The sequence below is a fragment of the Aegilops tauschii genome, chromosome 7, assembly GCF_002575655.3.
Source record: "Aegilops tauschii subsp. strangulata cultivar AL8/78 chromosome 7, Aet v6.0, whole genome shotgun sequence".
Lineage (NCBI taxonomy): Eukaryota > Viridiplantae > Streptophyta > Magnoliopsida > Poales > Poaceae > Aegilops > Aegilops tauschii.
This window is the reverse complement of record NC_053041.3, coordinates 232,581,074-232,869,431: the sequence shown is the minus strand read 5'-3', so window position 1 is coordinate 232,869,431 and position 288,358 is coordinate 232,581,074.

Below are 288,358 nucleotides of genomic sequence, written 5' to 3'. Positions count from 1 at the left end.
ATGAGTTTGAAAATTACATTAGAAAACAAGATCACTTCAATGCAAATGTTATGAAACAATTGAAATACAATTCTGATATGATTGCTCGCATGAGTGACTTGTTATTTTGAATCTAAAATGATGTTAGAGGTGTTGGAAAACATGCTTCTATGGTTCAAACTCAGCTAGAACAAGTTCCTAAATCACAAAGAGAGTTGCTTGATGAAATGAATAATAATATACATGACTTTGCTGTTAGAGTTGCAACTAGAGGAGGTAAAATGACTCAGGAACCACTTTATCCCGAGGGACACCCTAAAAGAATTGAACAAGATTCACAAAGAGTTAACACTGATGCACCTAGTCCTTCTAGAAAGAAAAAGAAGAAGAAAAATGATAGAACTTTGCATGCTTCTAGTGAACCTGAAATAGAAAAACCTCCTGATAATGATAATGAAACTTCTGTCTCTGATGCTGAAACTCAGTCTGGTAATGAACACTCACCTAGTGATAATGAAAAAGATAATGATGAGTTTCATGAAGACACTCAAACAAATAATAAAGAACCAGACAATGATGTTGAGGTAGAACCACCTGTTGATCTTGATAACCCACAACCTAAGAATAAAAGATATGACAAAAGAGACTTCATTGCTAGAAAAGACATTAAAGAAAGAGAACCGTGGGTTCAAAAACCAATGCCCTTTCCACCTAAGTCAACTAAAAAGAAATATGATGAAGAATTTGAACGCTTTGCTGAAATGCTGAGGCCAGTCTTTTTGCGTACTCGCTTGGCTGATATCTTAAAAATGCCTCCTTATGCAAAGTACATGGAAGACATCATCACCAATAAGAGAAAAATACCGCTGAAATCTCTACTATGCTTGCTAATTATACTTTTAAAGATGGAGTACCCAAAAAACTTGGAGATCCGGGAATACCAACTATACCTTGCTCTATCAAAAAGAATTATGTGAAAACTGTTTTGTGTGATTTAGGAGCTGGTGTTAGTGTTATGCCTTTCTCTTTATATAAAAGACTTGATTTGAATAAACTCACACCTACTGAAATATCTTTGCAAATGGCTGATAAATCAACTGCCATACCTATCGGTATCTGTGAGGATGTGCCCGTTCTTGTTGCTAATGTTACTATTTTGACTGACTTTGTTATACTTGAGATGCCTGAGGACGACAACATGTCGATTATCCTTGGTAGACCCTTCTTGAATACTGCAAGGGCTGTTATTGATTGCAATAAAAGCAAGGTCACTTTTCATATCAATGGTAGTGAGCATACGGTGCACTTTCTGAAGAAACAATTCCAAGTGAATGGTATTAATGTTATTGAAAAATCTCCGACAATCACTATTGGAAGTTTTCAAATACCTCTACCTATTGTTAAAAAGAAATATGAAATGCTTATTGTTGGGGACATTCATATCCCCGCTGAGGTAACTTAGTGATTTACGAAAGTTCTTCCGTTTCATGCTAATCGAAAGTGGTTGTTAATAAGACTTGATCAACCTTATTAATGGATCATTTTTGAGAGGTATGAAGTTGATGAATTTAGTAAGCACTACCTTCTGTCCCTACTTTTTGTTTAATGTTTTTATTAGTTAAATAAAATAAAATGCCATGTTGCGTCTATTTTCTGAATTTCCCATGCAATCAAAAAATGACCCAAAAATAAAAGTTCTCAGAATGCTCTGAAAATTTAATACGATTTTTTCTGAATATTTAAGAATTTATGGTGCAAATAATATCAAAGGGAGGTGCACCAGGTGGGCACAACCCACCTGGGCGCGCTGGGACCCGCAGGCGCGCCCTGGTGGGTTGTGGTCCCCACGTGGGGCCCCTCACTTATCCCTTCACACCACATCATCACTTACCTCTAGAAAAAATTCCCCAGTGCTCTCTCTCTCCCGTGTTCTTGCTCTCAAACCCGCGGATTTCGATCTCTTTGCTCGAAGCTCCGTTTCCAAAACTGTTTCGGGGGATTGTTGCTTGGTATGTGAATCCACCGTTTGTCCAATTAGTTTTTGTTTTATTGGTTTATATTTTGAATAATTAGATACTCTTGGTGCTGCTGTATATGAGCTTGCATGTTGAATTCTTAGAGTTCTAAGTAGTTTGAATGCTTGCTATGGCCTCTATGTATCCCTATGAGTAGTTGCTACCAATTTAGTAAAGTTTTGTTGATAAATTTTTGTCACTCAATTTGTTTTCCAGAAAATTGTACGTAAACATGATGAACCTTTTTGGAAGGAGTTCTTCGAGGAGGCGATCCTCGGGGGGCATCTTCTAGTGACAGCTCAGCTCGCCGGTCATATATTGAACCAAGTGAAAGTTCCACACGAGATGCCGCCGCGAAAACATGCCTATGGCCTTGCGATGATTATATGATGCGTGTGGGCATGAAGGAGGAATTTGAGCAATATGTTCACAATGCCGGTCTCGGTCCCAACATTTCAGATAAGTGTGAACAACACCACATTCTTACTGAATCATTGGTCAAAGGATTTAAATCCCACCCCCGTGAGTCTAGGGTGTCGTTTATGCTTGATGAAAATCTATTTACCATATCATTGGAGAGATTTTCTTAACATTGCAAAATTCCGTTCTGGGGTTCACTTGATGAACCACCCAGAGCTGAGTTCCAATCATTTTTTACTATTCTTTGTTGCGGTGAGACGAGGGGAGTGACAGAAGGTAGAATAAAGAGCATTCATTTTCCCGCAATTCAGTACTTTGCATTATTTAACGGGAAATGTATCGTAGGCAAGCAAGACTATAGTACTGTCCGTGCTCCGGACTTGAGCCTCATAAGCACCGCTCTCACCGGTGATAGGAGTTATAATCTTGGGGCGATTGTTGCATGCAGGTTACAACACAACGCTAACAGTGGCTTTTTCTAAGGTGGAATGTATGCCATGCGTGTAGCAAGAGAGTTGGGTGTTACACTTTTGCCCTTTGGCCCTATCCTACCCACGCAGTATTTAGATTTTGACACCTTAAAAGATCATAAGATCCTTAAAGGAAAAATTCATAACTTCACTTACAATCTGTTGTTTAACCAAACATCTCTTATGCACACATATTTGCCTGCGTCTGCTCTTTTTGACTATCACAGCAAGGGAAGATATTTTGTTCTTGAGAGCGAGGCCCGAGCTCACAACGCTACAGTGGAGGCAGCACAGCAGGCCGAGGCATCCGCACCGAGAGCCTTCGTGAGCTACCACGCCAATGTCACAACCCTAGCTCAGCCCCTGTTGTCTTTGCTTGATCAGCATGTCATCATGTTTAAATTTTACAGAAACTTGAAATGGGGGTGTTCAAACCCTAGCACCAAATGGAATTCAACTAGGTTCAATCCAAAATCTTTTTCAATGACACAAAATGCCCTTAAAAAATGTTCATAATTTAGGGAAAGGGGTGAAAACCTTATCCACATATTATGCATATTTTTCCATGGCATTTGTGGCCTTTGATTTAATTCATTACTTATTTGAATTGGAGCTACTAAATGCTATATAATAAATTGTGGCTCCAATAATTCTGAAGCTATTTGTGGAGCTCTGTAATAATTCAGTTAACCTCCAAAATAATTTTCAGAATTTATTTAAATGATTTAGTGCCTAAACTAAATCAGAACAGAGTAAATAAAATAGAAAACAGAAACAGAAAGAATTAGAAAGATAGACAGAGAGAGAGAGAGAGAGAGAGAGAGAGAATACCTGGCCACTTACCCAACCCAGCGGTGCGGCCCACTGGCCCAACTGCCAGTCGTCGTCTCCACCGCGCCAGTCGGACGCCCAGCGTGTGCCCGACGCGCGCACACGGCCTGCCTTCCTGCATCCCCGACGCCCTGGATGCCTCCGCGCATGCCACACAACCTCCCCGACCGCCTCGCACTCTCCCCTTGCTCCTCCCCCTCCCGTGCTCTCTCCACCAAGCGCAGCCGTCGTCGCCGTTCGCCATAGCCACGGCCATCGTCCGCCTATCGCCTCGCCGACGCGTCCATGAGCTCCGCCTCGACTCCCTCAACCTCCTCGACGGGCCGCACGCCACCGAACGCGCTGCAACGTCCTCATCATCGTCGCCTTCAAGCTCCGATGCCGGAGATCACGTCCACTGGCCCGACGACTCCAGACCTTCCCCGAGCTCGCTGAGACCCTCGTCCAACTTGCCGTGAGCTCCTCTACCGAACCCCCTGCCCCCCATGCTCAATAGCTTAGTGTAGCCCTCATTTCCGTCGTGGCCGAGACCTCGCCGGCTATGGACATGTCGCCGTCGTTGTTTTGGCTTGCTTCCGTCCAAACCGAGCGCGTCACCGTACTCAGGGCACTCCCAGGAAGCCTTGGACCTCACCAGCTCGTCCTGAGATGCGCCGTAGCGCCTAACCCGCAGACGCCAATCTCCGGCCACCGCCTTTGTGCTCATCGTCGTTGATTCCGGCGACCCCCCGCGTCCAGCTTCACCCTCGCAAAATGCGGGCGAGCAAGGGGCTATGCCCTGGTGCCCTTAGTGCGCCAAACCACTGCCCGTAGCGCGTTCCCGAGCGTCGCCGCCGCGCTTGTGTGCTTGCCGGCGTTCAACTCTGACGTGCTGACGTGGCAAAGTCACTAGCCGCTAACATCCCAGTTAATAAATATCTAGTGACACTGACAGCTAGGCCCCGCTGCCTAATTAACCACAGTACAGTTCCTGTTTAGTTTTAATTAACCACAATGGCCCCACGCGTCAGCTTTGACCGTGCTGACGTTGCCGTTGACCGGGCCCACATGTCATTGACCCTACCCAACACTGTGACACTGAGATGCGGGAACCACTCGTCAGATTGACCAGGAACGGTTCCGTTGACTTGCTGACGTCATGCTTACACAATGCTCACGTAGTTAACCATTTTCTGGATTCAAGATAATCCAGGATATTCCAGAAAATAGTTAAAACTTCTAAAAATCATAGAAAATAATCTATAACTCAGATTGAAATAAGTTATATATGAAAAATTATCAAAAAAATCCAATCTATCCATCTGTACCATTTCCATGCATGTTAGAACATCTTATGGCTTCTGTTTAGGACAAATCAAATAAATGACATTTGCATATCCACATATGGAGTTTGAATTTGAATTTGAATCTTGGATTCAAACCAAATTCATTCAAATTGTTGCTAGTTGCATTAGCTCAAAACACAGCATATTGCCATGTCATGATCATGCATCATATTGTAATGTTGCATTGCATTGATTGTGTTCCTTCTATGTTGCCGGTATTTGTCCCCTCTCAGTAGATGTGGGTCCGACGATGAGATCGATGACACCGATGAAGAACTATACTATCTTCAGAAGTGCTAGGCAAGCAAAACCCCCTTGTTCATTCCAATACAATCCCACTCTCTCGCTCCTACTCTCTTTTACTTCATTAGGACAACAACGATTCAACTGTTACATGATGTGGTAGTTGAACCCCTTTCCTCTGCATGACCTGTCATTGCCACAGTAAATAGATGAAGCCCACTAGCATGAGTAGGAGTTGTTTGAGCCCTGATGTGCCTACTCATTCATGCTTGTTTGTCATGCCTGCTACTTATTAGAGTTGAGTCAGGTCCGATGCATCGAGGATGAATTGTAATGGTGATGAACATGTCCTACTGTGTGTTAGCTAAGTGTGTGAACACGATTTTGTAAAGGTATCGATGAGAGGCCATGTAGGAGTACATGGTGGGTTGTTTCATTGGAACCGTCCTAAGGAACTGAGATCTGTATGTGTGATTTAAGATCAGCTACTACCACGCGTTGGACCCGAAACCAATGGACCCTCTCAACTTATTAACCGGCCTTGTTCTTTGTCCAGGAGTTGCAAGTAGTTTCTGGTGTTTGTAGTATGCTAGAGGCCGGGCACAGCACTGACCCGAGGGGTGGGTTGTGATGCAGTAGGCACGTGGCCCGGTGTACCGAGACGCCCGTTTGGTGCCTCGGGAACCCTGTACACATCGTTTGGGGCCGTTGAGGACACCCCGGCCGGATCTCCTTGCGGATGGAACCCGAATAGGCGATAAACCTGGACTAGGGACTTGTGTGGTTAGTCAGGTCGTGGCCGACACCCTCGCCAGGCTTCCGCTTCAAGGTTGCCGAGATACATGACATGTACATGGCGGTAAGTAGCGAGAGCGTGTGTGAATAAGTACACCCCTGCAGGGTTATCAAACTATTCGAATAGCCGCGTCCGCGGTAAAGGACTACTTGGTTGCTTATACAGTTCATAGAAAAGTGAAAGTGGATACTCTAAAATGCGCAAGATAAGCGTGACTGCTATGGATGGCGTTCTCGTAGGGAGACGGGAGCAAATCCATAGTGGTGTATTGATTCGGTGAATATGTGGACTCGTGTGCGCCACCTCAAAAGAGTTACCAGCAATCGTAGTACAGGTTAGCCACCTAGTCAAAGCTGGCTTGCTGCAGTTAAACCCCACCACCCCCTTTGTTGATACTGATGCATATGTAGCTAGTTCTGATGTAAGTCTTGCTGGGTACATTTGTACTCACGTTTGGTTAATTTATGTTTTTGCAGAGAGAATTCAGTCTCACTAGTAGTTTCGCGTGGACTTTGATGTTTAGCTTGTTACCTCAGCTACGATCTTGTACCCTTGGGAGGGTCTTGTAGATAGCCAGGCTTCTCAGTCTTTTTCATTTATAGCTGTCTGTACTCAGACATGTTATGCTTCCGTTGCTTGTATGCTCTGTATGTTGGGTCATGTGACCCATGATTGTAATTCTTACTATGTATGACTCTTCGGAGCCTTCTGAATAAATACTGAGAGTCGTAGAGTTTTGTTGTGATGCCATGTTGTATTTGCACATATCGAGCATATTGTGTGTATAATTTTGAAATGCTTGGTATGTGTGGGATCCGACAATCTAGTTGTTTATTCTTGGTAGCCTCTCTTATGGGGAAATGTCTCCTAGTGCTTCCACTGGGTCATGGTAGCTTGCTACTGCTCCAGAACACTTAGGCTGGCCGGCATGTGTCCTTCTTCGTTCCTGTGTCCGTCCCTTCGGGGAAATGTCACGCGTTGTTCCTTTAACTCCTTGTAGCTTGCTACGACTTGGGTTCATACATTGATGACCGACACATTCGTTGCTGGGTCATGTATGCTTGTTCCTGTAAGTTAGTGCCACTTTGGATTCACGACTAGTCATGTCGGCCCGGGTTCTTTGTCATATGGATGCTAGCGACACTATCATATACGTGAGCCAAAAGGCGCAAACGGTCCCGGGCCAGGTAATGTGGCACCTGTGGGAATACCGTACGTGAGGCCGCAAAGTGATGTGATGTGTTACATGCTAGATCGGTGTGACTTAGGATCGGAGCCCTGATAGCCAATTACTATCTAGGCTACTGATTGATTACCAAGTTAGGCCAAAAGCCTAAGCTTGGGGGAGTATGTGTTTCTCACCGACATTACATTCATGTCCACTTACTCCATTTTGTCGGTGTTCACACTTTTTTGTTGTATTATCCATGCTTACTTTTATTTTTCTCGCTTTCTTCTTGTGTGTTTGAAAACTTTAGAAAAACAAAAAAAGAATATTAGTTGTAGTTAGTTTACTTTATATGCATGTTTAGTTGTAATACTAAAAAGAAAACCCAAAAGGATTTCCTTTTTCTTCTATTGCTTGTTGGGAGCTTTCCCGTGTAAATAGTTTTTTTTCTCGTTTTTGCTTTGTCAGGACCCCGATCCTAAGTCACACCGATCTAGCATGTAACACATAATATCACCTTGCGGCCTCACGCACGGTATTCCCATGGGTGCCACCTTACCTGGCCCGGGACCGTTTGTGCCTTTTGGCTCACGTATATGATAGTGTCGCTAGCATCCATATGACAGAGAACCCGGGCCGACATGACTAGTCATAAACCCAAAGTGGCACTAACTTACAGGGATAGGCATACATGACCCAGCAACGAACGTGTCAGTCATCAACGAGTGAATCTGGGCTGTAGCAGCTGGGCTGATAGGACTCCGGAGAATCCGGGCTGTAGCAGGCTAACAGGACTCCGGTAAACACCGTGTGACATTTCCCCGAAGGGACAGACACAGGAACGAAGAAGGACACATGCCGGCCAGCCAAATTGTTCCAGAGTAGTAGCAAGCTACCATGGCTCAGTGGAAGCACTAGGAGACATTTCCCGGTAAGAGAGGCTACCAAGGATAAACAACTAGGTTATCGGATCCCACACATACCAAGCATTTCAATAACATACACACAATATGGTCGATATGTGCAAATACAACATGGCATCATAACAAAACTCTACGACTCAAAGTATTTATTCATTAGGCTCCGAGGAGCCAGATATTACAAACATGGGTCTGATGACCCAACATTCAATTCATACAAGCAATAAGCACATGCGGAAGCTTAACTTGTCCGAGTACAGACAACTACAAATGAAAAAGGTTGAGAAGCCTGACTATCTACAAGACCATGCCGAGGGCACAGGATCGTAGCTGAGGTAACAAGCTAAACGTCGAAGTCCACGCGGAACTACTAGTGAGACTAAAGTCTCTCTGGAAAAACATAAATTAAGCAAACATGAGTACAAATGTACCCAGCAAGACTTACATCAGAACTAGCTACATATGCATCAGTATCAACAAAGGGGGTGGTGGAGTTTAACTGCAGCAAGCCAGCTTTGACTCAGTGGCTATCCTGAACTACGTATGCAAGTAACTCTTTTGGGGTGGCGCACACGAGTCCACATATTCACCAGCCAATACACCACTATGGATCTGTTCCCGTCTCCCTACGAGAACGCCATCCATAGCACTCACGCTTATCTTTCGCATTTTAGAGTATCCAGTTTCACTTGTCTATGAACTGTATAGGCAACCCAGAAGTCCTTTACCGCGGACGCGGCTATTCGAATTGATCATTTATAACCCTGCAGGGATGTACTTCTTCACACATGTTTCCACTACTAAGCGTCTGCACACGACATGTGCTCGGCAGACTTCAAGCGAAAGCCGACCTAGGTGTAGACCACGACCTGACTAACCACACAAGTCCCTAGTCCAGGTTTATCGTCTATTCAGGTTCCACCCGCAGGGAGTCCGGCCGAGGTTTCCACATACGGCCCCGAACGATGTGTGCAGGGTTCCCGAGGCACCAAACGGGCGACTCGGTACACCGGGCCACGTGCCTACCGCATCACAGCCCACCCCTCGGGTCAGCGCTACGCATGGCCTCCAGCATACTACAAACACCAGAAACTACTTGCAACTCCTAGACAGAGGATAGGGGTGGTTAATAAGTCGAGCGGGGTCATATTTCAGGGCCCAACGTGTGGTAGTAGTTGTTCATTGATCACAAACACAGAACTCAGTTCCTGAGGACAGCTTCAATGAGACAACCCACCATGTACGCTTACATGGCCTCTCACCGCTACCTTTACCAAATCGTGTTCACACACTTGGCTCTCAACAGTAGGACATGTTCACCACATTCCAATTCATCCCCGATGAATCGGACCTGGCTCAACTCTAAGCAGTAGCAGGCATGACAAACAAGCATGAATGAGTAGGCACATCAGGGCTCAAACAACTCCTACTCATGCTAGTGGGTTTCATCTACTTACTATGGCAATGGTAGGTCATGCAGAGGAAAGGGGTTCAACTACCGCAACATGTAATAGTTGAATCGTTGTTGTCCTAATGTAGTAAAAGAGAGCAGGAGCGAGAGAGTGGGATTGTATCAGAATGAAGAAGGGGGTTTTGCTTGTCTGGCACTTCTGAATATAGTATAGCTCTTCATCGATGTCATCGAACTCATCGTCGGAACCACGTCTACTGAGAGAGGACAAACATCGAAAATAGAGAGGAAACACAATCAATGCAAGGCAACAATATGATGCATGATCATGGCATGGCAATATGCTGTTGATTGACCTAATGCAACTAGCAACGAGCTAAATGAAGTTGGTTTGAACTCAAGGTTCAAAATCAAACTCCATAAGTGGTTAGTTAAATGTCATTTATTTGATTTCACTTATACAGTAGGTATAAGTTGCTTGAACATGCATGAAACCAGTACCAATGGATAGATTGGATTTTTTTGATAATTTTTCATATATAAATTATTTCATTTGGAGTTATAGACTATTTTCTATGAATTTTTGAAGTTTAGGGTATTGTCTGAAAATAAATAAATCATTTAGATTTATTCAAATTTCAGAAAAGGCTTTGTGACATCAGAGTGACATCATCACTATGTCAGCAAGTCAAAGGCACCAGCCCAGGTCAAACCTGATGGCTGGGACCCACATGTCAGTGTAACAACTAACTAACAGAGTTAACTAGTGTTAGGTTAAACACTAACCTAGGTTAATTAGAGCCTAGGCCCACATGTCAGTGACCCATTTAGTTAACCAGGGTGTTTAGCACTAACTTATCCTAAACTAAAAGTTGTCAGTGGCCGGGCCCACGTGTCATTGACCCAAGGGAGGTCAAACCCCTGGTCAACCGGGCCTAATACGCCGGCGGCTGATCGCCGGCGACAGCAAGCACGGCGAAGGGCTCGGGTTCGCCCTCTGACGACCAAACAAGCGGCGGAGAGGCTGTACGTGGTGCTGGGACACACGCGCATCCAACATGGCTAGCAGCAGCAGCTGGGGTGGACCGAGCTCGCCGGAAACGAGCTCGTGGCGGCAGCCGGAGTTCGGGCGGGGTCTGGTTTGGCGTTACGCTGCACAGGAGGAGAAGATGGTGGGTGCAACGTGCTCCTGGGGGTGCACTAAGCGCGCTGACGGGCTCAGACGCCAGTGGCAGTAGCTGTGGCCGCTGCAGCGCCATGGACGGCGGGCGGAAGCTCGCGGCTCCGGCGAATTCGACGGCTACGCGATGCAAACGAGGCAGGGTCGAGAGGGATTCAACGTAGGAGCTCACAGGGATGTCGTAGAGCAGCTCAGTGGGCTCGGGGAGGCGGCGGAGATGGCGAATCGGATGGCGGCATTCGGCGGCCGTGGAGGGGGAAGAAAGGTCGGGGACGGCGCTTCGGTGCCCTTCCGGTCACGTGTATCGGTGAGGAGGACGTAGACGAGGCAGCGGAGCTCTTGGATACGTCAGGGAGGCGAGAGGGAGGCTGTGGCTACGACAACTATGAGCAGCGGCGACAGCTGTGTTCGGCCGTGGCGGTGCAGAGGCGAGGAAAAGAGAGAGAGAGAGGACGAAGGAGAGGGAGGGTTCGATCCGGACGGCACCACGGAGATGGCTCGTGGTGTTGCGCTGGCGGGGAGGCAGGCAAGCAAGTGGAGGCGTGGCACGCTCGGGCGCATACGCGCTTTGTCCTGCCTCTGCCTACTGGTAGAGGAGGAAGATGACTGGCAGGAGGGCCAGGTGGGCTGGGCCAGCAGGTACAGTAGCAGGCCGCTAGGTTAGTTCCTGCTTTTTCCATTTCTGTTTCTGTTTTTCTATTTTGCATGTGTGTTTTGAATTTGGTTTTGAAACCAATTCAATTTTGTTGCTTCTGAAAAATATTGTGGGAGCTAGATGGATTATTCTGGAGACCCACAAAATGTTTCAGAATTATTGGAGCTAAAATACAATTATAGGAATTTATAACTCCAATGAAAATACTTATTGGATTGATTCAGAGACCATAAATGCCAAAATGTGAATCATCACTGGTTAAGGTTTTCACCCTTTTCCATAAATAATGAACATTTTTGGAGGGCAATCTAGGTTCATTGAAAATATTTTGAGTTGAACCTATTTGAATTGATTTAGTGCCAGGGCTTGGTCATCTCCAATTCAAATTTCCTTTGAATTTAAACATGATGCATGGATGCAAAAGCTAGCCTAGAGCACTACTAGACTAGGGATGTGACATGATTTTCCCTTTTATTTGCTTGTTTAAGAAAACAAAAAACTCCAAAAATATTTCGGTGTATTTCTCTGAATTTCTTTTCTTTTTATCCGAGTCGTACCAAGGTGAAGACCACGATGAAAATCTTGAGTGGCTCTCATATGAATAATTGTTGATCTAATAAAGATCCCATTTTACCTTGTCTTCTCCTGTTGAATAAAATGTTTGCAGATTCCAGCTTAGTCCACGACACTCTTGCACTATTATTATTTTCATATCGTTCGATCGTGCAAGTGAAAGGCAGTAATGACGATATTCGATGAACTGGCCGTGGCAGAGAGAAACGGGTATGAACTCGACTTGTTCTGTTTGTGTAAATATGTTTAACCTAGTATCCATGATTCAGCCCATTATGATTAAACATGTTTGCAATGCCAATTAGAGATTATAGTTTCTCATGCCATCTTTAAGAGCATCTCCAGCTGTTGGCACCCCCAAGAACATCACCGAACCAAAAAAGTTGGTGTCTTGGGGGTCATCCGGAGAAATTCGGCGAAATAAAGAGGGCATCTTCCCAGTCACACCCTACCCCAAGCAAAAGTTTGTGAGGAGAATGGTTAAGTGGGCCAAGAAAAAGGACATGTGGTGAGACACGATTCGCCGAAACTTCCGCCAGCGCCCCCAAGAGACCCCCAGCGCACCGGGTTTCGCCTGGGTTTGCCGGCGCTATTTTGACGTCCTGGGGGTGTTGGGGGCGTGTCTGGGCCGCTTTTCGGCGAAAAGTGTCGTTCGAGCCTAAAACCGAGCCTAAAAAGGTGTCCTGGGGGGCGTCCTGGGGAGCCTAGTGGAGATGCTCTAAGTAGATAGGAGTGGATAATGATTTATCTTGGATATCAACATTGTGTTAAAATGATTGTGATGTAGTATGATCATATGGTATCCTCCTCTGAATGTTCGAATGGCTTGACTTGGCACATGTTCATGCATGTAGTTGAATCAACACCAATATAGCCTCTACGATATTTATGTTCATGGTGTTAATATCCTACTCATGCTAGTGTCCAATGTTACTTATGCATAATGCATGTTCATGACCGTTGTTGCTCTCTAGCTGGCCGCTTCTCAATCTAACTGCTAGCCTTCGCCTGTACTAAGTGGAATTCTGCTTGTACATCAAACACCTTGAACCCAAAAGTTATTCCAGATGATTCCACCATACCTACCTATATCCGGTATTACCCTGCCGTCCTAAGTAAATTTGCATGTGCCACCTCTAAAAACTTCTAATAAATATCCTTTTGTGTGCCTGGATCGTTCATGGAACGACAGGAGGTGGTCGGTATCTTCCATGCTAAGGGTGTTATTCTCAGGTCGAGTGTTTATTCACTCGCCATCGCATGAGAAAATGGCGGTAATAGGGATGCCCAGTCCCAAACTGCAAACAAAAAAAGCTTACAAATAATCAAACAAAAACTCCCAATGGAGTCAAAACCTTTACTTTTATCGCTTGGGAACCGCCACTAGCGTGCTTAGCATGGAAGATATTGATAAATGATGGTCGTGAAGTAAATGAGAAGGGTGCATGTCTCAAAATATCATTTACCTCTGTTTTCAAAAAACTTGAGCTCTGGCATCTCTGCAAATCACTGCTTCCCTCTGCGAACGGACTATCTATTTACTTTTATGTTGTGTGATCACCTTCTAAAACAAGCGCTAGAACCTGAGAGCACTACTTTCATGACTTATGCATTGTGTGTAGCTAATGTAGGGTGCATCATGACTGGATCTTTTCTACCATGAATTACAATGTTTAGTCGCTCCTTGAACTTTGGAGGTGCTCTGCATTTATGTTTTGCGGTCTTAGAAAGGCTAGCAAGATACCACTATTGTCATATTATATCATGGTTGTTTTGATAACGTGTTGCTGTTTGAGATATCTTATTATTGCTCGCTAGCTGATTATGTCATTGATATGAGTTAATATAATTTTTAAGAGTTATTGTCGACATGGTTAGTTATAATGTTGGCTGAAAACCTCGGTGCTGTTTAAGCTTATTTATGTAACCAAGAGCAAAAGAGTTCGTAAAAGTTTTTCTTTTTCACTTTCAGTTTATCAACTAAATTGCTTGAGGACAAGCAAAGGTTTAAGCTTGGGGGAGTTGATACGTCTCCAACATATCTACTTTTCCTAACGCTTTTCCTCCTGTTTCGGACTCTAATTTGCATGATTTTAATGAAACTAACCCCAGACTGATGCTGTTTTCAGCAGAACTACCATGCTGTTGTTTTTGTGCAGAAATAAAAGTTCTTGGAATGGAACGAAACTTTGCGAGGATTCTTTATACAATAAATAAGAATTTCTGGAGCCAAGACCCGGAGGGGGGCACCTGGGTGGGCACAACCCACTAGGGCGCGCCCCCTCCTAGCGCGCCCAGGTAGGTTGTCCCCACGTGGTGGCCCCGCAGACCCTGAAACCGACACTATAAAATCCTATATTTTCAGGAAAAAAAGGGGAGTAAGAATTATCATGATCCACGAGACGGAGCCGCCGTCACCTCCTGTTCTTCACCGGGAGGCAAGATCTGGAGTCCGTTTGGGGCTCCGGAGAGGGGGATCTTCACTCTTCATCATCCAACCCTTCTCCATCGCCAATTCCATGATGCTCCCTACCTGGATTGAGTAATTCCTTCATAGGCTCGCTGGTCGGTGAGGAGTTGAATGTGATTCATCATGTAATCGAGTTAGTTTTGTTACGGCTTGATCCCTAGTATCCACTATGTTCTAAGATTGATGTTGCTATGACTTTGCCATGCTTAATGCTTGTCACTTTGGGCCTGAGTGCCATGAACTCAGGTCTGAACTATTTATGTTATCATAATTATATCCATGTTCTAGATCCGATCTTGCAAGTTATAGTCACCTACTACGTGTTATGATCCGGCAACCCCGCAGTGACAATAGTCGGGACCACTCCTGGTGATGACCGTAGTTCGAGGAGTTCATGTATTCACTATGTGTTAATGCTTTGTTCCGGTTCTCTATTAAAAGGAGGCCTTAATTAATATCCCGTAGTTTCGAATAGGACCCCGCTGCCGGGGGGGTGGGTAGGATAAAAGATGTCATGCAAGTTCTTTCCATAAGCAGGTATGAAAATTTACGGAATACATGCCTACATTATATTGATGATTTGGAGCTAGTGCCGTATCGCCCTAGGTTATAACTGTCTCATGACGAATATCATCCAACAAGTCACCGATCCAATGCGACGAATTTATATTATATTGTTCTTGCTAAGTTGCTGCTGCTATCGTTACTTTTGCAGTTGCTACAAAATTACTGCTATCATTGTTACCGTTACCATTGCTGCTGCTACTATTATCAAAACTATCATATTACTTTGCTACTGATCACTTTGCTACATATAATTAATCTCCAGGTGTGGCTGAATTGACAACTCATCTGCTAATACCTTCAAATATTCTTTGGCTCCCCTTATGTCGAATCTATAAATTTGGGTTGAATACTCTACCCTCGAAAACTGTTATGATCCCCTATATTTGTGGGTTATCATTGGGTTCGGCACTCTTATTTATCGAAGAAGGCTACAAACTATCTCCTATACTTGTGGGTTATCATGCAACACGACGTGAATGGCACCTCCACACAAATAACAAACTTACTTTTGCAGTTGCTACAAAATTACTGCTATCATTGTTCCGGTAAAAATTGTTGTAAAAATTACTGCTATCACTGCTACCATTGAATAAATAGATCTCGCGGGAACGCGAGATAAAATAAATAAGAATAAATTGCAGCAAGGTATTTTTGTATTTTTGGTTTAATAGATCTGAAAATAAAAGCAAATAAAAATAGACCGCGAAGGCAAATATAATAAAGAAGAGACTCGGGGGACGTAGGTTTCACTAGTGGCTTCTCTCGAGAAAAATAGCAAACGGTGGGTAAATGAATTACTGTTGGGCAATTGGTAAAACATCAAATAATCAAGATGATATCCAGGCAATGATCATTATATAGGCATCACGTCCAAGATTAGTAGACCGACTCCTGCCTGCATCTACTACTATTACTCCACACATCGACTGCTATCCAGCATGCACTGGTACGTGTAGGTCCTATACAAACGGTTTTTAACCCCTTTCCGTGACGGCGTTCGGAACCGTCGCCAAGTGAGTGATGGTGATAGGGGGTCCTTCCCACACGACCCAGAAACCATCGGGGATATGCCCTCCTGGCACACACGCTGGCAACATGAGGTCGTGTGCGACCGGTGAGAGCTCAAATACGGTTATACGTACAGTAGTGCTAAAAAAGTATAATTATACAGGAAAAATTGTTTCCGGTCGTAAGTACATCCCACACAGTTAGTTCCCGCAACAAGTTTCCGCGCGTATGTACATTCCACACAGTCAATCCAAGGAATATGCTTCCGTTAGTATGTAGATCGCACGTGTTCTTCTATGCCTGTCGGTTTACAAAAGTAGGGGTCCTTTTTGTACCCCTTTACTTGTGCGCGGGCAGTCTCATCCGCACGCCTGCGGCCGCGCATGGTGGGGCAGAAGGGGAAGAAAAGGCACAAGACTACCAGAGCAACGCCAAGACAGAGGCGCGAGGAGCAAAGGGACAAGGTGGGCTCTCCCTGGCAAGAGCCTTGCCGGGGCAGCTTACGTAGCCCCGGTAAGAGCCTTGCCGGGGCTACTTGCCCAAACACCAGCAAGGCAGCCACCCTTGAGCCTAAGAGTTCCGACACCATCGACAACATTGGAACCAAGGCTCATGAGGCGCCTGCATGGTGGCATGCAGATCTTCGTGAAGACCAAGAACCTACAAGACTAGGTGAGAACCAGAAGACGGAAACCCCCGGCAAGATCCTTGCCGGGGACGCTCACAAGACCCCCGGCAAGACCCTTGCTGGGGACACCTGCGAGACCCCGGCAAGGCCCTTGCCGGGGACATCTACGGGGCCGCAGCCAAGCCCACCTACCAAGGCTCCACTGCCGTTCCAACACAGCAGTCAACCCACCAACAAGGCAGGCATCTGCGTGGCGACGTGCAGCTTCCATGCCAACTCAGCAAGCACCTGCGTGGTGGCATGCAGATCTTCATGAAGACTCTGCCACCGCACCAACTCAGAAGCTAGCCAACCAGCATGGCGCTGCACACCTAGTCAGCTTGGACGCGCGTCAGAGCAAGACGAGGCAGTGACGGACAAGACGAGCTTCCTTGCCGTCCCCTATAAAGTGAGAGGGCACGTTGGCAGCGCATTAAATGCATTTGTCCTACGGTGCCAGGTGATAGACTTGTATACAATACAAACTTTCCACCTCATGTGTGCCACTTTGGCGACCCCTTTGGCTATAAAAGGGGGCCTGAGGCATACTGGAGAAGGATTCGAACTTTTTGGACCCTACACGCTTTGTAGCTAGTCCAAGAACACCAAATAAACACGAACTAGCAGGAGTAGGGTGTTACACATCACTTGCGGCCCGAACCTGGATAAATTCCCCCGTGTTGATCTTCTAAACCCGCTCTTTCCACAGCCCCGTGCCTGCCAACCGTAGAAGGGATTCCCTGTGATCCCATAGGTGTCGTTTCCACCGACATCTTTGGGGCGCCAGGTAGGGGGGGCGCAAGCTGTGAAAATCTGGTTTTGGAGTCAACTTACTGACTCCTTCATCGCGATGGCTCGAGAAGAGAAGGCGACGTCAATCAGCCACACTCTGGTGCCGTCCATAGCTGCAACGACCATCCGCGTGGCCACAAAAAGCTAAGTCACGCACAACTTTGTGCAATTCTTCTTAATATAAGGTTATTCTCCTCGAAAGATCTTGCTCTTCGTACGGAAAACCTGCACGCAATGGGACCCTTCCGCTATTGGCAATGCCCTTGTTCTGTTTTGAGTCCGCTCAACAGTTCGAGCGGCCGCGCTGAGAACGGCAAGGTGACCTGCCCGCTATTAGCTTCGCCCTTGTTCTGTTTCGAGTCCGCTCAACAGTTCAAGCGGCCGCCCTGAGAGCGGCAAGGTGGTTTGTCCGGCGGCAAGCGCCCCCGGCAGGCTGCTAAGGATCCGTCCTCAAAGCGCCATAGCATGGGTTTATGCGCTGGCGAACCTATCCTACAGGGCGTAGGGTGTATACATACAAAGAAAGATCAACACAGGAAGATAGCATGTTTCATCTTAAAGTACTGTAGAGTTATATTACATCAATAATTGCCGCGGTTCTAACTTAAGATAAATTGTCTTGGGCATGAACCCGCGGCGGAAACGAGAAATGGGGTGGCTAGTCCCGACGCTGGCCCTCCACCCACTGGACTCCGTCGACGCAGCTGATGATGGGCTTGATGCACTCCTCAGGTGCCGTGGGGTCCGCACCCTCCGGCAATCTCTCCAGCGCCTCGGCGAAGTCAACGCTGGGGTACCAGAATGCCACCTTGGTGAGAACCTTGGTTAGGGCGCCCCAGCAGAGCCTCCGGGACTCATTGGCCAGATAGACTGGTCAGTTGGAGCGGAGCTGCTCCAGGGCATCGAGGACGCCGTCGAAGAACAACGTCAGCCCAGCATTAGGGCTCACGTTTGGCTCCTGGGAGTACCTGACATTCGGCATGCCCATGGCGGCAAGCTTTGCGGTGATCCTCCCGGCGACATCGACGAGGCGGCTGATCCAGAGGTTTACGCTTTTTGCGTAATCCTTGTGCTCGGCGGTGTCATCCCTCCGCAACCGCTTCTTGTCCTCCAGGGCCTTGTTCAGGGTCTCCCCACGAGCCCCGACCTCCGAAAGCTTCCCCTCCAAGCTATGCAGCTTCAGCTTTAGGTCGTTGATGTAGTCGTTGGCTTCGGAGAGTAGCTTGGCCTTGTGTCGGAGACGGCGGCCTGTGCATCCGCCAGAGTGCGGTTGGCCGTGTCCCTCTCCTCCGTCAGCCCCAAGATATTCTTCTTCAGCTCCTCCCGCTCCAGCTCCAGCTTCTCCACCTTGCCGGCATGGTCCAGGGCCTGAGCATTGAGTGCCTCCTTGTGCCTCTGCTCCAGCCCCTGGGTCCGCTATGCGACGATCTTCTCGATTTCCTCATCCTTGCCGCGGAGTGTGGCGGTGAGCGCCTCCTCACGGGCGGCAAGTTCCTCCTCCTGGGAGTTCAGCAAAGCCTGGTGCTGTTGCCGAGCGGCATCGTCCTTGGCGGCCTGCTCCTTCGCCACCTCCTGGGCCTTCTCGACGTGAGCCTGCTTCAGGATGAGCTCTCGTTTGCGCTCAGCCAGCTCGCCCTGGGCGGCCTTCAGTTCTTCCAGAGCCTCGTGGAACCAGGTCTGCGTCTCAGCGATGCGCTCCTCAAGATCTGCCTCCGCTTTCTCCCCTGCCGCCATCCTAGATTTCCCCTTGTCTAGGCGGGCACGGTGGAGCGCTTGGAGCGTCTGGAAGTTGACGCTCATGGCCCGGAGAAGCTGCTCCTCTTGGGAACCGCCACCGCTAGCGCTCGGTTCATCAACAACCTGGAGCCCGACGGTGGCGAGCGCCTCGTCATCGAACACCTCCCCCTCGGCTGGCGCCCTGGTGCTCGCCGTCCCTGGGAGGTGGACGAACAGGTCGTCGCCCACCTTCAAGTGCTTGCTCGGGACAGGGGCTATAGGGGAGGAAGGTTGGTCATCAGCCACCTGCTCCCCGGCGGGCCACTTGTCGGCCTCCTCGGCAGCAGCCTTGCCGGCCTCCCCGGCAGGCCCTTTGGCGGCCTCCTCAGCGGCAGTCTGGGCGGCCTCCTCGACAGCAATCTTGTCGGCCTCAGCGTCCTTGGCGACCTCCTCGATAACGGTATCAATATCCTCCTGGTCCACAGAGGGAGGGTCTGGATACCAAGAAGGAGAATGAGACGAGGCCAAAATCTAGGTTCAAAAAGAGAAGAAGAAAAGACAGGAACAGGAAGCAGGCCACGTACCCGTGCCAAGCTGGGAAGAAGTGGTTCCCTCCCCGCCAATGTTCGTTGCCGGGATGGAGCCGCTGCCGCCCAAGTTCACCTCCTCCTCCTCCGTGCATGTGGGATCAGTGCTTGGTGCCCTTGTCGGGGACGCCCCTTTGGGCGGCGTGGTCGACGGGGGAAGCGTGTTGGGGGTGGCCCTCAGCGGCTCCTCCTGCTGCCGCTCTCCTCCTGCAAACCCGGCAAGGTCAGCACCAAGGGATCGTGCCCCAACGCACACCGATGGGAAGTGAGTGATGAACTCACCCTGGGGGCTGAAGCGGGGGCTACGTCGGGGGCTGTCGTCCGGGCTGATCACCACCAACTCCGACGTGCGCGGAGTTCTCTCTGGGGGCTTGTCGCCCGTCGAGGCCCTCGCCCTGTTTGCCACCCTCTAGGCCAACGTCTCCGTGTACCTATGAGGATAACATCAAGTTAAAGGAGGATAGCACAGGCGTGGGGCCAGGAGACGATGGAGGGCGAACTGCTTACCCGTCCTCCACCTCCTCTTCCACTAGCCTCCTCTTCTTCTTCGGGCTGAAGGACCCGAGGTCAAAATTAACCTTCGAGGTACCATCCGAAGGAGGAGGAGAACGGGATGGGGTCTGGCGCCGCTTCGACGAGGAGGAAGCGGCCGCCGTTTTCTTCGCTACTGCGGCCTTCACCGCCTTCTTCGCTGCCGCGGCCTTCGTCGCCGCAGCCCTCGTCTGGCGCACAGACTGCTCCTAGACCTTTTGTCGCTGCACGGTCCTGTCGGGCCGGACCGGCTAGCCAGAGCTAGCCCGCCGTAGGACACATCTCTTTCCTGTGGCCGAGGGGTTGTCAGCCTCGGCCTCTTCTTCGGCCGACTCCTCGACCATGTCTTCAACGAGGAGGGCCCCGGTGCCGACGCTGCTGGCCTCCCCGGTAGACTCCGCCCATCCGGCGAGCTCTTTCTCCTCCGCGTCCGTGTCGGCCTCATCCTCCATGGTGCCGGCACTGGCAGCCTCCTTGGCGAGCGCTGCCTCTGCTGCCCTGGCGGCGATGTAGTCTAGCTCCTCCTTGGTGGTGTCGCGGATGATTAGCGGCTCGTCGTGGACATAATTCTCTGACAAGTTATCGAAGAATGCCTTCACCTCCCCCGTTTTCGGCTCGTCCCAGAGCGGATCGAGGCCGTGCGCGTTGAAGTCGGCATCGTGGCGATGATGGCGGTCTGGCGAGAGTTATTGCTCCATGGGACCACTCCCGTCGGCAACCCAAACAGAGACGCCTTGACGGGCTTGCCGGCCTTCTCGGCCCTACCGGTCCTCTCAGCCCTACCGTCATCACTCACCTTGAGCTGGAAGAGCCTCTGGCAAAAATGGGCATGCCCCATCACCATGAAGTTGTGCTTCAAGCTGGGGCGGAGCCTCATGATGTCAGCCGCGTTCCTGTAATCCCAGGTCGGCCTCCCCTAGTTGTGCAGAGGGGCGATTCAGCGGCGGATCAAATCGCCCCCAATAATCTCGAGGGTGAGCCCGACCTTGGTGAGGCGATGGATCCTGGTGGTGGCGACCGAGAGTTTCTTGTCGTTGGCGTCTAGGTCGCTCCAGTCATTGCGGCGGACCGGCGGACTCCGACGAACTCGGCAGAACTCCCGTGGATCCTCCTCCTCGATCCAGCACCACCAGCTCCGCCACTCCTCCCACCTCTCCTTCTAGGCGCCCTCCGGGTACGTGCCTTTCTCCTGAGACCTCGGGATCCAGGTGATGCAGCCAGAGATGGCGCCCCCTGGCTGGATGCGAGGGTAGAAGTAGTGGCGGAAGAGCGCCGTGCTGGGGAGCACTCCGGCGAAGCCCTTGCAGAGATGGGCGAAGAAGGCCATGCACGCCATGGCATTCGGCGTGAGATCCAGAAGATGGAAGCCATAGGTGTGCATGACGTCGTTGAAGAAATCAGAGAAAGGGGGCCAGAGCCCGCAAGAGAAGTAGTGAACGAAGAAGGGCTACCGATTTGGGCCGGCCTTGGCAAAATCGGCAGGGACGATGCGCGTGGCAGGGTGCCCCGTCATCTCCTAACCCCATAGGGGCCTGAAGTAGTCCCTGAGATGGACCGCATCAACCGTCGAGGGGAAGTAGGCGTGCTGTGTCCGAAGCGCCGCCAACTCGCTCTCCGGCGCCTCCTTCTCCCCGGCGTCCTTGGCCGCTCCCTTGCCCTTGCTCGTCTTGGGCGCCATAGCGGCCGAGAGGGGATGAAGGATTGAGGGCAATGAGGGTGCGGCGAAGGCGAGCAAAGGCAAGAGCTTGAGGAAGAAGAAGGGAGCGATGGTTCCAAGATTGGGAAAGGCACATGGGCTAAATGAGCAGCGCGCCTGCGGTTTTCCCTTTTTATGGGGAAGGCGTGGGCCGCCTCTTTACCATTTACCATGACGTGTCGCAAGCGGGCAGCAACCGCCCCACACACGACCCCCACGTCACACATTCAACGCGGGTCATGGGGAAGCGCAACTGGCGAGGGAGTTACTGCGGTAAAACTCTGCCAGGCATACCCGCGCACCGTTCTGGGATGGCCCAATAACGCTCCACGCTTATATGTGGCCCAGGCCCGGGGGCTCCTGTCGGTGTACAAAAGTAGGGGTCCTTTTTGTACCCCTTTACCTGTGCGCGGGCAGTCACAGCCGCAGGCCTGCGGCTGCGCTTGGCGGGGCAGAAGAGGAAGCAAAGGCACAAGACTACCAGAGCAACGCCAAGCCAGAGGCGCGAGGAGCAAAGGGACAAGGTGGGCTCTCCCCAGCAAGAGCCTTGCCGGGGCATCTTACGTAGCCCCGACAAGAGCCTTGCCGGGGCAACTTGCCCAAACACCAGCAAGGCCGCCACCCTTGAGACTAAGAGTTCCGACACCATCGACAACATTGGAACCATGGTTCGGGAGGCGTCTGCATGGTGGCATGCAGATCTTCGTGAAGACCAAGAACCTACAAGACTAGGTGAGAACCAGAAGACGGAAACCCCCGGCAAGATCCTTACCGGGGACGCTAACAAGACCCCCGGCAAGACCCTTGCTGGGGACACCTGCGAGACCCCGACAAGGCCCTTGTCGGGGCCCCGGCAAGACCCTTGTCGGGGACATCTGCGGGGCCGCAGCCAGGCCCCCACCTGCCAAGGCTCCACCACCGTTCCAACACAGCAGTCAACCCGCCAACAAGGCAGGCATCTGGGTGGCAACATGCAGCTTCCAGGCCAACTCAGCAAGCACCTGCGTGGTGGCATGCAGATCTTCATGAAGACTCTGCCACCGCACCAACTAAGTAGCCAGCCAGCATGGCGCTGCACGCCTAGTCAGCTTGGACGCGCGTCAGAGCGAGACGAGGCGGCGACGGACGAGACGAGCTTCCTTGCCGTCCCCGATAAAGTGAGAGGGCACGTCGGTAGCACATTAAATGCGTTTGTCCTACGGTGCCAGGCGATAGACTTATATACAGTACAAACTTTCCACCTCCTGTGTGCCACTGTGGCGGCCCCTTAGGCTATAAAAGGGGGCCCGAGGCATACTAGAGAAGGATTCGGACTTTTTGGACCCTGCACGCTTTGTAGCTAGTCCAAGAACACCAGATAAACTCAAACCAGCAGGAGTAGGGTGTTACTCATCACTTGCGGCCCAAACCTAGATAAATTCCCCCGTGTTGATCTTCTAAACCCGCTCTTTCCATAGCCCCGCGCCCGCCAACCGTAGAAGGAATTCCTTGTGATCCCATAGGTGTCGTTTCCATCGACAATGCCCAAACATTTGCGATGCGCACAACATCACAAATAGTCCATAATTTCGGAGCGTGTGTGATAAGGTGACTATCGCAAACATTTAATAAGAAAGAACTCTGTGCGATGTTGTTTTTAATCGCACACGTTTTTTCTTGGCTGATCGTGTGTGAAGTGGAGATGGATCACAGAGGTTTGCTTTCGCAAACCTTGTTCAGTGTAATCCCTAATTAATCTCTAATTTAAAAATCACATGTTTCAAATTTGAAAGTAGGCAATCACTTATTTCATATCCAACCATGTTTATTACAAATATAGGTCACCACGAATGCAAAATTTGATGCACAGTTACCTATACTGAAGAACTACAGAAGCACCAAGTAAAGAATGATGAACCAAAGTTGTACCAAAGACTGTAAAGAGAGAGGCGAAAGACATTCTGGTTGCTGGAGAAGGGGAAGCGGAATGCCCATATCGTGCCCTCCTCCATGCGTAATGCACGCCCAACTCTAGGCCAACCCCTTGTTATGGCTGCCCGTCCATCCTTCACTGTCTTCATTATGACTTCTGGATGCTCATTGTAGTCTGGATGAAATACTTTAACCTTCATTACGTGTCCACCAATCATGTACTTTGCGAGGTAATCTTGAGTGAACTGCTTCGGGAACCACTGCGAATGAAAAAGATTCAGACATTGTTGCTTAACAACTCATTATAGCAGTAAAAAGAGAAGGCTGCAGAGTTTGTAGTTACCATCATACAGCTCACTGTTGTGTTGGATAGAGCATAAACAAATAATTTTCTTGCCACCATTCGTATCTTTTTGCTAATAATCCTTATCAGTTTCCTCACTTGATGCTTGTTCATGAATATCTCATTGCCCCACATGCAAAAAGGGTCGATGCGTGGATCCTTGCCAAGGGCATATGTACCTACAAGCAACAAGTCAATATTAGAAGCTAACAAGTGTCCAGGCCTGGATCTATATGCACTACATTATGGAACGACGGGGGGAGTGCAAGCTGAGGGATGAAGCTAACCTCGGCGGAAAATGGTGGCCACTCCCGTTGTTGTCCTGCATAAGTAGTGGAAAGGCATGATAAGTACAGCAACCTTAACATCAAACAAATATAGCAAAGGTAAACAACATCATCTCCAAATGATAGCTTGAATGTGTTGGTTTCAACATGTTGTTAAAGCCGATATAAAATGGAAGACAATGCTACTGACAGCAGGCTTAACACTACTAGGAAAAGGGCTATAGATGATATGGCCACTAATGGCGCACCAGACATGTGGTGCGCCACTACTATATACTAATGACGCACCATGTGTCGGTGCGCCATCAGTGTCCAAATACTAATGGCGCACCACATCCACGGTGCGCCATTAGTAACAATTTTTTTTTTCAAAACTAGTAATGGCGCACCAGTGGATAGTGCGTCATTACTAGTTAAACTAGTAATGGCGCACCACATCCACGGTGCGCCACTAGTAATTTTTTTTCAAATTCTTTTTCATTTTTTTCAAAACTAGTAATGGCGCACCAGTGGATAGTGCACCATTACTAGTTAACTAGTAATGGCGCACCACATCCACGGTGCGCCACTAGTAATTTTTTTTCAATTTTTTTTCCAAATTTGTTTTCAATTTTTTTTTATTTTTTTCAAAACTAGTAATGGCGCACCGTGTGTCTGGTGCGCCATTACTAGTTGAACTAGTAATGGCGCACCACTCCCACGGTGCGCCATTACTAACTTGGCCCAAAAATTCCACCGAATGCACCCCCCCATGGACCGCCTTTTCAGTTTAAAAAAAATAAAAGAAAATGATGGAAATGTCAAAAAAATAAAAGAAAATAAGTTTCCCATGTGATATATGGTCTATTTGTTGGGAAAATTTACAAATATGAATTTCGACTTTATTTTCAAAATCTCTCTAGAATTTGTAAAATGGGCATAACTTTTGCATATGAACTCGGATTAAAAAGTTTTTTATATGAAAAACCATCTACTCGAAAAGTTACATCCGAATTTAATCGGGGGAACCCCGTTAAACATTTTCAAAATCCTCAAAAACCTAACAAAAAAAGTTACGGGGCTTTTAAGATCTAGAGTGGAAAAAAATTCAAACTTGGTCAAATCTGGTCAAACTGTGGTCAAACTAATTATTCTAGAATATTAGTGTTACTAAATAATTATTTCAGTTTTTTTGACTTTTGGTCAAATATGGTCAAACTGTGGTCAAACTATGGTCAAACTATGGTCAAACTAGGGTCAAACTAATTATTCAAGAAATATTAGTGTTACTAAATAATTATTGTTTTCTAAAACAATAGTTTCAAACTCAAACAGCGAAATGTGTGACGGGGCTTCCACTAGTAACAGAAAAAAAATTGGTTTCGAAAAAAAAATTGGAATTTTTTTCAAAATATGATACGTAATATGACCGGGAAGTGTGAAATATTTTTTCAAAATTTCATCATACTCATGAACATGAACAAAGTCCTAGACATCAACAAGGTTTAATAGGATTGATATGATAGATGTGTCAACAAGTGCCTGTGAAGTGAGCTGGTGCTGGGGTTGGATAGAACTGCGAAGTTAAGCGTGCTCGGGTTGGAGTAGTGCGAGGATGGGTGACCTTCCGGAAAGTTTGACCACAGAGTGCGATTTGACTTGAGATTAAGCATATTGACCCGAGATTAAGCCATAGTGACCCGAGATTAAGAAAAAACGAAAAAAATTGAATTTTTTAAAAAAAAATTGAATTTTTTTTAAAAAAATTCTGAATTTTTTTAAAAATTGTTACTAATAGCGCACTTCTATGTGGTGCGCCATTAGTATACGAGATACTAATGGCGCACCTGTGGGCTATACTAATGGTGCGCCATTAGTATTTAATACTAGTATTGTTGAAAATGAATAGAACGTAGGTAATGCTTAAACATCACACTGGATAAATGTGTAAAACTGAAATAAAGGGCCTGTGTTAACTACAACAGGCATAACTGGAACCAAATATAGCCGTTCAAACTTGTATTGATGTAGTCGAGCGGCACAGTTCCAACTTGCACATAATGAACAACACATTGTGAATGACTGAAATAAACAAGGCATAAATGATCAGTATAACAACCAAATATAGCCATTGAAAACTGGACAGAGTCTCACTGCAACCAACCTAACAAGAAAATACAGATAAATAGGGCATATCACTACTGCAGGATGCTGCTAACGCGACAATATGATCAGAGACCCTTCGACGAAACTGTGTGCGATGCCACAATCGCAAACGGTGGTGTAAAAAAACCGTCAAAAAAAGTGCAAAACGTTTGCGATGGAGGATGCACCAAACACGGTTCAGATTTTAGTTGCGTGTGCGATTAAGGGCATACGGTTCAGCTCAATTAACCATTTGCGATAAGGAGGAACAAAAGAAACGGGCAGCCAGATGAAGGTGTGTGCGATGTACAGCATACGGTTCACTCGGATGAACTGTTTGTGATTAGGCAACACAAAAGAAACGGTCAGCCAAATCAAAGATGTGTGCGATATACGGGATGCGGTTCACTCGGATGAACTGTTTGCGTTGAGACATGAGAACAGAAATGGTTCAAATGAACAAGATGTGTGTGATACGAGGCAAACATGTCTGTAATCGGAAACGTGTGCAAAGACCGATAACAACACAGACGATTACTGCTAACAAGCAGTGTGTGTTGTGAGCAAACGATTGCTGGTATACAATTGTGAGTGATTGACGAAAACTCACCGACGGATTCCATTGTTTAGTCCGTGTGCGATGTGATTTTCTTTGTCCGCACAACATCTACGCTCTGTCTACAGAGCATCAACATATATACTTAAAAAGACAACATTGCATAACCAAATTAAGCATATAATTACACAAGTGACTACACACATAACATTTCCATACACCAAATAAAGCAATTACGTACATACTAAAGTAGGAGAAACGAGGACCTAATCATCTACTTATTGTTGCGACGACCCTTGGCATTGCTCTGCTTCCAGCTGGATCCCTGGCCGTTTTGGGGAAGGAGGCACTTCCTCATGTCAACGATCTGCCTGTACATGTCGTAGCTCGTGTACACCTCCTTGGCCGCGTACACGACGTGAGCTTTGTCGAGTTTCTCCATCCAGGCTGAGTGCCAGGCACGCTTGTCCTTGTTGCACGAATCCTTCATGTCTCTGTAGTAGGGGTGGATGATGGCCTCGGCGAGGTGAACTAGTGAGTCCTTCTCATGCTCCTTGCTGCCCCAGATCTTGTACTGGCCCTGGATGTCGACAAGATTCTAGCAGGCGATGCCCGAATTCTCGAGCGCCTTTACATCGTTGGTGATGTCCACTGTAGCGAACATGTAGTGGGGGCTGTTGACAAACCTGGCGAAACGCTCGCAAGGCCTTGTGGCCAGGCAGTAGTGGTACATGAGGACGTGGTGGCGCACGCACATCTGGGCGACGGCGGCCTTGGGACGAGATCCGACACGAGCGCGGGTGTACTCGAGGTTGAACCCGACCACCTTGTACTTATCCACGGCAAGCAACAGCTCCATGATGTGGTGGAGTGCTCCACCCAGACCGGGTCGTTCGTGTACACCACCGAGAGGTCCATGAACCTTTTGTGGGTGTCCACCATGGCACGCATGGTGAACTGCTGCTCGTCGTCGGCAGCCGCTCGGAGCGCCATTGGAGCCGCGTCGGATACCCTCTAAGAATTTCTCGTGGTGGGTGTGCTTCTTGCAATGGTGGGGCGCGATTGAAAGGTTGAAGAGACACAAGGGTAGGTTAAATGGCCACTATAATAAATGGGGGCCGGCCGGCCTGTAATCGTCATGTCTTGTCACGGCGTTCATAGCGGAGGATTCCAGTGCACGCTTGACAACACCGCACCGCATGCGTGGGCTCGAAGAGGCACCAAATGTATCGTCGGTGAGCCTGTTCCCACGCTACCGCACTGTTTACCGCGCAAGCTTCCCGCCCGACTAGTTTGGCCTCACGTCGGCTAGAAGAGGGACAAATCGTGGGCGTTTATTGGCAAAAAGCTTTGTAAAAACGAAGTGTGTGGAATGACTTCGGTCATAAGTTTACCCTTGGGTGATGAGGTCAAAGTTACACAGAAGGGTGATGATGGACACTCGAGTGCGATAATTAATTCTGCGCTCTATAATGCACACGGTGTAAGAAACCAACTGTGTGCAATAATGTCGAAGATCGTAGTTGAGTTAGCTATATAGATAGTGTGCTGTGAGATCGACAAGGTAAACTGATTTGAGAATGGTTAATAAAATCTAAGACCATTACATATTAAGGTCAAAATAGTCATAGCAATACACGAGTCTCATACGATGCCATTTCAACGATTGTACCACAAAAGCTCGAAATGTTACAAGGTTCAAATTCCAGAGTTATATGGCTCAAATTCGAAGATTACAAGGTTCAAACTGATACTAGAAATGAAATTCAGCTCATCAGTTGCAAACGCTCGCGCTGATCCGCTGAACATGGATATCAGAGAGGTTCAGACTAATATCACCACTTCTAAGTCTGGTTTTGAAACCTCACAATTTTGGCAAAGGGGTCAGCCACTGAGAAGTCATGTATGGGGTTGACACGATGACTTCCGATCACTCTGTCATCTGAAGTCCAAAATGAAATTCAGCATTTTTGGAGCCTACTCCATTCTGCCGCAGGTGCCGGCGCTGATCAACAAACCATTCATTTTTGCGAAATAAATGTAGGGCAAACCTCATTTCCTTCAGCACCCTTGCTCTGAGAACAAAGAACCTGGCGAATATAATCTCCGGTAAGGTCCCTAGGTAGGAGTTCAAAGTAATTTCTAAGAGATGTAGATCTAGGCATTCGACGTGATTGTTATATTGTATCACATTATCCACCACTGGGCCTAATCTTATCTGCAAAAGAAGAAAACGTGTTAGTGTCTACATGCAGTTTTCAACATTACTACAGGCCTAACTATTTGGTTTGCATGATTTGTAAAATGCACTAACATGCCATCTTCGATATTACATGATTAACATGGGCATTTGATTACATTCTAGAAAAATGTAGCCTTCTTCACAAGAGGTTGGAGTGGATGAAAAGTTCCCTAAGAAAACTAGTACAGATGAATCCAAAGGAGAAATGCTTATTGATTGTAACCATATGGATCAAGCAACCAATATGGGGGGGGGACATGTATGTACTGAAATCCTCCAAAAGAACCTTCAGAAATCGTAGTACATTGTCATTGTAAACTGGGAAAAAGGTGTCACAAATTGAACTCCCTTATGGTTAGCATTTAACAGGAAAGGAACATCACCTTGAAATATAGCTTCTCCAGGCACGGAAAGCATCTCAGGAAACTGACAACTTGCTCCAGGTCGGGGCCGATAGATTCTAGTGCGAAGACCTTCACTGTGCGCAGTTTCGGGGTCAAGCTTGTCGAAATCATTTTTTGAATGATATACGAACAAACATATTCAAAATTAGAAATAATGTTAATTTGTAGAAGGAGAGGTAGAAGGCGGCTGTTGTACCTAAACGGGTGTGGATCCAATAACAAGTTCATAGTATTTGTCAGACGAGTAGCCCACCACTGTCAATTTCGGCGCAGAAATGACATTGATTCTTGTTGGACCTTCTTGATCAACTACAAGTAATCTCTCAAGTGCAGGTGTGTCCTCAATGACCATATCGTGGTACACATCTTGTGATGTCTTCCTGTTGCACCAGAAACACACATAAATACTCCGGAGAGTCATGGAGGTGATGTGGAAGGTACTCAACCCATTGATCGCCTGAAGACGAAGGTACTCGAGTGCAGTACAGCCACGGAGCAGGCGCTCCATGTCACCCTTTGAGAGGCAGACGGCGACGAGCTCGAGGTGCTTCAATCGTGGTAGAATAAGAGCGAGCGCGTCATTAAGGGGTGGGAAATGGCAGTTCCTGAACTTGGCGACACGCAGCATGGGCGCGAGGCGGAGTGCGGACGTTGGCAATGACCGCATATGCCCATCATCAAAAGTGAGCTCCTCGAGGTGATCTAGGGCGGGGGATCGGAACCAGTCGTCAAGCTTGGCTCAGTCCTTGCCGTTGGAACGGAACTTGCCCATTCTAAGGCCTTTGAATGGGCCAAGGTGACTGCCGAGGATCTTGGAGAACGCATCCATGCTTTTGCGATAGCCATGGCAGGGCTCGTGGGTGTCGATAAGGTTGAGAGGGCTGGAGTTCCATAGGGGGCGCTACCGCCGGGAAAGGAGGGTTTTCCGCGCCCCATATTTGATTGGGAGGAGTGTCACATCCCTAGTTCTGGTATGACCTAGACTAGCTAGTCATGTGTGCATCATGTTTAAATTCCATTTAAATTTGAAATGAGGATTTGTGAAACCCTCAGAAATCATTTCTGGAAATAACCCAGATAAAAAGTGCTCCAAAAAGGTCCAACAAAATGTTCATGTTGCTCTCTGAAAATATTGGTCAGAGGTAAAATTTAAACCAATATTTTTAGAGCTCATAAATATTTCTTTTGGCTATTTGGAATTAATGCAATAATTAATTGCATTGGATATATATATATGTGTTATATATTTTATATATGTCCAAAAATTCTGAATTTTGATGAGGGGCTTTGGAATAATCTCTTAGGTCCCTGCAAAAATTGTCAGAAGAAAATAAAATGATTTAGTATTTTACTAAATCAGAAAAAATGTCACAGAAATAGAAAAGAAAACAAAAATAGGAAAGAAACTTACCTGTGCAGCCCGGCACTGTGCAGCCTGGCCTGGCCCAGCCGCCCAGCAGGCTGGCCCAGCCGACTGGCACTGCCAGTCGTCGTCCTCCTTGCGCCAGGAGGACGAGAGGCACACGCTCGCCGCCCGCGCGCATGGGCGCCACGCAACTTGCCTGCCCCCCCCCACGGATGCCCCGGTCTCTCCGGACGTCGCTACGACGCACCCGGACCTCTCTCCCTCTCTCTCGTTCCTTCCCCTCCTCTCCCTCGCACTCTCTCACCGCGCCCGAGAGCTGCCGTCGCCGCCGCACGCCGTTGCTGCGCCCACCGCCACGGCCTCGCCTCCCCGACAAGTCCAACAGCTCCGCGTCGTCTTCCTCGTCCTCGACGCCAAGCCACGTGCCTCGGGAGGCCCTGGAGCGCCGCCATCGCCGTCGTCTTCGTCTCCGGCCACCCGAGATCGCCGTCGCCGTTCCATTCGCGTCCGACCCTCCCCGAGCTCGCTGACGATGTCTACGGTCTCCCCGTGAGCTCTCCTCCGCTTCCCCTCCTTCCCCGCGCTCGATTTCATGCCGTAGCCACGCTAGCCACCGGACCCGAGCGGTCACGCCGCCGGGGTACCTCCCTGTCGTGGCCAGAGCCACCGCAGCCCGTGCCTGCACCTGCCACCGCGCTCAGCAGCCTCCCAGAAGTCCAACGCCGCCGCCCGCAGCTCCTGCCCGTGCCCTGCAGCACCCGCGCGCACCCGGCCGAACTCCGGCCGCCGCCTCGAGCTCGTTTCCGACGAGCTCCGGCCACCCCCGCCTCTCCCGCTTGCTCCAGACGACGCGGACAAGCACTGGCTCCTCGCCCGTGGCCTCCGCCGCGCAAATGGTCTCCGGAGCGACGAACCCGACGCGCTCCGCCGCGCTCGCCCTCGCTGGCGACTAATCGCCGGTCAAACCGGGTCAACCACACTAACTAACCCCCCCTGTGACACTGACAGTGGGCCCCTGCGCCCTAATCCTTTAATTAGATTAGTAATAACCCCCCTGTTTAACACTATGACACTAAGGTGTGGACCCCACACGTCAGGTTTGACCTGGTCCGCCACGTTTGACTCGCAGACGTCATGCCACTGTCATGCTGACGCTGTTATTCATTTTCTGGTATTAAAATAATTCAGAAATTCCAGAAAATGTTCTAAACTTCAAAAATTCATAGAAATTCAACCGTAGCTCAGATTGAAATAATTTATATATGAACAATTATTAGAAAAATTCAATATATCCATCTGTACTAGTTTCATGCATGACAAACTAACTTATACCTACTGTATAAGTGAAAACACATAAATGGCATTTATAAGAGCTTATCTTGGAGTTGCATTTGAATCTTTGGTTCAAATGGACTTCAACCAAATGAATGCTAGTTGCGTTAGCTCAAACAACATCACATCTTCATGCCATGTTCATGCATCATATTGTTGCATATGCTTGTGTATTGATTGTCGACACCGTTCCTTCTCGATAGGTCCTACTCCGGAGAGTGTTCCAGAGTACCTGACTGAGGAGCAGTGCCCCCCTGTTGATCTACCAGGCAAGCAAACCCCCCTTGTTCATTCCGATACAATCCCACTCTCTCGCTCCTGCTCTCTTCTATTGCATTAGGACAACAATGATTCAACTGCTACTTTATGCTGCGGTAGTTGAACCCATTCCTCTGCATGACCTGTCATTGCCACAGTAAATAGTTGAAACCCACTAGCATGTGTAGGAGTTGATTGAGCCATGTTGTGTTCCTACCATGCCATGCCTGCTATTTCTTAGAGTTGTGTCAGGTCTGGTTCATTGGGAATGAATTGGAGTGTTACGATATGTTCTGGTGCCGAGAGTTAAGCGTGTGAACACGATTTGGTAAAGGTAGCGGTGAGAGGCCATGTAGGAGTACATGGTGGGTTGTCTCACTGGAACCGTCCTTAAGCACTGAGTTCTGTGTATGTTGTCCAATGACTAGCTACTATGACATATTGGGTTCCGGTAACTCGACCCCTCTCAACTTATTAACCAACTTGATCTCTGTCCAGGAGTTGCAACTAGTTTCTGGTGTTTGTAGGTAGTGCTATTTTTCTACCGAGTGGCACCCGGCAGGGTGGACTTGGGATAGACTAGGCACTGTGGCCCGGTGTACCGAGTGGCACCCGGATGGTGGGCTCGGGAACCCTGTACACATCGTTTGGGTCCGTGAGCGAAACCCCGGCCGGATCTCCTTGCGGATGGAACCCGAATAGGCGATAAACCTGGACTATAGTCTTGCATGGTTAGTCAGGTCGTGGACGACACCCTCACCAGGCTTCCGCTTGAAGGTTGCCGAGATACACAATGTGTACATGGTGATAAGTGGTGAGAGCGTGTGTGAAGAAGTAGACCCCTGCAGGGTTATCATGATCTATTCGAATAGCCGTGTCCTCGGTTATGCACTTCTTGGATGCTTACGTGGTACATAGACAACTTGAAGTGGATACTCTAAAATGCTCAAGATAAGTGTGAGTGCTATGGATGGCTTCTCGTAGTGAGATGGGAATGAATCCATAGTAGTGTATTGATGTGGTGATTAGTGGACTCGTGTGCGCTTTCCCACCTTAAAGAAGTTACTTGTAGTCGTAGGACAGGATAGCCACTGAGTCAAAGCTGGCTTGCTGCAACTGAACCTCACATTGCCTCCTTCATACTAATGCATGTATGATTGGATCTGATGTAAGTCTTGCTGAGTACCTTTGTACTCACGTTGTTTAATTTATGTTTTTGCAGATGAGACTTCTGTCTCAGTAGTAGTTCTGCATGGACTTCAACGACTAGCTTGTTACGTCAGCTACGATCTTGTACCCTTGGGAGGGTCTTGTAGATAGTCAGGATTATCAACCTTTTTCTTTTGTAGTTGTCTGTACTCAGACATGTAATGCTTCCGTTGCTTGTATGCTCTGAATGATGGGTCATGTGACCCATGTTTGTATTTAATGCTATGTGGCTCTTCTGGGCCTTTATCTATATGAGTTTGCGTTATGTTGTGATGCCATGTTGTACAACACATACTTGCATGTTATGCGTACGCGTAACGTGTATTGCTATGTGTGGGATCCAACAACCTAGTTGTCTATCCATGGTAGCCTCTCTTATGGGGAAATGTAGTCTAGTGCTTCCACCGAGCCATGGTAGTCCGCTACAGCCCGGTTTACCGGAGTCTTGCTAGCCCAGCACTACTGCTCCGGAACACTTAGACTGGCCGGCATGTGATTCACATCGTTCCTGTGTCTGTCCCTTCAGGGCAATGTCACGCGGTGACATCCGGAGTCCTGCCTAGCCTGCTACAGCCCGGGTTCCCGGAGTCCTGTTAGCCCAGTTGCAACAGCCTGGATTCACACGCTGCTGACCGACATGCTCGATGTTGTTTCATGTATGCCTGTCCCCATAAGTTAGTGCCACTTTGGGTTCACGACTAGTCTACTTGTCAGCGGCACTTTCTGATAGAAATGGGAGTACATGGAATATTTAGTTAAAAAAGCTCAATAAAAAAGTGTATCGGTAACTAGAAGTTATTAGGTAGGAATATATTAAGAAAAGGGAATAATAATTGGTTGCTTAAATACTACACAATTCATTTGACATTGCTAGGTAAGTCAACATGCAGATAGTTGAAAAGAAAACTTACTTCGAACAAAATCTGGATGGATGATTTTGTCGGGGAAGTTAGCATATATCTCATGACCAGGCCCTTTTATGTGCAGTGCAATTTTAGTGCCAGCTTTCAGTACATCAAACTTTGCAATTTATTTCCAAAAGCCAGTGCCAAAATAGGAGTCACCACGTTCATCAAGTCTTACAGTAGCAACGATTGTAAATCCATGGTTTGTGTGTAGTATGACATTTGTGGAACCTTGATCTATGTAAAGGGAAAAATTGTGCACTACATAATCTGTTGCATAGCAAGATGTTCTACAGAAAATGGTAGGATTATTAAAGAAAATATGGTAACATGCAAATATGGGCCCAAATTGAAAGAACTGTACAATAGTTGAAATCGAAGGACAAAAATCTATAATTAAACAGATAGGGTAAACATGATATCATGGAAATATGAGAGTAATCGAAAGAACAATACATCATTAATTTGCCTAATATAGAAAGAAGAGGGAAAAAATCCCCTTTGACGTATATGGTGCATGTGGCACCTTTTATCCAAATTTAGCAATATTTAGAATATGTTCAGGAAAGTAGGCCATGCCAACCGATGTAGGGTGAGATTGAACATACCGCACGTGTCCTCAAGTTATCTGGTACGGAGAGATGGAATCTCTGGCGGCGGTCGCATAGTCCTGAAGTGTCGGCACACTATAAATTCTATGAATGAAAGAAAACCCTCAAATCAGCTCGAACAAAAATGAATTCACGGCGATTTCCGCCGAGTGATTAAAGGAGGCAGATGAACAGGGATAAGAGATGAGATAATATCTCGGTAAATTAGTTACCTTGTCGTCCATGAGAAAGAACCCTCAGTACGGCAGATTCCCCAACCGAGCGGAGCTGGGTCGACCGCGAGCAGCGTCGAGAAAGTCGATGGCGATAGGCGGCGGCAAGCGGAAGTGGCGAAATGCGGTGGGCTTTGCCGGCAGCCTGGCGGCGGTGGCAGGCGTCGAGCTAAGTGTTTACCGCTGCGATAGGCGGTGGCATGGCATAGACGCGGAGGAGCTTGTGCAGGTGTGAATGGGGAACGTACCGGAGGGGCCGAGGGGGTGGCGGGCGGGGTGAGGGTTTTTGTGACGTGGGATTGTGAGGGTTTTCTTTTTTCTTTTTTGAATTGGGTGGTGAGGGTTTTCTGTCCCACAAAGAATTTTGGGACCGACGGTTTGCTATAGCGCACTGTGTGTGATTGACGCAGCAGGAAAAATGAAAGTAATTGCACACGGTTCCAATTTTGGGAACCATGTCTAATTGACGTACTACCTCCGTCATGGTTTATTGGTCCCCTGTTGTAATTTTTACCAAAATTTGGCGAAATATTGAACATACTCAGACATAGATAATAAGCGTACACGTACATAAGCATAGTTCAACCATAAGTACATAGTTCAGCGTCATTAAGCATACTCAAGCGTACATAGTTTGATCCATCCCACATCTCATCTCACATGCGGCCGAGACGATCCTGAAGCTTCTCCAGGTGCTCGGCATACGCGTCGTGCGCCACCCTGCGAGAATACTTCTACTTGAAGGAGCAAACGGCCCGTCCTCTTGCATGCACCAGAACACTTAGATACGCGTCATGAAGCTTCTGGTTGCAAAATGGGCATCCATAGCCACCGTTCCAGATCCTAATATGCCTGTTATACATTCCCCCATAAAGCTCCCTCAGGATTTGCCTCTTGTACCTCCTCTGGCCATCTTCATCCTCGCTGTCCACATCGTCAGACAGCACCTATACAAATAGTAAAACAAATTTGGCATCAAATCAATGATTACATGCCGTGAAGTAGGATTAGGAATTTATGGCTATTTATTTATACATATCAAGAGATTATGGTTTGATTTTTAAGCACACTCGTCTATGTACAGACCAATCTTGAAGAAAATAATGGCACAAACATATGTAGGTTATGAAAAATCAATTGTCAAGCCCTGGCTTGGAATTATTAGCACGAACACTAATCCTAGTCGGATTACTAGCAGAAATCATTTGCACAGATGAAACAACTAATCACTTATCACTTGTACCATTCAAACAATCAATACACTACACGGATCTAACGAAACTTACTCAGATTTCATGGATTGGGAGAACATAACCATAGGATTTCTATTCCAAAAAGGGGGAGGCAGGAGTAACCAGAGAAACCCTATGATCTATTTGACACATAAATGGGTATAGATGACTAACCAGCTGTCTGTCATCGTCGGAGTCGTCTCCGGAGTGCTCGTCGGAGTCGTCGCCGGAGTGGTCGTCGGAGTCGGTGTGGAACTCCGCCTCCAGCTGTGGAAGCTCGACGCTGTCGACAACGTCAGGGTGCAATGATAACTCACCGGCGGTGACGAAAACCTCTGTCTCCATCTCCACGCCGTGCTCCGATGCTTTAGCAGCCCCGGCGTCGCCACTCCCTCTGATGGGGCGCTTCGACGTCATCCTCATACAGTGACGGCTTTGAGTACTGAGAACGGCGTCGAGGATGCAAGCGGAGAGAGAAGATTGTGTGTGTGTAGCGAGGATCGGGGGTGCGGCCGCTCGGGCGCACCATTAATATGGAGTAGTGGGAGTTGTGGGAGAGAGGCGGGCGGCGGTCAAACCGATGGCTCGCCTCCAGGTGAGCCTGTGCACCGGAGTGCTAGCATGCCTACCAAAGTTTGACACAGCTACTCGCGCGCCTCCCGATGACACTGCACAGCGAGCACGCCTCCATCAATTCACACACCTGCACGCACGCCTCCCTGTCTGCCTGCACTGCGCACTGCTCGCATGCGTCCCGTCAACTCACGCCTGCTCGCACGCCACACGGGTCGCGCGTCGGCACGTATATTTTTTTTTATTTGGATGATTAATGCTGCCGCTTTATTGCTTAACCGAAGCATGGCACATATCCATTGTTGGTCTAACGCTCACGGTTCGAATAAATAATCCGTTTGGAATATCGGTTCCCAATTATTAATAATCTCCCGTCTGTAATTAGATAAAGATTACATCAAAATTGGTCTCAAATTTGACAAAAAAAGTACAATGCCACTTTGTATTGGTGTCCATATGACACCGATAAGTTTCATGAACTTCAAATATGTTTTGGATGTACTAGAATTTAAAAACCAAGATTCTCAATGTTTGAAATTTGTTGCACGGGGAGTAAACATGCGCCCAGTGAGACACATGTGTTTTTGCAATCCATTTAGGTGCATTGTCACGTGTGCATGTAGCTCAAATTTGATTTTTGCACATTATACGCGTAGAAAATCAATCAATCGATGTACTAAAATGACTTAATGATCTCCGTGATTTTTTTGAAATTAAAACGTCCCTCCTTTGGTAACATGAATGTTCACCGCGGGATAATTAATTTAACATGCATCGTAGTTGCGGTGGATTCGCGGTGTGTGTGTGGGTGTGTGCGTCTGAGGGTGGCGGGTGGCTCGTAGTATACTATGAGTTGTGAGCCACCGTCTGGGTTGGCCGTTTTGTTAGGCAGGCCGGTGCCACATCAGAGTCGTGAAATTGTTATTTAAAACATTACACAACCCTTTCATACATAAATGTTTTGGCCACATGCAGTTGATGGTTGTCCTACACGACACTCGATACTCGCGTGTGATTCTTTTTGTGGGCCCGCGAGGTCGGCGTCCATCACGATGAAGAATAGCCGGCAGTGAGGTTAATTTGACCAGCAAGGTAGAATCTTTTTTGTTTGTGTTATGGTGGTATATAGTACGCGTCGAAGAAGTGGGAGGGGACTAGCATATATACTATACATACGCGTCCGTGAACAAGTACACCTCACTCAGTGTCGGGACTTTTTGGTTACCGATGTCGGGGGTTGGGTGCGACATATGCCAAAGGATGGCTTATCATGGTGGGAATGAGTAGAACGTCGCTGGTGCCTGGAAGCGGGATGAGGCGTAGACACGAACGCCGGCGCACTTTACCCAGGTTCGGGGCTCTCGTAGGAGATAACACCCCTAGTCCTGCTCTGCGGGGTCTCCGCATGATCACTAAGGCACTAGTGAGTACAATGGTGCTCCACGAGCTGTATGCTAGAGGTAGAGGAAGGCAAGGCTTGCTCTCCTCTCCACCTAGGTGCTGGTCTAATTCTAACAGGTTGGAACCCTTTGCATGGGTGCCCTGGGGGGTTTATATAGGCCTACCCCCCAGGGGTACAATGGTAATCTGGCCGAGTGTATGACCCGGTTGTCGGTCTCTCTGGTCGCCAGCTTCTCCGCCGACTGCTGAGGCCCGCCGCCTGGTGGGCCTCGCCGACTGGTCTGGTACGGAGCCGACAGGCAGCCCCCACTGCTCGCGAGTCTTGCCAGCTGCTGATTACTGTAGCCGTTACACTAATGACGCTTTCTTGGTCAGGGGAGCGTGCCTACAGTCCCGCCGCCTGGCGGGAGATCACTGTAGCCACTCCGCGTCTTATCTGGTTAATGGCGCGTAGGCCCCGGGGAAGGAGCGGGCCGGCTGCTGGGAGCCGGCCTCCCTCAGGTCCGACTGGTGAGGCTCCTGCCGTCTTCGGAACAGGGCTTCGCCTGACAGGAGTGATGTCAGGGGTGGAGTGGCAACAGTGCCGCGCCGGGCGGAGATCTCCGCCGGTACGGAGCACTGTGGCCACTTCCGACCCTGGATACGGGGGTGATGGGCTACACTGTGGCCTCACCCTGTCTTATCTTCTTAATGGGGGGCGCGGACTTTGAGGGTGCCATGGGCCGACTTCTAGGAGCCGGCCTCTCTGGAGGCCGCCTGCTAGGAGTCGGCCCGTCTTGGAGCCGCCTTCCGAAGCATGGCCGTCTTCCGGCAGTCGGCCGTTCGGTCAGCCGGCCACCAGAAGGCGGCGCTTCATCTTCACGTCTTGAGGGGCACAGCTGGCCCCGATGCCTTGAAAGGTTCTGGGACTCGGGTTAGGCTACCTGTGGCCCATTACTCCGATAGTAGTCCCCGAAGCTGGTGAGGTGCCGCGGCTGAGGACCGAGGAGCCTCAACAGTTTCCCCTTCCGGGTGCTCCGGATGGAAGCTTCATCCGACTCCTGGCAAGCCGCATGATGGGGAGTCGGCCGTGTCCACTCGGATCTGTCTGGAATTTCGAATGCAACGGCGGGAACTAGGTGGCGTGCTAGCTAAGCTTCCAGGCCCGCCGCTGTTTGTGGGCGTGCCACGTGGTGCCAGCCAGCCGGGCCAGCCTGCCAGCCCACGCGCGTGATGGGATGCGACTGCGGGCTGGGCCCGCCTCCACCGGGCCTCGGCGCGCGAGCGGATCCGCTGCGGCCGAGGCGTGCGGTTGGGTTTCCCCGCAGAGTTACTGCGCGCTGTAACTCGTGCGATAAAGGTGGGAATGAGGGGTCGTGGGCACAGTTAATCCCACGATCCCACGCCCGCCCCCTCGGCTTCATAGCCCGTAGGCTATAAGTAGGGGGAGGAGAGGGAGCGGCAAAGCACGCGCGCCCCTTCACCCCATTTCCCTCCTTCTTCCTCTCGCTGCAGCGCCCCCGAGCTCCGCCGAAGCGCCGCCGCTGCTCGTCTTCGAGCCCTCTTGGCCCCGCCCCAATCTCAGCTCTCCCACCGCGCCGTTCTCTTCGTCGAGCCCTCCATGGCGCGCGAGCATGGAGGAGAATGGGATGGGTCGAATGTCCATGAAGACCACATTGCTTTCCTCCGCGAGACGCGGCGTCTCCCCGGCATGGGCTACATGAAGGCGTGCGTGCCGCCGGAGGGAGAGATCTCGCGGGCGGGGGGGGGGGGGGGGGGGGGGGGGGGAGGGGGGAGGGCGAGCGGGTCGTCTTCCGCTCGCACTTCATCCGCGGCTTTGGCCTACTGGCGAGCGGCTTCCTCCGCTTGTTCCTCGAGTTCTATCACCTCCAGCCTCATCACCTCACGCCCAACATGGTGATGCTCCTGGTCGCCTTTGTCACGATGTGCGAAGGCTATCTCGGCATCCTCCCCACCATCGAGCTGTGGGGAGCATTCTTCTACACCAAGCTGGGTACCTCCGTCCGGGAGGTGGCTGCCCAGTGCGGTGCCTTCATCGCGGTTCGCCGGCCGTCGTCGAAGAACGCCTTCCCCACCATCAAGCTGCCACAGTCGGTCAAGAAGTGGCAGCAATCTTACTTCTATGTGGAGAACGTCGCGCACGGCAGTCGACTTCCTCAACCTGCCGGCTTATGAAGCCGGCCCGCCGGCCGAGCCTCGGGCCAGCTGGGGCTACAAGCCGAAGCCGATATCAGCAGACGGCGCCGCTGCCATCCAACGACTTTGGGAGCTGACCGACACCGAGGGCCTCAAGGCATCCGACTTGTTGGTGGCCTTCGTCGTGCGCCGGGTTCTCCCGCTCCAAGGCCGGCCTCACCTGATCAGCCGGATGAGCAGTCATCGCGACCCATGTCGGCTGAGCACCAAGGAGATCCCGGCTGCCAAGGTGGCCAAATTAGTGAACGAGATCTCCGGCCTCAAGCTGGAGGGGTCCTGGCGGTCTGGCAAGCCGCTGTACTCCTGCGCGGACCCGCCACCCGCCGTAAGTCTTTCAGTCTCTCCTTTCTTTAAAACTTCATCTTGATTCCATCTGGTGAACTTGAGCAGTCGGATTTTGGGATGCAGATATACATGTCTCCGGCGACGGCTGCTGTCGTGGGGCCGGGTGGTGACTACGCACCGGACCGGGCCGTGAGCAACGTGGACGACCCCGACTTGGGGGCGGCCGCCTTGGAGGACACCGCAACAGGCAGCATCTATGGAGCCGGTGGCTCCGAGGAAGGCGGCATCGAGACCTGGCCCGACGACGACGATGAGGAAGACGAGCCGCGCCCTTTACGAGCCGTGGGTAAGGTTGACGCGGGCCCCTCCGCCGAGCCGACTGCATGAGGCGGCACGCGGAAGCGAAAACAGGGCGCCGTCTTGTTCGACAGCGTGCCAAAGATGGCCAAGAACCCGACTGCCGCGACCTGGCGGAAGGAGGCCGCCGCGAAGGCGGCCAACTTTCGGAAGCTCCCGAAGGTGCCTCCCATGGTGTTGGCGTAAGTATCTTTTCTTGTGCTTTTTCTTTTTTCCATGTTGATTCTTTCTGAGTTCCTTTGCTTTATTTTCTTGACTTAGAGCCCCACTCTCTCTTGAGAAATCGGCCGCCGCCTCCATCGTTGGGTCGGCGGAGACCTCCACCACCACCCGGCGAATCGATCCGGCCGCCGACCTCCGGGAGCCGACGGAGCGAAACGTGCAGGAGGCGCGCGAGGAGCAGGAGGCCGCCCGCCTGGAGAAGGCGGAAGCGGAGAAGGCGGAGGCTGGCGCCCTGAAGAAGCTGGCGGAGGCCGAGGCAGCCTCCACGGCGAAGGAGCAGGTCGATGAAGCCGTGCGCCGTCAGTCGGCGCTATTTGTCGTCCCCCTAAACTCTGCGCCGCCACCACCAGAATTCGTGGCGCCGACTGGGGGTGCCGGCGACGAGCACCCGACCATGGAGAGGGAGGGCGGCGACGCCGTCATGCCGAACCCGTCTGCTGCTCCCGAGGCTGCCAATTTATCTTTGTTTTTACCTCTCTATCAGTCTCGACAAACTTTGTTAATTTCGCATAATTCCACCCGCGGGGTGTATTTCAACTTCTGTTTGAATGATGGCCAAGGGCCTTTTGATGTGTAAATATATTTGCCAAGTTCTATCTTTTCTTGCTTTCTACTCTTTTGGCCTTTTTCCTTCGCCGCCTTCCCTTGGTTGCCGTCTTGCCAGCCGAACAGCCTTTCTGCGGACTGTGGCTGGGTCAAGTACTTAGCCACTTTCGGGGAGGCAAGTACTTAGCCGGTTAGAGTTTTCTAGCAAGTTAAGTAGAAGCCGGCCGGCCGGCTGCTCGGCAGCCGGTCGGCGACGCGGGAAGCCGGCTTGAACTATGTGCACGCTTTTGGGTCCTTAGCCATTTTTCATGCGGGCACTTTTTCTGCCTTTACTCCTGCCTGCCGGACAGCCGCTCTGCGAGCTGCAGCTTCTGGCAGGAGAGGGCTTAAGTGCCAATGCATTACTTGTCCGGCTGCAGGAAGCATTACATAGCACAAGGCGGCAAGTCCCCGGGTCGACTGGTCGAACCCGGTGCCAGACAGACTAATGAAATAACATAATGACAGGCATAATACTTATCATATAGATAAAAGAGGGCAGTCCCCGAGCTCTTCTCGGGGGACCCGGAGTCTTCGTACTTAATACAAAAGTTGGCGTGGTACATACTGCATCAACTATAAAACCTTCGAAGGAGGTTTGCATTCCATGGTCGCTCCGTCTCCTTGCCGGAGTCATCTCTTTTGCGTGCTCGAGGCTTCTGAGCGTCGATGAGGTAGTAGGAGTCGTTGCCCAACACCTTGCTGATGATGAAGGGACCTTCCCAAGGTGCCGAGAGCTTGTGCTGGCGAGCTGTTCGCTGGATCAGCCGGAGCACAAGGTCTCCCTCTTGGAAGGATCTTGGCTTGACCTTTCGGTTGTAGTATCGGCGCAAGCTCTGCTGGTAGATGGTAGACCGGCTGAGTGCCAACAGCCGGCTCTCTTCCAGCAGATTGACACCGTCTTGTCGTGCTTATTCTGCCTCCTCTTCGGTGTACACAGTGACTCAAGGGGAGTCAAATTCTATGTCCGTCGGGATGACGGCTTCGGCACCATAGACGAGGAAGAAAGGCATGAAGCCGGTTGACTTGCTCGGAGTTGTGCGCAGGCTCCAGAGGACGGCCGGCAGCTCATCGAGCCAACAGCCGGCCGAACCGGATGGTGATGTCGGAGATGAAAGTCACAGCAGTCAGACCATTCAATTTTTTAATTGGCTTTCCTTCTATCCACTTGGCGAACTTGTCCACCGCGACAAGCAAATGAGTCATGCCGCCGCGTGCTGTCTTGAATGGTCCCACCATGCCCAGGCCTCAGACAGCAAAGGGCCAGGTAATGGGGATAGTCCTGAGTGCGGAAGCCGACTGATGTGGCTGTGAGCGGAACTTCTGGCACCCTTTGCATTTCTGGACCAACTCTTTGGCGTCTTCTAGAGCAGTCGGCCAGAAAAAACCGTGGCGGAAAGCTTTGGCCACGAGTGCTCTTGAAGCCGCGCGATGACCACACTCACCTTGATGGATATCTTTGAGGATTGTTTGGCCTTGCTCCGGCTCTACGCAGTGCTGGTAGACACCAGTGACACTGCGCCTCACAAGCTCTTTGTTGACTATGGTGTATGCTGCTGCCCAGCATTGCACTTGCCGGGCCAAGATCTCATCAGTCGGCAGCTCTTTGTTCACCAGAAAGTTGAGGATGGGTTGGGCCCATGAAGGTGCTACAATTTCTTATACTTCTAGGGATGCTACTTGCACGAGGGCGGTTGGGCCGGGATGCGGCGGGTTGGAGTCGGCTGCCGCTTGCTTAGTTGATGAAGTCCCCGGGCCGACTGCTGCAGTCCCCGGGCCGGGTTCTGAAGTCCCCGGGCCGGGTGCGGCTGCTGCAGTCCCTGGGTCGCCTGCCGAATTCTCCGTGCCGGCTGCTGGGGTCCTCAAGTCGGATCCGACTGCTTCAGGAGGAGCCGGCACAAAGATGGAATCCGATTCTGGCGATGGCTTGACAGACGGCTTAAGGAGGCGTTGTAGGGCGACGCTGGCTGGTACTGCTTGCCGGGTGGAGCCGATCCGTGCCAAGGCATCAGCTTGCTCATTGTCATTTCTTGGCACATGGAGAAACTCGCACCCTTCAAAGTATCCACTGAGTTGCTGTACGAGGAAGCGGTAGCTCGCCATGTTTGCATCCTTGGCGTCCCAATCACCTGACGACTGCTCGACCACCAAGTCGGAATCTCCATAACACAGGATCCGGCGAATGCCGAGTTCCTTGGCAAGCCGGAGCCCGTGAATGAGTGCTTTGTATTCAGCAACATTGTTGGAGGCGGCAAAGTGAATCTGTAGCACATATCTGAGCTTGTCGCCTTTGGGAGAGGTGAGGACGATGCCGGCTCCCAAACCGGTGCGCATCATGGAACCATCAAAGTGCATTCGCCAATGGGTGGAGTCTGGCGCTGGCGGCAGGTACTGGGTCTCGGCCCAGTCGACGAGGAAGTCGGCCAGTGCTTGTGACTTGATGGCGGTGCGAGGCTGGTAGTAGATGGTGTAGGGGGCCAAATCTATGGCCCATTTGGCCACTCGGCGTGAGGCATCTCGGCTTCCAATGATCTCGGCAAGGGCAGCAGTGCAGAACACAGTGATTGGGTGCTCTTGAAAATATGGCTTCAATTTCTTGGCGGCAAAGTGCACGTCATAGCACATTTTCTGGTAGTGGGGGTAGTTTTGCTTGGAGCCGGACAACACTTCACTCAGGTAATAAACCGGTCTCTGGACTGGTAGTGCTTTGCCTTCTTCCTTGCGTTCCACCACTATGACGGTGCTGACCACCCGGCTGGTGGCGGCGATGTAGAGGAGCATGGGCTCCTTAGGAGTCGGAGCCGCCAGGACAGGCGGGGTGGTCAACATCTTCTTGAGCTGGAGAAAATCTTCATCCGCCTTGTTGTTCCATTCGAAAAAAGTGGTCTTGTTCATGAGCTGGTATAGGGGAAGAGCCTTCTCGTCTAGCCGACTGATGAAACGGCTGATGGATGCCAAGCAGCCGGTAAATTTTTGCACATCCAGCAGTTGGGTGGGCACCTCCATCCTCTCGATGGCCTTGATCTTCACAGGGTTGCACTCTATGCCGCGCTCTGAGACCAGAAAGCCAAGAAGCTAGCCGGCTGGCACTCCAAAGATGCATTTCTCCGGGTTGAGCTTGATCTGAAATCGGCGCAAGTTCTCAAAGGTATCCTTGAGGTCTTCCAGCAGCGTTCCACACTTCTCTGTCTTCACCACAACATCGTCCACATAGACGTGGGCATTTCTGCCGAGTTGCTTGAGGAGACACTTCTGCATGCAACACTGAAAGGTGGCGGCGGCATTCCTGAAGCCGAACGTCATGGTCAGGTAGTAGCAGGCTCCGAATGGCGTGATGAAGGCGGTCTTCAGCCTGTCGGCCGGGTTCAGCTTGATCTGGTGATACCCTGAGTATGCATCCAAAAAGCTCAACAGCTCGCATCCGGCTGTGGAGTCTATCACTTGGTCGATTCTTGGCAAAGCAAAGGGATCTTTGGGGCATGCTTTGTTGAGGCTGCTATAATCAATACACATGTGCCACTGCTTGTTCTTCTTCAGCACCAGGACAGGGTTGGCTAACCACTCTGGGAAGAATACTTCCATGATGAAGCCGGCTGCTAGAAGCCGGGCTATCTCTTCTCCAACAACTCTTCTCTTCTCCTCCGACAGGCGGCGCAAGGGCTGCCTGACTGGCTTGGCATCGGACCTGACGTGTAGCTTGTGCTCGGCGAATTCCGTCGAAACACCCGGCGTCCTTGGGAGACCATGCAAAGATGTCCCGATTCTCACGGAGGAAATGGATGAGCTCCCCTTCCTATTTGCTGTCAAGGTTTGCACCTATGACAGCATGCCTCTCCAGGTGCTCCGGGTCCAAGGGTATCTTCTTTTTCTCCTTTGCCAGCTTGAACGAGCCCTCTGCTTCCGACTCCTTGGGGTTGGGTGACATTTCCGGCTGCTTGCCGGCCATCGCCACAACCCGATCAAGAAGCCGCTTCTCGGCCGCGATCACGAGGGACTCGGCTAACCGGTTGCTCTCTACCGCACAGGCAGACAACTTCCTGTAGTCTCCTGCTATGGTCAGGATTCCCTTGGAGCTCGGCATCTTCATCTTTAGGTAAGCATAGTGGGGGACCGCCATAAACTTGGCCAGGGCAGGCTAGCCAAGCAATGCATGATAGGGGCTCTCAAGGTCCACCACCTCGAACCAGACTGGCTCTCGACGGAAATGATTTTTTTCCCCGAAGAGGACATCTATCTGAGTCTTGCCGATTGGTGAGCAGGAAAGGCCTGGGACGATGCCATGAAAAATAGTCCGACTGGGCTGAAGGTGTCTTTGCTTGATTCCCAGCTTCTCCATGGTATCTTTTTACAGAATGTTGATGCTGCTGCCGCCATCTATCAGAACTCGGGAGAAACGAGCAGGTCGCCTCTCCATCGCAAAGGTGGCATCAAACACCAGAGCATAGGAGCCTGGATTAGGCATCACTTCCGGGTGATTGGCTCTGCTCCAGCTGATGGGCTTCTCAGACCAATGCATGAACTCGGGGGTCTCTGATGCTACTGCATTTACTTCTTGCTGCTGCTGCCATCTGCTGCGCCTGTCGTCTCCCACGCTGGTGAACACGACATAGGCTCCATGCTCTTCGGGGTATTCATCTTGTATCGCGCCGACTGGTCGAACCGCCGGCTGCTGAGGAGGAGGAGGCGGCGGGCCGGCAGGCGGGGGGGGGGGGCCGGAGTCCATTACCCTTGGCGATCCTGTTGAGCCAGTGGCACTTCCGAGTGGTGTGGTTGGACGGCTTCGCGCCGCTGTCGAACTTGCAGGGTGCATCAAGGGTCTGCTCGTATGAGAAGGCGGGCAACCAGTTGGGATTGCCGCCCTTCTGGCGCTTGGGAGAAGGCTGCCCTTCCGGCTGCTGATCTTCGACTGTTGCCACCTGCCGGCTTGTGGAAGCCGGCTGCATTGCCTTGCGCTTGTTGTCGTTTGGTTGCTGTCGCTGACTGGTGTCACCAGTCGGGGTCTGAGGAGCTTGAGGGGTCACTTTGCCCGACGCGTTAACTTGGATCGCCGCCTTCATGGAGGAGTCGGCCGTGGCGTACTTGTCTGCTATGATCAGCAGTTCGTCGAGGGTTGCAGGCTCGTCGCAGAGGAACTTGTGCTTGAGGAGGGTGCCCTCTCGGCACCCGGCGGTGAAGTACTCGATGGCCTGCACCTCGTGCACGCCCTCGCAAGAGTTGCGCAGCTCGGTCCAGCGCCTGAGGTAGTCGCGAGTCGACTCGTTGGGGCCTTGGACGCACAAGGAGAGCTGGCGAGGCTTGGGCGGCCGCTTGTACGTGCTGGTGAAGTTGTGTATGAAGGCTTCGGTGAAATCAACCCAGCTGTTGATCTTGTGGGGCTTCAGGCTGTTCAGCCACGTCCGGGCTGTGCCCTAGAGCATGAGCGGAACGTACTTTACGGCAACACGCTTGTTGCCGTTCGCGATGCTGACTGCTGTGGAGTAGTCGACCAGCCAGTCTTCCGGCTTCACGGAGCCGGTATACTTGGGTGTATCTCTCGGGAGCGTGAACCCTTTGGGGAAAGGTTCGTCTCGAATGCCGGGGCCAAAACAAGCCGGACCTAGCTCTTCTTCTTCTTCTAGCGGCAGGGGTCGATTGAGGCGATCGATCCGGTGGTGGGCATCATTTTCTCTGATTCCTTCTCGGCGGCCAAGGCGGTCGCCGAGTGATGGGTGATCAACAAGCGGCGGGGAAATGCGCCTCTCCCTGCGAGAAGGTGGAGGCGGATAGTCGTCTCGTCGCTGCACTGCTCTTGGGCGGCCGTCTTGGTCGCGCTCGATGGTGATGCGAGTCCGGCTACGAGTAGTAGCCTGCTCCTTGCCTCTTCTATCGCGGGCGCCACCAGTCGGTGTCCGGGATGTCGCGCCTTGGTCTCGGTGCGGAGGCGGGTCGTCGTTTGGCCGGTTGGCCGCTTCAGTACGACACCCGGCATCTTGCTGCTCAGCAGCCGCATCGAGGAGCTGCTAGACCCGCTGCGTCATGTGGCGATGCTCGTCGCCCTCAAGCTTTTCTAGCTCGTCTGCTGCCGCCTGGGCAGCTCGTACGTTCTCCGTAGGCGTGGCGTAGACGGGACGATCCATCCCGAACATGCTGGCGATGGTCGCGCCACGCTGCCGGATCAGGCCAATGCGGCTAGGCCCACCAGGAGCAGCCGTGCCACCGATGGCACGGTCCATCTCACGGTGGTAAGCCTCCGAAAGGCGTCTCATGCTGGCCAGCAGGTTGGCGCTCTCGACGAGCTGGACGCGGCGTGCCTCCAGCGTCTCGACGTCGGCGTCTTCCAGGATGGGAACAGTCAGGTCATGTATCGCCGCCTGCAACGGATCCTGGCCACCTCCGCCAGAGTGCTAGCCGTGGGTGATGACGAGCACTTCCATGACGGTGCTGCCGCCGCTATCCGCGCGAGGAAGCGGCTCATCGTAGACCACCAGGTTGGTGGGGAACGCGTCAAGCGACCCCGTTTCGGAGTCGACCAACATCGGGTCGGTGGAGGCAACCGACTCCAAGTCAACAGCAGGATCGCTGGTGACATGGAGATGATCGAGGAGGCTTGCGAGGCGGATCTTAGGGCCATCGATGCCCGCATCAGACGCGGGCTCATCGGAGAGGCGAATCTCACTGACAAGATCGGTGAGGCAGCTCGCCGCGCAGGCGACCTCCGCGCCATGCAGCGCGTCGGCGCAGACGCCGTCTGGCGTGCCGGGCTAGCTGCGCTCACCAGAAAGGAATAGGGTTCCCGTCCAGAATAGGTCTCCGGGAGATGGTGCACCTCGCCCCACGGTGGGCGCCAAATGTCGGGGGTTGGGTGCGACATATGCCAAAGGTTGGCTTATCATGGTGGAAACAAGTAGAACGTCGCCGGTGCCTGGAAGCGGGATGAGGCGTAGACACGAACGCCGGCGCACTTTACCCAGGTTCGGGGCTCTCCTAGGAGATAACATCCCTAGTCCTGCTCTGCGGGGTCTCCGCATGATCACTAAGGCACTAGTGAGTACAATGGTGCTCCCCGAGCTGTATGCTAGAAGTAGAGGAAGGCAAGGCTTGCTCTCCTCTCCCCCTAGGTGCTGGTCTAATTCTAACAGGTTGGAACCCTTTGCATGGGTGCCCTGGGGGGTTTATATAGGCCTACCCCCAGGGGTTTATATAGGAGCCGGCCTCTCTAGCGGCCGCCTGCTAGGAGTCGGCCCGTCTTGGAGCCGCCTTCCCAAGCATGGCCGTCTTCCGGCACTCGGCCGTTCGGCCAGCTGGCCACCAGAAGGCGGCGCTTCATCTTGACGTCTTGAGGGGCACAACCGGCTCCGATGCATTGAAAGGTTCTGGGACTCGGGTTAGGCTACCCGTGGCCCATTACTCCGACAACCGAGGCACGTGCCACATCAAAATTGTGAAATTGGTTATTCAAACATCACATAACACCTTTTTGGGCCACATGCATATCCTACGTAGGACACTCACGTGTGACGCTTCCATCTGTGGGCCCACAAGTCCATCGTTGATGCATGCATACTTCACCTTGACCCACATCGGGAGAGATTAATTAATTTCACCATTGATGAGGATTCTTTTGCTTTGTACATATATTACGGCAGGAGCATATAGTATGCGGTGAAGAGGGGGCCGGGAAGGGGGCCATCATATGTAGTACGCTTGATATGAACCTCACTCTGTGTGGGTGCATGGTTTACGATTTTTGAGGCATGTGGCACATCAAAGTTGTGAATTTTGGGATTCAACATATATATGTTTGGCCCACATTCAAAGCGGTGGTGGTTGTCCTCTCGCACCCACTTAAGCGGTTATCAGCGATATCGATGCTTTCCATCTGTTGGCCCGCTTGGTCCATCACTACTTTTTGCCTGACAACAAGAGAGGTTAATTTGACTTAGGAGGGGATTATTATTTTTGCTCTGGGATGACATGCATGATAGAGTTTGAGCACACACACATGCATGTGTTCGCTTGAATCCCTCCCATCGAGTCGAAGTGGCTAGTACAACGACACATCATGAACCGATCTCGCTCTGTGTGGGGAGCTAGTGTACGATTTTTGACACACGCGCCACATCAATGTTGTGTATTCAAACATGCATGCATGCATCACCTCCATACATATGCATGTAGTGGTTGCCTTCAAACGATACACTCCCTCGCGTGGTTATCGGCGACAAGCCTATATATTCGTGGGCCCGTGTGGGCATCCATGATCACCTTGACCAACAACAAGATAGGTTACCATGGCGGATTCTTCATTTGGTTCGTGTTATCATAGTATAGGTCATGGTGAGATTCAGACCTAATTAAGTTTGAGCGCATATACTATGCACGCATGCATGCAGGAATCCCCGTCGTTTGCTTGAAGTGTGGTGTAACATACATATGCATCGTCAACCTAACCCTCACTCAGTGTGGGGATTTCTAGTTCGAAATCACGGTGCCACATCAAAGTTGTTCCATTGTTACTCAAAAACACACCTCTCCATACATATGTTTGGGCCACACGCATGCAGTGGTTGTCTTCGGGGACTAGCTACTTGCGTGATTATTGGCGAGCTACCCATCTCGGGGGTCGCATGCACAGCCATCACTTTGACCAACAACAAGAGAAAGGTTGTACGACCAAGGTGGATTATTCTTGGTGAGATATATGCCTCTCTGGCCCGCCGACTGAAAGTGTGTGTGTGGGGGGGGGGGGGGTTGCTACTTCGCACTTTGCTAGGTGAACCTCGTTTGGGGGCATGCATTCATAGCTTAGGATTCCCTTCGTGGCGACACGAGGGGGGTGGGGGACTGCTAGCTACTTCGCACTTTGCTAGGTGAACCTCGTTTGGGGGGGGGGGAGGGGGCATGCATTCATAGCTTAGGATTCCCTTCGTGCCGACACGAGGGGGGCTGCTAGCTACTTCGCACTTTGCTAGGTGAACCTCGGTTGGGGGGGCATGCATTCATAGCTTAGGACGCCCTTCGTGCCGACACGAGGAAGGGGTGGCTGCTAGCTACTTCGCACTTTGCTAGGGTGAACCTCGGTTGGGGGGGAGGGCATGCATTCATAGCTTAGGATTCTCTTCGTGCCAACACGAGGGAGGGGGGCTACTAGCTACTTCGCACTTTGCTAGGTGAACCTCGGTGGGGGGGGGCATGCATTAATAGCTTAGGAATCCCTTCGTGCCGACACGAGGGAGGGGGGCTGCTAGCTACTTTGCACTTTGCTAGGTGCACCTCGGTTGGGGGGCATACATTCATAGCTTAGGATTCCCTTCGTGCCGACACGGGGGAGGGGGGCTGCGAGCTACTTTGCACTTTGCTAGCGTGACACTACAAAAAAAGACACTTCCGTGATGATCCGTGTTTGTCACAGTAGGTAACGTTTTCTGTCATGCATGTACATCCGTGACGATTTTAAGACAGAATCAAGATAGTCATACCTGTGCTGTCGTAGAAGTGTTCCACGACATTACCAAAATTATCATCACGGAAGTGTCCACTTCCATGACGATAAATCGCGCGTCATAGAAGTGCTTTTGTCAAGGGTGACCGACACGTGGCATCGACCGTAACGGCTCGCCGTTAAGCTATCGGGTCCGGTTTTAGATCCAATAACCCGTTAACAGCCCGGACCAATGGGGATTTTCCATGTGTAAAATTCTCGTTGGCCGACGGAACAACATGTCAGCTCCTCGTTGGGACAGATGTCATCCACTCATTGGGCAGGAGGCGCCTATGATATGTCGACACTTGGCCGGCCCAATAGAGGCCCATTCTGGTGAAAAGGCTGGCCCAGCTAAAGGCCCACCATGTTTTTTCAGACACTAGTGGGCTGGTCCATTAACAGCCTGACATGTTTTGGGTCAAACTGAGGCCCGTATCAAATCAGGCCCATTCACAGCCTGCCGAGTTTTGGGCCAAATTACGGCCCATATCGGATCAGGCCCGTTAACATGCCACTGTACCTTTGGGCCCATTCTAAGACAGGTTTGTATTTCAGCCTGTTAAATGCTCGTTTACCAGTTCAGCCCGATAATAGTTTCGGCCTGTTAGCGGCCCGTGGAGTATTTGGGACGTTGTCGGCCCGGTTTAACTTTAGGCCATTTAACGGCCCACGCAGAAACTGGGCTATTTGTTGTCTGAAGTAACTTTAGGCCTCTTAATGGCCTGTTGTCTTCGTGTATAAATTTCAGCCCAACTGGCCTATCGTCCTGTTAATGGCCCGTGTAACAGTTGGGCCTAATTACAGTCCGCGTTGAATCCGGCCTGCTTACAGCCCATCTGATAATGGCCCTTGACACTTTTCGGCCTATGGCCCGCGTGGATGCCAGCCTGCATAAAGCCCATAATTTTATTGGGCCAAACGGGCCCGAGATATATTTGGGCCTGTTAACTGCTCGTCCTATTTGGGCCAAACATGGGCCTTAGGCAGCTTCGGCCTATATTGGCCCGTGAATTTTTTGGCTCAACGCTAGCCCAATCTAGGTTTTAGCCTATTAAAAGCCCATTGTATTCTCTGGCCCAGCTGGCCAGAACTTTACTCGGCCTGTTAAAGGCGGGAAACAACCATAAGGTTTAGACCTGCTAATGGCCCAAGATGATTATAGGCGCACGTTTTAGCCCATATGTGTAACGGGCCGCCCTGAAGATCGACAACACTGAGATCCACTGAACCTTCCGGCCTAAATTACAGCATACCGACCAAGAATAAACCTCGACTATACAACAAAGAAATTACAGCATATGATCCTCAAAGAAAAAGAAATTGCATACATCCCCTCGGCATCAAAGTTTGCCGCTAGTGATAATAAAGGGCAACCAGATAGCAGATTACATAAACTGGGCAGGTCGCCACCAGTGGAAGTTAATAGGGGGACAAAATAATAGACAGAACCGATAGCACTTCAACACAGTTCAAGAAAGGTTAGCCCGGCCTAGCAACTGCAGCGCAAGCAGCTTAGCAACCTGATGAGACTGCTCTTCTTTGGCGCTCATGTCCACCAACTTAAGCTGCATAGCATCAATAAACGTCATGTACTTACGGTTAATCTTGCATAGAGATTGGAGTTCCAGTCGTATTTCAGCGGAAGCATGTATTTATGCATGAATTTCAGACTGAAGAAGTCAAACAGATTCAGGCGGCGACTTCATCGAGCTTGTGCCACTGAGTAAGTTTGACACTACATCAAGATGTGACTTCATGGTTGTATCCCTACCCTCAATATGTTTTGCCTTCTCCTATGGAATATGTGTTAGAGGGACAAACAATGGGTTCGTCTCACTATCATTGTGGCAGTTCTTCCTAGCAGCAGTGTTGTCACCCTGAAAGAGAAACAAGTAGGTAGATAACAGGTTTTCCATGTATAAGCATCAGCGCTGTCAATTCATCTCATTTCTTTGTCAGAAATAAAGAGACACGGTTTAAAATAGCATTAACATAATAGGCATTGTTAATAGTTAAGACGGCAGGAAATGGCATTGTGCAGGAGCGGCCAGCTTCACCAGACCACTGGAATACAAATAAAAAACACAAGCATAGATGTATTCTAAACAACGTATAAGCATGAATGGTGAGTGTACTGTCAATTTAGACCATTTCAGATTGGTAAATAAAGAGACACGATTTAAATAACATTAATATAATATGGCATTGTTCATAGTTGAGACATAGCAGGATATGACATTGTGCTGTTGTTGGTAGTCTCACCATACCACTGGATTACAGATCAAGAACACAAGCATACACATAGTACTAAAGAAGATAGCTTGCTATGTTTAGTTTAATTTACGTGGTACGAATAAGGAACTAGATTGTACAACTAAAGATTGAAATTGAGAACGACAAACTTATGTTTATGTACTTCTACTTTATAAACTTTGAACAAGCAATTTGATGCAGGCGACAAAAATAAACAGCATTTGCACTCATAGCTATCCAAATATAAACAACAAAGTTTGAAGGCTCGAGGAGGACAAACTTACATTAGTAGTGAAGACAGGCTCTATAAAGGCCTTGTCCATATTGATGGGGGGGCAATTCAAGAAGTTTACCTCACACTCTTCTTCAAGAGTATTGCCTTTATTCTACATTTTGTTAAGAGTAAATATAGATGTGAAAATATAGGAACAAATGGCGATTATTTAACTTAAGATGCAGAGTACAAATGTAAATACAGCATACAGGCAGAAGGCACCGACAGGAGCAATGCGGAGCTAAACTTCTTCAGTAACATTGGTTTTATTCAATATTTTGGCAAGAGTAAATGTAGATCTGATGTGTAGAAAAATGGAGGACAAGGGAAAATAAGCTGCAAAGTGTACATGAAGAACTAGCTGACAAATATAAAGACAACAGATACTTACAAGAACAATGCAGAACTAAATTTCTTCATAGGCATTGGGTTTATTCTACATTAATTTAAGCATTAATCTAGATCTAATAATTTGGAGCGAACTGTGGATAAGCAAGCTATAATGCACAATGATGTCACATAATCCACCAGGTATGAATGTAAGGACAACAATAGGACAATAGGTACTCACAAGAGCAAAGCAGCAACCAACATAGTTGCGATATCTGAGGTTTTGCGTCGCTGGTTCTATCGCCAATATACGTCGGGTGCTATGTGATTTCTCCGGTAGCACCACCTTTTTCAAGGACTTTGCTTGTACTCCTTCAGGTTCTGCAATCACCCTCTTCCTTTTGGATGTCTTAAACACAAGAACAACATTTGAATGAAAAAACATGGTAAGACGACAAATGGAATAGGTGTTGATAATGGATGGGCATGGCATCTTCACATATATCATGAGTAAACAAAGCAGATGGCGGTGCAATGAAGCAAAAGAAATGCAAGACACCTTATGCAAGATATGTGCAACCAATAAAACCTTGCCAAATTAGAACAGGCACCTTATTGGGTGAACAGGATAGGCCATCTGCCTTTGACTCCTTGAGCTCAGAGTAGTCATTAGGATCATATTCTGAATACGAATCTATAGGTCGGGAGCATGTGGGTTTCATTGCATCCACAATGGACCTCAATCCCTTGATGCCAAGTTTGTTACCCATTGAACTGTTCCGCAATATTCTTCTGATGTGCGCAGTCTTATATTCATTGTGATTACGTACAATATCTATAAAGCATGAAAACACAAATAGTAGTGAGATTATCTTTGTAATGCAGAGGATATTGTAATATAGTAGAGGCTCCCTGTAAACCCTTGTGTGCTATCACTTGATTCTGATGAGAGAGCCCATGTGTGCTGTAATATGGTGAGTAGATTAATATAATCTAGCACAACTACACAAAAAATAGGCTGCCTGTTGGGGGCCCAGATGTAAGGATAGTTGGCAGATGATAGGTTCATAATATATCGTATAGAAAGTTTATTGCCAAACCATGATAACGAGAGCGCAGAGCAAGTAGGCAGATCGTAGTTTAGATAATAGGGGTACACCATAACCACCATAAATAAATCGGGAAAGCGGAACTGCCTGGAAAACATAGGATTTTGCCGCTATTAATATGCAGCCTACCGATCACCTACAGGCCAGCTCTATTCATCTGAAGGCGCACAGCTGTTACTATCAGTTTAGTATATCAAAGACCGCGCGGCTCCCACCATTTCCAGGGTATTATGGCAGACCAACTCGAAGTGCAAAATCATTTAGCAGACCCGGCCCAATAGAGGTGTCGGCTGTAGATGTCCCTGCTCCCCTTCCTGAAAAGGAACATACTGTGCTTCCCATACAGAACACCGCACGGGCTGCCGGCCGAACCACCGGCCCCCACCGCCTGTCTTCCTCGGCCACAACCACCCACCAGCCCCGCCCCCACCCGCGTCGAGATTTCTTTGTTTGGCGAGGCCCCACCACCACCCCCCACAACCACCGCCCCCACCCGAGCCCATTCCTTCACACCGGCGAACTTCGACGAGCTCTCAAAAATCGACTGAACCAATAAGCATAAGCATTGCGAGTATAGTGTTGAGCGTGCCATGGCGGATCTGAAGGTGCAAACCGGACAAAGGCAACTTCGCAACCAATGTTTACTTTCAACTAACAAGTAAGTGATGAACAAGAAATTAGAGTAAAGCAGTGGCGATCTATTTTCTTGTTGCGATAAATAAGTTGAGCAGATACGAAAGAGTACCGCCTCTGGTGCGGCACCGTGTATGCATCTGCTGAAAATTTGACGGTGCTGCGGTAGCGATGGCTGTCGGCGGCGTGGAAGCAGATCTAGGAGGGTAGACGGTGGCGGCGGTGTGCGGTGGACGAGACGATCGTGCGAGCAACGCCAACAAGGTGGACGAAGGCGGGGATGAAGCGAGAGGACGGGATGCAAGGATCCCAGTCCGAAGCCGTGGATGAGAGAGGTCGATCTCTTGTAATGGCCGACGGCGTTGGTGTATCAGCTCCGGCATGGTGGAGGAGGACGGCGGTGGATGGGGTGGCGGACGGGGGAGGCTGGGGTGGAGAGGGTGTTTTGGCACCCACGGAGTACGAATGGGGAAATGGAGGGAGAGAGGAAGGGGGAACCATGTCTTCAGGGCGCGCTTGTCTCAAATGCGAGGAAATTTACAAACTTAGCCCCCTTTTAAAATTTCCTACATCACAGAAATATTAGTCGGTTGGGGATAGGACGGTAATCTCGCATACACTGAATATTTGCCGACGAGAGTTTGTTTTTGGCGCCCACAGTGTATGAATCGGGGAGGGAGTCGATTTCGGCCGAGGAGACACTGTGTTTTGGTGCCCACCATGTATGAATCCGGGTGAGAGGCGGTTATGTCACGTTTGAGTGAAATTACAAACCTACCCCTATTGAAACCTATAGAAATCGAGTCGATAGGCTTTGCATGGCAGGGATAGGCAGTAATTTCCATCTCGCGGATTTTGGTTTCGGGTGGTTACTGCGACTTTCCCCGCTTCATTCAAATTTTTGCAGAGCAAGAGTGCACGTTTACCGTGCCAACTCAATTCGAATCCAGTTTGTATTCTAGTTTTGTTCGAGCCGGATCCATTTTCGATTGGAATAAAATTCTATATACATCATTTTATATATATATACTTTCAAAAGCACAACACCCTTTATACATAAATATGGTTTACAAATGGCACGATCTCAGATTCATAAGGCTGTATCCATCTTAATTTGGATTTTCAAATATTTGAAACCACTTTATGTTGAAATCCAATATATGCATTCCTCACTAACTGTCTCCAACTAATGTGTGTTTCATGCGGGTTTTTATTTTTTTACTTCTCAAACATGTATAATGTGTTTCACACACGCAACATATAGTGTAATCCCATGTAGACATTAATTGCATATAAACCATGCATTGTCGCTAATTAAAGAATATATGGATCACTAATATTGATAAACTATATAACATTACACGTGTCCCCAAATTCAAATGAATATGCATGTTTGATACACCAATTTGCGTTATGATATTATCGATGTTGTGATCTCTAGTTTAAATATTTGAATCCCCTTTAATCCAGATATTCGTCTCATATAGCTATCACTCATGCTTATATAGGAGTATCTCTCTAGACCTATACACGTTCATCGTCTCTCGGGTATCTCTCGTGCTACCTGTATGTCGACAATGATCTTTTATCTTCATAACACACTAACGGTACTCTCTCCCTCGACCTCCATCACTCTATCACTCTAAGTATATCTCGCTCCCTCCTATGTGTCTCTAACTATGATTCTCCATGTGAAATCTCTTTCTCTCACACAAACACAAACTTCATCTCCCGGGGTCTCATTTCTCTCTACTATTCCCCTGTGTGCCACTCGTACACACCCTCTCACACTGTCACATCCCTAGCCCTGCTATGCACTAGGCTAGCTAGTCATGCTTGCATCATGTCTAAATTTATGGAAAGTTGAAATGGGGATGACAGAACCCCCAGCACCCCCTGAAACCAACTAGGGTTTACTAAAATTGGTTTCAATGAACCCAAAATGCCCTTCATAAAATGTTCATCATTTCTGGATTGGGCTAAAACCCCTGGCAAAAATGGTGCACACTTTTTCTAGGACATTCTGGATTTTTGAATTAAATCATAAGTATTTGAATTTGGACATTTAAATTCTATAAAATATTTTAACTGTCCAAATAATCTTGAAAGCATTTGAGGGCTGTTGGAAATAGTTTCAAAAGTGCCCACAATTATTTTCAGGATCTTACAAAATGAATTAGTATTTTTACTAATTCAAAACAAAGAAATAAAATAGAAAACAGAAACAATTGAGTAAGAGAGAGAGAGAAGGCCACTGGGCCCCTCACCTGGACTTACCCGGCGCCCACCACGGCCCAGGAGCTGGCCCAGCCCACCAGAGCCGCCACCGTCTCCTACCTCGCGCCAGAAGGACGCCAGAGGGACGCCGGGCGTGTGGTCGCCGCGCGCGAGGCCACCTCCTGCTTCCGCCACTTCTGGACGCCTCCACGAGTGCCACGTCCCCGACCCCCTCTCACTTCTCCCTCGCTCTCTGGACCTCCCTTCCCCTCGCTCCTCTGTTCCCCCCCCATGGCCGAGTATGTCGTCGCCGCCGCTCGCTGTTGCCACGACCACCGGGCCTCCCTCGCCCTTCCAACGTGCTCGAGAGCTCCGCCACGCCGTCCCCATCTACCCCACCAAGCCACGTGAGCTGGGAAGCACCGCAACGCCCTCGACGTCCTCATCTTCTTCCTCGGCCACAGGAGATCGCCGCCGGGATTCCGACGCCGTCAAGCCTTCCCCGAGCCCGCTTCGACGACCCCTGCAACCACCGTGAGCTCCCGCGTCGTAACCCCCTCTCCCCGAGCTCGATTACGCCCTCTAGTCGTGCCAGCCGCCGTACCCGAGCGCCGCCGTCCGCCATGGTCGTTGCTCTCGCAGCCACCGTGCATCTCCGCTCAAGATTGTGCCTCCGGCATGCTCCTGGAGCAACGATGAGTCCAACGCAGCCCCTAACTAGCTCTCCCGTGCATCGGAACACCGAAACCGCCGAGACCCTAACTCCGGCCGCCACCTTGCTCGCCGCCGACGCTGCTCCCGGCCACCCCGCTGCCTCCCGTCCGGTCCTTTGGATGTGGACGAGCAAGAGCTACTCCCCGGTGCCCTTAGCTCACCAAACCACCACCCGTAACTCAAATCCGAGCCGAGCCGCCGTCGTTTTGGTCGCCGCCGGCAAGGCTCCGGCGACCGATGACGTGGCACGTCATTAGGCGCTAACCCCGCTGCTTAAACTGCCCACAACCACTGACAGTAGGCCCCAGGCCTGGTCAAACCCCAGTCAGCGCTGGGTTTGACCGGGATTAGCCCTGTGTCGCTGACGTGTGGCCCCCACACGTCAGGTTTGACCTGGGTCAACCCAGTTGACTGCTGACACAGGCATGACGCAGTGCTGACGCAATTAATCCTTTTCTGGATTTAAAATAATTCAGGAAATTCCAGAAAATCCTATAAACTTCTAAAAATCAGAGAAAATAATCTATAACTCAAATGGAAAACATTTATATATGAAAAATGATCAGAAAAATCCAATCTATCCATCTGTACCATTTCCATGCATGTTAGAACAACTTATGACTACTGTTTAGGACAAATCATGTAAATGGCATTTGAATTTCCACATATGGAGTTTGAATTTGAATCTTGGATTCAAACCAACCCCATTTAATATGTTGCTAGTTGCATTAGCTCAAAACACATTCATATTGCCATGTCATAGCATGCATCATATTGTGCATTGCATTGATCGTTTTTCTTCTCTGTTTGCCGGTATTGTCCCCTCTCGGTAGACGTTGCTTCGACGATGCGATCGATGACACCGATGAAGAACTATACTATCTTCAGAAGTGCCAGGCAAGCAAAACCCCCTTGCTCATTCCGATACAATCCCACTCTCTCGCTCCTGCTCTCTTTCACTGCATTAGGACAACAACGATTCATCTGTTACTTGCTGCGGTAGATGAACCCCTTTATCCTCTGCATGACCTGTCATTGCCACAGTAAATAGATGAAACCCACTAGCATGAGTAGGAGTTGTTTGAGCCCTGATGTGCCTACTCATTCATGCTTGTTGTCATGCCTGCTATTGCTTAGAGTTGTGTCAGGTCTGATTCATCGGGAATGAATTGGAAAGTGGTGAACATGTCCTACTGTGTGAGAGCTAAGGGTGTGAACACGATTTGGTAAAGGTAGCGGTGAGAGGCCATGTAGGAGTACATGGTGGGTTGTCTCATTGAAACCGTCCTCAGGAACTGAGTTCTGTGTTTGTGATCCATGAACAATTACTACCACACATTGGGTTCCGGTAACTCGACCCCTCTCGGCTTATTAACCGCCTCGATCTCTGTCCAGGAGTTGCAACTAGTTTCTGGTGTTGTAGGTTGTGTTAGTAGTCTACCAAGTGGTACCCGGTATAGGTGGGCTTGGGACAGACTAGGCACCGTGGCACGGTGTACCAAGCGTAGATCCATCCGTCGAGGTGGGCTTGGGAACCCTGTTCACATCGTTTGGGGCCGTGAGCGACACCCCGGCCGGATCTCCTTGCCGATGGAACCCGAATAGGCGATAAACCTGGACTAGAGACTTGTGTGGTTAGTCAGGTCGTGGCCGACTCCCTCGCCAGGCTTCCGCTCGAAGGTTGCCGAGGTACACGACGTGTACATGGTGGTAAGTGGCGAGAGCGTGTGTGACGAAGTACACCCTTGCAGGGTTAATATGATCTATTCGAATAGCCGTGTCCGCGGTAAAGGACTTCTGGGTTGCCTATAACAGTTCATAGACAAGTGAAAGTGGATACTCTAAAATGCGCAAGATAAGCGTGAGTGCTATGGATGGCGTTCTCGTAGGGAGACGGGAGCGGATCCATATTGGTGTATTGATATGGTGAATATGTGGACTCGTGTGCGCCACCTCAAAAGAGTTACTTGCAATTGTAGCTTAGGATAGCCACCGAGTCAAAGCTGGCTTGCTGTAGTTAAACTCCACCACCCCCTTTTGGTACCGATGCATATGTAGATAGTTCTGATGTAAGTCTTGCTGGGTACATTTGTACTCACGTTTGCTTATTTTATGTTTTGCAGAGAGATGTCAGTCTCGCTAGTAGTTCCGTGTGGACTTCGACGTTTAGCTTGATACCTCAGCTACGATCTTGTGCCCTCGGCAGGATCTGGTAGATAGTCAGGCTTCGCAGCCTTTTTCTCTTGTAGATGTCTGTACTCAGACATGTTAAGCTTCCGCATGTGCTTTGACTTGTATGCTCTGAATGTTGGGTCATGAGACCCTTGTTTGTAATATCTCGCTCTTCGGAGCCTAATGAATAAATACTCTGAGTCGTAGAGTCTTGTTGTGACGCCATGTTGTATTTGCACATATCGAGCATATTGTGTGTATGATTGAAATGCTTGGTATGTGTGGGATCCGACAATCTAGTTGTCTATCCTTAGCAGCCTCTCTTATGGGGAAATGTAGTCTAGTGCCTCCTTGAGCCATAGTAGTCCGCTACAGCCCGGTTCACCGGAGTCCTGCTAGCCCAGCACTACTGCTCTGGACACTTGACTGGCCAGCATGTGTTTCATATCGTTCCTGTGTCTGTCCCTTCGGGGAAATGTCATGCGGTGACATCCGGAGTCCTGCCTAGCCTGCTACAGCCCGGGTTCCCGGAGTCCTGTTAGCCCAGTGCTACAGCCCGGATTCGCACACTGCTGACCGACACGTTCGATGTTGACTCATGTATGCCTGTCCCCATACGTTAGTGCCGCTTTGGGTTCACGACTAGCCATGTCGGCCCGGGTTCTCTGTCATATGGATGCTAGCGACATTGTCATATACGTGAGCCAAAAGGCGCAAACGGTCCCGGGCCATGGTATGGCGACACCCGTGGGAGTACCGTGCGTGAGGCCGCAAAGTGATATGAGGTGTTACAGGCTAGATCGGTGTGACTTGGAATCGGGGTCCCGACAGCTTTGGTATCAGAGCCTGACTGCCTGTAGGATTACCAAGCCAAACTGGTCGAAGTTGAGTCTAGAAATGCTTTAGTTATATAAGGGAATTGATTGTGGAAGGGAACGTAAGGCTCTTTTACTCCTTTACCTTATGCCCTTCTGATCTGAGTCACCCTCTTCTCTTCTACGGGGATTAAGAACTAGGCTTCTCATCTTTCTATCAGGATCACGTGTTACTAATCCGTAGACTCGTAGGATTGTTGGTCTGAAGCCTCAGCTCAGTTTCTACTACTTCCTTGTGTTGACAGTTCATCCCAGAACCATGATATGATGTTGTTAAGTGACTATGCAAATCCTTGTGAATGTCTCAAATCCTTTCTGAGCATTTACAGCCGTCATGCTGTCCGAGTCATCCCAGGTTTCTAAACAATCTGATGCATTTGCAAATCCTTTCCCTCTGTTTTTGCGTCCCTTTGGGCCAGATTAAGCACACTACCGGTGCGTTGAGGCACTCTATTGCCTCGACATATATGTTGGAGCTATTATTATGACCCTAGGTGTCTTAGGGAGTCACCTAGTAATCTAGCCATGTTTTGTGTTCCCGGTGTGATGATTCTGGCCACCATTCTCGAAAGCATCTCGTGATGCTATTTAGTAGTAGGTATTCTACCCTTGGGTTCTTGGCCCAAGATTCACTCCACTTACCTCTTGTTGATAGTGTTTGCTCGTTCCTTTAGGATATTAGTAACCTTTGCATGAGTCCTCGAGGTCCGTGGTATTTCATTCTTCCAATACCATGAACCATCATGGCAGAAGTTCTTTTAACCGAAAGATCACAACCAAAGTGCTCTTGAGGAGTACTCCATTCATATTGTGACTCTGCCAGTCCTTCCTCCTCTGCATGGGTTATCCGGAAGAAATATGTTGAATTTGTTCGACATACTAATTCATGCATCCACAACTCAGAAAAACATATGTTCCTTTGGGTTGTCCCTCTTTAGCTGTATTCCGACCTTCATCTATCAATTGATAGTCAAGAGTATGTGTGCAATCGTGCTCATTGATGCCTAATATTCTTGTGGTCCGTCAAGCCATTCTATTCTGGATGGCTAGGAGAAACAAACTCCGGAACCTCGTCCATATCTAGGATTGGGTCAAAGCAAGTGTATTCCGCAGACCAAAATGCCAATCCAGCTTTTGCTCTGCTCTACCTTGGAGCGTTACCATCTTTATGTCAAGAGTGTCATGAGAATTGCACCATCTCTTATGAATTCTTGACGCGGTGATACTTCTCGCCATCATTATTCATTCCTCGGTTCCGTGTTGTCACAACCGGAATACCGACAAGTGAACCGTGATGTGTGAAATCAATACTCTGAGCAACTTGTTGCTTGGTAGTTAATGGCAATACCCTCATCCTTAGCGTGCTGGTTATTCAATCATCATCCTGAGATTGATCGTGTTACCTAGTCCATTTTTCCTGGTGCACTCTTCGGTCAACGAGTTAGGATTGTATCAATTCCTCGCTCTTTTTGATCACATCGTCTTGCCCTGAAAAGCAAGTTTGTTCTCGAGCTTAGTAACATATTGGTGGTTTGTGATTTTTTCGAATATCTTCTCTGAAGTGTTACCAGGTTGTCACCTGACCGCTATGTTGAGTACGTGATCAAGTGGGTTTCCTGTAAACCACCCCTTCTCCAAGAATCCGTGTTGGATACCCCTGAGCTAGTTTGTTAAGCTTAACAACAACTTGGAGAGTTGGAAGATAAAAGCTTGTCCGACCACGCTCATCCCTAAGGGATATATTTTGTGTGTGTGTGTGTTGAAGAAAGATGATATCTCCATCAATTGGTCCTCGTGTCTAGTTGTTGGATCTATTATCTTACCAATCTTTGATTTGAGTATGGGCTATCGTCAAATCAAATCAGAACCAATGGTGTTCGTAATGTTGTCTTACTCGTGGTTGATCCCTCGAGCATACACCATTATATCTTTTAGATCTGACCAATGCTATCACCGTGTTCACATGATGGTGGAAGTCCAGTGATATGGAAATTCCGATGAGTTGCTATTGAGCCCATCAGCAGCATCTCGTCTCCTCCATGATTCATGTTGAACGTCTAAGTTGGTGTTGGAAACTTGTGTAAGCATTTTCTTCGTGCCGGCTCATGAAGAATATGTTTAGATGTAAGTAGTGACTTCCTCGAATTCATGTGCATTTGTTGCAAGTTGCCACCGTGAGTTCGAGAAAGATTGTTTTTGTTTCCTCTGGAATCATCCCAAGTCAGTTATGCATGTGTGAAGTATTCTATGGTCTGTTAGACTGATCATCTTCATTCCATATGAATTCCGTAGCACACCAAGCCACTGATTGATTTGTTCAAGGAAAAGAAGTTCCTTCTTAAGAGCAAGACTTATACAAGGACTTCAAAATCCTCGATGATGGTTCCCCACCTGAACTCGGTAGTGTTTTATTATAAGACTACTACGTGGCCATGCTTGTCCGGGACAGCGTGTTCACAAGTTGTAGCAGAACCAACTCATGTTTTGGAGCTTACTATCGTAGCTCATCTCCCGAGAATCTCGCAACGCCATCTTGTCGGTTTGTGTTGCAAACTTTCTTTCCAGACACGTTGTCTGAATTATCCTGTTACCAACCAGATTTGAATCTCAGGCAGATATGATGGTTGGAACTTCTTCCAAGAACTATGATATAGGTTCCAGTGAAGTGGACGCACCTAGCTGGAAGCACCATTATTGTAGTATCTTGATTAAGCCGTTTGGTCACTTCCCATGAGGATTTCATATGACTTATTCCACAAGTTGTTCCTTATGGATTTTTATATTTCCGAAGTCCGACCTTTACTTGATGTTCTAGATATCAAACCATATCTATGAACGGGATATGCTAGTGCATCAAGGAGAACATTAGAAGCGGAGTGCTAAATGTCTCTCGGTCGATCATCCAGATTTGCTTCTTTGGCATTGCTAAGGAAAAATCTGAGAAAGTGTTGTCCTCCTTTGCACCTGCATCCTCCATCACCGTTCATCATGGTAGTATGATGTGTTGCCAGGATCCTCGGCACGGATGTTGGTAAAACCTTGATGAATATGGAAATGCTCAAGATCTTGAAAGCACGCTCAGTCACTAGGTTATATCCCTGGTATCAACTGGAATGTGCCTTCCATTTGCCGAGTTGTTCTGTAACCGTAGTTTCCTTTCCAAATTGAGTGTGCCATTCTTTTGAATTCCCTCAAACGATCATTTGTAAATTGCCTTAGGCTGGTATGAAGAGTTTCAATGATCTCTGAATCAAAAGTAATTCTTTTTGCCACTTAAGGGATATTTCTATGAGCCACCTTCCCTAAGGTGCCCCGTTATGGAATCGTGGCAACTATCTCCTCGCTACTTTGAAACCATGCACCATCCTATCTAAGCGTGGGATTGTTGCCCACCAAATCAAACCTCATCGTTTGTTCTTCCATCCCTCTCGATGTGTTTTGTGTCTCAACTCGAGATGTGTCAACATCTCATTCCGCGAGTTGATCTTGTATAGCTCGATCTTCGAGAAGATCAATCCTGTAGAGTTTCCCTCTCTTCCGTCATCACAGTTGGATGAAGCTCTCGAAAGAAAAGATGTCAAGATCAGGATGATGCAATGAGTCAACATCTTCGAGAAGAACAATTGGATCGTGAAGATTATGTTACTTTGCGTTCCCCTTTCATCTTACCCTACGCTTAAATCTCGGGACGAGATTTTTGTTTAGTGGGGGTGAGTTGTCACATCCCTAGCCCTGCTATGCACTAGGCTAGCTAGTCATGCTTGCATCATGTCTAAATTTATTGAAAGTTGAAATGGGGATGACAGAACCCCCAGCACCCCCTGAAACCAACTAGGGTTTACTAAAATTGGTTTCAATGAACCCAAAATGCCCTTCATAAAATGTTCATCATTTCTGGATTGGGCTAAAACCCCTGGCAAAAATGGTGCACACTTTTTCTAGGACATTCTGGATTTTTGAATTAAATCATAAGTATTTGAATTTGGACATTTAAATTCTATAAAATATTTTAACTGTCCAAATAATCTTGAAAGCATTTGAGGGTTGTTGGAAATAGTTTCAAAAGTGCCCACAATTATTTTCACGATCTTACAAAATGAATTAGTATTTTTACTAATTCAAAACAGAGAAATAAAATAGAAAACAGAAACAATTGAGTAAGAGAGAGAGAGAAGGCCACTGGGCCCCTCACCTGGACTTACCCGGCGCCCACCACGGCCCAAAAGCTGGCCCAGCCCACCAGAGCCGCCACCGTCTCCTACCTCGCGCCAGAAGGACGCCAGAGGGACGCCGGGCGTGTGGTCGCCCCGCGCGAGGCCACCTCCTGCTTCCGCCGCGTCTGGACGCCTCCACGAGTGCCACGCCACCTCCCCGACACCCTCTCACTTCTCCCTCGCTCTCTGGACCTCCCTTCCCCTCGCTCCTCTGTCCCCCCCATGGCCGAGTATGCCGTCGCCGCCGCTCGCTGTTGCCACGACCACCGGGCCTCCCTCGCCCTTCCAACGTGCTCGAGAGCTCCGCCACGCCGTCCCCATCTACCCCACCAAGCCACGTGATCTGGGAAGCACCGCAACGCCCTCGATATCCTCATCTTCTTCCTCGGCCACAGGAGATCGCCGCCGGGATTCCGACGCCGTCAAGCCTTCCCCGAGCTCGCTTCGACGACCCCTGCAACCACCGTGAGCTCCCGCGTCGTAACCCCCTCTCCCCGAGCTCGATTACGCCCTCTAGTCGTGCCAGCCGCCGTACCCGAGCGCCGCCGTCCGCCATTGTCGTTGCTCTCGCAGCCACCGTGCATCTCCGCTCAAGATTGTGCCTCCGGCGTGCTCCTGGAGCAACGATGAGTCCAACGCAGCCCCTAACTAGCTCTCCCGTGCATCGGAACACCGAAACCGCCGAGACCCTAACTCCGGCCGCCACCTTGCTCGCCGCCGGCGCTGCTCCCGGCCACCCCGCTGCCTCCCGTCCGGTCCTTTGGATGCGGACGAGCAAGAGCTACTCCCCGGTGCCCTTAGCTCACCAAACCACCACCCGTAGCTCAAATCCGAGCCGAGCCGCCGTCGTTTTGGTCGCCGCCGGCAAGGCTCCGACGACCGATGACGTGGCACATCATTAGGCGCTAACCCCGCTGCTTAAACTGCCCACAACCACTGACAGTGGGCCCCAGGCCTGGTCAAACCCCAGTCAGCGCTGGGTTTGACCGGGATTAGCCCTGTGTCGCTGACGTGTGGCCCCCACACGTCAGGTTTGACCTGGGTCAACCCAGTTGACTGCTGACACAGGCATGACGCAGTGCTGACGCAATTAATCCTTTTCTGGATTTAAAATAATTCAGCAAATTCCAGAAAATCCTATAAACTTCTAAAAATCAGAGAAAATAATCTATAACTCAAATGGAAAACATTTATATATGAAAAATGATCAGAAAAATCCAATCTATCCATCTGTACCATTTCCATGCATGTTAGAACAACTTATGACTAATGTTTAGGACAAATCATGTAAATGGCATTTGAATTTCCACATATGGAGTTTGAATTTGAATCTTGGATTCAAACCAACCCCATTTAATATGTTGCTAGTTGCATTAGCTCAAAACACATTCATATTGCCATGTCATAGCATGCATCATATTGTGCATTGCATTGATCGTGTTTCTTCTCTGTTTGCCGTATTGTCCCCTCTCGGTAGACGTTGCTTCGACGATGCGATCGATGACACCGATGAAGAACTATACTATCTTCAGAAGTGCCAGGCAAGCAAAACCCACTTGCTCATTCCGATACAATCCCACTCTCTCGCTCCTGCTCTCTTTTACTGCATTAGGACAACAACGATTCATCTGTTACTTGCTGCGGTAGATGAACCCCTTTATCCTCTGCATGACCTGTAATTGCCACAGTAAATAGATGAAACCCACTAGCATGAGTAGGAGTTGTTTGAGCCCTGATGTGCCTACTCATTCATGCTTGTTGTCATGCCTGCTATTGCTTAGAGTTGTGTCAGGTCTGATTCATCGGGAATGAATTGGAAAGTGGTGAACATGTCCTACTATGTGAGAGCTAAGGGTGTGAACACGATTTGGTAAAGGTAGCGGTGAGAGGCCATGTAGGAGTACATGGTGGGTTGTCTCATTGAAACCGTCCTCAGGAACTGAGTTCTGTGTTTGTGATCCATGAAAAGTTACTACCACACATTGGGTTCCGGTAACTCGACCCCTCTCGGCTTATTAACCGCCTCGATCTCTGTCCAGGAGTTGCAACTAGTTTCTGGTGTTGTAGGTTGTGTTAGTAGTCTACCAAGTGGTACCCGGTACAGGTGGGCTTGGGACAGACTAGGCACCGTGGCACGGTGTACCAAGCGTAGATCCATCCGTCGAGGTGGGCTTGGGAACCCTGTTCACATCGTTTGGGGCCGTGAGCGACACCCCGGCCGGATCTCCTTGCGGATGGAACCCGAATAGGCGATAAACCTGGACTAGAGACTTGTGTGGTTAGTCAGGTCGTGGCCGACTCCCTCGCCAGGCTTCCGCTTGAAGGTTGCCGAGGTACACGACGTGTACATGGTGGTAAGTGGCGAGAGCGTGTGTGACGAAGTACACCCCTGCAGGGTTAATATGATCTATTCGAATAGCCGTGTCCGCGGTAAAGGACTTCTGGGTTGCCTATAACAGTTCATAGACAAGTGAAAGTGGATACTCTAAAATGCGCAAGATAAGCGTGAGTGCTATGGATGGCGTTCTCGTAGGGCGACGGGAGCGGATCCATATTGGTGTATTGATATGGTGAATATGTGGACTCGTGTGCGCCACCTCAAAAGAGTTACTTGCAATTGTAGCTTAGGATAGCCACCGAGTCAAAGCTGGCTTGCTGCAGTTAAACTCCACCACCCCCTTTTGGTACCGATGCATATGTAGATAGTTCTGATGTAAGTCTTGCTGGGTACATTTGTACTCACGTTTGCTTATTTTATGTTTTGCAGAGAGATGTCAGTCTCGCTAGTAGTTCCGTGTGGACTTCGACATTTAGCTTGATACCTCAGCTACGATCTTGTGCCCTCGGCAGGATCTGGTAGATAGTCAGGCTTCACAGCCTTTTTCTCTTGTAGATGTCTGTACTCAGACATGTTAAGCTTCTGCATGTGCTTTGACTTGTATGCTCTGAATGTTGGGTCATGAGACCCTTGTTTGTAATATCTCGCTCTTCGGAGCCTAATGAATAAATACTCTGAGTCGTAGAGTCTTGTTGTGACGCCATGTTGTATTTGCACATATCGAGCATATTGTGTGTATGATTGAAATGCTTGGTATGTGTGGGATCCGACAATCTAGTTGTCTATCCTTAGCAGCCTCTCTTATGGGGAAATGTAGTCTAGTGCCTCCTTGAGCCATAGTAGTCCGCTATAGCCCGGTTCACCGGAGTCCTGCTAGCCCAGCACTACTGCTCTGGACACTTGACTGGCCGGCATGTGTTTCATATCGTTCCTGTGTCTGTCCCTTTGGGGAAATGTCACGCGGTGACATCCGGAGTCCTGCCTAGCCTGCTACAGCCCGGGTTCCCGGAGTCCTGTTAGCCCAGTGCTACAGCCCGGATTCGCACGCTGCTGACCGACACGTTCGATGTTGACTCATGTATGCCTGTCCCCATACGTTAGTGCCGCTTTGGGTTCACGACTAGCCATGTCGGCCCGGGTTCTCTGTCATATGGATGCTAGCGACATTGTCATATACGTGAGCCAAAAGGCGCAAACGGTCCCGGGCCATGGTAAGGCGACACCCGTGGGAGTACCGTGCGTGAGGCCGCAAAGTGATATGAGGTGTTACAGGCTAGATCAGTGTGACTTGGAATCGGGGTCCCAACACACACAGAGATGTCTTTCGCTCCTTAGGTATGAGAAGCTACGACTCTTCCTCTTAAATATATCTTTCTCACACACAAACACAAACTCTGTCTCCCAGGGTGTCATATCTCTCCACCATTCTCTTGTATGTCGCTCACACACACTCTCTCTCCCTAGATATATCTTGCGTTCCCTCATATGTCTCCCTAGCTATCACTCTCGTTATGAAATATCTTTCTCTCCCGCAGACACAAAGCTCCGTCTCTCGGGATCTCATTTCTCTCCGATATTTGTTTGTATGTGAGTCACATGCACCCTTTCTTCATCTCTCTCACACCCACACACAGAACTCAGCCTTCTAATCCACTCGACTCATCTTTATATTTCTATTTATCTATTTCTCCATCAACCTTCTTTCTCGCCCTCACTCTTGCTTCCTATCACGCACACTATGTATGTCGTTTCTCTCTACATGCAGTCAAGTGCCCTCTTTTTATCTTTCTCTCACACACACATAACTTCACCCTCTGAACCACCCGGCGGTCATCTCCAACAGCCGAGGTCCCTCTAGCTAGCATTTCCAGCTCTGTATCTATCTGTAGTTTCTCCGTCAACATCTCTTTCCCGCACGCACTCTTGCTTCCTGTCACCCACACTATATATGTCTCTCCATACATGCATTTATAGGTTGATCTCTTTTGCACAATCGTTGTGTCTCACTCCCTCCGCTCGCCATAGATGCATGCTCCAGCCCACGCCACTATTTCTTAAAGACAAAAAAACATGCTCAATTGTCGGGCCTTCTTCCCTCCACTCTCAGATGCATGCATATTGTCATACCGATCCGTCTCTCCCATGTCGTTGATCTGATGACTTATGTCTTTTTTCTTTTATCTCGATCATGCTCGCGCGCACACACACACACGTCCACGTATACATGTATACCTCTCGCACATGCATGTTCAAGGTCTCTATGTCTCCATACGTAGTTAATTACCCTCAACCCTAAAGCCACATCGAATCGTTCTTTTCTTGTGTGCACATAACTTCCGTCTGGATGGGTAAAACACACACTCACACTTAACAACCTCCTTCTAGCTACCCCCCTCTCACTCTTCCCCTATATCCCCGAAAGTAATAAGACCATCCCTTCATTTAATTCCTGCCTACATGCACCATCGATATATAGTAGTCTTCCTCGGTGTCTCTCAAACAAACATGTTCTCTCGATGTCGACTCCTCTCACGCGCACACACCTTCTCTTACCTCTCTACGGTCCTTTTCTCTCTCGCACCCCATCGTTGGTGGCCTCTGCCATACACATCACCTCTCTGTGATGAACCCACACACACTTTACATCCACCACCGAGGACCCCGCGTCACACACACACGCACGCGCACGCACCCCCCCACCCCCCCCACACACGCACGCACCCACCCACCCCCACACACACTAAGAATCCATCTCACACACACACACACGCACGCACCCAACCCCCACCCCCCAGACACACACACACACACACTAAGACTCCATCTCACACACGCATGCTCTAGGCGGAGCATTTGTGTTCCTACCACCCTTCGTCCAACCTTACCCATATGATAAACAATCACCTTAATTTACTTGTATAACATGGAAAAATTCCACTTTACTTTAGTAGTTAGCAAACTTATCATCTCTACTCTTATAAAAGACCGAGTTGGTGATGATTGTGTGCCTGCCATCTTGTAATATAGACCGTCCAATCTATATCTGACGGATAGAAAGCAAACTATGATAATTTTACAAAAGATACCCGCACCTCTCTCCACATCCTTATCTCCCACAACCTCATTGCTGAGCAATTAAAAAAGGAAGTCTCTGAAACAATCTAGCATGGTGGCCGCTGCCACCTGCCTGCGCCGTCCATCCCCATTCCTCCGCCCAGTTCGACCACTAGTCACCACCACGCTCCACTCCTCCTCACCTTATCTCTCATCTTTCATTTTTTCGATGAAATTCTCGAGATACTAGTTTTCCGATAAAATTCTTGAGATATCATTAGTTTTTACACATGGGATTACTCCTGAATGGGTCAATCACAACAGGTGTTTTGTAAAAAATGCATATTGATGTTCCGTGCAATGCACGAGCATCTTGCTTGTAATTATATAACGCAAATCACGAGCAGGAAGTGACATTTTTATACTTATATCCCGATGTTAACATGGCCACGTAAATCACTAGCTAAAGTGTTATACCATTATACTTATATCCCGATGCAAAAGGTTGAGTACATCTCCGAAGAGTAGAGTCGCACACACGCACTCTGTCTCTCAGAATCTCACACACACCAGTTATGTGACACCCACTTAAGCAGACACATATGTTACAATTTGTGCACCCGCGGGTACACGTGACGGTGCGCATTTATATAAGCCGGACGGCGCACCCAAACAGTAGCTGCATTAATTCCCCTCCCGCCGCCTCTTCTCTGGTCGCCGTCGCCCGGTAGCCATGGCCCGGCCGAAGGTAACGACATATGCCATACTCCCGCCGGAGCGGCGCTTTAATCTGGAAATTTTAGTGGTCATGCATGCATCTTTTTGTGCTAGCACTCCTATATAAGGGTTGACCGGTCGTGTCCCATGGACGTGCGCGGGCGGTGGAAGAGGAAGGAGAAGGGAAGCGGGCTGTGGAGTAACATTTTTTTACCACAATTTCTTAGGAAACTGAGTGCAATAATTGAGTAGTTTTGCAAACTACCAGTACTACACCTGAAACGGTTCAAAACCAATACTCCCTTGCCAGCGCGCGCTTCCCGCGTGAAATGGTCAGCGTCGCCCTGGGGCGTCAGTGCCGAATGAATGCCCTGCCAGAGCTGAGGCGACCTCTCACTGGCGCCGGCTTTGAAGCACCGTGACGGCCGAGAGAGCGCCGCTTCCCGGTGCACGCGACTGCTCCGCGTCGAGACTGGCCATAGTTTGGATGAGTCTCCATCGTGGGAAGCCACACTAACTGCGATGATATGGATCATTCCATCTATGAAGAACACGTGGGACTGGAACTACGCGACGGACATGTACCCATGAGTGGACGTACGGACCTGTGTAATGTAGCGCAGTAAGTGAAGTAGAAAGTCACAAATAGTATGAACATGCGTGGTATATAGGCATTTGTGTACTACGTACCACTAATGTTGTACGTGCAATGCACGGTGATGTTATGGAGTACGTGCCTAAGTACTCTACTACTACTATATTAATTGGAGGCACATATTAGGTTTTATATTTGTTTACGTGTATGCCCCGAGACCTTCCAACTAGACATGTCTTTCTCTCCGGGTCGCACTTTGCATCGTTCATACCACTAGTACTGCTATGTGTGGTCTCCGACCCAGAAGTGGAAGAAGTGGAGACGCTCTACCACGCTGTGCATGTCCCACTCCTTTCGCTGACATGTGGGACATCCAGCACGTGCCGTGTTTGGCACTCCTTCGTCATAAGAGTTGAAACGCTAGCATTCATCAGAAAAAATAAATAAATCAGCAGTGATACTATACCACGCGGTTTCCTTGCTCCTCGATATTGGAAAGAATACTTTCGTTCGCCAACATGTGGGACGTCGACCATCCTGGTCCACTTGCCATGCACGCAGAACTCCAAGGGAGAGTCACCCCTGTCGTCGCGCCGCAGTAATAATGACTAATGAGCCGTCAAATCACAGGCCCAACCTTTCCCACTGTGAAGTTGCTCAGACAAAGGAACCATCATGACTTCATTTAATTCCGCTTCTTGAACAAAACTACTGTACCAGCAGTATTGCTAGCTACAGTAGTTACTCCAGCAGAGGCCTCCTTTCGTTCATAGGATAGGAATTTTATAGGAATATGAAAATCATAGGAAGTGAGAGGACATGCATCTCAATTCCTATAGAGAAAGAGATGCCATTTGATGCATAGGATAGGAATTTTCCATTGAGTCTAGGCTAATGTACAGGTAATTTGCTCTAAAAACTACAGTAGTAAATAGTAGTACCGATACATGCTCGTACTCAGACACAGACACACACACTAACTACTACTAGTACTACTACTTCTCACAAGCTGGCTAGACGCCGTCGTGCTCCTTCCCGGCTTTGTCGGCGACACCCCACCATGCTTGGATCTCCGCCGACCTCTCCACAGCAGCGTGTGCGTCCTGTTCTTTCTTGCGGCGGCGGGCCTCTCTTTTCTTGAGTGCTTTCTGACTTCTCTGCTCCCTCTGTGCGGCTTTCGCCGCCTCTTGCTCTACCGCCCATTCGGCCTTGGCAGCTTCAAATTCCGCCCACGTAGGTGTGAGGTTGCGAGCGGCGATGAACTCGGCACGGCGGGATGCCATCGCTTCCCTACCATTTTGTGTGCGGTCGTGGGCGGTGAGGAAATCGACGTGGCGGGATGGCATCGCTTCCTTACCGGTTAGTGTGCGGCGCGCTGGCATGAATGACGCTTGGTGAGAGCTCTGGGGTGGAGTGGCCGAACAACCATATAATGCATTGGTTTGTCAAGAGCTCAAGGACAGAAGACGAAGGAAATTTGGATTCCCCTTCAATCCTAGTCATTTATTACAGAGTAAAATGCATTGGCGGTCATCGAACTTGTGTTGCTAGCTCACTTTAATCATTATATTATACGTGATGCACACATTAGCGCACACCGTCTATAGAGGCAAGTAGCATGTACGCGTGCAGACACTCACGCTCACGCTGTCAAACCATGCTAATGCATGCACGTCGCCCTCTCAATCAAAGTCCTGTTCATGGCACAACGCAAACAGCGAGCCCGTCACTTGCGCGCCCCGGCGGTGCCTGAGATTACTGTTTAGATGTTTGATGGAGGCCTCCACGAATGCCGAGCATGTATTCACCTGGCTCAACACCAATGGTCATACTCGGGACTCGGCGCCTTGCTCATGTATATCGTCCATCACAACGACAATAGATAAAACAACCTAGCTAGAGAGGGTACTATGATACAGAGTATGTACTATCGTGAGCGACCGATCATAGTGCCACTTCACACGAATGTGTGTACGATCGATTCGTCCATTATTCGTAAGTTATGCATGGTTGTGTGGTGTCTAATGGTGGTCGTCGAAGGCTAGCTGGCGACAAGACCGGTTGCATGGATGCCTGGTTGTCAATACGTGTCGCATACACTTCAAAGGCTCGTCATCCATGAGTTCACATTTTACCACCACGCCAGCGTCTAACCGCCCTGGCCTACCGAAACCCCTTCCATCGCTTGCGCGCGCTTCCCGCCTGAAACGGTCACCGTCTCTCCAGAATGTCAATGCCGCATTCACCAGACTTAACTGCAGGTTGTAGCGACCCGACCCGAATGGATCAAGTCTCTGTGCTTAAGTGTCATCCCTGGATCGGTATGCTGACACACAGAGTACTCGAGGATTTATAACAGAGGTAAATCACATGTATAAAGTAACGTAAATACTATTACCTCAATCCAAAATAGCGGAAGTAACAAGGTTGTGGATTCCCATCAACACCAACGGCAAAGTTGAGTGTAGAAATCGTAACCCTAACGTATCACTTACTCGTCGTAAGAATCCTGCAACATGAAACGTTGCAGCCCGAAAACGGGTCAGTACATTGAATGTACTGGCAAATTCACACCATAGAGAAATGATGAACAAATGCTATCACTACATGCATATATGGCTGGTGGAAAAGCTCTATGGTTATAATGTTTTTGCGAAAAAGCCAATTTTTCCCTACTTCAAAGGAATAAATTTTATTTAACTATCATGGTGGTTGTGAAACATTGAGATGGTTGACAGCATCTCAATCCCAATTAAGTATCATCATTAACCCAACAATATTAATTAAAGTAACATGATGAGATCAATGGGATAATCCAAGAACTAGATACTCAAGATGTCCATAACCGGGGACACGGCTAATCATGATTAGTTTGTACACTCTGCAGAGGTTTGCGCACTTTTCCCCACAAGACTCGATCGCCTCCGCTTGATTCTCGCACTGCATGATGTTTGAGAAACGGATGACCGAGACACAGTCTTTCCGAAGAGGTCCCCTTAACCGATAGACAGGCCGGTACACCTACAATCCCCTACATCTGCTAGCCCATCATGGAAAGGTTTACCACAACTTACTCAACTATGCTAGAGCCCATAATAGCTTGCGGCTGCACACGGAAGTTTCTAGCATGAATAATCTTATGATCCCTTTGAGCCTGGGTGGCGGCCCAAAAGAAAAAAGGCAATCCTGGAATACCCAGGTACCTCAATCCACCCAGATGGGAGTTTTAGTTGCCACCTTAAGTAAACCATTAATTACATTCTCACATCTGTCATGGAAATCTCTCAAACCCAATCCACGTCTACGAGCATAGCATGGCAATATAATAGCAACGTAGAATTAACTCCCAAGGGTTTGATAAGAAAATAGGTAATAGGTACTACCTCAACTACTTCCCAATACCCACAATTTAATTAGATCCTAATCATGCAAGTGTTTGAGGAAAACAGATCTAATGCAATAAAAACTAGGTATGGAAGGTATATGATCAAAGTGTTACTTGCCTGCAATGTTGATGAAGATGATTCGCACTCAAAACTCTTGATAGATCTACTCGTCACACTCCGGTCAATCTATCGCAAGCAAGCAATAGTAACCACACATAAGCAATCACTCAAAAGATCAGAGAGAACGAGGAAAACAATTCGGAAAACTTCAAAACCAAGCAATTAACTCTTGCAACATAAAACAATTTCTAACAGTACCAAATTTATGTGAATTTGGCCTTATCAAAAAGTTTAGGTCAAGAGCTTCGATTTGCAAAAAGAATCAACTCAAACGGAGCTACGGAACTCAAGTTATGATCAAAAAAAGATTCAAATTCAAATCTGTTTGAAAACAAATTTTAAATTTTTAAAAACATGTTTAAGTTGTTTTACTGGATAGAGGAGATCATAACGAAGAAGTGGGCGTTGGTTTCATCGAAAACGGAGGTACGGATAAAAAGATATGATCAAAGGAAATTTGACTATGAAACAAATTTCGAAATTTGAAAATTAAAAAAAATTGATGTGACAGGTTCACTGGATAGGTGAAAACAAGACGAAACTATAGGCGCTGGTTTCATCTAATTTGGATAAACGAGTAAAAAGTTATGGCTACTTGAAAAAATTTAAAAAAATAGGTCTAACGCATAAATACAGAGAACGAATAAATATACCTAAAAAACGACTTCGGGGTGTGGAGACAACTTCCAAAAGCTCCGCCGGAGAGGAGAAATATATTTTTAGCTAGTCAAACCAAAATATTGATTTAACCCGCAATGGATAATTTTTGGAGGCTCTATGGGTCTATATTTATAGGTGGAAAAGAGCCTTAGAAATCAAGGGCTAGACAATGTGGGACTAAACGTAGACGTGTAAACGAAACAGAGGAGAAAAGACGCGCCTCGCATGGGCCTAAAGCTTCGGCCGGCCCTGCGCGCACGCGTACACTGCAGTTTTTTTTTAACAAAAATCGGCCTAAGTAAAAAAATAAAAAGGATGGCTGGGCCTGGCCCATTTAGGAGAGGGAAAAACAAATGAGGCGCCCGCTGCCACTATGCTACGCGTGTGGGCGGTAAATAACTATGGGCCGCATGTACAGTTTTTTTAAATTGAAACAGAAGGAAAACCGGATAAAGAAAATAAAATAAATTTTATATAGGCATATTATATATCAAAATTTTCATAAAAAGATTTTCTACAACATGAACATTTTTGTAAAGTCAAATAAAGACCACAAAAATTCAAATAAATCAAACAGTGCTACTGCCTTAATAAAATCCAATAAAAATCATTTTAAAAATACCAAAATGATTTCAAATTTATTTCTCTCCAATTTTCTGTTGTAGGGAATCATGTTACCCTAATTTCTTTATATTTTATTTTTGGAGAAAAATAATTTGAATAAAACCCAAATAACTCCAAATTAAAATAATTTCCAAAAGGACTTGAATTTGATCCTTTGAAACTCCCAACTCATATTTCATATGTTTTGAAGAAGTCATTTTATCTTCGCTCGTGAAAATCATTGAGTTGCATAAAGTTTCAGGATTGGAAATATTCTCAGATGAAATTCAATTATTTTCAACACCCCTTGTCATTTAAATAAATGGAAGAAGTCATGTCATCTTCTCTCTAGAGTTTTGTGATGAAAAGAATTTGAATTCATGGAGACCATAAAAGCAAAATGAAAGTTTGGGAAAGTCCTTTTATTCCCTCTCATTTAACTTTCAAAAGATTTCGAATTCCACTCACTTTCAGTCAATCAGTCAAACAATCAATATAATCTATCTGTTTATTATAACATTCCAAAAATTTAGAATTTTGGGATGTTACAAACCTACCACCCTTAAAATGAATCTCGTCCTCGAGATTCGGAGAGGCTAGAAAGAAATAGGTTAGGGTTTGGGGGTCTCCTCAAAATCCATCGATCATCTCAGGGGTCTGGGGTGCTACCACCCTTAGAAGCATGGTTACGGTTCCATCAAAACTCGTATACTCCATCCTTGTTGTTGACAGTGTCAGTCTTCTCAGATTCTCAGTATAATTCCTTCTCTGGGTTCTTCCGGTGGTGGCATAACTTTTACCACAATTCTTCTGTCCTTTCATCTTGGTAAGGTTCTTCCATGACTGGGTCTTCTTACCTGACGGGTCAGGCGCCAATACTAAACAACTATCGATATCTCATGGTGGTCAACAATTTACGGTTTCTCCTGCAGGAAATGGGTCTGGTTGATCCTCACCGTATAACCTATGATTGGCAAGAACTGCCGTGTACAAGGGAAACATTCTTATACCATTCTAAGGTTCAAACAAGGTTTGGTCGTCGTCTCTCTACTATAGGTAAGTCACTCAGATTTACCATCCCATATAGCAAAGCGAACAATAAGAGTAAGTCGGTATGGTGATCAATCCATCCCGCACCCAAATCATTACCTTGTATATGGTTTAGCGAATCTCGCATTCTAACACTCGGTCAACCTCGCAAGCATTGCAGAATTTCTCTTGTCGACGAACCAAGTTCGAATAAATCCATGGATTTTGCAAGCCAAACAAACAACTATCGTTCCTTCCCAACCGTTAGGTTTTGCGTAACTCCTATAAGATCGTCTGTCGATAAAAATCGTAACTTCTTCCAGGGTTTTCCCTTCAACAAGTGTGTGCTTGCTTCTTGGCAGGTCCTGGGGCCTGCGGGTTATGGCCCATCTCATCACTTGTAGTTCCTTGAACTTATCATCGGGTAACTGATCCTTAATCCAACATCCAACTTCCTGGTATCCTTAAATCCATCCAATTGTACTGTCTTCCTTCCTTCTATTGGCACCACTAGGACATGATTACTCAGACTCATCATGGAATTTCCATTGATCCATATTTCCAACATCATACCTCCTTTATATTCAATAGTAATTTATCTCTTCATCCTCGTGGGATATCCCACATACCAAAAAAAACTTATACTTATGAAGTCCATACTCCACTTCGTGGAACATCATTATCTTTTCCAGGGTCAAGCGTCCTTATTGGCCATCTCTGCATGGCACTTCTTCAACTGGGAAACATGAAACACATCATGAATTCTTGACAGTCCTTCGGGTGACTCCAGCTTGTTGGCCACTTTTCCCATACGCTCCAAAACTCGGTATGGTCCTACAAATCTTGGGGCTAACTTTCCCTTAACTCCAAATAGTTTAACTCCTCGCAGAGGGAACACACGTAGACATGCTCCATCTCCAATTTCATAGACTACCTACTTTACATTCAATAATACTCCATACCCTCATATTCTTGGGGTATCCAACATATCGAGATAAAACTCATACTTATTTTGTTCGAAATCCACTTCGTGGAATTTCATTACCTTTTCCAAGGGTCAAGTTTCCTCACATGGTACTACCACCTTTAAGATGCACAATCTTCCATAGACCATATTTCTCATATCCTCGAAAATGGTCAAAATATTTCTTCATAGAGTAACAACTCATAAAATCCAAATCAATACCAATGATGCTAACTTTATTGATTCTCAAATTATTACAATCTCCTGCATTACATTCATTGCATCAATCCGACACCTCACTAGTAAAAGAAATGTCCACACTACTACTACTACTACTATATTTCTTGTTGCAATCAACTATTTGTCACAAGTCTCCGTCTCCTTGGGGCATTCTCTGGCAACGTGCCCTGCTTCATCACAACGGAAACATATTACTTCTGACGTATCTCGGGGTTTCCTTGTGATTATATAGCCTCGTGGGGTCCTCGTCTTTCCTTTTGGGCAATCATTTTGGTAGTGTCCTGAATTTTTGCACCTGAAACATGTGATATGACTCAGGTCTCTCTTTGTAGAAATTGGGTTGTTCCTGGGATCCAATCTACTTCTCTTCCTGGACTTTTCCGTTCCAATCAAGGCTTCTATTTCCTGTGGGTCATACTCTACTTCCTCTGTCGGGAATTCCACTAAATCCCCATTCAGACAATTTTGGGAGATGTGTCCTTCTTCTCCACATGAATAGCATGACTTGGTGCAGGGTTTAATTGGTTCTTCTTTGGGTGTGTCCTCCACCTCTTCCTTCATCACAGATTCCTCTAAAATTACCATGAGGGCTCTTTTCATTGCTTCTTTCTTCTGCTGGATGGTCCTTTGTACCATGGGGTAGATGTGACACTGAGCAGGGTAGTGGGTAGTCCCTTCACACAAGAAACAAGTGATCTGCCTAGTTGGGCATTCTTCAGCTGGGTGACTTCCTTCACAATTAGGGCATTCATCCTTGTGTTCCTTATGGTTGTGTCCTATTTCTCCACAAGGCTTGTATGCACAAGGTTTCTTCATATCCTTTCCATAAGGCTTCAATTTCTGGGACACAAGACGAGATCTTTGTAGAGTCCACTTAAATTCTTTCCAAGTGGTTACTCCTTGCCATCCATTGATGGTTTGGTACATCCTCCACCAAGTAGCAGCACCTCTTTCAAAACATTGAAGAGCATGCCGGGTCATATCCTTTCCGACTATAGGGTTATTCTTCATGTGATCCTCCATGTTCTGAATCCATCGGTCCGTCTCCAATTGACTCATCGGTCCAGAAAATACAAGCTCATCTCCATTCATCCTCTATTGGGTCCAAGGGTTTGGGGTGAGATAAGAGAGATAGAGAGGGATGCACACAATACAAACAATAGTTTTGAAAAGACAGATTTTTATTGTGGCTGTCGGAAAAACAACAAACAAATGACAGCTCACAAACGTCGCATCTAACGTAGATATAACGGGGGTTTGGTCTTCTAAAGGTCAATAAGTCTTCAACGTCGCCAAACTCTTCAAGTCTTGTTCATGCCTCCAATGGCTTCTTCCGATCATGCTTGTCCTTCTCAAGTTCTTTTGCCAAATCATCTCTGTTGACGCGAAGTCTCTCATGACGTCCTTTAATATTTCTGGAGTTGCGCTCCAACTTCTGGGTTTCAACATCCTTGACATGAACCATGATCCTACTGTCCTTCAGTTCCTGACGAGTCTTTGATGTCTCGAGGTTTTGCTCCTCCATCATGGCTACTTTCAACTTCTGGGTTCTGAGTTCTTCACGAAACGCTTACTTGTCGAATACTGCTTCCTGAAGGTTCATCTTTAAACTTCCTGATGTAATGCTCCAGACCCTGGTGATACACCAGCTAAGGTTAAAACTTCGTCTTGCTGATAGGTGCTCCATCAGTTTTCTACCATCCAATCCCTCCATGCATCTGCATGCTTAAGTCCGCACGGTGACAATAGCATAAGCGGACGATAACATCATGGATAGCCGTGTTTATGCCCATGTTACTGCCATGAGCTTTCATTCCATAACTGATATCTCCTGTCTTTGGGTTTTCTTGACAAAACTTTGAGTTTCTAACTCTCCATGTTTCGGATCTTTCTCCGATACACCTTGATCTCGGGCATTGACGGCTTCCATAGTCTGCCAAGTTCCATAAGGGTAACCTTCCTAGGTCATACACATCTAGCAATTCTTCAGAGCCTTCAAATTCTCCCAGTCTTCGGAGTCTTCAACCGTTGTAGTTTCCATCATAATGCACGGTAAAATCCTCTTCATTCCGAATGGTCTTAGTTGTCCGATATCTTGTCCTTCTTGGAGTGGTCTCATCAGTCGAATCTTCTAGTGGTCAAAAGGGGAAAGGGGTATGGTCTCACTAAAAGGAATATTTGAATAAGCTCAGAAGAGGAGAGAGGTAAAAGATTCTTTTGAAAAGGAAAGTTTTAGAGAAAATCCTTCCTATGGGATTGCCAGTTTCTAGGGTCACGTCCTACAGTCAACATGTGCTCTGATACCATCTTGTAGCAACCCGACCCGAATGGATCAAGTCTCTGTGCTTAAGTGTCATCCCTGGATCGGTATGCTGACACACACAGTACTCGAGGATTTATAACAGAGGTAAATCACATGTATAAAGTAACGTAAATACTATTACCTCAATCCAAAATAGCGGAAGTAACAAGGTTGTGGATTCCCATCAACACCAACGGCAAAGTTGAGTGTAGAAATCGTAACCCTAACGTATCACTTACTCGTCGTAAGAATCCTGCAACATGAAACGTTGCAGCCCGAAAACGGGTCAGTACATTGAATGTACTGGCAAATTCACACCATAGAGAAATGATGAACAAATGCTATCACTACATGCATATATGGCTGGTGGAAAAGCTCTATGGTTATAATGTTTTTGCGAAAAAGCCAATTTTTCCCTACTTCAAAGGAATAAATTTTATTTAACTATCATGGTGGTTGTGAAACATTGAGATGGTTGACAGCATCTCAATCCCAATTAAGTATCATCATTAACCCAACAATATTAATTAAAGTAACATGATGAGATCAACGGGATAATCCAAGAACTAGATACTCAAGATGTCCATAACCGGGGACACGGCTAATCATGATTAGTTTGTACACTCTGCAGAGGTTTGCGCACTTTTCCCCACAAGACTCGATCGCCTCCGCTTGATTCTCGCACTGCATGATGTTTGAGAAACGGATGACCGAGACACAGTCTTTCCGAAGAGGTCCCCTTAACCGATAGACAGGCCGGTACACCTACAATCCCCTACATCTGCTAGCCCATCATGGAAAGGTTTACCACAACTTACTCAACTATGCTAGAGCCCATAATAGCTTGCGGCTGCACACGGAAGTTTCTAGCATGAATAATCTTATGATCCCTTTGAGCCTGGGTGGCGGTCCAAAAGAAAAAAGGCAATCCTGGAATACCCAGGTACCTCAATCCACCCAGATGGGAGTTTTAGTTGCCACCTTAAGTAAACCATTAATTACATTCTCACATCTGTCATGGAAATCTCTCAAACCCAATCCACGTCTACGCGCATAGCATGGCAATATAATAGCAACGTAGAAGTAACTCCCAAGGGTTTGATAAGAAAACAGGTAATAGGTACTACCTCAACTACTTCCCAATACCCACAATTTAATTAGATCCTAATCATGCAAGTGTTTGAGGAAAACAGATCTAATGCAATAAAAACTGGGTATGGAAGGTATATGATCAAAGTGTTACTTGCCTGCAATGTTGATGAAGATGATTCGCACTCAAAACTCTTGATAGATCTACTCGTCACACTCCGGTCAATCTATCGCAAGCAAGCAATAGTAACCACACATAAGCAATCACTCAAAAGATCAGAGAGAACGAGGAAAACAATTCGGAAAACTTCAAAACCAAGCAATTAACTCTTGCAACATAAAACAATTTCTAACAGTACCAAAATTATGTGAATTTGGCCTTATCAAAAAGTTTAGGTCAAGAGCTTCGATTTGCAAAAAGAATCAACTCAAACGGAGCTACGGAACTCAAGTTATGATCAAAAGAAGATTCAAATTCAAATCTATTTGAAAACAAATTTTAAATTTTCAAAAACATGTTTAAGTTGTTTTACTGGATAGAGGAGATCATAACGAAGAAGTGGGCGTTGGTTTCATCGAAAACGGAGGTACGGATAAAAAGATATGATCAAAGGAAATTTGACTATGAAACAAATTTCGAAATTTGAAAATTAAAAAAAAATTGATGTGACAGGTTCATTGGATAGGTGAAAACAAGACGAAACTATAGACGCTGGTTTCATCTAATTTGGATAAACGAGTAAAAAGTTATGGCTACTTGAATTTTTTTTTAAAAATAGGTCTCGCATAAATACAGAGAACGAATAAATATACCTAAAAAACGACTTCGGGGTGTGGAGACAACTTCCAAAAGCTCCACCGGAGAGGAGAAATATATTTTTAGCTAGTCAAACCAAAATATTGATTTAACCCGCAATGGATAATTTTTGGAGGCTCTATGGGTCTATATTTATAGATGAAAAAGAGCCTTAGAAGTCAAAGGCTAGACAATGTGGGACTAAACGTAGACGTAAACGAAACAGAGGAGAAAAGACATGCCTCGCATGGGCCTAAAGCTTCGGCCGGCCGCGCGCACGCGTACACTACAGTTTTTTTTTTAACAAAAATCGGCCTAAGTAAAAAAATAAAAAGGATGGCTGGGCCTGGCCCATTTAGGAGAGGGAAAAACAAATGAGGCGCCCGCTGCCACTATGCTACGCGTGTGGGCGGTAAATAACTATGTGCCGCATGTACAGTTTTTTTTAAATTGAAACAGAAGGAAAACCGGATAAAGAAAATAAATTAAAATTTTATATAAGCATATTATATATCAAATTTTTTAGAAAAAGATGTTCTACAACATGAACATTTTTGTAAAGTCAAACAAAGACCACAAAAATTCAAATAAATCAAACAGTGCTACTGCCTTAATAAAATCCAATAAAAATCATTTTAAAAATACCAAAATGATTTCAAATTTATTTCTCTCCAATTTTCTGTTGTAGGGAATCATGTTACCCTAATTTCTTTATATTTTATTTTTGGAGAAAAATAATTTGAATAAAACCCAAATAACTCCAAATTAAAATAATTTCCAAAAGGACTTGAATTTGATCCTTTGAAACTCCCAACTCATATTTCATATGTTTTGAAGAAGTCATTTTATCTTCGCTCGTGAAAATCTTTGAGTTGCATAAAGTTTCAGGATTGGAAATATTCTCATATGAAATTCAATTAATTTGAACACCCCTTGTCATTTAAATAAATGGAAGAAGTCATGTCATCTTCTCTCCAGAGTTTTGTGATGAAAAGAATTTGAATTCATGGAGACCATAAAAGCAAAATGAAAGTTTGGGAAAGTCCTTTTATTCCCTCTCATTTAACTTTCAAAAGATTTCGAATTCCACTCACTTTCAGTCAATCAGTCAAACAATCAATATAATCTATCTGTTTATTATATTCCAAAAATTTAGAATTTTGGGATGTTACACAGGTGCAGTTGGTGTGTCACTGACATGCGGGCCAGATGACCGTTGGGCCCACATGTCAGTGACCCGACGCACCTGCAGTTAAGTCATTGAAGCAGCGTCCGCATTCACGTCTGACGAACCTACTCCGGTGCCAGCTGTCCATCCGTCTGCCGCGGCTCATTGCCATTCACCCGCTATATTAACTTGAGCCCCAGCTCCCATCTATAGCCAAAGACCCACACTCATTCTTCTCCGGTCCCTTCCTTCTGTCGGCACCACTCCAACCATGGCCTCCTGGCGCTCCAAAGCTCTCTTGGACGTACTATCGCAGGAGCAGACGAAGGACATTGGCGGCTCCGCTCCGGGCGTGCCCCAAAGCTCTCTTTGACGTACTATCGCAGGGGCAGACGAAGGAGATTGCCGGCTCCCCCACCCGGCCGCCCTCCGCCGCCACTACCACGAAGCCGGCAGCGAGGAAGAGTAGTACACGGTAGGTCGCCGCCGCTCTGGTCCCAGTAAGGCCACCGCTCCTCCACTCAGTCGACGCCAAGCTTGGTGGGATAAACATCGGCGGCCGATTAGCCGCTTGACGGCGACGTGGAGGCGGAAATCTTCAGAACCTTGTACTCCGAAGGAGGAGTTTATCGAGGCGGATGAGGAGGAGGCAAAGGCAATGGCCAGCTTTCTCGGGTTCATGGCCGGACATGATGGTCGGGCACCGACGATCGTATAGATTAGGTTTACAGTAGGTTTTAGTATGGTTTGTGCGGAATATGTAATGAATTTCGTCCAGTTTGTAGGAATTTTTTTGAAATGTAATGAATTTCATCCGGTTAATATGAAATTTGCTTTGTTTGCACGAATTTCGTCCGGTTAGTTCATATAGTTGTCGAAAGGTATGCGGGCAGCATTGCATGGCATCCATCATGTCCTCGGACAAATGCCGGTCTAAATTTGTGGGCCAGCACTAGAGATTAACAGTGCTCCATTATTTGGCAGGGAACAGTTATCCCTCGATCGAAATCAGATCTGCCGTGTTTTGCACTCCTCCCACGTAAGAGTGTAAACTCTTGCTTACATAAAAATGGAGCAAGTGGACGGCACTGTAGCATGTCATATCACTCAAAGTAGCCTGCCTAATGCGCGGGAAAGCACCGCCCTCATCATTTTGTTCTGGATTTCTATCGATCGATCGCACAAAAATGTTTCGCTTTGCAAGTTCAAAAGAAAAGGCGGCACACTTACTACTCGTACGCCTCGCACCCCTGACAGTCCGGCTCACACGCGGCTCACCAGAAGGGACAAGCTTTGTCTTGCAATTTCACTGACATGTGGGACTGCAATTGAATAAACCGTCGATAGCCGAAATCTAATCGCTCGGCGGGCGTCGGCTGAGAAGAGGGAGACGGGGGAGGGAGAAGAGATCGCCCGCCCGCCGCGCACGGACTCCAAGAAATATATGGTGATAATGTGAGGTGGGCCATGCAGGAGTCCAGACCGCTTCCAAGCCCGCCCCCCTCAGGCGCCAGCTGCCCGCATTCGTAGCAAGTAGTACCAGTAAAATACTGGCCTATAAGCCCGCTTATGTGGAGGAGAGAGGGGCATTGACAAAGTCAAGGAGTGGGCTCTGCAAGAGCCCGTCTCTGCAAGAGCTCTGCAAGAGCCGGTCTTGTACGAGTTGACGCGACACATCAAAGCACTACACTCGATATATTTCAATAATTTGCGTTTACCGATGCATTAGGTACTCCCTCCGTTCCTAAATATAAGTCTTTTTAGACATTTCAAATGGACTACAACATACGGATGTATGTAGACATATTTTAGAGTGTAGATTCACTCATTTTGCTTTGTATGTAGTCACTTGTTGCAATCTCTAAAAAGACTTATATTTGGAAACGGAGGGACTACAACGCATGCATGCATGCCGTGACTTTCCTTTTGATACTTGCATGTGTTGATTTGATGCACCTTGCCAAATTTTGACTACAAATTTAACTAACCAAATGTTCATGCATGTCACAGAAAATTACGGGGCTATTTGGATTGTGACTATGTTTGTCTTATGTTGCCACATTAGTTTTTTCACACTTGCCTAACTTGAGTTGCTCAAATTGTTAGACCCACTTTGGCTTGCCTAAGGGAATCTTGCCACACTTTTTGTGTCTATGACATGTGGGGTTCACTCCTGATAAAAAAATTCTTGTCTTAGGTGTGGCTGGAACCAAACACCCACCTAACTTGGTCAAATTTGCCTAAGGTCAGGTGTGGCAAAGTGTGGCAATATGTGGCTGGAAATCAAACAGCACCTACATCATTGAAAACTATGTTCAAATACAAATCAAACGATATAACTTTTGTTAACATGCACTAACATTTTGTCAGTTCAATCTTTGGTCAAATTTTAGCACCAATTACAAAGGGGCCCAATAAATATTGTACTCTCACATTTTGTTTTGAGGATACTCCCACATACTCCATCCGTTCCCAAATATAAGTCTTTTTAGAGATTCTAACAAGTGACTACATACGGAGGAAAATGAATGAATCCATCCTTTAAAATATGTCTACATACATCCGTATGTTGTAATCCATTTGAAATGTCTAAAAAGACTTATATTTAGGAACGGAGGGAGTAGAAAATATAAATAATAATGCATGTTGGGGCAGCCCACGTTTCCGATAATTTTAGCTGTGGGCTTGTTCACAATTTTTACGAGGGGGTGGTTGTTCATTTAATGGAGGGTCTTGTACCAGACTTCAACGATACAAAGCGCGACCTGGCACACCGTAACACTACTTGGAATAAGTGGGTAGCTATCTCAAAATACAATCAACAACTAAAAAAACGGCGACCTGGCACGTACACAATTTTAAACAATTGTTTTGATGGAGTGAAAAAGGAAAACTACCCCACTACGTATATATAGGCCGAAGCCTCCGCGCTTGCTTGCTAGGGTTGCTCTATTCACACACTCTCATCCTCTCCAGATCTAAACAAGATAGCGGTGGTAACACTGTCTTTCTCCCTTCAAAAAACACAATCTTTCTATCATCACCGCTGGTTACAGATCCGGACGTATCCCCGTTCGCCGGTGAAGGGGAGAAGAGGCAGCGTTTAGGTCGTCGTCGACAGCGAGGGAGGAGACCCACTGCCGGCCGCACCGTTATCTCTGGCCGAGTGCCGGCGTGGGAGGTCCTCCGATCCCTTCGTCGTTGCCCTAGTGTGGGCGGATCCGGCCTCCCGCCGCCCACCTATCCACATCCCGACGACCTTCAGGTATATCTTCCTTCGAAACCGCCGTGGCTCTACTTCCCCAGCTCGCTACGTCGCTGCATGTGCATCATTTTTTGCCTCTCAGCCCCTCTCGATCGGATGGTCCAACCTCACCTATTTTTTTTCTTATATTGTTAGAGGTAAAGTTACTTCATGGAGTCGAATCTTGTACTTGGTTCAAACAAGAAATAAACTGGGGGTGGGGGAATTTAGTATGGGCATCGGACTTGGTACAAACAGGAAGGATAGGGGGTGAAAGTAGTACAGACTGGTCATCCAACCGGTCTCTTGGTCGAAAAGGGAAATATAGGGGAAACGCTGTACACAGTGGTATGACCAGGACTAGATTTGCTATCCACACATAAGACGGCTGCATGCATCATTATGATGCAGAGGCCGGGGGCACACCTCCATTTCCAAAAAAACATAGGAGTAGGTGGCTAGAGTGAACAAAAATGGGACCAACCCAGATATGTTTCTTGGATGTTTGTTTCTTGGGGCAACAAACTTTGAATCACCACTTTATGCCCCGGTTTAGGTACATGGTGCTGGACTGCTGGTGCACCCACTGTCCCATGCCCTTATACCAAATATTTATCTGTTATTAATCTAATGCGCCTGGTAAAATGAAGCCATGCCACTGTTATAAGCCATGACAAGTTTAGCCAAATGTTTTTGCCTGTAATTGTTTGAGACTCTGACTGTTTCCTCTGTAGCTATTTGTGCAAACAAGGATATCCATTTCACATGGTTGCTGTTGTGACCTTTTCGTGCACTGCACAAAACACTTCTTAAAAGAAGTGACTTTTGTGCTGTTTAACTGGAATATCAGAATGGAACAGTTGGTTGATTTCGGTCGAACTGCACCAAGGGAGATCTGTGTTCCAATCCTCATCATCCATATTGGCACCATAACCTTCCTTTAGGTAAGAATGATATTTAATGCATGTGTTCATCTCTATTTTTCGACTGCCATGAGAAAATAATGCTATTGTTTACTAGTACACTTGTACTCCCTCACTGACAAAACCAATTCTGAAATAGAAGGCCAATCATGTACTTGGTTTCACCAACTGGTGAGGATAAAGAGAAATAGAGCATGAAGAGGAGGAAGAAGAAGAATAAACAGTGCCAAGGTGATATTGCTGAAGCCGAGGCCTCAGTCGAGGCCATTCAAGGGCTCCGGCAACGTCTACCTTACATGTGAGACGATCCTCCAGGGAGCCCTTCCACTACAGCGTATTGTCCATGATGAATTTGATGCTGCTGTTAGAGTAATATGCTAATGTCTTTCTATCCTTTCTCACCAAGCTAATGAAGGTTTCACCTTGTTCCTACTTGTGCCAATCATACATTTTAGTGGAACTACACAAGACAATACAATGAACTGTATCCCAGCCAGTGCTTTAACTCTGCTGGAAGTTCTGGATAATCTTTCGATATAATCTCAGCACTGGTAAACAAGAGTGATTTGACCATACATTTGAAGTGCACAAAAATATATACTATTGAGTGATTCCAGTGAGTGCTTTGTCATCTCTTCTGGGACTACATGAATAAGCCTATGGCCTTCATCCATATTGGTTTGCTGTCATCTCTATTTGTATCGTGCTACTGTCATGAGAAACTCCTTTATCTTTCCACGTTAAAGTTTTGCAACCTATGATACATGGCAATGCTTTGAGTGTTGAGCTAATTGGCACTGATTAAATAAACAAATGCCTCTCTTTAAGCAAGACTACTATGTTGCTAACTTTACCCATTAAGATAACGAGGGTGCTTCTATTTGTTAGTGTATGTTTCATCAACTAGTCCCACTATTACAGTAATCTCACTCTCTCAATATATGTGCCAACAGGGATGCTCGATTTTGGTGGAACTGCACAAAAACTTTGTGTGCTTCATTGCCTCGACAGCTTCCTTCCTTTCCTGTCAGTCGCTAGTCTCGGCTTGCATACTTCCTTTGTTGTCAGTCGCTTGGCTTATCTCGGCTTCCAGTCAAAGGAAATAGTAATTGATATGCTACCTCACACAGGTTGGTACTGGTCTTTATCCTGATTATTGTGCTTGTCATATGTATTGGTAATTTGGTATTGTGCTACTGTTTGCCGATTTCATAAAGGAGTAACTTGGAGCCTGAACTCGCAGGCAAATCATTACTTGGGTGATTTCAGTAGAACTGCACAAAAAGATCAGATGGACAGGTACTTATGTTGTTGCTATGTACTCCAAAGTTCACTCAGACAAGCATCGATGTTGACAAGAAGAAGTGCCTATATTCACTCGAGTATCAACCGGCGTTAACCAGTTGTCAAACTCCAAGTATTAGGAGAGTGAACGCCAAAGATATTGCTTGGCGCATAGCCCAGAAAAACGCAGTCCAGTCTTTGGTCCCAACTTGTGCTTTTTGGTTATCGGCACATATGGTAGCGAACTGTATGGCATGGAGTCTAAAGATTCCAGACAAGTTGGTTGACGCATATATTCATCTGGCAATTAACCAGTCTGCACGCCAGGGATGCTCCATTTCAGTTGAACTGCACAAAAAAATTGGGTGGTTCATTTTCTCAACCGCCTCCTTTCTTGTCTGCAATGTCGAATTTTGGCGAGCTACAGGACCAAGATGAACCAGTAAACTAGTTGGATGAAAGTAGTGGCGAAGTTGCTCAAACCTCCCTCGGCACGAGGCCACTATTTGAGGATAAACCTACAAGCAAAGTTCAGATTGTCTATGCTGCCTCTTATGTACTCGAAAGTTTACTCGTACAAGCATTAATTTTAGCAAGAAGTACCTCCGACTGAACACCATTTACCAGTCTATACCCTAGGTAATTAAAGTTCGTCCATGGATGATATTTGCTGTGATCTTAATCATTTGGATGCATAAACATACTGAACATGTGTATATCTTAATCTTTTTGTGAATTATCTATGAATATTGTCGTGTCATCTATCAATCATTTGGATGCATAGACATGTTGAACTTGTGTATATATGAATCTTTTGAGTTGTTGATTGTGAAAGTTGGCTATGAATACGAACGTGTCGTGTGAACCTGAGTTTGATACGAATGTTTACCTTTACTGTTGTACTTGTGTGTGAACTTGTTAGTATGCCTACTGTGGGATTTGTGACGTGTGGGTGTCAATAGCACACCTTCTTCCCCAGAAGAATTGCACCTGCTTTGTTAGTCTAGCAACGGCGCATTAGCTCTTTTTAATCTTTTTGCTTTGTTTTCCCCCCTCCCCCGCTCAACCCCTTCCGTAATGTTTTCGGCCTCAAAACAAACATAGTACTGCGTTGTTTTTGGGGCTTGATGAAAAATCGAGTGCTGGTTTCTGTAGGTTGGCCTCCCAGCAAATGGGCTGCTGGTCCACCACGGACTAGGAGGCTAAAAATACAAGTTGTATGGTGCAGAGGCAAGTAAAAAAACGCCATCGAGAGCCATCCACTGAAGAAAAAAAATCGCTCCTGATGTGCTTCTTCAGTCGTGCCGCCGGCCCCCTCTTTAATCTAGTTCGCTCGGGGATCTAGCTTGTATCATTTTTTTCCAGAGGGCGAACAAGTATCAGCTAGGCCTAGGTTTTTTTTAACATGCGTAGCCCACGACATATGGAGACAGTGGTTTCAACTTATTTTTTGAGGTCCATACCAGCCTATGGGCTTTTTCTTAAAGATCGGCGGCCCAATGTATTTTTCTTAGTAAAACGTAGATCTCTGTTCTATTTATCTATATATAAGAATAATAATGTCGTCTCCAATTTATGTTTTCCCTTCTAACCACATTATATATATTTATATTATTACTACTATCGTATATTTTATAGAGACTTATATATACATTATAAAAACATCCCACGTGTTATTAACTTATAAAAGTAAATGTTTAACATAAGTTGGGAAGGAAAATCCTGGCTGTTTTTGACTCACAAGCAAGGAAAATCCTGGTGGTTGCGTACAAAAGCTTGCGAAGATTTTAAGGACCAATGTAATAATAACGCGCTCATTTTTATTTTGAGCAATAACTTGCTAACTTGTTAATTTTATATATAAAAATGTGTCGCTCCGGTTTATTTTTTGATATTAATTGTTCCTTCTAACCTAACATTATATATAGAATGAGCCCAGCTAATTCGTCTATTTCAAGAAAGTGCAAATGGGCTGGGATTTCTTAGAAAATATAAATGGGCCGCATTGACGCGAAATTATTTGCTCACCCAGCCCAGCAAATGGACAAAACATGGGTTAAATATATGCCACATTTTTGCAGGCTGACATGTGGGCCAATAGGTCGAAGCCTACGCAGGGCGTTGTCAACTTGGTCAACAAATGATTATGACATCCACAGCCATTGGATTTATATCCAACGGCCGGCATGCACCTTCAATATCTCGTGTTCTTCCTCCAGCGTCGCCGGGACTGCCTGGTCCGGCCTCCGGCGGCTAGCGGCTCTGCTTAGCACGCTTCGCTGTGAAGCGCTACCCCACCGCCAGCCAGGCTATCCCTCCACCCCTCCACACCTCCTGTTATTCTCCACAGACTGCAGCCCCACGCCACACCAGAACCAGTTATAACCCTTCTCCTCGTCTCAATCTGCGACTCCACTGCCGTGTCTTCCAATCTCCGGGTCATTCCCGTCCGGGGCCTCGCCGTCGTCCACTGCCTCGCTGTGCTCGGTGCGGCATGGTCAACAAGCGAGAGTCATCGGAAGAGGAATGTACGTGTAGAGCCTGACAGCTGGAACCCACGAGGTCCATGGTCGCACGCAAGGAAAGTTCCTCCTTATTAAGCTAAAATAATGTTTCCTCCCCCTGACAGCTGGGACCCATCGGCTTTGTCTTCGCACAGAATGAAGTGCCTCCTTGTTATGCGAGAAAATTATTCCTCCCATTGACAGCTGGGACCCGTCAGATTTGGTGGCTGACTTGTGGGCCTACTATGCGGACGTGTATGCAAGGCTTTGTCAACTTGATCAACAAATGATTCTAGCAGCTGGACCGTTGGATGTTAATCCAACAGTCGTGCTTCTTCTTCAACCTCTGTTCTTGCTCCTGTCTCCCGTGGGCGGCAGTGCTGCCGCGCACCCGAACCAGTCAAGTTTCCCACTCCTCTCCATCTGCAACTCCACTGCCACGTCTTCCCCATCTCCGGTTCATTCTAGTCTGGGGCCTCTCCATTGTCCACCGGCCTTGGTGCGCTCGGCACGGTGTGGTCAACGTGGTCAACAACCGAGAGTCATCGGAAGATGACTATACGTGAGAGGCTGACTGTGGGGACGCACCATGCCCATGGACGCATGCATGCAACTGCATCCTTTTTATCCTGAAAAATAATGTTTTCTCCACCTGACTGCTTGGACCCACCAGCTACATCTTCGCATGCAAGGAAGTGCGTCCATATTACGGGCAAAAAAATGATTCGCCCCCCTGACTGCTGGGACCCACCAGCTACATCTTCACACGCAAGGAAGTGCCTGACAGTCGGGACCCACCTGGTCGAAGTGTACGTAGCGTTGTCATTCTGGTCGCGAACGTGTACGTATATACGGTCGGCCTGTCTGCAGGCTGCAGCGATGAACCGTGGCCGTGCAAGGAAGGGCACGTGTCATAGTATAGGCGCGCACGTGTCGTAGTAGAGGCGCACACATAGCATGTACACGTACGTACAGCGGCCAGGGTGCAAGAAAGTAAATACGGCCACATACATACATACAGGCGGGGTCTCGAACGCCTACTCGCGCATACGTATGGCTAGGGCTCGTGTACATGGCTGTGGCTGGGTCGGAACGGAGAAACTGCGTCGTCGTCGTGTTCATGGGGAGGAAACGGAATGCATCATGTTCATCGGGGGGCAACGGAACGCGTGCTATTCATCGGGAGCCAACGGACTTGGATCGAACAACCAATGGAAACAAACCGCAGAACAGAGGAAACGACCTTGTGTTCGACCGGCCATGGTGGAAACGGGATCCTGTTCATCGGGAGGGTCTGGCGTACCGCAAAACGGAGGAAACGGACCTCCTACGGTCGAAACGGGGTCCTGTTGATCGGGAGGGGTGTGGCATACCGCCAAACGGAGGAAACGGACTTGTGTTGGAGCGCTACGGTCGAAACGGGGGTCCTGTTCATCGGGAGGGGTGTGGCGTACCGCAAAACGGGACTCCACGGGATACTGTTCTGTCACGACCGAATTTTGGGATATAAATTCCCAGAAAAACGGCCTGTGTGCTCACCAGCCCCAGGATTACTGTTAGCTGATGAGGCACCAACTCGATACAAGAATTTCCAAGCAAGCACAAAAATAAGTAGTACAAGACCATTTAGGCCTAGGAGTACAACAATTGGTTTCTAATGGTTGAGGGCGGAAGCGGTTGGGTACATCTGCATCTATGGGACTCCATTTCCCACAAGAACAGCTGACCAGGATAATTCCTATCTTCGCGAGGCTACAAACGTCAACACGTAGGCTCCGAGGTTGTCACCGCATGGCTTGTATCCGAGCGAGAAATCTGGCCAAGACAATAGCCAGGGACAAGCCAGTGAGTACGTTTGAATGTACTCGCAAACATTAGGAACACGGGTATAATATCAAACATGCTCCGAGTTAAACTAGATAAAACACACATCTGCCACGAAATATATGAAAGGTCATGATGCCCACATATGGTTAAAATATACCAAAATGGAATACTGGATGCCAAGCGAGTGTCTGAATGACTCCTCGAGTGGGAAAAATGTAGAAATAACAATACTGGTGCCAAACGAGTGTCTGAATGACTCCTCGAGCGGAAAATGCAGAAATAATAATACTGGTGCCAAACGAGTGTCTGAATGACTCCTCGAGCGGAAAATGCAGAAATAATATTACTGGTGCCAAACGAGTGTCTGAATGACTCCTCGAGCGAAAAATGCAGAAATAAAAATAATGCCGCAGTCGGGCATCTGAGCGACACCACATAAAGGGCTTATAAAAGATAAATGAATAACACGCATGCCGCAGTCGGGCGTCTGAGCGACACCGCATAGAGGGCTTATAAGAAAAATAATTACAGTGAATATCAAGGAGGTAGGACCATCCCAGGGATACTCAATAATATACATAATATAAATGGTTAGTCCAGAATATAATAAAGATCACAATCCATACGTACCATAATCATAAACACTATTTAGTACAGTCGTTTCTCCATCCGAAAACCGATAACTTAGCCAAGCCGTATCTCCATCCGAATACCGTTACAGAGCTCTAGACAAATCGTTCTCCATTCGAATACCGTTACAAAGATTCAACTCACACTATGGTCTATACTCAAGAACAAGACTATCAACGGGATATATCCTCTGCAGAGGGAGTACCATTTTCCACGAGTAACGGGATTACTCAGTCCCTCTAGACTAATTCCGTCTACGGTGTTTTGATTGAAAACACGCCCGACCTGCACACACCAGCTTAACTCACCAGTGCCTAGAATCACCCACGACACCTGCCAAGCAAAACTCTAAGTGGGGAGGCTACAACCTCGACGTAGCATGGGATCACAAAATTTATACCGCGCGCAAACTGGGGGAAGCTATCCCCTTCGGCTACAACCGAAACACCCATGCCCTGGACCGAATGACAGGCGTTAATCCGTGGCCACGGGACCTTCATCACGGCCTCTCTGTACGGTGTGTGCTTTGGACAGGGGTTGACAACCTACTGAACCATACCCTGTCCCTGCAGGGACAAGTGGTGGTACCGACAAAGAAGGAAGCTATTGACCAAGACTTGGTCTACAACCGACTCAGGTGGTCCAGGCACCCACCAAACATATCACCACCAATGAAATAAATCATCATTCCTCGAGCCTCACCAAGCTATGCCGGGCATACTCGTCTCGACGAGGGATTAGGGACGAGCTCGCGTCTACCCAAGACCACGACTCTCCCGGCTTCCTACCGGTGTGCAAGAGAAGCTCACGAGGATGATCCAAATCATTAATGTATCCATTTGCTGGCCACAAACAAACTCCGAAGTGCACTCATGCACGAGACCATACCGATACCTAAGGCTATCACCGACTCCAAGACAATAGGTGCTGTGATCATATCAAAACACTACAACAATTATTATGCCAGAGTTTAGAAATGCTTGCCTTCAAAAGTATGCAAAGGATGCACTTATTGGAAGCTTTCCTTTCCCTCCAAAAATCCTATTTTGCAAAATACACAAATACAAATATTTCAAACACAGTACCAAAACTTGTCTCAAATATTTTTGAAATAAATCTTAAAATAAACTAGATGAAATTTGAGAGAGGTAGGAAAAAGAATCAACTCATTTGGAGTTTTATTTTAAAAGTTATAGCCAGTCAAAGTTTGGTCAACTCTGTTTTTAAATAAAACCAGAAAAAAGGAAAACGCTTCAGCAGCAATACGCTTTTGCAGCAGAGAAACGTACGCGGGGTTTTGCGCCTCCACTTAAGCAGAGAGGGGGCGGCTGCGCGGGTCACCGACAGTGGGTCCAGAGGGCCCACTAGTCAGGTTTGACTGGTCTCCCTCTCCTTCCTTTCCCCGCGCCCGAACGGTGGCGGGGCTCCGGCGAGCGCCGTCGACGAACGGCTGCACCTCATGGGCATTCCAGGGCGGGGATGGAACGGCTAGACCGCGGCGGTCCTTTGGGTGGTTGAAGGGTCGTCGGAGGTGGAGGGAATCGCCGGCGGCGAGCTTCGCGGCGGGTGAAGGCTACGGTGATGAAGTGCTTTTTGTGCTCCGGTGGTCTCCGATCGAAACTGAGCAGCTGGGCAGCTCCGCAAGGCTACGGGGAGGATCTTGGTGGCGCTGGATTGGCGAATGGGTGGCTGGTTGCGACGAATCGCACCGGAGCTTGGCGGCGGCCGGGCTGGCCGGAGTTGAGGGAGACGGCCACTACAGGTCGATTTACTATGCGGGAAGCTCTACGAGGAGTGTCTGAAGTCGCGTGAGTGCTCGGAGGGGCTCGGGGACCCTTTATATAGGCGCACGGGGCTGGTTCCGCGGCGGCAGAAGATAAGATCGCCGGCGACAGCCGTTGCTGTAGTTGCAGGGCATCGTGGCGGCGACGAACGCATTCCGACGAGCGGGAGGATAAGCGCGGCCTGTGCTCTGAGGCAGCTGTCGTGCACTGGTGGCTTGGGCGGCGCCGAACATGGCAGAGGCCACTGCCGATGCCGGCGTGCCGCCAAGGGCGCGGCCAGCGGTGCAGCAGGATGCCAGAGGTGCCGTGGAGCAGGGAGCGGCTAGTGCGCGGCTCAGCGATGCAGAGGGGGCCAGGGTCGGGTCGCGTCGCGTGCGGCAGTGTGGCGTGTCGGCGTAGTGCGCGCGCGTGCAAAACGTGCGCTCTGGGCGCGCCCAGAGCACGCACGGCACCTGTTCGACGCAATGCCAGCGCGCTCTAGAGCTCGAGGGTGGAGCTGGCACTGCACAGGATGAAGGTAGGGGAAGCAAGACACTTAGTGGACAAGGTGGAAAGGTCAGGGGTTCAAGTCCACAGTGCAAACCAGAAAGCTTGCCAAAAGTGGCTGTGCACACCAGGTGTTCGACAGAATGCCAGATGCACTTAGGCAACTCTTGGAGTGGCCAAAATCTCCAGATCAGTGTCTCTCTAGGTGCAGGAGATGATGGCAAGGTTAGTTTGGCAAAGACAGAAAGTTGGTAGTGCAAGTTTTGCAAAACACCAGTTTTGGACAGAAAGAAAAAGGGTTTTGAACATGCATTTCAAAACCTCCAATGAGCCCAATCTCCTGGACTTAAGAGTTTGGTAGGGAGGGCTACAAGTAGGAAAAAGCTCAGGGTTACTAGAGTAAAGAAAAATAAGGTTGCAGTACAAATCATCAAATTGGACCAGAATGCAAAAGAGGTTGATCCACTCAAATTTATCAAAGAACATCACTGGGTTTTTGCTTGAAGATGAATGGTATGCATCCACTGACATCTCCAAACACTTGGAAGAATTTTCAGAAGAATATTTAAAAGGGTTGCAGTGCAAAAGTGCCTACTGGACCAGATTGGAAAAGTTGGTGTAGAGCTCAAAATCTCCAATGGCCAAGAGGTATTCTTGCACAAAAGTGATGTGGAACCATCACATGACCTCCCCAAATTTTGGTGGGATTTTTAGGAGCATTTATCAAATGGTTGTAGTGCAAATGGGCTCCAAAAGCAAAGGAAATCATTTTATAAGAGTAGAGTTTTGAGAAAAATAAATCTTGCAACATTTGAATCCACTGAATAAATAATTGTTTTATTGTAGAGAGAAATCAAGTCCAACAATACCTTTGAAGGTTTTTCCCCACAAGAGGTATAAAGTCCAAAAATCACAAAAGGAAAAATTTGACAAATTGGAAAAGTTTTATTTCCTGGCAACATTTTAATCAATAAAAACAAAGCCAAAATTTTGGGTGTCACATGTTCATCTCCACCGTCGACCTCCTCCAGCCTCCACGGGCTCCTGTTCATCCACCGTCGACCTCCTCCAGCCTCCACAGGGTCCTGTTCATCCAACCCTCCATGGGGTCTGTTCATCCAGCCCTCCATGGGGTCCTGTTCATCCACCGGCACGATCGATCGGGGGTACTGTTCATCCAGCGGTAATGGCCTCTACTACCATGGGGTCCTGTTCATCCAACCCCCCACCGGGAACTGTTCATCCAAACCCCCTCAACAACGCTCACTGTTCATCCAGGGAAGGAGGCAGCAGTGTTCGATCGGCTTCAGTTAGCAGCAGTAGCGAAGGAATCACACTCGGGTTCAGTTAACAGCAAGGGATCGCTCGGGTTCAGTAACGAGTAGACTGCAGTGCAATCGCTCGGGTTCAGTTAGAGCCCAACGCCTCGCTCAGGTTCAGTTAGAGCCCAACGCCTCACACCCACGCGCGTACGTGTACGAGAGAAATGGGCATTGCTCGGCCCCCAACCACCCACCATAACCAGGAACTCCCCGATATTTTCCGCGCCCTCGCTTCTACCACAGTTTTTTCCATCATGGACGGCCCAAAGAATGTCATGCAGCTGCGTCTCTGGCCCGCCCAGGACAAAAAGCCCATGTTCTGTCATCATTTTTGGTCATAGAATTAGGAGCCCACCACATCTATGATGATACCGGGTTTTGTCACAATTATCGTCATAGAAGTGTCATAAGTATGACATAATTTTTTTTCGTTCGGCCCAAAATGCACGGATGTGTCTTTTTTTTTTGTAGTGTGAACCTCGGTTGGGGGGGCATGCATTCATAGCTTAGGATTCCCTTCGTGCTGACACGAGGGAGGGGGTTGCTAGCTACTTCGCACTTTGCTAGGGTGAACCTTAGTTGGTGGAGGGGCATGCATTCATAGCTTATGATTCCCTTCGTGTCGACACGAGGGAGGGGGCCGGGCTGCTAGGTACTTCGCACTTTTGCTAGGTGAATGAACCTCGGTTGAGGGGGGGCATGCATTCATAGCTTAGGATTCCCTTCGTGCCGACACGAGGGAGGGGGGGCTGCTAGCTACTACGCACTTTGCTAGGTGAACCTCCGTTGGGAGGGAGGGGGCATGCATTCATAGCTTAGGATTCCCTTCGTGCCGACACGAAGGGGGTGGGGGCAAGCTATACCGTGCGCTTTGCGAGAGAGGTGCCACATCGAAGTTGCATTTGGTATTTGAAAATCAGACCACCCTTTTGATACATAAATTCTGTCCACATGCAAGTGTGTTCGTGTTCTGACCCTCTCCCACGTCATTTTTCGCCAAATTTATGAACATTGACAAGTCAGATGATGCAACAGACATGGTTCACTCAAACTAACCGTGTGCCACGCCGGTGCACCTGTCACGCACACATCCGCACAGTACATTGGGCTCCACGTGGCTCCCCCTCTCAAAAATATTTGCCCGCCTCGAGGGTTTTTCTGTTTCATAACACACGGTTGTTATCTTCGGCCCATGTGTGATGTTTCTTGTTCCCAATCCCGCCTGCATCCCTAGAAAATATCTACCCGTCTTGAGGGTTTTTCTGTTTCATAACACACGGTTGTTATGTCCGGACCGTGTGCGATGTTTCTTGTTCCCAATCCCGTCTGCATCCCTAGAAAATAGCTGCCCGCCTCGAGGGTTTTTCTGTTTCATAACACACAGTTGTTATCTCCGAACCGTGTGCGATGCACTATCATCAAAATTTTCAATAGCCCGGCATTTCACTCCCGCGTAGTAAAATTTTCAGTACCCGCGTCATTTCCTCAAACACCCCGCGCCCCACTCCACACACACACACACACCAAAACCTCCTCGGGCATGTGCACACACACACACACAAAACCCCTCCCTCGCTCGAAACCCTAGCAAGGTCCCCGCCGCCGCAAGGCCTCCATTGTCAACATCTGCCGGTTTGCCCGTGCAGCTTACCCACCGATCTCCATACCTAGGCCGCCCTGAGTTTCTTAGATGACGACTGCCAAACGCCCCCTTTCCCACAGATCCCCATCCCCATCCCCATCCCCCACTCTAGAGCGTCGCAGCCTAAGCCCGGCTACGCTTCCCGTGGAGCTCAAGGAGCGACTGGCCCAAAAGAGGTGTATAGCGGTCTCTTCGCCCGATGTCACAGAGAAAGCTGACGACCATTACTAGCGGCAGGCACTCAAGCAGCGGGCTAGAGTATGCGGGCATGTCTCGGCCACCGGCTATGACATCGAGGTCATCGACAGCGACGGCCTGAGGCGGGCTGTGTCACAGGTTAAGTGGCCCACCCCAACCCCTCGGGTTCAACCGCCGTCGATCTCATCCATGGCCCCGCCGCTGATCTCCTCTGGCTCGCTGTTAACAATTTGCCATTCTACATCACCATCGAGCCCCTTTTGTCATTTCTAAAGGACACGTTCTGCGATGCTGGCTTGGGATCCACAGCTTCCAAGTCAGGTCTCATCAACGGCGACCATGAGGAGGGCACCCTCTTCGGCTCTTCCAAGGGGAAAGAGCCCATCTGCTCTTCCAAGGGGAAAGTGCATGTCTGCGACATCAGGGAGGGCACCCTACAGCCGTGCTCTTCCAAGGGGAAGGAGCCCATCTGCGACAACATGGAGCGCATCCAGGGTCCGTGCTCTTCCCACGGGAACGAGCCCATCTGTGATAAGTGAGGAAACCCATGATTTGTTTTGTTGTGCCTCTTCACAGGGGGAAGCCCATGATTTGTTTTGTCGAGTCCCTTCTCTGGTGTAGTGAGAATATGTCCCGTTTTAATTGCTATATCTGGTTGTTTGCAGTATGCCTTGTTTATTTCAGTTGTTCACAATGTGATGCTCTATATGTGCAATTATTTACTGTGCAATACATTTCATCAATCCAGTTTTAAACATACCGATAGGAATGCATATATTTGCTTGCTGTTAAGCCTGTTATAGCTAGCATAAGCCCCTTTTAAAGTTTTTTGATTGTTTGGTTGTTTGCAGTTAGCATATGTTCAGTTTCAAATGCTATCTTTGGTTGTTCGTAGTATGCCTTGTTTATTCCAGTTATTCACAATGTGATGTTCTATATGTGCAAGTATGAACTGTGCAGTTCAATTTCATCAGTACCAGTTTCAACAATACAACTATGAATGACTACATTTGGTTGCTGCATATTGTAGTTGACACGCCTTTCCATTTTTATTTAACCATAACCAGTGTACTTAGACTGGCACAATACCAATTTGAATGACTATGTTTGCTTGTTGTTAAATGTTAGGCCTATTGCAGTTAGCACATTTTTCCACTTGTTTTGCTTTACTAGCGTGCTTAAACCTGCACACTGAAGCTATCTTTTGGAGATTATTTTGTCTGCCATGTATAATTGTGGTTGATGTTTAGCCTGTTATGCTTAACATTCTTCTCGATGTACACAGGACAATTTTGGGAATGACTGTTGTTTTCCATCGAGGTTAGTTTCTACCCATGGCTTATATCTGCTCACTGTTCAGGATATTGGTAGCTGGTACCATATAGGCCGGCGGCTGATAAGGGACTAATCGGTGAATCGGACTTTTAACTGAATATATCTGCAACCCATTTTTCGTTAGGTTAACTAGGGCCATATGTAATATATCTGAGGCTACATAGCAACATGCACTATACTTAATGTCTAAATATACAATCCTAGGCTACATACCAACAAGGAAGAGTGTTACATTAATGTTCTAATGATGTCTAGATATACGTAGAAGAGCAGCAGCAGGAACAGCAACAACACAACCCTGTTTGGATACTCAACTTAGCTAGAGGTTAGAGTTAGTTTCTAGCTCATTACTAACCCTGAACTAACTCCATCCAAAGAGTTGTTTGGATGGCAGGGTCAGATTGACAATAAATGCACTAGGAGAACTAGCTCCAATTAGCACCTCTTGGGTTGGATATTTTTTTGGGTGGGTTATAGATGCAACTAGCTCAAACTAGCCCTCATAGTTAGATATACTTTAGGGCTATTTGAGCCCGAACTAGCTCAAACTAACTATAACCCATGGATACAGCAGCAGTTAATCAGTCGATAATTTGTAAGAATGAACTAAACTCCTTCCGGCCCATAATATAAGATGTTGATTCATCTAATATATGAGTATATTGGATGTTATAAGATACTCCCTCCGTTCCTAAATTTTTATCTTTTTAGATATTTCAAATGGACTACCACATACGGATGTATATAGACATATTATAAAAGAGTATTGTACTACATCATTGTGCAATTGTTGTTTAGCTTATAATATTAACTTGGTGCTTTTAGGTACATATGTCATTGGTAAAGATCCGTGTTTTGACCCTTTCTGCGTATGGGGCAATGCGATATCAATGAACCAGCATCAAGTGAGGAAGCTGATAAAGATTATTAGTAAAATGGGTCCAAAGATGGCAATTAAACTATTTGTTTACACTTTATCCAAGACAACAGCGAACTGCAGGATGGTAAGTAAGAACTCTGCAACCTTCTTTTTACTGCCCACAATGAGTTGTGTTAGATGACAATGTCTGAATCTTTTTCCTTTGCAGTGGTTGCCAAAGCAGTTTACTCAAGATTACCTCTCAAACTACATGATTGGTGGGCATGCAAAGGTTAAAGTATTTCTACTAGAACACTATGATTATCTAGATGTTTTCGTGAAGACCGTGAAGGATGGGCGGTCGACCATCACAAGGGGTTGGACTAGAATCGTGTGTGCCTTCTGCATGGAGGAGGGCACAATATGGGCATTCCACTTCACCTTGTTCAGCAACCAGAATATATTTCGCCTCTTTCTTTACCGTCTTTAATTGTACAAGTGTACAACTGTGGTTCATCATTCTTTATTTGGTTCTTATGTAATTCTTGAACATATGTACCTATGAATCAAATAATGCATTGGTTGTCTGAACCTGATGGATATGAATAAAGTCGTAGCATATATTCAAATTCAAATCCAAACCCGGTACAATTTGGAAAAGCACCAACTAAATTACGGTGAAATTACGCTCTCCAGGTTGTTACGGCACACACGGTTGGTAAAACACAAATGTGTGCGATATGCACCATAATCCGAGACAGTTCACGAAGAGGAAACGTGGGCAAGCATGCACACAGTTGCCGTTTGCAAAGCGTGTGCGATGTCAGACAATATCACAAACAGTGTGGGCAAAAAAATGTTTGTGTTAGTTGCCTTATCGTACATGATTCGCAACCATAGGTTGTTTCTGATGAAGTATGCATCATAAACGTTGCACCACAGAATAGCGTGTGCGATAGTTGTCGTGTACGACGATGTTACGACGGTCTGACGTTTCGTAATCCTGTCCGACACTCGTACGACGATTAGCTAATCTTCTTAACGGTGAACCGTTTGTGATGGCCCGCGCATCATACACATTCTATAATACTGAACCATTTGTGATGGGCCGTGCATCATAAACGTAGCACCACTGAATACCGACTGCGATGGCAATGCGAGCAGAAACGAGTAGGAGTACTGTAGGGGCCCTATCCCTGACGGTTTCTGGGTCATGTGGGAAGGACCCCCCTATTACCCACACTCACTTGGCGACGGTTCCAAATGCCGTCGCGGAAAGGGGTTAAAACCCGTTTGTTTAGGACTGACGCGTACCAGTGTATGCATGAAAACTAGACAAATGTTCACTTCAACCAACCTAACAAGCAGATACAGATAAACAAGGCATCTACTTGAAAACTGGACAAATGCTAAAAAAAGCAAGCTAACAACCAAATACAGATAATCAAGGCATCTGCTTGATAACTGGACAAATGCTCACTGCAACCAAACTAAGAATCAAATACATATAAACAAGGCATATGCTCGATAACTGGAAAAATGCTCACTTCAACCAACCTAACAACCAAATACAGATAAACAAGGCATCCACTCACTATAAACAACCAAATATAGCCATTCGTGAAACTGAAGTGGAGAATTCATACTTAAACAACACATAGCCCTATTAAACAATACATTTCTGCATAACTGAAATAATTAAACACGACACAGTTAAAGCACTGCACGGCAAATGCTACTACAACAAAGGGTACGGGTTGGCAAGCTAGAAAAGGTAAGATTTGCAGATAGGATGTTGCCTCACATTTCATGGATGGGATCCTTCCAGTTGGAAGAGCACAGACCCATGGTGCGCTCTCTAATGCCACAGATGGGCTGTTTAACCTTGGAAGAACCTTCATGGGTGCCCTCCTCGTGGTCGTGGTCATGGTCCATGAGATCTGACTTGGCAATTGAGGATCCCAAGCCGCCGTCGTAGAACGTGTCCTTCAGAAATGACAAAATGGGCTCGATGGCGTATAAGGATCGCAAATCCTTGACCACTTGGCGGAGGAGATCAGCGGCAGGGCCGTCGAAGAAATCCACGGCGGTTGAACCAGAGGGGTTGGGGATGGACCACTTAACCCGTGACATGGCCCGCGTGAAGCGGTCACTCTCGACGAGCTTGATGTTGTAGCCAGCTTTCCTGATATACAGTAATATGCTGGCCCACTAACATGATGCCTTCGGCATGGTAACATAGTCAACGTCTTCGCCGACTTCCGCGGCGACGTGTTGCTCCGGGATCAACAGGTCAGGGCGAACGGCGGCCACCTCGCTAGCGTCCACCGGAGAGGCCAAGATAAACTCTTCTTGGCCAAACGCTCATCGAGCTCCCCGGGATATGTGGTCGAGCTTAGGCTGCGACATTCTGGAGCAGGGGATGTGGACCTGGCGGGGAGGGACACCGCAGGCCTCATCTAAAAACTCAGGGGAGTGGGGCGACAGTATGGGAATCGCCGGGTAACCTGAAATTTATTATCTAAGCTAGCACTACTAGGAAAATGCTTATACACAGTAGCATAGTAGTAGCGCCGGAAAATAGTAAACGTTGCTGCTATTTAGCAGTAGCGCTTTTCCTGGAAAGCGCTACTAGTAACTCCATAGTAGTAGCGCTGTGAAGCAGAAACGCGCTACTACTATGTAGGACCAGACGAGGCCACCAACAGTCGCCGTAGTTGTAGCGGTGTACAGAAAAAACACTACTACTAACAGTTTAGTAGCAACGCTCGGTTTAAATGCGCCGCTACTGCTAGTGGGCCCCACTTAGTAGTAGCGCTTTTCCTGGAGAGCGCTACTACCAAGTCCAATAGCAGCAGCGCTTTGCAAAGCAGCGCTACTGCTAGTTGCGGCTGGTGCCACCTTTTCCACCCCCTCCTCTCCCCCACTTTGCGCTCTCTCCCACTCCTTTCCCCTCTCCCCTCTCCACTCTCCACCATTGTTTCTCTTCTTCTCTATTCCTCCTACCTCTCTTCTCTCCTCATTAATGGCACCCTCCTCCATAATGGCCTCTCTCTTTCTCCTACACCTCTCTTCTCTCCCCCATTAATGCCCCCATCCACCATAACCCCTCTCCATTAGTTAGCTAGCTAGATTCACCTCTCCTCCCCAACAGCTAGATCTAGCTAGCTATTTAGCCAACCACACGTGCTCTGTTGATCGTTCTCTCTCATCATCTAATTAACCATGTTCTCTCGGTCTCTCTCGGGAGATATATATATATATATAGGTGAGTGAAAAGTTTCATTTCAAGAATGGGAATATGTGTGTGAATGAGAATATGTGTGTTTGGGATATATATGGAGAGATTTGTGCTAGTGACATGCCCTCGAGTTTCTTATGTTTTGCCGAAATGTTGATTTATTTCTGTTTCGGTGAATTTCGAGCGAACTCATATGTCCTATTTTTAGGCAAGGTCATGCCAAAATTTTATATATATGACTTTGAAGCATGCATTATTTATTTCATAACCCTTTTGCTTGTTATACTATGCAGTCGGTCATGAAGGTGAGTGGATGGAAGGTGGAGCGGTACATGCAATCCGCGGTGATGGACATGTATGCAAATAATCGGACTAGGATTAGTTGTACGTGTGCAAGATGCAAGGAAGGAGTCCTTTTGGACCCTTTTGATCGTGGCACTTTGAAGGCGCACCTGCTGATGAATGGTTTCATGGATGGCTATACTCAGTGGATAAGTAAAGAAGATGATGATGATGAGGACGTCCACATGGCAGGGAATAACGACATGTGGGGCTAGACGAAGAGATGACCGATCGACAAGAAGACGATGGCGCCGGACATGTCGGCGGGGAAGAGTCCGAAAATGACGACGCTGGCGGAGAAGATTCCGAACACGGCGAAGAAGAGTCCGGACATGGCGGAGAAGAGGCGGCGGTCACGCCGCAGTCTTCGGCGCTACTAAGTGCAGTCGTGCAGGACCCTCATGTTCGAGACCTCCTTCGCAAGAGTACGACTATCGAGAGAGCTGCTTCTAGAGAGGAGGCCAAGCTGGCGCAACTTGAAGTAGACTTGAGGACTCCATTGTATGAGGGTTGCGATCCCGAGGTGACCCGCTTGAGTTTCACGCTCGAACATCTAAAGACGAAGGCCAAAAACAAATGGACAGACAAAAGCCTCGATTAGCATTTGCAGTTTCTACATAATAAAGTTCTTCCCGCGGGGAACCTGTGTCCTACTAGTGTCGAGGAGGCCAAGAAAATCGTTTGCCCTTTTGATTTGCCGCACATTAGGTACCACGCATGCATCAACGATTGCATCATTTATCGGGGGGAGCACGCGGAAAAAAGCAGCTGTCCAGTGTGCAATGCTTCTCGATACAAGAAGGTAGGAAAGAAAGCTCCTCAAAAAGTTGTATGGTACTTTCCGATCACTCCCCGTCTGCAGCGGTATTTCGTAGATCCTAAGGAAGCAAAGCTTATGCGCTGGCACGCGGAGAGGAAGAAGCCCGATGATGGAGATGATCCGAGGCTGGGACACCTCATAGATGGAAGCCAGTGGAGAGCATTCAACGCCGTATATGGATTTGCTCCAGAAGATCCAAGGAACATCGTGCTTGGTGCGAGTACCGATGGCATGAATCCGTTTGGAAACCAGAACACCAACCACATCACATGGCCCGTGTTTGTATGGATGTACAACCTCCCCCCATGGAAGTGCATGAAGACAAAGTACATACACATGAGCATGCTGATTCAAGGGCCAAAACAACCGGGAAATAGTATTAACCTGTATATGGGGCTTCTGCAAGAGGAACTAGACACGTTACAGAAAACACTGGCATGGACATGGGACGCCAGCAAAGGAGAATATTTCCATATGAGAGTCGCACTGATGATGACGGTGCACGACTATCTCGGTTACGGGTACACCTCATGCCAGGTGTGCCACGGATACTGCGGATGCACGAGGTGCATGGATGATACAACGTCTCAGCAGCTTACGTCAAAAAAAGATGGCGGGTCCGGGAAAATCGTGTACATGGGGCATCGTAGATGGCTCAAGAAGGATGACCCGTGGAGAAAGCGTGGAGATCTATTCAATGGGTTGGCTGAGCTTCGAGGACCCCCACGTAAGAGGAGCGGCGCCGAAATCGACGAGCTGTTGAGAAACTGGGAACAATGCCCCACACCGGGAAAGATCAAATAGGCACCGGAGCCGCTGTTGAAGGTATGGAAAACGAGGTCTATTTTCTGGGGCATGGAGTACTGGCCCAATCATGACACGCCTCATTGCCTTGATCCAATGCATATCACGAAGAATGTCCTCGAGAGCTTGCTTGGCACACTGATGAACATGCCAAAGAAGACCAAGGATGGGCCGAAGGCAAGGAAAGACTTGGAAAATTTGAAGGTCAGGAAAGATCTCCACCATAAAAAGTTCATGGAGGAGACAGATACGGAGACGGAGGAGGGGGAAAGGGGCAGAAAAGTCAACAAGAAGGAGGAGAATTATTGCCCCCCTTCTTGCTTCACCTTAAGTGCGAAGTAGATCGATCAATTCATCAAGTGCCTTATGGGAATCAAAGTCAGTTCTGGTTACTGTGGGAAGATAAGAAGATTTCTAGACCCCAAGAAGAAAAGGTTCAGTGGGATGAAGTCTCATGACTGTCACATGATGATGATGCAGATACTCCCAGTTGCCATTAAAGGGATAATGGAGAAGCACGTTCGTGACACGCTTACTGGTCTCTGCAACTTCTTCGACGTTATATCTCGAAAGTCCATAAGTGTGAAGCAGCTCCGAAGGCAACAGGAAGAGATCGTTGTCATACTATGTGAGCTTGAGATGTACTTCCCGCCCGCGTTCTTTGACGTCATGGTGCATCTGTGTGTCCACATCGTGGACGACATCATCGACCTCGGGCCGACATTCCTTCACAACATGATGCCGTTCGAGAGGATGAATGGGGTCATCAAAGGATTCGTTCGTAACATGTCCTGTCCCGAAGGGAGCATCGTCCAAGAGACCCTATTGTTGGTTTACCCGTCAAGAAGCACGATGGGAAGCTCGAAGGAGATGGTCACAACAACGGCCGGAGGGAATTGCACGTGGACTACTCGGATCGACGGAACGACTTTGACAAGGCTAACTTAGTAGTGCTACAACACGTAGATGTGGTAGATGATTATGTGGCACAGCACAAAGAAACCATCGCAAAGAAGTACCGTGATAAGGGGATGCTCAAGATGGACGATGAAGTTACTTAGAGCACAACGCCACTTTCTTGCGTTGGTTTAAACAGCAACTTCTTGAAAATCCCCCGGAAGATGGCAGTTCAGACGGATTGCTCATACACGCCTTAGCACATGGCCCCACGCCCAAGCTCGCGACCTATCAGTCCTACGATATCAATGGGTACATGTTCTACACGGAGGCCAAAGACATGGACAGTGATTACCAGAACTCCGGGGTGACAATTCAATGCATGACCGACGCCAACGGCACAACTGAAAGATTCTATGGAAGGGTCGAAGAGATCTGGGAGCTTGACTATGCTGGAATGCACGATGCGACGATGTTCCGTGTCAGATGGGCTAAGGACATTGTAAGAGAAAACAAGTATTTCACCACCATGTCTATACCCGACACAAAGAGAACTCCCGTGAATGTTAACGTCATTGCCAAAAATGAGCCATGGGTACACGCTAAGCACGTGACACAATGCTTCTTCATAACCGACCAGGCCAATCCCAGCCGTGTTGTCGTGAGGAGATCCAAAAGGAGCATCGTCAGAATGGATGGAGTCGCCAACGAGGAAGACTACAACCAATACGGCAACCCGATGATGGAAGATGATGATGACGATGAAGCATACGTGAAAAGAAGAATCAATACTACATTACCTAAGAAAGATCGTACTCCATGGCTCCGGAAAAGTCACAAGGAGGGGCTCAATTACTCGGCAACGAACAAGAAAGGGAAGACGCTCAATGTGAAATGTCATTGACACACCTGATCAGAAACCTACATTTATATATATGTATCTATTTTGTGTACGCACTTAAGTAACCTTTATCGGTCAACTGATATGTTACCACCACATGCATGGCTCCGGTGATATTCGCGCAGTGGGAAAAGAAAAAGAAAGGAAAATAATAAAAGAAAAGAAAACTAAAAAGAAAAGGAAGAAAGCAGTACAAAAGAAAAAGAAAAGTAAACAGGAAAGAAAAGGAAAATAATAAAAGAAAAGAAAACTAAAAACTAGAAAAGGAAAATAAAAAATGGAACAGTTAGTAGTAGCGCTGGATCGTGGACCAGCGCTGGATCCTGAGCCAGCGCTACTACTACACAGCTCTATAGCTAAGTATTTTAGAATTAAAAAAATAGAAATTGGAACAGTTAGCGGTAGCGCTTGTTTAGGACAAGCGCTATAGCTAAGTTAGCTATAGCGGCTGTTTCTAAACCAGCGCTACCGCTATTTTGAGTTAACTCCCCCCCCCCCCGCCGCGCGGGCTCAAAATTTCACCAAGTCCCATTTCCCCCTCGCCCTCTCTCCGCCGTCGCCCCTGCCCGCCGTCATCGCACCTCGGCCCCTGCCTGCCGTCCTCGCCGGTGCCCACCGCTCCGACCTCCTCCTCGTCCGCGCCAACACCGCTCCCGCCTCCTCGTCCGCGCGTCTGCCGCTCCAGCCTCCTCGTCCGCGCCACCGCCGCTCCGGCCACCTCTCTACCCTTCAGATACCCCATCCCCCCACCTCCCCCTCTCTCTGCTCTCTGCTATCTCTATGTTTTGCCGGAATTAGAACCCTAGTTAGATGGAACCTAGGAGATGAACCCTAGTTAGTTTAGGGCAGTAGCAAATTACTTTAATTAGGGCAGTAGCAAATATGTTTAGGGCGGTAGCAAATTTAGTTTAGGGCAGTAGCTAATTTAGGTAAATTAGCAAAAAAATTATCTATTAATAAAAAACAGTAGCATTATAGCTATAAATAAAAAAAATTAGCTATTAATAAAAAACAGTAGCATTATAGCTATAGATAAAAAAATTAGCTATTAATAAAAACAGTAGCATTGTAGCTATAAATAAAAAAATTTAGCTAGAAAAAACAGTAGCAAATTTTGTAGAGCTATAAAATAGCTATAAATTAAAATTAGCTAGGCAATTTTTGTAGGTATATAAAATAGCTATAAATATAAAATAGTAGCAAAAAACAGTAGTTCCCTTCCTATAAATAAAGAACAGTAGCAAATGTTTAGTGAGATCATTTTGCAAAGGTTTTTGTTTTTTGAAAAGACCACTATTTTGCAATGTTTAGTGAGGTCATTTCACTATGTGCTCCTGTGATGCTCATATGTCATTGATGTTATATGATTTTGCAATGTTGGTTGAATGTCGAAGAATATCCGAGTGGCCTATGTTTTGCCGGAATGTTGATTCATTTCCGTTCTGGCAAATTTCAGGCGCTCCATATGTCCACATTTTAGCAAAGGTCATGCCAAAAATGTCCATGATTTTTGGCATGACTTGTGCTAGAAACTAGGACATATGGAGTACCCGGGATTTGCCGGAAGGGGAATGAATCAACATTCTGACCAAATATAGGCCCCTTTTTCTCTTCATTATATCTTTTATTTACAATTGTTGAATAGGGAACATGTCTACCGACGCCGAAGTCGCGGGTGGTTCTGCTCGCCTCGAAGACCCCATCGAGGCAGCAAATCACTATTTCGATTACCTGGACGAACACCAGATGGGGTTGCATGGTGGCAGCAGTGGCACCAACCCCGACACCGACGCCGACACGGGCACCAGCACTGGCACCGGCACCGACACCACCCCCGAGACCGGCAACGATGCTGTCATAGCCGGTAAAGCACCGAAGAAGAAGAGGACACGAAGACGAAACGATCTTGGCATCGGACAAATTGTGGTCACGGAGATGCACCCCAAGAAGTTAGAGCCAACGGCGCCGGAGGAAGCGTGCAAGTGATGGGGCAATCAACTTGGATGCATCCTCAGGGAAACCGCCAAGATCAACGACGAGAGGTTGAGGCTCATACCACATATGGAGAACATACTCCTAAAGAAGTTGCACAATAGGTTCTTGTTCCCCGGCCGGAATGAAAAAGAATATAAAGATCCATGGGAAGACATCGCCATGACAAAGATAAACGACAAGGCGATGGTGACGTTCACCAACGATTTGTCCGCCTGGAAAGTTCGGGTGAAAAAAGTGATTGCGAAGACTGAACCATGGTCCAAGATTCATGCTGATAATCCATCAATAACGGAAGAGGACTTTGCAAAATTCAAGGAGAACTGCGGTAAAGAAAGTGTCAAGGAAAAGTCGGAGAAAATGAAGGCGCTCTAGGCCAGGAACACGCCTCCCCACCGCCTCAGAAGCCGTGGTTACAAGGGGAAGAGGCACGTATGGGCCAAGGAGAACGCCGAACGTGAATGTCACGGAATCCCAGACCCCTTGGCGGAGTTCACCGACCCGCTGGATCATGACTGGATCAGGGCCCGGCATAAGTGGGACAAAGTCAAAAAGATCATTTACACGGACCCGAACACGAGGGAGTTCATGAGACTTCTGGTAATTGTTATATAACCACATTATCATATTAGTTTCCAATCAATTCGGCTGCAAGTTTTGTCACATTAGTAAACCATCCATGTTCCTTTTGCAGAAAGAGCAGCACCAAAAGGTAGCAGAAAGCGAAGAGTCGTCACAGTCGTCGGCGAGGCCCAAGTGGGACACCCCATTCAACCGGGCCATGAACATACTGAAAAAGGTCCCGGTGGACAAGCCGCCGTCCTATGGACATGTGCACGGCGTCGGAGATGGCGCCTCGTGGAAGACGTGCTACCATGAGGAGCCAGAGGAAAGAAGGAAGAGACACTCGGTCGTCACTCAGCAAAGCATCGACGAGAAGGTCGTGATTGCGGTCAATAAGACCAAAGCTGAGACCAAAGAAGAGTTGCTCGGGGCCTTCAGTGCAGCGGTCACTGACGCGGCGGTCAGCTTGATTCTGGCACTTTTCGATTTCACGAAGAACAATCCAAATGCACGGCCGGAGGACTTTTCCATTCCCAGCTATGTCGGGAGCAATTCGGCGAACACCACGGCACCAGCACCTGCTCAAGCAACCGCAAAGGTCCTGCTCCTGTTCATAGCAGCCCAACCTCCATCTCTTGCATGCTCGGTGGGCCTTCATCGCTGGCTGAGCTCGACGCCCTCATGGTAATTACGCGTCATACCCTTTTCACCAGCATGTCTATAGTCTTTCGTTTCAGTTTCCTTTCGGATGTTTGACGTCGCAGACATGTCTCCTTCATAGGCCGACGACACCCCGTGCACCCTACTCTACGACATCAAGGACCAGAAGGTGGCCGTGGGAAAGGCAATCGATCGTGAAGCCGAAGGACCACATGTTCCACAACCGAGAGATGCCCGATGGCGTCTTCAATGTCAACGTGGCCAGTGTCTTTGCAGGCTTCGAGGATTTGCCTCCTCCGGTACCAGTCGATGACGACGAGACCCCTAAGATGATTGGCGCATGCAATAGCTGGTTCTTGCCTTGGCCGAAATCTCTTCTTCGTCTCGAGGCGCCCAGTATCACGCCAACGCCACCTTCTCAAGAAGGTATGAACACCACCCCACCTATCCAATTACCTGCACCTGTCGTGGCGAGTGATAGCGGACGACGCGAGGGAGAGCCTCTGTTAGTGCCAGATGATGTAGCCCCCGCTGTTAACGAAGCAAATGTTGATGATGACATGGAGGATTGATGGATCAGGACGATGAAAACTCAGGCTATGAGCATGGAGATGATGACTTGATGCTGCGTGATTTGCCGAAGCCGGAACGTCCTAAGGCAGAATGCAAAAAGTCTCTCTTCAAGCGATCCTCGCAGCAGATGCCTCCAGATGCCGCCTGTACCCAGCAACCCCCCGAGGCCCGTCCACTGATTAGCCCAACCACACTGGGGGTGGTGGTTAGGGAAGGTATGGTGGGCTCACTACCGCCACCCACCAAGAAGCGAAGGAGGAGACCGGACAAGAAAGGCCCTAAAGGTGCCAGAGCTGCTTCAAGCAGCCAGCCGCCTCTGAAGCCCCGGGTGGTAGACAGAATACCTGTCCAAGGTGCGAAGCGCTTCCATGTCGCCGGGGAGCCGATCCTACCTGCCGAAGTGCTTCAGCACCTACTGAACAATGATCTACGGAGATTGCATGAAGATGTGCTGGCCAGACAGAAAAGAATTCTGGTCGCGGAAAAACCAGGATACCCGCTTTACGTGGCTCAGGTGCCGGGTGGGAAGTTGCATGTCGAGAGATGGCCCACGAATAAGTTCATTCTGCGATTTGACTACATCTATGACATGTTCAACATGACCAAGCTGGATTTCCAGTTCATCCGCATGTATGCGTTGTATCTGAACTACTTCATCAGGGTCGAGAACATCAAATCTATCTGTGTCGCGGACCCATTATATATGCACGAGAGCTTCTTGGTAGTTTGCAAAGAGCACCGTGACTAAGCGAGTAAGTAACTCGGCAAATTCATGATCACTAATAAGGACAAGGAAGTGATTCTCTTGCCTTATCATCCCACGTAAGTCATCCGCACATATCCTTTCGTAAGTGTTAATCATTCCTTTGTAGCATGGAGGCTAATTTGAGGTGTACTTAATTTGCGCAGCGGGAGGGGGGCTGTCGGATTATGGGTACCAGCAAAACCCTTGAGGTTCGAACACTCGGGTGCGCATGAAGATCTGTCCTCCCCCTAGCTCATGCCCTCACCGCGATCTCAAAGCTCAACGCGTCGAACTCACAGAACAAGAGACACAAGGTTTATACTAGTTCGGGCCACCGATGTGGTGTAATACCCTACTCCAGTGTGGTGTGGTGGATTGCCTCTTGGGCTGAGGATGAACAGTTGCAAGGGAAGAATAGCCTCCTGAGGAGAGGTGTTCTTGTGCTTGGTGAGCTGGGGTGGTGTCTCTCCAGCCGGTCTAGAGCTGTCTAGCTAGTCTCCTTCAGTCCCCCCCTCTATCGTCATGGCTAGTCCTATTTATAGAGGCCATGGTCCTCTTCCCAAATATTAAGCGGGAAGGGATCCCACAACGTCCAAGTTTGAAGGGGACAACTAGTACAAGTTATCCTGACAAAAGTAGTCTTCGCCTGCCAAAGGCTCTGGTGGTGACGCCGTCTTGGGCTCCATGGTGACCTCCGTCCTGCCGTCCTGCTGGTCTTGGTCTCGTTGCACCGATATGGAAACATTTGCCTAATGCCTCGGGACTCCTCGCCTGCGCATGCCTCTTTAGCACCAAAGAGGAAACGAGGACACTGTGCGCACTGGCGCCCGCCTGGTCATGGTCGTCATGGCTTGTGTCACAAGGACCTCGCGAGGTGCCCCTTGCCTGGATCTCTCCGATCCTTTCGAGCCAGCCTAGTGAGGCCGCCCATGAGGAGGTCTTGTGTCGTCCGCCTCCCGAGGCTTGGCCCCTCGCGAGGGTCTTGAGTGTTTGCTGGCGAAGATGAGCCGTACGGGGCTGCTGGTGGAGCCACGCCATGGGCCGCAGGCAGGCAAGTCTGGGGACCCCCGTTCCCAGAACGCCGACAGTAGCCCCCAGGCCCAAGGCGTCCTCGGACTTGGCTTCGAGGCGAAGCCAAGGGGCAAGTGCGGAGCGCCGCAGGCCCCAACGGCCTGCGGCCTTGGTTAACGCGTGGCGATTGATTAGACGTGGGCGTCTCCGCTTCCCCATGCTGCCTCGGCAACTGCCCGACTTGACGAGTCCCTACTGCATGCAGAGAAAAATCATCATTACCTGTGATCGTGGAGATCGCCGGTTGGCCTTCTCCCGTTATAAATGAGGAGGGGGCGGAGCCCCGTCACTCATCTCTTCCTGCTTTGCTCGCTTCTTCTCCCTTACTTCACTGCCGACAGCGACACCCATGGCGCATGCGAAGAGGTTCTCGGCCGCAGAGAAGGGGAAGGCCCACCAGGAGGGGCCCGGCTCACCGCTGCCCAAGAGGGGGCGCAGCCGTCCCCGCAAGCACACCGGAACTCCCGCCGTGGCCCCTCGCGGCCGTAATGGCACCTCTTCGCACGGTGGGAGTCGCCCAGGTCGTGGCAGCCTCGTCGATGAAGGGAGGCGCGCCATGGTCGCGCGGCCTCCCAGGCCGCGCTTCCACTCGGCGGAGGTGTTGCCGGAGTTTGTCGTGTGGTCAGAGAACCAAGCCGGTACTTTGCTTCAGCTCCCGCGCTTCTTTTCCGTCCAGCTGCCGGCCACAGGTCCAGGCGGTCTCTGGCTGCAGGCGGACGACTGCTGCAGTAAGGCTTCATGGGTCGCGGTCGAGGTCTCCATCGCAGGCAACGCAGCCCTGGCCTGCAGCTGGCAGATGTTTGCCCGCACGCGTGGCCTGGGCGCCGATGCTGCTCCCTCCACTTTAAGTACGATGACAACGCGACCCTCTATGTGAGGTTGTTCGGGGAAGATGGCCGCCGCGTCGGGTGCTGCCTTGAGGACAACGACGGTGGTGAGGTGCTCAGTCTCGGCGACGGCTGCGAAGAGGGTGAAGGCGGGCTTGCCCTGGGCGCCGGCCATGGCTCATCCAGCTAGGGCGACTCCTCTTCCGCCGACAGCTCCAGCAGCGGCGGCTACGACCAGCCGCCAAGCCCGCTTCGAGGGTGGCAGCGGGTCGTCTTGTCGCCGCGCTCCAGTGAAGCGCGAGGAGGGGTCTGGCTGAGCTCAGGAGAGCGCCATGGGCCCATCCTCGCGAAATGTCGTGGGAGCACGTGCCACTTTTGTTTCGTTCTTCCTTTTCTTCCTGCATTAAGAGAGAGACAAGTATGGGGCCCCGCAGGGGCGTGCAACGAAGCGTTATTTCCAAGTTGCTATGCTATGTTTATCGTTCCTGTGTCATGCTGCAGCATCAATGTTTTATGTAAGCGCGTAGAAATAACTTAGCTTGACGCACTTGAAGCAGTTTCTGCCTCATGAGGTGCGCGTTTCCCAGTACCTGGCGAGGCCTCCTTGGCTTGGGGGGCGTCTAGGAACTGCAAAAATTTGTTAGGGAACTCTTATTCTTCCGAGCCCTGGTCGCGGGCGCATCGCGGTACCCGAGGGGCACGGATTGAGAGAGGTGCGCCAACTTGCGAGCTCGAGCGAGGGTGCCTCGTGAAAGAACAGGAAAAAGAATGCTCACGAGGGCACCTGTCCAGCCCCCTCGCGAGGCATGCGAGGGAGAGTATGGGCCAAAACAAGGAACCGAGGGCAGAAAAAGGAGGAAAAAGGTGATGGAACCAAGCCGACAAGGAACACCAGAAAGAAAATATTCAATAAAGAGGGGCGAGCCAACTTTGGAAAGCAAATGAAAAGATGCATCCGGCACCTAGTCTAGTCTTCTTGTCTTCTCAACAGCGTGGAGCTAAGTGCTTCCACTAGGATGTGGGAGGGAGCCCCCGAGGCCCGAGGGCGGCACTCCTCAGACTCCGGGGCGTCTACAGCCCCACTCATTATTACGTGAGAGTGTCACGAGCGGAGAACTTCACAGGCACTGGGCCTTGCTTCACAGGCGCCGGGCCTTCCTTCATGGGTAGAACTTCCGGAGGTGTTGGATGTTCCAGGCGTTTTGGATGGGGATCCCGTCCTACGTCTCCAGGTGCGCGGCGCCAGGCCTGGAGACGTGGGCGTCCCCAAACGGGCCCTCCCACATGGGTGAGAGCTTGTGCAGCCCTTCCCTGGAGAGCACCCGCCTCAGGACGAGATCACCCACCTCGAGCATCCTGGAGCGGACACTGCGGCCGTGGTACCGCCGCAGCGCCTGCTGATACCTTGCGGCTCTGAGCGAGGCTTCACGGCGGCGTTCCTCCCCCAGCACGAGGTCCATCCCCCGCATGGCGTCCTGCTGTGTTTCATCAAACGCCAGGACCCGCGTGAAGCGATGCCTGACCTCGTGTGCGAGAACCGCTTCTACTCCGTAGACGAGGAAGAACGGGGTCTCGCTTGTCGGCTTGGTGGCGGTGGTGCGGATGGACCACATCACGGACTGGAGCTCGTCGTGCCAGCCCCTGCCGCAGGCCTCAAGCTTCCTCTTGAAGGTCCTGGTCTTGAGGCCCCTCAGGACTTCCGCGTTGGCGCGTTCGGCTTGGCCATTGCTCCTGGGGTGCGCAATGGAGGCGTAGCAGATCTGCGTTCCAAGGTTAGCACAATACGTCTTGAAGAGGTTGCTAGTGAACTGTGAGCCATTGTCGGTGATGATGCAGTTAGGGACCCCAAAGCAGCTTACGAGGCCCTTGATGAACTTAACTGCTGACCCAGCTGGGATGGTGCGGATGGCTTCCACTTCCGCCCATTTGGTGAATTTGTCGATGGCGATGTAGAGGTAGCGGTAACCTCCAGGCGCTCGAGGGATGGGCCCAGGATATCCAGCCCCAAGACCACGAACGGCCATGAGAGCGGGATAGTCTGGAGGCCCTGACCTGGCTGGTGGATCTGCTTGGCGTGGAATTGGCAGGCCCTCGCAGGATTTCACCAGCTCAGCCGCGTCGTTGAGTGTCGTGGTGAAGTAGAACCCGCTGCGGAAAGCCTTGCCAAGTAGGGTGCGCGACGACGAGTGGTATCCGCAGTCTTCGCCATGTATGTCAGCCAGCAACTCATTCCCCTGTTCCCTGGAGATGCATCATAGAGAAACATCATTTGGCCGCTTCCTGTATAGCTCACCGTCCTGAATGTAGTACGCCGTAGCCTGCCGGGCCACACACTCCGCGTCCTCTTCATTCTCCGGCAACGTGCCCTTCGTCAGATATGCCTTGAACTCCTTGATCCAGCACCCCTCCTGAGGCTCGAGTGCTAAGAGTAGGCGCGCTCCCGAGGTCGGGCCGCAGGCGGGGGCTCCCGAGGCTGGTGGCTGGGGGAGTTCCTCCTACGGTGGCGCCGGTTCCACAGGCGGAGGTGCTGCTGAAGGCTTGAAGATCCGCTCCTCAAAGACGCCAGGCTCTTGGGGTAGCCGCTTGGATGCTCTCTTGGCGATGTCGTCGGCCTCTTTGCTGGTGCCATGAGGAACATGCTGTAGCTCCAGGCCCAGGAACTGTGATATGTCTCCAACGTATCTATAATATTATCCATCTTAGATGTTTTATATGCAATTATACGCTACTTATATGATTTTTGGGACTAACCTATTAACCTAGAGCCTAGTGCCAGTTTCTGTTTTTTCCTTGTTTTTGAGTTTTGCAGAAAAGGAAAACCAAACGGAGTCCAATTGACCTGAAATTTGACGGAGATTATTTTTGGACCAGAAGAAGCCCACGGAGCATCGGAGATGGGCTAGAAGAGTCCCGAGGCATCCACGAGGGTGGGGGTGCGCCCTACCCCCTGGGCGCGCCCCCTACCTCGTGGCCGCCTCCGAGACCCCCCTGACTTGTTCTCGACGCCAAAACCTCTTATATATACAGAAACCCCCAGAACATAACCGAGATCGGGAGTTCCGCCGCCGCAAGCCTCTGTAGCCACTGAAAACCAATCTATACCCTGTTCCGGCACCCTGCCGAAGGGGGAATCCCTCACTGATGGCCATCTTCATCATCCCGACGCTCTCCATGACGAGGAGGGAGTAGTTCACCCTCGGGGCTGAGGGTATGTACCTGTAGCTATGTGTTTGATCTCTCTCTCTCGTGTTCTTGATTTGGCATGATCTTGATGTATCGCGAGCTTTGCTATTATAGTTGGATCTTATGATGTTTCTCCCCCTCTACTCTATTGTAATTGATTGAGTTTTCCCTTTGAAGTTATCTTATCGGATTGAGTCTTTAAGGATTTGAGAACACCTGGTGTGTGTCTTGCATGTGCTTATCTGTGGTGACAATGGGATATTCACGTGATCTACTTGATGTATGTTTTGGTGAACAACTTGCAGGTTCAGTGACCTTTCGAACTTATGCATAGGGGTTGGCACACGTTTTTTTCTTGACTCGCCGGTAGAAACTTTGGGGCACTCTTTGTAGTTCTTTGTGTTGGTTGAATAGATGAATCTGAGATTGTGTGATGCATATCGTATAATCATACCCACGGATACTTGAGATGACATTGGAGTATCTAGGTGACATTAGGGTTTTGGTTCATTTGTGTCTTATGGTGTTATTCTAGTACGAACTCTATGATAGATCGAATGGAATGAATAGCTTCGTGTTATTTTACTACGGACTCTTGAATAAATCAATCAGAAACGATAACTTTGTCAGGCCCCCGATCCTAAGTTACACCGATCTAGCATGTAACACATCATATCACTTTGCGGCCTCACACACGGTATTCCCACGGGTGCCACCTTACCTGGCCCGGGACCGTTTGCGCCTTTTGGCTCACGTATATGATAGTGTCGCTAGCATCCATATGACAGAGAACCCGGGCCGACATGACTAGTCGTAAACCCAAAGTGGCACTAACTTACAGGGACAGGCATACATGACCCAGCAATGAACACATCGGTCATTAGCGAGTGAAGTCGGGCTGTAGCAACTGGGCTAGCAGGACTCCGGGGATCCGGGCTGTAGCAGGCTAACAGGACTCCGAAAGACACCGCGTGACATTTCCCCGAAGTGACAGCCAAAGGATCGAAGAAGGACACATGCCGGCCAGTCTAAGTGTTCTAGAGCAGTAGTGTTGGGCTAGCAGGACTCCGGTAAACCGGGCTGTAGCGGACTACCAAGGCTCAGTGGAAGCACCAGACTACATTTCCCCATAAGAGAGGCTACCAAGGATAAACAACTAGATTGTCGGATCCCACACATACCAAGCATTTCAGTCTTACACACAATATGCTCGATATGTGCAAATACAACATAGCATCACAACTAGACTCTACGACTCAGAGTATTTATTCATTAGGCTCCAAGGAGCCAAGTATTACAGACATGGGTCTCATGACCCAACATACAGAGCATACAAGCAGCAAGCACATGCGGAAGCTTAACTTGTCTGAGTACAGACAACTACAAATGAAAAAGGCTGAGAAGCCTGACTATCTACAAGATCCTGCTGAGGGCACAAAATCATAGTTGAGGTAACAAGCTAAACGTCGAAGTCCACGCGGAACTAATAGCGAGAATGAAGTCTCTCTGCAAAACATAAAATAGGCAAACGTGAGTACAAATGTACCCAGCAAGACTTACATCCAAACTATCTACATATGCATCAGTATCAATAAAGGGGGTGGTGGAGTTTAACTGCAGCAAGCCAGCTTTGACTCAGTGGCTAACCTGAACTACGACTGCAAGTAACTCTTTTGAGGTGGCGCACACGAGTCCACATATTCACCAATCAATACACCACTATGGATCCGCTTCCGTCTCCCTACGTGAAGGCCATCCATACCACTCACGCTTATGTTGTGAGTTTTAGAGTATCCACTTTCACTTGTCTATGAACTGTATAGGCAACCCAGAGGTCCTTTACCATGGACGCGGCTATTCGAATAGATCAGTTATAACCTTGCAGGGGTGTACTTCTTCACACATGTTTCCACCACTTAGCGTCTGCACATGACATGTGCTCGGCAAACTTCAAGCGAAAGCCGACGTGGGTGTAGACCATGACCCGACTAACCACACAAGTCTCTAGTCCAGGTTTATCGCCTATTCGGGTTCCATTCACGAGGAGATTCGGCCGGGGTTTCGCTCACAGCCCCAAACGATGTGTCCAGGGTTCCCGAGACACCAAACGGGCCACGGTGTATCTACCGCATCATAGCCCACCCCTAAGGTCAGCGCTACGCACGACCTCCAACACATATCCTACAAACACCAGAAACTAGTTGCAACTCCTGGATAGAGGACAGGGGCGGTTAATAAGTCGAGCGGGGTCATATTTCAGGGCCCAATGTGTGGTAGTAGTTGTTCATGGATCACAAACACAGAAATCAGTTCTTGAGGACGGTTTCAATGAGACAACCCACCATGTACTCCTACATGGCTCTCACCGCTACCTTTACCAAATCGTGTTCACACACTTAGCTCACACACAGTAGGACATGTTCATCACCATTCCAATTCATCCCCGATGAATCAGACCTGACTCAACTCTAAGCAGTAGCAGGCATGACAAACAAGCATGAATGAGTAGGCACATCAGGGCTCAAACAACTCCTACTCATGCTAGAGGGTTTCATCTATTTACTATGGCAATGACAAGTCATGCAGAGGAAAAGGGGTTAAACTACCGCATCATGTAACAGTTGAATCGTTGTTGTCCTAATGTAGTAAAAGAGAGCAGGAGCGAGAGAGTGGGATTGTATCGGAATGAACGAGGGGGTTTTGCTTGCCTGGCACTTCTGAAGATAGCATTGAGTCTTCATCAGTGTGAACGATCACAACGTCGGAACAACGTCTACCGAGGGGGAACAACACCGGCAACAGAGAGGAAACACCATCAATACAATGCAACAATATGATGCATGAATGTGACATGGTAATATGCTGTGATTTGAGCTAATGCAGCTAGCAATGATTTAAATGGAGTTGGTTCGAACACTAGATTCAAATTTGAACTCCACATGAGGCATTCCAAATACCATTAATGCAAATTGTCATATACAGTGGCTGTAAGTTGTTCAAACATGCATGAGAATGCCATAAACAGATTTTTCATATTTTTCTGATCATTTTACATATTTAATGTATTTCATTCTGAGCTACGGTTGATTTTATATGATTTTTAGAAGTTTTGGGTATTTTCTAAAAATAATAAATCATTCTGATTTCTTTCAAAATTCCAGAAAATAATTACTGCGTCAGCCTGACGTCATGATGAAGTCAGCAAGTCAAAAGGGCTGGTCCGGGTCAAATCTGACCAGTGACTCAGGGCTGGTTAGGGTCGCAGACAGGTGGGCCTGGTCAACAGCCACGTCAATAGGGTCAATGCTGACACGTGGGTCCACTTATTTTATTAATTAACCTAATTATTTTGGTTAACCAGTAACCTAACAAAGTGGATCCCACTGTTAGTGCCTAAAGTTAATCCAAAAGGGTTAGTTAGCCCCTAATCAAATGACGGCCACGTCGGCTAACCGACGATTTGCCGCCGGCGTTAAGCAGGGCATGGCGGAGGTCCTCGTCCGGCCGTTTCCGGTGACGAGAGGTCGTGCGGATGGGTTGTGTGGGACCTGCGCAAAAAGGCGTGTTGGACAGTGGCAACGGCGGGTGCTGGGGTGGCCGGAGTTGGCGACGGCGGCGAGCGAGGCGGCGGTTGGAGCTCGGCTTCGTGCGAGCGTGGCGCTAGAGCAAGCAGGCGAGCGCGTAGAGGGGCTAGGCAGCCTCCTGGAGGCACCAGAAGCGCGATGCGGTGCAAGGGCGCGGGTGGTTCGAGCTCAGGCCACGGCAGCAACAAAGCCGGACGGGGTGAGCTCCGGTCACGGAGGGAACGGCTCTACGGCATGCAAACGACAACGAGAGAAGGGGTGGAAGGCAGAGTGGCTCACGACGCTTGCAACGGAAGGCTTGATACGTCTCCAACGTATCTATAATTTTTTATTGTTCCATGCTATATTATATTCAGTTTTGGATGTTTAATGGGCTTTATTATACACTTTTATATTATTTTTGGGACTAACCTATTAACCGGAGGCCCAGCCCAGAATTGTTGTTTTTTTTACCTATTTTAGAGTTTCCCAGAAAAAGATTATCAAACGGAGTCCAAACGGAATGAAACGTTCGGGAACGTGATTTTTGGAACGAACGTGATCCAGAGGACTTGGACCCTACGTCAAGAAAGCTACCAGGAAGGCACGAGGTAGGGGGGCGCGCCTACCCCCCTAGGCGCGCCCTCCACCCTTGTGGGGCCCATGTTGCTCCACCGATGTACTTCTTCCTCCTATATATACCTACGTACCCCCAAACTACCAGACACGGAGCCAAAAACCTAATTCCACTGCCGCAACCTTCTGTACCCGTGAGATCCCATCTTGGGGCCTTTTCCGGAGCTCCGCCGGAGGGGGCATCGATCACGGAGGGCTTCTACATCAACACCATAGCCTCTCCGATGATGTGTGAGTAGTTTAACTCAGACCTTCGGGTCCATAGTTATTAGCTAGATGGCTTCTTCTCTCTCTTTGGATCTCAATACAAAGTTCTCCACGATTCTTGTGGAGATCTATTCGATGTAATCTTGTTTTGCTGTGTGTTTGTTGAGACTGATGAATTGTGGGTTTATGATCAAGTTTATCTATGAACAATATTTGAATCTTCTCTGAATTCTTTTATGTATGATTGGTTATCTTTGCAAGTCTCTTCGAATTATCAGTTTGGTTTGGCCTACTAGATTGATCTTTCTTGCAATGGGAGAAGTGCTTAGTTTTGGGTTCAATCTTGCGGTGTCCTTTCCCAGTGACAGTAGGGGCAGCAAGGCACGTATTGTATTGTTGCCATCGAGGATAACAAGATGGGGTTTATATCATATTGCATGAGTTTATCCCTCTACATCATGTCATCTTACTTAGAGCGTTACTCTGTTATTTTGAACTTAATACTCTAGATGCATGCTGGATAGCGGTCGATGTGTGGAGTAATAGTAGTAGATGCAGGCAGGAGTCGGTCTACTTGTCGCGGACGTGATGCCTATATACATGATCATACCTAGATATTCTCATAACTATGCTCAATTCTGTCAATTGCTCAACAGTAATTTGTTTACCCACCGTAATACTTATGCTCTCGAGAGAAGCCACTAGTGAAACCTATGGCCCCCGGGTCTATTTTCCATCATATTAATCTCCCGTCAACAAGCTATTTCTGGTGCCGTTTTTATTTTGCTTTCTTTACTTTGCATCTTTATCATAAAAATACCAAAAATATTGTCTTATCATATCTATCAGATCTCACTTTCGTAAGTGACCGTGAAGGGATTAACAACCCCTTTATTGCGTTGGTTGCGAGGATTTTATTTGTTTGTGTAGGTAAGAGGGACTCATGCATGGTCTCCTACTGGATTGATACCTTGGTTCTCAAAAACTAAGGGAAATACTTATGCTACTTTGCTACATCACCCTTTCCTCTTCAAGGGAAAACCAACGCAGTGCTCAAGAGGTAGCAAGAAGGATTTCTGGCGCCGTTGCCGGGGAGTCTACGCAAAAGTCAACATACCAAGTACCCATAAGAAACCCTTATCTCCCGCATTACATTATTTGCCATTTGCCTCTCGTTCTCCTCTCCCCCACTTCACCCTTGCCGTTTTATTCGCCCTCTCTTTTCCGTTCGCTTCTTTTTCGCTTGCTTCTTGTTTGCTCGTGTGTTGGATTGCTTGCTTGTCATGATGGCTCAAGATAATACTAAATTGTGTGACTTTACCAATACCAACAACAATGATTTTCTTAGCACTCCGATTGCTCCTCTTACCGATACTGAATCTTGTGAAATTAATGCTGCTTTGTTGAATCTTGTCATGAAAGATCAATTCGCCGGCCTTCCTAGTGAAGATGCCGCTACCCATCTAAATAGCTTCGTTGATTTGTGTGATATGCAAAAGAAGAAAGATGTGGACAATGATATTGTTAAATTGAAGCTATTTCCTTTTTTGCTTAGAGATCGTGCTAAAGCTTGGTTTTTGTCTTTGCCTAAGAATAGTATTAATTCTTGGAATAAGTGCAAAGATGCTTTTATCTCTAAGTATTTTCCTCCCGCTAAGATCATCTCTCTTAGGAACGATATCATGAATTTTAAGTAACTTGATCATGAACATGTTGCACAAGCTTGGGAGAGGATGAAATTAATGATACGTAATTGCCCTACTCATGGTTTGAATTTGTGAATGATTATACAAAATTTTTATGCCGGATTGAATTTTGCTTCTAGAAATCTTTTAGATTCGGCCGCGGGAGGCACTTTTATGGAGATCACTTTAGGAGAAGCTACTAAACTCCTAGATAATATTATGGTTAATTATTCTCAATGGCACACTGAAAGATCTACTAATAAGAAAGTGCATGCGATAGAAGAAATTAATGCTTTGAGTGGAAAGATGGATGAACTTATGAAATTATTTGCTAATAAAAGTGTTTCTTCTGATCCTAATGATATGCCTTTGTCTACTTTGATTGAGAATAGTAATGAATCTATGGATGTGAATTTTGTTGGTAGGAACTATTTTGGTAACAACGTGTATAGAGGAAACTTTAATCCTAGGCCGTATCCTAGTAATTCCTCTAATAATTATGGTAATTCCTACAACAATTCTTATGGAAATTTTAATAAGATGCCCTCTGAATTTGAGACTAGTGTTAAGGAGTTTATGAATTCGCAAAAGAATTTCAATGCTTTGCTTGAAGAAAAATTGCTTAAAGTTGATGAATTAGCTAGGAACGTTGATAGAATTTCTCTTGATGTTGATTCTTTGAAACTTAGATCTATTCCTCCTAAGCATGATATCAACGAGTCTCTCAAAGCCACGAGAATTTCCATTGATGAGTGCAAAGAAAGAACCGCTAGGATGGGTGCTAAGAAAGATTGTTTTGTGAAAGCGTGTTCTTCTACTTTATATGAAAATAAAGATGAAGATATAAAAGTTATTAATGTCTCCCCTATTAATCTTTGTTTTGCAATATGAATCTTGATAATGATGGGACTGAATATGATCCACCTTTACCTAGAAGGCGTTCCAAAAATTCGGAGTTTTTAGATCTTAATGCAAAAATTGGTAAAAGTGGGATTGAAGAGATCAACACTCTAGATATTAATGAACCCACTATTTTGGATTTCAAGGATTTTAATTATGATAATTTCCCTTTGATAGATTGTATTTCCTTGTTGCAATCCGTGCTAAATTCTCCACATGCTTATAGTCAAAATAAAGCCTTTACCAAACATATCATTGATGCTTTGATGCAATCTTATGAAGAAAAACTTGAGTTGGAAGTTTCTATCCCTAGAAAACTTTATGTGAGTGGGAACCTACTATTAAAATTAAAATTAAAGATCATGAATGCTATGCTTTGTGTGATTTGGGTGCTAGTGTTTCCACGATTCCAAAGACTTTGTGTGATTTCCTAGGTTTCCGTGATTTTGATGATTGCTCTTTAAACTTGCACCTTGCGGATCCCACCATTAAGAAACCTATGGGAAGAATTAATGATGTTCTTGTTGTTGCAAATAGGAATTATGTGCCCGTAGATTTTATTGTTCTTGATATAGATTGCAATCCTTCATGTCCTATTATTCTTGGTAGACCGTTCCTTAGAACGATTGGTGCAATTATTGATATGAAGGAAGGGAATAGTAGATTCCAATTCCCGTTAAGGAAAGGCATGGAACACTTCCCTAGAAAGAAAATAAAATTACCTTATGAATCTATTATGAGAGCCACTTATGGATTGCCTACCAAAGATGGCAATACCAAGATCTATCCGTGCTATTATGCCTAGCTAGGGGCGTTAAACGATAGCGCTTGTTGGGAGGCAACCCAATTTTATTTTTAGTTTTTCTACTTTTTGCTTCTGTTTAGGAATAAATATTTGATCTAGCCTCTGGTTAGATGTGTTTTTATTTTTTAATTAGTGATTGTGCCAAGTTTAACCTATAGGATCTTCTTGGATGATAGTTATTTGATCTTGCTGAAAATTCCAGAAACTTTCTGTTCCCGAAAATAATTGTTAAAAATCACCAGAACGTGCTAAAATATTGATTCCAATTGCTTCTGATCAATAAACAAATTGTCTAGGTCTTCCTAGTTTGGCTGAATTTGTGGAGTTCCAGAAGTTTGCGTTAGTTACAGATTACTACAGACTGTTCTGTTTTTGACAGATTCTGTTTTTCGTGTGTTGTTTGCTTATTTTGGTAAATCTATGGCTAGTAAAATAGTTTATAAACCATAGAGAAGTTGGAATACAGTAGGTTTAACACCAATATAAATAAATAATGAGTTCATTACAGTACCTTGAAGTGGTGTTTTGTTTTGCTAACGGAGCTCATGAGATTTTCTGCTGAGTTTTGTGTTGTGAAGTTTCCAAGTTTTGGGCGAAAGATTTGATGGATTATGGAACAAGGAGTGGCAAGAGCCTAAGCTTGGGGATGCCCATGGCACCCCAAGATAATCTAAGGACACCAAAAAGCCAAAGCTTGGGGATGCCCTGGAAGGCATCCCCTCTTTCGTCTACTTCCATCGGTAACTTTACTTGGAGCTATATTTTTATTCACCACATGAAATGTGTTTTGCTTGGAGCGTCTTGTATTAGTTGAGTATTTGTTTTTTAGTTTACCACAACCATCCTTGCTGTACACACCTTTTGAGAGAGTCACACATAAATTAGAACTTATTAGAATACTCTATGTGCTTCACTTATATTTTTTGAGCTATATAGTTTTGCTCTAGTGCTTCACTTATATCTTTTAGAGCACGGCGGTGGATTTGTTTTATAGAAACTATTGATCTCTCATGCTTCACTTATATTATTTTGAGAGTCTTAAAATAGCATGGCAATTTTCTTTAATTATAATAACATGAGAAAATTGATGCTTGATAATTGTTTTGAGATATAAAGGTGGTAATATCATAGTTGTGCTAGTTGAGTAATTATGGAATTGAAAAATACTTGTGTTGGAGTTTGTGATTCCCGTAGAATGCACGTATGGTGAACCGTTATGTAACGAAGTCGGAGCATGAGGTATTTATTGATTGTCAACCTTTGTGTGGCGGTCGGGATCGCGCGATGGTAACTCCTACCAACCCTTCCCCTAGGAGCATGCGTAGTAGTACTTTGCTTCGAGGGCTAATAAATTTTTGCAATAAGTATATGAGTTCTTTATGACTAATGTGAGTCCATGGATTATACGCACACTTACCTTTCCGCAATTTTCTAGCCTCTTCGGTACTGTGCATTGCCCTTTCTCACCTTGAGAGTTGGTGCAAACTTCGCCGGTGCATCCAAACCCCGTGATATGATACGCTCTATCCCACATATACCTCCTTATATTTTCCTCAAAACAGCCACCATACCTACCTATTATGGCATTTCCATAGCCATTCCGAGATATATTGCCATGCAACTTTCCATCGTTTCGTTTATCATGACACGCTCTATCATTGTCATACTGCTTTGCATGATCATGTAGTTGACATTGTATTTGTGGCAAAGCCACCATTCATACTTCTTTCATACATGTCGCTCTTGATTCATTGCATATCCCGCTACACCGCCAGAGGCATCCACATAGAGTCATATTTTGTTCTAAGTATTGAGTTGTAATTCATGAGTTGTAAGTAAATAAAAGTGTGATGATCATCATTATTAGAGCATTGTCCCAAGTGAGGAAAGGATGATGGAGACGATGATTCCCCCACAAGTCGGGATGAGACTCCGGACTAAATAAAAAAAGAGGCCATAAAAAAAGAGAAAAGGCCCAAATAAAAAATGAGAGAAAAATAGAGAAGGGACAATGTTACTATCCTTTTACCACACTTGTGCTTCAATGTAGCACCGTGATCTTCATGATAGAGAGTCTCTCATTTTGTCGCTTTGATATACTAGTGGGAAATTTCATTATAGAACTTGGCTTGTATATTCCAATGATGGGCTTCCTCAAATGCCCGAGGTCTTCATGAGCAAGCAAGTTGGATGCACACCCACTTAGATTCTTTTCTTTGAGCTTTCATACACTTATAGCTCTAGTGCATCCGTTGCATGGCAATCCCTACTCCTTGCATTGACATCAATTGATGGGCATCTCCATAGCCCGTTGATTAGCCTCGTTGATGTGAGACTTTCTCCTTTTTTGTCTTCCCACATAACCCCTACCATTATACCTTATTCCACCATAGTGCTATATCCATGGCTTGCGCTCATGTATTGCGTAAGAGTTGAAAAGGCTGAAGCACGTTAAAAAGTATGAACCAATTGCTTGGCTAAAACCGGGGTTGTACATGATATGAATATTTTGTGTGGGGAAGATGGAGCATAGCCAGACTATATGATTTTGTAGGGATAACTTGCTTTGGCTATGTTATTTTGATAAGACATAATTGCTTGGTTAGCATGCTTGAAGTATTATTGTTTTTATGTCAACATTAAACTTTTATCTTGAATCATATTAAATCTGAACATTCATGCCACAATAAGAATAATTACATTGAAATTATGCAAAGTAGCATTCCACATCAAAAATTCTTTTTTTATCATTTACCTACTCGAGGACGAGCAGGAATTAAGCTTGGGGATGCTCGATACGTCTCCAATGTATCTATAATTTTTTATTGTTCCATGCTATATTATATTCTGTTTTGGATGTTTAATGGGCTTTATTATACACTTCTATATTATTTTTGGGACTAACCTATTAACCGGAGGCCCTGCCCAGAATTGCTGTTTTTTGCCTATTTCAGTGTTTCGCAGAAAAAGAATATCAAACGGAGTCCAAACGGAATGAAACCTTCGGGAACGTGAGTTTTGGAACGAACGTGATCCAGAGGACTTGGACCCTACGTCAAGAAAGCTACCAAGAAGGCACGAGGTAGGGGGGCGCGCCTACCCCCCTGGGCGCGCCCTCCACCCTCGTGGGGCCCATGTTGCTCCACCGACGTACTTCTTCCTCCTATATATACCTACGTACCCCCAAACTACCAGACACGGAGCCAAAAACCTAATTCCACCGCCGCAACCTTCTGTACCCGTGAGATCCCATCTTGTGGCCTTTTCCGGAGCTCCGCTGGAGGGGGCATCAATCATGGAGGGCTTCTACATCAACACCATAGCCTCTCCGATGATGTGTGAGTAGTTTACCTCAGACCTTCGGGTCCATATTTATTAGCTAGATGGCTTCTTCTCTCTCTTTGGATCTCAATACAAAGTTCTCCACGATTCTTGTGGAGATCTATTCGATGTAATCTTCTTTTGCGGTGTGTTTGTTGAGACCGATGAATTGTGGGTTTATGATCAAGTTTATCTATGAACAATATTTGAATCTTCTCTGTATTCTTTTATGTATGATTGGTTATCTTTGCAAGTCTCTTCGAATTATCAGTTTGGTTTGGCCTACTAGATTGATCTTTCTTGCAATGGGAGAAGTGCTTAGCTTTGGGTTCAATCTTGCAGTGTCCTTTCCCAGTGACAGTAGGGGTAGCAAGGAACGTATTGTATTGTTGCCATCGAGGATAACAGGATGGGGTTTATATCATATTGCATGAGTTTATCCCTCGACATCATGTCATCTTACTTAAAGTGTTACTCTGTTCTTTTGAACTTAATACTCTAGATGCATGTTGGATAGCGGTCGATGTGTGGACTAATAGTAGTAGATGCAGGCAGGAGTCGGTCTACTTGTCGCGGACGTGATGCCTAGATACATGATCATACCTAGATATTCTCATAACTATGCTCAATTATGTCAATTGCTCAACAGTAATTTGTTTACCCACCGTAATACTTATGCTCTCGAGAGAAGCCACTAGTGAAACCTATGGCCCCCGGGTCTATTTTCCATCATATTGATCTCCCGTCAACAAGATATTTCTGGTGCCATTTTTATTTTTGCTTTCTTTACTTTGCATCTTTATCATAAAAATACCAAAAATACTATCTTATCATATCTATCAGATCTCACTTTCGTAAGTGATCGTGAAGGGATTGACAACCCCTTTATTGCGTTGGTTGCGAGGATTTTATTTGTTTGTGTAGGTGCGAGGGACTCGTGCGTGGTCTCCTACTAGATTGATACCTTGGTTCTCAAAAGCTGAGGGAAATACTTACGCTACTTTGCTGCATCACCCTTTCCTCTTCAAGGGAAAACCAACGCAGTGCTCAAGAGGTAGCAAGGCTCGGCATGGTCAGGGCAGCTCTAGAGGTGGCGCATCGACGACGGCGATCTCCGGCGATCCGTGGACGAAGATGACGGTGTGAAGGCGATGTAGAGCTTCCGGTGAAGCGTGGCTCGGTGAGGACGAAGAGGGGAACGAGGTGGTCCTTCTGGACACGACGGAGAGGCAGGGCGGTGGCTCTGGCCGCGGCGAACGACGTCCATGGCGGTGGCATGCTCGGCGATGGGATGAGAAAGCAGAGGAGCAAGGGAGAGGGACACTGGGAGAGCGAGAGAGGGTCGAGGGGTTTCCAGGGTGGGTGTGTGGCGCTCGGGGCCGTCTCCAGTAGCGGTAAGCGGGCAGGAGGTGGCCGGGCGCGTGCTCGTGCGCGTCGGCCACGCGCGGTGTCCGACTGGCGGTGGGAGGAAGACGACAGAGGGGGAAGCGGTGGTGGTCTGGGCCACTTCTGCCAAGTAAGGCCCAGGTGACATTCCTCTCCTCTCTGTCTTTTCCTATTTCTGTTTTGTTTTCTAATTTGTTCTGTTTGTTTTGATTTAGTTCCAGCACTAAATCATCTTAGTTGCTTCTGGAAATTCTTGTGGGTGTAAGATGAACTAATCCAAAGCTCCACATTATTTTTCAGAATTATTGGAGTTATAAATATATTTATAGGAATTTATAACCCCAATTCAAATATTTAGGAGTTATCTCAAAGTCCACAAATGTCATGGAAAAATGTACAATATTTATGGAGGAGCTTTTAATCACTTCCCATAATCATGAACATTTTTGAAGGGCACTTTGGAATCATTAAGAATTATTTTAGGTTATCTTGTTTGAAATAAATTGGTGCTAGGGTTTGGTCATCCCCATTTCAAGTTTCAAATAAATCTAGACATGATGCATGGAGGCTGGTGCAACTATTTGCAATCAGATTCTAGGGCTGTGACAACTCACCCCCACTAAACAAGAATCTCGTCCCGAGATTCAAGTCCTGAGGTAAGAAGACAGAGGGACACAAGCTAATACAATCTTCATGATCCAGATGTCTTTCTCGAGGATGTTGATTCATTGCATCACCTTGATCTCGATGTCTTGCTTTGAGAACTACATCCAACATGACAACGAGAAGAAAGGGAGAATTTTAGAAGAATTGATCTTCTTGAGGTTGGAGAAACTTAGGATCATCTTAATGATCACAAGATCAACTCACGGAATGAGACGTAGAAACATCTCTGGAGCTGAGAGGCAAAACATGCATCAGGAGGAACGGAAGAGACAATTTGACGAGGGTGTCAAAGTAGCGAGGAAACAATTACCATGATCCCATAACGGGGCACCTTGGGAGAGGTGACTCCTAAAATTATTCCCTTAAGTGGCAAAAAGAATTACTTTTGATACAGAGATCATTGGAACTCTCTATACCAGCCTAAGGAAATTCACAAACGATCATTTGAAGGAGTTCAAAAGAATGACATACTCGGACTAGAATGGATGATGTGGACTACCTTGTTGAAGAAAACGCAATGGATGATTTTTGCTTATCATCGGAAATGGATGGGACCCATGGTAGGACCACATTTGGAGATGATCCTGAATAGTAATTACTGAGAAGGGCAGCCCATGGGAGATCGGCACAATGGCGATGCAAGCTGGGAACAAAATGCAAATACTGGGAATGTTCCAACCATCATATCTGCCTGAGATTCAGACCCGATTGGTGATATGATACTTCAGACTCGGCATGTCTGAAAAGAAAGTTTGCAACACAAATCGATGAGATGACGTTGCGAGATTCTCGGGAAATGAACTACGATAGCAAGCTCCAAAACATGAGCTGGTTCTGCTACACACATGTGAACACGCAGTCCTAGACAAGCATGACCACGTAGAAGTCTTATAATAAAACACTATCGAGTTCAGGTGGGGAACCATCAATGAGGATATGGAAGTCCTTTTATAAGCCCGGGTTAGCTCTTAAGAAGGAGCTTCTCCTCCTTGAACAATTCAATCAGTGGCTTGGTGTGCTAGGGAATCCATATGGAGTGGAGGTAATTAATCTACCAAACCATAGAATACATTCGCACATGCATAACTGACTTGGGATGGTACCAGAGGAAACAAAATCAATCTTTCTCGAACTCACGGCGGCAACTTGCACCAAATGCACATGAATTCGAGGAAGTCACTTCTTCCATCCAAGCATAAGCTTCATGAACGGAACACGAAGGCATTGCTTACAAAGTTTTCAACACTAGGTTGATGTTCAAGATGAATCATGGGGGAGACAAAGTGCTGCTAATGGGTTCAACAGCAACTCATCGGAATTTCCATATCACTAGACTTCCACCATCATGTGAACATGGTGATAGTATTGGTCTGTCCAAAAGATGTAATGGTGTATGCTCGAGGGATCAACCACGAGTAAGACAACAGTACGAACATCGTTGGTTCTGATTTGACTTGACGATAGCCCACACTCAAGTCAAAGTTTTGACAAGGCAATAGATCCAACAACTGATCACGAGGACCAATCGATGGAGATATCATCTTTCTTCAACACACGCACACACACACAAAAGATATCCCTTAACATGAACTAAGTCAGACAAGCTTTTATCTTCCAACTCTCCAAGTTGTTGTTTGGCTTAACCAACTAGCTCAGGGGTATCCCACACAAATTCTTGGAGAATGGGTGGTTTGGAGGAAAACCAACATGATCACGAACTCAACATAGCGGTTAGGTAACAACCTGGTAATACTTCCGAGAAGATATTCGGAACATCACGAACCACCGATATGTTACTAAGCTCGAGAACAATCTTGCTTTTCAGAGCAAGACGATATGATCAAATAAGGAAGGGATTGAATAATCCTCACTCATTGATCGAAGAGTGCACCACAAATAAGGACTAGGTAGCTCAATCTATCTTTGAATGATGATTCAATAACCAACACGCTAAGAATGAGAATATTGTCCATTTACTACCAAGCAACTAGTTGCTAGGAGTATTGATTTCACACATCATGACTCACTTGTTGGTATTCCGGTCGCAGCAACACGGGAACCGAGGAATGAACAACGATGGCGAGAGGTATCACTATATCAAGAATTCATAAGATGGTGTGCAATTCTCATGACATTCTTGACATAAGACGGTAATACTTCAGGGTAGAACAGAATCAAAAGTTGGATTGGCATTTTGATCTGCGAAATACAACTACTTTGACCCAATCATAGATATGGATGAGGTACTGGAGTTTATTTCTCCTAGTCATTCTGAAATAGAATGGCTTGACGGACCACAAGAATAATAAGCATCGATAAGACGGATGCACAATTACTCCTGACTATCAATTGATAGACAATGGTCGGAATACAAATGAAGAGGGACAACTCAAGGGGACATATATCTTTCTGAGTTGTGGATGCATAGATTTAGTATGTCAAACAAGTTCAACATATTTCTTCCAGAATATCCATGCAGAAAGGTAGGACTGGCAGATTCACAATGCAGAATGGGGAACTCATCAAGAGCACCCTGGGTGTGTTCTTTTGGTTCAAAAGAACTTCTGCCATAATGGTTCATTGTATTGGAAGAACGATATACCACAGACCTCGAGGACTATCACAAAGGTTACTAATATCCTAAAGGTACGAGCAACACTATCAACACGAGGTAAGTAGAGTGAATCATGGGTCAAGAACCCAGGAGTAGAATACCTACTACTAAATGGCATTGTCGGTGTCAAAACCGGTGGATCTCGGGTAGGGGGTCCCGAACCGTGCGTCTAAGGCGGATGGTAACAGGAGGCGGGGGACACAATGTTTACCCAGGTTCGGGCCCTCTCGATGGAGGTAATACCCTACTTCCTGCTTGATTGATCTTGATGATATGAGTATTACAAGAGTTGATCTACCACGAGATCGTAGAGGCTAAACCCTAGAAGCTAGCCTATGGTATGATTGTTGTTGTCCTACGGACTAAACCCTCCGGTTTATATAGACACTGGAGGGGGCTACGGTTACACAGAGTCGGTTACAAGGGAGGAGATCTACATATCCGTATTGCCAAGCTTGCCTTCCACGCCAAGGAGAGTCCCATCCGGACACGGGACGAAGTCTTCAATCTTGTATCTTCATAGTCCAACAGTCCGGCCGAAGGATATAGTCCGGCTGTCCGAGGACCCCCTAATCCAGGACTCCCTTAGTAGCCCCTGAACCAGGCTTCAATGATGATGAGTCCGACGCGCAGATTGTCTTTGGCATTGCAAGGCGGATTCTTCTCCAAATTCTGAATACTTGTTTGAGTAGTGTCCGACTTCCCATAAATGTTGCACTCCTTGGCTTCCGTGCCTAATTATTAATATTCTCCACGCATCGAGCGAATGCGAGAAGTCGGGGCATTTTTACAATTGCCACCCTAGCCATGTGGGTAAGTCATCTATTAAAGAGACGGGGATTCTCAGATCCAGATCACACCATCCTCCCACAACGAGTATCCATCGGAGCGTGCCCGGAAAAAATCCATTCCAACATGGCCGGTCGTTGCAGCTCCTCCTCTCGCTCCCGTAGCCCTAAGCCCGGCAATTGGAAGAAGTGTTCCGTCCCTCACAACCAATTAGTAGAGTTACAGACCCAGGGGTTTCTCCCTCCAGCGTATATGGTCCCTGTTCGAGCCAGGCTCGCCACCTATAATGGCGGGGAGTAAGCGGAGATCTTTCCCAGCCCATCCATGAGGGAGCGGGTATGCCTCGTCCCTTACTTATTAAGAGGGCTTGGATTTCCAATTCATCCATTCATCCGCGGGCTCCTGGAGTTCTATGGCCTCCAGCTGCATAATTTCACTCCCGCCTCCATATTACACATTGCTGGCTATGTCGCCCTGTGCGAGCTGTTTCTGGGCTGCGAAGCTCATTTCGAGCTATGGAAGAGGTTATTCTGCCTCGTACCCCGTACACAGGAGGGGTCACTGTACCAAGTGGGCGGAGCCAAAATATGGCGCATCGCCGGGACCGGATACATGTCCGGTACTCCGAAGAAGACATCTGAGGACTGGCCTTCGGAGTGGTTTTATATGGAGGACGTCCCCCTTCCGTACCCTATTCGGATGGGCCTCCCTGAGTTTGACAACGCTCCCCTGAAGAAATGCCGCAGCTGGCGCCCTCGGAGCCCTCAGGAGGAAGATAACGGAGAAGTCCTTTACCTGATGGGCCGGATAAAAATGCTGGCTCAATCAGGATTGACAATAATCGAGGTTATGTCAATATGTATAATGCGGGGGGTACAGCCACTTCAATATCGAGGGCACCCCATGTGGCACTTTAACAGGGAAGATGATGCCACCCGCTGCGGGTGTAAGGGACCGGACTCAGTTGCTACTCTAGCAAAAATCATGTCCAATTTGTACAAGGGAGAGGAAGAGGAGTTCATCCGCATTAAGCCACGGGATGGATTCTCCATGTACAACCCTCCGAGCTGGGTGAGCTGTCACCTTTTACTCCCAACCTTGCCGCATTCTTCGTCATAAGTACTTACCTTGCCGTTTTATGGCAGGAACTGCGAAAAGCTGTAAGGGAGGTCCACAGCCCGCCTCCACAACTGGAGGACCCCGACCGGGCCCTCGATCCCGGACTCGAAGAGGATCCGGTCATATTTGTGGAGCTGATCGACAGGACATTCTATCAATTGAGCTGCGATGATGCCATGGTGGCCATCATAGCCGACTATCCTAGGCTACTCCCTGCATCGCATGTAAGTAAAACCGGAGTCCCAACATCCGAAAAGGATCCCCTTCTATGCACTTCACGTACTATACAAATATGGTGTCTTACAGGGAAGGCCCTCGGGACGCCATGTCGAACCCACAGCGACTCGCCAACAAGGGGCACCGAAGCCGGGTAGGCTAAAAAGGAAGGCGGTCAGGACTGAGACGCCGTCGCAGAGGTATGATACACAACCTCGCTCCGTGGTTGTCGTCTTTTAAAATATAATAATGTCCACGTTTCCTAGTAGGAAAAACGCTCGCCAAACTATATCCGGAGAGGTTACCGATCATGCCTCCACCAGTCGGGCTCCAGCGCCGGACATAGAGGCGGAAGCTAACACGGGGCGAACGCCGGATGCTCCTCCTACAGAGGATGCGGATAGACTATCCGCTACAAATTCCGAAGTGGAGAGCGCCATGAATCACAGGCATCGCGGGGCCGTACTCCGTGACGCTTGTTTCTCCCAAGAGGCGTTTGATGCCTTCAACTCAGGAGATGTGTACATCCGTGCTGCTCAAAATGGTCTTGCCAGAGCCACAGGCCAGTATGTAAAGGATATATCGGTAAGAAAATCTGATGATTATATATATATCAGTAGCCCCTGAGACTTGAAACAGTTGACACAACTGATTTAAGGATCATTATGTGTGTAGGTTCTTACAGAGAAGAATACCCAATTGTCTCAAGAGCTGGAAGAGTGCAAAGCCCAGCTACTGGCCGCAGTTGCCGCGCTGAAGGAGTCAGAGAAGGCCCCCTCTAGAAACACTTGTCTCTATTGCAAAGAATGATAGGTACCAGATAGCATGCGGCATGCGTGCAAATCTAACAATAGATTCTGCAGATGACTCCGGAGCGAATCCGGAGGTCGTGATAGGGAACAAGCTGCATGCCCAATAACAGCTAAAGGCTGGTGAGCGCATGCTTAAAAAGGTTAGGCAGGAGAAAAACAATCTCCAAGATGCCAATATCCAGCTGGGCGTGGAACTGAAGGATGTTCGGGCCCAGCTTGCTGACTCCGTAAAGGAGAATAAGAGGCTTCGACGCGGAATTTTCAGTAAGTGCTTGAACGAACTTTTAAAGAGTTCGGCGAAGAGACTGGCTAACAGATTTATATCAGCAGGTATGCTGCGGGTCATCCCGAGGAGGAGATGCCCGGGTCCGTGGGTGATCTTCTGCCACAGCTCTCACAACTGCACGAACAAGTTCGGCAGGTGATGCAGGGCATTGCCCAAGCCTTGTAGCCATCCGTCTCCCTGCCAAGGGGCATGGGGGAGCTTGTACAAAAGCTCAAGGGAGCACGGCGTTGCTTCCGATTATGGAAGATATCAGCCTGCCGACAAGGTGCGAGGGAAGCCTGGGCCATGGTGAAGACGCGGTATACCAAGGCTGACCCTAACCACATGGCCGAGGTCGGACCTGTGGGGCCTGACGGGAAGGACATCCCCGTCAGTTCGGTGTATGACGAAGTAGAATTAGCCGCAAAGTATTCCCCACAGGATTGTAGACTAGACAGCCTGTTGGATGGTATAGAAGAAGAATTTAGTCAGTCTAAGTGACTGTGTACTTCAAGTGACACATATTGTCCCTAGCCGGATTGTAAATCATTTGTCATGGCGGACCTTTCGCTTCGACCTCTGGACCCAATAGTCCGGAGTGTATCCGAATACCCGCTCAGTTATGTAAAAACCGGGGTACGCGTGGAGACCAGACGTAGGGGTCATAAGTGCTTGAATAGACATGTAACCAACTAGCTATGTTATATTACATGGGTAGTAAGAAACATCTTCCAGGGAGAATAGTTCCGTTAAGGGTTCCTTTCCCTGGGTATGCATGCCCTAATGTGCATGTCTGAACTGCGAAAAGAGACGCAGGCTATAAACATCTGGGGGCATCTATTAAAATAAAGAAAAGTCATCCTTTGTTCACCGACCGAGTATTCCCTTAAGAACACTAGCTTTCGGCTTCACCCAGTCTGAGGTATACATCCAGCTGACCCGGCAGTAACAATCGCAGAGGTGCTCCCCTTATGCCCTAGCCGAATCAACGGGAACGTAGGGCATAAACACAAGAGCCAGGAAACCCAGCTTGGCCAAAACTTAAGTCATATCGATGCATATAATGGCGAAAAAAGGTACATGTGGAAGAATAACACATGTGTGGGGCATAAAGCCCAGGAAATGGTTATATTAAGCTTCTGTATAAGAAGCCCCCAGGTATAATGAGTGCGGTTAGCGCATCAAGATTGTGTAGTCAAGACACAATTTAGCCTTTTAAGGCCTTGAAGAAAAGAGAAAAAAGGAGAGAAAGAGAGAAAAGACAGATAACGGATATGTAAAAAATTGATGGAGGTAAGGAGACGAACATAGAGTCCGGCACTAGGCGTAGAACCTTCGGAGTCTGGCTGCGTTCCATGGCTTTGGCTCGAGTCGATTATCCGATGCATCCCGCAGATGGTACGCTCCACCAGTTAGAACCTAGTCAATAATGAAGGGACCTTCCCATTTGGGCTTGAGCTTGTTCTTTTTCTTCTCCGGTAGGCGTAGAACGATTTCGCCAACGTTATAAGTTTTGGCCCGTACTTCTCTGCTTTGATACCTTTGAGCCTGTTGCTGATAGAATGCGGAACGGGCTTTTGCCACGTCACGCTTCTCCTCCAGGGCGTCCAAACTGTCCTGCCGATCGAGGTCGGCCTCTTTTTCTTCATACATGCGCACTCGAGGTGAGTCATGAATTATGTCGCAGGGCAGTACCGCCTCTGCGCCATACACCATAAAGAACGGTGTGTATCCGGTAGTGCGATTCGGCGTGGTCCGCAGCCCCATAGTATAGAGTCGAGCTCCTCTACCCAGTGCGTGTTTGATTCCTTTAAGGACTACACTAATCTGGGTTTAATGCCGCTCATGATAAGACCATTTTCTCGCTCAACTTGACCGTTAGTTTGCGGGTGATAGACAGAAGCATAATCGAGCTTGATGCCCATGTTGTTGCACCAAAGTTTCACCTCATCAGCTGTAAAGTTCGAGCCGTTGTCGGTGATGATGCTGTGCGGGATGCCATAACGGTGTACAACCCCAGATATGAAGTCTATCACCGGTCCGGATTCAGCTGTTTTGACTGGTTTGGCTTCTATCCATTTGGTGAATTTGTCCACCATGACCAATAGGTATCTTTCTTATGGGTTCCCCCTTTGAGGGGTCCGACCATATCAAGCCCCAGACCGCAAAGGGCCATGGGGATTGTTTGGAGAGCGGTAGGCGGCATATGGCTTTGGTTTGCAAAAAGCCGGCAACCGACGCAGCGTTGAACAAGGTCATGTGCGTCTACTCGGGCCGTCGGCCAATAGAAACCTGTACGGAAGGCCTTGCTTACAAGGGCCCGGGCTGCGGCGTGGTGGCCACCGAGTCCAGCATGGATTTCTGCCAAAAGCTTCCGCCCTTGCTGTTCGGAGATGCACCTTTGAAGGACTCCGGTAGTGCTTTTCTTATAAAGCTCTCCCTCGTGGACCTTGTAGGCTTTAGACCGCCACACTATGCAGCGTGCCTCATTTTGGTCCTCGGGTAGTTCCTGCCTGGTTAGGTAGGCCAGGAATGGTTCTGTCCACGGGGCGATGACGGCCATTATCACGTGGGTTGAAGGTGTTATTTCGGTGGCAGAGCCTCCGATTGTGTCAGAGTGTTCGGTATCTGGTGTTGTGGCCGGGTCTGGACTATTGTTACCGGTGTACCCTTCCCATACCATGGATGGCTTAAACAACCTTTCCAAGAAGATGTTAGGTGGGACAGGGTCGCGCTTAGCGCCAAGACGGGCGAGGATATCCGCCGCCTGATTGTTTTCCTGAGCCACATGGTGGAATTCAAGCCCCTCGAACCGAGCTGACATTTTGAGGACGGCGTTGCGATAAGCCGCCATTTTCGGATCCTTAGCGTCGAAGTCTCCATTTATTTGAGATATTGCAAGGTTCGAGTCCCCACGCACCTCTAGGCGTTGAATGCCCATGGAAACTGCCATCGGGAGACCATGTAACAGGGCCTCGTATTCGGCTGCGTTGTTGGAGTCTGTGTATAGTATTTGGAGTACGTATTGGACTGTATCTCCGGTGGGGGACGTCAGGACGACGCCAGCCCCCAGACCAGCCAGCATTTTAGAGCCGTCGATGTGCATGATCCAATTGGAGTACGCGCCGTATTCTTTAGGCAGTTCGGCTTGTGTCCACTCGGCGACAAAATCGGCCAGTACTTGCGACTTAATGGCTCGCCGTGGTCTATATGTTATGTCGAACGGGAGGAGCTCTATAGCCCATTTGGCAATCCGGCCCGTGGTATCGCGGTTGTTTATTATGTCGTTGAGTGGTACTTCCGAGGCCACCGTAATTGAACACTCTTGAAAGTAGTGTCGTAATTTCCGGGATGCCATAAATACTGCGTATGCTATCTTTTGATAATGTGGGTACCGTGATTTGCATGGAGTGAGGACAGTGGATACATAGTATACCGACTTTTGAAGTGGGAATTTATGTCCGTCCGTCTCTCGTTCGACGACGAGCACCGCGCTTACAACTTGGTGAGTTGCCGCTATATATAACAGCATTGGTTCTCCGACATTTGGCGCGGCCAAGATTGGGTTGGTGGCCAGGATGGCTTTTATTTCTTCCAATCCGGCCGTGGCCGCATCCGTCCACTCGAAGTGTTCGGTGCGCCGAAGAAGGCGATAAAGGGGTAGTGCCTTTTCTCCTAATCGGGAGATAACACAGCTTAAGGCCGCCACGCATCCAGTTAATTTCTGGATTTGCTTGAGGTCAGTTGGGATAGCCAACTGTGACAGAGCTCGGATTTTAGCCGGATTTGCTTCAATTCCTCTACTGGAGACAATGAAGCCCAGGAGCTTTCCGGCGGGCATGCCGAAAACGCATTTTTCTGGATTGAGCTTGATGTCATATGTTCGGAGATTGTCGAACGTGAGCCTCAAGTCGTCTATTAAGGATTCGACGTGTCTGGTTTTAACGACCACATCGTCTACGTATGCCTCCACTGTTTTTCCGATCTGTTTTTCCAGGCATGTCTGAATCATGCGTTGATACATTGCACCAGCGTTCTTAAGCCCGAAAGGCATGGTGTTAAAACATAAGGGGCCGTATGGGGTGATAAATGCTGTTGCGGCTTGGTCAGACTCCGCCATCTTAATTTGATGGTATCCGGAGTATGCGTCGAGGAAACACAATGAGACGTGTCCTGCAGTAGCGTCGATAATTTGATCGATGCGGGGGAGGGGGAAGGGATCCTTGGGGCAAGCCTTGTTAAGGTCCTTAAAATCAACACATAGGCGCCAGGATTTATCCTTCTTTGGTACCATCACCAGGTTTGCTAGCCAGTCCGGATGTTTTATTTCTCGAATGAATCCGGCCTCCAGTAACTTGGCTAGCTCCTCTCCCATGGCTTGTTGCTTAGGTTCAGAGAAACACCGAAGAGTCTGCTTGACCGGCTTGAATCCCTTTAGGATGTTAAGGCTATGCTCGGCCAGCCTGCGTGGGATTTCTGGCATGTCTAAAGGATGCCAGGCGAATATGTCCCAATTCTCGTGCAGGAACTCCCGTAGTGCGGCATCTATAGCAGGGTTTAACTGTGCCCCGATGGATGCTGTTTGTGTAGGGTCCGTTGGGTGGACTTGGAATTTGACTATTTCATCCGCTGGTTTAAGAGAGGTGGACTTGGATATTTTGTCGAGTATCACGTCGTTCTTGTCCACTATGGAGGGCAGCGCAGTTAATTCCTCGGCCGCAAGGGCTTCGGATAATGCCTTGAGGGCCAGTGCAGCTGTTTTTTTTTCAACACGGAGTGCTATGTCCGGATCACTAGCTAGAGTGATTATTCCATTGGGCCCCGGCATTTTGAGCTTCATGTACCCGTAATGGGGTATGGCTTGGAAGGTCGTGAATGCCTCCCGCCCTAGAAGGGCGTGGTATCCGCTACTGAACGGGGGCACTTGGAATGTGATTTCTTTGGACCTATAATTCTCCGGCGTGCCGAATACCACATCTAGTGTGATTTTCCCAGCGCATCGTGCCTCCCGACTAGGGATAATTCCTCTGAAGGCCGTGCTACTTTGCTCAATGCGGTTTCTGTCTATTTCCATTTTTTGAAGAGTCTCCTCATAGATGAGGTTTAATTCGCTGCCGCCGTGCATGAGTACTTTATTAAGCCGAAAGCCGTCCACAATTGGACTAAGGACCAAAGCGGCTAGTGCTCGGACTGTTCGGAATTTAGGTTCGTCACTGGCATTGAAGGTGATAGCCGTATCGCTCCATGGATTTATTGTTGCCACGTGGCAGGCTTCGGCAAGGCTGCGGAGTGCTCGCTTACGCCTATTATTTGAGGCGAAGGTCTTGAAGGTTGTCAATACTGTATTGTTGTTATCCATGGGATGGTGCTCTGTGGTATTTTTAATGAGGAGATCCTCACCGCTCTTGGCCACCTGCCGGAGTACCCAACATGCTCTAAGGCTGTGTGTTGGTATGGTATCCGTTGTACTGTGAATTTTGCATGGCCCATTAAGCCATCCCTCCAATACGGATCCACGCCCTGTAGTGGGCTTTTGCTTCTTTGTAATTGGGTCGGGTGACTTACGAGAGTGCACCCTTTTAGTTCGGACTGGGGGTTTTGTCAGAGCCGGAGCATCCCAAATTTTTGTTTGGGTTTTCCAGGCGCTTTCCATCGCACAGTACTTCCGTACTATGGCCGCCAAGTCAGCGAAGTGCGCTATGTCATGGCGACTTATGGCGTTGAGGATTCCCTTGTCCGTGCAATTATTGCAAAAGAATGAAATTGCGTCTTCCTCGTGACAGTCCTTGACCTTGTTCATTACAAGGAGGAATCTGGCCCAATAGTGGTGTACTGTCTCCTCGGGCTCTTGTCTAATGTGGGAAAGATCGTTTATATCTAGGTGGGTGGGTGGATTTAAGTCCGAACCTTGACCCGATCAGAGACCCAGGGGCGGAGGAGTTTCCGATCTTGGAAGTTCGGGCTCCGGGATGTTGCCCGATAGGTCTGGCCCGCTGCCTGATTCTAGGTTTAGGGTTTGGGCTATGTCCTCCTGTAGACGGGTATCCGGCTCAGGGAGCTCGGGAATCCGGACATAGTTTTCCCTCAAGATAGAGGAAGAATCGCCGCATTGCTCCTCCACCACCGCTATCTGATGGGTGACCGGCGGGGAGTTAATCTCCCTTTGGTCGGGTTTAAGCCCGATCCGATCATAGTCTGTAGCGACTCCCAAAGCGGCGATGCTCCAAGAGCTCGTTCAAAGAAGAGAGTTCCATTGGATCCAACTGCTCGGCGAGTCCCGAGCTCACGTGGAGGCTGTTTTCGATGACCCGAGAAGTCATCGTCGGCGCAGCGGCCGAACAGGCGGTCAAGACGAAACCGCCTAGTCGGAGAGTTTGGCCTACTGCCAGGGCTCCCCCAGAGGTGATGTTGTCCTTGACAACAAGGCGAGCCATCCGGCCTTATGATGACGGCACAATGGAACTCTCAATGAAAGCACCAATGTCGGTGTCAAAACCAGCGGATCTCGGGTAGGGGGTCCCGAACTGTGCGTCTAAGGCGGATGGTAATAGGAGGCGGGGGACACAATATTTACCCAGGTTCGGGCCCTCCCGATGGAGGTAATACCCTACTTCCTACTTGATTGATCTTGATGATATGAGTATTACAAGAGTTGATCTACCACGAGATCGTAGAGGCTAAACCCTAGAAGCTAGCCTATGGTATGATTGTTGTTGTCCTACGGACTAAACCCTCCGGTTTATATAGACACCGGAGGGGGCTAGGGTTACATAGAGTCGGTTACAAGGGAGGAGATCTACATATCCGTATCGCCAAGCTTGCCTTCCATGCCAAGGAGAGTCCCATCCAGACACGGGACAAAGTCTTCAATCTTGTATCTTCATAGTCCAACAGTCCGGCCGAAGGATATAGTCTGGCTGTCCGAGGACCCCCTAATCCAGGACTCCCTCAGGCATCACGGGATGCTTTCGAGAATGATGGCCAGAATCATCACACTAGGAATATAAAGCATTGCTAGATTACTTGGTGGTTCTCTAGGATGCCTAGGGTCATAATACTAGCTCCAACATATATGTCAAGGCAATGGAGTACCTTAACAGACCGGTTACTGTGGTTAATCTGGCCCAAAGATCGGGAACGGAAAGAAGGGAGTTGCAAATGCATCAGACTATCTAGAAACCTGGGATAGCTCGGACAGCATAACGGCTGTAAATGCTCAAAGAGATTTGAGACATCCTGAAAAATGGTGGCACAATCACTCAACATCACAATATCATGGTTCTGAGGCCAGCCATGAACATACGGAAGTAGTAGAAACTGAACTGGGGCTTAAATCCAACAATCTTATAAGTCTATGGATTAGTAACACGTCATCCTGATAGATAGATGAGAAGGCCTAGTTCGAAATCCCCGTAGGAAAGACAAGATGACTCAGATCAAAGGGCATGAGGTATAAGGAGTAAAAGAGCCTTACGTTCCATCCCACAATCAATTCCCCTACATATAACTAAAGCATTTCTAGACTCAACTTCGACTAGTTTGGCTTGGTAATTCTAAAGGCAGTCAGGCTCTAATACCAAAGCTGTCAGGACCGCGATCCTAAGTCACACTGATCTAGCATGTAACACATCATATCACTTTGCGGCCTCACACACGGTATTCCCACGGGTGCCACCTTACCTGGCCCGGGACCGTTTGCGCCTTTTGGCTCACGTATATGATAGTGTTGCTAGCATCCATATGACAGAGAACCTGGGCCGACATGACTAGTCGTAAACCCAAAGTGGCACTAACTTACAGGGACAGGCATACATGACCCAGCAACGAACGTGTCGGTCATCAGCGAGTGAATTCGGGCTGTAGCAACTGGGCTAGCAGGACTCCGGGGATCCGGGCTGTAGCAGGCTAACAGGACTCCGAAAGACACCGCGTGACATTTCCCCGAAGGGACAGACACAGGATCGAAGAAGGACACATGCCGCCCAGTCTTTGTGTTCCGGAGCAGTAGTGCTGGGCTAGCAGGACTCCGGTAAATCGGGCTGTTACAGACTACCAAGGCTCAGTGGAAGCACCAGACTACATTTCCCCATAAGAGAAGCTACCAAGGATAAACAACTAGATTGTCGGATCCCACACATACCAAGCATTTCAATCATACACACAATATGCTCGATATGTGCAAATACAACATGGCATCACAACAAGACTCTATGACTCAGAGTATTTATTCATTAGGCTCCGAGGAGCCAAGTATTACAGACATGGGTCTCATGACCCAACATACAGAGCATACAAGCAACAAGCACATGCGGAAGCTTAACTTGTCTGAGTACAGACAACTACAAATGAAAAAGGCTGAGAAGCCTGACTATCTACAAGATCCTGCTGAGGGCACAAAATCGTAGCTGAGGTAACAAGCTAAACGTCGAAGTCCACGCGGAACTAATAGCGAGACTGAAGTCTCTCTGCAAAACATAAAATAGGCAAACATGAGTACAAATGTACCCAGCAAGACTTACATCAGAACTATCTACATATGCATCGGTATCAATAAAGGGGGTGGTGCAGTTTAACTGCAGCAAGCCAGCTTTGACTCAGTGGCTAACCTGAACTACGACTGCAAGTAACTCTTTTGAGGTGGCGCACACGAGTCCACATATTCACCAATCAATACACCACTATGGATCCGCTTCCGTCTCCCTACGAGATGGCCATCCATAGCACTCACGCTTATCTTGCGAATTTTAGAGTATCCACTTTCACTTGTCTACGAACTGTACAGGCAACCCAGAGGTCCTTTACCGCGGACGTGGCTATTCGAATAGATCAGTTATAAGCCTGCAGGGGTGTACTTCTTCGCACATGTTTCCACCACTTAGCGTCTGCACACGACATGTGCTCGGCAGACTTCAAGCGAAAGCCGACATGGGTGTAGACCACGACCTGACAAACCACACAAGTCTCTAGTCCAGGTTTATCGCCTATTCTGGTTCCATCCGCGAGGAGATCCGGCCGGGGTTTCGCTCACAGCCCCAAACGATGTGTGCAGGGGTGCCGAGACACCAAACGGGCGCCCAGTACACCGTGCCACGATGTATCTACCGCATCATAGCCCACCCTAGGGTCAGCGCTACGCATGGCCTCCAACACATATCCTACAAACACCAGAAACTAGTTGCAACTCCTGGACAGAGGACAGGGCGGTTAATAAGTCGAGCAGGGTCATATTTCGGGGCCCAATGTGTGGTAGTAGCTGTTCATGGATCACAAACACAGAACTCAGTTCCTGAGGACAGTTTCAATGAGACAACCCACCATGTACTCCTAGATGGCCTCTCACCGCTACCTTTACCAAATCGTGTTCACACACTTAGCTCACACACAGTAGGACATGTTCATCACTAAGCAGTAGCAGGCATGACAAAAAAGCATGAATGAGTAGGCACATCAGAGCTCAAACAACTCCTACTCATCCTAGAGGGTTTCATCTATTTACTGTGGCAATGACAGGTCATGCAGAGGAAAAGGGGTTCAACTACCGCATCATGTAACAGTTGAATCGTTGTCGTCCTAATGCAGTAAAAGAGAGTAGGAGCGAGAGAGTGGGATTGTATCGGAATGAACAAGGGGGTTTTGCTTGCCTGTCACTTCTGAAGATAGCATTGAGTCTTCATCAGTGCCAACGATCACAACATTGGAACAACGTCTACCGAGGGGGAACAACACCGGCAACAGAGAGGAAACACCATCAATGCAATGCAACAATATGATGCATGAATGTGACATGGTAATATGCTGTGATTTGAGCTAATGCAGCTAGCAACGATTTAAATGGGGTTGGTTCGAACACTAGATTCAAATTTGAACTCCACATGAGGCGTTCCAAATAGAATTAATTCAAATTGTCATATATAGTGGTTGTAAGTTGTTCAAACATGCATGAGATTGCCATAAACAGGTTCTTCATATTTTGCTGATCATTTTCCATATATAATTTATTTCATTCTGAGCTACGATTGATTTTATATGATTTTTAGAAGTTTTGGGTATTTTCTGAAAATAATAAATCATTTCTGATTTATTTCAAAATTCCAGAAAATAATTACTGCATCAGCCTAACGTCATGATGAAGTCAGCAAGTCAACAGGGCTGGTCCGGGTCAAATCTGACCAGTGGGGCCCACTGGTCAGTGACTCAGGGCTGGTTAGGGTCGCAGACAGGTGGGCCTGGTCAACGGCCACGTCAGCAGGGTCAATGCTAACGCGTGGGTCCACTTATTTTATTAATTAACCTAATTATTTTGGTTAACCAGTAACCTAACAAAGTGGAGCCCACTTTCAGTGCCTAAAGTTAATCCAAAAGGGTAAGTTAGCCCCTAATCTAATGACGGCCACGTCGGCTAACCGACCATTTGCCGCCGGCGCTAAGCAGGGCATGGCGGAGGTCCTCGTCCGGCCGTTTCCGGTGACGAGAGGTCGTGCGGACGGGTTCTGTGGGACCGGCGTGACGAGGCGCGTCGGACAGTGGCAACGGCGGGTGCTGGGGTGGCTGGTGTTGGCGACGGTGGCGAGCGAGGCGTCGGCCGGAGCTCGGCTTCGTGCGAGCGTGGCGCTAGAGCTATCAGGCGAGCGCGTAGAGGGGCTAGGTGGCCTACTGAAGGCACCAGAAGCGCGATGCGGTGCAAGGGTGCCGGTGGTTCGAGCTCAGGCCACGGCAGCGACAAAGCCGGGCGGGCTGAGCTCCGGTCACGGCGGGAACGGTGCTACGGCATGCAAACGACAACGGGAGCTGGGGTGGAAGGGGGAGTGGCTCATGGTGTTTGCCACGGAAGGCTCGGCATGGTCAGGACAGCTCTGGAGGTGGCGCATCAATGACAGCGATCTCCGGCGATCTGAGGACGAAGACGACGCCGTGAAGGCGATGCAGAGCTTCTGGTGAAGCGTGGCTTGGTGAGGATGAAGAGGGGAACGATGCGGTCCTTCTGCACACGACGGGGAGGCGGGGCAGTGGCTCTCGCCGTGGCCATCGGCGTCGATGGCGGTGGCATGCTCGGCCATGGGACGAGAAAGCAGAGTAGCGAGGGGGAGGGACACTGGGAGAGCGAGAGAGGGTCGAGGGGTTTCCAGGGTGGGTGTGTGGCGCTCGGGGCCGTCTCCAGTAGCGGTAAGGAGGCAGGAGGTGGCTGGGCGCGTGCTCGCGCGCGTCGGCCACGCGCGGTGTCCGACTGGCGCAGGGAGGAAGACGACAGAGGGGGAAGCGGTGGTGGTCTGGGCCACTTCTGCCAGGTAAGGCCCAGGTGAGATTCCTCTCCTCTCTGTCTTTTCCTATTTCTGTTTTGTTTTCTAATTTGTTCTGTTTGTTTTGATTTAGTTCCAACACTAAATCATTTTAGTTGCTTCTGGAAATTCTTGTGGGTGTAAGATGAACTAATCCAAATCCCCACATTATTTTTCAGAATTACTGGAGTTATAAATATATTTAGAGGAATTTATAACTCCAATTCAAATATTTAGGAGTTAACTCAAAGTCCACAAATGTCATGTAAAAATGTACAATATTTATGGAGGAGCTTTTAATCACTTCCCATAATCCTGAACATTTTTGAAGGGCACTTTGGAATCATTGAGAATTATTTTAGGTTGATCTTGTTTGAAATAAATTGGTGCTAGGGTTTGGTCATCCCCATTTCAAGTTTCAAATAAATCTAGACATGATGCATGGAGGCTGTTGCAACTATTTGCAATCAGATTCTAGGGTTGTGACAAACTTTGAGGTGGTTTCGTACCCTACAATAATCTCTTCGTTTGTTCTCCGCTATTAGTGACTTTGGAGTGACTCTTTGTTGCATGTTGAGGGCTAGTTATATGATCCAATTATGTTATTATTGTTGAGAACTTGCACTAGTGAAAGTATGAACCCTAGGCCTTGTTTCCTAGCACTGCAATACCGTTTGTGCACACTTTTATCATTAGTTACCTTGCTGTTTTTATATTTTCAGATTACAAAAACCTATATCTACCATCCATATTGCACTTGTATCACCATCTCTTCGCCGAACTAGTGCACCTATACAATTTACCATTGTATTGGGTGTGTTGGGGACACAAGAGACTCTTTGTTATTTGGTTGCAGGGTTGCTTGAGAGAGACCATCTTCATCCTATGCCTCCCACGGATTGATAAACCTTAGGTCATCCACTTGAGGGAAATTTGCTACTGTCCTACAAACCTCTGCACTTGGAGGCCCAACAACGTCTACAAGAAGAAGGTTGCGTAGTAGACATCAAACTGCTTCTCCATTTTGCGTACCTCCGTGAGGTATGCCTCCATGTGCTCATCCTTCGGCTCGTACACCTTGTTGGAGAAGTTGACGAGTGTCAGTGTCAAAACCGGCGGATCTCGGGTAGGGGGTCCCGAACTGTGCGTATAAGGCGGATGGTAACAGGAGGCGGGGGACACAATGTTTACCCAGGTTCGGGCCCTCTCGATGGAGGTAATACCCTACTTCCTGCTTGATTGATCTTGATGATATGAGTATTACAAGAGTTGATCTACCACGAGATCGTAGAGGCTAAACCCTAGAAGCTAGCCTATGGTTATGATTGTTGTTGTCCTATGGACTAAACCCTCTGGTTTATATAGACACCGGAGGGGGCTAGGGTTACACAGAGTCGGTTACAAGTGAGGAGATCTACAGATCCGAATTGCCAAGCTTGCCTTCCACGACAAGGAGAGTCCCACCCGGACACGAGACGAAGTCTTCAATCTTGTATCTTCATAGTCCAATAGTCAGGCCAAAGAATGTAGTCCGGCTGTCCGAGGACCCCCTAATCCATGACTCCCTTAGTAGCCCCCGAACCAGGCTTCAATGACGATGAGTCCAGCGTGCAGATTGTCTTCGGCATTGCAAGGCGGGTTCTTCTCCAAATTCCGAGTACCTGTTAAGTAGTGTCCGGCTTCCCATGAATGTTGCAGTCCTTGGCTTATGCGCCTAATAATGGCTATCCTCCACGTGTCGAGCAAATGCGAGAAGTCGGGGCATTTTTACACTTGCCACCCTAACCATGTAAGTAAATTGTCTATTTAAAGAGGCGGGGATCCTCAGATCCAGATCACACTGTCCTCCCACAGCGAGTATCCATCGGAGCGCGCCTAGAAAAGTCCATCCCATCATGGCCGGCCATCGCAGCTCCTCCTCTCGCTCCCGTAGCCCTAAGCCAGGCAATTGGAAGAAGTGTTCCGTCCCTCACAGCCAATTAGTAGAGTTACAGACCCAGGGATTCCTCCCTCCAGCGTATATGGTCCCCGTTCGAGCCGGACTCGCCACCTACAATGGCGGGGAGCAAGCAGAGAGCTTTCCCAACCCATCCATGGGGGAGCGGGTATGCCTTGTCCCTTACTTATTAAGGGGGCTCGGATTTCCAATCCATCCGTTCCTCCGCGGGCTCCTGGAGTTCTACGGCCTCCAGCTGCATAATTTTACCTCCACCTCCATATTACACATCGCTGGTTATGTCGCCCTTTGCGAGCTGTTTTTGGGCTGCGAAGATCATTTTGAGCTATGGAAGAGGCTATTCTGCCTCGTACCCCGTACACAGGAGGGGTCAATATATCAAGTGGGCGGAGCCGAAATATGGCGCATCGCCGGGACCGGATACCTGTCCGGTACTCCGAAGAAAACCTCCGAAGACTGGCCTTCGGAGTGGTTTTATATGGAGGACGTCCCCCTTCCGGAACCTATTCGGATGGGCCTTCCTGAGTTCAACAACGCTCCCTTGAAGAAACGCCGCAGCTGGCGCCCTCGGAGCCCCCAGGAGGAACATAACGGTGAAGTCTTTTACCTGATGGGCCGTATAAAGACGTTGGCCAAATCAGGATTGACAATAACCGAGGTTATGTCAATATGTATAATCCGGGAGGTGCAGCCACATCAATATCGGGGATAACCCATGTGGCACTTCAATGGAGAAGACGATGCCACCCGCTGCGGTCGTAAGGGACCGTACTCAGTCGCTGCTCTAGCGAAAATTCTGTCTGATTTGTACAATGGAGAGGAAGAGGAGTTCAACCGCATTAAGCCACGGGATGGATTCTCCATGTACAACCCCCCAAGCTGGGTGAGCTGCTACTTTTTACTCCAAACCTTCGTGCATTCCTTGTCATAAGTATTTACCTTGCCATTTCATAGCAGGAACTGCGAAAAGCTGTGAGGGAGGTCCACAGCCCGCCTCCACAACCAGAGGACCCTGACCGGGCCCTCGACCCCGGACTCGATGAAGATCCGGACACATTTGTGGAGCTTATTGACAGGACGTTCTATCAATTAAGCTGCGACGGTGCCGTGGTGGCCATCATAGCCGATTATCCTGGACTACTCCCTGCATCGCATGTAAGTGAAACCGGAGTCCCAACTTCCGAGAATGATCCCTTTTTCTGCACTTCACCTACCGCACACATATGTTGTCTTACAGGGAAGGCCCTCGGGACGCCATGCCGAACCCGCAGTGACTGACCAACAAGGGGCACCGAAGCCGGGTAGGCTTAAAAGGAAGGCGGTCAGGACTGAGACGCCGTCGCAGAGGTATAAAAAACAACCCGCTCCGTGGTTGTCGTCTTTTAAAATATAATAACGCCCATGTTTCCTAGTAGGAAAAACGCTCGCCGGACTATATCCGGAGGGTTGCCGGCCACGCCTCCACCAGTCGGGCTCCAGAGCCGGACTTAGAGGCGGACGCTAACATGGGGCCAACACCGGATGTTCCTCCTACAGAGGATGCGGAAAGGTTGTCTCCTACGAATTCCGAAGTGGAGAGCGCCATGAATCACAGGCGTCGTCGGGCCGTACTCCGTGACGCTTGTTTCTCCCAAGAGGCATTCGATGCCCTCAACTCAGGAGACGCGTACATCCGAGCTGCTCAAAATGGTCTTGCCAGGGCCACGGACCAGTATGTAAAGGATATAGGGGTAAGAAAATCTAATAATTATGTATATCAGTAGCCCCTGAGACTTGAAACAGTTGACACAACTGATTTAAGGATCATTATTTGTGTAGGTTCTTACGGAGAAGAATACACAGTTGTCTCTAGAGCTGGAGGAGTGCAAAGCCCAGCTTCAGGCCGCAGTTGCCGCAGTGAAGGAGTCCGAGAGGGCCGCATCTAGTAACACTTGTTTCTATTGCAAAGAATGACATGTACCAGGTAGTATGCGACATGCATGCAAATCTAACAATAGATTCCGCAGATGACCCCAGAGTGAATCCGGAGGTCGTATGAGGCGATAAGCAACATGCTCAATGACAGCTAAAGGCTGGCGAGCACGTGCTTAAGAAGGTTAGGCAGGAGAAAAACGATCTCCAAGATGCCAATATCCGGCTGAGTGTTGAACTGAAAGATGTTCGGGCCCAGCTTGCTGACTCCGTAAAGGAGAATAAGAGGCTTCAACGTGACATTTTTAGTAAGTGCTTGAACGAACTTTTATAGAGTTCGGCGAAGAAACCGACTAACAGAGTTATATCTGTAGGTATACTGACGGGTCGTCCCACAAAAGAGATGCCCGGGTCTGCAGGTGATCTTCTGCCCGAGCTCTCACAACTGCACGAACGAGTTCGGCAGGTGATGCAGGGCATTGCCCAGGCCTTGTGGCCATCCGCCTCCCTGCCAGGAGGCATGGGGGAGCTCGCAGAGATGCTCAAGGGAGCGCGGCGGCGCTTCCGATTATGGAAGATATCTGCCTGCCGAGAAGGTGCGAGGGAAGCCTGGGCCATGGTGAAGACTCGATATACCAAGGCTGACCTGAACCATATGGCCGAAGTCGGACCTGTGGGGTCTGATGGGAAAGAAATCCCCATCAGTTTGGTGTATGACCAGGTGAAATTAGCCGCAAAGTATTCCCAACAGGATTGTAGGCTAGACAGCCTGTTGGATGGTATAGAAGAAGAATTTAGTCAGTCTAAGCACTAAAAAAAGACACATCAGTGACATTTTGGCCGAACGAATTTTTTTCTGTCATACATATGACACTTCTATGACGATGATTGTGACAAAACCCGGTATCATCATAGATGTGGTGGGATCCTACTTCCATGAGAAAAAATCATGACAGAAAATGGGCTTTTCGTCCTGGGCGGGCTGGAGACTCAGCTGCATGACATTCTTTGGGCCGTCCATGACGGAAAAAACCGTGGTAGAAGCGAGGGCGAGGAAAATTTCGGGGAGTTCCCAGTTACGGTGGGAGGTCGGGGGCCGAGCGATGCGTGTTTCTCTCGTACATATACGCGCGTGTGTGCCAGGCGTTGGGCTCTAACTGAACCCGAGCGATTGCACTGCAGGCTACGCGTTACTGAACCCGAGCGATCGATCGATGGCTGTTAACTGAACCCGATCGAGCGATTCCTTCGCTACTGCTGCTAACTGAAGCCGATCGATTGGATGAATAGTGAGCGTTGCGGGGGGGGGGGGGGTTGGATGAACAGTGAGTGGTGGCGTTGCCTCTGGATGAACAGGACCCCGTGGTGTGGTGGAGGGCTGGATAAACAGTAGACGGTGGAGGGGTGCCCGTGGAGGGGTGGTTGAACAGGACCCCGTGGTGTGGAGGGCTGGATGAACAGTAGACGATGGAGGGGTGCCCGTGGAGGGGTGGTTGAACAGTAGCCGGTGGAGTAGCGCGCGGTGGAGGCTGGATGAACAGGAGCTCATGGAGGCTGGAGGAGGTCGACGGTAGCCCATGGAGGCTGGAGGAGGTCGATGGTGGAGATGAACAGTATCCCGTGGAGTCCCGTTTTGCGGTACGCCACACCCCTCCCGATGAACAGGACCCCCGTTTCGACCGTAGGAGGTCCGTTTCGTCTGTTTTGCGGTACGCCACACCCCTCCCGATCAACAGGACCCCCGTTTTGACCGTAGGAGGCCCGTTTCGTCCGTTTTGCGGTACGCCACACCCCTCCCGATCAACAGGACCCCCATTTCGACCGTAGGAGGTCCGTTTCCTCTGTTTTGTGGTACGCCAGACCCCTCCCGATGAACGGGATCCGGTTTCGAACATGGCCGGTCTAACACAAGGTCGTTTCCTCCGTTTTGCGGTACGCCAGGCCTCGTTTCCATCGCCTGTTCCATCCAAGCCCTCCCGATGAACACAACCACGCATTCCGTTCCGACCCAGCCGGTTGGCTCCCACGCGTTTCGTTGCCTCCCGATGAACAGAACGCATTCCGTTGCCTCCCCATGAACACGACGCATTCCGTTGCCTCCCCATGAACACGACGACGACGCTGTTTCTCCGTTCCAACCCAGCCATGTACACGAGTCCTGGCCGTACGTATGCGCGAGTAGGCGTTCGAGACCCTGCCCGTATGTATGTACGTGGCCGTATTTTGTTTCTTGCACCCTGGCCGCTGTATGTACGTGTACATGCTACGTGCGCGCCTCTAGTACGACACGTACGCGCCTCTACTACGACACGTGCGCGCCTCTACATCGACCAGTATATATGTACGTACACGTTCGCGACCAGAATGACAATGCTACGTACGCTTCGACCAGGTGGGTCCCGACTGTCAGGCACTTCCTTGCCTGCAAAGATGTAGCTGGTGGGTCCCAGCAGTCAGGGGGGCGAATCGTTTTGTTTTTTTTGCCCGAACGCACTTCCTTGCGTGCGAAGCTATAGCTGCTGGGTCCCAGCAGTCAGGGGCAAACATTTTTTATATGAAATATGGTGGCCCGTCCGGTGGGTCCCCACTGTCTGGTGGAGGAATAATTATTTTGCACGTGATAAGGAGGCACTTCCTTGCTGCGGCCGTGGACCCAGCTGTCGGCCTCTCCACGTACAGTCCACGTTCGATGGAAGCCGTTCCTTAACCACGTTGACCACGCCCCGCCGAGAGCACCAGGGCGGTGGACGACGGCGAGGCCTAGGAAGGGGACGACGCGGAGCCGGGGAAGATGCGGCAGTGGATGCCCACGCGTAGAGGAGTACGAGGGTTCACTGGTTCGCAGCGGTGTGAGGCTGCCGTCGCCGCAGAATAACAGGGGGTGTGGATGAGTAGAGGGATGGCCTGGCCAGTGGTGGGAGTAGTAGGGGCGGTGAGGCCTCCGCCGCATCGCAGCCGGTCACGGGAGGCAGGAGCACGAGGCACGACCGGCGCTGGTTTGGGCGGCTGGAGCAAGAAGACCAGAGATTGAAGAAGCACTACGGCCGTTGGATGGACATCGTACGGTCACTGGAGCTAGAATCGTGCATATTGACTAAGTTGACAAAGCCCTCTGTCCCCGTCAACTTAGTAGGCCCACAAGTCCTCCTGCCACTATACTGGGTCCCAGCTAACAGGGGGAGTATTCATTTTTTTTGTGCGTAATAAGGTGGCACTTCCTTGCGTGCGAAGATATAGCTGGTGGGTCCGAGCTGTCAGCGGCGGTAACGTTTTTTTCGCGATATACAGAGGGCCTTTCGGTGGGTCCCTGATGTCAGGTGGAGGAATCATTATTTTGCGCGTAATAAGGAGGCATTTCCTTGCGTGCGGCCGTGGACCCAGCTGTCGGCCTCTCCACGTACAGTCCACTTCAGATGCATGTTGGTCGTTGACCACGTTGACCAGGCCGCGCCGAGAGCACCAGGGCGGTGGACGACGGCGAGGCCTAGGAAGGGAACGACACGGAGGCAGGGAAGACTCGGCAGTTGTTTCCCACGCGGAGGGGAGTACGACTGTACGAGGGTTTACTAGTTCGTCTGCCGTCGCCGGAGAATAACAGCATGTGTGGGTGAGTAGAGGGATGGCTAGGCCAGCGATGGGAGTACGGTGGGGCGGTGAGGCCTGCGCGGCAGCAGAGCCGGCTGCACGGAGGAGGGAGCAGGCAGTCCCGCCGGCGCTTGTTTGAGCGGCTGGAGCAGGAAGAGCAGAGATTGAAGAAGCACGACGGCCGTTGGATGGCCATCCAACAGTCACTGCTTGTGCGTCAACCTTTTTTTTAGGAAAGCCTCAAATCTGTGGAAAACAGCATACAACCCATCTACCATTATTTCTAATAATTTACAGCCCATTTGCTAATTATTAAGTTTTTTTTGGAGCCCATATTCTTTTTGTTAGCATTACAGCCCATATTGTGGCCACGGTTAAAAAATTATACGAAATTTTGCATATTTCGGTGCGGTCCGAACTGTTTTTAATCCCGAAATTTTGACTCACATTCAAACTGATTTTAAAAATAAATGTATATCAATATAAAATCAAACAAATTGTCCATGCATAAAAATTAATGTAATTTAAAATATCAAAATGAAAAAAAGATATTTGAAACTAATTGCCGGTTTGATGTGTTTTAAAAATGTACAGCCCATTTCTCATTACTAATTGGCCATTTTCTCGGCCAGCCGAATGAAAGCTCTCCTCGTCTTGAAAGATTTGCAGCCCAACAGGCCTGAAAAAGCGACTTACTTGGCAAATCACAAAAAAACTGGGCTATGGCCGTGGACCTAGCTGTCAACCTCTCGACGTACAGTACTCTTCCGATGGAAGTCGTTCCTTGACCACGTTGACCACACAGCGCGGAGAGCACCACGGCGGCGGACGACGGCGAGGCCTAGGAAGGGGACGACGCGGAGTCGGGGAAGACGCGACAGTGGAAGCCCGCGCGGAGAGGTGTACGAGGGTTCACTGGTTCGGCTGCGGTGTGAGGCTGCCGTCGCCGCAGGGCCTGGCCAGCGGTGGGAATAGTAGGGGCGGTGAGGCCTCCGCGGCAGCACAGCCGGCCACGGGAGGCAGGAGAATGCGACACGACCGGCGCTGCTTTGGGCGGCTGGAGCAAGAAGACCAGAGGTTGAAGAAGCACTATGGCCGTTGGATGGACATCGTACAGCCACTGGAGCTAGAATCATTCATATTGACTAAGTTGAAAAAGCCCTTCGTCCCCGTCAACTTAGTAGGCCCACAAGTCAGCCTCCCACCAAGGTGGGTCCCAGCTAGCCGGGGGAGTATTCATTTTTTTGTGCGTAATAAGGAGGCACTTCCGGTGGGTCCGAGCTGACAGCGGGGGGAACGTGTTTTTCGCGAAATACGGTGGCCCGTCAGGTGGGTCCCAGGAGTAAGGGGGCAAACTTTTTTTCGCAAAATACGGTGGCCCGTCCAGTGGGTCCCTGCTGTCAGTTGGAGGAATCATTATTTTCCGCGTAATAAGGAGGCACTTACTTGCTGCGGCCGTGGACCCAGCTGAGACTCTCCACGTACAGTATACTTCTGATGGAAGTCGTTCCTTGACCACGTTGACCTTGCCACGTTCCGCTGCATGCATGCATCCATGGGCGTGGTGCGTCCCCACTGTCAGCCTCTCACGTACAGTCATCTTCTGATGACTCTCGGTTGTTGACCACGTTGACCACACCGTGTCGAGCGCACCCAGACTAGAACGACCCAGAGATGGGGAAGACAGGCTAGTTGAGTTGCAGATGGAGAGGAGTGGGAAACTTCACTGGTTCGGGTGCGCGGCAGCACAGCTGCGGTGCCGCCCACGGGAGACAGGAGCAAGAACAGAGGTTGAAGAAGGAGCACGGCTGTTGGATTAACATCCAACGGTCCAGCTGCTAGAATCATTTGTTGATTAAGTTGACAAAGCCGTGCGTACACGTCCGCTTAGTAGGCCCACAAGTCAGTCACCAAATCTGACGGGTCACAGCTGTCAACGGGATGAATAATTTTTTTCGCAAAACAAGGGGGCACTCCTTCCATGCGAAGATACAGCCGGTGGGTCCCAGCTGTCAGGTGGAGGAAACATTTTTTCAGCTTAATAAGGAGGAACATTCCTTGCGTGCGACCATGGACCTCGTGAGTCCCAGCCGTCAGGCTCTCCACGTACAGTCCTCTTCCGATGACTCTCATTTGTTGACCACGCCGCACCGAACGCAGCGAGGCGGTGGACGACGGCGAGGCCCTGGACAGGAACGGTTCGGAGATGGGAAAATGTGACAGTGGAGTCGCAGCTTGAGAGGCGGAGAAGGGTTATAACTGGTTCTATTGCGGCGTGGGGCTGTAGTCTGTGGAGAATAACAGGAGGTGTCGAGGGGTGGAGGGATAGCCTGGCCGGCGGTGGGGTAGCGCTTCGCAGCGATGCGTGCTAAGCAGAGCCGCTAGCCGCCGGAGGCCGGACCAGGCGGTTCCGGTGACGCTGGAGGAAGAAGATGAGAGATTGAAGGTGCATGCCGGCCGTTGGATATAAATCCAATGGCTGTGGATGACACAATCATTTGTTGACCAAGTTGACAACGCCCTGCGTAGGCTTCGACCTATTGGCCCACATGTCAGCCTGCAAAAATGTGGCATATATTTAACCCATGTTTTCTAGAATGTATAGTCCATTTGCTAGGCTGGGTGAACAAATAATTTCGCGTCAATCAGGCCCATTTATATTTTCTAAGAAATCCCAGCCCATTTGCACTTCCTTGAAATACACGTATTAGGTGGGCTCGTTATATATATAATGTTATGTTAGAAGGAGCAATTAATATCAGAGAATAAACCGGAGAGGCACATTATATATATATATAATTAAGAAATTAGCGAGTTATTGCTCAAAATAAAAATGAGCGCATTATTATTAAATTGGTCCTTAAAATCTTCGCAAGCTTTTGTACGCAATCACCAGGATTTTCCTTGCCTGTGAGTCAAAAACAAGCAGGATTTTCCTTGCCAACTTCCGTTAAAAATTTACTTTTATAAGTTAATAACACGTGGGATGTTTTTATAATGTATATATAAGTCTCTATAAAATATACAATAATAGTAATAATATAAATATATATAATGTGGTTAGAAGGGAAAATATAAATTGGACACAGCATTACTTTTATAAGAAACCTGCGTTTTATACCGCACAGTAGGCATACTAACAAGTTCACACACAAATACAACAGAAAAGGTAAACATTCATATCAAAATCAGGTTCACAGGACACGTTCATATTCATAGCCAACATTCACTATCAACAACTCAAAAGATTCATATATGCACAAGCTCAGCATATCTATGCATTCAAATGATTGATAGATCACACGACAATATTTATACATAATTCACAAAAAGATTCAGATATACACATGTTCAGTATGTTTATGCATCCAGATGATTGATATCACAACCAATATGATCCATGGACGAACTTTAATTACCTAGGGTACAGACTGGTAAATGGTGTTCAATCAGAGGTACTTCTTGCTAAAATTAGTTCTTGTATGAGTAAACTTTCGAGTACATAAGAGGCAGCACAGACAATCTGAACTTTGCTTGTAGGTTTATCCTCAAATAGTGGCCTCGTGCCGAGAGAGGTTTGAGCAACTTGGCCACTACTTTCATCCAACTAGTTTACTGGCTCATCTTGGTCCTGTATCTCGCCAAAATTCTACATTGCAGACGAGAAAGGAGGCGGTTGAGAAAATGAACCACCCAATTTTTTTGTGCAGTTCAACTGAAATGGAGCATCCTTGGCGTGCAGACTGATTAAGTGCCAGATGAATATACGCGTCAACCAACTTGTCTAGAATCTTTAGACTCCATGCCATATAGTTCGCTACCATATGTGCGGATAACCAAAAGGCACAAGTTGGGACCAAAGACTGGACTGTGTTTTTCTGGGCTATGCACCAAGCAATATTTTTGGCGTTCACTCTCCTAATACTTGGAGTTTGACAATTGGTTGACGCCGGTTGATACTCGAATGAATATAGGCACTTCTTATCAACATCGATGCTTGTCTGAGTGAACTTTGGAGTACATAGCAGCAGCATAAGTACTTGTCCATCTGATCATTTTGTGCAGTTCTACTGAAATCACCCGATGTAATGATTTGCCTGCGAGTTCAGGCTCCAAATTACTCCTATATGAAATCGGCAAACAGTAGCACAATACCAAATTACCAATACATATGATAGGCACAATAATAAGGATAAAGACCAGTACCAACCTGTGTGAGGTAGCATATCAATTACTATTTCCTTTGACTGGAAGCCGAGATAAGCCAAGCGATTGACAGCAAAGGAAGAAAGCAAGCGGAGATTAGCAGCTGACAGGAAAGGACGGAAGCTGTCGAGCAATGAAGCACCCAAAGTTTTTGTGCAGTTCCACCAAAATCGAGCATCCCTGTTGGCACATATATTGAGAGAGTGAGATTACTGTAATAGTGGGACTAGTTGATGAAACATACACTAACAAATAGAAGCACCCTCATTATCTTAATGGCTAAAGTTAGCAACATAGTAGTCTTGCTTAAAGAGAGGTATTAGTTTATTTAATTAGTGCCAATTAGCTCAACTCAACACTCAAAGCATTACCATTTATCATAGGTTGCAAAACTTTAATGTGCAAAGATAAAGGAGTTTCTCATGACAGTAGCACGATACAAATAGAGATGACAACAAACTAATATGGATGAAGGCCTTAGGCCCGTACCAACCTGAGAAAAAAAGCTTATTCATGTAGTCCCATAAGAGATGATAAAGCACTCACTGGAATCACACAATAGTATATATTTTTGTGCACTTCAAATGTATGGTTGAAATCACTCTTGTTTACCAGTGCTGAGATTATATCGAAAGATTATCAAGAACTTCCAGCAGAGTTAAAGCACTGGCTGGGATACAGTTCATTGTATTGTCTTGTGTAGTTCCACTAAAATGTATGATTGGCCCAACATGATCCCTGTTTGCACAAGTAGGAACAAGGTGAAACCTTCATTAGCTTAGTGAGAAAGGATAGGAAGACATTAGCATATTACTCAAACAGTAGCATCAAATTCATGATGGACTATACGCAAAACATTGCCTCATTGAACCAATGGCAATAAATTGACATGCAAAACAATAGCACTATTATGTAATGACACTAATAATATTCCCTCCCTGCTCCACCACATGATTCACCTCCATAGACAAACATACACACATACATGATTCAACATAGGGTCCTACTAAAGATTTGTTTAACTCCAACAGGAAAATTAGGCAGTAATAAATTAGTGGTACTTAAGTACTCCTAATTACTTAAGTGAGACAACAGAAGTGGAAGGGCTCCCTGGAGGATCATCTCACATGTAAGGTAGTCGTTGCCGGAGCCCTTGAATGGCCTCGACTGAGGCCTCTGGCTTTAGCAAGATCACCTTGGCACTGTTTATTCTTCTTCTTCCTCCTCTTCATGCTCTGTTTCTCTTTCTCCTCACCAGTTGGTGAAACCAAGTACATGATTGGCCTTCTAATTCAGAATTTGTTTTGTCAGTGAGGGAGCACAAGTGTACTAGTAAAAAACAGCATTATTTTCTCATGGCAGTCGGAAAATAGAGATGAACACATGCATTAAATATCATTCTTACCTAAAGGAAGGTTATGGCGCCAATATGGATGATGATGATTGGAACACAGATCTCCCTTTGTGCAGTTCCACCAAAATGAACCAACTGTTCCATTCTGACATTCCAGTTAAACAACACAAGAGTTACTTCTTTTAAGAAGAGTTTTGTGCAGTGCACCAAATGGTCACAACAGCAACCAGGTGAATTGGATATCCCTGTTTACACAAAAAGGCACAGAGGAAACAGTCAGAGTCTCAAACAATTACAGGCAAAAACATTTGGCTAAACTTGTCATGGCTTATAACAGTGGCATGGCTTCATTTTTACCAGGGTCATTAGATTAAGAACAACTAAGGCTGCGTTCGGTTCACAAGTTTGGTGCAGGATTTTCGTAGGAACACAATTCCTACGGTATTCTTTCCCTTTCAACCGTTTGGAACACGGGAAAGGTGAATAGTGTTTCATAGGAAAGCAGGTCTGATTCCATAGGATTAGAAACATCCACGCGCTGCTCATTTTTTGGGCGGAAGCCCGAGGCAGGCGCTCGCTGCCATGCGTTAGACAGGTTGCTGTGATGTGTTGCCGGAATAAAAAAATCAACCTATGTGTGGTATGTGAGGTGAGGACAAGAGTAGTCACTGTGCAGCTGAATAAACAAATAGCATCTCATACTGCCAAGCATGCTACTCTAAAAAAACAAATCTGTACATTTCGTAGTCCATCCGAACACATTCTCTTGAGAGTTTCCTCCGGTTCGCTGTTCCATAGTTTTATACCTACATTCCTGTCCTATTCCTCTATTTTCATAAAGACCTATGTTTTCTGCCCCTTTATTCCGAACGGAGCCTAAATATTTGGTATAAGGGCATGGGACAGTGGGTGCACCAGTCCAGCACCATGTACGTAAACAGGGGCATAAAGTGGTGATTCACAGTTTGTTGCCCCGAGAAACAAACATCCAAGAAACATATCTGGGTTGGTCCCATTTTTGTTCACTCTAGCCACCTACTCCTATGTGTGGATAGAAAATCTAGTCCTGGTCATACCACTGTGTACAGCGTTACCCCTATATTTCCCTTTTCGACCAAGAGACCGGTTGGATGACCAGTCTGTACTACTTTCACCCTCTTTCCTTCCTGTTTGTACCAAGTCCGATGTACATACTAAATTCCCCCACCCCCACTTTATTTCTTGTTTGAACCAAGTACTCCCTCCGTCTGGAATTACTTGTCATCAAAATAGATGTGTCTAGAACTAAAATACATCTAGATACATCCATTTCAATGACAAGTATTTTTGGACAGAGAGAGTACAAGATTCGACTCCATGAAGTAGCTTTACCTCTAACAATAGAAGAAAAAAAATGTGACGTTGGACCATCCGATCGAGAGGGGCTGAGAGGTAGAAAATGATGCACATGCAGCGACGTAGCGAGCTGGGGAAGTAGAGCTAAGGTGGTTTCAAACGAAGATATACCTGAAGGTCGTCGGGATGTGCATAGGTGGGCGGCGGGAGGCCGGATCCGCCCACAGGCAACGACGAAGGGATCGGAGGACCTCCCGCACCGGCGCTCGGCCAGAGATAACGGTGCGGCCGGTAGTGGGTCTCCTCCCTCGCTATCGACGTCGGCCTAAACGATGCCTCTCCTCCCCTTCACTGGCGGAGGGGGATACGTCCGGATCTGTAACCAGCGGTGAGGATAGAAAGCCAGTGTTTTTTGAAGGGAGAAAGACAGTGTTACTACCCCTATCTTGTTTAGATCTGGAGAGGATGAGAGTGTGTGAATAGAGCAACCCTAGCAAGCAAGCGCGGAGGCTCCGGCCTATATATACGTAGTGGGGTAGTTTTCCTTTTTCACTCCATCAAAACAATCATTTAAAATTGTGTACTACTACATGCCAGGTCGCGGTTTTTTTAGTTGTTGATTGTTTTTTGAGATAGCTACCCGCTTGTTCCAAGTGGTGGTACGGTGTGCCAGGTCGCACTTTGTATCGTTCAAGTCTGGTACTACAAGTCCCTCCATTAAATGAACAACCACCCCCTCGTAAAAATTGTGAACAAGCCCACGGCTAAAATTAGCGGAAACGTGGGTTGCCCCAACATGCATTATTATTTATATTTTCTACTCCCTCCATTCCTAAATATAAGTCTTTATAAGCCACACCTAAGACAAGAATTTTTTTAGTAGCAGTGAACCCCACATGTCATAAACACAAAAATTGTGGCAAGATTCCCTTAGGCAAGCCAAAGTGTGTCTAACAATTTGAGCAACTCATGTTAGGCAAGTGTGGCAAGTGTGGGAAAAATAATGTGGCAACATAAGACAAACATAGTCACAATCCAAACAGCCCCGTAATTTTTTGTGACATGCATGAAAATTTGGTTAGTTAAATTTATAGTCAAAATTTGGCAAGGTGCATCAAATCAACACATGCAAGTATCAAAAGGAAAGTCACGGCACGCATGCATGCATTGTACTCCCTCCGTTTCCAAATATAAGTCTTTTTAGAGATTGCAACAAGTGACTACATACGAAGCAGAATATGTCTACTCCTACATACGAAGTAGCCCATTTGAAATGTGTAAAAAGACTTATATCGAGTGCAGTGCTTTGATGTGTCGCGTCAACTCCTACAAGACCGAGAAATTTGATTACTACAACGCCCTCTCCCTCGCGGACTGAGCTCCGGTGCCTTCACTGCACTTGCCTTTGGCTGCATGACAGGAGGGCCAACCACCTGTTAGGCCCACCTATCATAGACGCAAAGGCAGGAGCAGTAAGTAGAAGCTTTCGCTACACGCTATCCCTCCCGCACGAGGTGGACGGACATGCAGCAGTGGATTCGATACTGTAGAAGTAGGAGTAACATCATTGTTCGTCTTCTCGAAGAGGCGAAGAGCCAAGCGCAACCCGAACGTGGCAGTTGCGGACGCTCGCGTGGTGCGGTTCCTTGGAGTACTAGCCAGGCTCTTGCATGAGACAAAATTGCTATTGTTTAACAATTAAACTCCACTATCCATTGGTTGATACTCATTCTGCATAGGTCCACGCGCTTAGCACCGTTTCCTCCCGGGGTCACCAATGTTTCTTTGCTAATTAATAGCATTGCATGCAATGAACTAGCCATTGCAAGTCATTAAAAGCATGCACACCTCTCATCTCTTATTGGTTGATACGTCAAGAAACAAGAAACAAGGTAGAAGTTAATGCACCGCGCCTAAGTGTTTTGGGACTATTTGGTTTTCATAAGACGACTTACACACCTAAACGGAGGGAGTAGTATAGCCCTGTAAACCGGAAAGGAGTATTTGCCTTTCTAGAGATTTCAACAAGTGACTAGACTACACCATGTGTAGTACTCCCTCCCTTCTGGGTTATAGGGCTCAAATCTCAAATCTCATGAACCAAGGCATTTTGCGATTGGAGGAATGTATCTCGTACTTTACAAAACTACCCTAATTAAACTCATGCATTAATTACGTAGTTCTCTCGTTTTCCTCTGCGCCTTGGTCGCGGTGCACAATATTGAGCACTCCTATATGACTAGCCGCTCTATCTACATGCGGGACATTTCAAAGCATCCGGGCCCGCGTGCCATCCACCAAATCACAGCGAGGTGCTACAGTCGAGACTCACCTGCCACCCCGGTGTGGCCGTCATGACCCGTCATATCACAAAACCCACACCTTTACCAGCAGTGGTAAGGTGGCCTCCAAGTTGGACTAAACGAAGCAACCATCATTTCACTGGAACGCTCGTTCAAGCCCTTTCTTCCCTTTCTTGAAGAAAACCTCACTCCAGGCTACTCACTTCTGCCATTTTTCTTCTGTACCGACGAAGGAAAGGTGGGCGAATCAGTTATGCTGCTATATTTTCATTCCAAGAATCTTCTTTTTGCGAAGCACCGACTGATTCTCACATCCTATTCTTTTCCCGTTTTCACTGCGATTGTGGTTTCCTTTCGATTGCCTTTTGTTTGTCAGTTCATTGATGGATCCTGGAGCACTAGGCAAAGAGTTGCCGGCGGACAACCCACTGGTGACAGCGATCTCCAGCAAGCGAGCACCGACCAACGAGTTGACCATGTTGGCGGGCCAACCCATGGAGACGAAGAACTCCAAGAAACAAGCACTGGCCAAAGAGTTGAGGACGTTGGCGGACGAACTCCTCAAAGAAAGTTGGAAGAACAACAAGGGCCCCACCGTGCCTACCCCAGGAACTCTGATTGCCACCTATGTGAGGCTCAAGACGGAGTTTGAGGAGGTAGTCGCCGTTGAGAAGCAGTATTCCCCTGGCAAGGTGATGGCCCCAATCGAGGACGAGGAGATGGCCCCCGGAGGGATGAGATCCCCCGGTGAGCTGCACAAGGTAAAAAATAATGGCTTATTACCATAGTTATGGTTTTTGATTATTTGCAATGTGCTTGCTAATATGTTAGGGTTGTGCAGGTGCCGGTGGACGTCCTTCATGATTCCGATGTCATGGCCTGTCCTGTTGGCATCGCCCCAGAGATCGATTCTAATGCCGCTGTCCATCCTGTGGACATCGCCCCAGAGATCGATTCCGATGTCGCGGTCAGTCCTGTTGACATCGCCCCAGAAATTGATTCCCATGCCGCTGTCCATGCTGTGGTCATTGCCCGAGAGATCGATGACAAGAAATAGTTGGTCGCGCTAATCCTTCAGGGTAGTTTGCATTGCCCTGTGTTTAATTACCAGAATGCGTGTTATCAAACCATCTTAGGGCTAGTGCACTGTCTTGTGTGGGCGGATCTTGCTACTTTTGTTTGATAGTGAATCATGCGATGAATCATGCGAACCCTCTCCAAGTTATGGAAACAGATGTATCCTCACCAGCTTTTGATGTAATATATGGCATGCTTAGATGTAAGTTTGAACTGTTTATCATATCAGCAGGGCTTGTTTGATGATTCTTGGTGTTAGTAGGCTAGCTACTGTGCGCGCTATAGTACTTGCAAAACACTCACCGAAGAGAAACGTTGGGGCTGATGAGCTTGTGGTACGCTTATACTTATCCCTCGTCGATCGACCAATAGCCCTAGCTCCTAAAATTTTAGGCTTAGTGATTGATCAGACAATAGTCGACATACATTCAGGCCTCATTTGGTTCATAGGGTAGGAAAATCGTAGCGAAAGTACATAGAACGTGCAACACAAAATCATAGCAGTGCAGAGACGTACTCCCTCCGTTCCAAAATAGATGACCTAGGTGGGCTAGTTTGGCCTAGTGGGTTTCAGTGATATGATGTGGTACAGTGCCGTCCAGTCTTCACGTGTGGTAGCAGTATTGCGGGTATAGTAAGTTTTCTTGAAGAAGCGGAATTCAACAAAGTCATGATGGTTCCTTCGTCCGAACAACTTACAGTGGGAAAGGTTGGGCCTGCGATACGACCAGGGTAGACTAGGATAATTTTGTGCATGGCAGGTGGACCAGGATGGCCGACGTCCCACATGTCGGCGAATGAAAGTATTCTTTCCGATATAGAGGATGAGCAACGAGTATTCATTGTTTATTTTTGATGAAAGCTATTGTCTCCACTGTTACGACAGAGGAGTGTGAAACACGGCAGCCGAGTGAACTTGGCATCTGCACCACTCCCTCCTTCCTCATGTAATGCCCAGGTTACAGCTTTTTCTCACTTTCTCTCTATCTATTTCCTCTCAAATGTGTTTTACCTTTCTTTTTTTAAGACACAATTGTTTTTTATGCCTTTTTTTAGAATTATTTTTTTATACCAAGGAGCACAGCCCACTCCTTGACTTTGTCAATGCCTCTCTCTCCTCCACATAAGGACTACTACTTTCTATGCATGCATGCGGCGGGCAGCTGGCGTCTTGAGGGGCCAGGGCGGTGAGAGCGGGCTCCGGAAGCGGTCCGGACTCCAGCATGGCCCACCTCACATTATCACCATATATTTCTTGGAGTCCGTGCGCGGCGGGCGGGCAATCTCTTTTCTCTCCCCCGTTTCTCTCTTCTCAGCCGACGCCCGCCGAGCGATTAGATTTCGGCTATCGACGGTTTATTCAATTACGGTCCCACATGTCAGTGAAATTGTAAGACAACGCGTGTCCCCTCTGGTGAGCGGCGTGCGAGCCGGACTGTCGGGGTTGCGACGCGTACGAGTTGTAAGTGTGCCGCCTTTTCCTTTAGAACTTGCGAAGCGTAACATGTTCGTGCGATCGATCGATAGAAATCTAGAACAAAATGACGAGGGCAGTGCTTTCCCGCTCGTTAGGCGGGCTAGTTCGAGTGATGTGACGTGCTATAGTGCCGTCCACTTGCTCCATTTTTATGTAAGCAAGAGTTTACACTCTTACGCGGGAGGAGTGCGAAACACCGCGGATCTGATTTTGATCGAGGGATAGCTGTTCCCTGCCAAATAATGGAGGATTGTTAGCGATTATAGCATGATAGTTAGGGCATCTCCAGCGCTGGCCCACAAATTTACACCGGCATGTGTCCGAGGACACTGATGGATGCCATCCGACGCTGCCCGCATACTCGACAACTATATGAACTAACCGGACGAAATCCGTGCAAACAAAGCAAATTTCAAATTAACCGGATGACATTCATTACATTTCGAAAACTTTTCCTACAAACTGGACGAAATTCATTACATATTTCGCACAAACCGTACTAAAACCTACTGTAAACCTAATCTAAACGATCGCCGGCGCCCGACGACCATGTCCGGCCATGAACTCGAGAAAGCCGGCCATTTCCTTTGCCTCCTCCTCATCCGCCTCGATAACCTCCTCCTCCAGCGCACAAGGTTCTGAAGATTTCTGCCTCCACGTCACCGTCAAGCGGCTAATCGGCCGCCGATGTTTACCCCACCAAGCTTGGCGTCGACTGAGTGGAGTAGCGGTGGCCTTCCCGGGACCAGAGCGGCAGCGACCTACCGTGTACTACTCTTCCTCGCTACCGGCTGCGCCCGCGCACGCGCGCCGGCTTCGTGGTCGTGGCGGCAGAGGGCGGCCGGGGGGTACCGGCGATCTCCTTCGTTTGCTCCTGCGACAGTACGTCGAAGAGAGCTTTGGAGCGCGCCCGGAGCGGAGCCGCCGATGTCCCTCGTCTGCTCCTGCGACAGTACGTCCAAGAGAGCTTCGGAGCGCCAGGAGGCCATGGTTGAAGTGGTGCCGACAGAAGGAAGGGACCGGAGGAGAATAAGTGTGGGTCTTTGGCTATGGCTGGGAGCTGGGGCTCAAGTTAATATAGCGGGCGAATGGCAATGAGCCACGACAGACGGATGGACAACTGGCGCCGGAGTAGGTTCATCGGGCGTGAATGCGGACGCTGCTTCAGTGACTTAACTGCAGATGCGTTTGGGTTACTGACATGTGGGCCCAACAGGCATCTGGCCCGCATGTCAGTGACACACCAATTGCACCTGCAGTTAAGTCCGGTGAATGCGGCATTGACATTCTGGAGAGACGGTGACCGTTTCAGGCGGGAAGCGCGCGCTAGCGATGGAAGGGGTTTCGGTGTGCAGTGGCACTAAGATCGGTCGCTCACGATAGTACATACTCCGTACCATACTACCATAGTACCCTCTCTAGCTTAGGCTGTTTTATAGATTATCGTTGTGATGGATGATATACATGAGCAAGGCGGTCCGAGTATGACCGTTGGTGTTGAGCCAGGTGAATACATGCTCGGCGTTCGCGTAGGCCTCCATCAAACGTCTAAACAGTAATGTCAGGCACCGCCGGGGCGCGCAGGTGATGGGCTTGCCGTTTGCGTTGCGCCATGAGCAGGACTTTGATTTAGAGGGCGACGTGCATGCATTAGCATGCTTTGACAGCGTGAGCATGAGTGTCAGACGCGAAGTATTTCATTTTCATTTGGCTGACGAGGGTGCGTTGCAGTGACGAGTCCGTGGTTTGATTCCCCACATACGCATAATTTTGGTTTTTACAGTATTTCTTTCTCCATTGACAGGTAGGCCCGCGTAGATAGATAAAGAACACGAGCTGATGAGGCGCATGCGGACTGTTTGACTGGTCAACCAGACAAATACGGAGCTATACGCTGAGCCAGTGACCGTATAATCACCATATCTCGTATACAATGATCAAAGTGAGCTATCAAGACAAGTTCGATGACCGCCAATGCATTTTACTCGGTAATAAATGACTAGGATTGAAGGGGAATCCAAATTTGCTTTGTCTTCTGTCCTTGAGCTCTTGACAAACCATTGCACTATACGGTTGTCCGACCACTCCACCCCAGAGCTCTCACCAAGCGTCGTTCATGCCACCGCGCCGCACACTAACCGGTAAGGCAGCGCTGCCATCCCGCCGCGCCGAGTTCCTCGTCGCCCACGACCGCACACAAAATGGTAGGGAAGCGATAGCATCCCGCCGTGCCGAGTTCATCGCCGCTCGCGACCTCACAACTATGTGGGAGGAATTTGAAGATGCCAAGGCCGAATGGGCAGTAGAGCAAGAGGCGGCCAAAGCCGCACAGAGGGAGCGGAAAAGTCAGAAAGCACTCAAGAAAAGAGAGGCCCGCCGCCGCAAGAAAGAAAAGGACGCACGCGCTGCTGCGGAGAGGTCGGCGGAGATCCAAGCACGGTGGGGTATCGCCGACAAACCTGAGAAGGAGAACAACGGCGTCTGGCCAGCATGTGAGAAGTAGTAGTACTAGTTGTTAGTGTGTGTGTCTGTGTCTGAGTACGAGCATGTACCAATTCTACTAGTTACTACTGTAGTTTTTAGAGCAAATTACCAGTACATTAGCCTCGACTAAATGGAAAAATTCCTATCCTAAGCATCAAATGGCATCTCTTTCTCTATAGGAATTGAGATGCATGTCATCTCACTTCCTATGATTTTCATATTCCTATCCTATGAACGAAAGGAGGCCTCTGTTGGAGTAACTACTGTAGCTAGCTGTACTGCTAGTACAGTAGTTTACTTCAAGAAGCGGAATTCAACGAAGTCATGATGGTTCCTTCGTCCGAGCAACTTCAAAGTGGGAAGTGGGCCTGTGATTTGACGGCTCATTAGTCATTGTTACTGCGGCGCGACGACCTGGGTGACTCTCCCTTGGAGTTCTACGTGCATGGCAAGTGAACCAGGATGGTCGACGTCCCATATGTTGGCGAACGGAAGTATTCTTTCTGATATCGAGGAGCAAGGAAACCGCGTGGTATAGTATCACTGCTGATTGGTTCGCAAAAAAATAGTATCACTGCCGATTTATAATTATATTTTATTTCTGATGAATGCTAGCATTTCAACTCTTACGAAGAAGGGTGCCAAACACGGCACGTGCTGGATGTCCCACACGTCAGCGAAAGGAGTGGGACATGAACAGCGTGGTAGAGCCCAGCGTAAAAAAACAGCGTGGTAGAGCGTCTCCACTTCTTCCACTTCTGGGTCGGAGACCACACGTAGTAGTACTTAGTGGTATGAACGATACAAAGTGCGACCTGGAGAGAGAGACACGTCTAGTTGGAAGGTCTTGGGGCATACACGTAAACAAATATAAAAGTTAATATGTGCCTCCAACTAATATAGTTGTAGTAGAGTACTTAGGCACGTACTCCATAACATCACCGTGCATTGCACGTACAACATTTAGTGGTAGTACGTAGTAAGAGACAAATGCCGCCCAAGAGTTCCCTTCTCGACCTACTTTTGGGTGTTTGGTAGAGTGTATGGAGGGTGCATGAGTCCACACTAGTTAAGCACAAATACACTAGAAGCATGCATGAAGAGAGCATGCATGAAGAGGGGTGTTGAGTTGAGCATGCATGAAGAGGGAACAACTATGCTGAGACAAGAACGCAACCAAACACACCCTATATGCCACGCATGTTCATACAATTTGTGCCTTTCTACTTCACTTACTGCGCCACATTACTCAGGTCCGTACGTCCACTCCTGGGTACATGTCCATCTCGTAGTTCCAGTCCCACGTGTTCTTCATATAGATTGAACGATCCTTGCATAACACGTGCACCTTGATGCTAGATGTCTCGCGTGTTGGCAAAAGGATGAACAAAGCTCACGTAAAAAAATAGAGTGGAAGAACATAGATTCCGGACGACCGAGAAAGAGCAAGGAACCTCGTGGTGGAGTGTCTGCACTCATAATATTTAATATTATTCAGCGATATAAAATTAACCAATCATCTCCACAGTGGACTGGAAGAGTACGAAACACGGCAGCCCAGTGTAGTTACATCATACTAGTACATGGCTAACCCACACTATCACCATATTTCTTGGCTTCTGTGCGACACCTATCTCTAGTAATCCAGCAGCCTGTATCGCTTCTCCCTCCTCGTCTCTACCAATAACTATCACATGTTAGCGACATGCCAAGAGCATTCTAAAAAAATTCCTTTCACATTCCGTTTTCAAAAAGAAAAAAAATCCTTTCACGTACGAATTTGCCTGTATGCTTTGAGCAACTTGCATGTCCTATACTGCTCCTGTTTGATACTCTAACTTAGCTAGACGTTAGACTAACTCATGACTAACCCTGAACTAACTGTAGCCAAAGAGGTGTTTGGGTGATAGGGTTAGATTGACAATAAATGCACTTCATGGAGAGAGAAAAGTGATTTTTCAGTGGTCCCAATGAGAACTATCTCGAGTTAGCACCTCTTGGGTGGGATAGTTTTTTTTGCTGGGTTCGGTGCAACTTGCTCCAATTTAAACCCTCATGCTTGGATACTTTAGGGCTATTTGAGCCCCAACTAGCTCAAACTAACTCTAACCCATGGATCCAAACAGGGCCTATGGCCAGTCTCGACGCGGAGCAGTCGCGTGCACCGGGAAGCGGGGCTCTCTCGGCCGTCGCGCCACTTCAAAGCCGGTGCCAGTGAGAGGTTGCCTCCGCTCTGGCCGGGCATTAATCCGGCACTGACGCTCCAGGGCGACACTGACCATTTCACACGGGAAGCGCGCGCTGGCAAGGGAGTACATGTTTTGAACCGTTTCAGGTGTAGTACTGGTAGTTTGCAAAACTACTCAATTATTGCACTCAGTTTCCTAAGAAATTGTGGTAAAAAACGTTACTCCACAGCCCGCTTCCCTTCTCCTTCCTCTTCCACCGCCTGCGCACGTCCGCGGGAAGCGACTGGTCAACCCTTATATAGGAGTGCTAGCACAAAAAGATGCATGCATGATCACTAAAATTTCCATATTAAAGCGCCGCTCCGGCGGGAGTATGGCGTATGTTGTTACCTTCGGCCGACCCATGGCTACCGGGCGACGGCGACCAGAGAAGAGACGGCGGGAGGGGAATGAATGCAGCTACTGTTTGGGTTCGCCTTCCGGCTTAAATAAATGCGCAGCATCACGTGTACCCGCGGGTGCACAAATTGTAACATACGTGTCTGCTTAAGTGGGCGTCACGTAACTGGTGTGTGTGTGAGAGAGATTCTGAGAGACAGAGTGCGTGTGTGCGACTCTACTCTTCGGACATGTACTCAACCTTTTGCATCGGGATATAAGTATAATGGTATGTACTTTAGCTAGTGATTTACGTGGCCATGTTAACGTGGTTGTGTCAAAAAAATGTCACTTGCTGCTCGTGATTTGCGTTATATAATTACAAGCAAGATTCTCGTGCATTGCACGGAACATCAATATGCATTTTTTTACAGAACACCTATTGTGATTGACCCATGCAGGAGTAATCCCATGTGTAAAAACTAATGATATCTCGAGAATTTTATCGGAAAACTAGTATCTCGAGAATGTCATCGAAAAAAATGAAAGATGAGAGATAAGGCGAGGAGGAGTGGAGCGTGGTGGTGACTGGTGGTCGGAATGGGCGGAGGCATGGGGATGGACGGAGCTGGGAGGCGGCAGCGGCCACCATGCATGCTAGATTGTTCTAGAGACTTATTCCTTTTTTAATTGCTGAGCAATGAGGTTGCGGGAGATAATGATGTGGAGAGAGGTGCGGGTATCTTTTGTAAAATTATCATAGTTTGCTTTCTATCCTCGGATATAGATCATACGGTCTGTATTACAAGATGGCAGGCACACCATCACCGCCAACTCATTTTTTATAAGGGTACATATGATAAGTTTGCTGACTACTAAAGTAAAGTGGAATTTGTCCATGTTATGCAAGTAAATAAAGGTGATTGTTTATCATACGGGTAAGGTTGGATGAAGGGTGGTAGGAACAAATGCTCCGCCTAGAGCATGTGTGTGTGAGATGGAGTCTTAGTGTGTGTGTGGGGTGTGTGTGGGGTGTGTGTGTGTGTGTGTGTGTGAGAGAGAGAGAGAGAGATAAGGAGTCTTAGTTTGTGTGTGTGTGTGTGAGAGAGAGAGAGATGGAGTCTTAGTGTGTGTGGGGGGGTGTGTGCGTGCGTGCATGTGTGTGTGTGTTTGTGTGTGTGTGAGAGAGAGAGAGCGAGAGAGAGAGATGGAGTCTTAGTGTGCGTGTGTGTGGGGGGGTGCGTGCGTGCGTGTGTGTGTGTGTGCGTGTGTGTGTGTGTCGCGGGGTCCTCTGTGGAGGATGTAATTTAAGTGTGCATGGCTTCATCATAGAGAGGTGATGTGTATGGCAGAGGCCACCAACGATGGGGTGCGAGAGAGAAAATGCCCGTAGAGAGGGAAGAGAAGGTGTGTGTGCGTGAGAGGAGTCGACATCGAGAGAACGTGTTTGTTCGAGAGACACCGAGGAAGACTACTATATATCGATGGTGCACGTAGGCGGGAATTAAAAAAAGGGATGGTCTTATTGGTTTCGGGGATATAGGGGAAGAGTGAGAGGCGGGGGGTAGCTAGAAGGAGATTGTTAAGTGTGAGTGTGTGTTTTACCCATCCAGGCGGAAGTTATGTGCACAAAATAGGAGAACGATTCGATGTGGCGTTAGGATTGAGGGTAATTAAACGTATGGAGACATAGAGACCTTGAATGTGCATGTGTGAGAGGTATACATGTATACGTGGGATGTGTGTGTGTGCGCGCGCGCATGATCGAGATAAAAGAAAGAATACATAAGTCATAAGATCAACGACATGGGAGAGACGGATCGGTATGACAATATGCATGCATGTGAGAATGCAGGGAAGAAGGCCCGACAATTGAGCATGTGTTTTTGTCTTTAAGAGATGGTGGCGTGGGCTGGAGCATGCATCTATGGCGAGCAGAGGGGGTGGGGCGCAATGATTGTGCAAAAGAGACCAACCTATAAATGCATATGTATGGAGAGACATATATAGTGTGGGTGATAGCAAGCAAGACTCCGTGAGAGAAATAAATGTTGACGGAGAAACTACAGATAGATACAGAGATGGAGATGCTAGCTAGAGGGACATCCGCTAGTTTGGGTGTTGGAGATGACCGTCGGGTGGTTCAAAGGGTGAAGTTATATATGTGTGTGAGAGGGCACTTGACTGCATGTAGAGAGAAACATATGTAGTGTGCGTGATAGGAATCAAGAGTGAGGGCGAGAAAGAAGGTTGATGGAGAAACAGATAAATAGAAAGATAAAGATGCTATCTAGTGTGCGTTAGAGATAGGAGTCGAGTGGATCAGAAGGCTGGGTTATGTGTGTGGGTGTGAGAGAGATAGAAAGAGGGTGCATGTGAGTCACATACAAACAGATATCAGAGAGAAATGAGATCCAGAGAGACGGAATTTTGTGTCCGCGAGAGAGAAAGATATTTCACAACGAGAGTGATAGCTAGAGAGACATACGAGGGAACGCAAGATATCTCTAGGGAGAGAGGGTGTGTGTGAACGACATACAAGAGAACAATGGAGAAATATGAGACCCTGGGAGATAGAGTTTGTGTTTGTGTGTGAGAAAGAGATATTGAAGAGGAAGAGTCATAGGTTCTCATATCTAAGGAGCGAAAGACATCTCTGTATGAGGGGTGTGCGAGTGGCACACATGGGAATAGTAGAGAGAAATGAGACCCCGGGAGACAATGTTTTGTGTTTGTGTGAGAGAAAGAGATTCCACATGGAGAATCATAGTTAGAGACACATAGCAGGGAGCGAGATATACTTAGAGAGAGATAGAGTGATGAAGGTCGAGGGAGAGAGTACCATCAGTGTGTTACGAAGATAAAAGATCATTGTCGACATACAGGTAGCACGAGAGATACCTGAGAGACGATGAACGCGTATAGGTCTAGAGAGATAGTCCTATATAAGCATGAGTGATAGCTATATGAGACGAATATCTGGATTAAAGGGGATTCAAATATTTAAACTGGAGATCACGACATCGATAATATCATAACGCAAATTGGTGTATCAAACATGCATATTCATTTGAATTTGGGCGCACGTGTAATGTTATATAGTTTATCAATATTGGTGATCCATAGATTCTTCAATTACAAACAATGCATGGTTTATATGCAATTAATGTCTAAACGGGATTCACTATATGTTGCATGTGTGAAACACATTATACATGTTTGAGAAGTAAAAAAACCCGCATGAAACACACATTAATTGGAGACAGTTGGCGAGGAATGCATACATTGGATTTCAACATAAAGTGGTTTCAAATATTTGAAAATCCAAATTGATGGATACAACCTTATGAATCTGAGATCATGCCATTTGTAAACCATATTTATGTATAAATGGTGTTGTGCTTTTGAAAGTATATATAAAAAATGATGTATATAGAATGTAATTCCAATTGAAAATGGATCCCGCCCGAAAAAAATAGAATACAAACGGGATTCGGATTGAGTTGGCACGGTAAACGTGCACTCTGCAAAATTTGAACGAAGCGGGGAAAATCGCAGTAACCGCCCGAAACCAAAATCTGCGAGATGGAAATCACTACTGCCTATCCCTGCCACGCAAAGCCTATCTGCTGGATTTCTATAGGTTTCGATAGGGGTAGGTTTGTAATTTCACCCAAACGTGACGTAACCGCCTCTCACCAGGATTCATACACAGTGGATGCCAAAACACAGTGTGTCCTCGGCCGAAATCGACTCCCTCCCCGATTCATATTCATATACGGTGGGCACCAAAAACAAACTCTCGTCAGCAAATATTCGGTGTATGCGAGATTACCGTCCTATCCCCAACCGACTAATGTTGTTGTGATGTATTGGAAATTTAAACGGGGGCTAAGTTTGTAAATTTCCTCGCATTTGAGACAAGCGCGCCCTGAATACATGGTTCCCCCCTTCCACTCTACCTCCCTTTTCCCCATTCGCACTCCGTGGGCGCCAAAACACCCTGTCCACCCCACCCTCCTCCGTCCGCCGCCGTCCGCCACCCCATCCACCGCCGTCCTCCTCCACCATGCCGGAGCTGATACCCCGACGCCGCCATCCATTACAAGAGATCGACCTCTCTCATCCACGGCTTCGGACCGGGATCCTTGCATCCCGTCCTCTCGCTTCATCCCCGCCGTCGTCCACCTTGTCGGTGCCGCTCCTACGACCGTCTCGTCCACCGTGCCCCGCCGCCACCATCTACCCTCCTAGATCTGCTTCCACGCCGCCGACAGCCATCGGTACCGCAGCACCGTCAAATTCTCAGCAGATGCGTACACGGCGCCGCACCAGAGGCGGTACTCTTTCGTATCTGCTCAACTTATTTATTGCAGCAAGAAAATAGATCGCCACTGCTTTACTCTGATTTCTTGTCTTAGTTGCGAAGTTGCCTTTGTCCGGTTTGCACCTTCAGATCCGCCATGGCACGCTCAACACTATACTCCCAATGCTTATGGTTTTCCCCTTTTATATTCCACACTAGTTAAATCACAGTAGACTAAATTTCAAAATTGGGTCAGTCGATTTTTCAGAGCTCGCCGGAGTTCGCCGGTGCGATCGAAGGGGCTCGGGTGGTTGTGGGGCCTCGCCGAACAAAGAAAACTCGACGCGGGTGGGGGTTGGGGCGGGGGTGGGGGTGGCAGAGGAACACAGGCGGTGGGGGCCGGTGGTCCGGCCGGCGGCCCGTGCGGTGTTCTGTATAGGAAGAACCAGAGACGAGGAAGAAGAAGGGTTAGGAGATGTAGGATCTTCATCCAACCGCCTGAAATGGTCGAGGGACAGCTGGGAGTTGCATTCTTAATGCGCTCTGGTTCATCATGTGTGGGCACTGCGCAACCAACATTTTATTATCCAAAATCTGCTTGCTCTTCTTTACCATGTTCCTCTTCCGTTCTTCTTTAATATGTACTCTCTCCGTTCCTAAATACAAGTCTTTGTATAGATTCCACCATGGACTACATATGGAGCAAAATGAGTGAATCTACACTCTAAAATGTATCTGGATACATCTGTATGTGATCCATAGTGGAAATCTCTACCAAGACTTATATTTTGGAACGGAGGGAGTATGATAGTAGTACAGTATGTTCCTTGTACTGAAGATGAGCAGGGACATTTGCAGTGTAGAGGTCTATACGGTCGGTTGTGATTGACACTTTGAGCCTCTTTGATTCGTAGGATCTTGTAAACATAGGAATAGGATTTGTAGTGGCCTGCCCACTTGAATCCTATAAGAATAGCAAGGAAATGTGGGGAGCTGTGTCGCCTTTGAGAGTTACACTGATATTAACAGTACCGCACCTTCACTTGAAGAGAGCTGGTATCCAAAGCCTTTCTAGCCGTACCGGCAATACTAGCACATATATTCCAGCAAGTTCCACTTTGCTGATTTTACTCTAATGCTTAAGGTTTTCCCGTTATATCTACACTATGATCTGTGTAGCTGCTTTGTGTCGCACTAGCAGCAGTCCACTCTTGAAGCTAAACACTGCAATGACTTACAAAATTGGCACCAAGGCATTGAGTGCCATTCTGGATGCAATGAAACTCATACGCTCCCCACCTGTGGATTCTTGTTCAGAATATGATCCTAATGACTATTCAAACCTCGAGGAGTCAAAGGCAGATGGCCTGTCCTGTTCACCCATCAAGGTGCCTATTCTAATTTGGCAATGTTTTATTGATTGCGGGTATCTTGCATATGTTGTCTTGCATTTCTTCTACTTTGTTGCACCGCCATCTGCTTAGTTACTCATCATATATGTCGAGATGCCATGCCCATCCATTATCAATACATATTCCATCTGTCATCATACCATGTTTTTCCACTCAAATGTTGTTCTTGTGCATCAGACATCAAAAAGGATTGCCGAACCTGAAGGAGCACCAGCAAAGTCCTTGAAAATGTGGTGGTGCCGGAGAAATCAGACAACACCCCACTTATATTGGTTGTACAACCAGTGACACAAAACGTAGGACCGACTCCAGCAGACTGTACCCATACTTCACTGGCCACACCACTAGCCCCACCACACAGGACCTGCACTCCAGCAAAAGGTATACCGATTTCATTTGCCATACACCAGCTGTACCACAGAAAAATCCCACTCCAGCAAAAAGTACAGTAAGTCCACCGGCCGAAGACCTATCCCAACTGCAGAGACAGCCAATTCCTGCAGATTGGAACCCCATTCCATTTATTCCCAGTTTAAAAGACAATGCTTTCAATGTTGTTATGGACTACGTGCATATATTCCCATCATGGGAAGATTATTGTGAAGACAAACACCATTTTCACATCTTCCTGTCCAACTTACGTGTAAGTGCTATTATTCATGGTTATTATTTTCCTGTTTTCTGCTGATTGAACACATCAATGATTTACATTACATTGTTGTAACTAGGCGAGGGTCAATCTGGATAGTCATGACGAGCAAAGCTTGCTTGTGCTTTTCATGGAAGCATTGCACTAGTATCGGGGTTACCTGAGGAAATCACACTTTGATGGCAAGTCTATAAACGAATTTCCGGTGAAGTCTCCCGTGCTAAATTTAGAAGACATTGAATGGAAAAACCTTGTTATGCACTGGTCTTGTTCCCAAGATGAGGTACTGTCTATGAAATCACATGGCAATTTGAACTTCTACTTTTCCGCATGTGCCTTACGGATCTTTTTTACAGGAAATCTGCTCGAAGAAGAATTCTGGTTTGACAAGAACGACAGGATATCGCAAATATGCTGCCCGCTGCTTTACTCTTCTTAGTACCTGTTGTCCTGTATCACTGTACTTGCATACATACCTGGTTCATTATGTGACAGCAGTATGCATGATGGCTTGCTTATCAATTGTTTGCTCCAAATTATCTGATCTGTATGAATGGTTACATTAGTGTAGAATATATCCAATGCCAATGTTTTTTTAGCTCTGCATTGTTCTTGTAAGTACATGTTGTCCTTTATCAGTGTACTTATAATGACAGGTAGTTGTTCATGTACCATCACTCTGCAGCTTATTTTCCTTTGCCCTCCATTTTCTACACATCAGATCTATATTAACTCTTACCATAAGGTTGGTACTGAAGAAGTTTAGCTGTGCATTGCTCATGGCTGTACCTTTTTCCTGTATCGCTGCACTTACATTTATAGCTACTTGGTTATGTAGCATCACTCTTCATCTTATCTTAAATATTCTCCATTTTTTCATATATTATAACATCTATATTTACTCTTAACAAAATGTAGAATAAAGGCAATGCTTTTGAAGAAGATTCTGTGGTAAACATCTTGAATTGCCCCCCATCGGCATGGACAAGGCCTTTATAGAGCCTGTCTTCAACAATAATGTAAGTTTGTCCATCTCAAGCCTTCAAACTTTGTTGTATATATTTGGTTAGGCATGACTGCAACAGCTGTTTATTTTTGGTGTTTGCATCAAATTGCTTGTTTAAAGTTTATTATGTAGTTCATAAACAAAAGTTTGTCCTTTCTCAATTTAAGTTTTCAATTGTACAACCAAGTTCCTTCTTCATACCATGTAAATTAAACTATACATAGCAAGTGATCTTCTTTTGCACTGCATGTATGCTTCTGTTCTTCATCCGTAATCCAGTGGTGTGGTGAACCTACCCACTACAGCACAATGTCATATTCTGCAATGTCTTAACTATGAACAACGTCATATCATTCTACTATTATTTAAACCGTCTCTTTATTTGCCAATCTGAAATGGTATAAATTGACAGCACACTAACCATTGATACTTATGAGTTCTTGATCTGTAATCCAGTGGTGTCGTGAAGCTGCCAATTCCTTCACAATGTCATTTCCTGCCATGTCTTGACCTGAACAATACCATATTGTGTTAATGCAATTTTAAACTGTGTCACTTTATTCGTCAGTAAGAAATGTGATGAATTGTCAGCACTGATACTTTTATGTGCAAAACCTGTCATCGGTCTGCTTGTTTATCTTTCAGAGTGAGGAAGATATAAGTGTTGAACAAGCGCAGTCTCATCATCTTGCTCCGCTGCTTGCGCTGCAGCTCCCCAGCAGGGCTAACCTTTCTTGAACTTTATTGAAGTGGTGCCGGTTTTGTATATTATTTTGTCGGCGTGTTTATTTGCACTGGTGGCGATCTTTGATGCCCAGTGTATGTAATCTGTTGTCTGCTTGTGCTTTATTATCATAGTTGCGAACTTTGATGCCCAGTGGATGTAATATGCCGTAATTTCTTTATTGTATAGTCTAGGTTTTTTCTTATTCATGATGCTGCAGTTATTTTACTGTATATATATCCTGTCCTCGCAGTAAACCGGCCAAACCGTAAAATTATGGTACATAATCGGGCCGTCATGCAATCACGATGTAGCTTGGGCCTAAAACGTGCCGAACAGCTCACGGGCCGGCAGCAGCCCGAAATGAACCCCGGCCCATGATTGTGCGAATCAAACCACGGGTTTTTAACAGGCCAAAAGTGTCTCGGTCCTTGTTTGGCCCAATCAGATATCGGCTGCGAGCAGGCCGGATGCAAACCGGGCTATAGTTAGGCCCAACTATATGACGGGCTTTTAACAGGCCAAAATTAATATAGGGCCGAAATGTTAAACGGGCCTTTAACAGGCCAAAACTAATATCAGGCCAAATTACTAAGTGGGCCCAAAAGCATAGTGTCCAGTTGATGGGCCGAATCTGATATGGGCCATAATTGAGCCCAAAGCCTCTTAAAGGGCCGGACCTGATCTGGGCCATAATTTGGCCCAGAACGTGGTACGCTTTTAATGGGCCGGATCTCATATGGGCCACTATTAGGCCCAGAGCTTGGCAGGCCATTAATGGACCAGATCAAATATGGGCCGGCATTTGGCCCAAAACATGGCAGCCAGTTAATGGGCCGGCCTACTAGGGTCCTCAAAATCTTGTGGGCCTACAACTGGGCCGGCCCATTAATGTCGGCAAAATCTCGTGGGCCTTTAGCTGGGCCGGCCCATTATGATCCGCAAGAATCTTGTGGGCCTTTACCTGGGCCGGCCCATTATGGCACACAAAAATCTTGTGGGCCTTTACCTGGGCCGGCCCATTATGGCCCGCAAAATCTTGTGGGCCTTTAGCTGGGCCAGCCCATTATGGTCCGAATAATCTCATGGGCCTTTAGCTGGGCCGGCCCATTATGGTCCGCAAAATCATGGGGGCCTTCAGTTGGGCCGGCCCATTTAAACTTGATGGGCCGGTCCACGTGTCAACATATCATAGGCGCGTCTCGCCCATTGGATGAGTGACACCTGTGCCAACACGGACCTGACACATGTCTCCTCCAGCCAATGATGATTTTACACATGGAAAATCCCCATTGGTCGGGGCTGTTAACGGGTTATCGGATCCAAAACCCGACCCGATAGCTTAACGGCGTTCCGTTACGGTTGATGCCACGTGTCAGTCACCCTTGACGAAAGAACGTCTGTGACGCGCAATTTATCGTCATGGAAGTGGACACTTCCGTGATGATAATTTTGGTAATGTCATGGAACACTTGTACGACAGCACAGGTATGACTATCTTGATTCTGTCATAAATTTTTCATGGATGTACATGCATGACAAAAAACGCGACCTACTGTGACAAACACGTATCATCACGGAAGTGTATTTCTTTTGTAGTGAAGTGACTGTGTACTTCGATTGACATATATTGTCCCTAGTAGGATTGTAAATCATTTGTCATGGCAGACCTTTTCGCTTCGACCTCCGGACCCGACCGTCCGGAGTGTATCCGAATACCCGCTCAGTTATGTAAAAAAACCAGTGTACGCGTGGAAACCAGGCGTAGGGGTCATAAGTGCTTGAACAGACAAGTACCCAACTAGCTATGTTATATTACATGGATAGTAAGAAACATCTTCCAGAGAGAAAAAGTTCCATGAAGGGTTCCTTTCCCTGGGTACGCATGCATTAATGTGCATGTCCGAACTGCGAAAGGAGATGCAGGATATAAACATCTGGGGGCATGTATTACAATAAATAAAAGTCATCTTTTGTTCACTGACCGAATATTCCCTTAAAAATGCTAGCTTTCGGCTTCACCCAGTCTGAGGTACACATCCGGCTGACCCGGCAGTAACAATCAGAGGTGCTCCCCTTATGCCCTAGCCGAATTAACAGGAACGTAGGGCATAAACACAAGAGCCAGGCAACCCAGCTTGGCCAAAACTTAAGTCATATCGATGCATATAATGGCGAAGAAAAGGTACATGTGGAAAAGCAACACATGTGCGGGGGGCATAAAGCCTGGAACATAATTATATTAAGCTTCTGTATAAGAAGCCCCCAGGTATAGTGAGCACGCCTAGCGTGTCAAGATTGTGTAGTCAAGACACATTTTAACCTTGTAAGGCTCGTTAAGGTCCTTGAAATCGACACATAGGCGCTAGGATTTGTCCTTCTTTGGTACCATCACCAGGTTTGCTAGCCAGTCCAGATGTTTTATTTCTCTGATGAATCCGGCCTCAAGTAACTTGGCTAGCTCTTCTCCCATGGCTTGTCACTTAGGTTCAGAGAAACGCCGGAGAGTCTGCTTGACCGGCTTGAACCCCTTTAGAATGTTAAGGTTGTGTTCGGCCAGCCTCCGTGGGATTCCTGGCATGTCTGAAGGATGCCAGGCAAATATGTCCCAATTTTCGCGCAAGAACTCCCGTAATGCGGCGGCGGTTGTGGGGTCCAGCTGTGCCCCGATGGATGCTGTTTTTGTGGGGTCCGTTGGGTGGACCTAGAATTTGACTATTTCGTCCGCTGGTTTAAAAGAGGTGGACTTGGGTCTTTTGTCGAGTATCACGTCGTCCGTGTCCACTGTGGAGCGCAGCGTAGTTAGTTCTTCGGCCGGGAGGGCTTCGGATAATGCTTCGAGGGCTAGTGCGGCGGTTTTATTTTCGGCGCGGAGTGCTATGTCCGGATCACTAGCTAGAGTGATGATTCCGTTGGGCCCGGGCATTTTGAGCTTCATGTACCCGTAATGGGGTATAGCTTGGAAGATCGTGAATGCCTCCCGCCCTAAAAGGGCGTGGTATCCGCTACTGAACGGGGCCACTTGGAATGTGATTTCTTCGGACCTATAATTCTCCGGCGTGCCGAATACCACATCTAGTGTGATTTTTCATGCACATCACGCCTCCCGACTAGGGATGATCCCTCAGAAGGTCGTGCTGCTTTGCTCAATGCGGCTCCTGTCTATTTCCATTTTTCAAAGAGTCTCCTCATAGATGAGGTTTAATCCGCTGCCACCGTCCATGAGCACTTTAGTAAGCCGGAAGCCGTCCACAATTGGACTAAGGACCAAGGCGGCTGGTGCTCGGGCTGTTCGGAATTTAGGTTCGTCGCTGGCATTGAAGGTTATAGCCGTATTGCTCCATGGATTTATTGCTGCCACGTGGCAGACTTCGACAAGGCTGCGGAGTGCTCGCTTACGCCTATTATTTGAGGCGAAGGTCTCGAAGACTGTCAATACTGTATTATTATTGTCCATGGGATGGTGCTCTGCGGTATTGTTGATGAGGAGATCCTCACCGCTCTTGGCCACCTGCCGGAGTATGCAACATGCTCTAAGGCTATGAGTTGGCGTGGTATCCGGTGTACTGTGAATTTTGCATGGCCCATTGAGCCATCCCTCCAATATAGTTCCACGCCATGCCGTGGGCTTTTGTTTCTTTGTAATTAGATCGGGTGACTTACGAGAGTACACCCTTTTAGTTCGGACGGGGGGTTTAGTGAGAGCCGGAGGATCCCAGAATTTTGTTTGGGTTTTCCAGGCGCTTTCCATCACACAATACTTCTGTACTATGGCCGCCAAGTCAGCGAAGTGTGCTATGTCACGGCGACTTATGGCATTGAGGATTCCCTTGTCCATGTAGTTTTTGCAAAAGAACGAAATTGCGTCTTCCTCGCGACAGTCCTTGACCTTGTTCATTACTAGGAGGAATCTGGCCCAATAGTGATGTACTGTCTCTTGGGGCTCTTGTCTAATGTGGGAAAGATCACTTATATCTGGGTGGGTGGGTAGATTTAAGTCCGAACCCTGACCCGATCTGAGACCCAGGGGTGGGGGAGTTTCCGATCTTAGAAGTTCGGGATCCGGGATGTTGCCCAATAGGTCTGGCCCGCTGTCTGATTCTAGGTTCAAAGCTTGGGCCATGTCCTCCCGTAGACGGGTATCCGGCTCGGAGAGCTCGGGAATCCGGACATAGTTTGTCCTCAAAATAGAGGAAGAATTGCTACATTGCTCCTCCACCACCGCTATCTGATGGGTGACCGGCGGAGAGTTAATCTCCCTTTGGTCGGGTTTAAGCCCGATCCGATATAGTCCGTAGCGACTCCCAAGGCGGCGATGCAATCCAAGAGCTCGTTCAAGGAAGAGAGCTCCATTGGATCCATCTGCTCGGCGAATTCCGACCCGATGCGGAGGCTGTTTTCGATGACCCGAGAAGTCATCGTTGGCGCAACGGCCGAGCGGGCGGTCGTGACGAAGCCGCCTAGTCGAAGAGTTTAGCCTACAGCCAGGGCTCCCCCAGAGGTGATGTTGTCCTTGACAACGAGACAAGCCATCAAGCCTTATGATGACGGCACAGTGGAATTCTCAATGAAAGCACCAATGTCGGTGCCAAAACCGGCGGATCTCGGGTAGGGGGTCCCGAACTGTGCGTCTAAGGCGGATGGTAACATGAGGCGGGGGACACAATGTTTACCCAGGTTCGGGCCCTCTCGATGGAGGTAATACCCTACTTCCTGCTTGATTGATCTTGATGATATGAGTATTAAAGAGTTGATCTACTATGAGATCGTAGAGGCTAAACCCTAGAAGCTAGCCTATGGTTATGATTGTTGTTGTCCTACGGACTAAACCCTCCGGTTTATATAGACACCGGAGGGGGCTAGGGTTACACAGAGTCGGTTACAAGGGAGGAGATCTACAGATCCGAATTGCCAAGCTTGCCTTCCACGCCAAGGAGAGTCCCACCCGGACACAGGACGAAGTCTTCAATCTTGTATCTTCATAGTCCAATAGTCCGGCCAAAGGATATAGTCCGGCTGTCCGAGGACCCCATAATCCAGGACTCCCTCAACGAGGAGCTGCAAGTCTCCCTTGATGGTGAGGCGTTTCACCCCAAGGGACACCGCAGCCTTGACGCCGGCGGTGAGGCCCTCGTACTCTATGATGTTGTTGTAGACCTTCTCGCCCCACTGGAAGGAGAGCTGCACGGCGTAGTAAAGCTTGTCCTGAGCGAGCGAGATGAGCACAGCTCCAGCCCCCGTGCCCTGGCGCGCGAATGCGCCATCGAAGTACATGACCCAGCCATCCAGCGCTTCACTCCCTGGCGAGAGGGATCGGTTCTCGCCTGCTTCGAATTCCGGGGTGTCGGTCCATTCTGCCACAAAGTCGGCGAGCGCAGCCCCCTTGATGACCCTAGTTGTGCTAAACTCCAAGTCAAACGCTTGTAGCTCGATGTTCCATTCCGCAACCCTCCCCGCAGCATTGGGGCTCCTGAGCACTCTCTCCAGCGGGTAAGCTGAGACGACCTTGATGGGGTGACCATGGAAGTAGTGGCGCAGCTTACGCGAAGCCACCAGGAGCGCGAGCAAGAGCTTCTGAGGCATGGGGTATCGTGCTCTCGCATCTCGTAGCACTGTGCTGACAAAGTACACTGGGTGCTCGACGAGGGCGGGAGAGCTGACGGAGTCTTTGGCTCCCGGGGCCTAAGGTGTTTCCTGTGGATCTCCAGCTTCAGGGGCTTGATGACTTGCCGGGGCAGCCGCTGTCTCAGGAGCATCGCCTTGGTGTTGTGCTGCCTCGTCCAGCTTGGCGGCTCCACTTGGCGGGCCCTTGACCTGGCGCTCCTCTCTGAGGGCCACCAGCGCCGCGCTGGCGGAGTGGGGTGTGGCAGACAGGTAGAGTACCAAGGGCTCGAGAGGACGAGGTGCCACCATCACCGGTGGGCTGGTCAAGTATCTCTTGAGCTGTTGAAATGCCAGGTCGGCCTCGGGGGTCCACTCGAACGAACCCTTCTTCTTCATCAGCTTGAAGAACGGCAAGGCGCGTTCCCCCAGACTGGAGATGAAGCGCCCCAGCGAAGTCACGCAGCCTGCAAGCTTCTGCATCTCCTTGAGGGTTTGTTGTGGGCTCATGTCTTCGATTGCCTTGACCTTCTCCGGGTTGGCGTCAATCCCTCTGTGGGACACGAGGAAGCCTAGCAGCTTGCCGGAAGGGACACCAAACACGCACTTCTCCGGGTTGAGCCGCAAGTCCACCTGGTGCAGGCTCGCGAAGGTCTCCTCCAGGTCCTGAATCAAAGTTCTCGCCTCCCGAGACTTCACCACAATGTCGTCGACGTAGGCCTCAGCATTTCTCCCAAGCTGCCATCCCAAGGCGATGTGCATCAGCCGCTGGAAGGTTGCTCCTACGTTGCGCAGTTCGAATGGCATGCAAGTGTAGCAGTATACCCCGCACGAGGTCAAGAAAGCCGTTTTATCCACATCTTCCACCGCCATCTTGATCTGGTGGTAGCTTGAGAACGCATCCAGGAAACATAGCAGGTCGCACTCGGCGGTGGAGTCGACAATCTGGTTGATGCACGGTAGCGGGAATGGGTCTTGAGGCCAGGCCTTGTTGAGGTTGGTGAAGTCGACACACATGCGCTCCTTCCCTCATTTCTTTGGCACGACGACCGGGTTCGCCAGCCACTCTGGGTACCGGACCTCGTGAATGACACCTGCTGCCTCCAGTTTGCGGGTTTCCTGGACGATGAAAGACTGCTTCTCCATGAACTGTCACCTCGCCCTCTGCTTCACAGGGCGCACGTTGGGGCATACCTTCAGATAATGCTGAATCACTCCTCTCGGGACCCCAACTAGTTGCTTGGGCTCCCAGGAGAACACTTCCTTGTTCGCCCGCAGGAAGTCCACCAACTCCTTTTCTTGATCGGGGGTGAGGTCGGCGCCTATAGTAAAGGTGGCGCCTGAGGCCCCGTCCTCGTCGACCGGTATTTGCTTCGTCTTGGCTTGACCTTGAGTGAATAGCTTCTTCTTCTTGGTCGGCGTAGCCCCCTTGGTCCTGGGTACGGCCTTGTCGGCCGGGCAAGCTGCTGTAGTGGCCCTGAAAGCGAATTTGAGGGCCGCCAAGGCTTCCTTGGTGTCTCCGGCCACGGTGAGGACGCACTTGCTCCCTGGCATCTTCATGAGGTTGTAGGCAACATGAGTAGCTGCCATGAATTGGGCCAGCGCTGGGTACCCGAGGATGGCGTTGTACGGTAGGTCAATGCGGGCGATGTCAAAGTCAATTAGCTCGGTCCGGTAGTTGTCGCGTGTGCCGAAGGTCACGGGGAGACGGATCTGCCCCGGGGGGTTGGAGGAGCCGCCGCCGACCCTAGAGAAGGGCTTGCTGGGGCGGAGCCGCTCAAGCGGTACGTGAAGGAGGCTAAAAGCCTCCACAGACAGCATGTTGAGGTCGGCGCCGCCGTCGATGAGGGTCTTGGTGACGGCTACGATACAGATGGTGGGCATGCAAAGCATTGGGAGCACGCCCGAGCCGACGGTGGTGACTGGGTGATCCCCCGAGTCGAAGGTCAGGTCGGCCTTGGGCGCCGCCCTACCCGGGGGAGCCCCCTGCCGCGTGGAGGCGGCACCGATCTGGCGAAAGAACGGCTTGGTGTGACGGTCCGAGGGTGGCGCCTGTGAGCCGCTGAGGAGAGCCGCGATGATGGGGGGTGTGGATCCCCCGAAGCGCACGATGAAGAGGTCGCGCAGCTCCCCCCAGGAGGCCACAGAAGATCCCGGCAAATGGAGGAGTGTGCGCGGCACGCCAGCGAGGGCCATGGGGAGCCAGTTGGCCCTGACCTTATCATCGCCCGAAGCCTCCAGGACGGCCTCCTCGTATGCCAGTAGGAAGGCCGCCAGATCCGCCGCACCATCGTAGCAGGGCGGCATCTCTGGCTTGAACTTGTGCGGCCACCGCACCCGCCGCAAGACAGGGGTGAAGGCCCGGAGCCCCAGGGCGCTGCTGAGGGGGCCCGTCGATCCAGTAGGAGAAGCGGCGCCGTCCATTAGAGCCGGCCGGAGAGGCGAAGCCGTCGGGGGGGGGGGGGGGGGGGCGAAGCTTCAGAGCACCCCTACCTGGCGCGCCAAATGTTGGATTACGGGTTCCGGCAAAACCTTTGAGGTTCGAACACTGGGGTGCGCACGAAGATCTCTCCTCCCCCTAGCTCACGCCCTCACCGCGATCTCAAAGCTAAACGCGTCGAACTCACAGAACAAGAGACACAAGGTTTATACTAGTTCGGGCCACCGATGTGGTCTAATACCCTACTCTAGTGTGGTGTGGTGGATTGCCTCTTGGGCTGAGGATGAACATTTACAAGGGAAGAACAGCCTCCTGAGGAGAGGTGTTCTTGTGCTTGGTGAGCTGGGGTGGTGTCTCTCCAGCCGGTCTAGATCTGTCTAGCCATTGTCCTTCCGTCCCCCTCTATGGTGGTGGCTAGTCCTGTTTATAGAGGCCTTGGTCCTCTTCCCAAATATTGAGCGGGAAGGGATCCCACAACGGCCAAGTTTCAAGGGGGACAGTTAGTACAAGTTATCCTGACAAAAGTAGTCTTCGCCTGCCAAAGGCTCTGGTGGTGACGCCGTCTTGGGCTCCACGGTGACCTCCGTCCTGCCGTCCTGCTGGTCTTGGTCTCGTTGCACCGATATGGAAACCTTTGCCTGATGCCTCGGGACTCCTCGCATGCGCATGCCTCTTTAGCACCAAAGAGGAAACGAGGACACTGTGCGCGCTGGCGCCCGCCTGGTCATGGTCGTCATGGCTTGCGTCACAAGGACCTCGCGAGGTGCCCCTTGCCTTGATCTCTCTGATCCTCGCGAGCCAGCCTGGTGACGCCGCCCTTGAGGAGGTCTTGCATCATCCGCCTCGCGAGGCTTGGCTCCTCGCAAGGGTCTCGAGTGTTTGCTGGTGAAGATGAGCCATACGGGGCCGCTGGTGGAGCCACACCGTGGGCCGTACGCAGGCAAGTCTGGGGACCCCCGTTCCAAGAACGCCGACAGCGCCGTCCTCATCGTTCTGTCCCCGGAATACTCCCATGCGATGTACTTGGACTCATCGAAGAACCTCAGGAAAAAGGATTACAAGCACATAAAGAGTATTCTCGATAGTGCCCTGTTAACCTTCAGCCTGTCTGGTGGATATATCAAGATGAAAAAGTACAGGAATCGCGGGCTAGCTTTCAGTCATAAGACCGACTTCTGCTGCATCCAGCAACCGCACACCAGTATGGCTGATGGATTATACCTCATGCATCACCTGCTCGAGTACATAAGGGATAATCAACGCCTTCGCATGTCACCTACTACCAACGATGCCGAGATTGTCAGCTGGGCCACAAGCATAGGAAGGAGACCGGATCATCGAATCAGAGCTGAGTTTTATCACGTACAGTGTGAACTTGCCCAAGTGATCATGAAGCAGGTCCTCGAACCAACAGGGATGTTCTACCATGGGCCAATCACGTGGGAAGATGTCCGAGCACTGCTACTCGCTCAGCGTCTGGACCTGAAGCCTTTCAAGAAGCTCGGGTGCTTCCTCCCTGACTATGAAGATTGGATCGCCAACATGGAGGACTGATTGTTGGTGACAATGTGTCACTACTGTCTTTCTATGGCAAAACTTTGAATTTATGCATGGCGAAACTATGTGATGTAACTAAACCGAGGTCCTGAACTAGCGTAGATCGCTCTACTTAATTAGTTTGGGTATGAGGAACTTCGTCATTTATGTTTACTATTGGTTGGTTGTATTTTGCTAATTATGCCTCCTTGTTTTCTTAAGTACATTATGTTGCATATTATCGTTCAATTCATCAACCCACGATGCAGGTACATAGATCAGAGATGGCGAAGGGCTACTATGCCATGTACGTTGGGAGGGTTCCAGGAGTCTACGACCACTGGCCAGCCGCTCAGGTCCAGGTGCACAGTTACCCGGGTGCTAGCCATAGAGGGTTCGACAGCAGAGCCGAAGTGAAAAGTAGTTACTTGAGGTGGACACTCCAGCATGAGCAGGGGCGGGACCACCGGTACTACATAGTCGCACTCTTGCTCATGTTGATCGCTCTTCTCTTCTACATCATGGTTTAGATAGAGATGATGAAACTAGTGTCTGCGCCATGATCATGCAGTTGCACTTACTCGAGACATGACATGATCACACTGGTGTATCGCTATTTTCGAGCTGTGATGATATTTGTGTTGAATGATGATGATGGTATGACGAGACTACTGTATGTCTATGATATGATGAGAATAGTGTATGTTTAGTATGATCTGATGAAACTATTGTATAGAGCATGTATAAATACATCAAAAATACGTAGAGGGTGCAAATCTATGAAAGCAGGAACATTAGCAGTAGCGCTGGAAGGAACCTAGCAGTAGCGCTTCATGTGAACAAGCGCTACAAAGAGTTATCAGTAGCGATAGTCCTGGAAGCGCTACTGCTAGCAATACTTACCAGTAGCGCTGCCCATAAAAGCGCTACTGCTACAACTTAGCTGTAGCGCGCTAGCAGTAGCGCTGGACCCAGCGCTACTGCTATGCATATTTCAAGCGCTACTACTAGGGTTTTCCCTAGTAGTGTAGGAGGAACGGGCAGACCGTCAGGGGTTGGCGGTGGCGCCGGCGGCATCGTCGGCGGTCGCGATTTAGGGTCCGAGGGGGGGAGGGGGCCGGGTGGGAGGACTATGGAGATGGTGGTGGACAAGGGAGGGCGACGGTTGAAATGCCTCGGCTACTGCAATTTTACTATAAGGTCGGTGCTGGAGGAGTGTGGGCGACAGTTGAAGTACGACGGCTACTAAAATTTGGGTAAAGGAATTGATGAGGGGTGGGAGTGCCCAAGATCGTGCACGGTCCAATAAGAATATGCGTGTATGATAATAATGAGAAGTGGCCGAACCACCAATTTTTGTAACGCTCAAGGCGGGTAGTTTGTTTTTATATTTCTAGCTAGCTGGTCTATTGATGTCTACTATGCAACTTTATTCTTGTAGACACGTGTTGGGCCTCCAAGCGCAGAGTTTTGTAGGACAGTAGCAATTTTCCCTCAAGTGGATGACCTAAGGTTTATCAATCTGTGGGAGGCGTAGGATGAAGATAGTCTCTCTCAAGCAACCCTGCAACCAAATAATAAAAATTCTCTTGTGTCCCTCACACACCAAATACAATGGTAATTTGTATAGGTGCACTAGCTCGGAGAAAAGATGGTGATAAAAGTGTAATATGGATGGTAGAAATATATTTTTATAATCTGAATAAATAAAAGCAACAAGGTAGCAAATAGTAAACGGGCACAAAAACGGTATTGCAATGCTTGAAAATGAGGCCTAGGGTCCGTACTTTCACTAGTGCAATCCCTCAATAATGCTAATATAATTGGATCATATAACCAAACCTCAATGTGCAATGAAGAATCACTCCAAAGTCCCCATCGATCTATACAAGAGGTCATACTAAAATAACACCAAATAATTTTAGATTCATAATACTCAATCCGACACAAAGAACCTCAAAGAGTGCCCCAAGATTTCTACCGGATAAACAAAGACAAGAACATGCATCAACCCCTATGCATAGATTACCCTAATGTCACCTCAGGAATCCGCAAGTTGAGTGCCAAAACACATAGCAAGTGAATCAATACGTTACCCCATTGTCACCACGAGTATTCATATGCAAGACATAAATCAAGTGCTCTCAAATCCATAAAAGTATTCAATCCGATAAAATGAAATCTCAAAGGGAAAACTCAATTCATCAAAACAAGATAGAGAGGGAGAAACACCATATGATCCAACTATATAAACAAAGCCCGCGATACATCAAGATCGTGTCATCACAAGAACACGAGAGAGAGAGATTAAACACATAGCTACTGGTACAAACCCTCAGCCCCGAGGGTGGACTACTCCCTCCTCATCGTGGTGGCCGCCAGGATGATGAAGATGGCCACCGGAGATTTTACCCCCCTCCGGTAGGGTGCCGGAACAAGGTCTATATTGGTATTCAGTAGCTATAGAGGCCTGCGGCGGTGGAATTTCTGATCTCGGTTAACCCCGAGGGTTTTTGGAATATTTAGGAATTTATAGGGCGAAGAGGGGGTGCGGGAGGCCATCGAGGTGGGCACAACCCACCTGGGCGCGCATGGGTGCCAAGGCGCGCCCTGGTGGGTTGTGCCCCCCTCGGGGCACCCCCAGGTGCTTCTCTGGCCCACTCGATGTCTTCTGGTCCATAAAAATTTCACGAAAAGTTTCGCGGTGTTTGGACTCCATTTGATATTGATTTCCTGCGATGTAAAAAACAAGCAAAAAACAGCAACTGGCACTCAGCACTGGGTCAATAGGTTAGTCCCAAAAAATGATATAAAGTTGCTATAAAATGATTGTAAAACATCCAAGAATGATAATATAACGACATGAATACTTCATAAATTATAGGTACGTTGGAGACGTATCCGCATCCCCAAGCTTAATTCCAACTCGTCCTCGAGTAGGTAAATGATAAAAGAAATAACTTATGAAGTGTGAATGCTAGCAAAGTGCACAAGTTTGATCAATGATAATTACAATCACTTTTCCTAGCATCATAACAACAATTTTTTCTCATAAAATTTCTCATGTTAAAGTAGCAACCAATTCACATGTTAAGATACAAACAATGAATTCTCTTGAAACTCAACAACCAATGTTCTCAGGCACCAAGAAATTGCAATTCAATTTATTCAACAGAGTTTAAGTAAGAGCTCCACATACTCAACCATCATATAGTCTTCTATGATTGCCAAGACTCACCACATACACATGAGCAAAACGTTTCAACCGAACACATAGAAAGATGAGGCTTATTATTTCGCCTCCCAACATATTCACCTCAAGGGTGATGTCAACAATAATAACTCATGCTACCATATCCAACTAGATATATGTGCCTAGATCTTTCCTCACCACATGATGCTTGCCAAAAGAGAAAAATAAAAAGGAATAGAGAGAAAATTTTTGACTCTTGCATGAAAGTAAAAACATAAAAGTAAAAGATAGGCCCTTCACAGAGGGAAGCAGAGGTTTCCATGCGCTTATTTGTTTGTATGCTCAATCCCTTAGTACAAAAGAATGTCATGTTATATTTCCCCTTATGATAGCAACCTTTATTATGCAGTCTGTCGTTTTTATTCTTTGCCATCACAAGTTCGTACAACGCTCAACTTTCTCTTACACTAAATGATCTAGCACTTTTAGAAGCAATTTTTATTGCCTTATTGCACCGATGACAACTTACTTGAAGGATCTTGCTCAATCCTTAGGTGGGTTTGGTGGACTCTTGAAGAAAATATTTGGGTTTAAGGGTTTTTTAGATGCACAAGTAGTATCTCTACTTGGTGCGGAATTTTTGGCTAGCAAAGATGGGGGGCAAGCACCACATGTTGAAGGATCTATGGCAATATAACTTCTATGTGAATATGAACAAACATAAACCATTACGTTGTCTTCCTTGTCCAAAGTGAACAATTTTGGCATAAAATATTTTGATGGGGGCTCACAATCACAAAAGATTTCCAAGATAGTGTATTTGCATGTGAAAGTTCTCTTCCTTCAAGTAATCATTCAGGAATTGCTTGTATGACCAATATTGTGATTGTCAAGCCTCAAAAGATTTCACTTTCTAAACCCAATGTGAAGCTACCACTAGGCATGATATTATTTCAACTTCATGACATTCAATTTATTCAACAATTTACTCATAGGATATAAGTGAAGCACAAGAGTAAATGACAAGCTACTCCAAAAAGATATAAGTGAAGATCAAGTGAGTAGTTAAGTAAATAGGTAGCTATTTGAGGACTCTCTCTTATTCAAAAACTTTCAGATCTAAGTATTTTATTAAAACATCAAGCAAAAACAAAATAAAATGACATTCTAAGAATAGCAGACATCATGTGAAGAAGGAAAAACTTAGGCTCAACCAATACTAACTGATAATTGTTGAAGAAGAAAGGTGGTATGCCTACCGGGGCATCCCCAAGCTTAGATGCTTGAGACTTATTGAAATAATATCTTGTGGTGCCTTGGGCATCCCCAAGGTTGGCTTTTGTGTATCCTTAATTCCTTTTATATCACGGTTTCCCTAGATCTTAAAAACTTCATCCACACAAAACTCAACAAAGAACTCGTGAGATAAGTTAGTGTAAACCAATGAAAAAACCTTATCATTCTCTACTGTAGCAAATCTGTCGTGGTTTTGTCACGGCAGATGTCCTAGGGAAAGGGGTTAAAGCGGACAAGGGACGCAGAGAGTTTATACGGGTTCGGCCCCTTGCGGTGAAGGTAAAGGCCTAATCCAGTTGTTGTGGAATTGCTAGGGTTTCGATGACCAGGGAGCGAATACGCTTTGCCTGAGTCTCGAGTTGTTATCTGTTGTCTTAAAGCGCCGCAGGGTCGTCCCCTTATATACATGGGTTGACGCCCGTCGGTTTACAGAATCCAGAGGCCGGCTCATAAACGTGTCCATCTCGGTCTCTGCTCTTTCTATCTTACAACACAAGTTTACATATCAATGCCGGCTTATGTTTACAGGCCTTAAATCGGCTTTGGGCCCTGAGCCTTCAGAAAGCGTCACCGTCTTTGTCTTCATGGGCTTCAGATACAGTGAACCATTATGGGGTTAACCCGGCCTCTCCTGGCCGGTTTACGCCCAGTAGTAATATCCCCAACATTAGGCCCTAGATTGATTTGAACTCGTTCATGTCAATTCTCAACGCATCATCTTCACAGAAATCTCGTAAACCGCCATGACGTCACTTTCCAGGACCATGATAAATCGCCATGACGTCATCTATTATTAAGAACTGCGCATAACCCACCTTTATTAATGGGCCTCCGAAAATCGAGGCAATAGAGCTGTCACATATCCCATTTTTTGGGCTCCTCGATTCTCGCACCTGCCGCTTATCCATTCACCTTATAAATAAGGCCGAGGGTTCCTTTTCACTTTTCCCCCCGTGCCTCTTCGCATCTTCTTCTTCCTCATGCCAACCAACCTTCGAGCTCTACCGCCGCCGTCGACCTTCGCCTCTGCCTCAACAACGGCCGCTGCATCAACCTGACCGCACCAGAGAAACGTGGCGATCTTCCGCTGCTTCCTCAGCACCAGTAAGTTCCTCATCTCCTCACTCTAGATCCACCATTAGGGTTTAGTGTTCTTCATAGTTCTTCGAAGCTTTTGGAGCTGTTCTTCCTTGTTCCTCTTCAGTAATACCAATTACTAGTTAGATCTGATTATTTGCACTGCCTTTGTAGTTTAAACTCCTTTTTCCTTGTTAGGGCATCTGCCTTATATAAAACTCATCTGAACTTGCTGAACTCTTCGATCACTTGAAATTAGGTCAGAATATATTTTGATTTTCCAACGCACGGCAGATCTGAAATTACCATGCCAGCTTGTGAAACTTGTTTTTCCTTCACTTCCGCATCTTTTAGACTTGTCTCTTCAATACCAGATTAGGCGGTTTAATCCCATAGAAAAATGATGACCCTGTAGATACCATTAGTCCCCTATTGAACTGCCAATGCATTTTTCATTGTACTATCTCCATTGTCAAACTCCGGTTTACCAATAACAAACTCCGGTTTAACAATATGCATACATCCTCGCATCGCTATAATTATGAATCTTAAACTAGCTATAATTATGTTTCATCTTGTCATTGAAATGGCCAAACAAGTCTATGAGTGCAACTGGGCTCCTTTCCGAGTCACTGAAGAACAGTTGAGCAGATGTGTCGCAACTGGTGCCTTAGCCAAGAAAGAGGTCATCCATTGGAGGGCTGTAACATCCCAAATTTCCAATTTGGAATGTTATACATAGATCATCATTGCATATCATGTTTTGTTGAATTTTGACAAATCCTCTATAAATCCTAAGCAACTCAAGGACCCTCGGAGAGAGTTGGGGATTTTCTCAAATTTTTAAATTTGATTTTTCAAACGAGGATTGGGGTTTTAATTATTTTTCTCTCCGGAAAAATATTTCATGTTAAAATAAACGAGAGGAGAAAATATGACTTCTCCAAAACATTTGAAATACTGGAGGAAAAATGTTAAAATCATTATTTGGAATTTATTTGGATTTTATTTGCAATTTTCATTGCATTAAAAAAATATGCATGTTTTCAAAATATTTATTTTGTTTTATAAAAATGTTCACCCTATTCTAGATTTTCTAACTAGACGGGGAAAAATTTATTTCATATTTTTCTGATTTGTATTTATTTTTCTACGCAATATTTTCCGCGGAACTTATTTAAAAAAAAACTGCGCGACGCCCGACCGGGCCGAAGCCCAGCCGAGCGCCAGCCCGCCCGCGCTCTCCTCTTCCCGCACGACGCCGAGCCGCCGCCGGAGTCCGCCGCCCGCACGCCGCCCCGGCCGCCCCCTTCCCCAAGCACCGGAACCCCCCTCCTTAAATACCGCGCCCCCCTCTCTTTCCTCATCGCCGCCGCCGCCGGAACCCCCCATCGCCGCCGCCCGCATCTCGCCCGCCGCCGCCGCCGGTTGCTTTGCCCGCCGCAGCCGCCGGGAGCCTCGGAGCCGCCGCCCTCGTCGCCGCACCCCTCCCCGAGCCACGAGCCCCGCCGCCAAGCCCCGCGCCTGCCGGAGCCCCTCGCCGGAGCCCGCCCGTCGAGGTACTGTCGCCGGCCGTTTTCCGTCGTTGCCGGTTTTCTGTTAAAAAAACCCTTTTGTTTTAAAAAAACCCTAGATCGGTTTTTTTTCGGTTTTCTTATTTTGCGAGTGTTCACCGAATTGTTCGTTTTAACGAACGCGTTCGTCGGTTTTTCTCTGTTAACGAACGTCCGTTATTTAACCGTTCGTCCGTTTTTCTTTTTCGTCGGATTTTTCTGCGATTATCTCAGATTCGATTGCTGATCGAATCTTCGATTCTGTTTAACTTCTCGCTCGTTTATCGGAATCAGGCGATTCAAGCGCCTAGAGTTTCGTCTCGAAATTCTCTTTCCGATTAACCTACTCAAGCAAGTTTTTGCTACAGTAAAATTTGACCTAAATCCAGATTAGCAAACGAAGTTTCTTTCTTTCGCCGTTTGTCTTTCGTTGCTTCTTTCGAGTTGATTCTTTTTGCAAACCGGAGTTCTTAAGTTGAACTTTCTGGTTGGATCTTTCATTCGAGTTTTACCTGTGCATTAGATGAGTACTAATTGTATGCTTGTTTGTTTTCGATAGAGTACCCGGAGTGTGCCGCTTGTTACTTCGACTCGCTAGGTTTTGCGGATCATCAGCAAGGCAAGTAACACTTTGATCATGCCCTGTTCATACCCAGTTTTATTTGCATTAGATCTATTTCCTCAAACACTTGCATGATTAGGATCTAATTAAATTGTGGGTATTTGGGAAGTAGTTGAGGTAGTACCTATTACCTGTTTCTATTCAAACCCTTGGGAGTTACTTCTACGTTGCTTTTATTATTGCCATGCTATGCTCGTAGACGTGGATTGGGTTTGAGTGATATTCATGACAGATGTGAGTTGTTTATTAATGGTTCAACTTAAGGTGGCAACTAAAACTCACATCTGGGTGGATTGAGGCACCTGGAGAACCCAGTGTTGTCTGTATGTATAAGGTCCGCCACCCAGGCTCAAAGGGATCATAAGATTATTCATGCTAGAAACTTCCGTGTGCAGCCACAAGCTATTATGGGCTCTAGCATAGTTGAGTAGGTTACATGATCTCTTGAAGAGGTGGGCTAGCAGATGTAGGGGAAAGTAGGTGTAACTGTCCATCTAGAGTAAAGAGTGATTGTTTCTGAAAGACTGTGTCTCGGTCATCCGTTTCTCAAACATCATGCAGTGCGAGAATCAAGCGGAGGCGATCGAGTCTTGTGGGGAAAAGTGCACAAACCTCTGCAGAGTGTACAAACTGATCATGATTAGCCGTGTCCCCGGATATGGACAATTTGAGTATCTAGTACCTGGATTATCATTTGAATCTCATCACCGTGATACTTATAATTAATTTTGTTGGGTTAATGATAATACTTAATTGGGATTGAGTTGGAGGTACCTTCTCAATGTTTCAACCACCATGATAGTTAAATAAAAATTTATTCCTTTGCAGTAGGATAAAATTGGCTTTTCGCAAAACTGTAACCATAGAGCCTTCCACCAGCCATATATGCATATAGTATAGCATTATTATTGTTCATTGCTCTCTATGTGTTACATTGCCAGCATATTCTATGTGCTGACCCGTTTTCGGGCTGCAACGTTTCATGTTGCAGACTTTTCAGACGACGAGTAAGGTGCCTTAGGTCGTGGTTTTATACTCAGTGATGCCGCTGGAGTTGATGGACTCACTTATCTTCCAAGTCTTCCGCTGTTATCGTTATTAGATGGCCTTAAGCCATGATTATCATACTTAATCTCTTCGGAGATATTCGATGTAATAAGTGTGTGATTGCTACTCTATTATAAATCCTCCATTTGTACTGTGCGTGTCAGCATTACTGATCCAGGGATGACACTGGTGCACAGCAGCACAGGCCATTTGAGGTCTGGTCGCTACAAAGTTGGTGTCAGAGCACACGCTGACTATAGGACACGACCACTAAGCTTAAGCCCTAGAAAGCTTCTCTCTTCTCATTTCTGACCCCTCTCCACTTTCTACTCTTTTAGGAATGGCGAATGCAAGGAGCATGTTCATGCAACCAGATGAAGACACGCCGTTTGGTCGACATTTGAAGGAAGTCACCAAGTACTTGAACATAGGAATACCTAGCGTCACCAGAACCTACAACGCCACATTACCTGAAGAGGAGAGCTGGAAGATTCAAGTCATCATTCCAGGAAGGATGTTTAGTGCCATGAGATTGGTTTTCGAAGCACCAACTTGGAGTTTAGGGAAGAGCATGGCCGCACACATCGCCATGGGACGCATTGGAGAAGTCTATCACCAGGAGCTTAAGGATACAATCTACCAAATTTGTGGACGTCGAGACGCGCAATGGGAGATGATCAAGACCAAGAAGGATGGATCAATTGCAGCTTTCATCCAGGAGCAGAACCAACATATTCGACGCCAGGAGAATCAGATGTGCACGGACAAGGAAGAACTGAAGAAGGCATTCACGAAGATCAAGGAACTCCAAGAAGAACTCAAGGCTACACGCAAAGATTACTTGGAGGAAATCAACGCACTAGTCAGGAAGATTGACGACCTGGAGAATAAGATTGGAGCATTCGTGGGAAATCCAGTGCCAAAAGCAGAAGTCGACGAATGCACTTGTCCGGATAACTACATCATCATCGACGACACCGACTCGGAACCAAGTGAAGACGAATGGATTGATGAAGCTGGAGCAGACATCATGGAGTCTTCAACGGATCAAAAATTTTAGTAGACCACCATATCAGTAGTAGTTTTCCCCCATTTAGTAGTATCGTTCAAGCACTTTGTAACGCTAGCTAGATCGATTGTTTTGCCTTGTTTGGATTGATTGAGTGATATTGATTGAATTTGTCTCATGAGCATATGGGTAGTGTTTTCTCTCTAGACCTCATTCTATTCTTAACTCTCGTCTTTTCTAAACCTATCAGATGCCTCCGAGACGCGACACCGGATTTGTTTTCCCGCCAGAGATCACCCAGTTGATTCAGCAACAGAATGCCCTAATGCAAGTGTTAGTTCAGAACCAAGGCAACAACAACAACAACCCACCGCCACCACCACCTGTTGACCACTTAGCCCGTTTCTTAAGGCTAAACCCGCCGGTGTTTTCCAGTAGCACCGAGCCGATTGTAGCAGATGATTGGCTCTGCAAAGTTGGAAGGGAGTTGACCACTGCAAGATGCACAGATGCGGAAAGAGTGCGTTTTGCCGCACATCAGCTTGATGGACCCGCAGCATCATGGTGGGAGAATTATACAGCCACGCACCCTATTGACACTGTCACATGGGACCAGTTTCAGCAAGCTTTCCGTACAGCTCATGTTTCAGTAGGAGCTATGGCTATGAAGAAGTGTGAGTTTCGCAACCTACGCCAAGGAGGACGCACCGTAGGCCAGTATGTGGAGGATTTCAGTAAGTTAGCACGTTATGCACCAGATGACGTTGCTACAGATGCTGCCAAGCAGGAGAAATTCTTGGAAGGACTGAATGATGAACTGAGTATGCAGTTGATGGTAGCAACCTTCAACAACTACCAGGAGTTGGTAGATAGAGCTCTCATGATTGAAGGGAAGCAACAGCAGATTGAAAACCGCAAGAGGAAGTATGGACAAGGGAAGTACAATTCTGGAGCCCAGCAGAAGCCCCGTTTTACCCCGAAGCCGGGAGGACAGTTTCAACATACCCATGGAGGAGGTAGTTCGCACAATCATAATGGCTCCAAGAATGGTAATGGGAATGGAGGAGGAAACGGACAGAACCGCACCAACCCATCTACCCCAACCAAGAGAGATCTAAGTCACATTACTTGTTTCAAGTGCCAGAAGACGGGACATTATGCTACTGATTGTCCCGAAGCCCAAAATGGAAATGGCAATGGAAGCTCTGGGAAGAAGCCGAACCCGTTCAACAAAGGACATGTGAACCACGTGAGCGTGGAGGAGGTTGAAGCCCAGCCTGATGCAGTAATAGGTAAGTGTTTGGTTAAGTCATTTACTGCAACCGTTCTTTTCGATACTGGTGCATCGCATTCATACATATCAAGGGGATTCGTGAATAAGTTTAAGATGTCCACCAAAGTTCTCAGAGACCCTATGTTAGTAACCTCGCCAGGACCAGAGTATATGGCCACCCAAGGATGTTTTCAGATACCACTGGCCATTGGTAGGCATGTTTTCCCCTCAGACCTCATTGTTTTGGAATCGCAAGGTTTGGATGTGATTTTAGGAATGGATTGGCTATCGTTGTATGGAGGAAACATCGATTGTGCCAGCAAGACTATTTTGCTTACCACCCCAGAAGGAAAAAGGATCAAGTATGTATCTCGGCATATGCCGAAGAGGACTCAAGTAAATTCCTTATCAGGAGTTGTACAGGAGGAAGTACCAGTGGTGAAGGATTATCCGGATGTATTTCCAGAAGAGTTGCCAGGCATGACACCAGATAGAGACATTGAGTTTTTGATTGAACTTTTGCCAGGCACAGGGCCAATATCTAAGAGACCGTACAGGATGCCCGCAAAGGATTTGGAGGAAATTAAGAAGCAGATCAAGGAGTTACTGGATAAAGGCTATATTCGCCCAAGTTCGTCACCTTGGGGATCACCAGTACTTCTAGTGGAGAAGAAAGATGGATCACTAAGGATGGTTGTTGATTACCGAGGATTGAATGAAGTGACCATCAAAAACAAGTACCCACTGCCGATGATCAATGATTTGTTTGACCACCTACAAGGAGCTAAAGTATTTTCCAAGATCGATCTACGATCAGGATACCATCAGTTAAAGATTCGAGAGCAGGATATACCTAAGACGGCATTTACCACCAGATATGGATTGTATGAGTATACCGTTATGTCATTTGGACTGACTAACGCACCGGCCTATTTCATGAACCTGATGAACAAAGTGTTTATGGAGTTTTTGGATAAGTTCCTCGTGGTGTTCATTGATGATATTTTAATCTTTTCCAAGGATGAAGAAGAACATGAGGAGCATTTGCGATTGGTACTTGAGAAGCTCAGAGAACATCAGTTATATGCCAAGTTTAGCAAATGTGAGTTTTGGTTGAAGGAAGTTGGATTCCTTGGACATGTTATTTGTGGAGAAGGAATAGCAGTAGACCCTGCCAAGGTTGACACAGTGACAAGTTGGGAATCACCCACGACAGTTGGAGAAATCCGGAGTTTTCTTGGACTTGCAGGATACTACCGAAGATTTATCGAGAATTTCTCAAAGATTGCTAAGCCCATGACTGAGCTATTGAAGAAGGACACCAAATTCAATTGGACTGAGGAATGTGAAGCTAGTTTCCAAGAGTTGAAGAAACGATTGGTTACATCACCAGTGTTGATTCTGCCAGATCAACGCAAGGATTATGAAGTTTATTGCGACGCTTCTCGTCGAGGACTTGGAGCAGTGCTTATGCAGGAAGGAAGAGTTGTATCGTATGCTTCACGACAACTTAAAACCCATGAGAAGAATTATGCTACGCATGATTTGGAATTAGCAGCCGTGGTGCATGCTTTGAAAACATGGAGACATTTTCTCCTCGGAAACCATTGTGAGGTGTACACGGATCACAAGAGTTTGAAGTACATTTTCACGCAGAAGGAGTTAAATCTCAGACAGAGGAGATGGTTGGAGCTCATTAAAGATTATGATATGAGATTGCATTATCACCCTGGAAAGGCTAACGTAGTAGCAGACGCGTTGAGCCGCAAGAGTCATGTCAACACCCTCATGACAGGAGAATTACCTCAGGAGTTAGCCGAGGACCTTCGCGAGCTAAGTTTGGAGATAGTCCCAAGAGGCTATTTAGCTACGTTGGAGATTCAGTCTACCTTGATGGAAAGGATCAGAGAAGCTCAGAAGTCAGACAAGGAGATTGAAGAGATAAAGGAGAAGATGAGCAAAGGAAAAGCCAAGGGATTTTGTGAGGATGAGCATGATACCTTATGGTTCGAGGACCGCGTATATGTACCAAATGATCCGGAGATCAGGAAGTTGATTTTGCAAGAAGCCCATGATTCACCATACTCGATTCACCCAGGGAATACCAAGATGTATTTGGATTTGAAGAATATTTTCTGGTGGACCGGAATGAAGAAGGATATTGTGGAGTATGTAGCAGTTTGTGATGTATGTCAGAGAGTGAAGGCAGAGCATCAGAAGCCAGCAGGATTGCTGCAACCATTGCCGATACCCGAATGGAAGTGGGATAAAATAGGCATGGATTTTATCACAGGATTACCCAGGACTCGTTCAGGCTATGACTCGATATGGGTTGTAGTCGACCGTTTGATGAAAGTGGCTCATTTCATTCCAGTGAAGACCACTTACACCAGTGCTAAGTTGGCTAAGATATACATGACCAGGATCGTATGTTTGCATGGAGTTCCGAGGACCATTGTATCAGACAGAGGAACCCAATTTACCTCGAAGTTTTGGAAGCAGTTACATGAAACATTGGGAACCAGACTGGAATTCAGTACAGCATTTCACCCACAGACAGATGGACAGACCGAGAGAGTCAACCAGATTTTGGAGGACATGTTGAGAGCATGTGCACTAGATTATGGATCTAGTTGGGACGACAATTTGCCATATGCGGAGTTTTCTTATAACAACAGTTATCAAACCAGTTTGAAGATGGCCCCTTTCGAAGCTTTGTACGGAAGGAGGTGTAGAACACCGTTGTTATGGGACGGAGTTGGAGACCGTCAGTTGTTTGGACCAGATTTGATTAAGGAGTCTCAACAGAAAGTGAGATTGATTCGCGATAGGCTCAAGGTAGCCCAGTCCAGGCAGAAGAGTTATGCTGATTCTAAACGAAAGGAGACAGTTCACGAAGTCGGAGACAGAGTGTATCTTCGAGTATCACCACTTCGAGGAGTGAAGCGTTTTGGAGTTAAGGGAAAGTTAGCGCCCCGTTTTATCGGACCATACAGAGTTTTGGAACGTATGGTAGAAGTTGCTTACAAATTGGAATTGCCCGAAGGATTGTCTGGAGTACATGATGTATTTCATGTTTCGCAGTTGAAGAAGTGCCACGCAGAGATGGCTGAGATACCACTGAGAGACACTGTGCCACTGGAAGCGATTCAGTTGGAAAGTGATTTGACCTATGAGGAGAAACCAGTTAAGATTCTTGAGTATGCCAGTCGAGTTACCCGCAGCAAGGTTATCAAGTTTTGCAAAGTTCAGTGGAGTCACCACACAGAGGATGAAGCCACCTGGGAGCGAGAGGAAGATCTACGGAAAAACCACTCCCACCTGTTTTCTAGCCAACCCGAATCTCGAGGGCAAGATTCATCTTAAGGGGGGTAGGTTTGTAACATCCCAAATTTCCAATTTGGAATGTTATACATAGATCATCATTGCATATCATGTTTTGTTCCATTTTGACAAATCCTCGATAAATCCTAAGCAACTCAAGGACCCTCGGAGAGAGTTGGGGATTTTCTCAAATTTTTAAATTTGATTTTTCAAACGAGGATTGGGGTTTTAATTATTTTTCTCTCCGGAAAAATATTTCATGTTAAAATAAATGAGAGGAGAAAATATGACTTCTCCGAAACATTTGAAATACTAGAGGAAAAATGTTAAAATCATTATTTGGAATTTATTTGGATTTTATTTGCAATTTTCATTGCATTAAAAAAATATGCATGTTTTCAAAATATTTATTTTGTTTTATAAAAATGTTCACCCTATTCTAGATTTTCTAACTAGACGGGGAAAAATTTATTTCATATTTTTATTTATTTTTCTACGCAATATTTTCCGCGGAACTTATTTAAAAAAAAAACTGCGCGACGCCCGACCGGGCCGAAGCCCAGCCGAGCGCCGGCCCGCCCGCGCTCTCCTCTTCCCGCACGACGCCGAGCCGCCGCCGGAGTTCGCCGCCCGCACGCCGCCCCGGCCGCCCCCTTCCCCAAGCACCGGAACCCCCCCTCCTTAAACACCGCGCCCCCCTCTCTTTCTTCACCGCCGCCGCCGCCGGAACCCCCCCATCGCCGCCGCCCGCATCTCGCCCTCCGCCGCCGCCGATTGCTTTGCCCGCCGCCGCCGCCGGGAGCCCCGGAGCCGCCGCCCTCGTCGCCGCACCCCTCCCCGAGCCCCGAGCCCCGCCGCCAAGCCCCGCGCCCGCCGGAGCCCCTCGCCGGAGCCCGCCCGTCGAGGTACTGCCGCCGGCCGTTTTCCGTCGTTGCCGGTTTTCTGTAAAAAAAACCCTTTGTTTAAAAAAAACCCCTAGATCGGTTTTTTTCGGTTTTATTATTTTGCGAGCGTTCAACGAATCGATCGTTTTAACGAACGCGTTCGTCGGTTTTTCTGTGTTAACGAACGTCCGTTATTTAACCGTTCGTCCGTTTTTCTTTTTCGTCGGATTTTTCTGCGATTATCTCAGATTCGATTTCTGATCGAATCTTCGATTCTGTTTAACTTCTCGCTCGTTTATCGGAATCAGGCGGTTCAAGCGCCTAGAGTTTCGTCTCAAAATTCTCTTTCCGATTAATCCACTCAAACAAGTTTTTGCTACAGTAAAATTTGACCTAGATCCAGATTAGCAAACGAAGTTTCTTTCTTTCGCCGTTTTACTTTCGTTGCTTCTTTCGAGTTGATTCTTTTTGCAAACCGGAGTTCTGAAGTTGAAATTTCTGGTTGGATCTTTCATTCGAGTTTTACCTGTGCATTAGATGAGTACTGATTGTATGCTTGTTTGTTTGCGATAGAGTACCCGGAGTGTGCCGCTTGTTACTTCGACTCGCTAGGTTTTGCGGATCATCAGCAAGGCAAGTAACACTTTGATCATGCCCCGTTCATACCCAGTTTTATTTGCATTAGATCTATTTCCTCAAACACTTGCATGATTAGGATCTAATTAAATTGTGGGTATTTGGGAAGTAGTTGAGGTAGTACCTATTACTTGTTTCTATTCAAACCCTTGGGAGTTACTTCTACGTTGCTTTTATTATTGCCATGCTATGCTCGTAGACGTGGATTGGGTTTGAGTGATATTCATGACAGATGTGAGTTGTTTATTAATGGTTCAACTTAAGGTGGCAACTAAAACTCACATCTGGGTGGATTGAGGCACCTGGAGAACCCAGTGTTGTCTGTATGTATAAGGTCCGCCACCCAGGCTCAAAGGGATCATAAGATTATTCATGCTAGAAACTTCCGTGTGCAGCCACAAGCTATTATGGGCTCTAGCATAGTTGAGTAGGTTACATGATCTCTTGAAGAGGTGGGCTAGCAGATGTAGGGGAAAGTAGGTGTAACTGTCCATCCAGAGTAAAGAGTGATTGTTTCTGAAAGACTGTGTCTCGGTCATCCGTTTCTCAAACATCATGCAGTGCGAGAATCAAGCGGAGGCGATCGAGTCTTGTGGGGAAAAGTGCACAAACCTCTGCAGAGTGTACAAACTGATCATGATTAGCCGTGTCCCCGGTTATGGACAATCTGAGTATCTAGTACCTGGATTATCATTTGAATCTCATCACCGTGATACTTATAATTAATTTTGTTGGGTTAATGATAATACTTAATTGGGATTGAGTTGGAGGTACCTTCTCAATGTTTCAACCACCATGATAGTTAAACAAAAATTTATTCCTTTGCAGTAGGATAAAATTGGCTTTTCGCAAAACTGTAACCATAGAGCCTTCCACCAGCCATATATGCATATAGTATAGCATTATTATTGTTCATTGCTCTCTATGTGTTACATTGCCAGCATATTCTATGTGCTGACCCGTTTTCGGGCTGCAACGTTTCATGTTGCAGGCTTTTCAGACGACGATTAAGGTGCCTTAGGTCGTGGTTTTATACTCAGTGATGCCGCTGGAGTTGATGGACTCACTTATCTTCCAAGTCTTCTGCTTTTATCGTTATTAGATGGCCTTAAGCCATGATTATCATACTTAATCTCTTCGGAGATATTCGATGTAATAAGGGTGTGATTGCTACTCTGTTATAAATCCTCCATTTGTACTGTGCGTGTCAGCATTACTGATCCAGGGATGACACTGGTGCACAGCAGCACAGGCCATTTGAGGTCTGGTCGCTACAAGGGCCCCTAGTCCAGAAAATCCTCCTGAACCCAAGGACGGAGAAGTAGTGATTTTTGTTGACCATCTGGGTCGAGGTTTTAGCCCTCCTGGTTCAAAATTCTTCCGAGACGTACTTGCCAGTTTCCAGCTTCACCCTCAGGACATCAGTCCAAACTCTGTGTCCAACATCTGCCATTTCCAAGTGTTTTGTGAGGCTTACCTTCAAGAAGAGCCCACAATTGAGTTGTTTAGAGATTTCTTCCACTTAAACCATCGCACAGAGTTCACAGATGGACCCAATACTGAACTTGGCGGAATGGCGGTTCAAAAAAGGAAGGAAGTCAGCTTCCCTCATGCCAAGCTTCATAGTCACCCCAAGGAGTGGAACCAAACTTGGTTTTACTGCAAAGACACATCTCCAACTGACGAAAACCCCCTGCCGGGTTACCGGCCTCACCGTCTTAGCAATACACATCCCTTTCCTCAGAGGTTGACTGCAAAGGAAAGGTCCAACTATGCGCCACAATTATCAAAGCTTAGATCCTTCGTTGCAAACGGTTTAACATGTGTTGACCTTGCTCGTTGTTGGATAAGCTGGAGTATTCTGCCCTTAAGCCGGCGCCCCGGTTTGATTTGTGAATACACAGGGAGTTTGAAGGATCGTCAACGACACATTGATATTCAGCTTACAGATGCAGAAGTTACTGAGGCTGTGAAGAAGATACTGAATGAACCGGAGGTTGTCCGTAGCCAGACCTGATTAAGCCCTTTCCATGTTTCCAATAAACCGCCAAAGGTAAGGATCATATAACCCTTTTTATTCTAACTTGCTTCTTTCAAAATATCTTATGAAAAAATCATGTCCATCTTTGACAGGGTGATGATCCGTTCTGGAAGAAAAAGCCACAAGATAAACCGACAAAACCACAAGATAAACCGGCCAAGCCACTTCGTCCGAAGACCAAGGTGGTTAAAAAACCTGCTAAGAAAAGGACCACTGCGTCTTCCGAGCCAAATGTTGATGACGATGTGGCTAATCCGGACTCAGAGGTAGAACTTGACTCTCTTGGTTCATTTTTCATACACCTCATTGACGATGACTATTATCAGGACGACGCTGAAGGCAGTCAAGCTGATGACGTAGAGGCATTCATTCTTTCCTCCGATTTAGATCCTCTGCCAACATCGAAAATCCGTTGAGCAAACCGGAAAGTAAAATTTTCTCACCCTCTTGCTTACTTGGACCCCAACTTTCTTTTGAAGCCGCAGCAACACGAAGCTCACCGCACGACCCAGCACAGCGGCCAGGTAGTTACCTCTGCCGGTTTACCGAACACTCCGTTTCGGAAACACCGATCAGAGGTCTCTTATACTCTTGACACTTCTTGCCCCAAGGCGGGTTGTTTCCGACAGCCTCTTAATCCGTCTGATTCAAATTATCAGGGCACTTCCCACTCATCTTCTGGCGAGTCATCGGCCACAAAGCTTCCACCCCTCAAAACAGTTCCTGGGTGAGCTATACACTTGTTTTTATCCTTGATGTTTTATTTTTACATACTATACTGATCCTCATGTTTATTTTTCTCAGCGCCAAGCCTAGACCCAGCAAGAAGGCTCGATTAAATAAACCGGCTGATGACAATGTGGCTGTTGAACCGGAAAAGATTCCAGACCCAGAAGAAACCGATGCTGATGCCATGCTTAATGATCCGTCGCCTCAAGACCATGACTTGTTAACTGAACAAGTAGAAATGGACACCATAGGCTATGCTGACAAACTGACCAGCACGGTCCGACCTGATGACAAATCGGCCAGTCCAGCTAAGGCTACCGATAAACCACCAACTCCCGTGAAGGCTGCTGATGATAAAGAGGATGATGTTATGATTACCGGTGTCAGCCACACTGCTCCTGGCAACCCGGTCGCTTTATCCAAACATAGCGCCAAGGATGAACTTTCTGCTATGGGCAAAGGAAAATGGAGCACCGATTTGTCCAGCTACGCTCAGCTCAACGCCCAAGACATTCACTCTGGCTTCTTGAACCGTCTGTACAACAGTCGTGACTATGAAGCCGGTTCAGTAAATCTGATGAAGCAGCGATATGAGGTAACCACACAACTATGTCTCTTATGTCCATTTTCAAATATCAACCCCAGTAGCCCCCAAGTGACGGTTTATGATACCAATCTAAACCGGGACTTAGTAATAACTTTATATTTGCAACACTGCATCTTTTTCAATGGTGTAGCCCCCAAGGGCCGGTTTAACTTTATAAAGATGCACCGGGACTTTTAAAAGACTTCTCAGATGAGTACTTTGAGCAAACATACATTAGCCCCCAAGTGCCAAGAGTAATACTTGTATTATGCTTGGGACTTGTAGAAATTTCTGAGAACAAGCAAATATGCATTAGCCCCCAAGTATCAGGTGCATAACTTGTTATGTGCTTGATACTTCAAACATGTATTACCAACTCATTATACTTATGTCTGTTACAGGCTGAACTGAGCAAAAAGGAAACTCAAACCACCGATCTGCAAAAGAGAACATCAAATCTCAGCAAGCCGAAACCTCCAAGGCCAAGGAAGAGTTGACCAGCGCTTTAAACGCTATGGAGAAACTAAAAGAAAGCTTCAACAAGGAGCGGGCGGATTGGGAGACAGAAAAATCCGCTTTGCGAAAAAGAGCTGAGGACGCAGAAGTAGCTCTTAAACCGGTGGTAGATGAGCTGACTGGCGTAAAGCGGCAGATACATGCCATGACTGCTGCTGTGTTCGGTAAACATCCTTGCTTTATACTTTCACCATATCTTCCCATGTATTGCCGGTTTACCGACGTTTGTAATGATGCAGGAACTCGCATTAGTCATTTGGGCTCTGATGTACAGAAGAAGCTGAAGGCTGCTTACACGCTGATAGAGCAATTGTACACCGGTGCGCAACGAATCATCTGCACCGCTTCTCACAATAAGCCGCCCTCGACGTTAATCAAGGATACTTTAGACAGGCTATCTATGCTGCCTGCCTGGGTAGAAGAGCTAAAGAGATCTGCTGCAAGGGCTGGTGCTCTGACCGCACAGACCCGGGCCAAAGCATGGGTGCCTGATCTTGATCTGGCGGACGTGGCTAAAGGCTACCCAAGCTTAAAATAAGACGGATCAAAATTTGGCAATGAAGATCTCCGCGCCATAAACCAGGAAGTACGTCCACTGGCTTGTCAACTTGCTGAAGAGGCTGATCTTTCATTTTACCAGGTGAGTTATGACACCAATAACAAACGGGTTGCTGCACCGACTCCTGAGGGTCAAATCCTGATCCCTCCAATCCGTAAGCACACTTATGCCCCTTACATTGAACCGTCCACCCTTATAAGCGACGAAGCTGTGTTCCAAGCGTTAACTGGGATCGACTGGACAACTAATGACTTCCAGGCGCTGGGTAGAGATGAAGAGGATGAACCGGTGCAAGATGATCCGCAGCCGTCAGGTCAAGCTGGTGACCAATCATAATCCGGAGGCCGGTTTAGTCTTCTACGTGCTGCAACACTTATTTGAGAAACAATTATCCTTTTGGGCACTGAAATGCCTTGTAATAGGCTAGTTAAAGCACTTGGTCTATTATGCCTCGTGCATATTTATTTGTGCCTGACACTTGTTAATCCGCCATGCTTAAGACATATGATGGTCATAAACCGTAGCGATTTACTCAAGCCAATCCTGCACACAAGAAGTATATAGTGTCCTGGCGGTTTACCACCGGACGGGTCATGATGCCCAGATATATAGCCAGGGTTTATAACCAAGGCTGCAAAAAGATAATCAAATATGAAAATAATTGATACCTATGACCTTGAGTCATAATGTTGGCTGACCAATTTGTTGTAGTGAGGGTAAAAACCCTAATCCAGAGTATCAATAACTCATGTTATATTATGCCGGTTTACGGTAAAACCGTTCCAGGTTGCGATAAACACTGATTTATTCAATACTGGCGACGTTGAGTCGAAACCAGACCGGGTTAAGAAACTCCGGGTTATAAGTGATTACGTACTGACAACTTGTAATTGACAGCCTAGCTGGGTTGATGAACACCGGTTAAAAAAACATCATAAGTCTTGTCAAAAGAGAGAAAAACTTGGCAAAAAGCAAATGAAAACTTGCCGTCAAGGCTTTTCACGGGCTGCCAGGCCCCAAATTCGAGGCTTTTCATGGGCTTCCAGGCCACTGAGTTAAACCATTTTACAAAGCCTTTTAAGATTGCCCTCAATCCTTAACCAATCATCGTTTTAACTTGACAAGTTTGGGCTCTTATCAGAGTAACTTGTCAAAGTTCGACGGGTCATACCAGGTTTACCTGGGCGGATTAACTTACTTAAGAAGGCAGGCTAACCCGGGGTTTTAGGTGTATACACCAGGCTTACAAGCCGTGGCTTGATAGCCTATTACAAGTGTAGATTCTTTGTTCATTGCGACAGCAAAGAATCCCCAAGTAACATTGTGAGCCGTGCTCAGTGGGTGCCTATGTTTGAGTTGTTTTGCAACACTCTCTTTGGCCCCGGAGTAATTTGGCTTTGAGCCGATCAAGAGGTGTGACTATGGTTCGAATACCACCAAGCCCCCAAGTGATATTGTGGCATTGCGCCGATCAAGAGGTGTAGCTATGGTTCAAATGCAACCAAGCCCCCAAGTGATTTTTATATAAAGCTTTAATAGCTGAATCAAGGGGTAAACCGGACGCCGCTTTATGAACAGAAGCCCCCATGTGACCACACATGATATAAGAAAAACAATAGATACCCCGCTTTAGCTGAGGCTCCGGTTTATTATATTGATCATAATATATACATTGTCATAACTATGTACATAAGCAGAGCCTATGGCTCAAGTATAGTAGGGCCGAAGATGAGCGATATTCCACGGCCGGTGGGTCTCCTCCTCCGATTTACGTGAGTCTTTACGCTCTCAAACATCGATTAGGTAGTATGACCCATTGTGCAGATTCTTGCTGACCACAAAGGGTCCTTCCCAAGGGGGGGATAACTTGTGCATATCCGTCTGATCCTGGATGAGTCGGAGCACCAAATCACCTTCTTGAAAGGTTCTGGTTCTAACCCGGCGGCTGTGATAACGACGCAGATCTTGCTGATAAATCGCTGAACGGGCTGCTGCCATGTCACACTCCTCATCTAACAGGTCGAGAGCTTCCTGCCGCGCCTTCTCATTGTCAGCTTCGACATATGCCGCCACACGGGGCGAGTCATGACGGATGTCACTAGGAAGAACCTCCTCCGCTCCATAAACCATGAAAAAAGGCGTGTACCCCATCGATCTGTTGGATGTGGTATTGATGCTCCATAACACAGAAGGTAACTCCTCAACCCAACAACCCGGCGTCCGTTGCAAAGGAACCATAAGTCGGGGTTTGATGCCTCTCAAGATCTCTTGATTGGCCCTCTCCGCTTGACCATTGCACTGGGGGGAGCCACTGATGATACGTCAAGCCAGATATGCTCACATTGACAGAACTCCTTCATGGCACCCTTTGATAGATTGGCACCATTATCTGTTATAATGCTGTGTGGAAAGCCAAACCGGAAGATCACCTTTTTGATGAATTGAACCGCCATAACTGCATCACACTTACTGACTGGCTCTGCCTCCACCCACTTAGTGAACTTATCAACCGCCACCAGAAGGTGGGTCTTTTATCCTTGGATCTCTTAAAGGGTCCAACCATATCGAGCCCCAAGTCGCAAACGGCCAAGTAATTGGAATCATCCTCAACTCTTGAGCCGGTACATGAGCCTGTCGTGAGAACTTTTGACATCCATCACACCTTTTGACCAAGTCCTCGGCATCAGCATGAGCCGTCAACCAATAGAAACCATGACGAAACGCCTTGGCTACCAGCGATTTTGAACTGGCGTGGTGACCACAGTCTCCTTCGTGGATCTCACGCAAAATTTCACGGCCTTCTTCAGGGGATAGAAAGCGTTGAAACGCCCCTGTCACACTGCAATGATGTAACTCTCCATTGATAATAGTCATGGACTTGGACCGCCAGATTATCTGCCTAGCCGAAGTTTCATCGTCTGGTAACTCGCCACGGTTCATATACGCCAAATATGGAACCGTCCAATCCGGAATAACATGAAGAGCCGCCACCAACTGAGCCTCCGGATCAGGAACAGCCAAATCCTCTTCACCAGGGAGCTTGACGGACGGATTATGCAGCACATCCAGGAAGACATTAGGTGGAACCGGTTTACGTTGGGAACCCAAGCGGCTTAAAGCGTCCGCCGCTTCATTCTTCCGCCGGTCCACATGATCCACCTGATAACCTTTGAAGTGACCTGCAGCAATATCCACCTCACGACGATATGCCGCCATGAGTGGGTCCTTGGAGTCCCAAGTGCCGGACACTTGTGGAGCCACCAGGTCTGAATCACCAAAGCACTTAACTCAGCTGAGATTCATCTCTTTAGCCATCTGAAGACCATGGAGTAAAGCCTCATATTCAGCTGCATTGTTAGTGCAAGGGAACATTAAACGGAGAACATAACAAAACTTATCACCTCGTGGGGAAGTTAAAATGACTCCAGCCCCCGAGCCCTCCAATTGCCTGGACCCATCAAAATGAATAGTCCAATAAGTATGATCCGGCTTCTCTTCTGGCGCATGTAGTTCTGTCCAATCATTGATAAAATCCACAAGTGCCTGAGATTTGACCGCCGTCCGGGGTATGTATTTTAAGCCGTGAGGCCCAAGCTCAATAGCCCACTTAGCAATCCAGCCAGTTGCTTCCCTGTTCTGGATGATATCCCCCAAAGGAGCAGAGATGACCACCGTGATGGGATGACCTTGGAAATATTGCTTAAGCTTCCGGCTTGCCATGAAAACTCCATACACCAGCTTCTGCCAATGCGGGTACCTTTGCTTGGATTCAATAAGTACCTCACTGATATAATAAACCGGCCATTGAACCGGGTATTCCTTTCTGGCCTCCTTGCGCTCCACCACAATAGCCACGCTAACAGCCCGGGCGTTAGCTACCACATATAGCAATAATGGCTCTTTATCAACAGGAGCAGCAAGAACCAGTGGATTAGCCAGCTGCCGCTTTAAGTCCTCAAATGCTTCATTGGCGGCGTCACTCCAGACGAAGTTATCCGTTTTCTTCAGCATCTGATATAAAGGGATGGCCTTCTCCCCAAGGCGACTAATAAACCGGCTCAACGCGGCAATCCGGCCTGCCAGGCATTGAAAATCATTAATACACTTCGGTTTAGCCAAAGAAGTTATAGCCTTGATTTTCTCCGGATTAGCTTTGATGCCTCTGTTAGATACCAGAAAACCCAAGAGCTTCCCTGCCGGTACACCAAAAACACACTTGGCCGGATTAAGCATCATTTTATAAACCCCCAGGTTATCAAAGGTCTCCTTCAAGTCATCTATCAACATGTCCATCTGTCTAGATTTTACCACAATATCATCCACATAAGCATGAACATTGCGGCCGATCTGATCATGAAGACAATTCTGCACACAGCGGTGATAAGCCGCCTGGGCACTCTTGAGCCCAAAGGGCATAGACACATAGCAAAAGGCTCCAAAAGGAGTTATGAAGGCCGTCTTCTCCTGGTCCTTAACTGCCATTTTGATCTGATGATAACCAGAATATGCATCCAGAAAGCTCAAACGCTCGCAACCCACCGTAGCATCAATGATTTGATCAATACGTGGGAGGGCAAAAGGATCTGCTGGGCAAGCCTTGTTGAGATCTGTATAGTCCACACACATACGCCAAGTGCCATTCTTCTTAAGTACTATCACCGGATTAGCCAACCACTCAGGATGAAACACTTCGATGATAAACCCAGCCGCCAAGACCCTGGCTACCTCCTCACCAATAACTTTGCGTCTTTCCTCATTGAACCGGCGAAGAAATTGCTTGACCGGTTTAAACTTGGGATCAACATTAAGTGTGTGCCCAGCGAGTTCCCTCGGTACACCTGGCATGTCAGAAGGCTTCCACGCAAAGATGTCCCGGTTCTCACGGATGAACTCGATGAGCGTGCTTTCCTATTTCGGATCCAAGTTAGCGCTGATGCTAAACTGCTTGGATGAATCACCAGGAACGAAATCAACAAGCTTAGTCTCATCAGCCGATTTAAACTTCAAGGCCGGTTCATGCTCTATAGTTGGCTTTTTCAAAGAAGTCATATCCGCCGGATCAACATTGTCCTTGTAGAACTTCAACTCTTCTGTTGCACAAACCGACTCAGCATATGCCGCATCACCTTCTTCATATTCCAAAGCGATCTTGCGGCTCCCATGCACTGTGATAGTCCCCTTATGACCCGGCATCTTGAGCTGCAGATAGACATAACAGGGCCTTGCCATAAACTTAGCATAAGCCGGCCGTCCAAACAGGGCATGATATGGGCTCTGGATTTTCACCACCTCGAAGGTCAACGTCTATGATCTTGAATCATGTTCATCACCAAAAGCAACCTCCAGAGCTACCTTACCAACTGGATATGCCGATTTACCAGGCACCACCCCATGGAAGACTGTATTGGACTGTTTAAGATTTTTATCTGTTAACCCCATGCGATGGAAAGTTTCATAGTAGAGGATGTTGACACTACTCCCACCATCCATGAGTACTTTGGTGAACTTATAACCTCCCACCTGAGGTGCCACCACCAACGCCAGATGACCCGGATTATCAACCCGGGGTGGATGATCCTCTCGACTCCACACAATAGGCTGTTCAGACCAGCATAGATAACGGGGCACTGCCGGTTCAACGGAATTCACTGCCCTTATATGAAGCTTCTGATCGCGCTTGTCCAGGCTAGTGGTGAAGACATGATACTGCCCGCTATTCAACTGCTTCGGGTTCCTCTGGTAACCCGACTGCTGCTACTGCTGCTGATTTCCCTGATTATTATAACCACCTTGGTTGCCCTGATTGCCTTGATTGCCATGCCCACTCTGATTACCGTGAAAACCTGAACCGGAACAGCTTCCACCATAACCCGAGCCATGAGATCCGGGGCCTGAACCGCCACCCGGTCCATGATCATACCGAAAAAATTGGAATTTTTGAACTCCTGCATGATATAACAATCCTTCCAGAGGTGCGTGGCTGGTTTCTCCTGCGACCCGTGCTTTGGGCAAGGCTGGTTTAACAGATAAGACAAGCGCTCCGGATTAGGGCTTGGTCCTCCACTATGCCGGGGCGGATTACCTTTACGCCGCTGGCCCTTGTCCTGCGCGTTTGTATTAGCCACAAAGTCTAAACTGTTATCTGCTTTACACTTATCGTTGTTTCCATGACCCGCCGGGTTATGCTGCTGCCCCTTGGTGTTGCTGCTCTTCTTTCCCTTCCCTGTCTTATCATCGCCAGACTCGGGATCCTTGGTACTATCAGAGTCGGAATACTTCACAAAAATTATTATTCTACATTTCATACTAAATGCCTCTGCATATTTAATAGTCTTATCCTCAAATAGAATCATCAAACAAGCAAACATATGCAAACAATGCAAACATAACAGCAATCTGCCAAACCAGTACAGTCTGTAAAGAATGCAAGAGTATCAATACTTATTCAACTCCAAAAATTATGAAAATTTTACCACACTGTAGAAAATTTATCAGAGCTTATTTTGCAAAAAAAATTCAACATTTTATCACATTCTTACTTTTCTAGTGAATTTTTGCAACATCGATAAACTTTCTGTTTTGAAACAGCAACTCATATACTTGCAAGATAAGCATGGCAAAGGCTATACTTGACATTTTTATTAAAATAAAAGATGCAAAACATTATTATAAATAACAGCAAGAAAATCCTAAAAAAATAAATTGATGCTCCAAGCAAAACACATATCATGTGGCGAATGAAAACATAGCTCCAAGTGAGGTTACCGATAATGTTGGAGACGAAAGAGGGGATGCCTTCCGGGGCATCCCCAAGCTTAGTTGCTTGGATCTTACTTGAATATTACCTTGGGGGTGCCTTGGGAATCCCCAAGCTTAGGGTCTTGTCACTCCTTATTCTCCTCATACCGACATCTCGCCCAAAACTTGAAAACTTCAATCACACAAAACTTAACGGAACTTCGTGAGATGGGTTAGTATGATAAAGAGCAAACCATTTCACTTTGGTACTATCAAAGACAAGATTAATAATTGTTTCCACACAATGTCTACTGCATCATATCATTTCCACAATTTATATTGAGCAATATAAGCCATAGAAACTAGAAAACAAGCAAAATATGCATTGAAAACAGAATCCGTCAAAAACAGAATAGTCTGTAGTAATCAGCCATATTTCTGCTACTCCAAAAATTCTGAAAAATAGGAAAACGTAGATAATTTGTATACCAATCAACTGTAAAAATTTCAGATCAAAAGCACGTTTCAGTGCATTTTCAAAATTCCTGGACTAAACGCAAAAGTTTTTGTTGTTTCACAGAATCAAGTCAACTATCATCCACACTATCCCAAAGGCTTTACTTGGCACTTTATTGAAACAAAAGCAATAAAAAATTATTACTACAGTAGCTTAATCATGTGAAGACACAAGAATAGTAGGTAAAAGTGTTGGGTTGTCTCCCAACAAGCGATTTTCTTTAATGCATTTTAGCTAGGCATGATGACTTCAATGATGCTCGCATAAAAGATAAGAATTGAAACATAAAGAGAGCATCATCAATCATAAGTTCCTCTCTCATAATAATTTTCAGTAGCATCATGAATAGATCCATCAATATAACCATCACACAATGCATTCTTTTCATGACCCAAAAGCATAGAAAATTTATTACTCTCCACATAAGCAATTTTATTCTCATTCATAATAGTTGGAGTATCATAGGAAATTCGAATACTATAAATTCTTCCCACATTAAAAGAGTAATGTTCAGTAAAAGGACATTCAAAATTATGACAATAATTATCACTACTTTTTATAACATAAGTATCATCACAATAATCATCATAAGTGGGAGGCATGCAATCATCATAGCAACTTTGATCATTCAAAGTAAGGGGACTAACAAGATCATCTTCATTAAGCATAGCATCCCCAAGCTTATGGCTTTGCATATCATTAGCATCGTGGATATTCAAAGAATTCATACTAACAACATTGCAATCATTCTCATCATTTATACCAAACATTCTATTGAATTCTTGTATCAATTGAGCACAATTTTCCTTTCCATCATTTTCATGAAATACATTATAAACCAAACTAGTGATAAAACAAGAAACTAAAAGATTCAATTCCACTTTTTTGTTTTCTTTTTATAAACCAAACTAGTGATAAAACAAGAAACTAAAAGATTCAATTTCAAGATCTAAAGATATACCTTCAAGCACTCACCTCCCCGCCAACGGCACCAAAAAAAGCTTGATGTCTACTATGCAACTTTATTCTTGTAGACACGTGTTGGGCCTCCAAGCGCAGAGTTTTGTCGGACAGTAGCAATTTTCCCTCAAGTGGATGACCTAAGGTTTATCAGTCCGTGGGAGGCATAGGATGAAGATAGTCTCTCTCAAGCAACCCTGCAACCAAATAATAAAAAGTCTCTTGTGTCCCCAACACACCAAATACAATGGTAATTTGTATAGGTGCACTAGTTCGGCGAAGAGATGGTGATAAAAGTGTAATATGGATGGTAGAAATATATTTTTATAATCTGAACAAATAAAAACAGCATGGTAGCAAATAGTAAATGGGCACAAAAACGGTATTGCAATGCTTGAAAATGAGGCCTAGGGTCTATACTTTCACTAGTGCAATCTCTCAACAATGCTAATATAATTGGATCATATAACCATCCCTCAATGTGCAACGAAGAATCACTCCAAAGTTCCTATCTAGCAGAAAACATAAGAAGAAATTATTTGTAGGGTACGAAACCACCTTGAAGGTATTCTTCCCGATCGATCTATCCAAGCGTTCGCACTAAAATAATGCCAATAATTTCATATTCATAATACTCAATCCAACACAAAGAACCTCAAAGAGTGCCCCAAGATTTCTACCGGAGAAACAAAGACAAGAACGTGCATCAACCCCTATGCGTAGATTACCCCAATGTCACCTCGGGAATCCGCTAGTTGAGTGCCAAAACATATATCAAGTGAATCAATAGGATACCCCATTGTCACCATGAGTATTCATATGCAAGACATAAATCAAGTGCTCTCAAATCCCTAAAAGTATTCAATCCGATAAAATGGAATCTCAAGGGGAAAACTCAATTCATCACAACAAGATAGAGAGGGAGAAACACCATATGATCCAACTATATTAACAAAGCCCGCGATACATCAAGATCGTGACATCTCAAGAACACGAGAGAGAGAGAGAGATTAAACACATAGCTACTGGTACAAACCCTCAGCCCCAAGGGAGGACTACTCCCTACTCATCATGGTGGCCGCCGGGATGATGCAAATGGCCACCGGAGATGATTCCCCCCTCCGGTAGGGTGCCGGAACAGGGTCTAGATTGGTTTTCGGTGGCTATAGAGGCCTACGGCGGCGGAACTTCTGATCTCGGTTAACACCGAGTGTTTTTGGAATATTTGGGAATTTATATGGCGAAGAGGCGGTGCGGGATGCCACCGAGATGGGCACAATCCACCTGGGCGCGCCTGGGGGCCCAAGCGTGCCCTGGTTGGTTGTGCCCCCCTCGGGGCACCTCCCCAGGTGCTTCTCTGGCCCACTAGATGTCTTCTAGTCCACAAAATATCCACAAAAAGTTTCGCGGTGTTTGGACTCCATTTGATAATGATTTCCTGCGATGTAAAAAACCAAGCAAAATAACAACAACTGGCACTAGGCACTGGGTCAATAGGTTAGTCCCAAAAAATGATATAAAGTTGCTATAAAATGATTGTAAAACATCCAGGAATGATAATATAACGTCATGAATACTTCATAAATTATAGATACGTTGGAGATATATCATCTATCGCACACGGTTCGTCCTAATTTCCAAATAAACTTACCCGTCTTTAGCTTGCACAGGTGGTGATTTTACAGCGCACTTGCATCGCACACGGTTAAGCCAGTACCTACACCCTTTGCTCGCGCTTGCGCAGTCGTGGTGATTTTACAGCACACTTGCATCGCACACGGTTGAGCCAGTACCTCCACCTTCGCTTGCGCTTGCGTAGTCGTCGTGATTCACAGCGCACTTGCATCGCACACGGTTAAGACATTATACCCGTGTTCGTTGAGCGTCATCAGAGTCTTTGTAGCAGAAAAAACGTTAGAGAGGGTCAGAAGACAACCACACCGGCATGTGGCCCAAATATATATGAGTGAAAAGGGTGGTATGTGATGTTCAAAATTCCAATGCACAACTTTGACTGCGCGGGCCCATAGTTGGGCACATCGTCGAAGATCGATGAGAGGCGCTAGAAGTCAAGAACCACCTGGAAATGGCCAAATATATGTAGGTATATCGGGTGAGATGTTTAAAACTTTATATACACAATGCATAACTTTGGTGGCACCTGCCTCGCAAACCTGAAAGCACCCTTGGATATATCTATAATGACATAATGTTGTAGCTAGCTAGGATGCTTGGCCCACCACCTCCCACTTCGTGTCAGTGGGGCGGATGCACATAATCGTACTTTGGTCATACATGCATGTCGCCATGACCTACCATAAGACGGAGCAATGAATCTATCATTTGGTCAAACGACAACTTTTGTGTTGTCGATAAACCTCGTGGGCCAATAGATTGAACCATCATAAAAATCACACGAGAGGGGCCACAAAACCAGCACCTCTTGCATGCGGCCCAAAATGATGTAAGTTGGGAAGGGGTGATGTGTGTTTTCAATATAGAATAATGTACAATTTAGATGTGGTGCCTACCTCTCAATACAGACAACAACCATGAAGGCAAGGTAGTTAAGGACGAGATACATGCAGGGTACGATGTACGTCGAACCCAATAATCCGAGCATGTGGGAGGGAATCCTGACGAGCGACATGTGACGTTGACCGGCCCTAACACGAACTAGGAGGAATCCATTCATGGCCAACACATACCCCTCGTTATCGGTCAAAGGGATGATATATATACACTCGGGGAGCCCACAGATATGTGTGTCATCACAAAAAACCGCACAAGGGAGACGTGGTCTAGAATGGCAGACATCTATACCCCTATATATTGTGTGAAAAACTTTGAAAGTTGGTCGTTGGATGAAGCCAATCCGACGGTACAGAGATGGAAATTCGGAGCACTACTGGCTATTGGATATCATCTACATTCCACCAGATTTTGCCACATGCACAATCTAGAAGACTCCATGGTTGAACTTAAGCATAATGCACAAAGCTCAAAACACAAGCACTTCTCCTTTGTTCTAGAATCTTCCATATCTTAATTGCCCAAACTTTTTTCTAAATGAATTGTCAATATTTGTTTTTACTTTATGCTTTACAATGCATAATTCCATGAATCCTAAAATAGATTATTTTTTTAATAAAAATAATTGATTTTGAATGAGATGAACTATAAGAATTAAACGAACATCTACATCATGCATATATGACTCAAACCTTAGATGCTATAGTGTGGTATTTATTCATAATTTGGTTACCAAATCTCATGCGTGCAATGCACGTGAACCTTACTAGTATCAATCGGAAACCATCATGGTGAAACCCTTCTCGTTGTTGGGTCAAAGGGATAGATTTTGTGGGCCCCCTCATTGTCGGTAAAGTATAATATATATACCTCGGGGAGCCCACAGATATGTGCAGCGTCTATAAGCCGCACAAGGGAGACATGCTCGATAAGAACACCCTCACCCCTATACCCTGCATGCGACCTGAAAAATGTTTATATAATCTCCATGACAGGTCAAGTCAATCATTCTTTAATTTTTTTAGAGCAAAAAATAACGAGTATAAACATACTCTACAAATTAGCAAAACAAGGATCCCAATGTTTATATAATTGCCATGATAGGTCACTATAGAGATATTTATCTGTATAATGACCGTGTCATGGCATTTAAATGAAGCTTGAGATATGCAACTTCCCACCGGGTCACCTATCCTTGGACTACTCCAGCCCGAGCACGCTTAACTTCTGCGTTCTACTCGACTAGGCTAGCGGAAGGGAAGCCGCCCCTTGCTGATAGGAATTGCCTCCTTGCCATTAAGGCGTTTCACGCTGGTCACCCTATGGGACCTACTCCCTCCTATCACACACATTTGTGCTTTTAGAAACTGTGTGCGATATTTACATGGCCGGTGTGTTGCCGCTATCCTTCAATGAGCACTGACACTCGTAGCAGGAAAACGACGGGAGAAGAGGTGGGAAACCGATGAGAGGAGTGTCGAGAAATGGTAGCCTGTGTAGAAATCATAGTAGAGAAGGAAGCATGAGCTAGAACGACACATTCGCACAGTGCTTACCCATGTACTACATGTGCTGTGGAGAGGGTTGAGGGTTGTCGTTTGATCTGGGAGCATCCAACGGTGCAGACGTACGATCCGTGGGGTTTGGGTTCTGGCCAATCAGAACGCATGACTCAGATCGCACGCGTGGCAGGGGGGAGGGGGGCATCGGCCACGGTTTGGTAGGCACACGGCTTTCGTGAGTGAACCGTGTGCTATTTGAAAACACTTCGTGAGAAGAATCTCGGTTTTTAAATCCCCGTAAATCCAAAACTCAACAGAAAATCGTGAAACCTGGCATGGTGTCACGACATGGCACATATATGTTGAGGAAATTTTTTCGTCCATTTTGGCACAAGTTTTATTACAAGCCTCTTATAAACTGGAGCTTCTCTCAAAGAAGCATCGTGGTTCCTATAGGGAAACATGTTCCCCTTGTGGGCCAAACATAATTATTGCCTCTTTTCGCCTTGTATTTTCTTCTACGGGCAACATGGAACGACAGGATATCCTGCTGAAATCTAAACTTACTCAGGGTTCATTTGGCCTTTTATACACTAATTGAGTTTCCTAGGCATTTAATGTCCATAATTCAACTCTGAACTTCAAATACATGCTCCAGTTCACCAAAATGGCTAGAAAATGTATACATGTGTCCTTGGGTGCATGTTTAGGTCCCATGCCAGGAATGGGAACGAACAACCGTAGCGGCGTCATGGCTCGTCCTCAAACATTTGGAATCTTGGTTTTTAAATCCACATAAATCCTAAACTTACCACAAAGTTATCAAAGGTGGCATGGTGGCACGTCATGGCACATATATGTTGTGGTAAAAACATTGTCCAATTTGGGCCAAGCTTTACAAACCTCTTACAAACCGGAGCTTCGCTCAAAGAAGCCTCGTGGTTCCAATAGTGAAATGTGTTCCCCTTGTGGGCGAAACGTAACCACTGCCTCTTTTCGCCTTGTATTTTCTTCTACGGGCAACATGGAACGACAGGATATCCTGCTGAAATCTAAACTTATTCAGGGTTCATGTGGCCTTTTTATACACTAATTGAGTTTCCTAGGCATTTAATGTCCATAATTCAAGTCTGAACTTCAAATAGATGCTCCAGTTCACCAAAATGGCTAGAAAATGTATACATGTGTCCTTGGGTGCATGTCTAGGTCCCATGCCAGGAATGGGAACGAATTACAACCATACTGGCGTGATGGCTCGTCCTCAAACATTTGGAATCTTGGTTTTTAAATCCACATAAATCCTAAACTCACCACAAAGTTATCAAAGGTGGCATGGTGTCACGTCATGGCACATATATGTTGTGGTAAAAACATTGTCCAATTTGGGCCAAGCTTTACAAACCTCTTACAAACCGGAGCTTCTCTCAAAGAAGCCTCGTGGTTCCAATAGTGAAACGTGTTCCCCTTGTGGGCGAAACGTAATCACTGCCTCTTTTCGCCTTGTATTTTCTTCTACGGGCAACATGGAACGACAAGATATCCTGCTGAAATCTAAACTTATTCAGGGTTCATTTGGCCTTTTTATACACTAATTGAGTTTCCTAGGCATTTAACGTCCATAATTCAAATCTGAAGTTCAAATACATGCTCCAGTTCACCAAAATGGCTAGAAAATTTATACATGTGTCCTTGGGTGCATGTTTAGGTCCCATGCCAGGAATGGGAACGAATTACAACCGTACCGGCGTCATGGCTCATCCTCAAACATTTGGAATCTTGGTTTTTAAATCCACATAAATCCTAAACTCACCACAAAGTTATCAAAGGTGGCATGGTGTCACGTCATGGAAGATATATGTTGTGGTAAAAACGTTGTCCAATTTGGGCCAAGCTTTACAAACCTCTTACAAACCGGAGCTTCTCTCAAAGAAGCCTCGTGGTTCCAATAGGGAAAGGGGTTCCCCTTGTGGGCCAAACGTAATCACTGCCTCTTTTCGCCTTGTATTTTCTTCTACGGGCAACATGGAACGACATGATATCCTGCTGAAATCTAAACTTATTCAGGGTTCATTTGGCCTTTTTATACACTAATTGAGTTTCCTAGGCATTTAATGTCCATAATTCAAGTCTGAACTTCAAATACATGCTCAAGTTCACCAAAATGGCTAGAAAATGTATACATGTGTCCTTGGGTGCATGTTTAGGTCCCATGCCAGGAATGGGAACGAATTACAACCGTACTTGCGTCATGGCTCGTCCTCAAACATTTGGAATCTTGGTTTTTAAATCCACATAAATCTTAAACTCACCACAAAGTTATCAAAGGTGGCATGGTGTCACGTCATGGCAGATATATGTTGTGGTAAAAACATTGTCCAATTTGGGCCAAGCTTTACAAACCGGAGCCTCTCTCAAAGAAGCCTCGTGGATCCAATAGGGAAACGTGTTCCCCTTGTGGGCCAAACGTAATCACTGCCTCTTTTCGCCTTGTATTTTCTTCTACGGGCAACATGGAACGACATGATATCCTGCTGAAATCTAAACTTATTCATGGTTCGTTTGGCCTTTTTATACACTAATTGAGTTTCCTAGGCATTTAATGTCCATAATTCAAGTCTGAACTTCAAATACATGCTCCAGTTCACCAAAATGGCTAGAAAATGTATACATGTGTCCTTGGGTGCATGTTTAGGGCCCATGCCAGGAATGGGAACGAATTACAACCGTACCGGCGTCATGGCTCGTCCTCAAACATTTGAAATCTTGGTTTTTAAATCCACATAAATCATAAACTCACCACAAAGTTATCAAAGGTGGCATGGTGTCACGTCATGGCACATATATGTTGTGGTAAAAACATTGTCCAATTTGGGCCAAGCTTTACAAACCTCTTACAAACCGGAGCTTCTCTCAAAGAAGCCTCGTGGTTCCAATAGGGAAACGTGTTCCCCTTGTGGGCGAAACGTAATCACTGCCTCTTTTCCCCTTGTATTTTCTTCTACGGGCAACATGGAACGACAGGATATCCTGCTGAAATCTAAACTTATTCAGGGTTCATTTGGCCTTTTTATACACTAATTGAGTTTCCTAGGCATTTAACGTCCGTAATTCAAATATGAACTTCAAATACATGCTCCAGTTCACCAAAATGGATAGAAAATTTATACATGTGTCCTTGGGTGCATGTTTAGGTCCCATGCCAGGAATGGGAACGAATTACAACCGTACCGGCGTCATGGCTCGTCCTCAAACATTTGGAATCTTGGTTTTTAAATCCACATAAATCCTAAACTCACCACAAAGTTATCAAAGGTGGCATGGTGTCACGTCATGGCAGATATATGTTGTGGTAAAAACATTGTCCAATTTGGGCCAAGCTTTACAAACCGGAGCTTCTCTCAAAGAAGCCTCGTGGTTCCAATAGGGAAACGTGTTCCCCTTGTGGGCGAAACGTAATCACTGCCTCTTTTCGCCTTGTATTTTCTTCTACGGCCAACATGGAACGACAGGATATCCTACTGAAATCTAAACTTATTCAGGGTTATTTGGCCTTTTTATGCACTAATTGAGTTTCCTAGGCATTTAATGTCCATAATTCAAGTCTGAACTTCAAATACATGCTCGAGTTCACCAAAATGGCTCGAAAATTTATACATGTGTCCTTGGGTGCATGTTTAGCTCCCATGCCAGGAATGGGAACGAATTACAACCGTACCGGCGTCATGGCTCGTCCTCAAACATTTGGAATCTTGGTTTTTAAATCCACATAAATCCTAAACCCACCACAAAGTTATCAAAGGTGGCTTGGTGTCACGTCATGGCACATATATGTTGTGGTAAAAACATTGTCCAATTTGGGCCAAGCTTTACAAACCTCTTACAAACCGGAGCTTCTCTCAAAGAAGCCTCGTGGTTCCAATAGTGAAACATGTTCCCCTTGTGGGCGAAACGTAATCACTGCCTCTTTTCGCCTTGTATTTTCTTCTACGGGCAACATGGAACGACAGGATAGCCTGCTGAAATCTAAACTTATTCAGGGTTCATTTGGCCTTTTTATACACTAATTGAGTTTCCTAGGCATTTAACGTCCATAATTCAAATCTGAACTTCAAATACATGCTCCAATTCACCAAAATGGCTAGAAAATTTATACATGTGTCCTTGGGTGCATGTTTAGGTCCCATGCCAGGAATGGGAACGAATTACAACCGTACCGGCGTCATGGCTCGTCCTCAAACATTTGGAATCTTGGTTTTTAAATCCACATAAATCCTAAACTCACCACAAAGTTATCAAAGGTGGCATGGTGTCACGTCATGGCAGATATATGTAGTGGTAAAAACATTGTCCAATTTGGGCCAAGCTTTACAAACCTCTTACAAACCGGGGCTTCCCTCAAAGAAGCCTCGTGGTTCCAATAGGGAAACGTGTTCCCCTTGTGGGCCAAACATAATCATTGCCTCTTTTCGCCTTGTATTTTCTTCTACGGGCAACATGGAACGACAGGATATCCTGCTGAAATCTAAACTTATTCAGGGTTCATTTGGCCTTTTTATACACTAATTCAGTTTCCTAGGCATTTAATGTCCATAATTCAAATCTGAACTTCAAATACATGCTGCAGTTCACCAAAATGGCTAGAAAATGTATACATGTGTCCTTGGGTGCATGTTTAGGTCCCATGCCAGGAATGGGAACGAATTACAACCGTACCGGCGTCATGGCTCGTCCTCAAACATTTGGAATCTTGGTTTTTAAATCCATATAAATCCTAAACTCACCACAAAGTTATCAAAGGTGGCATGGTGTCACGTCATGGCACATATATGTTGTGGTAAAAACATTGTCCAATTTGGGCCAAGCTTTACAAACCTCTTACAAACCGGAGCTTCTCTCAAAGAAGCCTCGTGGTTCCAATAGGGAAACGTGTTCCCCTTGTGGGCGAAACGTAATCGCTGCCTCTTTTCGCCTTGTATTTTCTTCTACGGGCAACTTGGAACGACAGGATATCCTGCTGAAATCTAAACTTATTCAGGGTTCATTTGGCCTTTTTATACACTAATTGAGTTTCCTAGGCATTTAATGTCCATAATTCAAGTCTGAACTTCAAATACATGCTCCAGTTCACCAAAATGGCTAGAAAATTTATACATGTGTCCTTGGGTGCATGTTTAGGTCCCATGCCAGGAATGGGAACGAATTACAACCGTACCGGCGTCATGGCTCGTCCTCAAACATTTGAAATCTTGGTTTTTAAATCCACATAAATCCTAAACTCACCACAAAGTTATCAAAGGTGGCATGGTGTCACGTCATGGCACATATATGTTGTGGTAAAAACATTGTCCAATTTGGCCCAAGTTTTACAAACCTCTGACAATCCAGAGCTTCTCTCAAAGAAGCCTCGTGGTTCCAATAGGGAAACGTGTTCCCCTTGTGGGCGAAACGTAATCACTGCCTCTTTTCGCCTTGTATTTTCTTCTACGGGCAACATGGAACGACAGGATATCCTGCTGAAATCTAAACTTATTCAGGGTTCATTTGGCCTTTTTATACACTAATTGAGTTTCCTAGGCATTTAATGTCCATAATTCAAATCTGAACTTCAAATACATGCTCCAGTTCACCAAAATGGCTAGAAAATTTATACATGTGTCCTTGGGTGCATGTTTAGGTCCCATGCCAGGAATGGGAACGAATTACAACCGTACCGGCGTCATGGCTCGTCCTCAAACATTTGAAATCTTGGTTTTTAAATCCACATAAATCCTAAACTCACCACAAAGTTATCAAAGGTGGCATGGTGTCACGTCATGGCACATATATGTTGTGGTAAAAACATTGTCCAATTTGGCCCAAGTTTTACAAACCTCTGACAATCCAGAGCTTCTCTCAAAGAAGCCTCGTGGTTCCAATAGGGAAACGTGTTCCCCTTGTGGGCGAAACGTAACCACTGCCTCTTTTCGCCTTGTATTTTCTTCTACGGGCAACATGGAACGACAGGATATCCTACTGAAATCTAAACTTATTCAGGGTTCATTTGGCCTTTTTATACACTAATTGAGTTTCCTTGGCATTTAATGTCCATAATTCAAATCTGAACTTCAAATACATGCTCCAGTTCACCAAAATGGCTAGAAAACTTATACATGTGTCCTTGGGTGCATGTTTAGGTCCCATGCCAGGAATGGGAACGAATTACAACCGTACCGGCGTCATGGCTCGTCCTCAAACATTTGGAATCTTGGTTTTTAAATCCACATAAATCCTAAATTCACCACAAAGTTATCAAAGGTGGCATGGTGTCACGTCATGGCACATATATGTCTCCAATTTGGGCCAAGCTTTACAAACCTCTTACAAACCGGAGCTTCTCTCAAAGAAGCCTCGTGGTTCCAATAGGGAAACGTGTTCCCCTTGTGGGCGAAACGTAATCGCTGCCTCTTTTCGCCTTGTATTTTCTTCTACGGGCAACATGGAACGACAGGATATCCTGCTGAAATCTAAACTTATTCAGGGTTCATTTGGCCTTTTTATACACTAATTGAGTTTCCTAGGCATTTAATGTCCATAATTCAAATTTTAACTTCAAATACATGCTCCAGTTCACCAAAATGGCTAGAAAATTTATACACGTGTCCTTGGGTGCATGTTTAGCTCCCATGCCAGGAATGGGAACGAATTACAACCGTACCGGCGTCATGGCTCGTCCTCAAACATTTGGAATCTTGGTTTTTAAATCCACATAAATCCTAAACTCACCACAAAGTTATCAAAGGTGGCATGGTGTCACGTCATGGCACATATATGTTGTGGTAAAAACATTGTCCAATTTGGGCCAAGCTTTACAAACCTCTTACAAACCGGAGCTTCTCCCAAAGAAGCCTCATGGTTCCAATAGGGAAACGTGTTCCCCTTGTGGGCGAAACGTAATCACTGCCTCTATTCGCTTTGTATTTTCTTCTACGGGCAACATGGAACGACAGGATATCCTGCTGAAATCTAAACTTATTCAGGGTTCATTTGGCCTTTTTATACACTAATTGAGTTTCCTAGGCATTTAATGTCCATAATTCAAGTCTGAACTTCAAATACATGCTCCAGTTCACCAAAATGGCTAGAAAATTTATACATGTGTCCTTGGGTGCATGTTTAGGTCCCATGCCAGGAATGGGAACGAATTACAACCGTACCAGCGTCATGGCTCGTCCTCAAACATTTGAAATCTTGGTTTTTAAATCCACATAAATCCTAAACTCACCACAAAGTTATCAAAGGTGGCATGGTGTCACGTCATGGCACATATATGTTGTGGTAAAAACATTGTCCAATTTGGCCCAAGTTTTACAAAACTCTGACAATCCAGAGCTTCTATCAAAGAAGCCTCGTGGTTCCAATAGGGAAACGTGTTCCCCTTGTGGGCGAAACGTAATCACTGCCTCTTTTCGCCTTGTATTTTCTTCTACGGGCAACATGGAACGACAGGATATCCTGCTGAAATCTAAACTTATTCAGGGTTCATTTGGCCTTTTTATACACTAATTGAGTTTCCTAGGCATTTAATGTCCATAATTCAAATCTGAACTTCAAATACATGCTCCAGTTCACCAAAATGGCTAGAAAATTTATACATGTGTCCTTGGGTGCATGTTTAGGTCCCATGCCAGGAATGGGAACGAATTACAACCGTACCGGCGTCATGGCTCGTCCTCAAACATTTGGAATCTTGGTTTTTAAATCCACATAAATCCTAAATTCACCACAAAGTTATCAAAGGTGGCATGGTGTCACGTCATGGCACATATATGTTGTGGTAAAAACATTCTCCAATTTGGGCCAAGCTTTACAAACCACTTACAAACCGGAGCTTCTCTCAAAGAAGCCTAGTGGTTCCAATAGGGAAATGTGTTCCCCTTGTGGGCGAAACGTAATCACTGCCTCTTTTCGCCTTGTATTTTCTTCTACGGGCAACATGGAACGACAGGATAGCCTGCTGAAATCTAAACTTATTCAGGGTTTATTTGGCCTTTTTATACACTAATTGAGTTTCCTAGGCATTTAACGTCCATAATTCAAATCTGAACTTCAAATACATGCTCCAGTTCACCAAAATGGCTAGAAAATTTATACATGTGTCCTTGGGTGCATGTTTAGGTCCCATGCCAGGAATGGGAACGAATTACAACCGTACCGGCGTCATGGCTCGTCCTGAAACATTTGGAATCTTGGTTTTTAAATCCACATAAACCCTAAACTCACCACAAAGTTATCAAAGGTGTCATGGTGTCACGTCATGGCAGATATATGTAGTGGTAAAAACATTGTCCAATTTGGGCCAAGCTTTACAAACCTCTTACAAACCGGAGCTTCCCTCAAAGAAGCCTCGTGGTTCCAATAGGGAAACGTGTTCCCCTTGTGGGCCAAACGTAATCACTGCCTCTTTTCGCCTTGTATTTTCTTCTACGGGCAACATGGAACGACAGGATATCCTGCTGAAATCTAAACTTATTCAGGGTTCATTTGGCCTTTTTATACACTAATTGAGTTTCCTAGGCATTTAATGTCCATAATTCAAATCTGAACTTCAAATACATGCTCCAGTTCACCAAAATGGCTAGAAACTTTATACATGTGTCCTTGGGTGCATGTTCAGGTCCCATGCTAGGAATGGGAACGAATTACAACCGTACCGGCGTCATGGCTCGTCCTCAAACATTTGGAATCTTGGTTTTTTAATCCACATAAATCCTAAACTCACCACAAAGTTATCAAAGGTGGCATGGTGTCACGTCATGGCACATATATGTTGTGGTAAAAACATTGTCCAATTTGGCGCAAGCTTTACAAACCTCTGACGAACCGGAGCTTCTCTCAAAGAAGCCTCGTGGTTCCAATAGGGAAATGTGTTCCCCTTGTGGGCGAAACGTAATCCTTGCCTCTTTTGGCCTTGTATTTTCTTCTACGGGCAACATGGAATGACAGGATATCCTGCTGAAATCTAAACTTATTCAGGGTTCATTTGGCCTTTTATACACGAATTGAGTTTCCTAGGCATTTAATGTCCATAATTCAACTCTGAACTTCAAATACATGCTCCAGTTCACCAAAATGGCTCGAAAATGTATACATGTGTCCTTGGGTGCATGTTTAGGTCCTATGCCAGGAATGGGAACGAATTACAATCGTACCGGCGTCATGGCTCGTCCTCAAACATTTGGAATCTTGGTTTTTAAATCCACATAAATCCTAAACTCACCAAAAAGTTATCAAAGGTGGCATGGTGTCACGTCGTGGCACATATATGTTGTGGTAAAAACATTGTACAATTTGGGCCAAGCTTTACAAACCTCTTACAAACCGGAGCTTCTCTCAAAGAAGCCTCGTGGTTCCAATAGTGAAACATGTTCCCCTTGTGGGCGAAACGTAATCACTGCCTCTTTTCGCCTTGTATTTTCTTCTACGGGCAACATGGAACGACAGGATAGCCTGCTGAAATCTAAACTTATTCAGGGTTCATTTGGCCTTTTTATACACTAATTGAGTTTCCTAGGCATTTAACGTCCATAATTCAAATCTGAACTTCAAATACATGCTCCAGTTCACCAAAATGGCTAGAAAATTTATACATGTGTCCTTGGGTGCATGTTTAGGTCCCATGCCAGGAATGGGAACGAATTACAACCGTACCGGCGTCATGGCTCGTCCTAAAACATTTGGAATCTTGGTTTTTAAATCCACATAAATCCTAAACTCACCACAAAGTTATCAAAGGTGGCATGGTGTCACGTCATGGCAGATATATGTTGTGGTAAAAACATTGTCCAATTTGGGCCAAGCTTTACAAACCTCTTACAAACCGGAGCTTCTCCCAAAGAAGCCTCGTGGTTCCAGTAGGGAAACGTGTTCCCCTTGTGGGCCAAACATAATCACTGCCTCTTTTCGCCTTATATTTTCTTCTACGGGCAACATGGAACGACAGGATATCCTGCTGAAATCTAAACTTATTCAGGGTTCATTTGGCCTTTTTATACACTAATTCAGTTTCCTATGCATTTAATGTCCATAATTCAAGTCTGAACTTCAAATACATGCTGCAGTTCACCAAAATGGCTAGAAAATTTATACATGTGTCCTTGGGTGCATGTTTAGGTCCCATGCCAGGAATGGGAACGAATTACAACCGTACCGGCGTCATGGCTCGTCCTCAAACATTTGAAATCTTGGTTTTTAAATCCACATAAATCCTAAACTCACCACAAAGTTATCAAAGATGGCATGGTGTCACGTCATGGCACATATATGTTGTGGCAAAAACATTGTCCAATTTGGGCCAAGCTTTACAAACCTCTTACAAACCGGAGCTTCTCTCAAAGAAGCCTCGTGGTTCCAATAGGGAAACGTGTTCCCCTTGTGGGCGAAACGTAATCGCTGCCTCTTTTCGCCTTGTATTTTCTTCTACGGGCAACATGGAACGACAGGATATCCTGCTGAAATCTAAACTTATTCAGGGTTCATTTGGCCTTTTTATACACTAATTGAGTTTCCTAGGCATTTAATGTCCATAATTCAAATCTGAACTTCAAATACATGCTCCAGTTCACCAAAATGGCTAGAAACTTTATACATGTGTCCTTGGGTGCATGTTCAGGTCCCATGCTAGGAATGGGAACGAATTACAACCGTACCGGCGTCATGGCTCGTCCTCAAACATTTGGAATCTTGGTTTTTTAATCCACATAAATCCTAAACTCACCACAAAGTTATCAAAGGTGGCATGGTGTCACGTCATGGCACATATATGTTGTGGTAAAAACATTGTCCAATTTGGCGCAAGCTTTACAAACCTCTGACGAACCGGAGCTTCTCTCAAAGAAGCCTCGTGGTTCCAATAGGGAAATGTGTTCCCCTTGTGGGCGAAACGTAATCCTTGCCTCTTTTGGCCTTGTATTTTCTTCTACGGGCAACATGGAATGACAGGATATCCTGCTGAAATCTAAACTTATTCAGGGTTCATTTGGCCTTTTATACACGAATTGAGTTTCCTAGGCATTTAATGTCCATAATTCAACTCTGAACTTCAAATACATGCTCCAGTTCACCAAAATGGCTCGAAAATGTATACATGTGTCCTTGGGTGCATGTTTAGGTCCTATGCCAGGAATGGGAACGAATTACAATCGTACCGGCGTCATGGCTCGTCCTCAAACATTTGGAATCTTGGTTTTTAAATCCACATAAATCCTAAACTCACCAAAAAGTTATCAAAGGTGGCATGGTGTCACGTCGTGGCACATATATGTTGTGGTAAAAACATTGTACAATTTGGGCCAAGCTTTACAAACCTCTTACAAACCGGAGCTTCTCTCAAAGAAGCCTCGTGGTTCCAATAGTGAAACATGTTCCCCTTGTGGGCGAAACGTAATCACTGCCTCTTTTCGCCTTGTATTTTCTTCTACGGGCAACATGGAACGACAGGATAGCCTGCTGAAATCTAAACTTATTCAGGGTTCATTTGGCCTTTTTATACACTAATTGAGTTTCCTAGGCATTTAACGTCCATAATTCAAATCTGAACTTCAAATACATGCTCCAGTTCACCAAAATGGCTAGAAAATTTATACATGTGTCCTTGGGTGCATGTTTAGGTCCCATGCCAGGAATGGGAACGAATTACAACCGTACCGGCGTCATGGCTCGTCCTAAAACATTTGGAATCTTGGTTTTTAAATCCACATAAATCCTAAACTCACCACAAAGTTATCAAAGGTGGCATGGTGTCACGTCATGGCAGATATATGTTGTGGTAAAAACATTGTCCAATTTGGGCCAAGCTTTACAAACCTCTTACAAACCGGAGCTTCTCCCAAAGAAGCCTCGTGGTTCCAGTAGGGAAACGTGTTCCCCTTGTGGGCCAAACATAATCACTGCCTCTTTTCGCCTTATATTTTCTTCTACGGGCAACATGGAACGACAGGATATCCTGCTGAAATCTAAACTTATTCAGGGTTCATTTGGCCTTTTTATACACTAATTCAGTTTCCTATGCATTTAATGTCCATAATTCAAGTCTGAACTTCAAATACATGCTGCAGTTCACCAAAATGGCTAGAAAATTTATACATGTGTCCTTGGGTGCATGTTTAGGTCCCATGCCAGGAATGGGAACGAATTACAACCGTACCGGCGTCATGGCTCGTCCTCAAACATTTGAAATCTTGGTTTTTAAATCCACATAAATCCTAAACTCACCACAAAGTTATCAAAGATGGCATGGTGTCACGTCATGGCACATATATGTTGTGGCAAAAACATTGTCCAATTTGGGCCAAGCTTTACAAACCTCTTACAAACCGGAGCTTCTCTCAAAGAAGCCTCGTGGTTCCAATAGGGAAACGTGTTCCCCTTGTGGGCGAAACGTAATCGCTGCCTCTTTTCGCCTTGTATTTTCTTCTACGGGCAACATGGAACGACAGGATATCCTGCTGAAATCTAAACTTATTCAGGGTTCATTTGGCCTTTTTATACACTAATTGAGTTTCCTAGGCATTTAATGTCCATAATTCAAATTTGAACTTCAAATACATGCTCCAGTTCACCAAAATGGCTAGAAAATTTATACACGTGTCCTTGGGTGCATGTTTAGCTCCCATGCCAGGAATGGGAACGAATTACAACCGTACCGGCGTCATGGCTCGTCCTCAAACATTTGGAATCTTGGTTTTTAAATCCACATAAATCCTAAACTCACCACAAAGTTATCAAAGGTGGCATGGTGTCACGTCATGGCACATATATGTTGTGGTAAAAACATTGTCCAATTTGGGCCAAGCTTTAGAAACCTCTTACAAACCGGAGCTTCACCCAAAGAAGCCTCGTGGTTCCAATAGGGAAACGTGTTCCCCTTGTGGGCGAAACGTAATCACTGCCTCTTTTCGCCTTGTATTTTCTACTACGGGGAACATGGAACGACAGGATATCCTGCTGAAATCTAAACTCATTCAGGGTTCATTTGGCCTTTTTATACACTAATTGAGTTTCCTAGGCATTTAATGTCCATAATTCAAGTCTGAACTTCAAATACATGCTCCAGTTCACCAAAATGGCTAGAAAATTTATACATGTGTCCTTGGGTGCATGTTTAGGTCCCATGCCAGGAATGGGAACGAATTACAACCGTACCGGCGTCATGGCTCGTCCCGAAACATTTGGAATCTTGGTTTTTAAATCCACATAAACCTTAAACTCACCACAAAGTTATCAAAGGTGTCATGGTGTCACGTCATGGCACATATATGTTGTGGTAAAAAGATTGTCCAATTTGGCCCAAGTTTTACAAACCTCTGACAATCTGGAGCTTCTCTCAAAGAAGCCTCGTGGTTCCAATAGGGAAACGTGTTCCCCTTGTGGGCGAAACGTAATCACTGCCTCTTTTCGCCTTGTATTTTCTACTACGAGCAACATGGAGCGACAGGATATCCTGCTGAAATCTAAACTTATTCATGGTTCATTTGGCCTTTTTATACACTAATTGAATTTCCTAGGCATTTAATGTCCATAATTCAAATCTGAACTTCAAATACATGCTCCAGTTCACCAAAATGGCTAGAAACTTTATACATGTGTCCTTGGGTGCATGTTCAGGTTCCATGCCAGGAATGGGAACGAATTACAACCGTACCGGCGTCATGGCTCGTCCTCAAACATTTGGAATCTTGGTTTTTTAATCCACATAAATCCTAAACTCACCACAAAGTTATCAAAGGTGGCATGGTGTCACGTCATGGCACATATATGTTGTGGTAAAAACATTGTCCAATTTGGCGCAAGCTTTACAAACCTCTGACAAACCGGAGCTTCTCTCAAAGAAGCCTCGTGGTTCCAATAGGGAAATGTGTTCCCCTTGTGGGCGAAACGTAATCCTTGCCTCTTTTGGCCTTGTATTTTCTTCTACGGGCAACATGGAATGACAGGATATCCTGCTGAAATCTAAACTTATTCAGGGTTCATTTGGCCTTTTATACACTAATTGAGTTTCCTAGGCATTTAATGTCCATAATTCAACTCTGAACTTCAAATACATGCTCCAGTTCACCAAAACGGCTCGAAAATGTATACATGTGTCCTTGGGGGCATGTTTAGGTCCTATGCCAGGAATGGGAACGAATTACAACCGTACCGGCATCATGGCTCGTCCTCAAACATTTGGAATCTTGGATTTTAAATCCACATAAATCCTAAACTCACCACAAAGTTATCAAAGGTGGCATGGTGTCACGTCATGGCACATATATGTTGTGGTAAAAACATTGTACAATTTGGGCCAAGATTTACAAACCTCTTACAAACCGGAGCTTCTCTCAAAGAAGCCTCGTGGTTCCAATAGTGAAACGTGTTCCCCTTGTGGGCGAAACGTAATCACTGCCTCTTTTCGCCTTGTATTTTCTTCTACGGGCAACATGGAACGACAGGATATCCTGCTGAAATCTAAACTTATTCAGGGTTCATTTGGCCTTTTTATACACTAATTGAGTTTCCTAGGCATTTAACGTCCATAATTCAAATCTAAACTTCAAATACATGCTCCAGTTCACCAAAATGGCTAGAAAATTTATACATGTGTCCTTGGGTGCATGTATAGGTCCCATGCCAGGAATGGGAACGAATTACGACCGTACCGGCGTCATGGCTCGTTCTCAAACATTTGGAATCTTGGTTTTTAAATCCACATAAATCCTAAACTCACCACAAAGTTATCAAAGGTGGCATGGTGTCACGTCATGGCACATATATGTTGTGGTAAAAACATTGTCCAATTTGGGCCAAGCTTTACAAACCTCTTACAAACCGGAGCTTCCCTCAAAGAAGCCTCGTGGTTCCAATAGGGAAACGTGTTCCCCTTGTGGGCGAAACGTAATCACTGCCTCTTTTCGCCTTGTATTTTCTTCTACGGGCAACATGGAACGACAGGATATCCTGCTGAAATCTAAACTTATTCAGGGTTCATTTGGCCTTTTTATACACTAATTGAGTTTCCTTGGCATTTAATGTCCATAATTCAAATCTGAACTTCAATTACATGCTCCAGTTCACCAAAATGGCTAGAAAATTTATACATGTGTCCTTGGGTGCATGTTTAGGTCCCATGCCAGGAATGGGAACGAATTACAACCGTACCGGCGTCATGGCTCGTCCTCAAACATTTGGAATCTTGGTTTTTAAATCCACATAAATCCTAAACTCACCACAAAGTTATCAAAGGTGGCATGGTGTCACGTCATGGCACATATATGTTGTGGTAAAAACATTGTCCAATTTGGGCCAAGCTTTACAAACCTCTTACAAACCGGAGCTTCTCTCAAAGAAGCCTCGTGGTTCCAATAGTGAAACGTGTTCCCCTTCTGGGCGAAACGTAATCACTGCCTCTTTTCGCCTTGTATTTTCTTCTATGGGCACATGGAACAACAGGATATCCTGCTGAAATCTAAACTTATTCAGGGTTCATTTGGCCTTTTTATACACTAATTGAGTTTCCTAGGCATTTAACGTCCATAATTCAAATTTGAACTTCAAATACATGCTCTAGTTCACCAAAATGGCTAGAAAATTTATACATGTGTCCTTGGGTGCAAGTTTAGGTCCCATGCCAGGAATGGGAACGAATTACAACCGTACCTGCGTCATGGCTCGTCCTCAAACATTTGGAATCTTGGTTTTTAAATCCAAATAAATCCTAAACTCACCATAAAGTTATCAAAGGTGGCATGGTGTCACGTCATGGCACATATATGTTGTGGTAAAAACAATGTCCAATTTGGGCCAAGCTTTACAAACCGGAGGTTCTCTCAAAGAAGCCTCGTGGTTCCAATAAGGAAACGTGTTCCCCTTGTGGGCGAAATGTAATCACAGCCTCTTTTCGCCTTGTATTTTTTTCTACGGGCAACATGGAACGACAAGATATCCTACTGAAATCTAAACTTATTCAGGGTTCATTTGGCATTTTTATACACTAATTGAGTTTCCTAGGCATTTAATGTCCATAATTCAAATCTGAACTTCAAATACATGCTCCAGTTCACCAAAATGGCTAGAAAATTTATACATGTGTCCTTGGGTGCATGTTTAGGTCCCATGCCAAGAATGGGAACGAATTACAACCGTAGCGGCGTCATGGCTCGTCCTCAAACATTTGGAATCTTGGTTTTTAAATCCACATAAATGCTAAACTCACCACAAAGTTATCAAAGGTGGCATGGTGTCACGTCATGGCACATAAATGTTGTGGTAAACACATTGTCCAATTTGGGCCAAGCTTTACAAACCGGAGCTTCTCTCAAAGAAGCCTCGTGGTTCCAATAGGGAAACGTGTTCCCCTTGTGGGCGAAACGTAATCACTGCCTCTTTTCGCCTTGTATTTTCTTCTACGGGCAACATGGAACGACAGGATATCCTGCTGAAATCTAAACTTATTCAGGGTTCATTTGGCCTTTTTATGCACTAATTGAGTTTCCTAGGCATTTAATGTCCATAATTCAAATCTGAACTTCAAATACATGCTCTAGTTCACCAATATGGCTAGAAAATTTATACATGTGTGGGTGCATGTTTAGGTCCCAAGCCAGGAATGGGAACGAATTACAACCGTACCGGCGTCATGGCTCGTCCTCAAACATTTGGAATCTTGGTTTTTAAATCCACGTAAATCCTAAACTCACCACAAAGTTATGAAAGGTGGCATGGTGTCACGTCATGGCAGATATATGTTGTGGTAAAAACATTGTCCAATTTGGGCCAAGCTTTACAAACCTCTTACAAACCGGAGCTTCTCTCAAAGAAGCCTCGTGGTTCCAATAGTGAAACGTGTTCCCCTTCTGGGCGAAACGTAATCACTGCCTCTTTTCGCCTTGTATTTTCTTCTATGGGCACATGGAACAACAGGATATCCTGCTGAAATCTAAACTTATTCAGGGTTCATTTGGCCTTTTTATACACTAATTGAGTTTCCTTGGCATTTAATGTCCATAATTCAAATCTGAACTTCAATTACATGCTCCAGTTCACCAAAATGGCTAGAAAATTTATACATGTGTCCTTGGGTGCATGTTTAGGTCCCATGCCAGGAATGGGAACGAATTACAACCGTACCGGCGTCATGGCTCGTCCTCAAACATTTGGAATCTTGGTTTTTAAATCCACATAAATCCTAAACTCACCACAAAGTTATCAAAGGTGGCATGGTGTCACGTCATGGCACATATATGTTGTGGTAAAAACATTGTCCAATTTGGGCCAAGCTTTACAAACCTCTTACAAACCGGAGCTTCTCTCAAAGAAGCCTCGTGGTTCCAATAGTGAAACGTGTTCCCCTTCTGGGCGAAACGTAATCACTGCCTCTTTTCGCCTTGTATTTTCTTCTATGGGCACATGGAACAACAGGATATCCTGCTGAAATCTAAACTTATTCAGGGTTCATTTGGCCTTTTTATACACTAATTGAGTTTCCTAGGCATTTAACGTCCATAATTCAAATCTGAACTTCAAATACATGCTCTAGTTCACCAAAATGGCTAGAAAATTTATACATGTGTCCTTGGGTGCAAGTTTAGGTCCCATGCCAGGAATGGGAACGAATTACAACCGTACCTGCGTCATGGCTCGTCCTCAAACATTTGGAATCTTGGTTTTTAAATCCAAATAAATCCTAAACTCACCATAAAGTTATCAAAGGTGGCATGGTGTCACGTCATGGCACATATATGTTGTGGTAAAAACAATGTCCAATTTGGGCCAAGCTTTACAAACCGGAGCTTCTCTCAAAGAAGCCTCGTGGTTCCAATAAGGAAACGTGTTCCCCTTGTGGGCGAAATGTAATCACAGCCTCTTTTCGCCTTGTATTTTTTTCTACGGGCAACATGGAACGACAAGATATCCTACTGAAATCTAAACTTATTCAGGGTTCATTTGGCATTTTTATACACTAATTGAGTTTCCTAGGCATTTAATGTCCATAATTCAAATCTGAACTTCAAATACATGCTCCAGTTCACCAAAATGGCTAGAAAATTTATACATGTGTCCTTGGGTGCATGTTTAGGTCCCATGCCAAGAATGGGAACGAATTACAACCGTAGCGGCGTCATGGCTCGTCCTCAAACATTTGGAATCTTGGTTTTTAAATCCACATAAATGCTAAACTCACCACAAAGTTATCAAAGGTGGCATGGTGTCACGTCATGGCACATAAATGTTGTGGTAAACACATTGTCCAATTTGGGCCAAGCTTTACAAACCGGAGCTTCTCTCAAAGAAGCCTCGTGGTTCCAATAGGGAAACGTGTTCCCCTTGTGGGCGAAACGTAATCACTGCCTCTTTTCGCCTTGTATTTTCTTCTACGGGCAACATGGAACGACAGGATATCCTGCTGAAATCTAAACTTATTCAGGGTTCATTTGGCCTTTTTATGCACTAATTGAGTTTCCTAGGCATTTAATGTCCATAATTCAAATCTGAACTTCAAATACATGCTCTAGTTCACCAATATGGCTAGAACATTTATACATGTGTGGGTGCATGTTTAGGTCCCAAGCCAGGAATGGGAACGAATTACAACCGTACCGGCGTCATGGCTCGTCCTCAAACATTTGGAATCTTGGTTTTTAAATCCACATAAATCCTAAACTCACCACAAAGTTATGAAAGGTGGCATGGTGTCACGTCATGGCAGATATATGTTGTGGTAAAAACATTGTCCAATTTGGGCCAAGCTTTACAAACCTCTTACAAACCGGAGCTTCTCTCAAAGAAGCCTCGTGGTTCCAATAGTGAAACGTGTTCCCCTTGTGGGCGAAACGTAATCACTGCCTCTTTTCGCCTTGTATTTTCTTCTACGGGCAACATGGAACGACAGGATATCCTGCTGAAATCTAAACTTATTAAGGGTTCATTTGGCCTTTTTATACACTAATTGAGTTTCCTAGGCATTTAACGTCCATAATTCAAATCTGAACTTCAAATACATGCTCCAGTTCACCAAAATGGCTAGAAAATTTATACATGTGTCCTTGGGTGCATGTTTAGGTCCCATGCCAGGAATGGGAACGAATTACAACCGTACCGGCGTCATGGCTCGTTCTCATACATTTGGAATCTTGGTTTTTAAATCCACATAAATCCTAAACTCACCACAAAGTTATCAAAGGTGGCATGGTGTCACGTCATGGCACATATATGTTGTGGTAAAAACATTGTCCAATTTGGGCCAAGCTTTACAAACCTCTTACAAACCGGAGCTTCTCTCAAAGAAGCCTCGTGGTTCCAATAGGGAAACGTGTTCCCCTTGTGGGCGAAACGTAATCACTGCCTCTTTTTGCCTTGTATTTTCTTCTACGGGCAACATGGAACGACAGGATATCCTGCTGAAATCTAAACTTATTCAGGGTTCATTTGGCCTTTTTATACACTAATTGAGTTTCCTTGGCATTTAATGTCCATAATTCAAATCTGAACTTCAAATACATGCTCCAGTTCACCAAAATGGCTAGAAAATTTATACATGTGTCCTTGGGTGCATGTTCAGGTCCCATGCCAGGAATGGGAACGAATTACAATCGTACCGGTGTCATGGCTCGTCCTCAAACATTTGAAATCTTGGTTTTTTAATCCACATAAATCCTAAACTCACCACAAAGTTATCAAAGGTGGCATGGTGTCATGTCATGGCACATATTTGTTGTGGTAAAAACATTGTCCAATTTGGCGCAAGCTTTACAAACCTCTGACAAACCGGAGCTTCTCTCGAAGAAGCCTCGTGGTTCCAATTGGGAAATGTGTTCCCCTTGTGGGCGAAACGTAATCCTTGCCTCTTTTCGCCTTGTATTTTCTTCTACGGGCAACATGGAATGACAGGATATCCTGCTGAAATCTAAACTTATTCAGGGTTCATTTGGCCGTTTATACACTAATTGAGTTTCCTAGGCATTTAATGTCCATAATTCAACTCTGAACTTCAAATACATGCTCCAGTTCACCAAAATGGCTCGAAAATGTATACATGTGTCCTTGGGTGCATGTTTAGGTCCTATGCCAGGAATGGGAACGAATTACAACCGTACCGGCGTCATGGCTCGTCCTCAAACATTTGGAATCTTGGTTTTTAAATCCACATAAATCCTAAACTCACCACAAAGTTATCAAAGGTGGCATGGTGTCACGTCATGGCACATATATGTTGTGGTAAAAACATTGTACAATTTGGGCCAAGATTTACAAACCTCTTACAAACCGGAGCTTCTCTCAAAGAAGCCTCGTGGTTCCAATAGTGAAACGTGTTCCCCTTGTGGGCGAAACGTAATCACTGCCTCTTTTCGCCTTGTATTTTCTTCTACGGGCAACATGGAACAACAGGATATCCTCCTGAAATCTAAACTTATTCAGGGTTCATTTGGCCTTTTTATACACTAATTGAGTTTCCTAGGCATTTAACGTCCATAATTCAAATCAGAACTTCAAATACATGCTCCAGTTCACCAAAATGGCTAGAAAATTTATACATGTGTCCTTGGGTGCATGTTTAGGTCCCATGCCTGGAATGGGAACGAATTACGACCGTACCGGCGTCATGGCTCGTTCTCAAACATTTGGAATCTTGGTTTTTAAATCCACATAAATCCTAAACTCACCACAAAGTTATCAAAGGTGGCATGGTGTCACGTCATGGCACATATATGTTGTGGTAAAAACATTCCAATTTGGGCCAAGCTTTACAAACCTCTTACAAACCGGAGCTTCTCTCAAAGAAGCCTCGTGGTTCCAATAGGGAAACGTGTTGCCCTTGTGGGCGAAACGTAATCACTGCCTCTTTTCGCCTTGTATTTTCTTCTACGGTCAACATGGAACGACAGGATATCCTGCTGAAATCTAAACTTATTCAGGGTTCATTTGTCCTTTTTATACACTAATTGAGTTTCCTTGGCATTTAATGTCCATAATTCAAATCTGAACTTCAAATACATGCTCCAGTTCACCAAAATGGCTAGAAAATTTATACATGTGTCCTTGGGTGCATGTTTAGGTCCCATGCCAGGAATGGGAACGAATTACAACCGTACCGGCGTCATGGCTCGTCCTCAAACATTTGGAATCTTGGTTTTTAAATCCACATAAATCCTAAACTCACCACAAAGTTATCAAAGGTGGCATGGTGTCACGTCATGGCACATATATGTTGTGGTAAAAACATTGTCCAATTTGGGCCAAGCTTTACAAACCTCTTACAAACCGGAGCTTCTCTCAAAGAAGCCTCGTGGTTCCAATAGTGAAACGTGTTCCCCTTCTGGGCGAAACGTAATCACTGCCTCTTTTCGCCTTGTATTTTCTTCTACGGGCACATGGAACAACAGGATATCCTGCTGAAATCTAAACTTATTCAGGGTTCATTTGGCCTTTTTATACACTAATTGAGTTTCCTAGGCATTTAACGTCCATAATTCAAATCTGAACTTCAAATACATGCTCCAGTTCACCAAAATGGCTAGAAAATTTATACATGTGTCCTTGGGTGCAAGTTTAGGTCCCATGCCAGGAATGGGAACGAATTACAACCGTACCGGCGTCATGGCTCGTCCTCAAACATTTGGAATCTTGGTTTTTAAATCCACATAAATCCTAAACTCACCACAAAGTTATCAAAGGTGGCATGGTGTCACGTCATGGCACATATATGTTGTGGTAAAAACATTGTCCAATTTGGGCCATGCTTTCCAAACCTCTTACAAACCGGAGCTTCTCTCAAAGAAGCCTCGCGGTTCCAATAAGGAAACGTGTTCTCCTTGTGGGCGAAATGTAATCACAGCCTCTTTTCGCCTTGTATTTTTTCTACGGGCAACATGGAACGACAAGATATCCTACTCAAATCTAAACTTATTCAGGGTTCATTTGGCATTTTTATACACTAATTGAGTTTCCTAGGCATTTAATGTCCATAATTCAAATCTGAACTTCAAATACATGCTCCAGTTCACCAAAATGGCTAGAAAATTTATACATGTGTCCTTGGGTGCATGTTTAGGTCCCATGCCAGGAATGGGAACGAATTACAACCGTACCGGCGTCATGGCTCGTCCTCAAACATTTGGAATCTTGGTTTTTAAATCCACATAAATCCTAAACTCACCACAAAGTTATCAAAGCTGGCATGGTGTCACGTCATGGCACATAAATGTTGTGGTAAAAACATTGTCCAATTTGGGCCAAGCTTTACAAACCGGAGCTTCTCTCAAAGAAGCCTCGTGGTTCCAATAGGGAAACGTGTTCCCCTTGTGGGCGAAACGTAATCACTGCCTCTTTTCGCCTTGTATTTTCTTCTACGGGCAACATGGAACGACAGGATATCCTGCTGAAATCTAAACTTATTCAGGGTTCATTTGGCCTTTTTATGCACTAATTGAGTTTCCTAGGCATTTAATGTCCATAATTCAAATCTGAACTTCAAATACATGCTCTAGTTCACCAATATGGCTAGAAAATTTATACATGTGTGGGTGCATGTTTAGGTCCCATGCCAGGAATGGGAACGAATTACAACTGTACCGGCGTCATGGCTCGTCCTCAAACATTTGGAATCTTGGTTTTTAAATCCACATAAATCCTAAACTCACCACAAAGTTATAAAGGTGGCATGGTGTCACGTCATGGCAGATATATGTTGTGGTAAAAACATTGTCCAATTTGGGCCAAGCTTTACAAACCTCTTACAAACCGGAGCTTCTCTCAAAGAAGCCTCGTGGTTCCAATAGGGAAACGTGTTCCCCTTGTGGGCGAAACGTAATCACTGCCTCTTTTCGCCTTGTATTTTCTTCTACGGGCAACATGGAACGACAGGATATCCTGCTGAAATCTAAACTTATTCAGGGTTCATTTGGCCTTTTTATACACTAATTGAGTTTCCTATTCATTTAATGTCCATAATTCAAGTCTGAACTTCAAATACATGCTCCAGTTCACAAAAATGGCTAGAAAATTTATACACGTGTCCTTGGGTGCATGTTTAGGTCCCATGCCAGGAATGGGAACGAATTACAACCGTACCGGCGTCATGGCTCGTCCTCAAACATTTGAAATCTTGGTTTTTAAATCCACATAAATCCTAAACTCACCACAAAGTTATCAAAGGTGGCATGGTGTCACGTCATGGCACATATATGTTGTGGTAAAAACATTGTCCAATTTGGGCCAAGCTTTAGAAACCTCTTACAAACCGGAGCTTCTCTCAAAGAAGCCTCGTGGTTCCAATAGGGAAACGTGTTCCCCTTGTGGGCGAAACGTAATCACTGCCTCTTTTCGCCTTGTATTTTCTTCTACGGGCAACATGGAACAACAGGATATCCTCCTGAAATCTAAACTTATTCAGGGTTCATTTGGCCTTTTTATACACTAATTGAGTTTCCTAGGCATTTAACGTCCATAATTCAAATCAGAACTTCAAATACATGCTCCAGTTCACCAAAATGGCTAGAAAATTTATACATGTGTCCTTGGGTGCATGTTTAGGTCCCATGCCTGGAATGGGAACGAATTACGACCGTACCGGCGTCATGGCTCGTTCTCAAACATTTGGAATCTTGGTTTTTAAATCCACATAAATCCTAAACTCACCACAAAGTTATCAAAGGTGGCATGGTGTCACGTCATGGCACATATATGTTGTGGTAAAAACATTCCAATTTGGGCCAAGCTTTACAAACCTCTTACAAACCGGAGCTTCTCTCAAAGAAGCCTCGTGGTTCCAATAGGGAAACGTGTTGCCCTTGTGGGCGAAACGTAATCACTGCCTCTTTTCGCCTTGTATTTTCTTCTACGGTCAACATGGAACGACAGGATATCCTGCTGAAATCTAAACTTATTCAGGGTTCATTTGGCCTTTTTATACACTAATTGAGTTTCCTTGGCATTTAATGTCCATAATTCAAATCTGAACTTCAAATACATGCTCCAGTTCACCAAAATGGCTAGAAAATTTATACATGTGTCCTTGGGTGCATGTTTAGGTCCCATGCCAGGAATGGGAACGAATTACAACCGTACCGGCGTCATGGCTCGTCCTCAAACATTTGGAATCTTGGTTTTTAAATCCACATAAATCCTAAACTCACCACAAAGTTATCAAAGGTGGCATGGTGTCACGTCATGGCACATATATGTTGTGGTAAAAACATTGTCCAATTTGGGCCAAGCTTTACAAACCTCTTACAAACCGGAGCTTCTCTCAAAGAAGCCTCGTGGTTCCAATAGTGAAACGTGTTCCCCTTGTGGGCGAAACGTAATCACTGCCTCTTTTCGCCTTGTATTTTCTTCTACGGGCACATGGAACAACAGGATATCCTGCTGAAATCTAAACTTATTCAGGGTTCATTTGGCCTTTTTATACACTAATTGAGTTTCCTAGGCATTTAACGTCCATAATTCAAATCTGAACTTCAAATACATGCTCCAGTTCACCAAAATGGCTAGAAAATTTATACATGTGTCCTTGGGTGCAAGTTTAGGTCCCATGCCAGGAATGGGAACGAATTACAACCGTACCGGCGTCATGGCTCGTCCTCAAACATTTGGAATCTTGGTTTTTAAATCCACATAAATCCTAAACTCACCACAAAGTTATCAAAGGTGGCATGGTGTCACGTCATGGCACATATATGTTGTGGTAAAAACATTGTCCAATTTGGGCCATGCTTTCCAAACCTCTTACAAACCGGAGCTTCTCTCAAAGAAGCCTCGCGGTTCCAATAAGGAAACGTGTTCCCCTTGTGGGCGAAATGTAATCACAGCCTCTTTTCGCCTTGTATTTTTTTCTACGGGCAACATGGAACGACAGGATATCCTGCTGAAATCTAAACTTATTCAGGGTTCATTTGGCATTTTTATACACTAATTGAGTTTCCTAGGCATTTAATGTCCATAATTCAAATCTGAACTTCAAATACATGCTCCAGTTCACCAAAATGGCTAGAAAATTTATACATGTGTCCTTGGGTGCATGTTTAGGTCCCATGCCAGGAATGGGAACGAATTACAACCATACCGGCGTCATGGCTCGTCCTCAAACATTTGGAATCTTGGTTTTTAAATCCACATAAATCCTAAACTCACCACAAAGTTATCAAAGGTGGCATGGTGTCACGTCATGGCACATAAATGTTGTGGTAAAAACATTGTCCAATTTGGGCCAAGCTTTACAAACCGGAGCTTCTCTCAAAGAAGCCTCGTGGTTCCAATAGGGAAACGTGTTCCCCTTGTGGGCGAAACGTAATCACTGCCTCTTTTCGCCTTGTATTTTCTTCTACGGGCAACATGGAACGACAGGATATCCTGCTGAAATCTAAACTTATTCAGGGTTCATTTGGCCTTTTTATGCACTAATTGAGTTTCCTAGGCATTTAATGTCCATAATTCAAATCTGAACTTCAAATACATGCTCTAGTTCACCAATATGGCTAGAAAATTTATACATGTGTGGGTGCATGTTTAGGTCCCATGCCAGGAATGGGAACGAATTACAACTGTACCGGCGTCATGGCTCGTCCTCAAACATTTGGAATCTTGGTTTTTAAATCCACATAAATCCTAAACTCACCACAAAATTATAAAGGTGGCATGGTGTCACGTCATGGCAGATATATGTTGTGGTAAAAACATTGTCCAATTTGGGCCAAGCTTTACAAACCTCTTACAAACCGGAGCTTCTCTCAAAGAAGCCTCGTGGTTCCAATAGGGAAACGTGTTCCCCTTGTGGGCGAAACGTAATCACTGCCTCTTTTCGCCTTGTATTTTCTTCTACGGGCAACATGGAACGACAGGATATCCTGCTGAAATCTAAACTTATTCAGGGTTCATTTGGCCTTTTTATACACTAATTGAGTTTCCTATTCATTTAATGTCCATAATTCAAGTCTGAACTTCAAATACATGCTCCAGTTCACAAAAATGGCTAGAAAATTTATACACGTGTCCTTGGGTGCATGTTTAGGTCCCATGCCAGGAATGGGAACGAATTACAACCGTACCGGCGTCATGGCTCGTCCTCAAACATTTGAAATCTTGGTTTTTAAATCCACATAAATCCTAAACTCACCACAAAGTTATCAAAGGTGGCATGGTGTCACGTCATGGCACATATATGTTGTGGTAAAAACATTGTCCAATTTGGGCCAAGCTTTACAAACCTCTTACAAACCGGAGCTTCTCTCAAAGAAGCCTCGTGGTTCCAATAGTGAAACGTGTTCCCCTTGTGGGCGAAACGTAATCACTGCCTCTTTTCGCCTTGTATTTTCTTCTACGGGCAACATGGAACGACAGGATATCCTGCTGAAATCTAAACTTATTCAGGGTTCATTTGGCCTTTTTATACACTAATTGAGTTTCCTAGGCATTTAATGTCCATAATTCAAATCTGAACTTCAAATACATGCACCAGTTCACTAAAATGGGTAGAAAATTTATACATGTGTCCTTGGGTGCATGTTTATCTCCCATGCCAGGAATGGGAACGAATTACAACCGTACCGGCGTCATGGCTCGTCCTCAAACATTTGGAATCTTGGTTTTTAAATCCACATAAATCCTAAACTCACCACAAAGTTATCAAAGGTGGCATGGTGTCACGTCATGGCACATATATGTTGGGGTAAAAACATTGTCCAATTTGGGCCAAGCTTTACAAACCTCTTACAAACCGGAGCTTCTCTCAAAGAAGCCTCGTGGTTCCAATAGTGAAACGTGTTCCCCTTGTGGGCGAAACGTAATCACTGCCTCTTTTCGCCTTGTATTTTCTTCTACGGGCAACATGGAACGACAGGATATCCTGCTGAAATCTAAACTTATTCAGGGTTCATTTGGCCTTTTTATACACTAATTGAGTTTCCTAGGCATTTAACGTCCATAATTAAAATATGAACTTCAAATACATGCTCCAATTCACCAAAATAACTAGAAAATTTATACATGTGTCCTTGGGTGCATGTTTAGGTCCCATGCCAGGAATGGGAACGAATTACAATCGTACCGGCGTCATGGCTCGTCCTCAAACATTTGGAATCTTGGTTTTTAAATCCACATAAATCCTAAACTCACCACAAAGTTATCAAAGGTGGCATGGTGTCACGTCATGGCACATATATGTTGTGGTAAAAACATTGTCCAATTTGGGCCAAGCTTTACAAACCTCTTACAAACCGGAGCTTCTCTCAAAGAAGCCTCGTGGTTCCAATAGGGAAACATGTTCCCCTTGTGGGCGAAACGTAATCACTGCCTCTTTTCGCCTTGTATTTTCTTCTACGGGCAACATGGAACGACAGGATATCCTGCTGAAATCTAAACTTATTCAGGGTTCATTTGCCCTTTTTATACACTAATTGAGTTTCCTAGGCATTTAATGTCCATAATTCAAATCTGAACTTCAAATACATGCTCCAGTTCACCAAAATGGCTAGAAAATTTATACATGTGTCCTTGGGTACATGTTTAGGTCCCATGCCAGGAATGGGAACGAATTACAACCGTACCGGCGTCATGGCTCATCCTCAAACATTTGGAATCTTGGTTTTTAAATCCACATAAATCTTAAACTCACCACAAAGTTATCAAAGGTGGCATGGTGTCACGTCATGGAAGATATATGTTGTGGTAAAAACATTGTCCAATTTGGGCCAAGCTTTACAAACCGGAGCTTCTCTCAAAGAAGCCTCGTGGTTCCAATAGGGAAACGTGTTCCCCTTGTGGGCGAAACGTAATCACTGCCTCTTTTCGCCTTGTATTTTCTTCTACGGGCAACATGGAACGACAGGATATCCTGCTGAAATCTAAACTTATTCAGGGTTCATTTGGCCTTTTTATACACTAATTGAGTTTCCTAGGCATTTAATGTCCATAATTCAAGTCTGAACTTCAAATACATGCTCCAGTTCACAAAAATGGCTAGAAAATTTATACATGTGTCCTTGGGTGCATGTTTAGGTCCCATGCCAGGAATGGGAACGAATTACAACCGTACCGGCGTCATGGCTCGTCCTCAAACATTTGAAATCTTGGTTTTTAAATCCACATAAATCCTAAACTCACCACAAAGTTATCAAAGGTGGCATGGTGTCACGTCATGGCACATATATGTTGTGGTAAAAACATTGTCCAATTTGGGCCAAGCTTTACAAACCTCTTACAAACCGGAGCTTCTCTCAAAGAAGCCTCGTGGTTCCAATAGTGAAACGTGTTCCCCTTGTGGGCGAAACGTAATCACTGCCTCTTTTCGCCTTGTATTTTCTTCTACGGGCAACATGGAACGACAGGATATCCTGCTGAAATCTAAACTTATTCAGGGTTCATTTGGCCTTTTTATACACTAATTGAGTTTCCTAGGCATTTAATGTCCATAATTCAAATCTGAACTTCAAATACATGCACCAGTTCACTAAAATGGCTAGAAAATTTATACATGTGTCCTTGGGTGCATGTTTAGCTCCCATGCCAGGAATGGGAACGAATTACAACCGTACCGGCGTCATGGCTCGTCCTCAAACATTTGGAATCTTGGTTTTTAAATCCACATAAATCCTAAACTCACCACAAAGTTATCAAAGGTGGCATGGTGTCACGTCATGGCACATATATGTTGGGGTAAAAACATTGTCCAATTTGGGCCAAGCTTTACAAACCTCTTACAAACCGGAGCTTCTCTCAAAGAAGCCTCGTGGTTCCAATAGGGAAACATGTTCCCCTTGTGGGCGAAACGTAATCACTGCCTCTTTTCGCCTTGTATTTTCTTCTACGGGCAACATGGAACGACAGGATATCCTGCTGAAATCTAAACTTATTCAGGGTTCATTTGGCCTTTTTATACACTAATTGAGTTTCCTAGGCATTTAATGTCCATAATTCAAATCTGAACTTCAAATACATGCTCCAGTTCACCAAAATGGCTAGAAAATTTATACATGTGTCGTTGGGTGCATGTTTAGGTCCCATGCCAGGAATGGGAACGAATTACAACTGTACCGGCGTCATGGCTCGTCCTCAAACATTTGGAATCTTGGTTTTTAAATCCACATAAATCTTAAACTCACCACAAAGTTATCAAAGGTGGCATGGTGTCACGTCATGGCAGATATATGTTGTGGTAAAAACATTGTCCAATTTGGGCCAAGCTTTACAAACCGGAGCTTCTCTCAAAGAAGCCTCGTGGTTCCAATAGGGAAACGTGTTCCCCTTGTGGGCGAAACGTAATCACTGCCTCTTTTCGCCTTGTATTTTCTTCTACGGGCAACATGGAACGACAGGATATCCTGCTGAAATCTAAACTTATTCAGGGTTCATTTGGCCTTTTTATACACTAATTGAGTTTCCTAGGCATTTAATGTCCATAATTCAAATCTGAACTTCAAATACATGCACCAGTTCACTAAAATGGCTAGAAAATTTATACATGTGTCCTTGGGTGCATGTTTAGCTCCCATGCCAGGAATGGGAACGAATTACAACCGTACCGGCGTCATGGCTCGTCCTCAAACATTTGGAATCTTGGTTTTTAAATCCACATAAATCCTAAACTCACCACAAAGTTATCAAAGGTGGCATGGTGTCACGTCATGGCACATATATGTTGGGGTAAAAACATTGTCCAATTTGGGCCAAGCTTTACAAACCTCTTACAAACCGGAGCTTCTCTCAAAGAAGCCTCGTGGTTCCAATAGGGAAACATGTTCCCCTTGTGGGCGAAACGTAATCACTGCCTCTTTTCGCCTTGTATTTTCTTCTACGGGCAACATGGAACGACAGGATATCCTGCTGAAATCTAAACTTATTCAGGGTTCATTTGGCCTTTTTATACACTAATTGAGTTTCCTAGGCATTTAATGTCCATAATTCAAATCTGAACTTCAAATACATGCTCCAGTTCACCAAAATGGCTAGAAAATTTATACATGTGTCGTTGGGTGCATGTTTAGGTCCCATGCCAGGAATGGGAACGAATTACAACTGTACCGGCGTCATGGCTCGTCCTCAAACATTTGGAATCTTGGTTTTTAAATCCACATAAATCTTAAACTCACCACAAAGTTATCAAAGGTGGCATGGTGTCACGTCATGGCAGATATATGTTGTGGTAAAAACATTGTCCAATTTGGGCCAAGCTTTACAAACCGGAGCTTCTCTCAAAGAAGCCTCGTGGTTCCAATAGGGAAACGTGTTCCCCTTGTGGGCGAAACGTAATCACTGCCTCTTTTCGCCTTGTATTTTCTTCTACGGGCAACATGGAACGACAGGATATCCTGCTGAAATCTAAACTTATTCAGGGTTCATTTGGCCTTTTTATACACTAATTGAGTTTCCTAGGCATTTAATGTCCATAATTCAAGTCTGAACTTCAAATACATGCTCCAGTTCACAAAAATGGCTAGAAAATTTATACATGTGTCCTTGGGTGCATGTTTAGGTCCCATGCCAGGAATGGGAACAAATTACAACCGTACCGGCGTCATGGCTCGTCCTCAAACATTTGAAATCTTGGTTTTTAAATCCACATAAATCCTAAACTCACCACAAAGTTATCAAAGGTGGCATGGTGTCACGTCATGGCACATATATGTTGTGGTAAAAACATTGTCCAATTTGGGCCAAGCTTTACAAACCTCTTACAAACCGGAGCTTCTCTCAAAGAAGCCTCGTGGTTCCAATAGTGAAACGTGTTCCCCTTGTGGGCGAAACGTAATCACTGCCTCTTTTCGCCTTGTATTTTCTTCTACGGGCAACATGGAACGACAGGATATCCTGCTGAAATCTAAACTTATTCAGGGTTCATTTGGCCTTTTTATACACTAATTGAGTTTCCTAGGCATTTAATGTCCATAATTCAAATCTGAACTTCAAATACATGCACCAGTTCACTAAAATGGCTAGAAAATTTATACATGTGTCCTTGGGTGCATGTTTAGCTCCCATGCCAGGAATGGGAACGAATTACAACCGTACCGGCGTCATGGCTCGTCCTCAAACATTTGGAATCTTGGTTTTTAAATCCACATAAATCCTAAACTCACCACAAAGTTATCAAAGGTGGCATGGTGTCACGTCATGGCACATATATGTTGGGGTAAAAACATTGTCCAATTTGGGCCAAGCTTTACAAACCTCTTACAAACCGGAGCTTCTCTCAAAGAAGCCTCGTGGTTCCAATAGTGAAACGTGTTCCCCTTGTGGGCGAAACGTAATCACTGCCTCTTTTCGCCTTGTATTTTCTTCTACGGGCAACATGGAATGACAGGATATCCTGCTGAAATCTAAACTTATTCAGGGTTCATTTAGCCTTTTTATACACTAATTGAGTTTCCTAGGCATTTAACGTCCATAATTAAAATATGAACTTCAAATACATGCTCCAGTTCACCAAAATGGCTAGAAAATTTATACATGTGTCCTTGGGTGCATGTTTAGGTCCCATGCCAGGAATGGGAACGAATTACAATCGTACCGGCGTCATGGCTCGTCCTCAAACATTTGGAATCTTGGTTTTTAAATCCACATAAATCCTAAACTCACCACAAAGTTATCAAAGGTGGCCTGGTGTCACGTCATGGCACATATATGTTGTGGTAAAAACATTGTCCAATTTGGGCCAAGCTTTACAAACCTCTTACAAACCGGAGCTTCTCTCAAAGAAGCCTCGTGGTTCCAATAGGGAAACATGTTCCCCTTGTGGGCGAAACGTAATCACTGCCTCTTTTCGCCTTGTATTTTCTTCTACGGGCAACATGGAACGACAGGATATCCTGCTGAAATCTAAACTTATTCAGGGTTCATTTGGCCTTTTTATACACTAATTGAATTTCCTAGGCATTTAATGTCCATAATTCAAATCTGAACTTCAAATACATGCTTCAGTTCACCAAAATGGCTAGAAAATTTATACATGTGTCCTTGGGTGCATGTTTAGGTCCCATGCCAGGAATGGGAACGAATTACAACCGTACCGGCGTCATGGCTCGTCCTCAAACATTTGGAATCTTGGTTTTTAAATCCACATAAATCTTAAACTCACCACAAAGTTATCAAAGGTGGCATGGTGTCACGTCATGGCAGATATATGTTGTGGTAAAAACATTGTCCAATTTGGGCCAAGCTTTACAAACCGGAGCTTCTCTCAAAGAAGCCTCGTGGTTCCAATAGGGAAACGTGTTCCCCTTGTGGGCGAAACGTAATCACTGCCTCTTTTCGCCTTGTATTTTCTTCTACGGGCAACATGGAACGACAGGATATCCTGCTGAAATCTAAACTTATTCAGGGTTCATTTGGCCTTTTTATACACTAATTGAGTTTCCTAGGCATTTAATGTCCATAATTCAAATCTGAACTTCAAATACATGCTCCAGTTCACCAAAATGGCTAGAAAATTTATACATGTGTGGGTGCATGTTTAGGTCCCATGCCAGGAATGGGAACGAATTACAACCGTACCGGCGTCATGGATCGTCCTCAAACGTTTGGAATCTTGGTTTTTAAATCTACATAAATCCTAAACTCACCACAAAGTTATCAAAGGTGGCATGGTGTCACGTCATGGCAGATATATGTTGTGGTAAAAACATTGTCCAATTTGGGCCAAGCTTTAGAAACCTCTTACAAACCGGAGCTTCTCTCAAAGAAGCCTCGTGGTTCCAATAGGGAAACGTGTTCCCCTTGTGGGCGAAACGTAATCACTGCCTCTTTTCACCTTGTATTTTCTTCTACAGGCAACATGGAACGACAGGATATCCTGCTGAAATCTAAAGTTATTCAGGGTTCATTTGGCCTTTTTATACACTAATTGAGTTTCCTAGGCATTTAATGTCCATAATTCAAGTCTGAACTTCAAATACATGCTCCAGTTCACCAAAATGGCTAGAAAATTTATACATGTGTCCTTGGGTGCATGTTTAGGTCCCATGCCAGGAATGGGAACGAATTACAACCGTACCGGCGTCATGGCTCGTCCTCAAACATTTGAAATCTTGGTTTTTAAATCCACATAAATCCTAAACTCACCACAAAGTTATCAAAGGTGGCATGGTGTCACGTCATGGCACATATATGTTGTGGTAAAAACATTGTCCAATTTGGCCCAAGCTTTACAAACTTCTGACAAACCGGAGCTTCTCTCAAAGAAGCCTCGTGGTTCCAATAGGGAAATGTGTTCCCCTTGTGGGCGAAACGTAATCACTGCCTCTTTTCGCCTTGTATTTTCTTCTACGGGCAACATGGAATGACATGATATCCTGCTGAAATCTAAACTTATTCAGGGTTCATTTGGCCTTTTTATACACTAATTGAGTTTCTTAGGCATTTAATGTCCATAATTCAAGTCTGAACTTCAAATACATGCTCCAGTTCACCAAAATGGCTAGAAAATTTATACATGTGTCCTTGGGTGCATGTTTAGGTCCCATGCCAGGGATGGGAACGAATTACAACTGTACCGGCGTCATGGCTCGTCCTCAAACATTTGAAATCTTGGTTTTTAAATCCACATAAATCCTAAACTCACCACAAAGTTATCAAAGGTGGCATGGTGTCACGTCATGGCACATATATGTTGTGGTAAAAACATTGTCCAATTTGGGCCAAGCTTTACAAACCTCTTACAAACCGGAGCTTCTCTCAAAGAAGCCTCGTGGTTCCAATAGGGAAACATGTTCCCCTTGTGGGCGAAACGTAATCACTGCCTCTTTTCGCCTTGTATTTTCTTCTACGGGCAACATGGAACGACTGGATATCCTGCTGAAATCTAAACTTATTCAGGGTTCATTTGGCCTTTTTATACACTAATTGAGTTTCCTAGGCATTTAATGTCCATAATTCAAATCTGAACTTCAAATACATGCTCCAGTTCACCAAAATGGCTAGAAAATTTATACATGTGTCCTTGGGTGCATGTTTAGGTCCCATGCCAGGAATGGGAACGAATTACAACCGTATCGGCGTCATGGCTCGTCCTCAAACATTTGGAATCTTGGTTTTTAAATCCACATAAATCTTAAACTCACCACAAAGTTATCAAAGGTGGCATGGTGTCACGTCATGGCAGATATATGTTGTGGTAAAAACATTGTCCAATTTGGGCCAAGCTTTACAAACCGGAGCTTCTCTCAAAGAAGCCTCGTGGTTCCAATAGGGAAACGTGTTCCCCTTGTGGGCGAAACGTAATCACTGTCTCTTTTCGCATTGTATTTTCTTCTACGGGCAACATGGAACGACAGGATATCCTGCTGAAATCTAAACTTATTCAGGGTTCATTTGGCCTTTTTATACACTAATTGTGTTTCCTAGGCATTTAATGTCCATAATTCAAATCTGAACTTCAAATACATGCTCCAGTTCACCAAAATGGCTAGAAAATTTATACATGTGTGGGTGCATGTTTAGGTCCCATGCCAGGAATGGGAACGAATTACAACCGTACCGGCGTCATGGCTCGTCCTCAAACATTTGGAATCTTGGTTTTTAAATCCACATAAATCCTAAACTCACCACAAAGTTATCAAAGGTGGCATGGTGTCACGTCATGGCTGATATATGTTGTGGTAAAAACATTGTCCAATTTGGGCCAAGCTTTAAAAACCTCTTACAAACCGGAGCTTCTCTGAAAGAAGCCTCGTGGTTCCAATAGGGAAACGTGTTCCCCTTGTGGGCGAAACGTAATCACTGCCTCTTTTCGCCTTGTATTTTCTTCTACGGGCAACATGGAACGACAGGATATCCTGCTGAAATGTAAACTTATTCAGGGTTCATTTGGCCTTTTATACTCTAATTGAGTTTCCTAGGCATTTAATGTCCATAATTCAAGTCTGAACTTCAAATACATGCTCCAGTTCACCAAAATGGCTAGAAAATTTATACATGTGTCCTTGGGTGCATGTTCAGGTCCCATGCCAAGAATGGGAACGAATTACAACCGTACCGGCGTCATGGCTCGTCCTCAAACATTTGAAATCTTGGTTTTTTAATCCACATAAATCCTAAACTCACCACAAAGTTATCAAAGGTGGCATGGTGTCACGTCATGGCACATATATGTTGTGGTAAAAACATTGTCCAACTTGGCGCAAGCTTTACAAACCTCTGACAAACCGGAGCTTCTCTCATAGAAGCCTCGTGGTTCCAATAGGGAAATGTGTTCAACTTGTGGGCGAAACGTAATCACTGCCTCTTTTCGCCTTGGATTTTTTCTACGGGCAACATGGAATGACAGGATATCCTGCTGAAATCTAAACTTATTCAGGGTTCATTTGGCCTTTTATACACTAATTGAGTTTCCTAGGCATTTAATGTCCATAATTCAACTCTGAACTTCAAATACATGCTCCAGTTCACCAAAATGGCTCGAAAATGTATACATGTGTCCTTGGGTGCATGTTTAGGTCCTATGCCAGGAATGGGAACGAATTACAACCGTACCGGCGTCACGGCTCGTCCTCAAACATTTGGAATCTTGGTTTTTAAATCCACATAAATCCTAAACTCACCACAAAGTTATCAAAGGTGGCATGGTGTCACGTCATGGCACATATATGTTGTGGGAAAAACATCGTACAATTTTAGCCAAGATTTACAAACCTCTTACAAACCGGAGCTTCTCTCAAAGAAGCCTCGTGGTTCCAATAGTGAAACGTGTTCCCCTTGTGGGCGAAACGTAATCACTGCCTCTTTTCGCCTTGTATTTTCTTCTACGGGCAACATGGAACGACAGGATATCCTGCTGAATTCTAAACTTATTCAGGGTTCATTTGGCCTTTTTATACACTAATTGAGTTTCCTAGGCATTTAACGTCCATAATTCAAATCTGAACTTCAAATACATGCTCCAGTTCACCAAAATGGATAGAAAATTTATACATGTGTCCTTGGGTGCATGTTTAGGTCCCATGCCAGGAATGGGAACGAATTACAACCGTACCGGCGTCATGGCTCGTTATCAAACATTTGGAATCTTGGTTTTTAAATCCACATAAATCCTAAACTCACCACAAAGTTATCAAAGGTGGCATGGTGTCACGTCATGGCACATATATGTTGTGGTAAAAACATTGTCCTATTTGGGCCAAGCTTGACAAACCTCTTACAAACCGGAGCTTCTCTCAAAGAAGCCTCGTGGTTCCAATAGGGAAACGTGTTCCCCTTGTGGGCGAAACGTAATCACTACCTCTTTTCGCCTTGTATTTTCTTCTACGGGCAACATGGAACGACAGGATACCCTGCTGAAATCTAAACTTATTCAGGGTTCATTTGGCCTTTTTATACACTAATTGAGTTTCCTTGGCATTTAATGTCCATAATTCAATCTGAACTTCAAATACATGCTCCAGTTCACCAAAATGGCTAGAAAATTTATACATGTGTCCTTGGGTGCATGTTTAGGTCCCATGCCAGGAATGGGAACGAATTACAACCGTACCGGCGTCATGGCTCGTCCTCAAACATTTGGAATCTTGGTTTTTAAATCCACATAAATCCTAAACTCACCACAAAGTTATCAAAGGTGGCATGGTGTCACGTCATGGCACATATATGTTGTGGTAAAAACATTGTCCAATTTGGGCCAAGCTTTACAAACCTCTTACAAACCGGAGCTTCTCTCAAAGAAGCCTCGTGGTTCCAATAGTGAAACGTGTTCCCCTTGTGGGCGAAACGTAATCACTGCCTCTTTTCGCCTTGTATTTTCTTCTACGGGCAACATGGAACAACAGGATATCCTGCTGAAATCTAAACTTATTCAGGGTTCATTTGGCCTTTTTATACACTAATTGAGTTTCCTAGGCATTTAACGTCCATAATTCAAATCTGAACTTCAAATACATGCTCCAGTTCACCAAAATGGCTAGAAAATTTATACATGTGTCCTTGGGTGCATGTTTAGCTCCCATGCCAGGAATGGGAACGAATTACAACCGTACCGGCGTCATGGCTCGTCCTCAAACATTTGGAATCTTGGTTTTTAAATCCACATAAATCCTAAACTCACCACAAAGTTATCAAAGGTGGCATGGTGTCACGTCATGGCACATATATGTGGTGGTAAAAACATTGTCCAATTTGGGCCAAGCTTTACAAACCTCTTACAAACCGGAGCTTCTCTCAAAGAAGCCTCGTGGTTCCAATAAGGAAAAGTGTTCCCCTTGTGGGCGAAATGTAATCACAGCCTCTTTTCGCCTTGTATTTTTTTCTACGGGCAACATGGAACGACAAGATATCCTACTGAAATCTAAACTTATTCAGGGTTCATTTGGCCTTTTTATACACTAATTGAGTTTCCTAGGCATTTAATGTCCATAATTCAAATCTGAACTTCAAATACATGCTCCAGTTCACCAAAATGGCTAGAAAATTTATACATGTGTCCTTGGGTGCATGTTTAGGTCCCATGCCAGGAATGGGAACGAATTACAACCGTACCGGCGTCATGGCTCGTCCTCAAACATTTGGAATCTTGGTTTTTAAATCCACATAAATCCTAAACTCACCACAAAGTTATCAAAGGTGGCATGGTGTCACGTCATGGCACATATATGTTGTGGTAAAAACATTGTCCAATTTGGGCCAAGCTTTACAAACCGGAGCTTCTCTCAAAGAAGCCTCGTGGTTCCAATAGGGAAACGTGTTCCCCTTGTGGGCGAAACGTAATCACTGCCTCTTTTCGCCTTGTATTTTCTTCTACGGGCAACATGGAACGATAGGATATCCTGCTGAAATCTAAACTTATTCAGGGTTCATTTGGCCTTTTTATGCACTAATTGAGTTTCCTAGGCATTTAATGTCCATAATTCAAATCTGAACTTCAAATACATGCTCTAGTTCACCAAAATGGCTAGAAAATTTATACATGTGTGGGTGCATGTTTAGGTCCCATGCCAGGAATGGGAACGAATTACAACCGTGCCGGCGTCATGGCTCGTCCTCAAACATTTGGAATCTTGGTTTTTAAATCCACATAAATCCTAAACTCACCACAAAGTTATCAAAGGTGGCATGGTGTCACGTCATGGCAGATATATCTTGTGGTAAAAACATTGTCCAATTTGGGCCAAGCATTACAAACCTCTTACAAACCGGAGCTTCTCTCAAAGAAGCCTCGTGGTTCCAATAGGGAAACGTGTTCCCCTTGTGGGCGAAACGTAATCACTTCCTCTTTTCGCCTTGTATTTTCTTCTACGGGCAACATGGAACGACAGGATATCCTGCTGAAATCTAAACTTATTCAGGGTTCATTTGGCCTTTTATACACTAATTGAGTTTCCTAGGCATTTAATGTCGATAATTCAATTCTGAACTTCAAATAAATGCTCCAGTTCACCAAAATGGCTAGAAAATGTATACATGTGTCCTTGGGTGCATGTTTAGGTCCCATGCCAGGAATGGGAATGTATTACAACCGTACCAGCGTCATGGCTCGTCCTCAAACATTTGGAATCTTGGTTTCTAAATCCACATAAATCCTAAACTCACCACAAAGTTATCAAAGGTGGCATGGTGTCACGTCATGGCACATATATGTTGTGGTAAAAACATTGTCCAATTTGGGCCAAGCTTTACAAACCGGAGCTTCTCTCAAAGAAGCCTCGTGGTTCCAATAGGGAAACGTGTTCCCCTTGTGGGCGGAACGTAATCACTGCCTCTTTTCGCCTTGTATTTTCTTCTACGGGCAACATGGAACGAAAGGATATCCTGCTGAAATCTAAACTTATTCAGGGTTCATTTGGCCTTTTTATACACTAATTGAGTTTCCTAGGCATTTAATGTCCATAATTCAAATCTGAACTTCAAATACATGCTCCAGTTCACCAAAAGGGCTAGAAAATTTATACATGTGTGGGTGCATGTTTAGGTCCCATGCCAGGAATGGGAACGAATTACAACCGTACCGGCATCATGGCTCGTCCTCAAACATTTGGAATCTTGGTTTTTAAATCCACATAAATCCTAAACTCACCACAAAGTTATCAAAGGTGGCATGGTGTCACGTCATGGCAGATATATGTTGTGGTAAAAACATTGTCCAATTTGGCCAAGCTTTACAAACCTCTTGCAAACCGGAGCTTCTCTCAAAGAAGCCTCGTGGTTCCAATAGGGAAACGTGTTCCCCTTGTGGGCGAAACGTAATCACTGCCTCTTTTTGCCTTGTATTTTCTTCTACGGGCAACATGGAACGACAGGATATCCTGCTGAAATCTAAACTTATCCAGGGTTCATTTGGCCTTTTTATACACTAATTGAGTTTCCTATTCATTTAATGTCCATAATTCTAGTCTGAACTTCAAATACATGCTCCAGTTCACCAAAATAGCTAGAAAATATATACATGTGTCCTTGGGTGCATGTTTAGGTCCCATGCGAGGAATGGGAACGAATTACAACCATACCGGCGTCATGGCTCGTCCTCAAACATTTGGAATCTTGGTTTTTAAATCCACATAAATCCTAAACTCACCACAAAGTTATCAAAGGTGGCATGGTGTCACGTCATGGCAGATATATGTTGTGGTAAAAACATTGTCCAATTTGGCCAAGCTTTACAAACCTCTTGCAAACCGGAGCTTCTCTCAAAGAAGCCTCGTGGTTCCAATAGGGAAATGTGTTCCCCTTGTGGGCGAAACGTAATCACTGCCTCTTTTCGCCTTGTATTTTCTTCTACGGGCAACATGGAACGACAGGATATCCTGCTGAAATCTAAACTTATCCAGGGTTCATTTGGCCTTTTTATACACTAATTGAGCTTCCTATTCATTTAATGTCCATAATTCTAGTCTGAACTTCAAATACATGCTCCAGTTCACCAAAATGGCTAGAAAATATATACATGTGTCCTTGGGTGCATGTTTAGGTCCCATGCCAGGAATGGGAACGAATTACAACCGTACCGGCGTCATGGCTCGTCCTCAAACATTTGAAATCTTGGTTTTTAAAGCCACATAAATCCTAAACTCACCACAAAGTTATCAAAGGTGGCATGGTGTCACGTCATGGCACATATATGTTGTGGTAAAAACATTGTCCAATTTGGCCCAAGCTTTACAAACCTCTGACAAACCGGAGCTTCTCTCAAAGAAGCCTCGTGGTTCCAATAGGGAAACGTGTTCCCCTTGTGGGCGAAACGTAATCACTGCCTCTTTTCGCTTTGTATTTTCTTCTACGGGCAACATGGAACGACATGATATCCTGCTGAATTCTAAACTTATTCAGGGTTCATTTGGCCTTTTATACACTAATTGAGTTTCCTAGGCATTTAATGTCCATAATTCAACTCTGAACTTCAAATACATGCTCCAGTTCACCAAAATGGCTAGAAAATTTATACATGTGTCCTTGGGTGCATGTTTAGGTCCCATGCCAGGAATGGGAACGAATTACAACCGTACCGGCGTCATGCCTCGTCCTCAAACATTTGGAATCCTGGTTTTTAAATCCACATAAATCCTGAACTCACCACAAAGTTATCAAAGGTGGCATGGTGTCACGTCATGGCACAAATATGTTGTGGTAAAAACATTGTCCAATTTGGGCCAAGCTTTACAAACCTCTTACAAACCGGAGCTTCTCTCAAAGAAGCCTCGTGGTTCCAATAGGGAAACGTGTTCCCCTTGTGGGCGAAACGTAATCACTGCCTCTTTTCGCCTTGTATTTTCTTCTACGGGCAAGATGGAACGACAGGATATCCTGCTGAAATCTAAACTTATAAAGGGTTCATTTGGCCTTTTTATACACTAATTGAGTTTCCTAGGCATTTAATGTCCATAATTCAAGTCTGAACTTCAAATACATGCTCCATTTCACCAAAATGGCTAGAAAATTTATACATGTGTCCTTGGGTGCATCTTTAGGTCCCATGCCAGGAATGGGAACGAATTACAACCGTACCGGCGTCATGGCTCGTCCTCAAACATTTGGAATCTTGGTTTTTAAATCCACATAAATCCTAAACTCACCACAAAGTTATCGAAGGTGGCATGGTGTCCCGTCATGGCACATATATGTTGTGGTAAAAACATTGTCCAATTTGGGCCAAGCTTTACAAACCTCTTACAAACCGGAGCTTCTCTCAAAGAAGCCTCGTGGTTCCAATAGGGAAACGTGTTCCCCTTGTGGGCGAAACGTAATCACTGCCTCTTTTCGCCTTGTATTTTCTTCTACGGGCAACATGGAACGACAGGATATCCTGCTGAAATCTAAACTTATCCAGGGTTCATTTGGCCTTTTTATACACTAATTGAGTTTCCTATTCATTTAATGTCCATAATTCAAGTCTGAACTTCAAATACATGCTCCCGTTCACCAAAATGGCTAGAAAATTTATACATGTGTCCTTGGGTGCATGTTTAGGCCCCATGCCAGGAATGGGAACGAATTACAACCGTACCGGCATCATGGCTCGTCCTCAAACATTTGAAATCTTGGTTTTTAAATCCACATAAATCCTAAATTCACCACAAAGTTATCAAAGGTGGCATGGTGTCACGTCATGGCACATATATGTTGTGGTAAAAACATTGTCCAATTTGGCCCAAGCTTTACAAACCTCTGACAAACCGGAGCTTCTCTCAAAGAAGCCTCGTGGTTCCAATAGGGAAACGTGTTCCCCTTGTGGGAGAAACGTAATCACTGCCTCTTTTCGCCTTGTATTTTCTTCTACGGGCAACATGGAACGACATGATATCCTGCTGAAATCTAAACTTATTCAGGGTTCATTTGGCCTTTTATACACTAATTGAGTTTCCTAGGCATTTAATGTCCATAATTCAACTCTGAACTTCAAATACATGCTCCATTTCACCAAAATGGCAAGAAAATGTATACATGTGTCCTTGGGTGCATGTTTAGGTCCCATGCCAGGAATGGGAACGAATTACAATCGTACCGGCGTCATGGCTCGTCCTCAAACATTTGGAATCTTGGTTTTTAAATCCACATAAATCCTAAACTCACCACAAAGTTATCAAAGGTGGCATGGTGTCACGTCATGGCACATATATGTTGTGGTAAAAACATTGTCCAATTTGGCCAAGCTTTACAAACCACTTACAAACCGGAGCTTCTCTCAAAGAAGCCTCGTGGTTCCAATAGGGAAACGTGTTCCCCTTGTGGGCGAAACGTAATCACAGCCTCTTTTTGCCTTGTATTTTCTTCTACGAGCAACATGGAACGACAGGATATCCTGCTGAAATCTAAACTTATTCAGGGTTCATTTGGCCTTTTTATACACTAATTGAGTTTCCTAGGCATTTAATGTCCATAATTCAAATCTGAACTTCAAATACATGCTCCAGTTCACCAAAATGGCTAGAAAATTTATACATGTGTCCTTGGGTGCATGTTTAGGCCACATGCCAGGAATGGGAACGAATTACAACCGTACCGGCGTCATGGCTCGTCCTCAGATATTTGGAATCTTTGTTTTTAAATCCACATAAATCCTAAACTCACCACAAAGTTATCAAAGGTGGCATGGTGTCGCGTCATGGCAGATATATGTTGTGGTAAAAACATTGTCCAATTTGGGCCAACCTTTACAAACCGGAGCTTCTCTCAAAGAAGCCTCGTGGTTCCAATAGGGAAACGTGTTCCCCTTGTGGGCGAAACGTAATCACTGCCTCTTTTCGCCTTGTATTTTCTTCTACGGGCAACATGGAACGACAGGATATCCTGCTGAAATCTAAACTTATTCAGGGTTCATTTGGCCTTTTTATACACGAATTGAGTTTCCTAGGCATTTAATGTCCATAATTCAAGTCTGAACTTCAAATACATGCTCCATTTCACCAAAATGGCTAGAAAATTTATACATGTGTCCTTGGGTGCATCTTTAGGTCCCATGCCAGGAATGGGAACGAATTACAACCGTACCGGCGTCATGGCTCGTCCTCAAACATTTGGAATCTTGGTTTTTAAATCCACATAAATCCTAAACTCACCACAAAGTTATCAAAGGTGGCATGGTGTCACGTCATGGCACATATATGTTGTGGTAAAAACATTGTCCAATTTGGGCCAAGCTTTACAAACCTCTTACAAACCGGAGCTTCTCTCAAAGAAGCCTCGTGGTTCCAATAGGGAAACGTGTTCCCCTTGTGGGCGAAACGTAATCACTGCCTCTTTTCGCCTTGTATTTTCTTCTACGGGCAACATGGAACGACAGGATATCCTGCTGAAATCTAAACTTATTCAGGGTTCATTTGGCCTTTTTATACACTAATTGAGTTTCCTAGGCATTTAACGTCCATAATTCAAATCTGAACTTCAAATACATGCTCCAGTTCACCAAAATGGCTAGAAAATTTATACATGTGTCCTTGGGTGCATGTTTAGGTCCCATGCCAGGAATGGGAACGAATTACAACCGTACCGGCGTCATGGCTCGTCCTCAAACATTTGGAATCTTGGTTTTTAAATCCACATAAATCCTAAACTCACCACAAAGTTATCAAAGGTGGCATGGTGTCACGTCATGGCACATATATGTTGTGGTAAAAACATTGTCCAATTTGGCCCAAGCTTTACAAACCTCTTACAAACCGAAGCTTCTCTCAACGAAGCCTCGTGGTTCCAATAGTGAAACGTGTTCCCCTTGTGGGCGAAACGTAATCACTGCCTCTTTTCGCCTTGTATTTTCTTCTACGGGCAACATGGAACGACAGGATATCCTGCAGAAATCTAAACTTATTCAGGGTTCATTTGGCCTTTTTATACACTAATTGAGTTTCCTTGGCATTTAACGTCCATAATTCAAGTCTGAACTTCAAATACATGCTCCAGTTCACCAAAATGGCTAGAAAATTTATACATGTGTCCTTGGGTGCATGTTTAGGTCCCATGCCAGGAATGGGAACGAATTACAACCGTACCGGCGTCATGGCTCGTCCTCAAACATTTGGAATCTTGGTTTTTAAATCCACATAAATCCTAAACTCACCACAAAGTTATCAAAGGTGGCATGGTGTCACGTCATGGCACATATATGTTGTGGTAAAAACATTGTCCAATTTGGCCCAAGCTTTACAAACCACTTACAAACCGAAGCTTCTCTCAACGAAGCCTCGTGGTTCCAATAGGGAAACATGTTCCCCTTGTGGGCGAAACGTAATCACTGCCTCTTTTCGCCTTGTATTTTCTTCTACGGGCAACATGGAACGACAGGATATCCTGCTGAAATCTAAACTTATTCAGGGTTCATTTGGCCTTTTTATACACTAATTGAGTTTCCTAGGCATTTAATGTCCATAATTCAACTCTGAACTTCAAATACATGCTCCCTTTCACCAAAATGGCTAGAAAATTTATACATGTGTCCTTGGGTGCATGTTTAGGTCCCATGCCAGGAATGGGAACGAATTACAACCGTACCGGCGTCATGGCTCGTCCTCAAACATTTGGAATCTTGGTTTTTAAATCCACATAAATCCTAAACTCACCACAAAGTTATCAAAGGTGGCATGGTGTCACGTCATGGCACATATATGTTGTGGTAAAAACATTGTTCAATTTGGCCCAAGCTTTACAAACCTCTTACAAACCGGAGCTTCTCTCAAAGAAGCCTCGTGGTTCCAATAGGGAAACGTGTTCCCCTTGTGGGCGAAACGTAATCACTGCCTCTTTTCTCCTTGTATTTTCTTCTACGGGCAACATGGAACGACAGGATATCCTGCTGAAATCTAAACTTATTCAGGGTTCATTTGGCCTTTTCATACACTAATTGAGTTTCCTAGGCATTTAACGTCCATAATTCAAATCTGAACTTCAAATACATGCTCCAGTTCACCAAAATGGCTAGAAAATTTATACATGTGTCCTTGGGTGCATGTTTAGGTCCCATGCCAGGAATGGGAACGAATTACAACCGTACCGGCGTCATGGCTCGTCCTCAAACATTTGGAATCTTGGTTTTTAAATCCACATAAATCCTAAACTCACCACAAAGTTATCAAAGGTGGCATGGTGTCACGTCATGGCACATATATGTTGTGGTAAAAACATTGTCCAATTTGGGCCAAGCTGTACAAACCTCTTACAAACCGGAGCTTCTCTCAAAGAAGCCTCGTGGTTCCAATAGGGAAACGTGTTCCCCCTGTGGGCGAAACGTAATCACTGCCTCTTTTCGCCTTGTATTTTCTTCTACGGGCAACATGGAACGACAGGATATCCTGCTGAAATCTAAACTTATTTAGGGTTCATTTGGCCTTTTTATACACTAATTGAGTTTCCTAGGCATTTAATGTCCATAATTCAAATCTGAGCTTCAAATACATGCTCCAGTTCACCAAAATGGCTAGAAAATTTATACATGTGTCCTTGGGTGCATGTTTAGGTCCCATGCCAGGAATAGGAACGAATTACAACCGTACCGGCGTCATGGCTCGTCCTCAAACATTTGGAATCTTGGTTTTTAAATCCACATAAATCCTAAACTCACCACAAAATTATCAAAGGGGGCATGGTGTCACGTCATGGCACAAATATGTTGTGGTAAAAACATTGTCCAATTTGGGCCAAGCTTTACAAACCTCTTACAAACCGGAGCTTCTCTCAAAGAAGCCTCGTGGTTCCAATAGGGAAACGTGTTCCCCTTGTGGGCGAAACGTAATCACTGCCTCTTTTCGCCTTGTATTTTCTTCTACGGGCAACATGGAACGACAGGATATCCTGCTGAAATCTAAACTTATTCAGGGTTCATTTGGCCTTTTTATACACTAATTGCGTTTCCTAGGTATTTACTGTCCATAATTCAAGTCTGAACTTCAAATACATGCTCCATTTCACCAAAATGGCTAGAAAATTTATACATGTGTCCTTGGGTGCATCTTTAGGTCCCATGCCAGGAATGGGAACGAATTACAACCGTACCGGCGTCATGGCTCGTCCTCAAACATTTGGAATCTTGGTATTTAAATCCACATAAATCCTAAACTCACCACAAAGTTATCGAAGGTGGCATGGTGTCACGTCATGGCACATATATGTTGTGGTAAAAACATTGTCCAATTTGGGCCAAGCTTTACAAACCTCTTACAAACCGGAGCTTCTCTCAACGAAGCCTCGTGGTTCCAATAGGGAAACGTGTTCCCCTTGTGGGTGAAACGTAATCAGTGCCTCTTTTCGCCTTGTATTTTCTTCTACGGGCAACATGGAACGATAGGATATCCTGCTGAAATCTGAACTTATTCAGGGTTCATTTGGCCTTTTTAAACACTAATTGAGTTTCCTAGGCATTTAATGTCCATAATTCAACTCTGAACTTCAAATACATGCTCCAGTTCACCAAAATGGCTCGAAAATGTATACATGTGTCCTTGGGTGCATGTTTAGGTCCTATGCCAGGAATGGGAACGAATTACAACCGTACCGGCGTCACGGCTCGTCCTCAAACATTTGGAATCTTGGTTTTTAAATCCACATAAATCCTAAACTCACCACAAAGTTATCAAAGGTGGCATGGTGTCACGTCATGGCACATATATGTTGTGGGAAAAACATCGTACAATTTTAGCCAAGATTTACAAACCTCTTACAAACCGGAGCTTCTCTCAAAGAAGCCTCGTGGTTCCAATAGTGAAACGTGTTCCCCTTGTGGGCGAAACGTAATCACTGCCTCTTTTCGCCTTGTATTTTCTTCTACGGGCAACATGGAACGACAGGATATCCTGCTGAATTCTAAACTTATTCAGGGTTCATTTGGCCTTTTTATACACTAATTGAGTTTCCTAGGCATTTAACGTCCATAATTCAAATCTGAACTTCAAATACATGCTCCAGTTCACCAAAATGGATAGAAAATTTATACATGTGTCCTTGGGTGCATGTTTAGGTCCCATGCCAGGAATGGGAACGAATTACAACCGTACCGGCGTCATGGCTCGTTATCAAACATTTGGAATCTTGGTTTTTAAATCCACATAAATCCTAAACTCACCACAAAGTTATCAAAGGTGGCATGGTGTCACGTCATGGCACATATATGTTGTGGTAAAAACATTGTCCTATTTGGGCCAAGCTTGACAAACCTCTTACAAACCGGAGCTTCTCTCAAAGAAGCCTCGTGGTTCCAATAGGGAAACGTGTTCCCCTTGTGGGCGAAACGTAATCACTACCTCTTTTCGCCTTGTATTTTCTTCTACGGGCAACATGGAACGACAGGATACCCTGCTGAAATCTAAACTTATTCAGGGTTCATTTGGCCTTTTTATACACTAATTGAGTTTCCTTGGCATTTAATGTCCATAATTCAATCTGAACTTCAAATACATGCTCCAGTTCACCAAAATGGCTAGAAAATTTATACATGTGTCCTTGGGTGCATGTTTAGGTCCCATGCCAGGAATGGGAACGAATTACAACCGTACCGGCGTCATGGCTCGTCCTCAAACATTTGGAATCTTGGTTTTTAAATCCACATAAATCCTAAACTCACCACAAAGTTATCAAAGGTGGCATGGTGTCACGTCATGGCACATATATGTTGTGGTAAACACATTGTCCAATTTGGCCCAAGCTTTACAAACCTCTTACAAACCGGAGCTTCTCTCAAAGAAGCCTCGTGGTTCCAATAGGGAAACGTGTTCCCCTTGTGGGCGAAACGTAATCACTGCCTCTTTTCTCCTTGTATTTTCTTCTACGGGCAACATGGAACGACAGGATATCCTGCTGAAATCTAAACTTATTCAGGGTTCATTTGGCCTTTTCATACACTAATTGAGTTTCCTAGGCATTTAACGTCCATAATTCAAATCTGAACTTCAAATACATGCTCCAGTTCACCAAAATGGCTAGAAAATTTATACATGTGTCCTTGGGTGCATGTTTAGGTCCCATGCCAGGAATGGGAACGAATTACAACCGTACCGGCGTCATGGCTCGTCCTCAAACATTTGGAATCTTGGTTTTTAAATCCACATAAATCCTAAACTCACCACAAAGTTATCAAAGGTGGCATGGTGTCACGTCATGGCACATATATGTTGTGGTAAAAACATTGTCCAATTTGGGCCAAGCTGTACAAACCTCTTACAAACCGGAGCTTCTCTCAAAGAAGCCTCGTGGTTCCAATAGGGAAACGTGTTCCCCCTGTGGGCGAAACGTAATCACTGCCTCTTTTCGCCTTGTATTTTCTTCTACGGGCAACATGGAACGACAGGATATCCTGCTGAAATCTAAACTTATTTAGGGTTCATTTGGCCTTTTTATACACTAATTGAGTTTCCTAGGCATTTAATGTCCATAATTCAAATCTGAGCTTCAAATACATGCTCCAGTTCACCAAAATGGCTAGAAAATTTATACATGTGTCCTTGGGTGCATGTTTAGGTCCCATGCCAGGAATGGGAACGAATTACAACCGTACCGGCGTCATGGCTCGTCCTCAAACATTTGGAATCTTGGTTTTTAAATCCACATAAATCTTAAACTCACCACAAAGTTATCAAAGGGGGCATGGTGTCACGTCATGGCACAAATATGTTGTGGTAAAAACATTGTCCAATTTGGGCCAAGCTTTACAAACCTCTTACAAACCGGAGCTTCTCTCAAAGAAGCCTCGTGGTTCCAATAGGGAAACGTGTTCCCCTTGTGGGCGAAACGTAATCACTGCCTCTTTTCGCCTTGTATTTTCTTCTACGGGCAACATGGAACGACAGGATATCCTGCTGAAATCTAAACTTATTCAGGGTTCATTTGGCCTTTTTATACACTAATTGCGTTTCCTAGGTATTTAATGTCCATAATTCAAGTCTGAACTTCAAATACATGCTCCATTTCACCAAAATGGCTAGAAAATTTATACATGTGTCCTTGGGTGCATCTTTAGGTCCCATGCCAGGAATGGGAACGAATTACAACCGTACCGGCGTCATGGCTCGTCCTCAAACATTTGGAATCTTGGTATTTAAATCCACATAAATCCTAAACTCACCACAAAGTTATCGAAGGTGGCATGGTGTCACGTCATGGCACATATATGTTGTGGTAAAAACATTGTCCAATTTGGGCCAAGCTTTACAGACCTCTTACAAACCGGAGCTTCTCTCAACGAAGCCTCGTGGTTCCAATAGGGAAACGTGTTCCCCTTGTGGGTGAAACGTAATCACTGCCTCTTTTCGCCTTGTATTTTCTTCTACGGGCAACATGGAACGATAGGATATCCTGCTGAAATCTGAACTTATTCAGGGTTCATTTGGCCTTTTTATACACGAATTGAGTTACCTAGGCATTTAATGTCCATAATTCAAATCTGAACTTCAAATACATGCTCTAGTTCACCAAAATGGCTAGAAAACTTATACATGTGTCCTTGGGTACATGTTTAGGTCCCATGCCAGGAATGGGAACGAATTACAACCGTACCGGCGTCATGGCTCGTCCTCAAACATTTGGAATCTTGGTTTTTAAATCCACATAAATCCTAAACTCACCACAAAGTTATCAAAGGTGGCATGGTGTCACGTCATGGAACATATATGTTGTGGTAAAAACATTGTCCAATTTGGGCCAAGCTTTACAAACCACTTACAAACCGGAGCTTCTCTCAAAGAAGCCTCGTGGTTCCAATAGGGAAACGTGTTCCCCTTGTGGGCGAAACGTAATCACAACCTCTTTTTGCCTTGTATTTTCTTCTACGAGCAACATGGAACGACAGGATATCCTGCTGAAATCTAAACTTATTCAGGGTTCATTTGGCCTTTTTATACACTAATTGAGTTTCCTAGGCATTTAATGTCCATAATTCAAATCTGAACTTCAAATACATGCTCCAGTTCACCAAAATGGCTAGAAAATTTATACATGTGTCCTTGGGTGCATGTTTAGGTCCCATGCCAGGAATGGGAACGAATTACAACCGTACCGGCGTCATGGCTCGTCCTCAGACATTTGGAATCTTTGTTTTTAAATCCACATAAATCCTAAACTCACCACAAAGTTATCAAAGGTGGCATGGTGTCGCGTCATGGCAGATATATGTTGTGGTAAAAACATTGTCCAATTTGGGCCAAGCTTTACAAACCGGAGCTTCTCTCAAAGAAGCCTCGTGGTTCCAATAGGGAAACGTGTTCCCCTTGTGGGCGAAACGTAATCACTGCCTCTTTTCGCCTTGTATTTTCTTCTACGGGCAACATGGAACGACAGGATATCCTGCTGAAATCTAAACTTATTCAGGGTTCATTTGGCCTTTTTATACACTAATTGAGTTTCCTAGGCATTTAATGTCCATAATTCAAGTCTGAACTTCAAATACATGCTCCATTTCACCAAAATGGCTAGAAAATTTATACATGTGTCCTTGGGTGCATCTTTAGGTCCCATGCCAGGAATGGGAACGAATTACAACCGTACCGGCGTCATGGCTCGTCCTCAAACATTTGGAATCTTGGTTTTTAAATCCACATAAATCCTAAACTCACCACAAAGTTATCAAAGGTGGCATGCTGTCACGTCATGGCACATATATGTTGTGGTAAAAACATTGTCCAATTTGGGCCAAGCTTTACAAACCTCTTACAAACCGGAGCTTCTCTCAAAGAAGCCTCGTGGTTCCAATAGGGAAACGTGTTCCCCTTGTGGGCGAAACGTAATCACTGCCTCTTTTCGCCTTGTATTTTCTTCTACGGGCAACATGGAACGACAGGATATCCTGCTGAAATCTAAACTTATTCAGGGTTCATTTGGCCTTTTTATACACTAATTGAGTTTCCTAGGCATTTAACGTCCATAATTCAAATCTGAACTTCAAATACATGCTCCAGTTCACCAAAATGGCTAGAAAATTTATACATGTGTCCTTGGGTGCATGTTTAGGTCCCATGCCAGGAATGGGAACGAATTACAACCGTACCGGCATCATGGCTCGTCCTCAAACATTTGGAATCTTGGTTTTTAAATCCACATAAATCCTAAACTCACCACAAAGTTATCAAAGGTGGCATGGTGTCACGTCATGGCACATATATGTTGTGGTAAAAACATTGTCCAATTTGGCCCAAGCTTTACAAACCTCTTACAAACCGAAGCTTCTCTCAACGAAGCCTCGTGGTTCCAATAGGGAAACGTGTTCCCCTTGTGGGCGAAACGTAATCACTGCCTCTTTTCGCCTTGTATTTTCTTCTACGGGCAACATGGAACGACAGGATATCCTGCTGAAATCTAAACTTATTCAGGGTTCATTTGGCCTTTTTATACACTAATTGAGTTTCCTTGGCATTTAATGTCCATAATTCAAGTCTGAACTTCAAATACATGCTCCAGTTCACCAAAATGGCTAGAAAATTTATACATGTGTCCTTGGGTGCATGTTTAGGTCCCATGCCAGGATGGGAACGAATTACAACCGTACCGGCGTCATGGCTCGTCCTCAAACATTTGGAATCTTGGTTTTTAAATCCACATAAATCCTAAACTCACCACAAAGTTATCAAAGGTGGCATGGTGTCACGTCATGGCACATATATGTTGTGGTAAAAACATTGTCCAATTTGGCCCAAGCTTTACAAACCTCTTACAAACCGAAGCTTCTCTCAACGAAGCCTCGTGGTTCCAATAGGGAAACGTGTTCCCCTTGTGGGCGAAACGTAATCACTGCCTCTTTTCGCCTTGTATTTTCTTCTACGGGCAACATGGAACGACAGGATATCCTGCTGAAATCTAAACTTATTCAGGGTTCATTTGGCCTTTTTATACACTAATTGAGTTTCCTAGGCATTTAATGTCCATAATTCAACTCTGAACTTCAAATACATGCTCCCTTTCACCAAAATGGCTAGAAAATTTATACATGTGTCCTTGGGTGCATGTTTAGGTCCCATGCCAGGAATGGGAACGAATTACAACCGTACCGGCGTCATGGCTCGTCCTCAAACATTTGGAATCTTGGTTTTTAAATCCACATAAATCCTAAACTCACCACAAAGTTATCAAAGGTGGCATGGTGTCACGTCATGGCACATATATGTTGTGGTAAAAACATTGTTCAATTTGGCCCAAGCTTTACAAACCTCTTACAAACCGGAGCTTCTCTCAAAGAAGCCTCGTGGTTCCAATAGGGAAACGTGTTCCCCTTGTGGGCGAAACGTAATCACTGCCTCTTTTCTCCTTGTATTTTCTTCTACGGGCAACATGGAACGACAGGATATCCTGCTGAAATCTAAACTTATTCAGGGTTCATTTGGCCTTTTCATACACTAATTGAGTTTCCTAGGCATTTAACGTCCATAATTCAAATCTGAACTTCAAATACATGCTCCAGTTCACCAAAATGGCTAGAAAATTTATACATGTGTCCTTGGGTGCATGTTTAGGTCCCATGCCAGGAATGGGAACGAATTACAACCGTACCGGCGTCATGGCTCGTCCTCAAACATTTGGAATCTTGGTTTTTAAATCCACATAAATCCTAAACTCACCACAAAGTTATCAAAGGTGGCATGGTGTCACGTCATGGCACATATATGTTGTGGTAAAAACATTGTCCAATTTGGGCCAAGCTGTACAAACCTCTTACAAACCGGAGCTTCTCTCAAAGAAGCCTCGTGGTTCCAATAGGGAAACGTGTTCCCCCTGTGGGCGAAACGTAATCACTGCCTCTTTTCGCCTTGTATTTTCTTCTACGGGCAACATGGAACGACAGGATATCCTGCTGAAATCTAAACTTATTTAGGGTTCATTTGGCCTTTTTATACACTAATTGAGTTTCCTAGGCATTTAATGTCCATAATTCAAATCTGAGCTTCAAATACATGCTCCAGTTCACCAAATGGCTAGAAAATTTATACATGTGTCCTTGGGTGCATGTTTAGGTCCCATGCCAGGAATAGGAACGAATTACAACCGTACCGGCGTCATGGCTCGTCCTCAAACATTTGGAATCTTGGTTTTTAAATCCACATAAATCCTAAACTCACCACAAAATTATCAAAGGGGGCATGGTGTCACGTCATGGCACAAATATGTTGTGGTAAAAACATTGTCCAATTTGGGCCAAGCTTTACAAACCTCTTACAAACCGGAGCTTCTCTCAAAGAAGCCTCGTGGTTCCAATAGGGAAACGTGTTCCCCTTGTGGGCGAAACGTAATCACTGCCTCTTTTCGCCTTGTATTTTCTTCTACGGGCAACATGGAACGACAGGATATCCTGCTGAAATCTAAACTTATTCAGGGTTCATTTGGCCTTTTTATACACTAATTGCGTTTCCTAGGTATTTACTGTCCATAATTCAAGTCTGAACCTCAAATACATGCTCCATTTCACCAAAATGGCTAGAAAATTTATACATGTGTCCTTGGGTGCATCTTTAGGTCCCATGCCAGGAATGGGAACGAATTACAACCGTACCGGCGTCATGGCTCGTCCTCAAACATTTGGAATCTTGGTATTTAAATCCACATAAATCCTAAACTCACCACAAAGTTATCGAAGGTGGCATGGTGTCACGTCATGGCACATATATGTTGTGGTAAAAACATTGTCCAATTTGGGCCAAGCTTTACAAACCTCTTACAAACCGGAGCTTCTCTCAACGAAGCCTCGTGGTTCCAATAGGGAAACCTGTTCCCCTTGTGGGTGAAACGTAATCAGTGCCTCTTTTCGCCTTGTATTTTCTTCTACGGGCAACATGGAACGATAGGATATCCTGCTGAAATCTGAACTTATTCAGGGTTCATTTGGCCTTTTTATACACTAATTGAGTTTCCTAGGCATTTAATGTCCATAATTCAAATCTGAACTTCAAATACATGCTCTAGTTCACCAAAATGGCTAGAAAATTTATACATGTGTCCTTGGGTACATGTTTAGGTCCAATGCCAGGAATGGGAACGAATTACAACCGTACCGGCGTCATGGCTCGTCCTCAAACATTTGGAATCTTGGTTTTTAAATCCACATAAATCTAAACTCACCACAAAGTTATCAAAGGTGGCATGGTGTCACGTCATGGAACATATATGTTGTGGTAAAAACATTGTCCAATTTGGGCCAAGCTTTACAAACCACTTACAAACCGGAGCTTCTCTCAAAGAAGCCTCGTGGTTCCAATAGGGAAACGTGTTCCCCTTGTGGGCGAAACGTAATCACAGCCTCTTTTTGCCTTGTATTTTCTTCTACGAGCAACATGGAACGACAGGATATCCTGCTGAAATCTAAACTTATTCAGGGTTCATTTGGCCTTTTTATACACTAATTGAGTTTCCTAGGCATTTAATGTCCATAATTCAAATCTGAACTTCAAATACATGCTCCAGTTCACCAAAATGGCTAGAAAATTTATACAGGTGTCCTTGGGTGCATGTTTAGGTCCCATGCCAGGAATGGGAACGAATTACAACTGTACCGGCGTCATGGCTCGTCCTCAGACATGTGGAATCTTTGTTTTTAAATCCACATAAATCCTAAACTCACCACAAAGTTATCAAAGGTGGCATGGTGTCGCGTCATGGCAGATATATGTTGTGGTAAAAACATTGTCCAATTTGGGCCAAGCTTTACAAACCGGAGCTTCTCTCAAAGAAGCCTCGTGGTTCCAATAGGGAAACGTGTTCCCCTTGTGGGCGAAACGTAATCACCGCCTCTTTTCGCCTTGTATTTTCTTCTACGAGCAACATGGAACGACAGGATATCCTGCTGAAATCTAAACTTATTCAGGGTTCATTTGGCCTTTTTATACACTAATTGAGTTTCCTAGGCATTTAATGTCCATAATTCAAATCTGAGCTTCAAATACATGCTCCAGTTCACCAAAATGGCTAGAAAATTTATACATGTGTCCTTGGGTGCATGTTTAGGTCCCATGCCAGGAATGGGAACGAATTACAACCGTACCGGCGTCATGGCTCGTCCTCAAACATTTGGAATCTTGGTATTTAAATCCACATAAATCCTAAACTCACCACAAAGTTATCGAAGGTGGCATGGTGTCACGTCATGGCATATATATGTTGTGGTAAAAACATTGTCCAATTTGGGCCAAGCTTTACAAACCTCTTACAAACCGGAGCTTCTCTCAACGAAGCCTCGTGGTTCCAATAGGGAAACGTGTTCCCCTTGTGGGTGAAACGTAATCAGTGCCTCTTTTCGCCTTGTATTTTCTTCTACGGGCAACATGGAACGATAGGATATCCTGCTGAAATCTGAACTTATTCAGGGTTCATTTGGCCTTTTTATACACTAATTGAGTTTCCTAGGCATTTAATGTCCATAATTCAAATCTGAACTTCAAATACATGCTCTAGTTCACCAAAATGGCTAGAAAATTTATACATGTGTCCTTGGGTACATGTTTAGGTCCAATGCCAGGAATGGGAACGAATTACAACCGTACCGGCGTCATGGCTCGTCCTCAAACATTTGGAATCTTGGTTTTTAAATCCACATAAATCTAAACTCACCACAAAGTTATCAAAGGTGGCATGGTGTCACGTCATGGAACATATATGTTGTGGTAAAAACATTGTCCAATTTGGGCCAAGCTTTACAAACCACTTACAAACCGGAGCTTCTCTCAAAGAAGCCTCGTGGTTCCAATAGGGAAACGTGTTCCCCTTGTGGGCGAAACGTAATCACAGCCTCTTTTTGCCTTGTATTTTCTTCTACGAGCAACATGGAACGACAGGATATCCTGCTGAAATCTAAACTTATTCAGGGTTCATTTGGCCTTTTTATACACTAATTGAGTTTCCTAGGCATTTAATGTCCATAATTCAAATCTGAACTTCAAATACATGCTCCAGTTCACCAAAATGGCTAGAAAATTTATACAGGTGTCCTTGGGTGCATGTTTAGGTCCCATGCCAGGAATGGGAACGAATTACAACTGTACCGGCGTCATGGCTCGTCCTCAGACATTTGGAATCTTTGTTTTTAAATCCACATAAATCCTAAACTCACCACAAAGTTATCAAAGGTGGCATGGTGTCGCGTCATGGCAGATATATGTTGTGGTAAAAACATTGTCCAATTTGGGCCAAGCTTTACAAACCGGAGCTTCTCTCAAAGAAGCCTCGTGGTTCCAATAGGGAAACGTGTTCCCCTTGTGGGCGAAACGTAATCACCGCCTCTTTTCGCCTTGTATTTTCTTCTACGAGCAACATGGAACGACAGGATATCCTGCTGAAATCTAAACTTATTCAGGGTTCATTTGGCCTTTTTATACACTAATTGAGTTTCCTAGGCATTTAATGTCCATAATTCAAGTCTGAACTTCAAATACATGCTCCATTTCACCAAAATGGCTAGAAAATTTATACATGTGTCCTTGGGTGCATCTTTAGGTCCCATGCCAGGAATGGGAACGAATTACAACCGTACCGGCGTCATGGCTCGTCCTCAAACATTTGGAATCTTGGTTTTTAAATCCACATAAATCCTAAACTCACCACAAAGTTATCAAAGGTGGCATGGTGTCACGTCATGGCACATATATGTTGTGGTAAAAACATTGTCCAATTTGGGCCAAGCTTTACAAACCTCTTACAAACCGGAGCTTCTATCAAAGAAGCCTCGTGGTTCCAATAGGGAAACGTGTTCCCCTTGTGGGCGAAACGTAATCACTGCCTCTTTTCGCCTTGTATTTTCTTCTACGGGCAACATGGAACGACAGGATATCCTGCTGAAATCTAAACTTATTCAGGGTTCATTTGGCCTTTTTATACACTAATTGAGTTTCCTAGGCATTTAACGTCCATAATTCAAATCTGAACTTCAAATACATGCTCTAGTTCACCAAAATGGCTAGAAAATTTATACATGTGTCCTTGGGTGCATGTTTAGGTCCCATGCCAGGAATGGGAACGAATTACAACCGTACCGGCGTCATGGCTCGTCCTCAAACATTTGGAATCTTGGTTTTTAAATCCACATAAATCCTAAACTCACCACAAAGTTATCAAAGGTGGCATGGTGTCACGTCATGGCACATATATGTTGTGGTAAAAACATTGTCCAATTTGGCCCAAGCTTTACAAACCTCTTACAAACCGAAGCTTCTCTCAACGAAGCCTCGTGGTTCCAATAGTGAAACGTGTTCCCCTTGTGGGCGAAACGTAATCACTGCCTCTTTTCGCCTTGTATTTTCTTCTACGGGCAACATGGAACGACAGGATATCCTGCTGAAATCTAAACTTATTCAGGGTTCATTTGGCCTTTTTATACACTAATTGAGTTTCCTAGGCATTTAATGTCCATAATTCAAGTCTGAACTTCAAATACATGCTCCATTTCACCAAAATGGCTAGAAAATTTATACATGTGTCCTTGGGTGCATGTTTAGGTCCCATGCCAGGAATGGGAACGAATTACAACCGTACCGGCGTCATGGCTCGTCCTCAAACATTTGGAATCTTGGTTTTTAAATCCACATAAATCCTAAACTCACCACAAAGTTATCAAAGGTGGCATGGTGTCACGTCATGGCACATATATGTTGTGGTAAAAACATTGTCCAATAGGGCCCAAGCTTTACAAACCTCTTACAAACCGGAGCTTCTCTCAAAGAAGCCTCGTGGTTCCAATAGGGAAACGTGTTCCCCTTGTGGGCGAAACGTAATCACTGCCTCTTTTCTCCTTGTATTTTCTTCTACGGGCAACATGGAACGACAGGATATCCTGCTGAAATCTAAACTTATTCAGGGTTCATTTGGCCTTTTCATACACTAATTGAGTTTCCTAGGCATTTAACGTCAATAATTCAAATCTGAACTTCAAATACATGCTCCAGTTCACCAAAATGGCTAGAAAATTTATACATGTGTCCTTGGGTGCATGTTTAGGTCCCATGCCAGGAATGGGAACGAATTACAACCGTACCGGCGTCATGGCTCGTCCTCAAACATTTGGAATCTTGGTTTTTAAATCCACATAAATCCTAAACTCACCACAAAGTTATCAAAGGTGGCATGGTGTCACGTCATGGCACATATATGTTGTGGTAAAAACATTGTTCAATTTGGCCCAAGCTTTACAAACCTCTTACAAACCGGAGCTTCTCTCAAAGAAGCCTTGTGGTTCCAATAGGGAAACGTGTTCCCCTTGTGGGCGAAACGTAATCACTGCCTCTTTTCTCCTTGTATTTTCTTCTACGGGCAACATGGAACGACAGGATATCCTGCTGAAATCTAAACTTATTTAGGGTTCATTTGGCCTTTTCATACACTAATTGAGTTTCCTAGGCATTTAACGTCCATAATTCAAATCTGAACTTCAAATACATGCTCCAGTTCACCAAAATGGCTAGAAAATTTATACATGTGTCCTTGGGTGCATGTTTAGGTCCCATGCCAGGAATGGGAACGAATTACAACCGTACCGGCGTCATGGCTCGTCCTCAAACATTTGGAATCTTGGTTTTTAAATCCACATAAATCCTAAAATCACCACAAAGTTATCAAAGGTGGCATGGTGTCACGTCATGGCACATATATGTTGTGGTAAAAACATTGTCCAATTTGGGCCAAGCTGTACAAACCTCTTACAAACCGGAGCTTCTCTCAAAGAAGCCTCGTGGTTCCAATAGGGAAATGTGTTCCCCCTGTGGGCGAAACGTAATCACTGCCTCTTTTCGCCTTGTATTTTCTTCTACGGGCAACATGGAACGACAGGATATCCTGCTGAAATCTAAACTTATTTAGGGTTCATTTGGCCTTTTTATACACTAATTGAGTTTCCTAGGCATTTAATGTCCATAATTCAAATCTGAGCTTCAAATACATGCTCCAGTTCACCAAAATGGCTAGAAAATTTATACATGTGTCCTTGGGTGCATGTTTAGGTCCCATGCCAGGAATGGGAACGAATTACAACCGTACCGGCGTCATGGCTCGTCCTCAAACATTTGGAATCTTGGTTTTTAAATCCACATAAATCCTAAACTCACCACAAAATTATCAAAGGGGGCATGGTGTCACGTCATGGCACAAATATGTTGTGGTAAAAACATTGTCCAATTTGGGCCAAGCTTTACAAACCTCTTACAAACCGGAGCTTCTCTCAAAGAAGCCTCGTGGTTCCAATAGGGAAACGTGTTCCCGTTGTGGGCGAAACGTAATCACTGCCTCTTTTCGCCTTGTATTTTCTTCTACGGGCAACATGGAACGACAGGATATCCTGCTGAAATCTAAACTTATTCAGGGTTCATTTGGCCTTTTTATACACTAATTGCGTTTCCTAGGTATTTACTGTCCATAATTCAAGTCTGAACTTCAAATACATGCTCCATTTCACCAAAATGGCTAGAAAATTTATACATGTGTCCTTGGGTGCATCTTTAGGTCCCATGCCAGGAATGGGAACGAATTACAACCGTACCGGCGTCATGGCTCGTCCTCAAACATTTGGAATCTTGGTATTTAAATCCACATAAATCCTAAACTCACCACAAAGTTATCGAAGGTGGCATGGTGTCACGTCATGGCACATATATGTTGTGGTAAAAACATTGTCCAATTTGGGCCAAGCTTTACAAACCTCTTACAAACCGGAGCTTCTCTCAACGAAGCCTCGTGGTTCCAATAGGGAAACGTGTTCCCCTTGTGGGTGAAACGTAATCAGTGCCTCTTTTCGCATTGTATTTTCTTCTACGGGCAACATGGAACGATAGGATATCCTGCTGAAATCTGAACTTACTCAGGGTTCATTTGGCCTTTTTATACACTAATTGAGTTTCCTAGGCATTTAATGTCCATAATTCAAATCTGAACTTCAAATACATGCTCTAGTTCACCAAAATGGCTAGAAAATTTATACATGTGTCCTTGGGTACATGTTTAGGTCCAATGCCAGGAATGGGAACGAATTACAACCGTACCGGCGTCATGGCTCGTCCTCAAACATTTGGAATCTTGGTTTTTAAATCCACATAAATCTAAACTCACCACAAAGTTATCAAAGGTGGCATGGTGTCACGTCATGGAACATATATGTTGTGGTAAAAACATTGTCCAATTTGGGCCAAGCTTTACAAACCACTTACAAACCGGAGCTTCTCTCAAAGAAGCCTCGTGGTTCCAATAGGGAAACGTGTTCCCCTTGTGGGCGAAACGTAATCACAGCCTCTTTTTGCCTTGTATTTTCTTCTACGAGCAACATGGAACGACAGGATATCCTGCTGAAATCTAAACTTATTCAGGGTTCATTTGGCCTTTTTATACACTAATTGAGTTTCCTAGGCATTTAATGTCCATAATTCAAATCTGAACTTCAAATACATGCTCCAGTTCACCAAAATGGCTAGAAAATTTATACATGTGTCCTTGGGTGCATGTTTAGGTCCCATGCCAGGAATGGGAACGAATTACAACTGTACCGGCGTCATAGCTCGTCCTCAGACATTTGGAATCTTTGTTTTTAAATCCACATAAATCCTAAACTCACCACAAAGTTATCAAAGGTGGCATGGTGTCGCGTCATGGCAGATATATGTTGTGGTAAAAACATTGTCCAATTTGGGCCAAGCTTTACAAACCGGAGCTTCTCTCAAAGAAGCCTCGTGGTTCCAATAGGGAAACGTGTTCCCCTTGTGGGCGAAACGTAATCACCGCCTCTTTTCGCCTTGTATTTTCTTCTACGGGCAACATGGAACGACAGGATATCCTGCTGAAATCTAAACTTATTCAGGGTTCATTTGGCCTTTTTATACACTAATTGAGTTTCCTAGGCATTTAATGTCCATAATTCAAGTCTGAACTTCAAATACATGCTCCATTTCACCAAAATGGCTAGAAAATTTATACATGTGTCCTTGGGTGCATCTTTAGGTCCCATGCCAGGAATGGGAACGAATTACAACCGTACCGGCGTCATGGCTCGTCCTCAAACATTTGGAATCTTGGTTTTTAAATCCACATAAATCCTAAACTCACCACAAAGTTATCAAAGGTGGCATGGTGTCACGTCATGGCACATATATGTTGTGGTAAAAACATTGTCCAATTTGGGCCAAGCTTTACAAACCTCTTACAAACCGGAGCTTCTCTCAAAGAAGCCTCGTGGTTCCAATAGGGAAACGTGTTCCCCTTGTGGGCGTAACGTAATCACTGCCTCTTTTCGCCTTGTATTTTCTTCTACGGGCAACATGGAACGACAGGATATCCTGCTGAAATCTAAACTTATTCAGGGTTCATTTGGCCTTTTTATACACTAATTGAGTTTCCTAGGCATTTAACGTCCATAATTCAAATCTGAACTTCAAATACATGCTCCAGTTCACCAAAATGGCTAGAAAATTTATACATGTGTCCTTGGGTGCATGTTTAGGTCCCATGCCAGGAATGGGAACGAATTACAACCGTACCGGCGTCATGGCTCGTCCTCAAACATTTGGAATCTTGGTTTTTAAATCCACATAAATCCTAAACTCACCACAAAGTTATCAAAGGTGGCATGGTGTCACGTCATGGCACATATATGTTGTGGTAAAAACATTGTCCAATTTGGCCCAAGCTGTACAAACCTCTTACAAACCGAAGCTTCTCTCAACGAAGCCTCGTGGTTCCAATAGTGAAACGTGTTCCCCTTGTGGGCGAAACGTAATCACTGCCTCTTTTCGCCTTGTATTTTCTTCTACGGGCAACATGGAACGACAGGATATCCTGCTGAAATCTAAACTTATTCAGGGTTCATTTGGCCTTTTTATACACTAATTGAGTTTCCTTGGCATTTAATGTCCATAATTCAAGTCTGAACTTCAAATACATGCTCCAGTTCACCAAAATGGCTAGAAAATTTATACATGTGTCCTTGGGTGCATGTTTAGGTCCCATGCCAGGAATGGGAACGAATTACAACTGTACCGGCGTCATGGCTCGTCCTCAAACATTTGGAATCTTGGTTTTTAAATCCACATAAATCCTAAACTCACCACAAAGTTATCAAAGGTGGCATGGTGTCACGTCATGGCACATATATGTTGTGGTAAAAACATTGTCCAATATGGCCCAAGCTTTACAAACCTCTTACAAACCGAAGCTTCTCTCAACGAAGCCTCGTGGTTCCAATAGGGAAACATGTTCCCCTTGTGGGCGAAACGTAATCACTGCCTCTTTTCGCCTTGTATTTTCTTCTACGGGCAACATGGAACGACAGGATATCCTGCTGAAATCTAAACTTATTCAGGGTTCATTTGGCCTTTTTATACACTAATTGAGTTTCCTAGGCATTTAATGTCCATAATTCAAGTCTGAACTTCAAATACATGCTCCATTTCACCAAAATGGCTAGAAAATTTATACATGTGTCCTTGGGTGCATGTTTAGGTCCCATGCCAGGAATGGGAACGAATTACAACCGTACCGGCGTCATGGCTCGTCCTCAAACATTTGAAATCTTGGTTTTTAAATCCACATAAATCCTAAACTCACCACAAAGTTATCAAAGGTGGCATGGTGTCACGTCATGGCACATATATGTTGTGGTAAAAACATTGTCCAATTTGGCCCAAGCTTTACAAACCTCTTACAAACCGGAGCTTCTCTCAAAGAAGCCTCGTGGTTCCAATAGGGAAACGTGTTCCCCTTGTGGGCGAAACGTAATCACTGCCTCTTTTCTCCTTGTATTTTCTTCTACGGGCAACATGGAACGACAGGATATCCTGCTGAAATCTAAACTTATTCAGGGTTCATTTGGCCTTTTCATACACTAATTGAGTTTCCTAGGCATTTAACGTCAATAATTCAAATCTGAACTTCAAATACATGCTCCAGTTCACCAAAATGGCTAGAAAATTTATACATGTGTCCTTGGGTGCATGTTTAGGTCCCATGCCAGGAATGGGAACGAATTACAACCGTACCGGCGTCATGGCTCGTCCTCAAACATTTGGAATCTTGGTTTTTAAATCCACATAAATCCTAAACTCACCACAAAGTTATCAAAGGTGGCATGGTGTCACGTCATGGCACATATATGTTGTGGTAAAAACATTGTCCAATTTGGGCCAAGCT